The 234,125-nt window shown below is 49.4% G+C and overlaps 10 protein-coding genes, 1 long non-coding RNA gene and 1 other non-coding gene across 33 annotated transcripts; 7 read left to right on the plus strand and 5 right to left on the minus strand.

Annotated features, from left to right (window-relative positions):
* The first annotated feature begins 7,940 nt into the window (after positions 1 to 7,940).
* Positions 7,941 to 102,937, plus strand: DNAH2 (dynein axonemal heavy chain 2). The gene is given in 86 exon segments (XM_059907447.1): positions 7,941 to 8,097; positions 13,020 to 13,081; positions 16,485 to 16,655; positions 24,591 to 24,819; positions 25,367 to 25,477; positions 25,647 to 25,885; positions 26,852 to 27,043; positions 28,795 to 29,000; positions 29,439 to 29,568; positions 29,834 to 30,016; positions 30,523 to 30,737; positions 41,301 to 41,447; positions 42,250 to 42,406; positions 42,657 to 42,896; positions 43,191 to 43,379; positions 43,576 to 43,723; positions 44,204 to 44,396; positions 45,757 to 45,957; positions 46,053 to 46,209; positions 46,575 to 46,749; positions 47,158 to 47,321; positions 48,973 to 49,134; positions 49,234 to 49,337; positions 50,360 to 50,516; positions 50,668 to 50,750; positions 50,841 to 51,021; positions 51,406 to 51,544; positions 54,208 to 54,425; positions 54,641 to 54,742; positions 55,073 to 55,198; positions 55,723 to 55,833; positions 56,143 to 56,331; positions 56,777 to 56,880; positions 56,981 to 57,170; positions 57,707 to 57,887; positions 58,624 to 58,751; positions 59,081 to 59,233; positions 59,517 to 59,642; positions 66,920 to 67,138; positions 67,382 to 67,499; positions 67,712 to 67,848; positions 68,366 to 68,503; positions 68,593 to 68,751; positions 70,215 to 70,367; positions 70,546 to 70,637; positions 70,966 to 71,164; positions 71,317 to 71,541; positions 72,499 to 72,603; positions 73,347 to 73,535; positions 73,737 to 73,822; positions 73,951 to 74,081; positions 74,239 to 74,388; positions 74,735 to 74,902; positions 75,149 to 75,309; positions 75,588 to 75,727; positions 77,140 to 77,272; positions 77,384 to 77,523; positions 78,823 to 79,033; positions 79,255 to 79,371; positions 79,542 to 79,683; positions 80,372 to 80,541; positions 80,678 to 80,794; positions 88,438 to 88,602; positions 89,298 to 89,423; positions 89,562 to 89,710; positions 89,784 to 89,850; positions 89,984 to 90,134; positions 90,387 to 90,535; positions 90,722 to 90,855; positions 91,008 to 91,152; positions 91,234 to 91,433; positions 92,900 to 93,026; positions 94,525 to 94,711; positions 94,921 to 95,069; positions 95,196 to 95,379; positions 95,615 to 95,805; positions 99,814 to 100,005; positions 100,176 to 100,360; positions 100,558 to 100,786; positions 100,871 to 100,954; positions 100,956 to 101,023; positions 101,146 to 101,260; positions 101,752 to 101,928; positions 102,026 to 102,100; positions 102,274 to 102,424; positions 102,570 to 102,937. Coding segments are annotated over 86 exon segments (13,275 nt in total). The 3' UTR covers positions 102,725 to 102,937.
* A 5,362-nt stretch (positions 102,938 to 108,299) lies between these two features.
* KDM6B (lysine demethylase 6B) lies at positions 108,300 to 125,513 on the plus strand. Of its 2 annotated transcripts, none has more exons than XM_059908776.1 (24): positions 108,300 to 109,461; positions 110,493 to 110,610; positions 115,480 to 115,599; positions 115,891 to 116,033; positions 116,126 to 116,267; positions 116,472 to 116,570; positions 116,670 to 116,889; positions 116,998 to 117,090; positions 117,175 to 117,336; positions 117,419 to 117,592; positions 117,683 to 118,021; positions 118,127 to 120,285; positions 120,392 to 120,518; positions 120,646 to 120,751; positions 121,621 to 121,826; positions 121,946 to 122,013; positions 122,096 to 122,167; positions 122,266 to 122,414; positions 122,589 to 122,703; positions 122,803 to 122,990; positions 123,179 to 123,320; positions 123,624 to 123,750; positions 123,879 to 124,049; positions 124,148 to 125,513. In XM_059908776.1, exons 5-24 carry the CDS (start codon positions 116,131 to 116,133, stop codon positions 124,169 to 124,171), a joined length of 4,878 nt encoding a protein of 1,625 aa, XP_059764759.1. In that variant the 5' UTR covers positions 108,300 to 109,461; positions 110,493 to 110,610; positions 115,480 to 115,599; positions 115,891 to 116,033; positions 116,126 to 116,130; the 3' UTR covers positions 124,172 to 125,513. The 2 variants fall into 2 exon arrangements, with proteins under 2 accessions (XP_059764759.1, XP_059764760.1); XM_059908777.1 differs by having other exon boundaries at positions 108,302 to 109,461; positions 121,949 to 122,013.
* On the minus strand, positions 121,077 to 123,537 carry LOC132356059 (uncharacterized). Its single transcript, XR_009499742.1, has 3 exons — positions 122,785 to 123,537; positions 122,075 to 122,582; positions 121,077 to 121,525 (listed from the first exon to the last, which is right to left on the minus strand). It is a non-coding gene; the product is annotated as an uncharacterized LOC132356059 (long non-coding RNA).
* A 194-nt stretch (positions 125,514 to 125,707) lies between the features above and the next one.
* On the plus strand, positions 125,708 to 126,717 carry TMEM88 (transmembrane protein 88). Its single transcript, XM_059908785.1, has 2 exons — positions 125,708 to 125,973; positions 126,098 to 126,717. The coding sequence occupies exons 1-2, from the start codon at positions 125,764 to 125,766 to the stop codon at positions 126,365 to 126,367; spliced, it is 480 nt and encodes a 159-aa protein (XP_059764768.1). The 5' UTR covers positions 125,708 to 125,763; the 3' UTR covers positions 126,368 to 126,717.
* A 694-nt stretch (positions 126,718 to 127,411) lies between these two features.
* Positions 127,412 to 152,232, minus strand: NAA38 (N-alpha-acetyltransferase 38, NatC auxiliary subunit). Of its 6 annotated transcripts, XM_059908784.1 has the most exons (6): positions 152,142 to 152,161; positions 149,927 to 150,024; positions 128,973 to 129,226; positions 128,111 to 128,456; positions 127,743 to 127,926; positions 127,412 to 127,570 (listed from the first exon to the last, which is right to left on the minus strand). In XM_059908784.1, exons 4-6 carry the CDS (start codon positions 128,189 to 128,191, stop codon positions 127,458 to 127,460), a joined length of 378 nt encoding a protein of 125 aa, XP_059764767.1. In that variant the 5' UTR covers positions 128,192 to 128,456; positions 128,973 to 129,226; positions 149,927 to 150,024; positions 152,142 to 152,161; the 3' UTR covers positions 127,412 to 127,457. The 6 variants fall into 6 exon arrangements, with proteins under 6 accessions (XP_059764767.1, XP_059764765.1, XP_059764762.1 ...); XM_059908782.1 differs by having other exon boundaries at positions 127,743 to 128,383; positions 152,142 to 152,232; XM_059908779.1 differs by having other exon boundaries at positions 127,743 to 128,456; positions 152,142 to 152,232.
* Positions 128,730 to 130,405, plus strand: LOC132356055 (cytochrome b5 domain-containing protein 1). Its single transcript, XM_059908778.1, has 3 exons — positions 128,730 to 129,188; positions 129,319 to 129,537; positions 130,119 to 130,405. Exons 1-3 carry the CDS (start codon positions 128,859 to 128,861, stop codon positions 130,347 to 130,349), a joined length of 780 nt encoding a protein of 259 aa, XP_059764761.1. The 5' UTR covers positions 128,730 to 128,858; the 3' UTR covers positions 130,350 to 130,405.
* On the plus strand, positions 151,493 to 176,188 carry CHD3 (chromodomain helicase DNA binding protein 3). 12 transcript variants are annotated; one of them, XM_059908764.1, is made up of 40 exons: positions 151,494 to 151,779; positions 156,340 to 156,452; positions 156,942 to 157,112; positions 157,356 to 157,480; positions 158,752 to 159,035; positions 159,259 to 159,389; positions 159,550 to 159,700; positions 159,878 to 160,071; positions 160,390 to 160,623; positions 160,822 to 161,025; positions 161,560 to 161,771; positions 162,526 to 162,657; positions 163,049 to 163,148; positions 163,562 to 163,753; positions 163,927 to 164,127; positions 164,505 to 164,642; positions 164,923 to 165,044; positions 165,197 to 165,370; positions 165,504 to 165,645; positions 165,871 to 166,002; positions 166,641 to 166,758; positions 166,971 to 167,095; positions 167,274 to 167,505; positions 167,809 to 167,975; positions 168,449 to 168,626; positions 169,072 to 169,137; positions 169,607 to 169,692; positions 169,821 to 169,954; positions 170,513 to 170,657; positions 170,830 to 170,992; positions 171,107 to 171,228; positions 171,332 to 171,467; positions 171,581 to 171,679; positions 171,867 to 171,998; positions 172,387 to 172,495; positions 172,692 to 172,824; positions 173,117 to 173,358; positions 174,420 to 174,583; positions 174,827 to 174,953; positions 175,448 to 176,188. In XM_059908764.1, the coding sequence occupies exons 1-40, from the start codon at positions 151,509 to 151,511 to the stop codon at positions 175,686 to 175,688; spliced, it is 6,342 nt and encodes a 2,113-aa protein (XP_059764747.1). In that variant the 5' UTR covers positions 151,494 to 151,508; the 3' UTR covers positions 175,689 to 176,188. The 12 variants fall into 12 exon arrangements, with proteins under 12 accessions (XP_059764755.1, XP_059764747.1, XP_059764748.1 ...); XM_059908765.1 differs by having other exon boundaries at positions 171,870 to 171,998; XM_059908768.1 differs by having other exon boundaries at positions 159,896 to 160,071.
* LOC132356275 (small Cajal body-specific RNA 21) lies at positions 170,087 to 170,226 on the plus strand. The gene has a single exon (XR_009499799.1). It is a non-coding gene; the product is annotated as a small Cajal body-specific RNA 21 (non-coding RNA).
* Positions 176,189 to 177,316: 1,128 nt separating the features above from the next.
* On the minus strand, positions 177,317 to 179,398 carry RNF227 (ring finger protein 227). The gene is given in 3 exon segments (XM_059907197.1): positions 177,317 to 178,785; positions 178,883 to 178,999; positions 179,002 to 179,398. Coding segments are annotated over 3 exon segments (570 nt in total). The 3' UTR covers positions 177,317 to 178,729.
* Positions 179,399 to 184,183: 4,785 nt separating this feature from the next.
* KCNAB3 (potassium voltage-gated channel subfamily A regulatory beta subunit 3) lies at positions 184,184 to 191,273 on the minus strand. Its single transcript, XM_059907786.1, has 14 exons — positions 190,634 to 191,273; positions 189,240 to 189,283; positions 189,113 to 189,150; positions 188,794 to 188,873; positions 187,459 to 187,503; positions 187,313 to 187,357; positions 187,055 to 187,098; positions 186,772 to 186,858; positions 186,412 to 186,497; positions 186,146 to 186,266; positions 185,967 to 186,061; positions 185,769 to 185,889; positions 185,528 to 185,616; positions 184,184 to 185,218 (listed from the first exon to the last, which is right to left on the minus strand). The coding sequence occupies exons 1-14, from the start codon at positions 190,873 to 190,875 to the stop codon at positions 185,141 to 185,143; spliced, it is 1,215 nt and encodes a 404-aa protein (XP_059763769.1). The 5' UTR covers positions 190,876 to 191,273; the 3' UTR covers positions 184,184 to 185,140.
* A 554-nt stretch (positions 191,274 to 191,827) lies between these two features.
* Positions 191,828 to 193,510, minus strand: TRAPPC1 (trafficking protein particle complex subunit 1). The gene is made up of 5 exons (XM_059907409.1): positions 193,458 to 193,510; positions 193,249 to 193,347; positions 193,026 to 193,096; positions 192,542 to 192,680; positions 191,828 to 192,245 (listed from the first exon to the last, which is right to left on the minus strand). Exons 2-5 carry the CDS (start codon positions 193,345 to 193,347, stop codon positions 192,117 to 192,119), a joined length of 438 nt encoding a protein of 145 aa, XP_059763392.1. The 5' UTR covers positions 193,458 to 193,510; the 3' UTR covers positions 191,828 to 192,116.
* A 99-nt stretch (positions 193,511 to 193,609) lies between these two features.
* CNTROB (centrobin, centriole duplication and spindle assembly protein) lies at positions 193,610 to 216,135 on the plus strand. 5 transcript variants are annotated; one of them, XM_059907462.1, is made up of 20 exons: positions 193,610 to 193,682; positions 194,344 to 194,845; positions 195,632 to 195,716; positions 195,967 to 196,048; positions 196,534 to 196,690; positions 197,583 to 197,699; positions 197,913 to 198,029; positions 198,365 to 198,463; positions 199,603 to 199,839; positions 200,183 to 200,317; positions 210,699 to 210,832; positions 211,357 to 211,482; positions 211,684 to 211,846; positions 212,470 to 212,731; positions 213,654 to 213,808; positions 214,071 to 214,134; positions 214,309 to 214,479; positions 214,630 to 214,762; positions 215,250 to 215,322; positions 215,574 to 216,135. In XM_059907462.1, the coding sequence occupies exons 2-20, from the start codon at positions 194,573 to 194,575 to the stop codon at positions 215,697 to 215,699; spliced, it is 2,709 nt and encodes a 902-aa protein (XP_059763445.1). In that variant the 5' UTR covers positions 193,610 to 193,682; positions 194,344 to 194,572; the 3' UTR covers positions 215,700 to 216,135. The 5 variants fall into 5 exon arrangements, with proteins under 5 accessions (XP_059763445.1, XP_059763446.1, XP_059763447.1 ...); XM_059907463.1 differs by having other exon boundaries at positions 193,613 to 193,682; positions 194,188 to 194,845; XM_059907464.1 differs by lacking the exon at positions 193,610 to 193,682 and having other exon boundaries at positions 194,073 to 194,845; positions 196,567 to 196,690.
* Positions 216,136 to 234,125: the final 17,990 nt, after the last annotated feature.

The raw sequence follows: 234,125 nt of genomic DNA on the forward strand, positions 1-234,125 counted from the left end.
GACATGAATTGGGGCAGAGAACTGGTGATTAGAGCGGCTTTCCAGCTGAGGGTTGAATTGCATGAAACCAAGGGGTAGGGAGGGGGTTGGGTTGGACGGGTGAGGTGGACAGTGCATGGCTGGCGGAGGGGGGTGTGGTCATGGGCTGGGTGAGGAGGCTGAGGAAGGCAGCCACTGCCAGGGGAGGGAGAGAGGAACCCAGGTGGGAGTGGGTTGCCAATACATCCAAATGGGTCTGTCTGTGAATATACGTTCACACACGGGGGAAAGCCCAAGTGTCTATTGCTAAACCAAGTACCAGATTCAAGGCAAGTCTCAGTCGGAAACAAAGTGGAAAAAACATGCTCACGTGTTTAATCTATTCCCTCCCACCCCTGCCCAAGGCACTCCTGTGCCCAGAAGACTCAGGGACCCAGGCATCAAGCTGCCTATCCCCTGGCTCCCTGTGTACCCATAACCCAGGCTCTTCTCCCCCCAAAACCCAGATGCCCAGTCCCCTAGACTCAGCCCCATTCTCCAACCACAAAAGCAGCCGTGAGGAGCATCGCTGGAGCCAGTCGGTGGGGGTCACAACCTCTGACCTGGCCGCCCCTCCCCTGACTTTAGGTCCCCTCCCGCTGTCTCCCATCTGCCTGGAGGTCGAGGGGTCCTCCTGCCCCTCCTCTGTCCAGTGGGACCCCTGCCCCTCCCCCTGTCTGAGCAAGATGCCTGGGTCCTGAGAGGTGCAGGCACTGTAGGAGGGGAGTTGAAAACTGGGAGGCCAGGTGCTGGGCTGTCTGGAATTTACTCCTGCCTTCTAAGCCCACACTGGAGCTGCCCGAGGTGGGGAGGCTGGAGGGGGTGTGGAAGGGCTGGTTCCTGCCCCTTAGTGGGGGTTGGTTGTCATGGCAACATCCCCTTCTTCACACAATAGGAAGCCCCCCTCAGCCTCCCGCGTGGATGGAGCCGACAGCCCCATCGCTGGCTATCAGCCTCAGGGACTTGGCAACCGTCACTATGGCAACCCAGAGCCCAGCAACAGGGCCCAGTGAGAGAGGGAGGGGTCCACAACTGGGGCAGGGCTGTGTGTGCGAGGGGGCAAGGGAGCCAAGGAAGACTCCCCTACACGTATATCCAGAGGCACAGGTGGAGAGAAGAGAGGGAAGAGAAGTGGGGATAAATAGTCTCCATGACAGACAAACATCTCACCAAAGCAACTGAGACATCATAACATGCTGAGAGACAGGAAGACACCTGGGGACAGATGCACAGCTGGGGAGAGGAACAGCACATTCTGCACATTACCCTGGGACACACCCCTTCAGAGAACTGGTATCTATAGACTCTCCTCCCCCCAGACATTAACAACGCAAGACCTAGAGCCTTCCACATGTGTAGTGATCTTTTGAGCTATTTGAAAGCTCAGGTGACTTCCATACAGAAAAACACATGCCATCCTATTCGCTTCCTAGGTACAAACACACAAACACTCCTAGGGTAACAAGTACAACAAAGCAAGAAGAGGTGCAGGAAGACATTCATTTATTCATTCATTCATTCATTCATTCACTCATTCACTCAGCATCATATTAAATGTCTACTTTGTTCCAGGTACTATTTCAGGCACTGGTAGTGTGAGGTGAATAAGGCAAAGCACCTGCTTTCATGAAGTCCACATTTTGGTGGGGAACAACATAATAATATTTCTGGTAGTGATAAGTGATATAAAAAAACAGAGTGAAGGGGTGAATAGGATGGAGAGTATCAGGAAGATGCTTTAAGTTAGGAGGTCAGGAGGGTCCCTCTGAAGAGGTGACATTTGTTCAGGACCTTGAATAATGAGGAGTATGGAAGGCAGGCACTATGGGGAAGGGCATAGCAGAAAGAGGGAACAGGGCTTCCCTGGCGGTGCAGTGGTTGAGAATCTACTTGCCAATGCAGGGGACGCGGGTTCGAGCCCTGGTCTGGGAAGATCCCACGTGCCGCGGAGCAACTGGGCCCAGTGAGCCACAACTACTGAACCTGCGCGTCTGGAGCCTGTGCTCCGCAACAAGAGAGGCCGCAACAAGAGAGGCCGCGACAGTGAGAGGCCCGCGCACCGCGATGAAGAGTGGCCCCCGCTCGCCGCAACTAGAGAAAGCCCTCGCACAGAAACGAAGATCCAACACACCCAAAAATAAATAAATAAATAAATAAATTTATTTAAAAAAAAAGAAAGAGGGAACAGCAAGTGCAAAGCATAGAGGTGAAATCTCGACAGGCTTGGGAACAGTGAGAAAGACATCACAACCACACACATGTTCTAGCTGTGTCCTGTCTTTCCCCAGCCTCAGCGTGTAGGGTAGCAAGTGACCAAGGAAGAATCCACATTTAGGAAGTTGATCTAACTCCGTCTTCCATTTTTTCCCCTTTGTTTCTTTTTTTTTTTTTTTGACCTAAAAACATGCTTTTTTACTTCATTATAATCAATACAAAGAAATCAGCACACAAAATACATTTTCAGACAAACAAACACAACAGTTTTGTAGAAAAAGATATAAACATTTACTTTAAGGTCTGGGGCGGGAGGGGGGTCCCCTTTGTTTCTTGTGTGGATGTGAGCTGTTTCTTGTGTGGATGTGAGTTTTCCTCAACTAAATTTTATGCTCTGGGAGGGCAGGGATAATGCTCTGAGATTTGGGGGCTGTGGTACAGCTGCTGGTACAGAATCTAGAGCAGAGTGGGAGTAAAGGATCTGAGAGAGCTGGGGACCACGGAACGTAAAGCCCCCACCAAGCATAGGATGGAGGCTGTCCTGGGGGCTGTGCTGCAGACAGAAGCTCACACTTTTCCATCCTTCCAAACAGAAGCAGGATGTAAATTAGGTTGAGGTATGTATGTTTGTGTCTGTGGTCTATGTTGAGGGTTTTAAGAAAAGGAGAACAGAGCAAAGGGTTGCAGTGGGAATTTCTGATGGGGAATGGTTGACATCACAACTGGAAATGTAGTTAGAATGAAAAACAGAGCTTCCTAAGTGGAATCACAAACATGGGGCATCCCCTTCCCTAGAGAGAGTTTCAAGATCTGTAGGCAGGCTGGGAGAAATGTGGCAGGCTGGTTTAGAGGCAGCAGGCTAGCTGGGATGGGCTCAGAGAGTTGGGTGGGGGTAGGGAAAAGGATACAGAATAAATGGGAGTGAAAACTCAGCACCGGAGAGATGTCTGAAAGGCAGCAGCGAAGGTGGAGTCCTGTAGGGAGTTCTGAGGGGACCAGGTCCTAGGGTCCCCTGATTCCCAGAAGGAATCGAAGCATTCCACGGCCTGGCTCTCCCACTTCCCTCAGTTGCCATCAGAAACTCAGGCATCAGTTCCCTCCAATCCAAGTGGCTAGTGGTGGTGGTGGGGAGATTGAGCAGCCTCGGGGGGCGGCAGCTGGTGAGTGGGGAGGAATCTGTGTGCTCAGCAAACAGCAGCCTCAGTGCCCAGTGGCTGCTTCCTCCCTCATCAATCAGCCCAGCCAAATGTCCTTGCATTCCCACCACCCCAAGGGGACTGGGGCTGGGCCAGGGTCCCCAGGGGAGTGAGATGGGATGGGTGGGGGGAGGGGGGTTGGTGCTTGGCTCCCCATCTCTTGGCTTCTGTTCTCTCCTCTCCTGGAAGCTCTCTGTTCGAGTCATGGAACGGACTCCCTCCTGGTGCTACCATCGTGAGGGCATCAGCTACAAATCACCTGTGGGGGTCTGCTGGTTGGGGGGGGGGGTGCAGGGGGGAAGAGGGGTGAGTCAGGGCTGAAGAGGAATCTACTCTGGTTCTCACAGGACCGGCCCCGGGCACAGTCAGCAGAGAGGCTGCTGGCACAGGGGCTCTGCACCCCCGGCTGGCCTCTCCATCCCTGACGGATGCTCTGGACAGCAGGCTGAGACCTGGACCACAGAAATGTCCTCCCTCTTCTCACCTTTTCCTAGCCCCCAGCCCTAATTCCCCACTTCCCACCACGATCCAGAGGGCCAGCCCCCAGCTCGCCCTAAATCTGCTGCTCCCCCTTGGGGACTGGGGCCTCCAGACCTTAGCCTCTGGCTCACTCTCCCCCCTCCTCAGCCCTTGCTCCCCTCAGGGACCCAGGCGTCCTGCCCACTCCCTTCACCATAACAACCATTCTTTTGGAGTTGCTTAAGACTTTAATATCATTTCATTAAGTCAGCTAGTTCAGAGAAGGTTGGGGGCACAAAGAGACTGGGGTGGGCAAAAAAGGGCCAAGGTAGGGGGGAAGCAAGGGAAGAGCTCCCTCTCTCCGTGGAGATGGCTCTGAGAAATCAAATATTGACAGTGAGAGAACAGAACTTATTAAAGCTGGGACAGGGGTGTGTGTGGGGCGCTGTGGGAATGGCCGGATGCCTGGGTTCTGAGAGTAATGAAGGTCCTGGGAGGAGGGAGTGCCTGAGGCTGGGAGGATGCAGTGAGATGAAGGGTTCTGTCGTACAACTCTTCTGCCCATTTCCTTTGCGAGGTACTGAGTCTTGCTACCCCGGCTGTTTCTCAGCTGTCCCCTAGAGCCGCTGGGGACAAGACCCCCATCACAGCTGTGGTTGCCCCCCCTTTCATCCCTTCTCCCTACCTCCACCTCTGTTGATGAGCTTCAGTGGCGTTTAATCGGATTGAGCAGTAATTAGCAAAGCGAGATGTTTGATTACCTATTTAGCATAATGTAGGGGGCTGGGATCCCTAGGCACAGCCAAGGCCGGCGGGGGGGGGGGGCGGTGGTTCAGAAAAGAAATGGGGTCTACGCAACATTCCTTTCCCTGAGGGAGCCATGAGCCCCGCCTATAAGTCTCCCCATCCTATGCCTCCCCTCAAATCTTCACTCCTCTGGGACTTCTCCCTGGGGGATCTGACCAATCATGTCACCTCTCTGCCACCCACTGCCTAACTGGTTAGAGGATCACCCACTTAGCCCTGCTTGCTGTGCAACTGATTTTGGGGTGTGGCAGGACCCCTCTCTCCTTCAATCCTTGCCCTCAGTAACAGGAATGTGGGCCGGGCAGGAGCCCAGAAACCCCCTTTAAGGATAATGGGGGGGTGCCAAGGGCAGGGGTTGTCAATTCTGGAAATAAAAATGGGGTAGGTAGGATGGTGAGGTCAGAGCTGGGCTCAGGTGTGGATTAATCCACAGGCCCTTCAGGAGTGCCAGGGACTGCCAGTCCTCGCCCTGCCAGACTGGCATAATGAGACCCGTCAGGTGTGAACATCAACCAGGAAAAGGGGGAACTGAGGTGCCCGCTTCTCTCCTCCAGCAAATAAAATGTAATCAATTTAGCTCCTCATGGAAATGTAATCAGTGGGCTCACTGCGGGCTTTGTCTTAATTAGGCACTATTGATGGAAGCAGGGAGGGTGCCTTCCCATCCCCCTGACTCGCTTCCTCCCTGCATCTCCCAGGCCTCCCTAAAGCTTCCACCAGCCCCAGGTACGGCTCAGTCTTCCAGGCGCCTCTTCTGGCACCCCGGCCCGCAGCGCCCCCTAGCACCGGCTGCGGTCTGCCCCTCCTCTCACACCCCTCTCCTGTCACTTCCCCAAGACTCAGTCTTTGTTCTTATGGAGAGCCGAGCCCCTCCCCGGCCCGGTCACCTTCCCCAGAGAGTCCCCGCCTCCTGTCCCCCCCCCAAAACAAGCGACGCTTTCCAAAGCCAATCCTCAGATTCCAAAAATTCCAGTTCCGTTCTTCCCTCCTTCCCCCACCCCGCGCTGCAGGGTGATCCTAGATCCCAGTCCGAATTAAGAAGGGGGAACGAGCGGGAGGGCAGGGGTGCTCCAGCCCCGGTTTTTTCCCCGGACTCAGCTGCAGCCACGGCTGCCTCGAAATCCTGGAGCGCCTTCTAGAGCGCGCGTGAGCCTCGCAGGCGGGACCTCGGGCGCCATCTGCTGGACTCGCCCGGGATGGAGCTCACAGACCCGCGCGCGGGGTCGGGCGCTTGGGTTCCCCCAGCCTTTTCAGTGTCCTGCGGGAGGCCACTCATTGTTTCCAGCCCCAGTCCTTCCCGCCCGTCCTCAGACCAGGCCTCCCGTCCCCCTCCAGCCCCCCTCCAGCCCGCCAGGTTTAGCGGCTTCCCCTTGCCCCTCAGCCCTCTTGCCCCGGGTGCCCGCCGGGGTGACGCGAGCGCAGCCAAGCCGGGAGCGGCTGATCAGGGCGTCTCTGCGTCTGCGCCGAGGACGCTGGCTCGGCGCGCTCGGGTCCCCGCCACTCGCTCGCCCGCCCCCCCACCCCACCCCCGCGCTGCCCGGGGTTGCCAAGGCGACGCGTGCAGGCGCCGGCCCGAGAGGGCTACGCGGGGCAACTTCTCAGCTGGAGTGGCCGGTCGGTCGGCGTCGTGAGGTGTGTGTTGGCGGCGGAGGGCACCAGGGAGCGGGGGAGGAATGCCGGGGAGAGTGGGAAGCTACGGGGAGAAGGGGCAGTGGTGAGGGGTACGAGGGAGAGTTGCGGGGGCGAGGGAAGAAGGGGCCGTTGCGGGGGAGGGCAGAGGAAGGGGCAGCTGAGAGGAAGGAGCGGCGACGGTTGTGACAGTTGTGTGAGGAAGCTCCCGTGAGGGGAAATTTGCCCACTGGAAGCCACTGGTGGTTGGAGGAGAGGGCCGGCCCCCTACGCTATTTCCTGAGAAATAGAATGAGTCCCAGGCTAGTAGAAGCCTCCTCCTGGGGCCTCGGTGTGGGACCATGGGGCGAACCCCATGGGGAGGTGGCTCCCAGCCTTGCCACCGGAATGTTCCTGAGGCTGCAGCCGGAGGCAGGGAAGCACAGCCTGACGCTTCTCTGGAGACCGATGGCAGACGCCGCGCTGTGGTACCTGGCTTTATTGATGTGTTGGCCTAATAGAACGGTGTTCCTTGGAGCAAAGTACAAATCCTTCAAGTGTGAAACTCATAGCGTATGATCAATGCCTGTGGCAGCCTGTGGGGATGAGGAAGAAAAGCCACAGGTGGTTGTCAGGCTAGAGCTGAGTGAAGAGGGACTGCCCAGCGAATCAGACATTGCCCCGGGCGCCCGCCAGAGATGCCCCGCTTCCCGCCCTCCTGCTTTTCTGAGAGAGACACTACTGGGCCTTCCTCATCGCCCCATTTCTCCCTCCCCCAGACACAATTCCAAGTTCATTGTTGGATGACTTTTGTCCTTCCTCTTCCAGTCTGTTCTCAGGACATCTGGAATCGAATGCTCTAGGTCTTCATTAATCGGTTAGCACAGACTCACTCAGCCAACTGTGCGAAGACACCTTTTCAGTACACGCAGAACAGGGCTTCTGCCCCTCAGGAGTGAAAAGCTGAAGAGGCAGGTTGCAAATACTGTTTCTTCCTTGTTTAAGGAGGTCACAGATTTTAGTGTGGGTGGGAGGGGCATTTTTCTTTCTCCCCCGCTTCCAGGGGGTGACTTGGGAGAAAAGGAGGTACATAGGAAAATCATCTTGGTTGCTCAGTGACTTGACACAGTGACAGAGAGTGTGGAACCTGGGGACAGTCTTCCCTTCCCTGGGCCCTTCTCACTCACCCATGGCCCTGAGAGCTAGAGTGCTTGAGGGTGTGTGCAGCCACACCTCAGCGTGGTAGATCTTTCCCTGATCATCTTATGTTCTCATCCCTCTGGGCAGAGATAGGGGTTCCTAAATCCTCATTAGTGGGTGTCTGCTGTGCCCTCATCTTTTTTTTTTTTCCCCCCCGGCCGCGCCTTGGGGCTTGTGGGATCTTAGTTCCCCAACCAGGAATGGAACTCATATGCCCCCTGCTGTGGAAGCGCGGAGTCCTAACCACTGGGCTGCCAGCAAATGCCCTGTGCCCTCATGTTTAGCTTCCATTTATTCCTAATGCCTTGAGGGACTGATTTTGATTTTTAACCCAGTGCCCTGAAGAAAGTGGGATAACCCAGGGAAAGGACTGAGGGTTGGGGGTGGATCTGGTGGTGGACCCCCAGCTTCCGTGTGTCTGCAGGTTTTGCCAACACAATGTCCAGCAAAGCTGACAAGAAGCAGAAAGTGAGTAGCCGGGGAAGCGCCCGCTGGCGAGCCGCTCAGTCTGCTCTGGCCGCACAGGCTGCGGAGGCCACCCTGCCGGCCAGCAGTGAGTCCCAGGCAGAGCCCGAATCTCTCAAGGAGGAGCCTGGTGGGTACCTGCTGGGGAGAGGCTTGGAGGCAGAATGTTTGTATTGAAGGAGGGTCTTAGGGCCGGGGAGCAGGTTCTGTTGCTTCTGGGTAAGAAGCAAGGGGTTCAGTGGAATCTCAGGCCTGCTGCTAGGTCCCTTGTTTCGTGTTTTCCTCCTGGCCAGCCTTATACTTGTTCTTTCTGTCTTAAAATTTCCCCCCAGTGCACCAAGAGCTCACCAGCCAATCCTCTATGCTAGCCTCTTCTTCCTTATTTCAAGTGTTCCTGGTTGCTCCTACCCCAGTGAAGAGGGTTTGATCTCTTCCTTTTTCCCATTTTCACCCTGGGTGGCAAAACAAATAATGTTTTCCTCCCATTAAGCCCATCACCATGGAGACTCAGCCTGCTTTGCCATCCTTTGAATCCTAAGCCTGACTGAATCTTTCTCCCATCTGTTTAAGGCTCTTGTATCGCCGCCCTCATTTCATCAGGGCCTTGGTAGACTAAGGAGGTTCAGGTTCAGGGCCACAGGAAAAGAAGCCTGATGTCTAGATTGAGGAAGAAAAGAGTTTAAAGAGGCTGCCTCTTGTGGCTTTGATCTGAGGGATTCCTTCCTGTTGGGTGAGCTGGGGCCAATAGGGTTGGAAGGTTTTTGGTCGCTGTTGCTGTCACTAGGCTGTCCCTTAGAGCACTGGCCAGTGTAGCTATGACTGTGAGCTAAGGATAGGCCTCCCCTTTTACCTGGGGCTTCTTTACACTGCTAGCAGCCTGTCAAGATGGAGAGAAATAGAATCCCCTTTTAATATTAAAAGTTGAGAGATTAAGCGTGGGCATGGGAGAAAGGGCCAGGGTACACAGGGCCTTGCCCTGGGATCTAGACATTGGAACCATGCAAATTTTTTCTTCTGAGTTCTCTTAAGAGCAGTTTAAAGTGGGACTGGCTCCTAGAACCTGGGTACCAGGAGCAGGGGGAGGGAGGAGGGAAGGCAGTGAAGTTCAACTTGGAGACTCCTCCGGGGTGGGAAGGGAATGTCAGGGTGTCATGTGATGTTGCTTATATGTGGAATCTAAAAAAAGGGTACAGATGAACTCATCTGCAGAGCAGAAATAGAGTTACAGACGTAGAGGGCAGACTTGTGGTTGCCAGGGGGTAAGCGGGGGAGGGATAAATTGGAAGATTGTGATTGACATATGCACACTACTATATGTAAAGTGGATAAGTAATAAGGACCTATTGTACAGCACAGGGAACTCTATTCAATACTCTGTGGTGGCCTATATGGGAAAAGAATCGAGAAAAGAGTGGATGTGTATATATATATGGGTGATTCACTTTGCTGTGCACCTGAAGCTGACACAACATTGTGAATCAACTATACTCCAATAAAAATTATTAAAAAACGTAACTTCTAAATGAAAGCACTGACCCCCAAACACCAAGGATCTCTGAGTCCTTTTAACTCTGAGCCTTTTTATTGTTTGATGTGGAGCTTTCTAGCTGACACTTGATAGAGGTTCAGAGAAGACTTGGGCCTCCAAGGCAGCCCTGAAATGAGCCTTAATCCCTGTACTCAGGACTTCCCTGGCGGTCCAGCGGCTAAGACTCCGTGCTCCTAATGCAGGGAGCCTGGGTTCCATCCCTGGTCAGGGAACTAGATCCCACATGCATGCCGCAACTAAGAGTTCGCGTGCTGCAACTAAAGATCCCGTGTGCCGCAACGAAAGATCCTGCACAGCCAAATAAATAAGTAAATATTAAAAAAAAAAAAAAATCCCTGTACTCTTTGGAGTTGGGGAGGGATTGAGGCCTGTCCCACAGGAGACAGAGGGGGCCTACTATGGTCTGAATGTTTGTGTCCCCCCCAAATTCATATGTTGAAATTCTCATGCCCGATATGATGGTGTTAGTAGGAGGGGCCTTTGGGAGGTTGCTTAAATCATGAGGGTGGAACTGTCATGAGTGGGATTAGTGCCTTATAAGAAGCAACTCCAGAGAGATTCCTTGCCCCCTTCCGCCGGACATAAAGAGAGGTCTGCACTCCAGAAGAGGGCCCTCACCCAACCCTGCTGGCACCCTGATCTAGGACTTCCAGCCGCCAGAACTGCGAAGAATAAATGTGTGTGTTTAGAAGCCACCCAGTCGATGGTGTTGTGTTAGAGTAGTCCAAATGGGCTAAGACCAGGCCTAAAACACTTCTTGGTGAAGGATGGTGGGTTAAAGGGCAAACACCCTTTTGAGGTCTTTATTGATATCCTTTGCTTCCTTAAGTGCTCCTCCGTTCCCACTAAGAAAAGAAGTACAGGTTCATAATCCCATATCTGTAACTTTAAAAAGCCCTAAGAACTGAAAGTTTTTTTCCCCCAAAATTTGGCATCCAAACTTATTTGGTGGTGAGACATAACCTAAACTGACATGAAGGTATTTATAGTCTATTTAAACCACTTAGTATAAATTTTCATATGTTTTACTGCAGAAATACTGACACTAAAAGTTTGTGGAGTGCTGTTCTAGAGGCCCCAAGATGTGGTGGGGGGGGTCTCATATACCATACGGTATTACAAGTCTACATTCTGAGATATACTTGATCCCAGGGGTTTTGGATAAGGGATTGTAGACCTATATTTCAGGCAAATCAGAAAAAATACAGAGAATGAGATAATGAACACCCATGTCCCCGTCACCCAATGTGAGAATAAATCATGATGGCAACAAGTGAATCCCTTTGTCCCCCTGCTACCCACCCCCCCACAAGCCCTTCTCTCCTTCTCCAGAGGTCACCGCTATTCTGAGTTGGTGTTTGTCATTCTCAAGCCTGTTTCCTAAACTTTTACTGCGTGTATCCATGACCATCACATACTAGTATCGTATTGCATGGTTTAGACTTTATATAAATTGTATTACAATAGAGGACAAAACCAGTTTACTCTTGAGATTGTCTCAGTCTCAGACTATTTCAAGTCTCCGCCTTGTTCCTGTCTGAAACCTTGGATGCCCTTGGCTTTCTCGAAGGGCGTTGGGTTTCTTGGTTACCCATCCCACTCACCACTGAGCTCCTAGAATCAGCTGTTCCATCTTTCTCATGATTTCCTTCCTCGGCCTGTGTGCCTCACTCCCCTCTTAGGTTTTCTTTCTGGAAGTTGGAGTGTCCTGTTCCCCAAGGTCTTTTGGTTGCATCTCATTTGTTCCTTCTTCCTTTCAGCCCACGGGAGATGGGAGGCCCACCAGTTTTACCCCAGTCTCCTGTGTGCGCAACAGATCAGGAAGGAGAGGGACACCCCCCTGGGTTTTATGGAGTCCAGAGTGGGGATGGTGGTTTGCTTGGAGAGGGGCTGATTTCTGTGGGCCCCAACTTCTCCATGTGGGAAGAGGATGGGGGAAGAATGGCAGGCCAGAATCTGAATGCCTAGAATGACCTTAATACTGACTGCCTTCATTCCCCTGCCTCCTTCTGTGCCCCCTCCAGCCCCAATCAGCTTTTTAAAAGAAAATTTAAAAAATATATATATATTTATTTATATTTGGCTGCACTGGGTCTTAGTTGTGGCATGTGGGATCTTCACTGTGGCAGATTTAGTTGCAGAGAACTGGAGACAGGGACTCGAACAGACATTTGTATGCCCATGTTCACAGCAGTGCTATTCACAACAGCCAAAAGGCGGAAACAACCAAGCGTCCATCAACGATGAATGGATAAACAAATTGCAGTGGAATATTATGCAGCCATAAAAAAGAATGAAGGTCTGCTACGATGCAACAACGTGGATGAATCTTGAAAACATGCCAAGTGAAGGAAGCCAGTCACAAAAGACCGCATATTGTATGATTCCACTAATATAAAATGTCCAGAATAGGCAAATTCATAGACTCAGAAAGTAGATTAGTGGTTACCAGGATCTGGGAGGAAAGGGGAATAGGGAGTGCCTGCTAAGAGGCCAGGCTCTGGTGCAACTTAGAAGTAAAGATATAGGGGCCATGGGGTGCCAATTTCTCAAGGTACTTCAAGTACCTTGAAGTGGAATTGCTCGGTCATATGGTGACTCCGTGTTTAACTTCTTTTTTTTTTTTTAATTTATTTATTTAATTTATTTATTTTTGGCTGCATTGGGTCTTCGTTGCTGCTCACGGGCTTTCTCTAACTGTGGTGAGCGGGGGCTACTCTTCGTTGCGGTGCGCGGGCTTCTCACTTTGGTGGCTTCTCTTGTTGCGGAGCGCAGGCTCCAGGCACACGGGCCTCAGTAGGTGCGGCACGCGGGCTCAGTAGCTGTGGCTCGCGGGCTCTAGAGCGCAGGCTCAGTAGTTGTGGCGCACGGGCTTAGTTGCTCCGCGGCATGGGGGATCTTCCCGGACCAGGGCTCGAACCCGTGTGCCCTGCATTGGCAGGTGGCTTCTTAACCACTGCGCCACCAGGGAAGTCCTAACTTCTTTTATTTGTTGTTGTTTTTTGGCTGTGCTGGCCGGCATGTGGGATCTTAGTTCCCCATCCAGGGATCGAACCCGTGCACCCTGCAGTGGAAGCTCAGAGACTTAACCACTGGACCACCAGGGAAGTCTCTGTGTTTAACTTTTTTTTTTTTTTAAAGAACATTTTTTTTTATTATTAATTTATTAATTTATTAATTTATTTTTGGCTGTGTTGGGTCTTCGTTTCTGTGCGAGGGCTTTCTCTAGTTGGCGGTGAGCGGAGGCCACTCTTCATCGCGGTGCGCGGGCCTCTCACTGTCATGGCCTCTCTTGTTGCGGAGCACAGGCTCCAGACGCGCAGGCTCAGTAGTTGTAGCTCACGGGCCTAGTTGCTCCGCGGCATGTGGGATCTTCCCAGACCAGGGCTCGAACCCGTGTCCCTTGCATTGGCAAGCAGATTCTCAACCACTGCGCCACCAGGGAAGCCCTGTGTTTAACTTTTAATGGAATGCCTTCATTTTTGAATTTTCATTCTTCCCAGAGCCAATATTGGAGGAACCTGAAATACAGAAAGAAGAATTACAGGAGCGTGAGGTAGACGTGGTAAGTCTGGCTTTTCTCTGAGACAAATATTCCTCCCCAACAACTGGTGAATCAAAGGATCAGTTGCAGAATGGTGTACGAGGAATTCTCTTCAATCTCTCACTACCTTCTCTTTACTTTCTACTGGTAGCCTGCTCACTGCAAATCCAGTACACCGAGTAAAGGACAAAGTTATCCGTGTCCCCTACCCCTCCCAAAGAAGAGGGCTTTCAGTGAGGAAGAGGGCTCTTAGGCCCTTCCTCATCTCTCCACCTTGGGTCAGATTGCAATAAGCTATATCCGTTGAATGGGTGAACATCTGAACAAGGTGAACAAGCTGGGCAGACACTGTCCTAATTGGATACTAATTTCTAAGACATCCTCTTTCTTCCTGTCCTTCAGTTCCCTCCTTTGGCTGAAGAGTTTACAGAAACCACTTGAAATACTTTCAGAATTTGACACTCAGTAACCTCTATACCTTTATTTCCAAGCTGCATCAGAGCCTAGGCACACCCTCAGTTACCTGGGTTAGAAGAATAGAGTGGTGACCTTGAACTTTTTTAAAAAGGGAGAGAAAAGTGACAACTACTCATTAAAGAAAAATATTGGAAGGGACAGAAAAGTAAAACAAAGAAAGGGAAAATAAAAGTCATAGTATTACTGCCTGAACACATCCAACGTTACTAATTTGGTATATGTTCTTTCTTTCTGTGTAGATTTGCAAGTTTTTTTGTTTTTTAGCAATCCTAACTGTACCACACATTATAATTTTTTATTAGGCTTTCTCACAAAACATTTTTTTATTCTTCATGTTATTATATACTTAAAAAAATACATCAGGCTGCCTTTATTTTTTTAATCACAAATATGTAAATCACAAGATACCTCTTTTTTTTTAGTATGTAGTATTTTCATTACTGTTATTACATACTCTTTGTAAGCATCTTTTTTTTTTTTTTTTGGTTGCGCAGCTTATGGGATCTTAGTTCCTGACCAGGGATTGAACCTGGGCCCCGGCAGTGAAAAGCACCAAATCCTAACCACTGGACTGCCAGGGAATTCTCTGTAAGCGCCTTTTTTTTTTTTTTTTTGGCCGCCGTGCAGCATGCGGGATCTTAGTTCCCTGACCAGGGATTGAATCCGTGCCCCCTGCAATGGAAGCGTGGAGTGTTAACCACTGGACCACCAGGGAGGTCCCTGTAAGCACCATTTTTAATGTTCATATGGTGCTCCATGAGATATATGTATCACAGTTAAATCTTTACTCTTGGACATTTGCCATTTATGATTTTTTTGCTCTCATAATAATACAGTGATGAATATTATAAATAAAACGAACACATTTTGAAATACTTAATATTTCCTTAAGTTAGATTCCTGATTATGGAATTCCTGAATCGAAGAGTAAAGAACATTTCTAACACCTCTAATACATAACGCCAAATTGTTTTTCAAACAAATTGCATTTTTTTGCCCTCGCACTAGCAACAAACCCTTTCCAGGCCTGGGTGTTAGCAGTTTAGCAAAGTTTTTTTTTTTTTTTTTTTTTCTGGCGGCATCCCGCGGCTTGTGGGATCTTAGTTCCCTGAGCAGGGGTTGAACCTGCGCCCTCGGCAGTGAAAACGTGGAGTCCTAACCACTGGACCACCAGGGAATTCCCTAGCAAGGATTTTAAAAAAAATGATAGGCAATAAATGATATACCTTTGCTATGTTTATTTGTATTTCTTTGATTTCAAATGAAATTGAACATTTATTTCACATTTTCATTTTCTCTTTTTTTTATGACATGATACGTTTGTTCATATCCTTTCGTCCATTTATTTATCTGGGTCTTAGTGTTTTTCTCGTTGGATCTTCATGTATGTATTTATATACAGAAGATTTTAGATTACTAGCTAAATTTTCTTGACCTGGAAACTTTAAGTAAAAGGGATTCCTTCTCATCTTCCAGAAGTACTGGGAGAAGGACGGGGTGACTTCTCAAGTTCACCGAGCTAGATTTTTATATCCTTTAGTTTTCTTTTTTTTTTTTTTTTAAATCTGTGTGTATTTTTTTTTTAATTAATTTATTTATTTTTGGCTGTGTTGGGTCTTCGTTTCTGTGCGAGGGCTTTCTCTAGTTGCGGCAAGCGGGGGCCACTCTTCATCGCGGTGCGCGGGCCTCTCACTATCGCGGCCTCTCTTGTTGCGGAGCACAGGCTCCAGACGCGCAGGCTCAGTAGTAGTTGTGGCTCACAGGCCTAGTTGCTCCGCAGCATGTGGGATCTTCCCAGACCAGGGCTCGAACCCGTGTCCCCTGCATTGGCAGGCAGATTCTCAGCCACTGCGCCACCAGGGAAGCCCCCTAGTTTTCTTAATTTATTTAGTAGTGTTCAAAATAATGCTGTCTTTTTTCTAGCCACCAGTTATGATTTATTTTCCATCCAATTGATTTGTTCTTCGGTGTTTTCCAGTCTTGTCTTTTCCCCTCCCTTTTTCTTTTTTCCTCACTGATATGCCAGTTGACTTTTGTCCAGTATCACATACTTATTCCAGTATCCTGTGGAGGCCACATCATGGAGAAATTGCTCTTTTACCCTATCCTTTCTTCAGCTTGTCATCCCCTTGCTCCTAATTGTTTTCTTTGTTTGTTTGTTTTTTGTTTTTAACATCTTTATTGGAGTATAATTGCTTTACAATGGCGTGTTAGTTTCTGCTTTATAACAAAGTGAATCAGCTATACATATACGTATATCCCCATATCTCTTCCCTCTTGCATCTCCCTCCCTCCCACCCTCCCTATCCCACCCCCCTAGGTGGTCACAAAGCACCGAGCTGATCTCCCTGTGCTATGCCGCTGCTTCCCACTAGCTATCGGTTTTACATTTGGTAGTGTATATATGTCCATGCCACTCTCTCACTTTGTCCCAGCTTTAATGGAATATTACTCAGCCATAAAAAGAAATGAAATTGAGTTATTTGTAGTGAGGTGGATGGACCTAGAGTCTGTCTTTACAGAGTGAAGTAAGTCAGAAAGAGAAAAACAAATACCGTATGCTAACACATACATATAGAATCCTAACTGTTTGACTCAGGCTAATATCCTACATGTTCCCTTGATTTAGTTTTACTGTGAGGTTGAGGGTTGCTTGATAAGACATTTTTACAAACACAGGCATAAATGAAATATCTTGGGAAGATAATATCCCTCAGTCTTCCACCATGATCCATTCTGTTTTTACTGGTAGAGGGAAGAGAATCTTATTGTCTTGTTTCTTCGAAGGCTTGAAACCTGTCTTTCAGTCCGTTCTCAGCTTTCCCTTCCCCGTTCTGAAGCTGTCTGACTTCTCTCATCCCCCACGTCCTCATACGTGACAGTGGATGGGAGAAGTGACCCATCCTAACAGCTGTCCCTGCTCTGGCCCTCTGCTCTCCTTCTGCAGAAGCCCCTTTTCCTGTCCCGAGCTGTGCTGACAGGACTGGCAGCTGCCACTTGGACAGAAGAGCACAATACCATTCTGGAACACTTTGCCCAGGACCCTTCGGAGCCCATCCTCACCATCTTCATCGACCCCTGTTTGGGGCTGAAGCTAGGTCTGGGGATGCCTGTGCAGGTACGTACTCCGCCGTCCAGACCTCAGGGTGTTCTCCCAGGGGGCTGAGGGTTCTGAGGATCTCTGTCGTCTGTGAGTCTTATCTCCTGTGTACAAGGTCTGTTGAGCCTCACAGTGTGTCAGACACCCTGCTTGGCAGCAGGATACAGAGAGGAATGAAGCAAGGTTTTGCTTTCGATGATCTCATGGTCTAGTGGGGAAGACAGACATATAAAAAATATTTACAGTATATTATGATGCCTGGGCAAAGCTTTATAAGAGCTTTTTTGGAAGCAACTAATGTAGCCAGTGGAATGCTGGCAGGGCTTGGTGATGGAGGTGATATTTGAGTTGGGGATGAAGGGTAAGTAGGATTTCACTGAGGCTGAGTATGCTCATCCAGGTAAAGAACACTTTATGTGCAAAGAAAGAGGAGTTGTGGGAAATGATACTGGAAAGGTGGGTTGGGGTCAGCTTGTGATGGGCCTTGTATGTTATGCTAAAGAATTTGGCTTTATCCCAGAGGGAACCACTGAAGGCTTTCATGGGTTAGATAACTATTCCAACAATGGGGAGGATACATTAGTGAAAGGTAAACCATGGGTAGGGAAACAGTTAAAAGACAGAAGTATAGTAAAATGGTGGTAGAATATGGGTGGTGGGTGTACAGGTCATTATTGTAAAATTCTTTTAGTGTTTCTGTATGTTGGAAATTTTTAGAAATAAAATTTTGGAAAAGAAAAAGGCTATTGCTTTGCTTTTATTGGCAGCGCATATGCAAAAATTGAAATGATAATGAAGATTAGCATGGCCCTGCTCAGCAACATAATTTGTGAAGCTTCCACATTAAACAAAGCCCAAAACAGGCCATGGCTTTTTCCTGTGTACTGGCAATAATCGGCTATAAAGCATCATGAAAAAAATATTTCATTCACAAAAGTAACAAAAATTTGCAAAAAAAAATGCAGGATTTATACAAAAGAAAACAACTTTGTTGCAGGCCAAGAAAGAAGATTTAAATAAATGATGAGCCCTATCCTGTTTCTGAGTGGGAATCTTGATATTATAAAGATCATTCCATCCAAAAAAGTATTGTTTTAATGCAACTCCAATCAAAGTGCCCCAGACCCTAGATCCCTAGTGTAAAGGATTATTTAAAGTATATCTAGAAAAATGAAATGAAAATAGCAAAAAAAAAAAAAAAGATGAAGAAGAAAAGTAATGTAGGAGACCTGTGAATATGAAAATCTTTTATTAAATTACAGTAATTAAAATAGTTAGATTGGGGCACGAATATGTATTATATAATCAACAGTAAAGAAACAGAGAGAGTCCAGAAACATATATGTAAGCATTTTCTACAAAAATTGCATTTAAAATCTGTGGGGAAAGATGGATTATTCAATGAATAGAATTGGGAAATGTGGAAAACAAAGGTTTTCTATTAAAAAAATCTAGTGGGGCAAGGGGGAAATAGGGAAATGTTGGTCAAAGGGTACAAATTTTCTGTCACTACAACAAAGGCAATAAAAGCAAAAATAAACAAGTGGGACTACATCTAACTAAAAAGCTTCTGCACAGCAAAGGAAATCATCGACAAAATGAAGAGTCAACCTATGAATGGGAGGAAATATTTGCAAATCATATACCTGATAAGAGATGAATACATATCTAAAATATATATAAAGAACTCATACAATTTAATAGCAAGAAAAAACAATGTGATTAAAAACTGTGCAGAAGAATCGAAAGGACATTTTTCCAACGAAGACATACAAATGGCCAGCAGGTATGTGAAAAGGTGCTCAATATCACTAATCAGAGAAATGCAAATCAAAACCACAGTGAGGTATCACCTCATACCTGTTAGAATGGCCATCATCAGAAAGACAAGAGATAACAAATATTGATGAGGATGTGGAGAAAAGGGAACCCTTGTGCACTGGGAATGTAAATTGGTGCAGTCACTATGGAAAACAGTATGGAGGTTCCTCAAAAAAATAAAAATAGAACTACCATATGATCTAGCAATTCCACTTCTGGGTGTATATCCAAAGGAAATGAAATCACGATCTCGAAGAAATATCCACACCCCCACATTCCTTATAGTTTATTTATAATAGCCAAGGTATGGAAACAGCCTAAGTGTCCATCATTGATGAGTGGATAAAGAAAATGTGGAATACACACACACACACACACACACACAGAGGAATATTATTCAGCAATGAGAGAGAAAAAAAACTTGCCATTTGCAAAAACATGGGTGGCCTTGTAGGGTATTATGCTAAGTGAAATAAGTCAGAGGGAGAAAAACAATTACTGTATGATCTCACTTACATGTGGAATCTAGAAAAAAAAAAAAACTAATAGAAACAGAGAACAGGACAGATTGAGAAACAGAGATTCAGATGGAGGGAAACAGAGGACAGATTGGTGGCTGCCAGAGTTGGGGATGGGGGAGTAGGGAAAATGGATGAAGTTGGTCAGAAGGTACAAAATTCCAATTATTAGATAAATAAGTTCTGGGGATGTAATGTACATACAGCATGGTGACTCTAGTTAACAAAACTGTATTGTATATTTGAAAGTTGCTAAGGGAACAGATCTTAAAAGTTCTGACAAGAAAAAAAAATTGTAATTATGTAAGGTGATAGGTGTTAACTTATTGTAATCATTTTGCAATAAATATACATATCAAATCATTACGCTGTATACCTTAAACCAATACAATGTTATAGGTCAAATATATCTCAATAAAACTGGGGAAAAATTGTACAAAGTTTCAGTTATGCAAGATTAATGAGCTCTGGAGATCTAATATACAGCATGGTAACTATGGTTAATAATACTATAATGTATAATTTGCTAAAGGGTAGTTCTTAAGTGTTCTCACTACAAAAAAGAGAAAGAGAAAGAAAATGGTAACCATATGGGATAATGGATATGTTAATTAGCTTGATTGCAATGATCATTTCACAGTGTATATGTATGTCAAAACAGCAAGGTGTACACCTTAAATATATACAATGTTTATTTGTCAATTATGCCTCGACAAAGCTGAAAAAAATCTATTTAGCATGCCAAAAAATATTCTAAATAGATCACGGATTTAATTGTATTCTCCTGGGGCAAGATGGACAATTGAAAAACTCCCTTAAGAAATTATTACTCTTGAATACTTGATAAATAGTAAAAAGTAAAACGAGAAAACAACAACAAACACCCAAGAGTAAACAAACAAGGAAAGAAGCAAAATCTAATCTAATAAACTTTAAAAGTGGGGACCAATGAAAGGTCTATGTACTGACTTATGGAAACCGTCCTCCCTGCGGGAATGGTGGACACCCCCTAGTGAGATGGAGTGAACCTCGGTTTTTTACAAAATCTGAAAAGAAAGAGCCCATGTATTTTAACAAAGATTTTACACTGTTTTAAATTAGCCTTAACCATCTGCCCATCCCCTCATGCAGTTATCTTAGGCTAGAGAAAAGTGAATGAAACATAAAATACCCAACCCTTTCACTTTAACTTCGAGGGGGAAATGAAACTGGGCTCTCACAGTGGGACATCAGGAAGTCACCCACAGTACTTTAAAGCAAAAAGAATGAATTCAGAGAGCTGCGCAAGCATGAGGCAAGTGAAAAGAAATTGCATGGCAACTGCAAGCATACTACATCAAGGGAGAAAAAGAACAGAACAAAACATGCAAAAGAGGAAAACATAACTGAACAGAAGGCAATTCCTCACAACAGCATCATGTTACAGTGTGACTTAATAAGAACACGAGTTTAATTTTTTAATAAGCTGAGAGACGAAATGATAAAACGTGAGAATGAAATAAAAGGGAGACTGCAGATTTTTGAAATAAAGAAAGCAGCATGTTTACATGTTAAAATTAGTAGGTTAGAAACAGCAAGGAACTGAATAGCTACCACTGAAAATTGGAACAGATGTAGAAGAGAGGCTTGAGATAATTACAGTGTATGCAGAAGAAAAAACCAATGACAATACAATTGGAGAGAAGTTAATAGATGTGAAAGACAGACACAGGTGATCTAACATAGGGTACCAACTAATGAAACAGAATATAAATTTAAAGATAAAATACAGAGGGACTTCCCTGGTGATGCAGTGGATAAGACTGAGCTCCCATTGCAGGGGGCCCAGGTTCAATCCCTCCCTGGTCAGGGAACTAGATCCCACATGCATGCTGCAACTAAGAGTTCACATGCCATATCTAAGGAGCCCGCCTGCCACAACTAAGACCCAGTGCAACCAAAAAAAAAAAAAAAAAAAAAATACAGAGAATTTCCCTGAACTGCAGAAGGAACAGAATGTGGGAATTGAAAGGACATACTTTATTCCACAAAAATTTGTTACACAGTGTTTAATGTCAATACACGTCTTAGTTAGGTTACTTAAATTCGGGGAAATTAATTCTTTGGGAACATCACCTATGTGGTATTCCTGCCAAGAATATTTAACCTGCATCTAATAATGAGGAAACAATCCAATAAATCAAAATTAAGGGACATTTTGGAAAACAACTGGCCTGGACTATTAGAAATATCACTGTCATGGTAGAAAGAAAAAGACTGGGAAACTATGTGGAATTAAAGGGGACACAACCATGTGTGATCTGTATTGGATCCTGGATGGGAAGAAACCAGCTGTAAATGACATTATTTGGACCACTGTGGAAAATTGAATATAAACTGTGTATTATATAAAGTATTAAATGAAGTTAAATTTTCTGAGTGTGATAATTATAGTATTGAGAATGTTGGAGAATATCCTCCCTTTTAGGAGCCATATGCTGAAGTATGTAAGGGTGTAGTTTTATAACGTCTGCTGCTAACTCTGAAATGGCTCAGCAGAGAGAGAGGGAGAGAAAATGAGAGAGAGTGCAATCATGCACAAGTACAGCAAAATGTTAACAATTAGTGGATCTAGATGATGATCATGTTATTGTTCATTGTGCCTTTCTTGCAACTTTTCTATGGGTTGGAATTTTTTTCAAAATAAAAATTTGGGAAAAAATTATTTAGGCCTCTAGTCAAAAACCCAAATTATCTACCAAGAGGAACCATTAGGCTGATCTCAGACTTCTCTGAACACCCAGAAGTTATACCTACGAGTTCTCCAGGAACCATAGTGTAACCCAAGGGTATAATTCCCAGCCTAGATGGTCAAGTATAGAGGCAACAAATAGGCAGTCATTTTCATTTTATTTTATTTTTTATAAATTTATTTATTTATTTTTGGCTGTGTTGGGTCTTCGTTGCTGTGCACAAGCTTTCTTTAGTTGTGGTAAGTGGGGGCTACTCTTCGTTGCGGTGCGCGGGCTTCTCATTGTCGTGGCTTCTCGTTGTGGAGCACGGGCTCTAGGCACGCAGGCTTCAGTAGTTGTGGCACGTGGGCTCAGTAGTTGTGGCTTGTGGGCTGTAGAGCTCAGGCTCAGTAGTTGTAGCGCACGGGCTTAGTTGCTCCACGGCACGTGGGATCTTCCCAGGCCAGGGCTCGAACCCATGTCCCTTGCATTGGCAGGCAGATTCTTAACCACTGCACCACCAGGGAAGCCCAGGCAGTCATTTTTAGTCTTGAAAGAACCCTACTTTGAAAAGCAAAAATGACATCATCAATGGAAATCCAGTTCATTAAAGAATGAACCAAAAAAAAAAAAAAGGAATGAACCAAATAGAAAACTCAGGAATAGAGACTCTGTGAATATTCAATTCATTTAAATAAAGAACTAATACTAAATAACCATGGTAATTATGGTTATGTTATAGAATGTGAATGTTATCAACCTGGACAATGTAAAAATAATAGTATAACAAAAATTGGGAAGTGGTGAGAAATGCAAGAGAGTAAGAGGATGCCAATGTTCTTGTCGTTCAAAGCAGCGAGTCAACTGAACTTAAAATTGGAAGGTAGTGAGAAAACTAACCTCTTTTTATTCATTTATTTATTTATTTTTTGGCTGCATTGGGTCTTCGTTGCTGTGCGTGGGCTTTCTCTAGTTGCGGCGAGCGGGGGCTACTCTTTGTTGCGGTGCATGGGCTTCTCATCACGGTGGCTTCTCTTGTTGTGGAGCACGGGCTGTAGGCACGTGGGCTTCAGTAGTTGTGGCACATGGGTTCAGTAGTTGTGGCTCCCGGGCTGTAGGGCGCAGGCTCAGTAGTTGTGGTGCACGGGCTTAGTTGCTCCGCGGCATGTGGGATATTCACGGACCAGGGCTCGAACCCGTGTCCCCTGCATTGACAGGTGGATTCTTAACCACTGCACCACCAGGGGAGTCCTGACCTCTTAATATTTTTCATAAGCTTTCTTATAACCTTAGAAAGGGGTCTTTTAGGAAGAAATCTCTCTTAGAGATAAAGAAACATTTATTTGAAGCTCAACCATTTACTATAGTCACATCAATGTGTTTTTATTCTATTAAACCCAAGTAAAATTAAATTTAATACTTTTAATTACAAATAACATGATCCTGGGGCTTCCCTGGTGGTGCAGTGGTTAAGAATCCGCCTGCCAATTCAGGGGACACGTGTTCGAGCCCTGGTCCAGGAAGGTCCCACATGCCACGGAGCAACTAAGCCCGTGCTCACAACTACTGAGCCTGCGCTCTAGGGCCTGCAAGCTACAACTACTGAGCCTGTGTGCTACAACTACTGAAGCCTGCGTGCCTAGAGCCTGTGCCCTGAAACAAGAGAAGCCCCCGCTCACCGCAACTAGAGAAAGCCCGTGCTCAGCAACAAAGATCCAACGTAGCCAAAAATAAATAAATAAATAAATAATATTAAAAAAAAAAATAGCATGATCCTATTTTGAAATAACTATTTTAATTTATTTTTCTGTATCTATATATCTATATCTATATCTATATATATCTATATATCTATAGAGAGATATCTGGAATAGTATTTTCTCTCATGATCATAATTAATGTCTGGGTGGTGGAATTTTAGATGACATTTAAACTTTTATCTTTGTACTTTTCTGCATTGTTTCAGTTATTTATAATTAACATATCATTTTAACAAAAATAATAATTGTTAAGCTTTTTTAAAAAAAAAGAAATACAAGGACTTCCCTGGCAGTCCAGTGGTTAAGACTCCGTGCGTCCAATGCAGGGGGCGCAGGTTCAATCCCTGATCAGGGAACTAAGATCCTACATGCCGCATGGCATGGCCAAAAAAAACCAAAAACAAAAAAAATGCCAAAATTTAATTCTGGGTAGTGGGAAGATGAATGATTATGAATTTCTTCTTTGCATTTTATTTTCAGTTTTTAAAGTTAAATCAAGTATAAAGAGTAGCTACAAAAGTACTAAAGAAAAAAAGACAGGTGAATCTGATCTTAGAGTGGAAATGACTTTTCTAAGCATGTAGAAGTCAGAAACTTTAAGAAGTTTTAACAACAGGAGAGTTATACATTTCTGAATGTAAACAACAACAAAAACTCAGCATAAACAAAACTGAAGTATAAGTGAAAAATTGGGGGAAAAGTATATGCAAGTGAAACGGAAAACCCTAGACAGTTGTCTCTTACTTTTGGTCCTTCTCCTTTCTGGTTTTCCTATATCCTTTTCTTTCCATTTATCCATCCATCCATCCATCCATCCATCCATCCATCCATCCATCATTTATGGAGCATCTAATATGTCCCCGTCACTGTGCTAGGTCTGGAGCCAAGTTGGACAAAATACACAGTCCCTACCCTCAAGGCATGCTCTCTGCATGTCCTCCCCACATCTCTGTATACGGACTCTGTTATGTCCCTGACAAGAACAGGAAGCACCTCATGTTGCTTTTATTTGGAGAAGGATTGGATACGCTAAGGGAATGCGATGAAGAACTCAGCCAGGCTTTCATGATTGGAGCCTCAGGTTCCCTTGGGTATCATGGCTGGGCCTGGACCCTGAACTCTGATCTACTGTCTTTCATGCAGACCCAGAATCAGATTGTCTACTTCATTCGCCAAGCGCCAGTTCCCATCACTCCAGAGAACTTTGAGGCGACTGTGCATTTTGGGACAGTGCGGGGTTCCTACATCCCAGCCCTGCTTCGGCTGCTCAACGGCGTCTTTGCCCCTCAGATCTTTAGAAACACAACCTGGCCCGAGAGCATTCGAAATCATTTTGCTTCTCACCTGCACAGGTTCTTGGCCTGCCTGACAGGTGAGTGGAAAGACTGGAATGCCTGCTTTCTCCCCAGTCCCCACCAACAGTAGAGAGAGTGAGGCAGGGGGGAGATTGATCCTGAGTACCCGCGTTGCTTGGCACAGAGTAGGTGCTTGGAATGTGTTTGTTGAATGAGTTGAACAGGGTACAGAGTTTGCCTTCTAATCCAGGTAGAGTTTCCTGCTGTAGAACAGTTGGCCAGACCTGCTCAGAGTTGGAAATTTCCAAGAGTACATGTAGGGTAAGGGGAGATGGGGGGGGGGGGCAGTAGGGGGAGTACATGTGTCATAGAAGAGAGTGTTGAGGGCATGGTGTAGATCTTTGACCGTATTTTGTGACAATCTCTTATTATATCTCAGTGAGGTATCTCTGCCTTCTGCCATTTTCCCGCTTGATATCAAAAAAGCATGAGTCATAGTTTCTCCTGCCTGCTCTCCTGAAATGCGTAGACTTCCTGGGCCCCAGATCATCAACCACGGTTGGAACTGGGGTGGCATACACCCATCGCCCTCTGTGAACTCTCATGGTCCTTTCCTTTCCTTAGATACTCGGTACAAACTGGAGGGGCACACTGTTCTCTACATCCCTGCAGAGGCCATGAACATGAAGCCTGAGGTGGTGGTTAAAGACAAAGAGCTGGTACAGCGACTAGAGAGTGAGTGGCTGGCACTTCCCATGTGTCGGGGCTCCTAGGGGAGAGGTGGGGGGCAGCCCAGAGGCTGGGACAAGAGTTGGGTTAGGAGGGCTCTGTAGGGGGAACAGGGAAGGACACAACTGGGGAGTACTGCAAAGAAATGCAGGAGGTTTTGTCCTCTCCCCGGCAGCCTCCATGATCCACTGGACACGGCAGATAAAGGAAGTGCTCAGTGCCCAGGAGACCGTGGAGACAGGAGAAAATTTAGGTCCTTTGGAGGAGATTGAGTTCTGGCGCAACCGATGCATGGACCTGTCTGGCATCAGCAAACAGCTGGTGAAGCCGGGAGTGAAACACATCGAGTCCATCCTGCGTCTTGCCAAGTCATCCTACCTGGCACCCTTTATGAAGCTGGCCCAGCAGATCCAGGTTTGTGAGTGGATCGAAGGATGGAGGCTTGCCAGAAAGTGTACAGCGGTTGGGACACTTGAAGGTGCCAAGAAGAGAGAGTCAACATAGTCATCAAAGGCAAAGATAGATGCACCCAGTGCTTGGACTTGGACTTGTGGGAGAGTATAAAAGTGGTAGAACACAAGGTCCCAAGGAGCTTATAGTTTAGTTAGGGAGACTTCTGGTTACTCAACAAATGTACTACATTGAGTGCCCTCTCTGAGCCCAACCCATACAATCCAGCTGAGAAATAAGACTTACACAAAAGAGACGACTAGATGGCCTGGGGTCAAAGACAAACCCACGCGGTTCAGCCGGGAGAGCTGCAAGAGAAACACTTTAAAAAAATTAAATTTGGTGTAATATGACAAGCTGATTATCTTAGTGTTGGGACGCACAGAGATCAGAGTGGTCTGTAGAATACAGAGAGAGAAGCCCTGTCTTCCTAGGTGGAATCTGAAGCTGGTATTGAGGGAACTGAGCCACCGTTAGGTGGAGAAGTCTAAAACCCTCGTTGAGAACAGGGCAGTGAAGGGCCTGGGTGACAACCACTGGGCTGAATGAGAGTGATATCCAGCCAGTTGATCAACAGCTATTGAGTGTCTCCTTTGTGCAGAGTTAGAGTTCAAGGGGAAAAACTAGAGAAATAGACGCAAAACCTGAGCTTGGGGAATTCCCAGTCTAGTGGGAGAGACGGGACTCACACATGAGAAAAGACATAAAAATATTTTTGTAGAAACTAGTAAGTGAATAAAAGCAGGTATGTACAAGCTCTGGTCCTGAAGGGTGGCAGAGACCTGAGGTGATTGGCACCAGGTAGGGTTAATTGGGAATGCTTCCCGGGAGAGGCAAGTCGGGATGGGGTTTGAGGAGGATCCAAAGCTCTCGCTTTGAACCGGTTCTTTCCGGGGGGTAAGTCTTCTCCTGGTTTCTCTTTACCGCCAGGATGGATCTCGTCAAGCACAGTCAAACCTGACTTTTTTGTCGATCCTGAAGGAACCCTACCAGGAGCTGGCTTTCATGAGGCCTAAGGACATCTCTAGTAAACTCCCAAGGCTGATCAGTCTCATCCGCATCATCTGGGTCAACTCTCCCCACTACAACACTCGGGAGAGACTGACTTCCCTCTTCCGGAAGGTGTGTGTCTGCAGAGGGTGGGCCAGAGGGTTATAAGGGGGTGGCCGTATTAATAGGACGCAGATTTCTGGAGAAGGCGGAATTCACCGGCAGACATCTGCGGTGAAAAGGTAGTGAGGAATGCCCTTCAGGTTGGACGGAGACCACAGGCTTTTGCCTGCATCATCAACTTTAGTGATGCTCGGAGTTGGGGCCTGGACTGGACATTTTGCTTCCAGATGGACGTAGCCCAGGCGGGAAGAGGGGCTTTGCAAAGAGGCGTAGATGGAGTGCAGGGAGGGAGGGGGGCACGAAGGACAGACTCCCAGGCTGAGTTGTACTGGAGGGGAAGACCCACTCTTTCTCGTTTCCAAAGATGGAACTCGCAGTGGGCGAGAGGCAGACTTAGGAAGGAACACCGACTTTTGAGGAGCAGGAGCCGGCACATTTCCTGGAGGGCAGTGGAGCCAAAGAGTGGGGGAAGGGCGCTGAGCCGATCGCTGGCTAGAAATGCAGCTGCAGAGCTGGGCTGAGGCAGGCAGTGGAGGTGGAACCCAGAGGTGCTGCCACGCCAACAGTGGAGGGCCAGGGGCGAGAGGGGTATCGGGAGCCAAATCCAGAAGTAGGAGGCTGAGACCTGAGGCGTGGTCTTGGGGACTCCGAGAGAGGGTGGGGTGCAACTAAGGCTGTGAACTGAGGCTGTTGGGACCCCATCTGCAGATGAGCAATGAGATCATCCGCCTGTGCTGCCATGCCATCTCCCTGGACCGGATCTTTGAGGGATACGTCATTTCTAGCAAGGAGGACCTACAAGGCTGCATCTCCTGTTGTCACGCCTGGAGAGACCACTACCTACAGGCTGTGCAGATGCATACCCAGTACGACGGGCCTCCCCTAATATCCTGTGTGTTACCCACCTGTCGTTCCTATAGCGGGTAGATTCTGAGTCCTTTTGCTTGCACTTTAAGCCTATGGATTATATTTTTCTAGAGTTTTTACATGGGTCCGAGTTTTCTCTGTGGATGCGGATATTCTAGTTCCCAGCCGTAGGTCCTCCTAACTCTAATAACCTTCTCCCTGATCCCAGGAATCCCTCCTGGTCTTTTCCTCCTTTCTTGGCCCTGAAGTCTAAAATTCCATTGTGTGTAAACCTTCTCTTAGAACTGAGATGTTTTGTTTCCTCTCTGGCTCTCCTCACCTTGAGTTTCTTCTCTTGGGGTTCAGGAAAACTGTTTCTTGGGGTCTCATTTTCTAAGGCTCCCCCTGAACTAAGACTCATGTTTCTAGCCTGGCCTGGGCAGGTTGGTTAATGCCTCGTGTTCCCGCTTCTGACTGGTCAGTCTTTCTTCCGACAGGTTCTCCCACTGGGGCTGGGTCCTAGACCAGACCAGCATATTTGCCCAGGTCGATGCCTTTGTGCAACGCTGCAAGGACCTTATCGAGGTGGGAAGACTGTCAGGGAAGGAGACTCAAAGCCAACAGCAGATGCTCCAGGAGCTGGGGGAGCTGGGGCTGAGGCTACACATAGAACTTGCTGCTTTGGTTCTTTTCACATGACTGTGTGCCTGACCACCATGCCGTGCTTTGAGACTTTTGCCTGTTACCACTGCCTTAGTATCTCATATTTCATTCTGCAACTAAAATTCACCCCGGTAGCCCCTTGCATCTGGTTGGTGCTCCTTAGTTTTTAGCCATTTAAAGCTAAACCAAAGAGCTCAGGACAGAGAGGTTCAGAAAGGAGGGCAGGAAGCCTCACGCTGACTCCTCTGCAGGTATGTGACTGTCAGTTCCATTTCGCCCGCTGGGAAGATGGCAAGCAAGGTCCCCTCCCCTGCTTCTCTGGCGCCCAGGGGCCCCAGATAACACGGAACTTGCTGGAGATTGAGGACATCTTCCACAAAAACCTGCACGTGCTGCGAGCTGTTCGCGGGGGCATCCTGGACGTCAAGAACACCTCTTGGCACGAAGACTACAATAGGTGAGAGCATCACAGGCAGGCCTCTGGGGTCGAGCAGGGAAGGGAGGTCAGGGAGGTGAGAGCAGAGTGTGCTGGGGAAGCGTGGAGGCCACAGGTCGGGGATGGGGAGGGCAGGGGAAGTGCAAGGAAGGAGGTGGCCGCTCAGACTCAGGGTTCCAGAGTCAGCCTTTCTGGGCTTGGATCCCGGTTCTGCCACAAACTAGTTACGTACGTTGTTCTCCCACCTGGGGCCTCTGTTTCCTCACCTATAAAATACAGTTAGTGATAAAGCCTACCTCATTGCACTGTTTTGAGCGATAAATGGATTAATGCGTGTAAAGCACTCAGTGCCTGGCACCTAGGAAGCCCTCAGTACGTAACGCATAGAAGTCTTACTCAGGGGATGTCCTTGGGGGCAGGCGAGGGCACCCACCCTTCAGCATGCCTCTAACGGTGCAGGTTCCGGGCTGGAGTCAAGGACCTGGAGGTGATGACTCAGAACTTGATCACCTCCGCCTTCGAGTTAGTCCGCGACGTGGAGCACGGGGTGCTACTGCTGGACACCTTCCACAGGCTTGCAGCCCGAGAGGTGCGGCTGCCCGCCTGCTTCCTCCACCCCCGGTTCTCTTATGCCTTCCTTCAGTTCCTCCTGTTCCTTCCAGACACCATCCAACCTCCGTTCATGCTCTCTCCCATGTCCTAAATGGCCAGTGCCTCTTTTCTTCCGCTGTCCCCCCAGTGTCCGGATGCCTTGGGAGCGGGACTCCCGCGGCAGGGGTGTAGCTTTCCTCCAGGGTGGAGCTGCAGGGAACCCGCATCCCTGGGTGTGTTGTCAACTTCCTCTTCTTCATCAGACCGTCAAGAGAACATATGACAAGAAGGCGGTGGATCTCTACATGCTGTTCAATAGCGAACTGGCCCTCGTGAACCGTGAGCTGAGCAAGAAGTGGCCGTACCTGGAGCCCTACATGGCCCAGCATTCGGGGCAGGCGCACTGGGTGCGGATCCTACGCCGTCGCATCGACAGGGTCATGAACGTAAGCCTGGCCTTTTCCAGAACTTGTTCTCAGTGCGGCAATGGTAGAGTTTGCAGCCTGAGCCCGGTGCGGGGGCGGGAGTGGGGTGGCGGGGGGGGAGGCTGGGGGTTGCCTCCAGAGAGTGTCCCTGGAGAGGTTTCCTGACCGAGACTGGGTCTGTCCAGGGGGTGGCAGACGTAGTGATCTGTCCTGAGGAAGGGCTCATGCTACTTTTCGACCTTGTGCCTCTTAAATCCCTCACCTCCTGTGATGGACTTTCTTTTCCCAACTTTTTTCCTCGAGCTGAATCTCTGTGCTTCTCTTTCTTCATTTGGACTCCCTCTCTCGTTGTGCCATGGCCTCTTCCTCTCACCTTTCCTTCTGGCTCCACCTTCCCTCCGAGTCTTCCACATATTGTCGGAGTGTCTGTGTGTGTGTCGGGGGGGCGGGGATGGGGGTCTCAGGGAGATGGTGACACGGAGGAATGTGGCAGGTGAATCCAGCCATCCCTGGTTCTTCCCCTGCAGTGTCTTTCCAATGCTCATTTCCTGCCCCACATCGGGACGGGAGAGGAGAGCGTACACACCTATCAGCAGATGGTTCAGGCCATTGACGAACTGGTTCGAAAAACCTTCCAAGACTGGACATCAACGCTGGACCAGGACTGCATTCGGCGGCTGGAAACGCCGTTGCTACGAATCAGCCCGGAGAAGGCGGGCATGCTGGACGTGAACTTTGACAAGTACGACACCCTCCATGGCTCCTTCCCACTCTGCTTGTCCTGTCTTTAGCACCCTTCCCTTCCCCAGCCCTCCCCAGAGTTTAACTCCTATCTCTTGGTTTCTCTCTCCATTCTTCTAAATCTCTCTTATCCCGTAATATGTTTACTACCACTTCTTAATTTTAATTTCACATTTTATCTTCAAAAAAACTGATTAAAAACAGAAAAAACCCCAGTAACCTACTCAGCCAGTGATGTAGGTGCTCTGCCACTAGGTGGCCGCAATGGCTCAGCGAAACCTTCCAGACTGTGAGCCACCAAGGGGCCTTTCCTGAGAACTGAGGGGCTGTCAGATCATGTCCTCTCCTACAGCTTTAGAATCATGACATTTTCATATCACCACTGTTTTAAATTTGATTAATCCATTTATTAATTATTCAAAAATATATAGTGAGTGCCTTCCACATGCTAAGAGCCGAGATGGGCACAGGGCATGTGTCGAGTGGCGAAGTCCCTGCCCTCTGTGGCTCTGTAAGTGAACAGTTCTACCCTGGAGCCATGTCTCCTTCCCATATAAGATGCAGAAGCGAGAAATAAAGAAGGAGCTATGTAAGGCAGCTGACTACAGAGATGACAAACTTTCTTTTTATTTATTTATTTAATTTATTTTTGGCTGCATCGGGTCTTAGTTGCGGCACGCGGGATCTTCGTTGAGGCATGCAGGATCTTTTGTTGCGGTGCGTGGGCTTCTCTCTAGTTGTGGTGTGTGGGTTTTTCTCTTCTCTAGTTGTGGCATGCAGGCTCCAGAGTGCGTGGGCTCTGTGGTTTGCAGCACGCAGGCTCTCTAGTTGAGGCGCGTGAGCTCAGTAGTTGTGGTGCATGGGCTTATTTGCCCTGCGACATGTGGGATCTTAGTTCCCTGACCAGGGATCGAATCCACGTCCCCTGCACTATAAGGCAGATTCTTTACCACTAGACCACCAGGGAAGTCCCGAGATGACAAACCTTCTGATGACAGCATTTTCCTAATCGGAAGGAAATAACTTTCTCCTTGATTGGTTTGGGCTCCCTCTGGTCATCAGCGAGGCCCTATAGAAAGGTTACTTCCCGCACTTCTAGGCTGTTGCTACTAGATTTGGCTTTAACTCATGGAATGTCCTTATCTGTTGGGGCAAATGTATATAGAAGGGGCTTTGCCAGAGAGGGCCTGCGTGGAGATGGAGTCTGGGACAGAGACCCTGAGTGTGTCGTCCTGGGAGCCAAAGGCAGAGCAACCATGGGAGAGATGACACATGATGTCTGAGGAAGGAATCAAAAGAACTGAGACGGAGAGACAGTGCTGAGTGTCAGGTCGGAGAGATGAGGGTAAGGCAGGAGTGAGAAGCCACACGGATCAGGAAACAGGTGACAAGCAGAGTGTGAAGATGAGGGTAAGAGGTTTAAGATAAGCCTTTGACCAGGGAGGGGTGTCGAGATCTGCTTTGATAGGGTTCATGGTTTTTTGAGGTATGGCCAAGCAGGATCCCGAAAAAATGGCCTCATGAATCAACAATAAGATTTTGAAGAGATGGGAGACTAGGCAGGGTTACCCCGGCTGTGACATTTGCAACCACATAATGAGGTTGAATCTGCAAGACACATTGTCCCATCAAGCTGGGTACCCCCAAAGGCACTGAGTTTGGAGAGGCACCCAGACATGCTTGGAGTCACATGAATATGAGCACACACAGCCCACCAGTTGCCCTTTTCCCATGAATTAAACGATTGTATTCAAATAACAGAATTTTATTAAACATCAATGATCGCTATTTACATTTTAAGTATGAGAGAAAACAAGAGTTGAGAGAGAGGTAAAGAGGGGCCATAGGTCAGCACTGGTTGGTGGCTACTTCTTTCTAATCCTCAGGGCCAGCCTGTGAGAGTGAATAAAGCATAAGCGTCAGTGCCAGGCAGACTAGAGTTCGAAGCCTGGAGCAGGTCTGTTTTGCTGTGTGACCTCAGGCAAGCACTGCATTCCTCTGAGCCTGAGTTTCCTTATCTACTTAAAAAACCCTTTTCTGATATGGTCATGAGGCGAGATGACATGTAAAAGTCCTTGCAAAAAATAAACAATCAAGAAACATTGTTTTCCCTTCAAAAAAATGGCCTCATAAAACTTGGTGTGAACACAGTATTTTCAAAACAAATTTTGCAAGGTGATATAATAGTTTTAATTTTTAAAACATTTTCACCTTTTAGAAGGGGTAATAAATGCACGTTGTAAAATTCAAAAGTCAGGGCTGAGAATGAAAAATCTCCCTCCACTGCTGTTCCCCAGTGACTCTGTTTCTCTCTAAAGAAAGAGTCAGGGGCTTCCCTGGTGGCGCAGCGGTTAAGAATCCACCTGCCAATGCAGGGGACACGGGTTCGAGCCCTGGTCCAGGAAGATCACACATGCCGCGGAGCAACTAAGCCTGTGAGCCACAACTACTGAGCCTGTGCTCTAGAGCCCGCGAGCCACAACTACTGAGCCCGTGCGCCACAACTACTGAAGCCCACACACCTAGAGCCCGTGCTCTGCAACAAGAGAAGCCACTGCAATGAGAAGCCCGTGCACCACAACGAAGAGTAACCCCTGCTCGCCGCAGCTAGAGAAAAGCCCGCGGGCGGCAACGAATACCCAAGGCAGCCAAAAATTTTTTTAAAAATGAAATAAATTTTAAAAAATATATTAAAAAAAAAAGAAAGAGTCAAGGTTACCAGTTTCTTGTGTAACATCCCAGGGATAAGAGTGTATGTCTATCTAAGTGTACTTTTTAACATGAATAGTAGCATACTGTCCTCACTGTTCTATACTTTCAAAGTGTTCTCAAAATGATTTATTTAATTTTTCCATTATAAAATTCTTCATCCTTTTAGAAGATTTGCAGAATGCAGAAAAGTAGAAGGAAGAAAAAAATTCCCCCAAAGATAACCACTGTTAAAGATTTGGTATATTTTTTATCACTCCACCCCGCCCATTTCATATGGTTGCTTTTTTTTAATTTTTAAAATCTTTTTTAATTTTTAAATTAAAAATTTTAAACTACAAAAGTAGTGCATGCTCACTGTGAAAGAAAAAAAAAAGAGATTGATGTAGAAGTATATAAAGGAAAAACTGAAAATCCAGCACACAGCCCCACTCCGTAGAAGTAACCATGATTACCATGTAATCAAAAATACACGCTGCACACATAAAACAGGATCCCATTATAAACAGTATTTTTGCAACTTGCTTTTTTTTTTTTAAGGTTAACAATATGTGTGGGAGATTTTCCATTCTGTATGTACAGAACTACATAATTATTTTCCATGGCTTATAGCATCCCATGATTTTGCTGTACTGTAATTTAATCCATCAGCCCACTACTGATGGACTTACAAGTTGTACTGTTTCCATAATGTTCTTGAATATTCTGTGCTGGGGGCTTTCAGCTAGGCTTCCTGCATCTTGTTCCCTTCCCCCCACAGTGGTGTGTCCACCTGATGTTTGAGCTTTGTGCCCACGTAGCAAGGATAAACTTAGGAGACAACTTTTCTGTCTGCCGTGATCATCTCTTGTCGAGGAACACATTGTATATTTATCTCAAACACCATTTGCATAATCTTTACAGTAGAGCTTAACAAGACAACTTTGGGCCAAATATTTATGGCCTGGGTTTAGCCAAAACCCAAATAATGGCTAAAACACTTCTTCCAGAGAGAAGAGTTACCCCCATCCTTTGGCAGTTGTTGTCTAGAGAGATCTGTTTTAAGCTGCTTTACATTTTTGTGGCTTTATGATAAAACTACCTCAATCCAGTAAATAATGTATGGGGGGAAAAAAAAGCCATGATCACGGGGAAGGATTTTGAAAACTTTGGGCTCATTAAACCAGTAAAGGCATCCAAGATAGTTTCAGCTTTTCCAAAACGTATGAAGACTCCAAGGAGGGGCAGATAACTTTATCAGGTTTACTTTTTTGTGTTCATGGTCTAGATAAGATCTTGAAATAAGCATGCTCTTCAAATGTCCTGATTGTCCTCAGAATTACCTGACTCTCCCTTAATTCTGGGAGGCTTCCAGTCCCTAATAGCACCTATTTTATCTCACAAGGGGTTTTGTTATCCCACCTTATATCCCAAACATTTGAACTCTGAAGTCCAAATTGGCTTTTACCACGTTTTACAGCCAGACCAGCCTTACAGAGAGTACTTAACACAAACATATTCCAGATGTCGTCTGTACCCTGGCTGAAAAGAGCTGTTATTGCTGTGTATGTAGCAGACTCCTCTGTGTAGTGGGACTTCTTTTTTTTTTTTTATTTTTTTTTTATTTTTGGCTGCATTGGGTTTTCGTTGCTGCACGCAAGCTTTCTCTAGTTGTGGTGAGCGGGGGCTACTCTTCGTTGTGGTGAGCGGACTTCTCATTGCGGTGGCTTCTCTTGTTGCAGAGCACGGGCTCTAGGCGCACGGGCTTCAGTAGTTGTGGCATGCAGGCTCAGTAGTTGTGGCTCGTGGGCTCTAGAACGCAGGCTCAGTAGTTGTGGCGCACGGGCTTAGTTGCTCCGCGGCATGTGACATCTTCCCGGACCAGGGCTCGAACCCGTGTCCCCTGCACTGGCAGGCGGATTCTTAACCACTGTGCCACCAGGGAAGTCCTGTAGTGGGACTTCTCCAGAGCAGGACAGGGGACATTGGCGTCTGTCCATGTTTTGCGTATGGGACTTCCTCTTCCTCCTTTTCTCCTGCTCTGACAGCACTTTTCCCATCCTGTCAGTTCATTCTGGGCTGTCAGCACCAAACCCAGCCAGCTTCCCTGTCCTGCCTCTACTGCCTGACCACTTGTCTGAGGACAAATCAGAAAATATTTTACAAAAATTATTCCCCAGGCTGATTTTTTTATAAGAAATTTTATTTATCAAGAAAATAAATTTGCATTCCAGAAACTTATTGATAAATTTCTGGCTAAGCCTTAACATCACTGTGAAAAAAGATCCTCACACGGTTTTCAGCTCAACATCAGGAAGGTATTTTCCAAATTCATCGTGTTGACTGACAAATTAAAATTTGGTAATTTGCCTCAAAGTTATTTTGAAAAATCTTGTCAAGTTGAGAAGATGAAGAAACATTTTTGTGCACTGTGGGATAGTATACATACCCAAGTGGGCTTGCCAAGATGTTGACAGAGTCAGATTCAAGGTCTTCAGCTTGAAGAATGTACGAGAATATGTTTATGCTACTAGAAATGTTCCCATACATATTTATACCCCTCCATCCTCCCAGTATAGCTATGACACAATTTTTGGTTAAATTGATATTCAGTGTTTTTCTTAATATGACTCTGTTAGTATTGTCTACTGCTGAGCCAAGTAATTTTCTGTTGTTCTGGTTCTTTCCTTGCTTGTGTGATGTTTGCTCTTTTTGCAATTAACAATTACCTCACTATTTTTGTAAGTACACTCTTCACTGTCATTAATTCTTCCAGACCAACCAATAAAACCCCTTTGAATAATATTTTCCCTCACTATCTGACTTGTCAAGCATGTTATTGGTTTCATGTTTTTCTTAGCACTATCCCTCCTGGAACTCCCTGTCCTCTTGCTTCAGTCCGACTGGTTGGTTTCGAGGCCTGCTACCCAGGTGTCACCCTGGGACTTCTGTGAGCCTCTTTTCTTGTTTGATTGCCTATTTCCTTTGTCTTCCTGTTTCTTGGTTTATGTCCTCGTTTTGGTGGAGTGCATTCTTTAGTAGCTTTCCTAGAAACGGTGCGTGGGAGGTAACGGTTTTGAGTTCCTGCATGATTGACAACAGCTGTTTTACACCAGTTGGTCATTTGGCTGGATTTGGAATTCTAGGTTGAAAGTAATTTCCCTTTGTTTTGGCTGCTCTCTTTTGTGTTGGAGGCTTTCCTTAAATGTCCGATAATCCACTGTTCATTCGTATTTGGGAGAGCCTTATTCACTTTGAAGAATTTTGACAGTTTCAAAAATAACACGTACTTTAGTGGAGATCTTCAAGGTTTGAAAAAACAGCATTTCTTCATCCACAATCTCTTAAAGCATGTATCACAAATGAGCACTTGATAATAATTTCCTTCATTGGGAGATTCCTCTCCAATAGAGGTGGAAAACTTGAAATGTGATATTATTTCCTATATTGTTAATTTAGTGCTTGCCTGGTAGAACAGACACAAAATATTCTGGAATTTTCACCTTAATATTCTTTTAAAGTAACATCTCAGTAATATTCAGGATGTAAAGTTTCATCAGAGTATCGTCAGGTTATGGGGCCTTTTATCCTCTGTGATTAAAAAGTGCAATTTCATTTTTTTTAAAAAAAGAAGAAACCACATAGATTTACAAAATCAAATGACTTTTATTCAAGATTTAAAAATTTTTAAGTATTATGTATTTTCTTCTGGTATTTTGTGATTTTAGTCTTTACATTTGGTTCTTGGATCCATTCGCAGTTTATTTTGATTTAGGGAGAGAAGTGCCGATGCAACTTGAGTTGTTTTTTTTTTTTTAATCTATCCCCAGATGGCTAGTCAGTTGACCCAATCTCATTTATTGAACTGCTATCTTTATAATATAACAAATTCCCAAGTATGTCTGTGTCTATTTTGGGATTCACTATTCTGTTCAGGTAGGTCTATTTATTCATGTGCAGGGACCAAATTGTTTTTATTATTGTCCTCATTACTCTCCTTTTCAGAGTTTTCCTGGATATTTTAAATATCTATTTCTCATAAGAACGTTAGAATCTCTTTGTTTAGTTCCAAAAATAGTACTGTTCCTATTTTTTTGGGAACAAGGATTGGGTTAAATGTATAGGTTAACTTAAGAAGAATGAACATCTTTAAGATTGAGTCTTTCTATTCAAGAATAACATTTTTTTCTTTCAATTTATTTAAATTTTGTTCTTTCGTTCATAAGACATTTTTTCCATACATATTAACCAATTAATAAGAAACGTTATAATATATAGTAATATCTTTTGATAATCTGTTAATTTGGGGTATTTTATTTTTATTGTTTAAATTATCATGGGTCTCTTTTTCTCCATGATATTGTTGAACTGGTTATAGTTTTTATATTGGAAAAATTTGATTTTAATAAGTTAATTTTGTACCCAGTCCCTTTTACAATTAATCTCTTTGTTTAAAATAGTTTTTTCCTTTTAAAAACATTTTTTTCAAATTATGAAACGTATCATACACACAGAGAATTATTTAAAACTTACATGTTCAAGTTAACAACTAGGTATAAAATAAACACCCTTGCCACTATCACCCAGGTCAAGGAAAGAACATGGCCAGTAGTCCAGAAGCAACCCCACTTATAATTATTTTTCAGTTGAATTAGTTGTCAACACTTCAAATTCAGGAGATTTTATATAAAAACCCACTTTCTGGCCTCTCTTGAAAAATCAGACAATGCAGTCGCACTGGGCCCACATCCCATTTGGCAGCACACGCCTGGAACCCTGGAGCAGTGGCTCTTTTAGATAGACCACTTGCTCTTTTGCTCAACTTTAGGCCGAAACTCAGTTGCCATTTACCATTGCACTTGAGCTACACTTGCCTTGGAGAGATTGGAATTCCCGAACTTTGTCTTTTGATGATAAAAACCAAAGGAGCTGGTAGTTGGTTGGATGTTGGAAAGTCAGGGTGAGGGAGGACACGCCGTTCTGGTTCAGGCAGTGGGATGGTGCCGTTTCCATGTAGATCTGGGAGTCCTAAGCTTAGAGAAGCAGCTGAAGCCACGCAGTGGATGAGATCACCCAGGGCCAGCGTGTTGGATGTGCAGAACCTTGAGGAGCCCGCATGTGAGGGAGCTGCAGGGGAAGCAGATGCTTTGCTGAGTCTGCAGAGCCAGCTGAACGCGGTTTCCAAGGGACCCAGGAAAGAAAAGCCTGCTTCTACTGAAGGGCAGAGCTGACAAGAGGAGGACGGCGGTTCAGAAGCCAGGGAGGGAGGGTGTCTGAGGAAGGTGGAGAGGAGTCCACGGGATGTGGAGATCTACAGAGGGGTCAGGGAGGGGTAAGGCTGAGGAGGGCCTCAGGGTTTAGCTACAGGAAGTCCCACGAGGAGTCCTGGGCGAACTTGATGAAAGCAGATTTAGAGGGGAAGGTGGGAGACAGCTCTCAGGGGACTGAGGAATGGGAAGAAAGGAAAGGAAGGGGAGAATGGTCCTTTACAGAAGGCAGGCTGTGAAGGGGGCACAGAGTGTTCTTTACAGAGGGCAGGCCTGTAGGAGGATATGGGGTCGAGGGGAGGCTGGGGTTTGTTTTTGTTTTAAGATTTTAGAAACCTGGCTTATTTAAATGTTGATGGGAAGGAACAAGTAGGTTGAGGGTGTAGGAGAGCTGGAGAAGATGGCATCTGAGAACGCAGGGGGAAACCGGATCAGAACATAGAGCCCAGGAAGAGGGCTTGGCCTTGGGTGGGAGGAGAGCCTCTTCTGCTATATATGGGAGAAATCATAGGTGTGGAGTCAGGTACGTTTTTAAGTTTTATAGCAGGGAGCGCACAGAGTTCTCAACTGGTGGCTTTTGTATTTCTTTGATGGAGGAGGTGGGGCTTTCTGCAGAGAGGCAAGGGGCAGACCAGGTTTGAGAAAGCAGAGGATTCGCAAACGGTCACTGTGAGAACAAGAGGGACAGCAGATTGGGGAAACCCCAGGGATGCAGCCCGGAGAGGCCAGCTGGGACCGGAGACCTTGAACGTGCAGCGTGCTAATCTGTGTGGTCATGTGATCTTCTCCAGCCTTGCTTGGCCACCTTCACCTGGGCCTGGCGGGGAGGACAGTGGATTGAGCCAGGGTTGGCGTTTGGCCAGGTGGCTTAGACTAAGGAATGAGGCAAAAGAGTGAGAATTGGCAAGAGAGCAGTGGGAGTGGGCGGGGTCCGCGGAGGAGGAGGTGGAGGTGGAAGGGGACAAATAGGCAGCAAGAAAGGCCAGGGGTCAGCGGCCTGAACGTCCCCATGGGCTCAGACAACAGGAACTTGGGAGGACTTGAGTGCACGTGCTGGAAGCAGGGCAGAGGCTGTCTGCTTGGTTACATCAGAGGTGGCGGAACACCAGTTCCGGGGTGTGGCCACTGAGTGGGGAGGAGGGGGAGGTCACTTGGTGTCAGGTGGCAAAGGACACTTAGGACGAGGGCCACAAACGCAGTTTAAAAATTTCTGGTGTTGCATTTAATAAAGGAAAAAGAAACAAGTGAAATTAATTTTAATATTCAACCCACTATTTCCCAGATATTATCATGCCAGCATATAATCAATATAAAGAATTATTCACAGGGAGTTTTCTATTCTCTTTTTCATGCAAAGTCCTCTCTGCCTTCCATCTTTGTGTCTCTTTCTCTACTTTCTGAGGGATTTCTGTCAAATTTATATCTCTCTTTTGATTTAAGAATTTTCTGCTCTCATTTTTAACTTCCAAGAGCTCTCTTGGTGTCCCTTTTCTAGCATCTTGTTTCTGTTTCACGGATGCTCTTTTGTCTCTTATCTCTCTCTGAGGATGTTCGAGGTGGTTTTGTTTTTCTTTTGGGGGTGGGCCGTCTTCTTTCTGCACGACCTCTGTCCCCTCTCCTTCCCTTCTGGTTGCTTTTTTCTGTTTGTTTTGACTCCCACCTTTTGTGGTAGGAAAGACAGAGACCAGTGTTCTGTAACCCTTGGTTGTCTGTCCATATTTAAGGGACAGGGGCTGGAAAGCTGACCGGCAGCTCTGCTGAGCAGGAAGGGGGGCTTCTCAACTGGGAGCCTCACTGCAGGCTTGTCCGGGTGCGCTGTTTCCCGGCGACTCCAGAGGTCATCATCCGTGGGACTTTTCTATTTAGGCTGGTCCGAGGTCACAGAGAACCATCTTTCAGACTTTGCTCCGGAGGGTGTAGGTCCAGCTGCCAGAGTGCCGGTTTCTGGGCAGGAAAGGGAGGCGGGGATCTTAACATTCAGTGTGTTCACGGTGACTCACCACCCCTGCTCCCAGTGTATTACTCTCTCCTTCAACGGGGCCTGGGGTTCCCCAGTCCAAAGACCCTCTGTTTGTCTCTACACTCCCTCCTGAGACAAGAAGCCTTCAGTCTTAGGCTGGGGTCAGGGAGGGCAACTTGCTTAACTACGTAGAGTAGGAGAGGGGACATGGGTAGAGCCGCTTCCTAAACCTTCAACTGCTCTTCCTGTTATAATCCCACCTTCACCCCTTTCCTGAGATACTTGGAGCCACCCGTCCCCAGGCCTCTAGAGAGGCTTCCTAGCTGTCTCCAGCGCCAGCTGAGGACTCCTCTTCTCCTCCTTATCCATCTGCTTTTCCACTTTCAGATGTTTTCGGTTGTTGTCTTCTTGTATTTGTGGGCTTATGCCTTAGACAAGCGAAAGCCCCGTTTACTGTTATTTTGGTTATTTGGGGAGGGGAGCAAAAGTTAACGTGTCCAGTCCGCCTTCTTTACTCGGAGGTTCTGCTTCATTGCTTACCTTTAAGGGTCTCCATGCGCCCCAGCCCCGTGCCTCTTGGTCGGGTGCTGGTTCCGGTTTACGCCCTTGGGCGGCCCCCGCAGCTGCTCTGCCTCGCTTCCTCCCCAAGGTCCCTGTTGATCCTCTTTGTGGAGATCGACTACTGGGAGCGGCTGCTGTTCGAGACGCCCCACTACGTGGTGAACGTGGCTGAACGCGCCGAGGACCTGCGCATTCTTCGAGAAAACCTGCTGCTCGTCGCTCGGGACTACAACAGGTGGGGCCCGCGCTGCCGCCCTCCTGAATGCCACTTCATGCTCCCCCTTTGTCTTATCCGCCCCACGATGTTGTCCATTTCCTACAGTGTGCGTCCTTCACATTTTGTCCATCTCAAAAAAAAAAAAAAGGTTCTCGTGCTCTCTCGTACGGCCCTACGATTATTCCTGTCCCTTTCAGTGTTGTCTTCTGGCTTTAGAGTAGAGAGCAAAAACACCACGTCCCCTCCCACCCCACTGGGCACCTGGACCGTATATACTGTCGGCCTGGGTGACTTCTCTAGGAAGGAAGTTGATGGCGTTAGGTTTATGGGCCCAGAACAACATAAGATTCGTTGAACCAAGCAAGGCCATGCTGGCACTCCTCTTAACACCCTTTGTACTCATCTCTGGAGTGAGGCTTAGCTCGGGGTTGGGTACCTTTCTCAGCCCAGTTCAAGTCCGAGGGGATGGGACCGGCAGTCTTGTTTGGGTGTCTAGAACTGCACGGTCCAATATGGCAGCCACTAGGTGCATGTGGCTATTTCTATTCAAGTTAATTAATCGAGATTAAATAAAATTTAAAATTCAGTTACTCATTTGCACAGGCCACATTTCAAGGGCCCCACAGCCACGCGTGGCTTGTGGCTACCGTACCAGGCAGCACGAACGGTAGACCATTTCTGTCATCGCAGAAAGTTTTATTGGAAAGCTCTAGCCTAGAGTCATGAACTTCTAGAGTTCTCCACCAAGTGTCCTGGTGTGGAGGAGAGGTCGTCAGAGCTGATAGCTCCCTACCAGCTACCGGTCTCCTCTTATGCGCAGGATTATTGCCATGCTGTCCCCAGATGAGCAGGCCCTGTTCAAAGAACGTATCCGGTTCCTGGATAAGAAGATCCACCCTGGGCTCAAGAAACTGCACTGGGCCTTGAAGGGGGCCAGTGCCATCTTCATCACAGAGTGCCGCGTACACGCCAGCAAGGTGGGCCGTGGTCATTAGACCCTAAAGGTCTGCAAGGCAGACTGAAAGGCTGGCATGTGGGTAATTAATACCTGAGTCATGGGTAGTGGTGGAGAGACCATGGAGTCGTGTGAAAGAAATGAAGTGTGCTTAGGGAAGTTTTTTTTCTTAATGTCAGCAACTCTAGCCAGAGGACAGTGGGAGGATAGAATTAGGCCCAGAGGGTCTATTCCCAAGCTGAAACTCCCCCGTGGCTGGGGTCTGACTCCAGGTGCAGACGATTGTGAATGAGTTCAAGGCGTCCACTCTGACCATTGGCTGGCGAGCCCAAGTGATGTCAGAGACACTGCTGGTACGCATTAGTGGCAAACGGGTGTACAGGGACCTGGAATTTGAGGAGGACCAAAGAGAGCATCGGGCAGCGGTGCAGCAGAAATTGATGACCCTGCACCGCGACGTGGTGGCCATCATGACCAACTCCTATGAAGTCTTCAAGAACGATGGCCCCGAGGTAGGGGGTCCTGTGGCCAGGGCTTCGTGGGTGGGCAGGTCCTCAGCTCCCCCAGTCCCATCAGACACTTCTCTTGGTCTTTCTCCTCCCCCCAACCCCCACGTGCTCCTCAAACATCCTGCTCTAGTCTTGGATTCACCCAACCTTCGGCCTTTCAAACCTCCTTCCTTCAGGACTCAGCGTCCCGTCTTTCTATTGAACCAGCTCGTTCCCCTCCCTGTTGGCTGGTTCTCATTTCCCAGGACCTGCCTTGTCTTCCCTGAGAGGTTCTCTTCCCCCTGCTCTTCCCACCAGATTCAGCAGCAGTGGCTGCTGTACACGATTCGGCTGGACCGCATGATGGAGGATGCCCTGCGCCTGAATGTCAAGTGGTCGCTGTCGGAACTGTCCAAGGCCATCAATGGGGATGGAAAGACCACCCCCAACCCACTCTTCCAAGTCCTTGTCATTTTGAAGAATGACATGCAGGGAGGTGTGGCACAGGTGGGAACCACTTTGCTCCCAACACCCCGAAACCATCACACTTTATTTGCCAGTTTCCGTCGATCCTTAAACTTGGCTCTAGGCCCTGACTTTCTCCTACAGCCTCCAGGCCTGGTTCTGCGGTGTCCAGCCTTCCCAGTCCTGAGGTTGTGTCCTCCCGGGCCTGTGCTAAGCCCTCTCCACCGTGCTCCCACAGGTGGAGTTCTCACCCACTCTGCAGACCTTGGCAAGTGTGGTCAATGACATTGGCAACCAGCTCTTCTCCACCATCTCTGTCTTCTGCCACCTCCCTGAAATTCTCATCAAGTGCAAGTTTCTTCGTGAGCCTATCTACACAATCGTGGGTGAGTGGGCAGTGGGAGGGCAGGGGCAGGGGTAGCAAAAGCTTAGGACCTGGCAGAGCGAGGAGGAGAGACCAGGGCTGTTTCCAGACATACTGGGCCAGTCATCTCCATGACTGGTGGAAAACCCTGGTCAAAGGGCTGGATTGGGGAAGGGAGAAGGGCCACAGAGGGGGGTCAAAACTGGGTGACTGATGCTCAAGGGGTTTGGGGTTTGGGGTTGGGAGACCAGGAAGGACTTGTTTGGGACTGGGGCTGGGCTATAAGAGCCCTAGACACCAACAGGTGAGACATCTGAATCCTACAGAGTAGAGTCATTCTTTTACTTTCGGCCTCCTCCTTCATTTTCTAATGCTCGTGTTTGAGCTGTATTTCTTTGGGAAGGGGCTGTTGGAGGGAGGGTTCTAGGGCAGTGGCCAGGGGCTGGGCTGCAGCTTGGGTTGGGGTGGAAGTTAGTGAGAAGCATTTTGCTGGGTCTTGAAGAGCGGGATGAGGACATCAAGAAGATCCAGGCCCAGATCAGCAGCGGCATGACCAGCAACGCAGCCCTGCTGCAGAACTACCTCAAGACCTGGGACACGTACCGCGAGATCTGGGAGATCAACAAGGACTCTTTCATTCGTCGATACCAGCGCCTCAACCCGCCGGTCTCTTCTTTTGACGCCGACATTGCTCGGTAAGGAGCAGAGGTGGCTGTGAGGGTCTGTCTGGAAGAGGCGGAGCACTGCAGGGGGAGGTCTGACCTGCAGACTGGGGGAGGGGCAGAAAACTAGAGGACAAGCACCGGACCTAGGGCGCTGGGCCTTTGTTTCTCAAGGGGATAGCGATCCGATAAGAGCCGGGCAAGATTTAGGGAAAAAGCTGCTTTGGTGCGGAGTACCACAGGGTCCTGCTGGGAAGGGAGAGATGCTAGGGATCTGAAAGGTGAGAGACGTGAACACTTTCATTTTAAGAACGCAGATGGGAGTTAAATGGAAGAAGATTCTTAAATTCTGATATGAACTCCCATCTCTTTGTCCTCTAGTCATTCATTCATTCATTTGTTCAAAAAACACCATTGTTATGATGGGTTGTGAGGAATTAAAAGAAAAGAAATGAACAAGTTTTTTCCTCCCAAGGGCTCTAGTGCAGTAGGGAAGATAAGAATATTGCTGAAAGAGCAGTGGCCGTGGCATCTTGAGGACAGTTGAAATTCCAGCTCCACCACTTACTAGTCGTGTCATCTTAGGTCGGTTATTCACATTCTCTGGGCCTCAGTTCCCTGTGAAATAGGTGTTATACTACCGACCTCATAAGGTTGTGAGACTGTTAAGTATATGTGGAAGCTCTGTGTGAACTCTGAAGCACTAATGTGCTGATGTGCTCAGTGTTCTTATACAAGCTTCCATGCAATCAGCGCCGTGAGTCAGGTATGCAAGATGCGGGGCAGTTCGATGAAAGGAGAGAGAATTTTCAGCCGGGGGCGTCAGGGGAAGGAGGACGTGGATGAAGGGAGTGACTCTGGGGCAGGGCTTTTCAGGATGGGTAGGACATCAGCAGGCAGAGATGGGCAGTGGGAGGGCATTCCAGGCAGAGACAACAGCACGAAGATGGGACCACGTGAGCATGTTCACCAAATAGTGAGTATCCAGAAAGGAAGTCAGCAGAGGGATAGATGTACAGCAGCCAACTTAATCCTCTCAGCAGCCTCGCAGGGTGGGTTCTGTTACCGTCACCAGGTTGCAGATGAGAAGACTGAGGTTCAGAGTCGTTAAATAACCTGCCTGGCGGCACAGAGCTAGTGAGCAGCACAGTGTGAACCCAGCCCGGATCGCTGAGCCTCTAAAGCCTTGAATGCAAACCGCAGAGTCTGAAAGCAGCGGTTGGGAAAATGCCATGATCACAGCCACCTGCTGGGGGACGGGTTGAAGTGGGAGACACCCGGGGGCAGAAGAATGCTTTAGCGCTGCTGGCTGGGAGGAAAATATCACCCAGGCAGGGCATCCGGCACGTCTGCAAAGAAAAAGACGTCCTAGCGGGGATGTGGGCCTTTTCAGCTACACGGAGGTGGCTAATAACGTGCAGAAGGAGGAGACGGTCCTCAACATCCAGTTTGTGTTGCTGGACTGCTCGCACCTCAAGTTCTCGCTGGTGCAGCACTGCAATGAGTGGCAGAACAAGTTCACGACCCTGCTCAAGGAGATGGCGGCCAGGCGCCTCCTGGAGCTGCACACCTACCTGCAGGAGAACGCGGAGAAGTACGGCTGGTGGATGTGGGCTCAGGCTGCGCAGGGGGGAGGGTAGGCCCGGCCTTCCCACCCGCCCGCCCACACTCTCTTCGCCCACGCTGCAGAATCAGCCACCCTCCCCAGACGCTGGAGGAACTGGGGGTCAGTTTGCAACTCATGGAGACCCTGCAGCACGATATGCCCAACTTGGAGACCCAGATCCCTCCTATACACGAGCAATTCACCATCCTCGAGAAGTACGAGGTGCCAGTTCAGGACAGCGTGAGTTCCTAAGATGCGCGGCCCACCCACCCGAGCCCGGCCCACTCCAGCCCCAGGTTGCGGGGGACACTGACGCCCCATGTCGGAGACCCTCGGCTGTCAGGAGGGAGAGCAGAGAAGTGAGCGGGGGAGAAGGCACAAGGCCCCAAAGCCTCTGAGAGCCAAAGCTAACTTGAATGATCTTTCGGGTCACCCTGAGGATCTCTTTCAGGCCCAGCAACTGCTTGATTTCTTTGGGCCTCATTGCATGTGGAACTTGGACACAGATGCTGGTCCAGAGGATCGGAAAAGAGTTCTTCGAAGTGTTGGTGGGACGGGCAGAGCTCCTGCTCGTGGGTCACCTCCACTCTGTGTGATGTCCCCAGGTGCTGGAGATGCTGGACAGTCTCAGCGGGCAGTGGGTCGCCTTCCAGCAGGCTGTGCTGGACGGTGAACAAATGCTGAAGAGGCACAAGGAGAAGTTCAAGACAGGCCTCATTCACTCAGCTGACGATTTCAAGAAGAAAGCACACAATCTTCTGGAAGAATTTGAATTCAAAGGTACCCGTCTCGCAACCTCTTCCCTGACTTTCCCTTTGTCTTGACCCAGCCTTTCAAAGCCTAGGTCCCGTCCCGGGAAGGGTGCAGACAAGGCTGAGCAGGGGAAAGAGCCTGGCACGTCTGTCGGTGACACTCCTGTTGTCGCTGAGTCTTGGCTGGAAGGCAGCAGCCCAGCTCATAGCCTCTCCAGTTTTCTTACACTGACTTTTCATGTCCTACCCTTTTCTGACTCTCGAGCCACAGGTAGTAGTTTCAATGCATTCTTTCAATGCGTTCCCTCTTGTTTTCCTTCCCTTGTGGGAGGAGAGAAGTGAGATTTACCCACAAAGAGGAAGGCAAGCCACAGTGGCCTTTCAGGGGACCTTGGCCTTGAGTGGGAATCTGAACTTCACCTTGGACTCCCCACAGGCCCCTTCACCAGCAACGTGGGGCACCAGGCGGCCCTGGAGCAGATAGCCCACGTACGGGCCATGCTGAACACCATGCGGGAGGAAGAAAACAATCTCCGTGCCAACCTGGGCATCTTCAAAATCGAGCAGCCAGCCTCCAAGGACCTGCAGAACCTGGAGAAGGTGGTGTGCTGAGCAAGGCCCTCGTGGTGACCAAGGGTAGGGGGCAGGAGGCAGGAGAGTGGGTCCCAACCTGCCTGGGAAAACAACCGGGGCCAGGAAGATGGGTACACGAGGAGCTTTTTTTAAAAATGGGGGAAAAACTCAGGTAACAAAAGAACCATTTTAAAGTGAACGGTTCAGTGGCATTTAGTACATTCACAATGTTGTGTAACCATCACCTCTAATTCTAAAACATTTTCATTACCCCCAAGAGAAACCCTATACCCATTAGCAGTAACCCCCCATTCCCTCTCCTCCCAGCCTCTGTCGACCACTAATCTATTTTCTACTTACAACTGACCCTTGAACAACAATGGATTTGAATTGAGCAGGTCTGCTTATACACGGATGTTTTTCAATAGTAAATACTACAATACTACACAATCTGTGGTTGAATCCACAGATGGGGAACCATGGATATGGATGAACTGCGGATGTGGAGGGCAGACTATAAGTTATACACAGATTCTCTTGACTGCATAGAGGGTTGGTGTCCCTAACTCCTGTGGTTTTTAATGATCAACTGAACATGGGTTTTGCCTATTCTGGACATTCTGTGTAAAGGAAAGCATGCAATATGTGACTTTTTGTGTCTGGCTTCTTTCATTTAGTGTAGTATTTTCAAGGATCATCCATGTTGTAGCATGTGTCAGTATCTCATTTCTTTCTATGGGTGAATAATATTCCATTGTATGGATTTTGTTTATCCATTAACCTGTCAATAGACATTTGGGTTGTTTCCACTTTTTAGCTACTGTAAGTGGTGCTGCTGTGACTATGCGTGTACTTGTACTTGTCTGAGTTCCCGATCCCAATTCTTGTGGGTATGTACGTAGGAGTGGAGTTGCTGGATCATATGGTAACTCTATGTTTAACGTTTTGAGGAACCTCCAAGCTGTTTTCCACAGCAGCTGCAGCATTTTACTCTCCCACTAGCAGCGTACGAGGGTCCCTACTTCTCCACATCCTTGCCGGCATGCCCCCCCTTTACTTTTGGTTCTAGCCATCCTAGTGGGTGTGAAGTATCTCACTGTGGTTTTGATTTGCATGTCTCTACTGACTAATGATGTTGAGGATCTTTTTCTTTTTTTTTTTTATATTATTTATTTACTTATTTATTTTGGCCGCATTGGGTCTTCATTGCTGCACGCAGGCTTTCTCTAGTTGCGGCGGGTGGGGGCTACTCTTCGTTGCGGTGCGCGGGCTTCTCATTGCGGTGGCTTCTCTTGTTGTGGAGCACAGGCTCTAGGTGCGCGGGCTTCAGTAGTTGCAGCACGTGGGCTCAGTAGTTGCGGTGCACGGGCTTAGTTGCTCCCCGGCTTGTGGAATCTTCCTGGACCAGGGCTCGAACCCGTGTCCCCTGCATTGGCAGGTGGATTCCTAACCACTGTGCCACCAGGGAAGTCTGAGGATCTTTTCATGTGCTTGTTCCCTGAGGCGCTCTTAAGGCAAGAGAGTGGAGGAAAAAAATGTGAACTGAGGAGGCAGCTGTATGTTGCCAGGAGGGAAGAGCTTCTCAGAATGAGAGGAGGAGAGGCCCTGCGTGTTTGCCGGGGAGGAGGAGGGCGAGAGTCACATCACTCAATGCACCTGTCTGCTCTTGGCCACGAAGGAGCTGGACGCGCTGCAGCAAGTCTGGGAGATCACCCGAGACTGGGAGGAAAACTGGAACCAGTGGAAGACCGGCCGGTTCCTGACCCTGCAGACGGAGGCCATGGAGACCATGGCGCACGGGCTGTTTCGCCACCTCACCAGACTGGCCAAAGAGTACAAGGTGTGTGGGGAGAGGGTGGGGGGCCGCAGGCAGGCCGACTGAGGAAGGGGCCATGTGGGAAAGATGGTCAGGTCTTCGACGCCTCTCGCTTTTACTCAGGACCGAAACTGGGAGATTATTGAAACCACTCGCTCAAAAATAGAGCAGTTCAAGAGGACCATGCCTCTCATCTCGGACCTGCGAAACCCCGCCCTTCGAGAGCGGTGAGGCTGCCCCTCGGCTCCTGGGGGTCGCCCCCTGGCCTGGCCGTCACCTGCTTCTCCCAGTTGTCCCCTCCATGGCGTTCCTAGCTCTCTTTGCCCCTCTGTTCACCAACACACGCCTTGAAGAAGGCTTCCCAAGAGCCCACCGCCGTCCTCTGTCTGTCACATTGTCCTGGGTTCTCCGGCCTTCTTGGCTCTTTCCCTTCCGTCTCCCTTCAATTTATGTTGTCTGTCAGAGCTAAGCTTTACGTCTTCTGTCCTACAGACGCTTGCATGTTGTAGCCCAAAGCCTAACTTTTGTCCTTTAGGGGTTTTGCTTTTGTGCCTTGTTTAAGAGGACCCCATCTACCCCAGAGCTGTAGACACACTCTCTCCATACTTTCTTCTCATACTTTATAATTTTGCTTTTCAAGTTTACCTCTTTTAGTGCATCTGGACTTTATCACATGATAGAAGAGGGCTTTGAAACCATTGAGGCTAGAATAAACTATTTTATAAATGGTGTTTTAATAATTATCTATCTATTCATTTAGGAGTAAGTAATTTTACTTCTTTGGTATTGCCTCCAGCATAATGTTTTTGGCGATGCTTCACTAATAAGTATTATGCAATTAAGTATCACCTAACTGCTTTATTTGCTTAAGTTATTTACCCTCTCTAAACCTCAGTTTCTGCATGTGTAAATGGAATAACATGTATAGAATGGTCCTCATTTATAGAGTGGCTTTAAAATGAAATGGTACATGTAAAGCAGTTGGCCCAGTGCATCATCTGTAGTGAACCTGCAATCATCCGTCCTAACTCCCTCTCCAGAGAGTCAGCACCTCAATCTCTGTATTCCCCACAGTGCCTAAGATTGTATTTTAGAGGCTATTTAGTAAATATCTGTTGAATCGTGAATTAATAAATACACAGAATCATAATATCCCAGTGGGAGAAAGCCATTGGGGAGCGATGCTGACACTTTCCAGTAGGCTCTCGTGCTCCAGCGTCCTGATCTGACCTTTTGCCCCTGGCTGCAGGCACTGGGATCAGGTCAGGGACGAGGTCCAACGGGAGTTTGATCAGGAATCTGAACGCTTCACCTTGGAGCAGATCGTGGAGCTTGGGATGGATCAGCACGTGGAGAAAATTGGGGAGATCTCTGCCTCAGCAACCAGAGAGCTGGCTATAGAGTTGGTATGACAGAGTCCTTTCCCATGGCCCCTCATTTCCTAAGCTTCCTGGAACAAAGGCTTCCAGCTTTTCATCATCTGATGGCCCCTCCCAGCTCCTATTACCCTTGGGGGCTAAATACCTGATTGATCTGTTCCTCAATTTCTTTCCGCAGGCATTACAAAACATTGCCAAGACCTGGGATGTGATTCAGCTAGACATAGTCCCCTACAAGGATAAGGGCCATCACCGACTCAGGTAGACAGGGCTGTGTGACCTGGGCTGCAGAGTGGGGACCGAGGCTTGGCAGATGGGGCTAGACTATGATTTTGATACCTTCCACCGCAGAGGCACGGAAGAAGCGTTTCAGGTGCTGGAAGATAACCAGGTGTCTCTGTCTACCATGAAGGCATCTCGTTTCATCAAGGCCTTTGCGAAGGATGTAGACCACTGGGAACGCTGCCTCTCCCTCATTTTGGAAGTTATTGAGGTGGTGCTCACAGTGCAGCGTCAGTGGATGTACCTAGAGGTCAGGATTCTCTGCCTGAGCTCTCCCTACCTGCTGTTTTGACTCCTTTATTTGTATAGGGCCTAGATAGTTGCTCTGTTATCGGCCCCGTTTTCCCACCTCTAAAGCCATTCTTCATCTGGGACCTAGGCATCTGACTCTTGGTTATTACCTCTCATCTTCAGCCTCCTCCTTGCAAAGCCTTTGTTCTTTTTCCATTTTTCTTCTCGGACCCACAAACCTGGCCTCCCAATCCCAAGTTTCCTTCTAGAACTTGAGCATCTTGCCCTTTGGTTCTGATGCTCTTTATCTTCTCCTCAACTGTCAGTCCTGGTCTGAGAGCAGGGAGCAGAGTGTGGAGAGTGTGTGAGAAACAGCCTCTCACGCCAGTTGTTGGCCCTTCAGAATATCTTCCTAGGAGAGGACATCCGCAAGCAGCTGCCCAATGAATCAGGCTTATTTGACCAAGTCAATGGCAACTGGAAAGACATCATGGACCGGATGAACAAGGATCCCAATGCTCTCCGGAGCACCCACTATCCAGGTCTGATCCCTGACGTAACCTCAGCTGGTGCTATATGTATGTGAAGTCATGGCCACATTCTTTTTTTTTTTTTAATTTTATTTATTTATTTTTGGCTGTGTTGGGTCTTCGTTTCTGTGCGAGGGCTTTCTCTAGTTGCAGCAAGTGGGGGCCACTCTTCATCGCGGTGTGCGGGCCTCTCACTATCGCAGCCTCTCTTGTTGCGGGGCACAGGCTCCAGACGCGCAGGCTCAGTAATTGTGGCTCACGGGCCTAGTCGCTCTGTAGCATGTGGGATCTTCCCAGACCAGGGCTCGAACCCATGTCCCCTGCATTGGCAGGCAGACTCTCAACCACTGCGCCACTAGGGAAGCCCCACATTCTTCATTTACTGAAAGATTGACCATTGCACCTGGCTGTCCTACCATCACCACCACCTCTTCTAAGCATTAAATAGTAGTTCCGTAAATTAAACTCCACACATATTTGAGCAGAGTACAATATAATGGTTAAGAGGATGGGCTATGGAATCAGACAGACTTGAGTTCAAAATCTGACTCATACCTTACCGATTATGTGCTCTCGGGCAGCTTGCTTCCTCCGTACTGCAGTTTCCTCACCTGTAGTGTGTGTGGGGTTAATGATAGCTATTTCTCAGGGTCTTTGTAAGGATAATAGAGGAGTATGTAGCACTCAGTACAGTGTCTGGCATAAAGTTAGTGCTCAATTATTAGTACTGTGCCTCAAGAAACACTGATCGAGGAATCACTCTTCTTCTCTAGCTGGTTCATTCGATGAGATGATGCAGGTAAATGAGATAATGCAAGTAAAGCCCTTGTCACATTAAATGGCACAGAGAAAATCTTTGGTTACTATGAGCTATTGTTATTACCTTGACTTTAATTGGTTTATCAGATTAGCTAGTCTTTAATGTAGACATTTTGGTAGGCATGGGGATTGGGTAAGGGGATGGGGGAGAGATGTACACATAGTGAGGTCTGGTTGATTATGCTCGATTGGGGTAAAGAATCAGGGAGTCATGTTTGGCGATGGGTACCTACAGTACCCATCGTGTCCTGAGAAGAGTTTTGGCATGGGGTACGGAGGACCTCTTTGTTTTGCCAAGGGCCAATCTAACAATTCTTCATTTTCCCAAGAACCTTAAGTATACACATCAAAAAATATTATTATTCAATTACTCTGGTAAAATATAAGTATTAGGATGTGCAAAATTGAGTGACAATATGAATTTTTTAGAAATAATATTTGAGATAATTGACATAATTACATTTTAGAACAATTTATAAGCAGAGTCATCTCTTCGTTGAACACACAGAACAAAGCTGTGTTGTCCACTGCTACCGGGTCTCCCTGTGGTCTCCAGGGGCCACTCAGGTGGTCGCTCAAAGGTTCTAACAGCCTGTAGGCTTTGTACTTGAGGGTCTGAGGGTCACCTCAGAGTTCAGACTCCATGACATCCATGCTTTCTTCAGAAAGCTAGAAACTTGGAAGACCAGGAGATAAGCTAATCAAAATCTAATGCTGGGAGGAAACTAACATTATCAAGAACCTACAAATATGAACACATTTTATTTTATATCTCGAGTTTTTCTTTGAGGTGGATCTTATTACCATTTTACAAAGAGGTAAAAGCTCCCTGAGGTTAACTGACGTGCTAATTAAGTGAAAGAGCCGCAGTTTGGATGGCCATCGGCTGCCTCCCAATCTAGTGCTCTTTTTGTTTGTTTGTTTGGCCACGCCGCACAACTTGTGGGATCTTAGTTCCCCAACCAGGGATCGGAACCACGCCCCCTGCAGTGGGAGCTCATAGTTCCAACCACTGGACCGCCAGGGAATTCCCTCTAGTGCTCTTCTTGCTCTGTCACGAGGGACACTGGCAACCCCAGTGACTGCAGACCCCTTTCATTGTGTGCGTGTGATATGCATTTAAATCTAATGTTTTTTTTTCCATTTATTTATTTTTGGCTGCATTGGGTCTTCGTTGCTGCAAACAAGCTTTCTCTAGTTGCGGTGAACGGGGGCTACTCTTTGTTGCAGTGTGTGGGCTTCTCATTACGGTGGCTTCTCTTGTTGTGGAGCACCGGCTCTAGGGGGCGCGGGCTTCAGTAGCTGTGGCACATGGGCTCAGTAGTTGTGGCTCACGGGCTCTAGAGCGCAGGCTCAGTAGTTGTGGCGCACGGGCTTAGCTGCTCCACGGCATGTGGGATCTTCCCGGACCAGGGCTCAAACCCATGTGCCCTGCATTGGCAGGCGGATTCCTAACCACTGCACCACCAGGGAAGTCCCAAATCTAATGTTTTAACTTGTTGAACTGTTTATGTGCAGAACAAGCTCTAATTTTCAGAAGTTCTTGGGATGATCGGCAGAGCCCCACTTCTTTGGTGGGAAAAGACTGATGGGAGATGTAGTTATATTAATGGAATTGTATAATTAATACATAATGTATAATGCGTACAATAGTGTATAATGAATACTTAATAATGAATTAATGAAGAGGATGGGAAAAGAGTGATTGGGGACACTGCATCTGCTTCCAAAAACCATATGGCAGTCTGTGCCCCAATACTCAAGAGCTGGCAAAGTGGATATAGTTGGAGGCTCGAGATCTACTCAGGGCAATGGTAAAAGGGCCACCAAATATCATTCACTGTTCTCCTCTCCAGGCCTCCTGGACACATTGATAGAAATGAACACTATCCTGGAAGACATCCAGAAGTCTCTGGATATTTATTTAGAGACCAAGCGCCATATTTTCCCCCGCTTCTACTTCTTGTCCAATGATGACCTCCTGGAGATTCTGGGCCAGTCCCGCAACCCAGAGGCTGTGCAGCCACACCTCAAAAAATGCTTTGACAACATCAAATTGCTGAGAATGCAGAAGGTCAGTAGAGGTGGGCATGATGCGAAGGAGGGCAGGGGAGGGATGGCGACATCAAGGTGTTCAAGGCCTCGGAGGGGACTGTGCCCTCCCAGCAGGAGGGGGATATAATGATTCTGGGTATCTGGGACAGAACTTTCTAGAATTGGTAATATAGAGGGGAGGGGGGAGGAGCAGAAATTACCCTACAAGGGCTCAAGAGCTTCCTGTTTCTGCAGGTTGGGGGACCCAGCAGCAAATGGGAAGCGGTGGGAATGTTCTCGGGCGACGGCGAGTATGTCGATTTCCTCCACTCGGTACTTCTAGAAGGGCCTGTGGAGGTGAGCTGCGACGAGGGCCTAAGAAGCAAGCTGACTCTTCTAAGTTTGCTTGGCTCTGTGAGGAGAGGGCATCTCTGTGAAGGGATATTAGTCACTTTTTGCCCTCCCGCCTGCCATTCCTAAAACTCTTAACCTCTACCCTGCACCCGAAAGTCGGACAGTCTGCCCCCTAGTCTCCATTTCCCTCCGGGACGCAGGCCGGCCGCTGCCCAGCTCCTGCTCTTCTCTTGGGCCCCAAAGCCCCGGAGTCCTGTTTCCCAAGCACCTTCACTCTGGGGGCTCCTGACTCTGGCCCTGAGGGCAAGCCATCCTGTTCTCACCTCCCCCCAGTCCTGGCTTGGCGATGTGGAGCGGACCATGAGGGTGACCCTCCGGGACCTTCTTCGGAACTGCCGCCTGGCCCTCAAGAAGTTTCTTAACAAGAGGGACAAGTGGGTGAAGGAGTGGGCTGGCCAGGTGAGCTGGGGTCAGTGGAAATGAGGCAACAAGGAGGGCCGAGCCGAAAGGAAGCAGCCAGTGTAAAGACAGGATCTTCTTCTTCTTTTTTCCTTTTAAATATTTATTTATTTATTTATTTGGCTGCATCGGCTCTTAGTTGCAGCATGCGGGATCTTTAGTTGCAGCATGTGGGATCTTTAGTTGCAGCATGTGAGATCTAGTTCCCTGACCAGGAATGGAACCCAGGCCTCCTGCATTGGGAGCGCGGAATCTTAGCCACTGGACCACCAGGGAAGTCCCTAAGGACAGAATCTTGAGTCGCACAAAAGGCAGGTTTCCTGCCCCCTGTTCTGGGCTGTGGCCCCGGAAGCCTGCACCGCGGACCCTTAGCTCCTGACTTGGGTACGTGCCCATCCTTCAGAGCAGTTTAGGCATAGTGAGAGGAGTAGCACCTGGTCCCAGAAGAAGCTGGGTTTTGGGAGCCGGGCTGTGTGTGTGGCCAGGGACAGGGCTTTGGAATAGAGCCTCTACACGTGCCCCAGGTGGTGATCACTGCCAGTCAGATCCAGTGGACAGCTGATGTCACCAAGTGCCTGCTGACAGCTAAGGAGCGGGGAGACAAGAAAATTCTCAAGGTCATGAAGAAGAAGCAGGTGGGGAGCCCTGCCAGGATAGGAGAGGCCTGGAGTTAGAGCTGGAGGGACAGGGCAATACATTGGGTCAGAATTAGCGATGAGCTGGTGGGAAAGGGTCCGAACGAGGGTGCGTTATGGGAGGTGTCCAGCAAGAAGAGGTTGGGTGGGTCAGAAGTACGTCTCCCTGTGCTGATGTTGGGGGCCAGGAGCTGCAGTGGGGGTGGGGTCAGCATTGTGGTTGGATGCGGAATGATGCTGGGACGAGGCGTGATTAGGGTTTGGTGGCATTGCTCGGGTCACCTTCTTCTCTGGCACCTCGTTCCACAGGTGTCAATACTGAATAAGTACTCGGAAGCCATCAGGGGGAACCTGACCAAGATCATGCGCCTTAAAATTGTGGCTCTGGTGACGATAGAAGTCCATGCCCGGGACGTGTTGGAGAAGCTTTATAAGAGTGGCCTCATGGATGTCAGCTCCTTCGACTGGCTCAGCCAACTGCGCTTCTACTGGGAGAAGGTGCCGAAGGGCCATCTTCCCACTCCCATACCCTAAACCCGATCCTAATGCTTTAACTAAATTCATGTTCTCTAAATACAATAATATCCCAACCCAACCCTTAGTCCTATCACAGCACCCTAATCCAGCTCGTAACTCTCTCTCGAATCTGCCAAGTAAGGAGTGGCAAGTGGCACTTTTCCAGGGAGTGCCCACTCTAGGTGTCACTTGATCAGGACTCAGAAAGACTCCAAGCAGCTGCTGCAATAGTTTGGGCTGGACACGTGCAGCGTGACCCCCAGTTCCCGTCTTTGTCGTAAGCCCGTCCCTCCTTCTAACTCTAAAAGGAGCCCCCAGTCTTCCCCCTGCAACTCCCCTGCCGCTTCCAGCCCTCCTCTCAGCCATCGCTGCAGCTCTGTGTCTTCCTCCAAGCCCGCCCCTCTCTTACTCTGCCCTGTTTCCCTAGGATCTCGATGACTGTATGATCCGCCAGACCAACACACAGTTCCAGTATGGTTATGAGTACTTGGGTAACTCTGGCCGGCTTGTCATCACCCCGCTGACAGACAGGTCGGCCATGGGGAGGTGAACAAGGGGCTTTGGGTAGGGGCAGCGAATGCCGAGCCAAGGCTTCCAGGAGTCCGGCTTGAGTCCTGTCCTCCATCCCCAGGTGTTACACGACACTGACCACGGCCCTGCACCTGCATCGAGGTGGATCCCCCAAAGGTCCCGCAGGCACAGGGAAGACCGAGACCGTCAAGGACCTGGGCAAGGCCCTTGGCATCTATGTCATCGTGGTCAACTGCTCTGAGGGCCTGGACTATAAGTCCATGGGCCGGATGTACTCAGGCCTGGCCCAGGTGAGCGTCCTGCCAGCCTGGCCAGGAGGCCCCTTCAGTATCTTTTAGTTCCAGAAAATCGGCCGAAACCCAGATCTGGCTCAGTGCTTCGTAGCTGACGACACTGCATCGCCTCAGTTAGTTCTTACAACTGGGGAAGTCCCTGTGCCTCCCTGAGCTTCACTTTGCTTATTTGCAAAATCACAAGATTATGTAAGGATTCAATAACTCATGCACACGGGAGGCGCTCAACACCCACAAGTTCCCTACCCTGGTCACTTTCCCACCCACACCTCTCAGGCATTCCCCTAGATCCTTCCTGTCTGATGGAAAGTTCTGGCCAGAAACCACAACAGTGCTACGGGGCCCCCTCCACCACACACACACGCACACGCACACGCACACGCACACGCACATGCACACACACACACACATTCATTTTAGAGGCTGCTGCTCCTATCCAAACATTTCAGGGAGAATATGTTAGTCACAATTTTTAGTTTCTCCCAGTCTGGGGGTACTTTTCTTGCTCCCAGCGACTCCCCCCCCACCCACAGATGGGCGCCTGGGGCTGCTTTGATGAGTTTAACCGCATCAACGTGGAAGTGCTATCCGTGGTGGCCCAGCAGATCCTGTCCATCCTCTCAGCCTTGGCTGCCGGCCTCACCCGCTTCTATTTTGAGGGCTTTGAAATAAATCTGGTGTGGTCCTGTGGGATCTTCATCACCATGAACCCTGGTAAGGGCCTGGGAGTGGATGGGGCTCCTGGGGGGAGAACTGAGTGTTCAGGGCAAATAACTGTGCATCCCCCCACCCCTGCCAGTGTTTTTAGCCAAGTGAAATGTGGCTAAAGACCATAAAGTGTGAGAGAAGGATAAGCATACACATTTCTGGGAAAAAGGGTGGCAATCTTACTGTTCTCCCTAAAGGGATTAATAACAGCTTGCGGGCATATATGTAGCCCTAGTCTTTTAAAGTGCTTAGCCATCTTCTTTTGTTGGACTAGCTCCCAGAGTTCTGGTCTGTCTGCCATCCCTTTTGCCGAATGGGAGAATCTCCCCCAAAGTGCAGGGCCTAGGGTCTCTCATTACTGTTGCCTGGGAACAGCTCTGGGGGAAGGAACTAGGAGAAAACAGGAAAGGGTTTCGGTACTGAAAGAATCAGATAAACAGGTGCGATTTCTATTAGCACTAACGTGAGTTATACATGGAACTTGGAGAGATGGGAACTTGACAGCTCTGTGATTTGAGTTTGAACCAGGGCCATGCAGAAGGTTAAGGAAAGGACCAGGGGTAGGAAAGAAGAGCAAAGTGGTGTGGGAAGAGCCAGGGCTGAGATGAGAAAGGAAGAGGTCTCAGAGTTGGAGCTGGGGAGAGAGTTAGGGATGGAGCTGGGGATGGGGAAAATGGGACTGATTGGGAAGTAGGTCTTTGGGAAGCAGTATGGATTCTGAATAAATGGCTCTGTTTTCCAGGCTATGCTGGTCGCACAGAGCTTCCGGATAATCTTAAATCCATGTTCCGTCCAGTTGCCATGGTGGTGCCCGATTCTACCCTCATTGCAGAAATCATTCTCTTTGGGGAAGGATTTGGCAACTGCAAGGTATTCTGATAATCTCTTGTCTCCAATACTTTATTTCCCTTCCGTGATTATTCTCTGGACCGAAGAGCCCCCTGGAGGCCTCATAATCAGTTTATCCTACAAGGAACTTACATGGCTGTCAGTAGGATATGGAGGGAGGTCTCCCCTCTACGGTGTCACTAGTCCTTGATGGCACGATTCACAGGATATTCTCATTAGGATTGTCCGTAGAGCACTTCCCAGCTGCTCCAAGTCCCGGGACCTAGCTTCTTGGATCTGTAACTGTCCCTAGATGAAGCAGAGGGATTGGTGGGGAGATGGATTGTTTCCTCCTCTATTTTGTTCTCCAGATTCTGGCCAAGAAGGTGTACACACTTTACTCGCTAGCCGTGCAGCAGCTCTCCAGACAGGACCATTATGACTTTGGCCTACGTGCCCTCACCTCCCTCCTGCACTGCGCTGGCAAGAAGCGCCGCCTGCAGCCGGATCTGTCTGATGAAGAGGTAGATTGAGGACACAACCGTTGGACCTTAACCTCCATTGTCACTGGTCCTATGCGCCTTCACTGAAGTTTTTGAGATTCTTACTTTTCGCTAGATTAGGTTTCCCACCCTCCTGCCCCTCCCCTCAGGTGTTGCCTGAATTCCACCTGTCCTATCGCTAAAGACTAGCTCAGATGTATCCATTGTTCTTAGCTCCTGCCTCTCACCCAGTTGGAGACGAAGGGCCTAATGAGTACCTCGGCCCTGGCTCCGCGAGCCTGAGTCTCTGTCTTTTCCCATTCAGGTTCTGCTGCTCTCGATGAGAGACATGAACATCGCCAAGCTAACTTCAGTGGACGTGCCACTCTTCAATGCCATCGTGCAAGATCTATTCCCCAGCATCGAGCTGCCGGTCATTGACTACGGCAAGGTATTTGTTCCTCAAGACTCTCCCTGACCTCACGTGTGAATGTGGGTCTGGAAACAGGACACCTGGCCTCCAGGCCTTGTTCTGCCCTTCACTAGCTGTCCATTTACTGGCTGTGACTTTGAGCAACACAGTTGGCCTCTCTTTGGGCTTCCTTATCTATAAAACCATACAGGCCTATTCAAACATTCTACTTTCTCACCTCAACTCCCTACTTCCTGACTCACCAGCTCAAGTACTTCTACTCATCAGTTCCTTGACTTCACTGAGACCGCTGATCCCCTGGCCTTTCTACTTTCTACCTGGTAGCCCTCTCCTGTCTCTACTTCTCTCCTCATTCAGGGAGTTTTGAGGAGAGACTGCTAGGAGCTCTTTGGTATATGAGAGGAGTGGGATAGAAGAGGCCAGGGAAGGAGAATTTTAGAAAGTGTAGGAATTTTCTTCTCTGGCAGTATGGTAGTTTAGATACCCTGAATGATTCTTTCAGTTGAAACCACTAAAATGCTGGATAAAAATATAAAAATACATCTTTTAAAATGTATTGCTAAACTGGCAAGAAAGAAAGAATTCTGGGATGAGGAGGGGGAGTAAAAGCAGGGAGGCAAGTGAATGAGAAAGCTGGCTCTCTCCCCGAAAGTTTTTTGTTGAACTTAAGGCACTGGGGGTAGGAGATAAAGCAGCCCACATTTTGAGGTATAACAGAAAACCCAGTCATGCATAAACTTCCGTCCACAAAGGAAAACACCTTCAGTAAGTGGGAAAATGAGAAACCCACCACTGAGGAGGGTCCATGCAGTAAAGGAACATGCTTGTCGTGACCTTTGATGATGAGAGGAAGGGGCAAAATCTCCTTTGAGATTTCCTAACCACAAGTCAGCCCTCACATGGTTTCTGGTCATAATTAATTTTACTGTGTAATGCCCCACATCTCAAATTTAGAACTTAATTTTAAGTATTTCCAGGTTGTTAGTGTCTCCCCCAAGTGACTGGCAGAAGCAAATGCAAATTATTTCTAGAATAATGAAGCTTCCACTTAAGCCTCAAAGAATTCTCATAAAAGTCCAAGAAAATGAGCAGCTTCTGGTCAAAAATCACAAAACACACAAGGAAACAAGACACTGTGAATGGGATGCCAAAGGACAACAGAACAGCAGAATCAGATCCACAAAGACTTCAAACATGGAAAATAATCAGCACAGAATTCTAGAAATAACTAAATTTAATATGTTTAAAGAAATAAGAGAGGGGAATTCCCTGGTGGTCCAATGGTTAGGACTCTGCTGTTTCACTGCCAAGGGCGAGGGTTTGATCCCTGGTCGGGGAACTAAGATCCCGCAAGCACAAGCCACACACAGCACAGCAAAATAAATAAATAAATAAATAAAAATAAAGAAACAAGAGAGAAGCTTGAAACTGTGATCCAGGAACAAGAGACTTCTAAACAAAGTAGGATTGAAAAGAACCAACAGCATTCCTACAAATGAAAAAATATTATAATTGAAATTTTAAAAATCCAGCAACTCACAGAGAGGACTTCCAGGTAAAAAGGTGGATTAAAAACAATTTTGTTTCCTTTTGAAAACCCGCTACAACTACTCGAAAGAGATTTTTACAAATAAATAAGGCATCTATACCTGAAAGGATGGGGAGAATGGGAGAGGCAATGACAGCAAAATTGTGACATGGGAAATAAATGAATCAAGCTGTGACTTACTCAGCAAACCTAAGAGGCTGGAAGTGGGGAGAATTGTGAGTTGGGAGTAGGTGGAGGGAGTGAGTAAAGGAGGTGTATCTGAAATGAGAAGGATTGGAGGCAAACAGTCTTGGGAGCAGGTCTCCCCTTCTCTGCGACCCTGGTTGGCCGTGCCTCTCTCACTTTGGTGGAAGACTAGAGGGTAACAATAGTAGGTCTCTGGTCTGGGGGACACATGGTATAGTTGAGGGTGGGAGAAAACTCTATTAAAAATGGGGATTAAATGAATGTTTACACATTGAATGCTGAGACCCTTAGCCTTCTCTGAAGCCCCCAGAATGCCGGCAGCCAGACAGGAAATTGGAAGAGTTCTCTCTGGGGAATCTCTCTGTCCCAAGAAGAATGAACAAGACATCGACAATGGAAATTTCCCAACGAAAGTCCCAGATAAATCATCTACAGTGACACTCACAGTCTACAGGCCCCACTCACACACTCAGAGCTTCCATTCATCTCTTTAGTCCTCCACCCTTATATATGAGCCGAAAACCAAGGCTCACCACACATCTGAGGAAGACCTCTAACATAAAAGCAGCCAAAACAAATAGGAAAAAGCAAATTGGAGAAAATAGATAATGCCGAGAGAAGAAAAGTTTTTTTAAAAAATCTATCATTAGTATACTCAGAGAGAAGATTAAGGTATTGTATCCATGAAATACTGATGAAATGCTATTGGAAAAGGAATATTCCGGAGAATAGAGCAGAGCAGACAAAGCGGGAAAGAGATTAAGATTCACGTGCCAGTCTAGGAAAGACAACACTGAAATACCAGCAGTTCCAAAAAGTAGGAACAGAGAAAATGGAGGAGGCCAGGATCAGTAATGAAACAATTCACGAAGAATCCCCAGAACTGTAGCATCTAAGTTTCCATAATTAAAGGATCTATAAATGCATGACATAATAGATAAAACAAATCCTTACCAAGGCCCAGCATTGTGAAATTTTAAAACACTAGGAAAAGGAGAAGATTTAACGAGCTTCCAAAAAGGGAGAAAAAAAAGAGATGACATGCAAAAGATCAAGAATTAGAATGTTGGACTTCTCAATAGCAATATTGGCTCTTTAAACAATGAAGCAGCCTTCAACATTCTGAAGGAAAATTATTTCCAACCTCAAATGCTATACCCAGACAACCTGTCACGTAGGAAGCTAGATCAGAGATGTTTCAGACAAGCAGACTCTCAAAAAAAAAAAAAAAAAATTTACCTCCACTGCATTCTTTCCTCAGAAAGCTACCAGAGGATGTGCTCTACCACAATGCAGGAGCAGTCCAAGAAAGAGGAAGATAGAGGACAAGGGATGACAGTTGTGCACCAGACAAAGAGAGAAGCCAATCCAAACTGAAGCAAATCTGAAGGTTCAGGCAGACTTCTTTTTTTTTTTTTTAAGATTTTTAAAAAATTATTATTTATTTAATTTATTTTTGGCTGCATTGGGTCTTAGCTGCAGCACGTGGGATCTTTGTTGAGGCGTGCGGGATCTTTCATTGTGGCGCACGGGTCTTTCTCTTTTCTAGCTGTGGCGCGTGGGCTCCAGGGCTCCAGAGCGCGTGGGCTCTGTAGTTTGCGGCACGCAGGCTCTCTAGTTGAGGCACGCGAGCTCAGTAGTTCTGGCGTGTGGGCTTAGTTGCCCCGTGGCATGTGGGATCTTAGTTCCCTGACCAGGGATCAAACCCACGTCCCCTGCATTGTAAGGTGGACTCGGCACCACTGGACCACCAGGGAAGTCCCTAGACTTCTTTAAGAAGAGGAAATCGATACCTGATGAGAATAAAAGTTTTGAGAGATTTAGTCAACTGGCAGAGTTTGGAGTTGAGTTAAAGATCAGTATATTAAAAACTAAGCAAACAAAAAACCAGAGCAACTATTAGCCCCTAGGGAAAACCAAAAAGTTGTGCAGGAAAGGAAAAATAATCATGTATTGAGTAGTATACATTGTTATACTAATATTTAATACTGTTTACAAGAGACACACGTAAAACGTAAAGACAAAGGGTGGAGAGTCAAAGACTAGAAAAATACATCAGGTAGACACTAATCAAAAGGAAGCTGGGGTAGCAATATCAGACAACATAGATCTTAAGGCAAAATGAATTACCAGAAATGGAGTCGCTTCATAATAATAAAAAGTTCAATTCACCAGGAAGATACAACAATTCTAAATTTGCATGCATCTAATAATATGGCCTCAAAATAAATAGAACAAAATTTTTCAGAATTTCAAAGAGAAATAGACAAATCTACAGTCGTAGTGGCGCTCTTCACATCTCTCAGTAACTGATAGGCCAAGCAGACTAAAAATCAGTTTTGTTAAAGAAGATTTGAACAACACAATCAATCTTGAGTTAATCAAGACATCGACAGCAATTGCACTCAATAACTGAAGAATAACCATTTTTTTCAAGCATACATAGAATATTTAGGTTACTTGACCATGTAAAGGTCATAAATCTGCCTCAAAAATTTCAAAGGAATTTATTCAGAACACATTTTCTTTTTTTTTTTAATTTTATTTATTTATTTATGGCTGTGTTGGGTCTTCGTTTCTGTGTGAGGGCTCTCTCTAGTTGTGGCAAGTGGGGGCCACTCTTCATTGCGGTGCGCGGGCCTCTCACTGTCGCGGCCTCTCTTGTTGGGGAGCACAGGCTCCAGACGCGCAGGCTCAGCAATTGTGGCTCACGGGCCTAGTTGCTCCGCGGCATGTGGGATCCTCCCAGACCAGGGCTCGAACCCATGTCCCCCGCACTGGCAGGCAGACCCTCAACCACTGCGCCACCAGGGAAGCCCAGAACACATTTTCTGATCACAATGTTAACTCTACTGATATCAGGCAAAGTAGACTTTATGGCAAGAAGAATATTAAAGATAAAGGGGGACATTTCATAATGATAAAAGGGCCAATGCCCAGAAAGATATGGCTTTCTAAATTTGTATGCACTTAATAATAGAGCTAGAAAACGCATAAAACAAAATCGACAGAACTAAAAGTAGAAACAGATTAATCCACAACCCTAGGGGGAAATCTTGACATACTTCTCTCAGAAATTGACAAAATAAGTGGATAAAAAAATCCATAAAGGGAGTTCCCTGGCAGTCCAGTGGTTAGGACTCAGCGCTTTCACTGCCGTGGCCCAGGTTCAATCCTGGTCTAATCCTGGAACTAAGATCCCACAAGTTGTGCGGTGTGGCCAAAAAAAAGAAAAAAAAAATCCATAAACATACGGATTTGAGGGACTTCCCTGGTGGTCCAGTGGTTAAGAATCTGCCTTCCAATGCAGGGGACATGGGTTTGATCCCTGGTCAGGGAACTAAGATCCCACATGCCACGGGGCAACTAAGCCCGTGAGCCACAGCTACTGAGCCCGCGCGCCACAACTAGAGAGAAGCCCGAGCCCTGCAACAAAGAGCCTGTGCCCCGCAGGGAAAGTTCCCGCATGCCACAACTAAGACCCGACACGGCCAAAAATAAAATGAATAAGTAAATAAATATTTTTTTTAAAGATACGGATTTGAATGCTTTTAACAGATTTGACCTGACACACGTAGAACATTATATGCATATAATTGCAGATACATATTCTTCTCAAGTATGCATGGAGCGTTTACCAAAATTGACTGTGTGCTGGATTATTAAGTAGCGGTCTCATAAACTTCAAATGATTGAAAATTATACAGAGGATGATCTCTGACCACAATAGAATTAAACTAGAAATTGGTAACAAAATATGATTATTCCAAATGTTTGGAAATTAGGCAATACAATTCTAAATAACTCATGGGTCAAAGAAGAAATTACAGGATATTTTAAACTGAGTAAATAGAAAATGTGACATTTTAAACTTTTGGCATGATGCTAAACACGCACATACACACAAATACACCCAAACATGCTAATACAACTAATTCTCAGACAGTGGAGGGAAGTAGTAGGGGTGAGGCCTCTTAGTGGTGTTTGAGAGATACAAGTAAAATCTTGCATGTGTTTGAACTTATTTGGTTGCATTGGCTGTGTATTTAAAAATGTCACACTCTTCTGGGACCCACATGGGTCATGGTTCTATAAGCATTTCTTTATTTTTCATTTTTATTTAAAAAATTTTTAATGGAGTATAGTTGATTTACAATGTTGTGTTAGTTTCAGGTGTACAGCAAAGTGACTTAGTTTTATATATATATATATTTTTTCACATTCTTTTCCATTATAGGTTATTATAAGATATTGTATGTAGTTCCCTGTGCTATATAGTAGGTCCTTGTTTATTTTATATATAGTAGTTTGTATCTGTTAATCTCAAACTCCTAATTTATCCACACCTTTCCCCCTTTGGTAACCATGAGTTTGTTTTCAATGTCTATGAGTCTAGTTCTGTTTTGTAAATTAGTTCATTTGTATCATTTTTTTTAGATTCCCCATGTAAGTAATATCATGTGATATTTGTCTTTCTCTGTCTGACTTACTTAAGATGATAATCTCTAGATTCATCCATGTTGCTGCAAATGGCATTATTTCATTCTTTTTTATGGCTGAGTAATATTTCATTGTATAAATATACCACATCTTCTTTATCCATTCATCTGTTGATGAGCATTTAGGTTGCTTCCATGTCTTGGCTATTGTAAATAGTGCTGCTATGAACATTGGGATGCATGTATCTTTTTGAATTTGAGTTTTCGTCTTTTTAACTTAGGTGATGATTTGTTTAATGTCGGGCTCCCCCACCAGACTGTGGGCTCTGCGATAGGATGAACACTAATTTGTTCTCAGCACCCAGCACACTGCTTGGCACATACTTTAGAGGCTGAATAAATATTTGTTGAATGATATTAGAAAAGACGTGCAGGGCTTCCCTGGTGGCGCAGTGGTTGAGAATCTGCCTGCTAATGCAGGGGACACGAGTTCGAGCCCTGGTCTGGGAAGATCCCACATGCCGCGGAGCAGCTGGGCCCGTGAGCCACAATTACTGAGCCTGCGTGTCTGGAGCCTGTGCTCCGCAACAAGAGAGGCCGCGATAGTGAGAGGCCCACGCACAGCGATGAAGAGTGGCTCCCACTTGCCACAACTAGAGAAAGCCCTCGCACAGAAACGAAGACCCAACATAGCCATAAATTAAAAATAAATAAATAAATAAAAATTTAAAAAAAAAAAAAAAAAAAAGAAAAGACGTGCAGAGCTGCGTGTCAGACATTGTGTTTTACATTGACTATCTTATCTAATACAACAGCCCTACGTGGGAAGTACCATCATTACTCCCATTTAACAGATTAGGAAACTGAGGCTCAAAGAAGTTAACTTGCTCAGGTTCACATAGCTGAAAGCTGGGGACCCAGGCTGGCTGACTCCAGAGCCCAATCTCTTAACTCTGCACTTGGCCAGCCTCCCAAGGAACAAACAACTGCCAGGGTGCAAAGGGCCCTGGTGCGATTTTTAATGGTTTGCACATTATCCTTCTGGGTATCGGGGAGCTTTTGAAAGTCCTTTACAAGCAGCACCCTTTTTCTTCTGCTTCCTGTATTTTCCCTTCTCTCAGCTGCGGGAGACCATTGAGCAGGAGATTCGGGATATGGGCCTGCAGACCACCCCGTTCACCCTCACCAAGGTTATCCAGCTGTATGAAACCAAGAACTCCCGCCACTCCACCATGATCGTGGGCTGCACAGGCAGCGGCAAGACTGCCTCGTGGAGAATTCTTCAGTCCTCCTTGTCCTCCCTGTGCCGCGCCGGAGAGCCCAACTTCAACATTGTCAGAGTACGGACCTGGGACAGTGGGGCCACTGGAGGAGACTTGAGTAGCAGGAAGACAGTGAGGCTGGGGGCAGGGATGCGTAGGTGTCTGGGAGGGCGGTGCAGACCAGGAGGGCGGCCTGGGAGGGATGAGAGAGACAGGGGCCAAATACAAATACCTGGAAATAAAGCGAGGCTGGAAATAAAGGGACATCTTGGGATTTGTGTCAGCCGGCAGCTCAAAGCCCCCTTCCTGTGTCATTTTTAGGAGTTCCCTTTGAACCCTAAGGCACTGTCCCTAGGGGAGCTGTATGGGGAATATGACCTCAGCACTAATGAATGGACAGACGGCGTCCTGTCCAGTGTCATGCGGACGGCTTGTGCAGGTACCCAAAGGATCTTGGGGCAGGGAGAGCAGATGCCTAAATCTCCTGCGGGGGTGGGCAGTCTGGGGATAGAAAGCTCATTTTGGGGGAAAAAGTGCTTGGGGAATGCGGAGATCACCAGGAAGCAACTGCTTGCGTCTCCAGGGAGATGAGTGTGGAGGGAGGGCTGGGTAACGAAGCTCTGGTTTCCTTATCATCCACCTCCGACCAAGACGAGAAGCCGGATGAGAAGTGGATCCTTTTCGATGGCCCTGTGGACACACTGTGGATTGAGAGCATGAACTCTGTCATGGACGATAACAAAGTGCTGACCCTTATCAACGGAGAGCGCATCGCGATGCCTGAGCAGGTTCGGGAGTGGAAACTGGAGGGCCCGGGGCAGGGCTGAGGGGAAGAGCGGGGGCGTCCAACAAGAAGAGGAGGTTCTATAGGAACGCCCAGGAGGAGGATGCCTGGATTCAGGGCAACCTGTGACTGAAGAGGAAATGCCTGTCTTACCACAGACGCTGAGGACAGCTGTATAGAAAAAACTGTGTACTAGGGCGCACCGTGTGGACTGAGGCAGCCTCATTGCCACCGACATATGAGGGATGACCTTCCGTTGTGCACCCAGAGTTACAATTCGTGGGCTTTTGTAAAGCCCACCCTTTCCCACCCGCTCAAACAATGTGAGCGAGGGAGTGATTTTTCATAAGGATGACCTTGAATAAACCCTGATTTCTTTTAATGAACAAATCATTTGTAAAGCTTAGGTCTTTATTCATCCTGCCACACATGGTACTCAGTAGAGACACCTTGGGGCATCAGAATTCTGGGTGTTTTTATTACTGAGGGAAAGACAAGGTTCTGACCAAGTATATCCATAGGTGTCTCTCCTGTTCGAAGTGGAAAACTTGGCAGTGGCCTCCCCAGCCACCGTGTCTCGCTGCGGGATGGTGTACACTGACTACGCTGACCTGGGCTGGAAGCCCTATGTTCAGTCATGGCTGGAGAAGAGGCCAAAGGTATGAAGGGAATGGAGGAGAGGAGAGGAACCGGTGGGGCCTGGGGGGGACACAAGAATAATTCAGAGCCCCTGCTTATTCAACTCCAGGTAGAGGCAGAGCCTCTTCAGCGCATGTTCGAAAAGTTCATCAACAAGATGCTGACCTTTAAGAAGAACAACTGCAACGAGCTGGTGCCCCTCCCGGAATACAGCGGCATCATCTCCCTCTGCAAGCTGTACTCAGCCCTGGCCACACCGGAGAACGGGGTGAGGGGGGACCAGGGCAGGAAGGGCTCTCGACCTCCCGGGACAACTTCAGGGAAACGGTGTGTCTGAGACACAATTGGAACATGAGGCTTGAGTGGAGCGGAGACTCCAAGGGAAGGCCTCACCAACCGTGGAGGCAGCGAGCGGTGTGTGTGTGCGTGTGTGTGCACATGCGCATGTGTGCATGTGTGCATGCGTGTGCTCGCACGTGTGTGGGTGTGCATGTGTGTGTGTGTGCGCACGCGCACGCATGTGCATGCACACTGGGAGGCCAAACTAAGGACTCTAAATCAGATATAGTACACAATGGGTCTCACTGTAATTTCCTGCCCATATGTGGGAGCTGAGGATAGTTCATTTGGTTCCTCATTTCTCCATCCTTTCAAAAATTAAATATTAAGTCTTAGAATCTGTGAGGCCTTGGGATACTGTTTCTTTTTTGTTTGTTTTTAAGATTTTTTTTTTTTTTTGGATATGGACCATTTTTAGAGTCTTTACTGAATTTGTTACAATATTGCTTCTGTTTTATGTTTTGTTTTTTTGGCTGCAAGGCATGTGGGATCTTAGCTCCCCGACCAGGTATCGAACCCGCACCCCCTGCATTGTAAGGTGAAGTCTTAACCACTGGACCGCCAGGGAAGACCCTGGGATACTGTTTCTGCTGGGAGGAGCTCCCCACCTAACCTGATGAGGGGTTTTAGAAATTTTCAGATTAACTGATATTTAAGAAAATTTTTGTTTGGTTTAGAATTATGGAGTAAGGACCAAAATTGGGTATTTTTCTGTTGAGATTAAATCACTGCCTAGAAATGGTTCATATTGTTTCTAAGGACATTGCCAGATCACTCAACTATTAATATAAAGTTATATAACAATTAAGATCTATAACAGTATGTGTCATTCCTGGTACAGTTAATATAAATTAAAACTATGTAGGTGAAGTTGCAAAATGACATAGGGGAAAAGGCCAGTAATATAGTGTCAGTGGCACCCAGCTGCTGAGGAGGCCTGGGTAGGGGGAAGAACACTGATGAACAAAACAAAGAGAGGAGGGCAGTCTAGGTAAAGGGAACGGCTTTTGCAAAAACACAGAGACACAAGAGTCAGTCCCCGCTGGGCAGGGTGGGTGATGGGTGGATGGTGTTGGCGGTGTCACAACCCCTCTTCGCTGCAGCAGAGACCCCGAGAAGAGGATGGTGAGATGTGTGTGTGCTGGAAGGACAGACTAAGAACTCTGAATTCAATATGGTAGACAGTGGAGCCTCAACACAATTTCCCACCGTGTCTCTGTAACTTAGTAGGTTTATTTAAATGTTTTGATTTTGGTTTATCTACAGCCATATGGTTTTCCAAACAGAACCAGGAAGGGAGGGAAACTCTAAGCCTTTGTGATGAGCTGCCACAATTAGACGCCTCCACCTCTTATAGATTTACGGTATTTCCGCTTCTCCTTTTCCACCCAGGTGAACCCAGCTGATGGTGAGAACTTTGTCTCCATGGTAGAGCTGACATTTGTGTTCAGCATGATCTGGTCTGTGTGTGCCTCCGTGGATGAGGAGGGCCGCAAGAAGATTGACAGTTACCTCCGAGAGATTGAGGGCACTTTCCCCAACAAGGTCAGGGCCCTCAAACCCAGCTGCCCTACTTTTCTGCATCCCTGATCCTTAGACTCTTCTTGAGCCTCAGCCTGCCACCCGGCTCTCTTTCTTCTGCCCAGTGGTCTGTGAGCGCTTTTTCTGGGCAGGGAAAAGCTAAAGGAAGGCTTTGGTAACCCGCCACACGTTCCCTCCTCAGGACACAGTGTATGAGTATTTTGTGGACCCCAAGATGCGGAGTTGGACATCATTTGAGGAGAAGCTCCCTAAGAGTTGGCGCTACCCTCCAAAGTGAGAGCCGGGCCTGGGGGGTGGGTCAGGCTTGGGGCTGTGGTGGGTGGGAGATGTGGTGAGAGAGCAAAAGAGGGGTGCAAAAGTGAGCTGTAGGAAGAGAGGGTGGATCCCAAGGCAGAGGTGACTTTCCAGTGCAGGAAGCGGGATCTAGAGGAAATGGGACAGGGTCCTTCAGGAGAATGCCTGCTCCCCAGGCCCCGCAGGAGGCAGGCTTGGTGATTCGAGAGTGGTGATGCCGGAGGAAGATAAACACTGGGGGGCAGAAGGAAGCGGGAGTTAGAAAGGAGTGGGCTACGATCTTGAGACACAGTCCCTTTCCCCCCAGCTTCCCCTTCTACAAGATCATGGTGCCCACCGTTGACACTGTCCGCTACAACTACCTGGTGAGCACCTTGGTGGCCAACCAGAACCCCGTCCTGCTGGTGGGTCCCGTGGGGACTGGAAAGACATCCATCGCTCAGAGTGTCCTGCAGTCCTTGCCCTCCAGCCAGTGGTCAGTGCTCACTGTCAACATGTCTGCGCAGGTGTGTGGCAGGACCCAGGGCCAGGCCGCCAGCTCCCTGCTCTTTCCCTGCCTCTGCTCCCCCTTGGGATCCAAGTGCCTGGTCGACGCTCCTCTCTAACCCCGTATTTCTCCTGGGGGACCCAAGCATTCATTCTGTGCCTTTTTCACCAGACCACATCCAATAACGTGCAGAGCATCATTGAGAGCAGGGTGGAGAAGCGAACCAAGGGTGTCTATGTGCCATTTGGAGGCAAAAGCATGATCACCTTCATGGATGACCTAAATATGCCAGCCAAGGACACGTTTGGGTCCCAGCCCCCCCTGGAGCTGATTCGCCTCTGGATTGACTATGGCTTCTGGTATGATCGAACGAAGCAGACCATCAAGTACATTCGAGTAAGCATCCCGAGAATTTGTCCTTCAGGCCTCCGTTCCCGCCCATGATGCGTTCAGTCTCTGCTCCTCTGGGACCCCAGGATAGAATCCTGTAAGCCTATGTTCCTCCCCACACAGGAGCGTCCTGCCTTTCTCAGGGCCCAGACATCTGGCTCCTAGGTTATCAATTCCTGTTAGTGACTCTCCTCACTGACTGTCCTGTGCTTCGTGACCAAGGGAGCCTGTCCTCCAACTTCCACTCCTTTCCCAGGCCTCTTACACCTCGCTCCCATGGCAACGCTGATGCCAACCAGAGCTGCCCATAACCCCCTCTCCAGGCCTCTCCACCTCCCACTGTTTCAGTAACCACCTCCACTCCCCACCCAGAGTCCAGGCGTCTCCCTTCAGTCCTGACTTTTCTCCCGTGGGATTCTGAGCGTCTTGTTTCTTTTTCCTGAATCAATAGGCAGCCATTCCAGCCTGATACCTGGGGCACTCATCTATCTGGCCCTCGGGGTCCAAAACTCACCTAATAATATATTCATATGTTTCTGAGAAAAAACACGCACATACATACACAGATACGTGTGTGTGTATATATATATATATATTTAAAATAGAAAAGAAGAGAAAGTCTAGAAGACGTAATCAAATGTTGTTTTTTTAACTTACCTCTATTTTCCAGTTTGGGAACATGGATTATAATGATGAAATAAGAACAAATACATTACTTTAGTAATTCTGTAAAAATGTCCCAAATCCCTTCCTTCCCCTCACCTTTCCCTGCCCCTACTGCTCCGTGTTTCTTCCTGCTCTTTCTCTCCCTGTCTTCCCTCTTCCCGTTTGTCCCTCCATCTCCTCTCTTCCTCCTGGCTCCTCTCACATCCTCCCTATTTCCATGCTCCTTCTCTTCCTGTCCTCTCACCTGTCTCCACCACCACCACCCCCCACCTGCCCCATCTGGTCTTTGCTCTCTAGGACATGTTCTTGATGGCTGCCATGGGCCCTCCCGGGGGTGGACGGACCGTCATCTCCCCAAGGCTGCAGAGTCGCTTCAACATCATCAACATGACCTTCCCTACGGTGAGGGCATCCTGAGGGCTGGGGGAGGGGACTGTAGAAGGCAAAGCCATCTGTGGCTCAGAGAGCGACGGGGCAGATCACAGAGGGGCCCAAGGACCCCCAGGGCTGAGTTGCATTCAGGGAGCTATGATACACGGAGGGGAGACTGCTGTCCGCAGGAGCCTTGCTTCTGCTGAGCTAGGAGGGCTGCAGGGTGACAGTGCAGCCTGGCTCTGGCATGTGAAGCCTCAGAGTCCCAGTGGGCAGAGAGTGGGGGCCAAACAGACCAGGAAGGTAGAGCCTCAAAGCAGAGAGCTGGGAGCGGCCCAGGGCTAGGATGAGGCGAGGGAGCCACTCAGGGGCACCCAAAACCCTCGGAAATCAAGATAAATAATATTTTCATGCAACGTTAAAAAAAGTTAATGCCAAAAATTTACGATGAACAAGACACCAAAATTTTAAATAAGTACAAGATCAGTATAGTACCGTGCTGAGCCGCATGAGAGCCTGAGACAAAAGGAAAAACCAGCAATACGGATCCCGTCTTTATTTAAAATGTTCGTATTTCTTCATCGTGGACAGTTTGCATTAATCTTGATTTTTAAATATTACACTAAAGCATTATCCTCTTGATTTCTGAGGGTTTTTTGTGCCCCCCTTAAATTCTGCCCCCAAGACAAGTGCTTTTCTCCCCTGACCCTAGTCCCCCACCTTGGCTGAAAGGTCATGAGCCTGCAACGTTGAGTCTGAGAGCCTGTTTCTAGGAGTCCCAGATCATCCGGATATTCGGCACCATGATCAATCAGAAGCTCCAGGACTTTGAGGAAGAGGTGAAGCCCATTGGGAATGTGGTGACCAAGGCCACCTTGGATGTGTACAACACCGTGGTACAGCGCTTCCTGCCCACACCTGCCAAGATCCACTACCTCTTCAACCTTCGAGACATCTCCAAGGTGAAACTCTGTCTGACCTTTTGCCCCTTTGGCCCAGCACAGCCTCCTTGGAGGCATTCTCCTCTCCTCCAAGTAAGCCTTGGAGCTCAGCAGCATCCCACACACCCCAAACCAGCCCCATCCGGGAATGCTGCCTTCTCTAAAACTTCTGGAGGGACTCTCTTCCCTCCCTCCATCCCACTAGCCACGCCCCTTCCCTAGGTGTTCCAGGGCATGCTGAGAGCCAGCAGGGACTTCCACGATACCAAGTCCAGCATCACACGACTCTGGATCCATGAATGTTTCAGGTGAGGTAGCTGTGCCTGCCAGATCCAGGCCTTCCCAAGCCCAAGCCCCCACCCCCCACCCGCCTGTCGCTTCCCCAAGACCACGCTCCTCTTCATTCCCAGACCTCACCCCAGCTCCCTCCCAACAGAGTCTTCTCTGACCGACTAGTTGACACGGCAGACATGGAAGCCTTCGTGGGCATCATAAGTGACAAACTCGGCTCCTTCTTTGACCTCACATTTCATAACCTTTGTCCCAACAAACGTTCTCCCATCTTTGGTGAGCTGGGAGCTGTGGCCCCTCTAGGCTGGAGACTCTTAGGAGATGGGTTAGAAGGGGAGGCGGGGCACCAAGTCCCATGGATGCGTAGGGCCCTTTGGGGAAGCCTGGGGAGGACCAGGCATTTGAGATCTGCCCCCCTCTTCCCATGACCCAGGGGACTTCCTGCGGGAGCCCAAGGTGTATGAAGACCTGACGGATCTGACGGTCCTGAGGACAGCCATGGAGACGGCACTAAATGAGTACAACCTGTCACCCGCCGTCGTGCCAATGCGGCTGGTGCTCTTCCGAGAGGCCATTGAGCACGGTGAGCACCTCCTGCTCCCGTCCCTTCTCCAGCGTCCTGGTTATGGGATATTCCAAGGAAATGGGAATCTCTTCCCAGGTTGCTCCCAAATCAAGTCTCAGAAGTTGCCTTCCTCCCTAACCCCAGATGTGCTTGTGGCCATGGGTGGGGTTTTCCTTGATGATGGTGTTTAACAGAGGCGGTGGAGGTTGAGAGTTGAATTGCTACCAGTGCTTCAGGCACCAACCTCTTCCCACGCTGCCTGGTTCCTCTGCTGCAGTTTTAGTCGTCCCAGTCCCCAGCCTAGGGCCTGGAGGTCCCCTGAGGTTGTTCAACCAACTCATTACCCTCACCCCCTACCCTCCAGTCACACGGATTGTGCGGGTCATTGGACAGCCTCGGGGCAACATGCTCTTGGTGGGCATTGGGGGCAGCGGACGCCAGAGTCTGGCCCGCTTGGCCTCATCCATCTGCGAGTACATCACCTTCCAGATTGAGGTCACCAAACATTATCGAAAGCAGGAATTCCGAGACGGTAACGCTGGGTTTCTGAGGTGGAAGAGGGTTTGGGGCTGGGAGTGAAAGATCAGATGCCTGAACTTCCTGTGATGACAAGTGAGAGGAGGGATGGAAGCCGGGTAGGGAGCCGCGCCAGGCCCGGGTGGGGTACAGGACGGTGTCCTGTATGTGTTGCCAGCTGGGGGAGGGCTCCTGAATCTCAGAAGGGGACGGAGGGACAGGATGGTGAATCTGAAGAGTCGTTCCGTCTCCTCTGGCCCAGATATCAAGCGTCTGTATCGCCAGGCTGGGGTAGAGCTCAAGGCCACGTCCTTCCTTTTTGTGGACACCCAGGTTGCTGACGAATCATTCCTAGAGGACATTAACAACATCCTCAGCTCAGGCGAGGTCCCCAATCTCTATAAGGTGGATGAGTTTGAAGAGGTGCGATCCTTCCACACCCACTACCAGTTGGTTCTTTGGCCTTCCTAACTAAGCCCTTCTCACCTAATCCCAGAGGATGCTGCTGTGGCACCCCCTCCCCCCAGCCCCCCGTTAGGTGGTGCTTCCTCTTCTGCCATCTTCCCTCGCGGGACGCTAGTGGGCCGAGCTGCTTTAAAACCCACACCCTGTCAGCCCAGCCCCACCTGCTGCTCCCTCCTCCCTCCCGCCCTGGGTTCTGCCCTTGAAACCTCAGCCCTCTGACTGGGGCCTCCGCGCAGATCCAGACGCTCATCATAGAGCAGGCCCGCGCGGAGCAGGTGCCCGAGTCCTCGGACAGCCTCTTCACCTACCTCACCGAGCGCGTGCGGAACAACCTGCACATCGTCCTCTGCCTCAGCCCCGTGGGCGACCCCTTCAGGTGACTCTTGTTACAGCCTTCTTCTCCCTCGAGGCCCCCACTCGTCGCGGGGTCCTCCTCCCCGGCTCTGGCCTCTGTGCCTTCTGCCAGCGAGACTCAGGAATAGCGCTGGCCTCTCCAGCCCTGTACACCCCGTCTCCTGGCCGTAGCCTGTGTTTCTTTCAGCAAGTTCCTGCTGCTTACATGGGAGCCTTTTGGTGTATCAGATTTCTTTATTTTTCCGGAAGATGGAGGTGGTTTTTTTGTTTTGTTTTTAAATTTTTAATTGTGGTTAAAAACACATAAAATTTAATCATTTTAGCCATTTTTTTTTCAGGTTTGTAGCTTGTCTCTTCACTTTCTTTAAGTGTTTTGTTGTTGTTTTTTTACTAAAGAGAAGTTCTTAAATTAAAAAAGAATGTTTATTTATTTATCTTGGCTGCCAGGTCTTAGTTGTGGCACACGGGATCTTTAGTTGCGGCATGCAGCCTTCTTAGTTGCGGCATGCATGCAGGATCTAGTTCCCTGACCAGGGATTGAACCTGGGCCCCCTGCATTGGGAGCACAGCGTCTTAACCACTGCACCACCAGGGAAGTCTCTAACCATTTTTAAGTATACAGCTCAGCAGTGTTAAGTATATTCACACTGTTGTGCAACAGATTTCTGGAACATTCTCATTGTGCAAAACTGTAACTCTATACCCACTGGACAACTGCCCATTTCCCCCACCACCCCCAGGCCCTGGCAGCCACCCTTCTACTTTCTGTTTCTGTGAGTGACCACTCTAGATACCACGTAGAGGTGGAATCATACAGTATTTGTCTTTTTGTGACTGGCTTATCTCACTTAGCATAATGTCCTCAAGGTTCATCCATGTTGTAGCAGGTGCCAGAATCTCCTTCCTCTTTAAGGCTGAATAATATTCCATCGTGTGTATACACCACATTTGATCCATTCTTGGTATGACTAGATTTTCAAGGGCATCGGAAAATAGGAGGACAGAGAACTTGTGCAGAGAGGCAGTTTGGGTTACCATTTTGTTTATCTTTTAATATTTTTGGTTTATGGCGTATGTACCAGGCTCTGTGCTAAGCATTTTACATGTGTCACCCCATTGAATCCCCTAACAGCTCTAGTTAGTATGTTTTGTTATTCCCATTTTAGAGCTAAGGAAAATGACGTTCAAAAGATTACATCACTTGCCCCAAGATCCACACCTAGTTGGTGTGGAATCGGGTCTTTCTGACCGCAGAACCTGTTTCTAAATTCTGCACTGAATCAGCTCTGAGGGGAGCAAAACCTGGACAAGGAGATACAGGGGCACGAGGGTGGGGCTTTTAGGTTCCTGGGGAGCGGGTGGAGCTGTGACGAAGCCCGTCGCTGGAGGCTGAGTCTGCGATTGGGCTTAACTGCCTCTCGAAACCCGCGCCAGGAACTGGATCCGCCAGTACCCAGCCTTGGTGAACTGCACAACCATCAACTGGTTCTCAGAGTGGCCCCGCGAGGCCCTGCTGGAGGTGGCTGAGAAGTATCTGGTGGGAGCAGACCTGGGGACCCAGGAGAACGTGAGGCCCTCCTCCCCACCTTTCCTCACCCCCCTGCACCTCCCGCCCATTTCTGTTCTCTGTCTGCCTTTACTCTTGCTCTGTCTCACATCCTCTACGAATTGGCCTCAGATCCACAGGAAGGTGGCCCAGATCTTCGTCACCATGCACTGGTCAGTGGCTCAGTATTCCCAGAAGATGCTGCTGGAACTTCGAAGACACAACTACGTCACACCCACCAACTACCTGGAACTTGTATCTGGATATAAAAAGTATGATGAAGACTAGGGGGCACAGAGGGCCAGGGAGTTTGGTGTCTTTCGAGGGTGCTTGGTGAAATGAAGTCATGGAAAATATCCAGGAGCTGGCCAAGGGGACCCGCTCGAGAACTGGGATGTTGATGTGGAAGGGCAGAGATGCCAGAGACCTTGATTCTGTCCAGGAAGTTAAACAGAGAGATGGGGTTTCCAGGGGACGTGGCCACCTCAGGGGCCCTCTGGCTGTGACCACTTTATACACCTCTCTGTCCTTATCTTCTAGAATGATGTCTCTCTTCCCAAGCACAATACAACTGTGACATTATATTTTGGGTATATATGACAATGTAGGTCCTCTTCTGTCTGCCTTTAACATCTTCTAGACTTTCCACCATTCCCAAGAATTGTATATTCATTCATTAAGTTGTACTGACTGAGTTTTTATGTGCACAACACAATAATTTGCTTTGAAGGATATAAGAGTAAGGTAAAAAAAAAACCTCACTTATTGGATTTAGTACTTCAAAGGTGAAGAAAAAGCCATTTGTAATAATAATGATAGCCAACATTAATTCATTCATTTAAAATATATTTTTGAGCACCTACTCTGTGCCAGGCACTATTTTAGATGCTTGTAATATATATGCCAGTTAACAAAATGAAGTCCTTGCCTTCCCTGGGTACATAGGCTAACATCCTGTTTAGGATTTCCCAGTCACTGCGTTAAGTTCTTTACATGCATATTATTACTTAATCCAGAAAACAATCTTGCATAGACATTTTTCTTTGGCTGTACAATGTTAAAACTCATTTTTGAACGAGTTGCCAACATTTAAAACTTGGGGAGCCTTAGAAAACTCCAGATTTCCAGTCTGTCTTGAAGCATCAGAAATTGTGGCGATACTGAGCCCATATTCATTCTCAAATGGAAAAAAACAGGTTGGAGCCCAGGGATGGCCACCCCCTGGAGAGAAGTTTGTGTTTTCTGGTTCACTGCAGCCCCCCTGTCTGCTGCACAGCGGGGAAGAGTCTCAAGTAGGGAAGTGGTGTGATGAAAACAGTAGCAAGCAAGCTGATTCTGACAGCGGTGTGTAGAGTAAATCAGAGGCACGAGAGTCTGGAAGCAGAAAGACCAGTTGGGAGGCTGTTGGCAATGATCCAGGCAGGAAATGATAAAAATCTGACTAGGATGGTGTCGGTGGCAACGGGCAGGAAGACAGGGACCAGAGCCGCTCTGGGAAGGAAGAGACTAAACGAACCTCTCCTTTCTGGGCGCCCCGGCTCCTGAGGCCCCGATCCTACTCTGTCCCCTAGCTTGCTGGCAGAGAAGCGGCAGGAGCTGCTGGACCAAGCCAATAAGCTGCGGACGGGGTTGTTTAAGATCGATGAAACTAGGGAAAAGGTGGAAGTGATGTCTTTGGAGCTGGAGGATGCCAAGAAAAAGGTGGCTGAGTTCCAGAAGCAGTGCGAGGAGTACCTGGTCATCATCGTGCAGCAGAAGCGGGAAGCGGATGAGCAGCAGAAGGTGGCCCCGCCCCCTTCCCCTGCACTGCTCCCGCCCCGCGTGCCCCCTGCTCCCCGCGCCCGCCGGGCAGGGGCTCCCCAGTCTCCACCGGTTACAGGGCAGGGAATGGGAGTTCCACTCCTCATGTTTTCTTTAGCTTTCTCTTTCTCTTACCACCAACACCGTCACCGCCACTTTTGCTCAAGGTGAAGTCAAAACCCTCGTTTTCTTTTCATCCGTAGGCTGTCACAGCCAATAGTGAGAAGATTGCGATTGAGGAAGTCAAGTGCCAGGCCCTAGCTGACAATGCCCAGAAGGATCTAGAAGAGGCATTGCCAGCCCTGGAAGAGGCCATGCGGGTATCGGGGCGGGAGGGCTCAGGAAGGGGGTGGGGCCGGCCGCCTTTGTTCTCAAAGTCCCTGGGGAAGTAGGGAAGAAGAGGGGAACTTCAGCTGGGTCCTATCTCCATAAAGGAACCTGTCTTGCCACCTGAGTCGACTCTTGTCCCCAAGTTAATCCCTTTTCCCAGGCTCTGGAGTCTCTGAACAAGAAGGATATAGGAGAGATCAAGTCTTATGGACGGCCCCCTGCCCAAGTAGAGATGGTGTTGCAGGCAGTCATGATTCTCCGAGGCAGCGAGCCCACCTGGGCAGAGGCCAAGAGGCAGCTAGGTAAGCCAGGGATCCGGAAGGTAATTAACGTGAGTCCACCCAGCGTTCCCTAATCATCAGCTGGGTGTCAGGCACTCGGAGAGACAGAGATGAAGGATGCATTGTACCAACCCTCAAAGCACAGAGCCTAGTAAGGAAGAGAAGGCATAAATGTCAGTCAAGTTTCTTTGGTTGTAAGTAACAGAAAACGACTCATCTTAATTTAAGCAAAAAAAAAAAATTTTTCATAAAGCTATAGGAATTATAGGAATATATCACAGAATCCAAGGACAGGAATGTCTTCGCTCGCCCATCCTCCAAAAACACAAGAATCAGAAAAGGGAAAACAAGAGTCTTTCTGTTTTATTCTTGTGATAGTTTTCCTGCTCTGAGTTCTGGTGGTAGAATGTAGCCTGTAAGCTGTGGTTTGGTGGCCCCTGCCCTAGAAGAAGGTGCAGAGTATATAGAAAGAGTGGTGTGTGGGGCAGTCGGGCTGAGAATGTTGAAGGTAAGTGATGGGAGATGAGGCTGCGGAGGCCTTGGAGGCCCTGGGAGCTTCGAGGGTCTAGAGAAGGGAGTAAGGTCAGCGGAAGGAGCTCGGGATGAGGGCAGATATGCTGGCCTTGGGAACTGAGCCCAGGAAGCATGTGGCCTGGATGAGGAGGGGGGTTGGGCCCTCTGACTGAGGCCCCCTACCTTCATCCCACAGGGGAACAGAACTTCATCAAGTCACTGATCCACTTTGATAAGGACAATATCTCAGATAAGGTCCTGAAGAAGATCGGAGCCTACTGCGCCCAGCCGGACTTCCAGCCTGACATCATCGGCCGCGTGTCGCTGGCTGCCAAGTCCCTCTGCATGTGGGTTCGCGCCATGGAGGTAAGCGGTGGCCAGTGCGGTGGGGAGCAGTGAGGCCAGCCCAGGAGGAGGAGGGATGGAAGACCCAAGTGGGAAGGAAGGATCACGGGCAGGTGAGTGGGTGGCGGGTAAGAGGGTGCCTGCTGTCTCCCCGCAGCTGTACGGGCGGCTGTACCGGGTGGTGGAGCCCAAGCGGATCCGCATGAACACTGCGTTGGCCCAGCTTCAGGAGAAGCAAGCGGCCCTGGCCGAGGCCCAGGAGAAGCTGCGTGAGGTGAGCCTCACACCCGCGTTTTCCGTTTTCCGAGGTGGTCCCTCTCCCAGATTTCCGAAGGATGCTTCCTGACTGTTTATTTTTCCCTGTCAAATTCTACTCCCCTCTCCCTTACAGTCCTGTCTGCCTCCCCGTCTGTGCCTTGTTTAGACAGGCTGCCTCTGGCTCAGAAAGCTAAGCTGACTGAGAGGGTTACAAAGGCACAGGGGCACTGTCCCCAAGGAGCCCTTCCCAAGGCTGACCGGGGAGTCGGCAATGTCTGCTATCCTTCGTTGGGGGCCCTTTGGAGAGGGACCCTGAGACAGTAGCCGATGAAATCTGTGTGGCAAACGTGTCTTTGCCAGGGGGATGGGACAAAGGTATCACACTGCTGCTTGGACCTGGAGGAATGTGAGGGCTTTGGAGCCTGGGGAGGGGACGGGGTCGTCTGGAGGTAGAGAGGGGTATTTCCTGTGAGCGGGCTAGACAATCCAGAAGGTGATTTCCTACAAGATATATGCACAAGTAACTCCCTAACCAGGCAGCATATAAGTTATTATCAAGAGTTCAAAATTCTTCCAGTCTATCATTTAATTTTCTATCATTGATTTGATAGGTAATATAAATACATCCGCATGGTTTGAAATTTAAAAAGTACAAAAGCATATCCAGTAAGAATTCTCTCTCCCACCTTCTACTCTCTAGCCACCAGCTCTGCTCCCTTGAAAGCAACCCATATTACAAATTATTGTTTCTCCATCCAGGGATGTTCTGTGCTTGTATCGGCAAAATTTCTTTTCTTTTTTTTTTTTATATTACTTACACACACTGTTCTGCACCTTCCTATATTACTGACTTATATATCGAAGATTGTTCTATATCAGTGTAAAAAGAGTTTCTGCTTTCTTTTTACCGCTGCATGTCATGCCAGTAGATAGCTAGACCATCATTTTTCTTTTTTTAAATAGCCGTGCCACGCAGCTTGCAGGATCTTAGTTCCCTGACCTGGGTTTGAACCTGTGCCCCCTGCAGTGGAAGTGAGGAGTCTTAACCACTGGACCACCAAGGAAGTCTTTGTGTGTGTGTGTGTGTGTGTGTGTGTGTAGACCATCATTTATTTAACCATTTCCCTTTTGGAAAGACAGATTCATTGCTTCCAAGTTTTTCATCTTCACTTGCCCTCTAACTTGGTTGATGCTATCTTTTTTTTTTTTTTTAATAAATTTATTTATTTATTTTTGGTTGCATTGGGTCTTCGTTGCTGTGCATGGGCTTTCTCTAGTTGCGGACAGCGGGGGCTGCTCTTCACTGTGGTGCGCGGGCTTCTCACTGCGGTGGCTTCTCTTGTTGTGGAGCACAGGCTCTAGGCGCACGGGCTTCAGTAGTTGTGGCTCGTGGGCTCTAGAGCGCAGGCGCAGTAGTTGTGGCACATGGGCTTAGTTGCTCCACGGCACGTGGGATCTTCCCGGACCAGGGCTCGAACCCGTGTCCCCTGCATTGGCAGGCAGATTCTTAACCACTGTGCCACCAGGGAAGCCCACTGCAATACTCTTAATTAAGGCCACCCTTGCAGACTACATCTTTCCTCTGCCCAAGTCCAGTTTCCTAGAAGTTGCCCTCCTTCAAACATCCTGCTTCTATAGAAATAGCCACTCACCCATGGATAAAGCTGCAGCCACCTGCCCAGGTCAGAATATCACAGGGTTGGCTTAAAGACTTCCACTCAGAGGCTTCCCTGGTGGCGCAGTGGTTAAGAATCCGCCTGCCAATGCAGGGGACATGGGTTTCGAGCCCTGGTCCGGGAAGATCCCACGTGCCGCGGAGCAACTAAGCCCGTGTGCCACAACTACTGAGCCTGTGCTCTACAGCCCATGCACCACAACTACTGAGCCTGTGCTCTACAGCCCGTGAGCCACAACTGCTGAGCCCACATGCCGCAACTACTGAAGCCCGCATGCCCTAGAGCCCGTGCTCCGCAGCAAGAGAAGCCACCGCAATGAGAAGCCCACGCACCACAACAAAGAGTAGCCCCGCTCGCCGCAACTAGAGAAAGCCCGTGTGCAGCAATGAAGACCCAACGCAGCCAAAAATAATAAATAAATAAAAATAAATTTAAAAAAAAAAGACCTTCACTCAGGCCATAGAGGTTAAAAGCCAACCACACAAGTGTAGAAACCCACTGGGCTTAATACCAGCCTCTGCAGGTCACCTAGGTTGAAACACCTGTCCACACCCTACTGTCTGCGCAGGAAACCCCCAGCCCCGCCAAAAACTTTGTGGTGTGTTTTCTGGTCTGCAAATACGTATACTCTTGAACGGATCTGAGAACTAGCAGCCTTCTTCTATACCCAAGTTCTAAGCAAATTGAGAAATAATACAAAAGGCATTTGGCCAAAATATCACCTTTAAAGGCTAAGTTGGAGGATGTGGCTGACGTCTGTGAACAAGCGGCCCCCCTAGTAGGGACCCCATCTTCAGACAGAGTTACCTGGTCTTGGGCATTTCTGGGGGGCCAGAGTGGGACTTGTGCTCACCCCTAAAAGGAAAGGGCCTGAGCTCAGTCGAGCAGTCCCAGTTTATTCTTCCCAATTTTACCAGTCAGATCAGTCACCACCTCCCCTGGAGAAGGGGTGAGAAAAAGTCCTGGAGGAGGTCTTCCAACGCACAAGGGAATGACTAAAACAAAAAACCGTAATAAGACACGATCCCAGAGGAAAAAATAAACCCAGAGAAAATTCAGGTTACAGAGAAAACTTGGAAAAGCAGACCTAGTCTAATTGGTATCATCAGACAGAGTGATTAAGGAAGAAATGACATCCACAGAGCAAAAATAGGATGATGAAAGTCCAAACAGAGAAAAAGAAAGAATTCTGGGAAATTTTTAAATGATCAAAGTATGACATTGGGTGGAAGGGTAGGAGGACAACGTCATGGACTATAATATAAAACCCCAAACCAGAAACAGACAACGTGAGAGAGAGATAAGAGACACGATCCAACCCATAAGAATTTCTGAAAGAGAACACACATAATCAGGGATAATACAAGAAGTATTTAACAACCAGCTCGGCACACAGTGACCTGTCAGAATGTGTCTCAGCCGCGAGCTCACAGCCAGCCACCTGGTTCACACTGGGCACCAACCCGGGTCACAATGACATCGACACTGTTTACTGGCATTTGACCTTTATAATCAATCTAGAGACAGAGCACAGAAGACCGAGAGTGGCCTCTGAATGGGAATGTTGTCAACCTCGACGATATAAAAATAGGACATACAGCCTAAAAAGTTGGGAAGTGGACACAGGTCCACTGGGGGCTGAGGGAAAGACAGGGCAATGCTTTTGCAGTAGATAAAATAGAACTCAGTTTTAACATGTTTGGACTTCCCTGGAGGTCCAGTGGTTAGGACCCTGCGCTTCCACTGCAGGGGGCACAGGTTAGATCCCTGGTCGGGGAATTAAGAGTCCACATGCTTGGAGGAGCTGTAGAAAACAAAGAAACAAAAACCGTGTTATTTAACATTATAAAGGTAGCCAGTAGGAGAGAGAAAACTATTAGGAGTAGAGAGAAAGGGTTGGTGGTATGGAGGTATAAGGGAATCAGATCTTCATCTATCACAGCATAGAGTCCATAGAAATAGTCTAACGTTGATAAACCAGGAAACAGCTGTATAGAATATACTTGTAGTATCCGTAGAGGATGCACTGGAAGAATATTCAAGAAACAGGTCACATTGGCTACCTCGAGAAGGAAGCTGGGTAGATAGAGAACAGGGCTGGGAGGAAGATTTTTCATGCTCTTATTTATGCCTCTTGAATTTTTAAGTTACTTATTCACAAAGTAAACAATTAAAATAGAAAAGAAATAGCAGCGTCAAGATGTGCTTATGCAAGTACACGGAGGAGATTCATTACAGCATCATTATAATAGAAAATGTTGGGAAGACGCAAACGTCCATCAGCAGGAGACTTGTTCTATAAATTATGGTTCCACCATACACAAAATTATTTGCAGCTGTTAAAAAGGATGAGGCAGCTTGACAAGAACTGATTTGGAGACAAGTAAAAAATAGTAAAGTACAGGGACTTCCCTGGTGGCACAGTGGTTAAGTATCTGCCTGCCAATGCAGGAAACATGGGTTTGAGCCCTGGTCTGGGAAGACCCCCCATGCCGCGGAGCAACTAGGCCCACGAGCCATAACTACTGAGCCCGCGAGCCACAACTACCAAAGCCCGCGCGCCTAGAGCCTGTGCTCCACAATAAGAGAAGCCACCTCAATGAGAAGCCCGCACACCGCAACGAAGACCCAACGCAGCCAAAAATAAACAAATAAATTTATATAGAAAAAATAGTAAAGTACAGAACAGTGCTATTGAATGTTATCGTTTATCTTTTTGAAAAAAAATCATCCATTCAAGAAATATTTATTGAGTGCTGGGCACTACCCTAGGTCTAAGGAGTCAGTGGTGAACATGCTGCTGCCCTCACGGTGCTTACATTTTCTTTACTGTTGATGGACTCTGTCTGGAAGCCTACGCTAGAAACTGGTGATAGGGCTTCCCTGGTGGCGCAGTGGTTAAGAATCCGCCTGCCAACGCAGGGGACACAGGTTCGATCCCTGGTCCGGGAATATCCCACATGCCGCGTGCTAAACCCGCACGCCTAGAGCCCATGCTCTGCAACAAGAGAAGCCACTGCAATGAGAAGCCCACGCACCGCAAAGAAGAGTAGCCCCCACTCGCCGCAACTAGAGAAAGCTCCCGTGCAGCAACGAAGACCCAGAGCAGCCAAAAATAAATTTAAAAAAAAAAGAAAAGAAAAGAAACTGGCGATAGTGGTTCTCTCTCAGGCTGGGGCTGGGGGCTGGGGGCTGGGGGCTGGGGTCAGGAGTAGGAGGAAGATGGACCCTTCACTGTATACGTTTTCGTTGCTTCAGAATGTTGATTCATGTGAAACATATTCACTATTCAAAATTATACCTCAATAAAGATGTTTAAAAAAAAGAAGAAAACATCATACAATATAAAAACTGTATTACACAGCAAAAGAAATTGTTATAAAATCCTGTTTCTTGAAAATAAATAAATAAAATTTCAATAGTATAAAAAAAAAGACATAAATGGGAAAAGTTATTTTCAAAAAAGATAAAGATGATGTTAGGTGTGATAATGATGTTATGATTATGTCCTTTTTTAAAAAAGAGATGCCTTATGAGGTATTTAAGGTTGAAATGTCATGAGTTTGCAATTTACTTTAAGATACTTTGGCAAAAAACAAGTTGATGGAATAAATATAGCAAAATGTTAACAACTGTTAAATCTAGGTGATGGGTATATAGGTATTGCTTATATTAGTCTTTTTTCTAGGTTTGAAATGTTTCATAATAATTTTTAATTAAAAAAAAGATTAAAACTGCAAAAATTTAAAAACTGTGTGTATGTATATATATGTGTATAGTAGCGGCATAAGCGTAATAGTCAGAGATATGGAAGTAATTACCAGAAGAAATAAAAAGAGGAATGGTTAAAAAATAATTTGCTACTGAAGGATGGGACTGGGTAGGAAAAGTGGGCTAGAGGACTGTTGCTTTTCATTATAACCCCTTTTATTATATTATTTAGGTTTTTAACCTTGTGCATGTATTTCTTGCATGAAAAATAAAAACAGTGAAGACAACACCACACACAAAATAAATAATGAAATATAGATCCGTCATGTGGGCCGGCTGCCCCCCCAGAGACCAGTCTCCATGGGAAGCCGAATTATAATCAGAGTGTTGCTGATGAGCATGGCCTCAGCGCATGGAGGGGGTCGCGTGAACCTGATGACAGGGGTCACGCGGTAGAGCCTGCCAGATAACCCAACACGCGTGTGCAAGGGGACCTACATTTCCCTGTAGGTCCCCAGCCTCCAAGTGGCCCAGCTGATCACTGAGTGACACCTTCTTTCTTTAGATGCTAATGCCTTCCAACAGATTCCTACCAAGACTTGACCTATAAGCCGTCCTGTCACTCAAGGGTGACATTTTGAATCTCCACTTTGCCTTAAAAAATATTCCTTGGAGAGCTACCTTTCCCATTCCCAAGTTCTCGGAGGTCCACCTCAATAGCTGAGCCCAGGTCCTGCCTGCTTACTACACAGTAGGCGTTGTGCTACAACCCACGTTTATCCTTACAGCCATCACTCAGTAAAGTGGGGCAAGGATCTGAGCACTCTTTGCACTGCTGCAGACTGCCTCTCCCAGTGGGGATGCAGCAGGAAAGAGAACTAATGTTTATCGTGTGCACACTGTGTGGCAGGCACTTGGTGTAAGGCCAGCTCCCCGTTCCTCTTCATGAAGAGAACAGGTGACACGGTGTGTTCACAGACACAATTACTGTTCGCCAGTCAGGCACACATACCGGGTCCTGGAAAAGACTCAGTTCTTTTTTTTTCCCTTTCAGTTTTATTGAGATATAATTGACAGACAGCACTGTATAAGTTTAAGGTGTACAGCACATTGATTTAACTTACATACATCATGAAATGATGATCACAATAAGTTTAGTGAACATCTGTCATTTCATAGAGAGACAAAAGAAAAGAAAAAGAAGAAAAACTTTTTCCTTGTGATGAGAACTCAGGATTTGCTCTCTTAACAACTTTCATATACAACATACAGTAGTGTAATTATATTAATCATGTTCATTAAATCCCTAATACTTATTTAGTTTATAACGGGAAGTGTGTACCTTTTGACTGCCTTCATCCGATTCCCCTCCCCCACCCCCTATCTTTGCCTTTGGTAATCACAAATCTGATTTCTTTTTTATAAGTTTGTTTGTTTGAAGTATAATTGACCTACAACACTATGTTAGTTGCAGGTGCACAGCATGGTGATTCGATATTTCTAAACATTACAAAACAATCACCACACAGTCAGTTCTTGACTTCAGATTTGAGTGATAACGAGTTCCCTGGCAGTCCAGTGGTTAGGACTCTGTGTTTTCACTGCCGAGGGCACGGGTTCAATCCCTGGTCCGGGAACTAAGATACCACAAGCTGCACGGCACGGCCAAGAAGAAAAAAAAATGATTTGAGTGGTATATTCCAACCTCCAATGAGTCGAGGTGAGGGAGGCTTCTCCAAGAGGTAAGGCTCTTCCCAGGTCCCATCTTCGGTGGGACCTCGGACCTGGGCCTTTTTCCTGAATGGACTCCCTCTTCCTCCCTCCAGCAGCTCCTGGCTTCATTCTAACTCCTTCTTCCTCTCTCAAGGTCTCACCTTAGGTGTGGCCTCTGGCACGGAGTGGCGGTTATTTCTGTGCTATCTGGTCCTCTCTTGCCAACACATCCTGTGTGCTTTATCACTATGCTACGAGAGGTCTGTCTCCTACTCAGCCTTGAGTCCGTTACCAAGTAGTTTCCAGGCTCAAGGAAAGGGTGGTGGAGGGATGGGAAAGAAAACGCAACTTATCACAAATATTTGATCTTGTTTTTCTCCTCACAACAACCCTGTAGGGCAGGTGTTGATTGTTCTTATTTTGCACGTGAGGAAACAGGCTCAAAGAGATCATTTTCCCCGAGGTTCATTTTCCCACAACCCGGCAGACTGGTGATCTGAAGCCAGAAAAATCTGGCCTCAAGCCCCGTGTTTGATCCCTGTACTCTGATCCCTCCCAGGTGGCTGAGAAACTGGAGATGCTGAAGAAACAGTACGATGAGAAGCTGGCACAGAAGGAGGAGCTTCGCAAGAAGTCCGAGGAGATGGAGGTGAAGCTGGAACGAGCCGGGATGCTGGTGTCTGGGTTGGCTGGCGAGAAGGCCCGATGGGAGGAGACGGTGAAGGTGAGATCATTGCACCACCTGGCTGTCCTTCTTCCCTGCCCACCAGTGCCAAGAGCTCCCGTCCCGTTTAGGTTGAGGGACAGGCGGGGGGAATGGGGATACTTGGGTGTAGGGACATCCAAGAATGGGGCATGGGAGTTCTTCCCCTCCACCTCCTCACATTTGGTGAGAATAGTAGAAGCAGAGACTTTTTGTACCATGGGGGATCTGCTTCTGGGTTTAGGTAGGGCTAGAAAGCACACACGAGGACCCTTGACATAGCCCACTGGCCTGATTGAAGCCGACCTGGGGCATGTCGTCTCTACCCTCGGTGAGCTCCTGGCTTCACAAGAGGGTTAGGCCTTATCATAAGAAATAAACATTGCTGTTAAAGATGGGGAACTCAAGGGAGTTCCCTGGTGGCCTAGTGGTTAGGATTCGGCACTATCACTGCCATGGCCCGGCTTCGATCCCTGGTTGGGGAACTGAGATTCCTGTAAGCCGCACGGCATGGCCCAAATATGAAGAAAAGGGAAAAAAGGACGGGGAACTCAAAAGTTGTGAGAGTAGGTTAGAGTTCTCAGCGTGCAAGGTCTAGGAGAGGCAAAGACTCTCTCTGATCTGGATAGTGTCCAGAGGAGAGTGCCTTCACAGCAGTCCAGGTATCTCCAGGCTGGGGGCCCAGGCAGCCTTACACCTCCCCTGCTGTCCTCCAGGGCCTGGAGGGGGATCTGGGCTACCTGGTGGGAGACTGTCTCCTGGCAGCTGCCTTCCTGTCCTACATGGGACCCTTCCTGACCAACTACCGGGATGAGATCGTCAACCAAATCTGGATCAGGAAGGTGAGGCAGGGCTTAGGCGTGACGAGTGAGCTCATGGGCTCTGAGATTGTGGCCTTTGGGAGTAACAGAGATGTCGGGAAGGGGCAGGGGTGCTGGGCTCAGATCTCCAGGCTGAAGCTTGGGGCTCTTCTCACCCAGATCTCGGAGCTGCAAGTTCCTTGCTCACCCCACTTCACCTTTGATAAATTCCTGTCCAATCCTACCAAAGTTCGGGACTGGAACATCCAAGGGTTGCCCTCGGATGCCTTCTCCACTGAGAATGGCATCATCGTCACTCGTGGCAACAGGTAAGGATGCTGCTGGGAGCACGAGGCCGAGTAAGGGCAGAGCCTGTCTTCTGACTCACGCTTCCTCCTTCAGGTGGGCACTGATGATTGATCCTCAGGCCCAGGCCCTGAAATGGATCAAGAACATGGAAGGAAGTCAGGTATAAGGCTGGGGGACTGACTTGTCCCCTTAGATTCTCTTCCCAAGCCTAACTCTTCCTGAGGTCCTTCCCTTAGGCCATTACCCCCCTTGTATCCTGCAGCATTTCTTGCGTCTTTTCCCTTGCTCTCTAGGGCCTACAGATCATCGATCTGCAGATGAGCGATTACCTTCGAGTCCTAGAAAAGGCCATCCAGTTTGGACACCCAGTACTGCTCCAGAACGTGCAGGAGTATCTGGACCCCACACTCAACCCTGTGCTCAACAAATCTGTAGCTCGAACTGGTGAGGGCCCAGGCTTATTGTGGGATTGGGCTGGAGGACAAATCCTAGAGCCCAGCCAAGTCAGACACAGGGGGAGAAAGGGCTGGGTCTTTGGCTCTGTCCTCTACTTACCTGTCCTTGTATTCAGACAGCCCTGGGCTGGGGCCATTAGGGCAGGCTGAGTCACTGCTACTGGATTCCAGTTGGGGAACAATGGGTCAGCCCACACCTGGTCACGTGGGGTCCTTGCCTTTGACCCTCCTGCGGGTGCAGGTGGTCAGCTGCTGATGCGCATCGGCGATAAGGAGGTGGAATACAATACCAGTTTCCGATTCTACATCACCACCAAGCTCTCCAACCCCCACTACAGCCCAGAGACCTCAGCCAAGACCACCATTGTCAACTTTGCTGTCAAAGAACAGGTGGGTGGGAGCTGATGCCTAGACTGAACTAGGGTGCACCCGGAAGGGCTGTAGAGTCCGGCAGGACTGAGAAAAGGCTAAGATTGTGTCGGGCAGCTGCAGATGCGGGGCTTGAGAGGGGTAAAGGGATGAAACGGGTAAAGGTCACCGCAGTGGGATTCTCACCACGAGTCCTGGCGATCCCAGGGCCTGGAGGCCCAACTGCTGGGCATCGTGGTCCGGAAGGAGCGGCCGGAGCTGGAGGAGCAGAAGGACTCGCTGGTCATCAATATCGCCGCTGGCAAGAGGAAGCTCAAGGAGCTGGAGGACGAGATCCTTCGGTGAGACCTTGCCTCCCCCGACCCCCGGCCCGCCGGTCTCGCAGGCCTGACTACAGCCCCGGGGGGCTGATGGGGGGGCCTCCCCACCCCCCCCACCCCAGCCCAGTACCCCTAAAGCCTCTCCATCCACGTGCCTCTTGGCTTCCCTCCAGGCTGCTGAACGAGGCCACAGGCTCCCTGCTAGACGACGTGCAGCTGGTGAACACCCTGCAGACCTCCAAGATAACCGCCACGGAGGTGACAGAGCAGCTGGAGACCAGCGAAACCACGGAGATCAACATCGACCTGGCCCGAGAGGTGAGCCCCTGCGCCCTCCGGCCCGGCCCCCTCCTTGCCCGAGCCCCGGCCCCTCCGGCCCTGACTCCGCCCCCTCCGCAGGCTTACCGCCCGTGCGCCCAGCGGGCCTCGGTGCTGTTCTTCGTGCTCAACGACATGGGCCGCATCGACCCCATGTACCAGTTCTCGCTGGACGCCTACATCAGCCTCTTTATCCTCAGCATCGACAAGAGCCATCGCAGCAACAAGCTGGAGGACCGCATCGACTACCTGAACGAGTACCACACCTACGCCGTCTACAGGTCTGCGCGCCTCCCCGCGCGCCGCGCGAGCTCGGCGGGAGGCCCGGTGGCTCTCCGCCGACCCCTCTTGCTACTTGTGCCTTCGTGCTGCCCCATGCCACCGCTCCTGTCCCCCTGCTCCTCTCTCCATACACTTGCCCTGGGTGGCGTCCACGGTCGGGGTCTAACCATCATCCACGGGCTGACTAGTCCCTGTTTCAGTGTATCTTCTCTTCAGGTCTCCCTTGAGCATTAGCCTTGTGTGTAGGACCGTCTCCTATACCAGCACTTCTCAAACGGTTCACGTGCCCACGACGCACTGGGAATCGTGTTAGAATGCAGACTCAGATTCAGTAGGTCTGGGCTGGGGCCTGGGAGCCTGCATCTCTAACAAGCGCCAGGTGAAGCTGCTGCCCTTGGTCTGTGGCTCGCACTTCGAGTAGCGAGGTTCCTGACCCCTCTGCCTGGACGTCCCACAGACCCTTCAAGTTCAGCTTGTTTCACATCAAACTCGTTATCTTCCCTCTTTCTTCGGGGCCACACCCCTGAGTGGCACCAACACCCACCTCCCAGGCACCCAAGCCAGAAGCCAGGAGGTGTTCCTGACTCTTCGCTGTCCCTCACCCCTCAGATCCGTCACCAGGTTTTGCTCATGATTCTTTCTGCAAACTGTTCCCCCACCCCACCCGGGTCTCCCCAGTGCCATGACTGCACTTCAGTGGAGGCCGCCGTGATCTTTCTGAATTCCCCAACGGACTCCCAACAGGTCCTTCTGCCTCCGAGTCTGTCCCTCTCTAATCTGTCCTCCTGCAGGCGCCAGCGTGAGCCTTTCAAACACAGAAATCTGGCCATGCCACTCCCGGCTTACACTCTTTGGTGGTTGTTTCGTGTCCAGTGGCCACAAAGTCCTCCGTGCCTTGGCCACCACCTGCCTCCCAGCCTCACCTTTCCCCTCCTTACGCTGGATGCCTGAGCACCGCTGACCCCCCTGCACGCCATGGTTTTCCCGCCCCCACTGCCTGCTTTGCTTGTGCTCTGAGCTCTCCCTGGCGTCCTCCCCTCTCCGCTCTGCCGCATCACTCGGTAACTCGGCTATACCTCCGGCAGCTCTGCTCCAGGCAGGGCGGGGGCTGCCACCCTTGTATAGGACTCATCACGTCCTATGGTAGCCGATGGCCTCTCGCCTGTCCTCCCCACTCTACCTGACTTCCTCCAGCACAAAGACTGCGCTTGTTCATCTTTGTGTCTTCAGGACCTGGCAGAGTACCTGGCACGTAGCAGGGGTCCAGTCGTTGTTGAGGAAACTCTGGGGAAACCACGTCCTCTCTCTAGTGCCCCGAATGCTTGGCTGTTTACAGGAGGTTTGGATTCGAAGCTGAGTAAGACCCTCCTTCTGTGTAGGGCTCTGTGATGGTCTGCTCTTCTCTCAGGAGGCATTCATGCTGAGTACCCTGCCTCCCGCACCCCCATCCCCTGTCCCCTCCCAGGTACACCTGCCGCACCCTTTTCGAGCGCCACAAGCTGCTGTTCAGCTTTCAGATGTGTGCCAAGATCCTGGAGACTTCCGGCAAACTCAACATGGATGAATACAACTTCTTTCTGCGCGGGGGCGTGGTGAGTGGAGCAGAGGGCACATCGGAGGGTGGGGCGGACGAGGCTGGGGATGGACTCCAGACCCAGAGGGTAAGGCCCGAGGCTCCAGCGAGTGCGCGTGCGCGGAGGAACGCTGGCAGGAGCAGGCGCCTGACAAACTCCTGGGGGGGCCGCGGGGGGTGACTTGCCTTGTGCCTCCTTGCCCGAGTTACAGGCGGGGCTTTGGGCCCCTTACCTGCGACCAGCTGATTGGTATGAGCTGGCCACTCTTTCACTGCTTCTCAGGCCACTCCTTCCCCAGCCTAATTTCGTGGCCACCATTACACTTTCTCCCTTGTAAACAGCCTCAGCCCCTTTGCACACCACCCCCCCCCCTCACCCCCGGCACGGTGTGGCATTTGCTCGCTGAAGCTACCGCTCTGGTAAGATCCAGCTCTCCTTCCCCTCTGTCCCAGTGTGGCCCATGCAGCTGAGCTTGGCTGGAGAAAAACATGCCCACACCAACTGGACTCACTTTAAATCCATGACTGTACACCTCAGGTGGGCCCTTAAAGCTGCCAACCATACCACGGTTCCCTGATCCGTCAGCACACCCTCCTTGGACAACAGTTTCGTTCCTTTTGCCACCTTCACTTCACCTCTCATCTGGATTTTAGCAAGAGCCTCTGCCATCCCTAGTCTCTCAACACAGCGACCAGAGAGATTCTTTGAAAATGGATGCCCCATCACTGATGTCATCCCCCGCTGCCCAGCTCCACACTCCGTCCACTCCAGCTGCACGGGCCTCCTCCCGTCGCAGACATATCCCACCCCAGGGCCTTTGCACTGGCTGTCCCTTCTGCCAGAAAATTGTTCCCCCTCCCCTCCTTCAAGTCTTGATTTAAATCTCACCTCACTGAGATTTCCTTGACTCTCTTATTTAGTATTTCAGACTACCCCCAGCACTTCCAATCTGCCTTATCCTCCTCAACCTATTCTCTTTTTCCGTGGCACTGCCACCTTTATCGTACTAGATAATTTACTTGTTATGTTTTTGGTTCAGTATCCGCTGTCTCATGTTGGAAAATAATCTCCTCAAGCACAGAGGTGTCTGTCTGTTTTGTTCAGTGGTGTGTCCCAGGTGCTTAAAACACATAGTTGGTGAACAACAAATATTTGTTAAAAAGGGTAAATGAGTGAGTGAACAGTTAGTTTGTGCTTCTGTGAAGGGTGAGGCTGCAATTGAAATCATTCGGGTAGGAGGCATTATTGCCAGGCAACCACCAGAGGGCGCCCTCTTCCTAACTTCGGACTGTGCCATCTCCGCACAGCGTCTCAAGAGACCTAGCCCCCCCACCGCCCCCGCCACCCCACTTATTTCCCCAATAAAGGTGAATTCCGATTCACCTCAGATTCCTGTATTTATTCATTTTGTTTCATGAAATACTCATCATGGCTTTTCCACCTTGAAAAGAGAGATAATTCTTCTTTTGGGGTGTTCCTGGTCAATCGTTTTCTCCTCGCCACCCTCCCCCCCCAGGTCCTGGATCGCGAGGGCCAAATGGATAACCCCTGTACCAGCTGGCTCGCAGACGCCTACTGGGATAACATCACAGAGTTGGACAAACTGACCAACTTCCACGGGCTCATGAACTCCTTTGAACAGTATCCTCGTGACTGGCACCTGTGGTACACCAATGCCACCCCGGAGAAGGCTATGTTGCCAGGTGCCTGGGCGCCAGGCCTCCCTCTCCTGCCTCTCTCCCGCCCTCGTTCAGCCGCGTGCCCGCTCTTCCCTCTCTGATTCCTCCCCTCTCTCTCCCAAGTTCCCTCAGCGCACCTGCCTCCTGACCCAGCGTTCCTGCAGGTGCCCCTTTGTTTACATCCCCTGCTCTTCCCGACTCACTCTCCCTGCGATTACTCACCTCACCCCCAGGTGAGTGGGAGAACGCCTGCAATGAAATGCAGCGGATGCTGATCGTTCGCTCCCTGCGCCAGGACCGCGTGGCGTTCTGCGTAACCTCCTTCATCGTCTCCAACCTTGGCTCCCGCTTCATTGAGCCGCCTGTGCTAAACATGAAGTTGGTCAGTGGCTTGGTTTCCTCCCCGCCTCCCTCTCCCTGTCCCAGTCGGCCGCCCGCATTTCCTCAGTCTCTGTCCCACTGCCTCACCCGGCCTTCTGCCTGAGCCCACGCCCTGTGCTGCCGGCAGGTGATGGAAGACTCAGCCCCGCGGACCCCACTCATATTTATCCTGTCCCCCGGCGTGGACCCCACCAGTGCCCTGCTCCAGCTGGCAGAGCACACAGGCATGGCCCAGCGCTTCCATGCCCTGTCTCTGGGCCAGGGCCAGGCCCCCATCGCGGCTCGGCTTCTCCGAGAGGGTGTGGTTCAGGGTCAGTGTCCGCCCTGTTCTTCTGCCCCCATCTGTGTCCCTGGCCCGACTGCCCACCACCTGCCACCTCCTTCGCCCTGCTGTAACTGCAGCTCCCACTTCTCCAGAAGGCCCCAGGGTGGCACCTGAGCATTTGGACCCCATCTCTCCCAACCACCACACACACTCAGGTGGAAAGTGGGGGGACAGGTGGGGCATAGGGAATGGTTGCCACCACATCCAGCATCTCCTTGCAGGACATTGGGTGTTTCTGGCCAACTGCCACCTGTCGCTGTCATGGATGCCTCACCTGGACAAACTGGTGGAACAGCTGCAGGTGGAGGATCCCCACCCTTCCTTCCGCCTCTGGCTCAGCTCCAGCCCCCACCCAGACTTCCCTATCTCGATCTTGCAGGCCAGCATCAAGATGACCACAGAGCCGCCAAAGGTATGGGCAACTGACAGCCAGCAGCGACCGTGCCATCTGGCCTACCTTTCCTCTTCCAGGCCTCAGAGAGAGGGTTTAACCTTAACAACAACACGGCTTTTTTTGATTCTACTGTCCTCTAAAAAATTCCACCTCCTTTCTCTCTTCTGTGCGCCAAACTCTTAGAACATAATAGTAATAGCTAACATCTCTTGAGTGTTATTATATGCCAGGCATTGTTCTAAATGCTTTACATTTATTAATCCATTTAACACACACACACACCTATCAGGTAAGTACTATCACCCCCATTTTACAGGTAGGAAAAGGAGGCAAAGAAAGTGTGTATAACTAGCGCTTGGACCCTTCAGACCCTTCCTCCTCCCGACATTTCCTTACATTCTTTCCCAGATGTCACTTCCCGGCCTTTCTCCTTCCTACCCTCCAACTCTATTGAAAATTTTATCTCCAATATTACAAGGTCACCGTTGAATGCAATCAGTGAATTGCAGATTTAAAATCTGATGATGTTGCTGCATCCTACCCACTTACCTCCTACTTAAATCTATTTTAGTAGCTTTTCATTGCTTTTAATCAAGATCAAAACCCTAGTCACATGGCCTGTGTGCCCCAGCGGGCGCCTCCCCAGCTTTGTCGGTCACCGCTCTCCCCTTCACTTTCTTTGCTCTACCTACACCGTTGATTTTTAAATTGCTTTATTGTTCTTCCTTGATAGACCCTGTATTCTCCTGCTTGGGGCTTTTGCATGTGCTGCCCTCCCTCCCTGCTTTCCTCCCCGTCCCCTCCTTTGCCCCTTCAGGTCTCAGCCCCACCAGCACTGTCTCAGAAAGACTCTGACCTCCATGTCTAGGTAACACTCCTAAAACCTTCACCACTCCCTCTGGTCTTCCTGCTGTGGGGAATTTTACACGTATTAGTGTGATTCTGGTTGATGCCTGACTTCTTCTCTAGACTGTAAGCTCCAAGAAGAGGGCAGAGGCCATGTCTTTTTTCTCCCCTCACCGTTTTGCTCATCCTATGACTAACACAGGGACGCGCATGTAGTAGGCGCTCAATAAATGAGGACCGTTTGAATGCACAGGTGTGTGGATGTCTTTCATCATTAAATCTTTTTTGACCACCTGGAGGCAGCTGGCACAGTTGACTGTCCCTCTCCCTGGTTTCCCTGACACACACTTCTGGTCCCCCCCTCTGTTTCTTGCCACATTATTTATTACTTCTGTGTTTCTTTCTCCTCCTGTCCTTTCCTCATTCTACATTTCCTCCTTTCACAAGTTGATGGAGAAATTGTCCTCTTCCTGATTTCAACCCCAATCCCCATCTCTGGCTCCAGTATCAAACTCAGTGCCGGGTCTGAATTCCATCTGGTTACGAAGCATTTCTTTTTGGCACACCAGCACCATAAATCCCACGCTCTCAAAACAAGTCATCCTCCGCGTAGATTACCTCCTCATCCCATTTTTGTTAATGGTGCCACTAATTTTTAAAAATATATGTTTAAAGTTGATTTTTATTTATATTCTTTTCTGCCAACAAAAGCATTCTGTACCCCCATTTAAAAATGTCAAAACAGTCCAGAAATGTGTTGCCAAAGAAACAGAATTTTTTTTTTTTAGTTCATTTTTTAAGAGCCTTTCTTATTGCCTTCTAAGAGAGGTGTGTGCCTTGGTAGCCCGTGGGCCCTCTGTTGGCTGAGCCCCACCCTCTGTGATGGGTAGAGATGTGTTGGCCCTGAGGTAGGTGCTGTTTAGGTCGGCATGATAAGCAGTGAGCGTGGAGGCAATGATGAATTGGAGCAAAACCCAGGAGGAGAGAGGAATCAGAGAGGATGGCTCTGCCGTGGTTGGGTCACCAGAGGAGAGGGCCCTGTTCTAGCTCAGCCCAGGAGAGCCTCCTGTGAAATGCTGCTTGCTGGTGACGCAGAACCTTCCTGCGACCCACCAAACCTTCAGAGAAAGTAGGACGTTCAGGGTATAGTTGGTGCAACCAGATTTCTTTTGGAAGCTGACAAAGAGGCCAATATTTTTAAAATATTTTATTTGGAAATAATTTTAAACTTACAGAAAAGTTGTAAGAATAATAGTACAAAGAACCCTCACATGTATGTTACCCAAATTCATCTGTTGTTAACATTTTGTCCCACTTGCCTTACCGTTTGATCTCTGTCTGGTTTTCTCTCTCTTCTCACTCACACTTCTTCTGAAACATTTGAGAGCGCATTGCATGTATCCTGGCCCTTTACTGCTACATACTTCAGTGTATTTCAGTGTAAAGGGCTCAGTCCTAAGAATAAGAATGTTTTCTTATATAATTGCAAGCACAGTTGCCAACTTCAATAAATTGATACACTCTTTTAATCTAAATGTATTATATACTCCAATTTTGTTAAATGTCCCAATCATGTCATATATATACAGATGGGTTTCTGGGTCCTTTATTCAGTTCACTGGTCAACTTGTTTATCCTGGGGTCAATGTACACTGTCTTAATTACTATATAGCCCTATAATAATTCTTGATAGCTGGGAAGGCAAGTCCCCTCACCAATGTCCTTCTCCAGGCTATTCCTGACCTTTTATTCTCCAACATAAATTTTGGAACTAGCTTGTCAGGTTTTCACCAGAAAAATTCTATTGATCAATTTGGGGGAAATCATCGTCTTTAGGATATTGAGCCTCCCAATCCATGAGTATAGTAGGTCTCTCCATTTATTCTTTTTTTTTTTTTTTTTTTTTTTTTGGCTGTGTCGGGTCTTTGTTGCTGCGCACGGGCTTTCTCTAGTTGCGGCGAGCGGGGGCTACTCTTCCTTGTGGTGCGCGGGCTTCTCACTGCAGTGGCTTCTCTTGTTGTGGAGCACAGGCTCTACGCGCACGGGCTTCAGCAGTTGCAGCACGCGGGCTTCAGTAGTTGTGGCGCGCTGGCTTAGTTGCTCCGCAGCATGTGGGATCTTCCCGGACCGGGGACTGAACCTGTGTCCCCTGCGTTGGCAGGCGGATTCTAAACCACTGCGCCACCAGGGAAGTCCCTGTTCTTTATTTCAATAAAGTTTTGTAAGTTTCTCTATAAAGATGTGTAAAGGGAATTCCCCGGTGGTCCAGCGGTTAGGACTCGGTGGTTTCACGGTATTTTACATAATTTGATGATGTTATAAATGGTATTTTTAAAAATTATATTTTCTTTTTGTTATTGGTCTATCCAATGTTCTTACTTCTGTTTTCTCCCTGCTCCATTCTGTCCATCGTATACGAGTCTTCTTAAAATACTCTTTCAACGTATCACTGTCCTACTTAAGACAGAAATGGCTCCAGGATACCTGGTGAATCAGGTCCAAACGGCTCCAACTGCCCTTCTTATTGCACTCCATCTGCTCATGGCCATTCTTTCCCCACCTGAGCACTTGCACTTGATTTCAGTTAGACTTCTCTTCTCACTTTATCTCCCCTTTGTGCCTTTATTTCTTCAATTCTTCCCATCTCTGGGAAACTAAGCCCCTCCTCTCAGCCTCGTCGCATCCTTCCCATTTGTAAGACTTAGGCCAAATCCCAACCTGTTCATGAAGCCGGATAAATCCAATCACATAGAACATTCCTCCTTGATGAGACACTATCTATTGACCCTTTGCCCATAGTTGTGTACATTTTTCTTCATCAGTAGTGCACGTTTATGTTTCTGTGCATATTTTCTGGCACTCCCAAATTGAGTCGGCCTACCCACCATTGAGAACATCGTGGTTGAGGGGATCAAAAGGCGGGGGGGGGGGTGCGGAGACAAGAAGACAGGGCTGCCACTAGCCCATCCAGTGTCCGTGTGTGAATCAGGGAAAGGCACGCAGCCCCGTGAATGAGCGCACACCCTGGCATGCAGCTCAAGGGCTGGATTTCAGCCTCCACTCATCCCTTCAGCCAGTGCCCTTGTGCAATGGGCAACCTCCACAACTGTACACGACGGTGCTAGTGGCAGGGCCAAGCAAGATGCATGTCATCCCACCTCTGTACTTCATTGTCCCCAGGGCCTAAAGGCCAACATGACCCGTCTTTACCAACTGATGACAGAACCACAGTTTTCCCGCTGCTCCAAACCCTCCAAGTATAAGAAGCTGCTGTTTGCACTGTGCTTCTTCCACTCTGTGTTACTTGAACGCAGAAAGTTCCTGCAGCTCGGCTGGAACATCATCTGTGGCTTCAATGACTCCGACTTTGAGGTTTGTGCTAACCAGGGTCCCTCATCCCAGCCCTGTCTCCTTACACTTCCTGCCCCATGGCTGTCCTGCAGGAATAGCCACTGACAGGAAGCCTGTGTTAAAGCGACCCTGGAAGGGTTCCTGCCATAACTGTGCGTGGGGCTGGGGGCTCGGGCTGGGACCGCACACAGGTGTCAGAGAACTTGCTGAGCCTCTACCTGGACGAGTATGAGGAGACGCCCTGGGATGCGCTCAAGTACCTCATCGCTGGTGTCAACTATGGCGGACACGTCACGGATGACTGGGACCGGCGCTTGCTCACCACCTACATCAACGACTACTTCTGTGAGCAGGCTCTATCCACCCCCTCCTACAGGTGAGGGGGGCGCTGAATGGGCTGGGGGCAGGGGAAGTGCGTGAGGAGAGAATGTGAGATTGGGAGAAGGCAGGCTTTGTGGGACTGTGGGGCGGGGGGTGGAGCAAGAGCCAGGAGTTGGAGGAATGGGGTCTTGGCCTGGCATGGGAGCCCCAGAGTCCCCACGACACAGGGATAATTATGCGGTGGCTCCCCAGGTTGTCAGTATTGGAGACCTATTTCATCCCCAAGGATGGGAGCCTGGCCTCATACAAGGAGTACATTAGCATGTTGCCCAGCATGGACCCCCCCGAGACCTTTGGCCAGCACCCTAATGCAGATGCGGCCTCCCAGATCACTGAGGCACGAGCTCTCTTTGAGACTCTGCTTTCCCTGCAACCCCAGATTACACCCACCAGGGCCGGAGACCAGAGCCGGGAAGAGAAGGTAAGGACAGACAGACACCTGGGGGAGGGAAAGCAATGAGGAAGAGGGGTCTGCACTCAGAGCTCAGAGCTCCTGCCTCGGCAGGTCCTTGAGTTGGCTGCTGATGTGAAACAGAAGATCCCTGAAATGATCGACTATGAAGGGACCCGAAAACTGCTGGCTATGGACCCCCTCCCCACTCAATGTGGTGCTTCTTCAGGAGATTCAGAGATACAACAAGCTTATGGAGACCATCCTGTAAGATGGAGGGCTGTTCTGTGGAACGTGGTGAGGGAGCACGAGGAAAGGCCTTCACTCCCTGCCTGTGATGGCTCTCCCAGGCCCATCCCATCCCTAACCCTCCACCTTACCCTGTTCAGGTTCTCACTGACAGACCTAGAAAAAGGCATCCAGGGCCTCATCGTCATGTCTACAAGCCTGGAAGAGATTTTCAATTGCATCTTTGATGCCCATGTCCCTCCGCTCTGGGGAAAGGCAAGATTACATTACTGTTGATCCTAATCCAACAATGAACTCTCCTTTCACCCCTGGGCCGGTGACCTCCTGGTTTTAAGGAAGCATATAGCAAAAAGCAGTGAGCCTGGGCTTTGGGGCCAGACAAGTTCAAGGTGGAAATCTGACTCTGCCCTTTACTGACTGACTTTGAAAAGTTATTTAGTTAGAAGCTTACTCAGGGTAAGTTCCTAGCCTCTCCAAGGATGTTTCAAGGATTCCCAGTACTGTGCACAATGCTAGAAGGTGCTTCATTAATGGTAACTGGTTAATATTACTGGTGCTATTGTTAATAGTTGTCATTTTATGCTTCTTTCCTGGGAGTTGGCTTTTGGAGAGCTGTGCCGAACTATGATTGGGGAACAGGGGCTGACAGCATATATTCTTCTTATAGCTGCTCCAAGTGTTGAAACAAGGATTTGAATGCATGAATAAGTGAATGAATAAACACACACTGCCTTCTCCTCCTCCAGGCATATCCCTCACAAAAGCCATTGGCTTCATGGACCCGGGACTTGGCCATGCGGGTGGAACAGTTTGAGCTGTGGGCCAGCCGCACACGGCCTCCTGTGATCTTCTGGCTGTCTGGCTTCACCTTTCCCACTGGCTTCCTCACTGCTGTCCTTCAGTCTTCAGCTCGCCAAAACAATGTGAGCAATGTGGAAAGTGTGATGGGGACGGTTGCTGAGGATATGTATCTGCTCTCCTCTTTGGGGGTCCTCCCTTATTCTCACCTTCAATCCCCAGATTTCAGTGGACAGCCTCTCTTGGGAGTTTATTGTTTCCACTGTGGACGACAGCAACCTAGTGTATCCACCCAAGGTGGGAGCCAGATGTGCTCGGGGTTCCGAGCAGAGGGGGTTCTGGTGGAGGAGGAGGGTGCTGGGAGCAAAGGTGGGAAACAATTGGTTGAGAGGGGAGGAGAGGTGGCAGGACAGGGGTGCTGGCAACTGAGGGTCTAGATTTCCCCCCAACCTGCCCCCATGTCTCCCCAGGATGGTGTCTGGGTTCGGGGCCTATACCTGGAGGGTGCTGGCTGGGACCGGAAGAACTCCTGCTTGGTGGAGGCAGAGCCCATGCAGCTTGTCTGCCTCATGCCCACCATCCACTTCCGGCCTACAGAGAGCCGCAAGAAGAGTGCCAAGGGTGGGACAGTTCCCTCAAGCTTGCCTGCTCCATCCCTAGTTTGGATCCTAACCCAGTCTCTGCTCCACCCCTCCCCCACACTTGCTCCTGCCCTGCTCTGCCAGAGGCTTCAGGGTCTGACTCTTTCTCCTCTCCTTCCCCGAAGGCATGTACTCCTGTCCCTGCTATTACTATCCCAACCGGGCAGGCAGCTCAGACCGCGCATCCTTTGTCATTGGCATCGACCTCCGCTCTGGGACCATGACATCTGATCATTGGATCAAGAGGGGCACTGCTCTACTCATGAGCCTGGATAACTGAGAGGACCTCCCCTTCTTCACCGCTTGAGGGAGGGTCGAGGACTCTAAAAGCCAAGGCTGATAATGCACCTCGGACAGACGCTGGACCTCACTCTGGCCTTGACCTTGGTTGAATTTGTCGTCTGAGGGGGCCCTGGTAGTACCCGGTTGTGCTAGCCATAAAGGTGGGAGAATTGTATTGGAGCTCAGTGCATTAAAACACCCACAACCACAAGCCTTAAGTCTCTCAATGGGATGCTGGGGGTTTGGGGAAGGAGGAAGCCCAGGCCTTACGGAGGATGAGAGCTCCTATGAGTAGCTACTGGACCGGGAAAGGAGCAAGGGAAGTGGGAGGTCTTGAGAGGGAGGGGAGGCGTGGCCTTGAACGAATGGGCAGGGCCGTGGGGCCTAAAGAAGATGTGGCTAAATCTCTGGGCAGGACTTGAGCGAGTGGGGCGGGGCTTACTTTGGAAGGGCGCGTGATCCAAACGGAATAGGGGTTTGTCAGGCAGGGATCTGTGCTGGACCCCCGTACCTTGCACCCTGAACCCTGTACCCCGCATTCGGCATCCTATTCGGCACCTGTGCTGAGGCGAGCGGGACCGGCAGAAAGCGGGGCGGAGCCTGAGAGAGGGACTTAGGCGCGGGGAGGGGCGGGACCATGAGAAGGGGGCGGGGCTGGGGCGCGGAGGGTAGGGGGGCGGTGTTTGTGTTGGAAAATCCAACTGCGCCACGGGGCGGAGCGGCCCCCCCAGCCCCGGCCTGGGAGAGGGGGGGGCCGCTCGACCCCCTGGGTGACCTTGGGGAACCTGAACACCTGGGACACCCCAGAACCAGGTAACGGGGAGCCGCGAAGGCGTCTGGAAAGGGAAACCATCTCCGCGCAGTGGGGCGGGACTGCTGAGTCGCAAGAAGGGTAGAGCTGGGGATGGACGTTCGGGTCTCTGGAAAGGAAGGCACTGGGAAGAAGACTGGGCGTAGGCATCTGGGTCCCCTAGAAAAGAGCAGGGCGGGGGTGAGGGAAGAGCTGGGCGGCAGATGTCCTGGGTTCCGGATGTCGACAGGGGCCCGAAAGGACTGACTCCCTGTTCCTCTTGGGCTGGGATTCCCCTTCCCGACCCTAGGGCGGGGGCGGGGCGCGGCGGTCCCTAACTGAAGGGCAGGACCAAAGATCAGGGTTTGCAGTTAGGTCAGTGCGATGGCCTCTTGAGGGCGGGTGTAGTCAGGGATGTGTCTCAGGTCCCGGGCCGCGCCAAGTCTCCCTCTGGTTCTTCCCACGGGTGAGGTATGTAGCCTCAGCTCTGACCCTCACACTGGGAGCCCCGACAGCTTCCCAGCGGCAGCCTTCGCCCCCATCCCGTCCACCGCACGTCACCTCCCTGCACTCGGCCTCACCCCGATAGTCTCCTCATCCCCGGTCCTGCCCCCACTCTGACACCTCCCGTTCCTAGCTTCTCGCCCTTCTCGGGCCCTTCTCCGCTGAACCTTCGCGACGTAGCCGCGAGATGGCGAGAGCGAGACGCACAGCGCGACTCAGGGGCTTGGGGTGGGGGATGTGGCCGTGAAAGCAGCCGAAGCCCCCCGCCCCGGCCAGAGGGAAAGGTGGGCTGAGGTGCTTGTTTGACTTCCTGTCATCTCGGTCCCCCTCACAGGAAATTGTGGTCGGGAGGGCAAAGGGCATGGGCGGGGGAGGGGGTAGGGACTCCGCCTCCCGGAGCTGGGGTAAATAGTGGGGAGGGGGCACGCGGGCAGGTTGCTAAGCAACGCAGATTCGCTTCCTGTCTGCCGTGGCTTGTGGCTGATTTAGGATGGGAGTTGGCAGAGTGGGGGGCTGGGAGACTGCGGCGAAGGTCGAGGGCAGGTCGCCTGGTTCTCGAGACAGGGAGATCCCTAGGAGGAAGCAGGGGAGCAGCGAGCGAGCTGCGCTGCCACAGAAACGGACTCGGCGTTGGTCCGGAGGGAGGCGGGACCCAGGCGCGGCGCTGAGCTCAGCTCTCCTTCCCTCCCGGGGGTTGCTTGCCCTGTTGCCAGAGTAACTGGAGAGCTAGACTCAGGAGCCGGATTCCCTAACTCTCGCGTCCGCCCAATCCGCTCCAGCGGCTGCCTCTGACATCAGGGCCTTGGCAGCCAATGTGGAGGAGGCATCGTAGAGCGACAGGAAGAGGGAAAGGGGAGGGGAAGAGGTGGAGGCTGGGAGGGGGTAGCTGCCCGGGACCCGCACGTGCACTCCCACACGCTCGCGCCCACTCCCCCTCCCCGCGCCGCAAGAGCCCGAGTAACCCCCCGCCCCCCGCGCCTGCGCGGCGAGTCAGCGCTCGCCGCTTCCCCCAGTTACCCCCATCTAGAGACTCTGTTCGCAAACTAGTACCGGGCTGCACTCACTCCTCAGCCCCGGGGGGACCCAGACGTCTGGGTCCGCTAGCCTTTCTCTGGGTCTCAAGCCGTTACTGCCCAGCCTGGCGTGGGAGGAGCCAGCTACCTGTTCCCCACCAACGCCCAGCTGGCGCCCCACTCTCCCAGGTGGGCTGGGCGGAGCTGTGGTTTCCGGCCCCGTATGCTCCGCCGCTGCCTTCCCGGGCTCTGGCTAAGGTTGCCTCTCCAAGACGAACGGAACGGGTATCAGCACCCCTTCCCGAGGCTTCACTCGCTCGGGCTCAGCTGCTCTTGGTGGCTGGGGAGGGCGCTGCAGGGAAGCCCCGGACGGGCCAGGTGACTCTTCCCGGACCATCACAACCCGTCTTCGCGTGAATTCCTCCCCTTTGATGTGCACCAAAATCTTTCTCATCCCTAACGTTTCTTCCCCCCTCGCCCTGGTGCTCTTTGCACCTCCCTCGGCTCCTTTCGGGCTGCCTATCCCGGTCTTCACTCGTCCTTCTCGGCTTCTCCCAGTTATATAACTCTTCCTCTTGCCGTGTCCTGATTTCAACTCCACAGACTCCGCCCTGGAACAGCGCGGGGAGGGGCAGGAGAGTTGGGACCCAGACAGATTCCGGCTGGCGGCCGGCTGGGGCACGGGGGATCCCGCTGATGGGAGACGGAGCCCCGCGGGACCTGGTGCCCCCGCCCCCCCACCTCCCGCCCCCCACCCGAGATCTCGCCCAGGAGAGAGAAGGCACAGTATCTCTGAGAGGCGTGTCGGGACTCCGTCAGAAATGTGGGTTGGGAGGTCAGGGCTGGAGGCGGAGAGGAGGAGCCGAGAGGCTCGAGTTCATGGGATTGGAGCCGCGTTGGGGGCAGAAGATAAGGGCGGGACGCCTGGGTTCCTTCCTTCCTCTCCTTTTTGGGTTCCCAGAATTCCTAAGGCTATTTCCCAGGAAGCTTAGCCTGAGGCTCCTCTCCGCCCCTCGGGGTCAAAGGTCTGTGTTAAAGGTGGCCTGGGATGATGTCACCAGTGCACGTGCCCTTTCCATTCCGGCCCCCTCCCCCCACCACACCCCCCCGCCCCGAGTCCAGTTACAACCCCGTGCCATCTTTTTTCCCTCTCCCTTCCCTTGGCCTTAGCGTCCTGCAGGTGGGAAACCCTGGCCTGGAGTCTTGTGAGGGGGAGGGGCACGGGCGTGGTGTGGTGGACTTTGCCCCTTTGCTGGGCGAAGCGAAGCCTGGGTCACTTTTCCCTAGACTGGCACGGAAGAGCTTTTCCTGCAAGCCCCCCGTCCCTCCTGGAAAGAGTCTCCCAGCAGTCTTTTTACTTTCCCACCTGCTGCATTGCCAAGTGTCTCATTGCCCCCGCCCCCGCCCCCGTATTGAGTTGAAGTGGGTGTGGTTGCCGGATAGCTACCTCCCAGGAGAAGAGCTGTGTGGTATACTGCTGGATACCAGCTCAGCCCTGACCTTAATCAATGGCACCCTACCCCCAGCCCCAACAGTGAGGAAAAGTGTCAAGAAACTGTGTTAGACTGAAAAGTCAGGGCCTTTATTCTGTGTAGGTGGGTGGATCTCTGTCTCTTGAAGGAAGGGGACTCAGTTGATAGCTATGGCTGCCCTTCTCTATTAAGTCCTGGGGTTGGTTATGGTATTGGAAAAAATTGGTTTCTCTTTTTATGTACCTTAGGGCTTGGGCTGTCAGATCAGACCTAGATTCCATTCCCAGCTCTGCCACTTAGTGGCTGTAGAGACTTGGAAAGGTCACAACCTCCCCGTGCCTCATATTCTTAATCTGGAAAATTGAAATATTAATACCTACCTTCTAGGCAGTTGATAGGGAAAAAAATGAGATAATTTATACAAAGCACTTAGCACAGTGCCTGGCACAGAATGAACACTGAATGAACGCTTGTTATGAAATGCTTATTATTGTTAAATGCTGTTATTATTTTTATTATTATGGTTGGTAGGCCTGCTTCAAACTGGCCAAGACCTTAGGAGTTCTCCAGGGAGGAGTGGAGAGTTTGTGCTAATTTGGTAGGTCTGGGGGGTGGGGTGGGGGGGCTAGGGATTAGCTTCCACTGCATTGTGCACTTTATTTGATGAGGGCTTTAGTCAGATTTGTATTGCTTTCTTTGCGATTATTTTTTCCCCCTTCTTGCAGAAGAAACAGCTAAGACTATTCCTCTGGCTGTGAAAATAAAATAATTGTATTGTGGTTCTTGATTTTTGAGCAAGACCCCAGTCCCCTCCCATGCTCTTTGGAGCCTTTCAGTTTTACAGAGGGACTCCACAGTTTCCTTTGCGGGGACAGGGCTGGCTGAGGGGTGTGTAAAAGGTTCGGGTGGGTGGGTAGAGAGACTAGTGCTGGGGGCTGGGGGGGGCGGGTAGTTAAAGGAAGAGACCGGAAGGGAGGAGGAGGGAGCCTGCTGGTGGGGAGGGAGAGAGGGGAGGAGGAGGTGGAGGAGGAGGAGGAGGAGGAGGAGGAGGAGGAGGAGGAGGAGGAGGGAGGGAGGGGGTTGGGGAGAGCCTGCTACAGTTCTTTGTTTGACTCCGGGACTCAGGGACGGGGAGGAGGAGGGAGGGAGGCAGAGGCTGCAAGCGCCGGGGCAGGCCCAGGAGGCAGAGGAGGGACCGTCTCCCCCGCCCCCCCCCAGCCCCCACTCCCCCCCCCCCGCTGCTCCCCCCCCCTCCCTACCCGGACTCCGGGGGCACCGCCGGGGGACAGACACCCAGCAGGTAACCCCGGCCTGGCTCGCCCTCCCCTCTCGGGTTTTCCTCCACACCCTCCCAGATGACCCCTTTCCCCGGTTCCGTCTCCCCGTTTCCCCCGGCCTTGCCTCTTCGCCCCCTGCCCTCCTTGTTCCATCTCCCCACTTGGGCTAGTCGCCCGCTGGCCGCGCCGCTGTCTCGTGCAGCCCAACTCCCTTCCCCTCGACCGACAGCCTGTGCGCCCCAGGTCTGCCCGCGGCACCTTTCGGGGCTCTGTCTCGCTGCTTCTCCAGGCTTTGCTTTCCTTCCGACCTGTCCCCTGGGGCTCTGAGGAAGGAGGGAGTCCCTGTCCTTTTCTCGTTTCCCCAGTTCCCCGCCCCCCAACTCTGGCCCCTTTCTCCTTCTAGCAGTCTCTAGGGGTGGGGAGAGAACCGGAATTTGGGGGGCCCTCTGGAGGGGCAAGGGGCTATGTGTCGCGGGCGAAAGGGTCTGTGAGTGTGTTTGGGGTGGGGGCGGGGACGGTTAGAGACCCGGCTGCCTCTCTGTTGTCCCTTTAAATGGCCCTCACATTTCTGGGGACTCGTGGGGGGGAGGTGGCAAGCCTCTGCCTGGGGGGCAGGGCCCTCTGTTCGTCCACACAATCTGGGGTGGTAATGATTTAAAGGGACAGCCTCGGTGTGGCCGCTGCCACCCTGCGCCAGCGGGAGGGGGGAGCCGGCAGGCCTTGTCTGGGGAGGCTTGGCTGGCGAGCAGGGCATTTGAGGCTGAATCTGTTTCGGGGCCTGCCAGGTCTGGGACAGTGCTGCGGATGGGACCTGCACGGAGGGGTGACAGCTTGCCTGGGGGGCACTCAACCTGGGCCTTCTCCGGGGCCCCACCTTTGGGTTCATGGACTCCTTGGCCAAGAATCCTTGAGTCTAAACTACGGAGTCTGTCGGCCATCAGGTGGGGGCCACCGGCAGGTCTGCAGGTCAGCAGCCTGTCCTGGGCACACTGGAGCTGGCCCTTCAGCTTCCCCTTTTGTTGTTTGGCTCTGTGCACAAGAAAGCCCCAGCCCCTCCCCCAGCTCCCCCTTCCCGTCCACATGCCCCCCCCACCACACACACCCACCCCAGCTGTTGGACAGATGAATTACAGCCTCCGGCTTGGGGCCAGGGCTGGTGAGGGATTAAAGCTCTGGGGCTGGCCCTTTAAATGGCTGTTGGCCCCTCCCCCACTCTGGTGTCCAGACACCCCATACGCACCCCGCTGACCCCCTTGGCTGACCCCCTTGGCTGCCCCTCACTCCTCCTCTTGGTCTGTCCTAAGGCCCCTCCCCAGCATCCCCTTCTTCCCCAACACAACCACAAATACAAATGCTACAGACTAACACACACACACACACACACACACACACACACACACTCACACACTCACACACACTCTCTCTCTCTTTCTCCCCCTCTCTCTCTCTCTCTCTCTCTTTCTCCCCCCCTCTCTCTTTCTCTCTCTCTCTCTCTCTCTCTTTCTCCCCCCCTCTCTCTTTCTCTCTCTCTCTCTCTCTCTCTCTTACTCACTCACTCTCTGGTCTCACATTCTGAGTGTCCCTGTCCTGGAGGGTTCCAGCCTCAAGCTCCCTTCTCCAGCAGAAGGACCTTGCCTGCCTGGCCTCCCTAGCCTGCAGCTGACCACTACCCTGGCCAGGTGAGGGGCCTTGCATGGGTCAGAAATAGCACCTCCCCTGGGGGCAGTGTCATCAGCAGCTGAGGCAGCTTGCAGCACATTGCATCATGGATGCTGGGGGCTGGAGGCCTGAGCCTCTGGGGCAGGGGGAAGGATGGGGGCTGGAAGGACAGGGAATGGAGAGGCTAGACTGGGAGCCCAAGTGTCTGGGTGCTTAAGGGCAGAGAACTATGGCTAAGAGGGCAGAAAACATAGGTCCCTGAGGAGTGAGTTTGAGGTGAGGCAGACTTAGGTCTGACGCCTGGATGGACACCAGATTCTTGGCCCTGGACCTAGACATGTAACTTCTTGTCTCTGAAAGTTAGGAGGGGAGGGAGTGGGCCTCTATCACCTAATTGGGCCACATAGAGGAAGGAGGTGATGGGGAAACAGGATATGGCCTTGATGGGTAGATGGAAGGGAGGCTTGCAGCAGAGGCCACTTCCAGACCCAGGCCCAGAGTCACAGTCCTTGCTGAGGAGGAAGGCTCCTCCCTGCTGGGCCCGTTCATCTAGTCTGGCCACCTGTGCTGCTCACCAAGACCTGCCTGCACCAGCCTGGGGGAAGGAGAGGGGGCAGAGTCCAGAAGGTGGGGTTGTCTGGTGTCTTGATAAGGTTAGGGAGGAGGCAGAACTGAAGGAAGAGTTTCTGTGAGCCTGAGGCCAGGACTGAAGCTGACCTGGGTGCAGATGTCAGAGGCAGTTAGGGCTACTCTGGGGCCAAGGACTCTCAGCAGGAGGGTCCAGTCAGAAGAGGGATCATGGGTTGGGTGTCCCCTGTGGACTTAACGCAGATGCTGTAGCATGCTCCCCTCACTCCCTGGTCCAGGCTGCTTCCTAAAGGGGAAGGCTGGAGGACCAATCTTGGGTTGGCTTTTTCTGGTTGCCATGGAAACAGATTCTCTCATCCCATCTGACCACCAGAGCCAGGTTTCTCCTCAATAAGGGGACAGGGGGCATAGGAAAATTCTCCAGCTTGGGAGATCCCACCTCTAACTGGCTTTTTTCTTTTAGGTTCCCCCAGGCACCATGCCAGCCCCGTAGTACCACCCACCCCACCCACTGTGGTCTGCTGCACCCTACTGCTGGGGCACTGGTTCCAATGAGACAGGGCACACCAAACTCCCATCTGGTAAGTCCTGCCCCTGAGCAATGCAGCGCCTCCCCGCAACAGTCCAGCTCTGCACCATATGCAAGAAGGATTGATATGATCTAGATCATGCCCACTCCTCAGAATGGTCCAGTCCAACTCTTGAGCATCCCCCCCACCATGAGGTGATTGAGTGGTTCAGTCTTCCTCATTTATGGAGCTCCCCTCTGTTGCCTATGAATGGTTCATCCCTGTACTTCACCAGCCTCTCAACTACCACCAAAAAATCACCCCCCCTTCCCCCTCCCCCCCAGTGCTACAACTCAGTTACTTACTGAATTGAATTAACCTGGGGTTTGCAGGCCAGAAAGTAGAGATAAGATACCTGGAGGGATTTTTTTTTTTTTGGAATGAGGAGGGCTTTGCCCCTATAATAGTTGAACAGCCTGGCTTATGGAGGGTGATTGGGAACTGATTTGGAGAGATACTGGAGGCCATTGTCACAAAAACCTGCCGTTGCCATGGCAGTCTTGGCATTCCCACCCTTCCTTCCAGATCCCTTCGGTTCCTTTCTCTCCCTACTGCACCACAGCATTTGCCCCATACATCCTAAATCTTACTCCTCTTGTGCTTTCCTCTCTCCTTCTGCCACTTCTCTGCCTAAGGCCCTGCTCCATCCCATCCCCCATTCTTCTGTAGGAGAAAAGATGGTACCTAAGCCAGAGACTTAAGTTCTCTGAGTGTGTGTTGCTCTTCTCCACTTCTAAGTTTTGAGTGGGACTGTTTTCTTCTGTGTATCTCTATTTGGCGAGAAGGTTTGCACGTTGGGGTGCCTCAGTGGAATTGCGTTGAATGAATGTGTTAACTGAATGAGCTTCATGGCCAAGAAACCAATGGCTTCTGAGAAATGCTGCACAGCCTCCTACCTACACCTTCTCTAAAGACATGAGACATTTGGGATGGTACCGTGGGGTAGAGCTGAGGGGCAGGCTGACCTAGGAAATGTCCTGTGAGGATAAAACCAACAGAAAATAGTACAGAGGCATTGTAGAAGAGTGGTAAGAATAAGGCTCTGGAAAGAAGCCTAGCTCTTACTCTCTCTTGTGGAATGACCTTGACAGAGTTATATAACCTCTCTGAGCCTCAATTTCCTCATCTGTAAAATGGGGTAGTACTACGTCAGGTTCTGGAGAGGAGTTTTTTTAAATGTATATAAAGTGCTTAACACAGTACCTGGCATGTAATAAGTATTCACTAAATGCTAGCAATTACCATCACAATGGGAGCCACAGGGAGCTGTGAGGATAAGTGAGGATGTTGAGGACTAGGACAGAACTTAAATGAAGGCACCCAGACCTCCAAATGCTTGAATCAAACAGAAGGATCACTGATCCAGCAAGACGTCAGGATTCAGGGGAGTGGGGCGAGGAGTCTGCCGGGTCAGCCTGCTGCAGTGTTTCCCTGACTCTGTTCAGGAACATGAAGGCAAACACAGAAGGGCAGGTACAGAGAGACACACGTGATCACGGCAAGTGATGCAGAGGCAGTCCCAGACAAAAGACCGAGACAGGAGCCAGGCAGACACACAGACAGAGACAGTCCCTCGGAGTCGTGTAGACAGGCATAATGGCAGGAACGCGTCAGACACAGGCACTGAAGGAGACAAGATGAGCAGATATGCAGGTGCACACGGAGACAGACACCGGGACTCACACACAGCCGACCTTGTCAGACAGACTGGTGAACACAGCGGTCCAGTCAGAGGCAGACACAAGGCTCGCAGTGACACATAGCGGGCCAGGGCCGGCACTGTCACTTCTCGGTGGGGGGCGGGGAGGGGCCAGCAGCGGGGGAAGGCTGGGGAAGGGAATCCCGAGCGGGCGGCCTGCCCGGGGTGGCTGAGTCAGAGCGGAGCCCCAGCCGGCGGCCCTCCCCTACGCCTCCCCCTCCCCCAGGTAAGAAGCGAGCTGTAACCCCTCGCTTCCACCAGGCAGAACAGGGCCTGACAGGGAGCGGGACGCGGCGGGGTTCCCGGGCCGGCCCCACCTCCTCGCGCGTGCCGCGTGCCTGCTAACTCCCTGCTCGGTAATACCCTAACTGCGGGGTCTTGTCTTTGCCCGGCACGTGAATCTGCGTGCTCACGTCTGGACCCTCATCCCGCGCGGCGGGAGCGGTGTGCGGAGGGGCTCCTCCGGCCTGGAGCCCGGAGAGAGTTAAGTGGGTGTGTTTGATAGAGTGGGTCCCTCTCGGAGCGCTAGGGGGAGGGGGCCGGTTAAAGTCCCCGAGTCCAGAGCCCGGATGGAGGGGGCGGAGCTGGGCTTTAGCCGGGAGTGCCCGGATGGAGAGGGCGTGGCCTCGGCAGGAGAAGAATTAACCCTTTCTGAGCGGCTGACTCCCAGGACTGTGGGTCCGACTGGAGAGGCTGGAATGCCTGCCCCAGAAGTATACCGTCCTCTTTGGCCGTGTGCGTCTACCTCTCATCTGTCTTTGAGGAGTCTCTGGGTGTCTGTCTTTGTGCCTGCCGGTGATTGTCCCCTCCCCTGGGTTAGTACGGACGCCGGGAGTCGGGGAGGGCTATTCCTGCCCCAAAGCGAGAGTGGAGGTGAGAGTGGACCGCGAGCCGGCTGCTGGCGCCTGGGGAACAGGTGTGACCGCGGCGTCGGGGCTGCCCGGCGCGGGGAGGGGCCGTCGTGGGGGAAGACGAGAGGGGAAATTCCGCGGGACCGGTGGGGAGCGGTGTGTGGGCTGAGTTGTGTCTGCCTCTGACTGTGTGTGTCTGTGTGTGTTCAGGGAGGCGGGGGCTGAGTCAGTGGGAATAGGGAAAGGTTTTCTGGGTGACTCACGCTCCCCCACCCCAAGCCTGAATCAGACCCCGAGGGAGGGCTTTGTACAGGAGGCGGATGGGAAGTCAGGCGCCTGGGTTCCTGGTGGGGACAAGGATCCGAGGTGGTTGGCGAGAGTGAGTGTGTGTTTAGTGTACAGGAAGTTTTTGTTCTCAAGTGAGGGCTGCTGTATTCCGAGTACCGGCGTAGGGGTTTGTGGATAGAGGTGGAAAGGGGTTGGAGGACGGGACTCGCTGTTTTAGGGAAAGCTGAGTCAGTTCCCCGTGGGAAAGGGGAAGTGGTAGAGGGGAAGTGTCATCATCGCAGAAGGGGAAGCTGCATTTCCTGGTAACTGGCAGCGCCCTCGGCACCACTTCCCAATCGGGGATCTGTTCCTCTGATGTCTGGACCCCGGGTTCCCCGTTTTCCCATGTCTGGTCCATGGGTCCCGGGACTTAGGTGGGGGCAGCTGGCCAGGGCTATGCTTGACCGCAGTTAAGCGCTGTACTTGGCCCAGGGCTTGGTAACTGACATAAAGGCTGTATGGGGAGAAGAGAGTTCTGACCGAAACTCCGCGTGAACCGCGGAGAGGGTCCGCAGAGCCCAAGCGCCTACCAGGGCTCGCCGGGGAGTGGCACGCCGGGACCTGTAGGGTCCAAGCGCTTGCGTGCAAACAGACGACCTTGCCCTGCAGATCGAGGACTGTTTTCACCAGAAACCCGACTGCCCTTGTGGGCTGGGTGGAAATTTCCCCACAGCTCAGACTTCTCTCGGCGAAGGCGAACTTTCCAGCCGCCCCCAGCCCCTCGTCGCGCGTTCTCCCCCGGCTTCCTGCCCGGCGCTAGCTCCAGCTGGAGCGCTGGCCCCGCCCCCGCCGCTTTGTACTCTACACTCGCCTCTCGCAGCTCTTTGTACTCTAGACTCTCAATGGACCGATCCCGGGAGCGGAGCCGGCTTCCTACCTGCGGGGACGCGGGGTAGGCGAGCAGGAGGCGCGGGGACCGAGATCCTGGGCTCAGAGAGGCGAGAAGGAAGAACTGGGGCTAAAGGGAAGGTGCCCAGGAAGGGGAGCGCTGCTCCCGTCGTGGGTCGAGCCAGCACCGACGGGAAGGGGTCGGGGGTGGGGGGGGTGAAGGAGGAAGTGAAACGGGTTCTGGGTTCTTTAAGGGAGTGGGCGGTGAGAGTGGGACAAGGGTGATGTCACCGCCGGGCGGGCTCCGCCCTCCTCCTTCCTCCCTCCTCCTTCCTCCCTCCCGAAGGACCCCCCCCCCCCGTACTCTTACACACGCCGCTTCCGCTGCGCAAGTAGCCACGTCACGGGCAACCCCCGAAATCCCCCCTCCCTTGGGGGGCGGGGGCCACGTGGGCCGTGGGGAACCGCGTGGCCCCGGCGGGGAAGGGCATAGAGGATACGGGAGCCACGCGAGAGGGGCCACTCGGGACCGCTGTGCGCGACTTCTCAGAAGTTGGGGGATTAGAGGACGGTTTTGGTTTTGGGGGTCGGTTGGTATTGAAGACCTACAGAGCCAGGGGAAGTGGAGGAGCTGAAGGAACTGGGTATGAAGCTGGGGGCTTGACCATGGTTTGGGATGGGGGTCAGGCGTGGGGAGTGGAGCGCTCAGATCGCGGCGCGGGCAGGTTTGGGTGCCGTAGAAGTCACCGTGAGTGGCCAGCCCTAAACAGTTCCTAGGGGGTGGGGAGGTCAGGCACTGGGCGAGGTGAAGTGAGGAGGGGGAGCGCCGCCTGTGTCGGCGTTGTGCATCCGTCTGCTGTCCGTCGGTGTTAGGCGGCGGGGCAGGGGGCGTTTCGGGCTGTCTAGCGCGGACCACCGGCGGCTCTGTGGGCGCGTGGGACTTGCGGGTAGCTCCATGCCCCAGGCCTGCCCGAGCGTGCGACCCGCCTTCACCCGCACGGGTCTCAGGCTCCGCTTGCCTCGACCGGCCTAGTGTCAGCTTGGAGATGGAGACCCTAGGTGGGAGCCGCGGGGTCACGTCGGGGTCACCCCGGGCAGAGCCTGTCTGACCGGCTCCGCCGCCCCTCCTCCCCCGGCAGCGGCCGGGCTAACCTCACTCCTATTGGTCCCGGCCAGGCTGTTACTGAGGCGGAGACACGGGTGATGATTGGCTTTCTGGGGAGAGAGGAAGTCCTGTGATTGGTCAGGTCTCCGGAGCTCGCCGACGCCGGGAGAGAAAGCTCCCACGGAGGCCGGGTAAGCGGCCGCAGTGCTGCACCTCGGCCCCGCGGGGCTCCCGGCTGGAAGCCTGGCAGCGCAGCCACCCCATCGCACCGACTGGCCCTCCCGCTCCCCCCACTCCCCTGCGGCTCCTTAGGCCGGGTGGGCCGCTCCTCAGGGATAGCCAGCCCTGCGCAGATCACAGACCTGTGGGCGCCACAGCCAGGCCAGCCCAGCCCAGCCCAGCCCAGCCTAGCCTAGCCTAGCCTGCGGCCCCGACTGTGTGCTGGCCCGCTCACCTCACTCCTTTCCCCCTCCTCTCCGTAGAATTGGCTGTGAAAGGCCCTGGGCGACCATCTGGGGGCAGTGGGCACTCCTGTCAGAGCGGCTGGAGCCGGACCATCGCCCCAAGGAGCTGGGGCAGGGGGCCGTGCCCGATCTCCAGGGCTCCTGGGGCCACTGCTGACCTGGTAAGGGAAGACTGGGGCCGGGTCGGCTGTGTGTACTCTGACAGCTCAGTCTTTGTCCCCAGTAGGATCATAATCTCTTTTCCTTGACTCAGGCTGGATGCATCGGGCAGTGGACCCTGCAGGGGCCCGCGCTGCACGGGAAGCCTTTGCCCTTGGGGGCTTGAGCTGTGCTGGGGCCTGGAGCTCCTGCCCGCCCCATCCCCCTCCTCGGAGCGCATGGCTGCCTGGAGGCAGGTGAGAACTTGGTCTGTCTCTCTGCCTCCAGGCACTCCTCTTCCCATCTCTGCTCCTCAGTCTCTGTGTCACTCTCATTTCTGCCATCCCGTGGGCCTCAGTGCAGTCCTCAGCTGCTTTCTCTTGTTTCCTCAGTCCCCTCCTTCCTAGGTAGGGACAAGACTTCCATCTTGCTGTACATTAACAGAGCCCTTCTCTCTCCAGGTGCTCTGCCAGCATCGGGCAGCCCCCACTCCCTGCTCCCCTACCTCCTTCACATGGCAGTAGCTCTGGCCACCCCAACAAACCGTATTATGCTCTAGGGTGAGTGAGCATTGAAAGGTGCTGGGGATGGGAGGTAAGGCTGGGGCCTTGAAAGAGTTCGCCAAGCCTTGCCACCTCCCCACCCCTTCTGCTCTGTAGGACACCCACCCCAAGACCCCTCCATGGGAAGCTGGAATCCCTGCATGGCTGTGTGCAGGCATTGCTCCGGGAGCCTGCCCAGCCAGGGCTGTGGGAGCAGCTTGGGCAGCTGTACGAGTCAGAGCACGACAGTGAGGAGGCTATACGCTGCTACCACAGCGCCCTTCGATACGGAGGAAGCTTGGCTGAGCTGGGGCCCCGCGTCGGCCGACTACAGCAGGTGGGATGAGGCAGGACACGGGGGGCTAGGATTGTGCGTTCTGACTCAGTGCCCTCATCTTACGTCTGCCTCTGCCCTGTGCTCTGCACTCTTCCCCCACCTCCTCAGGCCCAGCTCTGGAACTTTCATGCCGGCTCCTGCCAGCACCGACCCAAGGTCCTGCCTCCCCTGGAGCAAGTGTGGAACTTGTTGCACCTTGAGGTGAGGCTGGTACTGGGTGGGCTAGGGAGGAGGGCCGGGCCAGGTCTGCACCGGTGCCATTCTCTCTCTTCTTTCCGTCCTCAGCACAAACGGAACTATGGGGCCAAGCGGGGGGGTCCCCCGGTGAAGCGAGCTGCCGAACCCCCGGTGGTGCAGCCTATGCCTCCTGCAGCACTCTCAGGCTCCTCGGGGGAGGAGGGCCTCAGCCCTGGAGGCAAACGCAGGAGAGGCTGCAACTCTGAGCAGGTATGATTGTATGTGGGCGGGCCAGCAGTGGGTGGGCAGGCTGGGGCGTGGAGTGGGACTCTCACACTCTGTTTTCTTCCAGACTGGCCTTCCCCCAGGGCTGCCGCTGCCTCCGCCACCATTGCCCCCAGCCCCACCCCCGCCTGGCCTAGCCACCAGCCCTCCATTCCAGCTGACCAAGCCAGGGCTGTGGAGTACCCCACATGGAGATGCGTGGGGCCCCGAGCGCAAGGGTTCAGCAGCCCCAGAGCGCCAGGTGAGCACCTCTCTGTGGCCCCCTCACCTCTTACCTCCAAGTCCCTGTGTCCTCCGTTCGTCACGCAGTGTCCTCATTTCTCGCCCACAGGAGCAGCGGCACTCGCTGCCTCACCCATATCCATACCCAGCTCCGGCCTACCCTGTGCACCCCCCCGGCCACCGGCTGGTCCCGGCTGCACCCCCAGGCCCCCGCCCCCCAGGAGCAGAGAGCCATGGCTGCCCGCCTGCCACCCGTCCCCCCGGAAGTGACCTTAGAGAGAGCAGAGTTCAGAGGTCGCGGATGGACTCCAGCGTTTCACCAGCAGCAACCACCGCCTGCGTGCCTTACGCCCCTTCCCGGCCCCCCGGCCTCCCCAGCACCACCACCAGCAGCAGTAGCAGCAGCAGCAACCCTGGTCTCCGGGGCATGGAGCCGAGCCCAGGCCTTGTGAGTGACAACTGCAGGTGGCGGGCGGAGCGGCGAGGGGGATGAGTGGAGCTGGTCTGGGGTGGCTGGAGCAGCCTTCTGACCACTGCCGTCCTACACTTGCAGCCCGGCGCTGACCATTACCAAACTCCCGCGCTGGAGGTCTCTCACCAAGGCCGCCTTGGGCCCTCGGCACACAGTAGTCGGAAACCTTTCCTGGCGGCTCCCGCTGCCACTCCCCACCTGTCCCTGCCACCCGGTCCCTCCTCACCTCCTCCCCCGCCTTGTCCCCGCCTCTTACGCCCCCCACCCCCCCCTGCCTGGCTGAAGGGCCCAGCCTGCCGAGCAGCCCGTGAGGATGGAGAGATCTTAGACGAGCTCTTCTTCGGGGCTGAGGGACGCCCCCGCCCTCCCCCGCCACCCCTCCCCCACCGCGAGGGCTTCTTGGGGCCTCCAGCCCCCCGCTTTTCTGTGGGCACTCAGGATTCGCACACCCCTCCCGCTCCCCCAACCACCAGCAGCAGCAACAGTGGCAGCCACAGCAGCAGCCCTACTGGGCCTGTGTCCTTCCCCACACCCTCCTATCTGGCCAGAAGTATGGACCCCCTTCCCCGGCCCCCCAGCCCAACACTGAGCCCCCAAGACCCACCTCTTGCACCCCTGACTCTTGCCCTGCCTCCAGCCCCTCCCTCCTCTTGCCACCAAAATACCTCAGGAAGCTTCAGGCGCCCGGAGAGCCCTCGGCCCAGGGTCTCCTTCCCAAAGACCCCCGAGGGGGGGCCGGGGCCATCCCCAGGCCCCCTGAATAAAGCCCCCCAGCCTGTACCGCCCAGGGTTGGGGAGCTGCCTGCCCGAGGCCCTCGACTCTTTGATTTCCCCCCTACCCCACTGGAGGACCAGTTTGAGGAGCCAGCTGAATTCAAGATCCTCCCTGATGGGCTGGCCAACATCATGAAGATGCTGGATGAATCCATTCGCAAGGAGGAGGAGCAGCAACAACAGGAGGCAGGCGTGGCCCCCCCGCCTCCTCTGAAGGAGCCCTTTACATCTCTGCAGCCTCCATTCCCCACTGACACAGCCCCCGCCACCACTGCTGCCACCGCTGCCGCCGCCACCACCCCGGCCACCCAGGAAGAGGAGAAGAAGCCACCGCCAGCCCTGCCACCACCGCCGCCTCTAGCCAAGTTCCCGCCACCACCCCAGCCGCCGCCAACCGCGCGAGCCCCACCAGCCAGCCCGGCCAACCTGCTCAAGTCCTTGGCCTCCGTGCTGGAAGGACAAAAGTACTGTTACCGGGGGACTGGAGCAGCTGTTCCCACCCGGCCTGGGCCCTTGCCCACCACTCAGTATTCCCCCGGTTCCTCTTCAGGTGCTACCGCCCCACCGCCCACCTCCGCGGCCCCGAGCGCCCAGGGCTCCCCGCAGCCCTCCGCTTCCTCGTCATCTCAGTTCTCTACCTCAGGCGGGCCCTGGGCCCGGGAGCGCAGGGCGGGCGAAGAGCCAGCCCCGGGCCCCATGACCCCCGCCCCCCCGCCCCCCCACCTGCCGCTGCCCCCTGCTCGCTCTGAGTCTGAGGTGCTAGAAGAGATAAGTCGGGCCTGTGAGACCCTTGTGGAGCGGGTGGGCCGGAGCACCGCAGACCCGGCCGACCCAGTGGATACGGCAGATCCAGCGGACAGCGGGACTGAACGACTGCAGCCCCCAGCTCAGGCCAAGGAGGAGAGCGGTGGGGTGGCGGCCGCAGCACGACCAGGGAGCAGCAAGCGGCGGCAGAAGGAGCACCAGAAGGAGCACCGGCGGCACAGGCGGGCCTGTAAGGACAGTGTGGGTCGGCGGCCCCGGGAGGGCAGGGCCAAGGCCAAGGCCAAGGCCCCCAAAGAAAAGAGCCGCCGAGTGCTGGGGAACCTGGACCTGCAGAGCGAGGAGATCCAAGGTCGTGAGAAGGCCCGGCTGGATCTGGGCGGGGCCTCCAAGGCCAAGCCGCCCGTAGCTCCGGGCCCTCCACCAGCTCCTGCACCCTCTGTCCAGCCCACACCCCCGGCAGCCCCTGTCCCTGGGAAGAAGGCTCGGGAGGAAGCTCCGGGGCCACCTGGTGTCAGCCGGGCTGACATGCTGAAGCTGCGCTCACTTAGTGAAGGGCCCCCCAAGGAGCTTAAGATCCGGCTCATCAAAGTAGAAAGTGGTGACAAGGAGACCTTCATCGCCTCGGAGGTAGAAGAGCGGAGGCTGCGGATGGCAGACCTCACCATCAGCCACTGCGCTGCCGACGTCGTGCGGGCCAGCAAGTGAGTTGAGGGCTGTCACCGCTGAGGCTGCTGGCCTGGCCCAGCGGGAAGCTCCCTTCCCCCGGCACTCTGATATTCCTGCTCTCATCTCACTGTCCTTCTACAGGAATGCCAAGGTGAAAGGGAAGTTTCGAGAGTCCTACCTTTCCCCTGCCCAGTCTGTGAAACCGAAGATCAACTCGGAGGAGAAGCTGCCCCGGGAAAAACTGAACCCGCCCACACCCAGCATCTATGTACGAGTGCCCTGCGTGCTCAGAACCGCCCCTGCCTGAGGGTTCTAGGACAGTGTTGGGACTGTTGGGGGGCCCTGAGCCTGGGACGGGGCTCTGACCTCAGCCCTGTCTCCTGGTTGTCCCGCAGCTGGAGAGTAAACGTGATGCCTTCTCGCCGGTGCTGCTGCAGTTCTGTACAGACCCTCGAAATCCCATCACCGTGATCCGGGGCCTGGCAGGCTCCCTGCGGCTCAGTGAGTGTGGAGGCGGAAAGGCGTGGGGAGGGCTGTGAGGACCTGGGGCTTTGGGGCCCTCGGAGAGCCCCCGCTCTGGAAGACCCAGGGCCACAGCTGTAGTGAGCTCTCCTCAGTCACGTGTAAGCCATATTTGAAGACTGCTCTGAGTGATGGGTCAGCTGACCTCAGGCTTTCCTCCCCCATCTGTCTGTCCCCAGCAGTAGGCAGGTGGGAAGGGGATGTATCTCGGGATCTGGTTAGAGTCACTTCTGGTTTTCTTGGTGATTAAGGATGAGAAGAATACAGGTTGTGTAAAATCCAAGGAGACTCATGGTTTGGGGCTTTCTCTTTTTCAACCTTTTATTGTGCACAATTTCAAACACCTTCCAAAGTAAAAGGAAACCATACTGAGTTATAAAAATTAATCTTGTTTCCTCTGTACTTGTAGCCTTCTCTTACCCACATATCCTCCCCTTCCTCCAATGTTACTGAAGCACGGTCTAGGCTTTTACTTGATGAAATCTTTCATTGGATCCAATGATAACTTAAACTGTTATTCATTGAGCACCTACTGTGTGCCAGATGCTTTGCACATGTGGCCTCATGGACACCTGAGGACTCTGGGGGAGGGACTGGGACTCAGAGCAGCAGTGGGAGAAAGGGCGTTGGTTGTAATCCAGGTAAAGGCCAGGCCCTGGGAGGGCCAACCCTCCCAGCTTCATGAGGGGCTGGGGTTCTCGCCTGTTCTTCCTGGGCTGAACTCTGAGAAGCCTGTGTCCACTGCGTCAGAGTCTTGGGGAGCAAGAAGGGAGAGGGTGAGTTGGGGCCTCGCTCCCCGCCCTCTGCCCCTGCCCCAACCCAACACTCTGCTCGGCCCTCCCTTGCAGACTTGGGCCTCTTCTCCACCAAGACGCTGGTGGAGGCAAGTGGTGAGCACACGGTGGAGGTGCGCACCCAGGTGCAGCAGCCCTCAGATGAGAACTGGGACCTGACAGGCACGCGACAGATCTGGCCCTGCGAGAGCTCCCGTTCCCACACCACCATTGCCAAGTACGCGCAGTACCAGGCCTCATCCTTCCAAGAGTCCCTGCAGGTGAGAGGCGCGCACGGGCAGAGGCAGGGGGTGCGGAATCAGGGGACTTGGGGCCCTGGCTGCGGTGGGAGGGCTCCTGGAAGGCCGCTGACCCAGGCCTGCCTACCCCTGTGACCAAGCAGGAGGAGAAGGAGAGCGAGGACGAGGAGTCCGAGGAGCCGGACAGCACCACGGGAACCCCTCCTAGGTAGGGACGCTTTGCCTCTGCCCTTCATGACTCCTTCCTTTCCCTGTGCTTCCCCACCAACCTGTGCTCTTTGCCCCCGCAGCAGCGCACCGGATCCGAAGAACCATCACATCATCAAGTTCGGCACCAACATCGACCTGTCCGATGCCAAGCGGTCAGTAGGGCTGAGGCCAGCAAGCTGGGGCGGAAGTGCTGATGGGTCAGCAGAGTCGGGGTAGCTGCTCACTTCTGTTGCCCCCCTCGCCACGGCAGGTGGAAGCCCCAGCTGCAAGAGCTGCTGAAGCTGCCCGCCTTCATGCGGGTAACCTCCACGGGCAACATGCTGAGCCACGTGGGACACACCATCCTGGGCATGAACACAGTGCAGCTGTACATGAAGGTCCCAGGCAGCCGAACGCCAGGTGCGCTCTTCACGGGGCTGCGGAGTGCGGGGCTGCGGGGCGCGTGCGAGGAGCGCAGGGGGCGGGGCTGCCGCCAGCGCTCCTCCGTCAGCCAATGAGCGCCCAAGGGCGGGCTTGTCGCGCAGCGCAGGCCCGGCTCCGACCAACTGTGCAGTTCTCTGTTGCCCCCTGCAGGCCATCAAGAGAACAACAACTTCTGCTCAGTCAACATCAACATTGGCCCAGGAGACTGCGAGTGGTTCGCGGTGCACGAGCATTACTGGGAGACCATCAGCGCTTTCTGCGACCGGTGCGCGCCGCCCTCCGCCCACCTCCTCGGGTAGATAGACCCCCCACGCCCCGTCCCTGGATTCCCAGATTTCCTTCTGACCTTGTGGCTACTCTCCAGGCATGGCGTGGACTACCTGACGGGTTCCTGGTGGCCAATCCTGGATGACCTCTATGCTTCCAACATCCCTGTGTACCGCTTCGTGCAGCGCCCCGGAGACCTTGTGTGGATTAATGCGGGGACCGTGCACTGGGTGCAGGCCACCGGCTGGTGCAACAACATCGCCTGGAACGTGGGGCCCCTCACCGGTGAGGGGGCGGGGCCAGGTGGTGGGGTGAGCCACTCAGCGGTGAGGGGCTGGGGCCCCTGGGGAGTGAGCCCCGTCGGGGGGGGGGGGCGGGTTTGGAGGGCGCCAGGCCAGCTGTGAGGGAAGGGGCGGGGGCCCAAGTGTCTCGGGCTGTTGGGGAATCCTGCCATGACCCTCTCTGGCCCGCAGCCTATCAGTACCAGCTGGCCCTGGAACGATACGAGTGGAACGAGGTGAAGAACGTCAAATCCATCGTGCCCATGATTCACGTGTCCTGGAACGTGGCTCGCACGGTCAAAATCAGCGACCCCGACTTGTTCAAGATGATCAAGTGAGGGAGGGCCCTGTTTGGGAAGGAGCCCATCTCCATCCGACCTGGCCCACCTTATTCTTCCTGGTTCCAATCCCTCCTCCCCCACCTCTCCACCTTTTACCGCGTGCCCTGCAGGGCTGCTGTGCTGGGCGGCTGACTAGGCCCCTGCCCTGAGGAGCTTTGTTTTCCAGTGGTCCAAGTAGACAAAAACCACATGAAACCTCCACTGTGACGGGGATGTGTCGGGGGCTGTGACCCTTGCCCGAAGCGGGGAGGCCCCGCCCCTCCTCACCACCTCGCCCCGCCCCGCCCCGCCCGCAGGTTCTGCCTCCTGCAGTCCATGAAGCACTGCCAGGTGCAGCGGGAGAGCCTGGTGCGGGCCGGGAAGAAAATCGCCTACCAGGGCCGGGTCAAGGACGAGCCCGCCTACTACTGCAACGAGTGCGACGTGAGTGCGCTCTCTCTCCCTCTCGCGCTTCCTCGGAGGGAGGCGCTCGCCTCCGGCCCCCCTCTCTTCCCCCTCCTCCCCTCTCTCCCCCCTCCCGCCCCTTGACCGCCGCCTCCTCCCCGCCGCAGGTGGAGGTATTCAACATCCTGTTCGTGACGAGTGAGAACGGCAGCCGCAACACGTACCTGGTGCACTGCGAGGCCTGTGCGCGGCGCCGCAGCGCAGGCCTGCAGGGCGTGGTGGTGCTGGAGCAGTACCGCACCGAGGAGCTGGCGCAGGCCTACGACGCCTTCACGCTGGTGAGGGCCCGGCGGGGCGGGGACCCGGGGGGGGGGCGCCGGGGCGGGCCGGGGGTGGGCGACCGCGCATCCTGAGCCCCGCCCGCTCTCTCCCGCAGGCCCCGGCCAGCACGTCGCGATGAGGCCGGACGCCCCGCCCGCCTGCCCGCCCGCAGGACGCCGCGGGGCCACCAGCACACGCCTGGGCTGGACCTAGGTCCCGCCTCTGGCCGGGAAGGGGGTCGGGCCCAGCCCTTCCACCCCATTGGCAGCTCCCCTCACCTAATTTATTAAGAAAAAGAATTTTTTAAAAAACATATGAGGAAAAAAGGAAAAAAAATGGGAGACGGGGGAGGGGGCTGGTAGCCCCTCGCCCACCAGCGCCTCCCCTCACCGACTTTGGCCTTTCTAGCAACAGACACAAGGACCAGGCTCCGGCGGCGGCGGGGGTCACATACGGGTTCCCTCACGCCTGCCAGCCGCCCGCCCGGCGCAGATGCACGCGGCTCGTGTATGTACATAAACGTTACGGCAGCCGAGGTTTTTAATGAGATTCTTTGTATGGGCTTTACCCCTCCCCCAGAACCTCCTTTTTTACTTCCAGTGCTAGCTGTGACCCCTGTACATGTCTCTTGTTTATTCACTTGGTTATGATTTGTATTTTCTGGTTTTTTTGTTTGTTTTTGTTTTTTGGTTTTTAATTTATAACAGTCCCACTCACCTCTATTTATTCATTTTTGGGAAAACCCGACCTCCCGCACCCCCAAGCCATCCCGCCCGCCCCTCCAGGGACCGCCCGCCGCCGGGCTCTCCCTGCGCCCCAGTGTGTGTCCGGGCCCGGCCCGTCCGTCTCCGCCCGTCCGCCCGCCCGCCCGCCCGCGGCTCCAGCCGGGTTCTCATGGTGCTCAAAACCGCTCCCCTCCCCTACGTCCTGCACTTTCTCGGACCAGTCCCCCACTCCCGACCCGACCCGACCCGACCCCAACCCCGCCTGAGGGTGAGCGACTCCTGTACTGTAGGGGAAGAAGTGGGAACTGAAATGGTATTTTGTAAAAAAAAAAAAATAATAATAATAATAAATAAATAAATAAAATAAATTTTTAAAGTTTTAAAGAAAGAACTATGAGGAAAAGGAGCCCCGTCCTTCCCAGCCCCGGCCAATTTTAAAAACACGGACCTTCCCCTTACAACCCACCCCCCTTTTCTTTTTAAGCGTGAAACAGCCCAGGGCCAGGGCCTCACTGGGGCAGGGACACCCCGGGATGAGTTTCTCTGGGGCTTTATTTTCGTTTTGTCGTTTGTTTTTTTTCTCCTCCACGCTGGGGCTGCGGAGGGGTGGGGGGTTTACAGTCCTGCCCCCTCGCACTGCACTGTCTTTCTGCCCCAGGGGCAGAGGGGTCTTCCCAACCCTACCCTTATTTTCGGTGATTTTTGTGTGAGAATATTAATATTAAAAATAAAATCAGAAAAAAAAAATCTCTTTTCGATAAGTGCTGGTGATAACAGGGAGAACACTGGGAAGGGGGCGGCGAGACCGTGATTGGTGGGGAGGGGAGCCCCTCCCCGGAGGCGCCTGTGGAATGTCCAGAGCTCGGTTGCTCCTCGTTATGGGGGGTGCCTAATCCTGGAGCCGCATTCCAGGATAAGGGGGGGGGGGGAGAGGCTGGGCCGGGGGGAGGGGCAGGAAAGAGGGCTATAAGGGCCGTGGCCCAGGCGGGAGGGAGCCAGGCGGGCCATGGCGGATGTCCCCGGGGCGCAGCGACCGGTTCCCGGCGGCGGCCCAGAGCCCCGGGACCCCCTGGACTGCTGGGCCTGCGCTGTGCTGGTCACCGCCCAGAATCTGCTGGTGGCTGCCTTCAATATTCTCCTGCTGGCGCTGGTGCTGGGGACCATCCTGCTGCCCGCTGTCACCATGCTAGGCTTTGGCTTCCTCTGCCACTCTCAGGTGAGCGTGCGCCCCGCGGTGGGCGTGTGGGTGTCTGGTGACGGTGGCGGTGGGGTCTGTGGGCCACAACCTCTCCCGGCCTGGGCTGTTTGGCTTGGGCCTCATGCCTCTTCTCCTCCCACAGTTCTTGCGCTCCCAGGCACCCCCTTGCACCGCGCACCTGCGGGACCCGGGCTTCACAGCCTTGCTGGTCACCGGATTCCTGCTCCTCGTGCCGCTGCTCGTGCTTGCCCTGGCCAGCTACCGCCGCCTCTGCCTGCGCCTCCGCCTGGCCGATTGCCTCGTGCCTTACAGCCGAGCCCTCTATCGGCGCCGGCGCACCCCGCAGCCGCGGCAAACCCGGTCCTCGCCAGGGCCCCAGGCCGTTCCAACATCAGGAAAGGTCTGGGTCTGAGGACCCTCGAGTCAAGAACAACCCCGAGGAGTGCCCTCTCTCCCGGTCGGCCCAAGGACTTGAAGCCCGGGGGTCTCCCGACCTACCCTGTCCCCGATCCTAAGCCGGGTCCCAGCATCCTCTTGAGGAACAGAACGGCAGCATCTGTGGACCCAATTCTGGTGAAAATTCGCCACACCCCGGAAAACCCACTTTCCCCTCTCTACCCATATCTGAATCCTGAACATCTGGGCTGGACCCTGCATCCCCCACCCTCCTGTGAATAGGACAACTGAACCTCGGTGGTGCGCTGGTGCCCTCCTTTTCCGGTGCTGCTCCTAGTATTTACGGGCTGTGGGGTGGGGTGGGGTGGGGTGGGTGAGGTTGGAGGGGAAGGAGTCATCACACATCAATAAAGAATTAATGAACCGAACGCGATCCTGGGATCCTGTGAACAGAAGGGCGGCACAAATACTATCAATCACTCCTGCAACGTGCCCAGGAGCAGGAAACAACATGCGGGTGGGGGGGGTGGGGGGGTGGGGCGTGGCTCTACTGCGCAGACCGGAGCATCCTTCAGCCTCCTGGGAAGGAGGCCTTCCTTCCCTTATCGCATTAGGCCGTTCTTCCTGGCCAGACCCCAGAGCTCTGTCCCTGTCACCTCCTCATCAATAGAGTGGAGGGAGCCCAGCCTCTGTAGCCTGCCCTGCTCCCCTTGGGGACCTGAGCCTGTTCTCTGACCCCAGCTTAGAGGAACTCGGTGTTTCCAGGCCGGAGAGAGAAACAATGGGCCTTCCGGAGCAGGATGACACCCCCTCCCGCCACAATTCTGGAGCAGCTGCGTGGGAGGGAAGATGGAGGGGCCCAACCTGGGGCCTGTGGATCCGAAGCTCAGCCTGTCCCCCATCCCCACCCCGAACCTGAGGGAACCTTTGGCAGTCCTGGACGTCCAGGTTGTGGAAGGAGGGTTGAGAGTGCTCCCGACCTCAGAGAAACCTATTCCTCTAGGGATGAGGTGTGCAATTCCTGTCCCAGGAACCCAGCTACATACAAGACACAAGCCACGTCGGTTACAGATTTAATGAAGTCTGAAAGGCATGCGCGATCGTGTTCAGAGATAGGGAGGCCCCGCCAGGCTCTCTCTCTGCACCTCAATAGAAACGATGTGGTGTCCAGGTACCATGGCCAGGCCCAGCACACGGGGTTCCCCGGCAGAGAAGGAATCTGGAAAGAAGAGTCAGAGCATCAGAAAGGCAGGCCAGCGTCGGCCCCGCCCCTTCTGAGCCACGACTTCTAGTCCCAGAAAATAAGGGGTGCAGCCAGGCACTTAAGGGGAAATGCTTTGCGTGAGGCTCCACCGCATTCCCAAGCGGGTGTGCATGCCCCGGGCACTGACCCGACGGCTTGAGGAACTCCTGCGCCGAGCCCAGGATAACATTGCAGTCGCGGTCGGTGCAGAGAAAGCAACCGACCAGTGTCCGTCCATCTGTCATGCGAATGCGCATAGTCTTGTTGAGCAGCGCCTCCAGCTGCTGCCTAGCGCGCGTAGCCGGTGAGTCCTCGCGCTCCCCATCTGAGTCCTGCGCGGGGCGGGACAGGCGCTCAGACCGCGCCGCCCCGGCTGCTGCCCGCCCGCGGAACCACAGCTCCCGACAGCCCGCGGGGCGCTCACACGAAGCCCAGAGGCTGCCGGGAGCTGCAGTTCCCCCTCCGTCCCCCCATCTTGCTCCCCGACGGCCCCTCAATCCCAGAACCCGAGCTAACCCCTGCGCTGGAGCTGCTTTGACGCCGGCTGCAACAGCCATTCTCCTCTCGTAGCAGCATGGTCGGTCCAGCTGCGGCCATTTGTTCCCGGGCCTCCTCCAGGCCCTTCAACTTCCTAAGAACCTTTCGGGTCCGGTGGTCTGAGATCTCGCGAGCGCTCCCGACCTGCTTTCTTTCGCGAGATCACCTCTCCTCCTCCTCCTCCTCGTCTTCGTCTCCGGCAACTGCAGAAGTCTCGCGAGCTTCTATTTCGGCGCTGCGGCTCACTGAGGCCTATTTCGCGGGATGTACCAAGATATCGCGAGAAATTTTCAACTCTAGTGTCTTACACATCCTTTAAGGAACCCTGGAATTTAGCGAGAATACCTTTTTTCATAATCACACTCCTCCCCTCCCTTGTTTTTCTGCCTCGCGAGATAGTATGTCCTAAATACTCCCTGTAGCCTAGGCCACTGTGAGTGAAAACGGAGTGTGTTCTCTTTCCCGCGGAACTCCTGAGGACACAACTCCAATTACTTGAATGCCTGAATCGGACTACGTTTCCCGTGAGCACGCGCAGCCCACGCTCCTCCTCGCCCATACAGCGTTTGATCTCAGTGGACGGTGGCCGGAAAAGGACAATGGTTTCCATGTCAACGGATAAACGCGCTCGCCTTAGCTCCCGAACCAGAGGGAGGATGCAGCAGAGAGTGCGTGCTGAAAAGCGAGGAAGCAACTAAAGGAGTCGGTGACCGATAGAGCAAGAGCCATGCCACGCCGGGGCCTAGTGGCCGGGCCAGACTTTGAGTATTTTCAGCGCCGCTATTTCACGCCGGCCGAGGTGGCCCAACATAACCAGCCGGAAGACCTCTGGGTGTCTTACCTGGGAAACGTGTACGACCTAACGCCGTTGGCACAGGAGTACAAGGGTAAGGGCCACACTTTGGGCCAGCGTCGAGGGTGTGTTTGGGGGGTGCTTGGTTCTTGGATGGCTAGCATTGACGGCAGCTGCTCCTTCCCAGGAGACCTGCTGCTGAAACCCATCGTGGAAGTTGCGGGCCAGGACATCAGTCACTGGTTTGATCCAGACACCAGAGATGTGAGTTCTGCTGGAACCTGGGGTTGGGGGGAGGGGCACTGGAGAGCGGGATGAAGAGGAAAAGCAGAGGCTAAACAGAGCCCGAGATAGTGACTACTCCGACCCTCCTCCCCCAAACCCTGCTTAAAAGATCCGCAAGCACGTAGATCCGCTGACCGGTTCCCTGAGATACCGCACCCCGTGGGGCCGCTTTCTGCACGTGCCGCCTCAGCTGCCCCGTTCGGACTGGGCCAATGATTTCGGGAAGCCTTGGTGGCAGGGGTCGCGTTACGAGGTGGGGCGGCTGTCCGCCAAGACCCGGAATATCCGCATCATTAACACGCTCACGTCGCAAGAGCACACTCTGGAGGTGAGAACTGGTGCCTGGGGGCAGGTTAGAGGGAACCGAGAATCCCAGCAAATCTCCAAGCAGATCTGCAGGCCAGCAGCTCTCCACAACCGGTGGGAGCTGTATTTTCTTTCCTTTTAGGGGTAACCGAGGAAAGAAGACCACCTACGTCCCCAGGGTTGGGAATTAAAGGTGTGGCTGGGCCACAGGGTACAAGAGACTTTTTCTTAAGCCCAGGGTGACAGTTTGTGCACCTTAGTGATGGTTGTCCTCGGAAGCTCTTACATGCTGTGTTTTTGTACAGCAATTGCAACTCGTCTCTCTTATTAGTCTACTCTATTGTGGGGATGAGGTGAGGGGGCCGTGACTTTAGGGCTATTTGTTTATTACAAGTGGCTGCCATAAAGGCAGGTAGGATTTGGGGGCCATTCGTTGCATGCTGGAGCTCCAACTTTATTTCTGGGACTGTGGAGTGCCTTAAGCTGCTCTCTGCCAAGGGAGGCACTCTGATCCCAGCTTTGGGCTCCTGGCCTTTGCTTGGGTGTGTGTGTGTTTGCTCGTTCAACCCACAATTCTGGGTGGGGTGCTTTCGTGTTCTCCAGGTGGGGGCCCTGGAATCAATGTGGGAAATCCTACACCGCTATCTCCTCTATAATGCACATGCTGCCAGCTACACATGGAAATATGAAGGGAAGAATCTGAACATGGATTATACCCTGGAAGAGAATGGTATCCGGGATCAGGAGGAAGAATTTGATTATCTCAATATGGACAGTACACTCTACACACCTGCAGTACTGCTGTACTTCAGTGATGACCTCACAGAGCTATAGAAAGGGAGATGTATGCTCATGTAGGCTCAAGACATATTTTGAGTTTAGCTGTTTCTGTGACCTGTAGGAAAAGAGGTGGGGATGGGGCGGGGAGGGCGGTACCTGGACCTAGACCTCCATTCTACTCTGGGAGCTGGCCTGAGGTTCCCATGCCCTACTGAAGTGTAAAGGTCCTATTCCTCGGGTTAGTTACAATTTACTCTGAGAAAGTTAGGAAGAATGCTAGAAGTGAATTAATTTTTAGGAATGATACAAGAAAATAAAGTATCTTAGATCATGGAGATGTAGAAGAGGATAGTCAGATAGAGCTCAGGCAGAACTTTTCGATAGTAAGAGAAAGAGAAGTCCTACACAGGGATGAGGGATGGAAGAACTTTTCTGGCAATGATGGAAATGGGATGGCTGCAGGAAGATGGGATTTACAAAGACAGGAATAGGAAATGTCTATCACTGGCCATATAAAACTGGCTAATCTCTCTTCTGAATAGTATTTGGCAGCTGAAACCCAAGAGGAACAAAGGAAGTGAATGGTCACCAGGTAATTCAGGCTAGATATTATGCTATGTGCTTTATACACCTCATTTAATACAACTATCCATAAGATACCATTACCACTACTTACAGATAAATCTTCTGAAGCTTAGTAAGATTTAATAGCACAAAAGGCACACTACTTAGTAACCAGATTGCAAACCCAGGTCTCCCCAATTCCAAAGTCTAGGTTCTTCTCAATGTCCAGGCTCACTGCACAAGGGGAACCTATAGGCCTATTGTGTAGTCAGCCGTGGTGTTGTGCTTTTTGGTTTTGTTTTTTTAGTTATTGTCTTTGGAAGGCACTTAGCAGAGTTCTACAGTGGTAGAGAGGACACAGGGAAGGCCAAGTGTCAGCTGAGTAATAGCTATTGAGGCTACTTCATGGTTAATCCCGTAGCAAAACTTTCCTCTGACTTTTCTGAGGCAAAGAGGTGGGTATATACTGATTCCAGGAAAATTAGAGTGGGAAAGGGCTCTTGGAGTGGGACACTTTAGAAGGGGGAGAAAAAAGGAGGCAACAGCATGTATATTCATGATGGGCCTGTGCCTCTGAGGGGAAGATGAGGAAGACAGGGTCGACTTTGCCAGATGGTGACTCTACAAGAAGGGGCTTGACAGAGGTGATGTAAAGAGAGGAGCTAATTAAGTCAGAAAACTCCTGGTGTTCAAAAGAGAACAACCATGGAGGGCAGTGGCCAGATTTGGTCCCCTATGACCTAAGGAGGGAAGGGGAATGAGAATCACAGGTGAATTTCTTGACAGTAGCAGGCAAAAAAGAAGCAGGGAGATGTTAGTGCATCTTCGTGGAAGGTGGCCCCCTATGAGACACTGGGTAGGCTGCAGAGGAGTGTGCTGAGGGGCTGACTATGAACGGCATGGACAGAGGTGGAGACATCTGTATCCACCTGCAGTTGTTTCATGTGTATCTTGTTTGCTCAATTAAACCCTAAACTATTTGAGAACCAAAGCTATGCTCTTGCTGTAACCCCAGCCTCAGGGCCTGTGCCTGTGGGATCTGCCCAAACTCGTCCCTCTTCCAGGGTTTCCTACTTTAGTACCTCTCGCCAGAAACACATCCCTTTCCTCACACACCCAGTCACTCTCCAAGTAGATTCTATCTCCTAAACATCTCTGGAATCCATCTTCTTTTCTCGAAGCTGTTATCATCCCCTCTGGTCTGGACTGCTGCGATAACTTCCTAACCAGTCCTCCCATTTCCTCTTCTGTCCTCCACACACAGCAGACTGAGCTCTGAAAAACAAACCTAAACATCTAACTTTCCTCCTTCAGATTCCTCAGTGGATTCCAGCTGCTTTTGGAATCAAGTGCTAAATCCAAAGACCTTGCATATATCAGCCTCTACCTTGCATCACCCCTCTTTGTTCACTGGCTTTCTGTTCACTAAAGGTTTTCTTGCCTCAGAGCCAGCACACAGGCTGTTCTCTCTGCTTACAACACTCTTCCATTTCCCACCTTGCTAATCCTACGTGTTTCTTCCTCACAGAAACTTTTCTGATTTCTCGATGCAGGTCAGGACTTTGTTAAATTTCAGAGCACTTATTACAATAGTAATGTTAAAATTATGGATGTAATTGGCTGGCTGGCTGGCTGCTAGATTGTAAGCTCATTGAGGGCAGAGATTGTGTCCATCTTGTTCACTGCTGTATTCCCAGTGTTGGACACACAGTTGCTGCTCAATAAATTCTGACTGAATGAACTCAAATGTTAAGTGAATTCCTCTGCCTCTAGTAACTAGTGGATGGGATGTTGTGTCCTGGGGGAGCAAGGTGGGACCAAGAAATAGGATGTCTGGATCCTATGCTGTCATCTCTATCCACGGGTTTCTCTTTCCTTGTTCGCCATAGATCCAAGACCAAAAATTACTCCATAGAGGTTCTTCCTCTCACCAGATTTTTGGGGCAATCGACCTGTCTTTTCTCTATATGGCCACCAGGTGGCTGTAGTCTCCTACAGAGTGAAGGGAAAAGGGGCCCGGATGAGGGAAAACACGTCCAAGTTCTAAACAGGTTAGGATTAAAGGTAGCCTGTGGAAACGTACAGGTGAGAGGGAAGGATCAGAAAAAAAGGGAAAACAACACGGGCACTATTCTATTAGCATTAGGTTTATTCCTATTTTTAATTTTTTCCATAAGCACATGCCAGGAAAGGAGTGTAGTTTGAGAAATAAAACTCACGGGATAGGACAAGGGGTCTGATTACAGGTGTGGGTATGTACAGGGTGAGGCACAGAACTATGGAAGGAATAAAGATCACAAAATTTTAAGATAATAGAGTATGTTCATTTATTCTTAGAGGGTTTTGTTTTGTTTTGTTTGTATAAAGCTTTCTACTAGGCACTACCTTGGTTCTCTAAATATCCAAGACTGGATATTTGCATGAGTATGTAAATAATGCCTCGTCCTAAAACCTAGGAAGTAAATAGAACATGACTGTAGGCCCTTTGGTAATGATCTCTTCCATTTTGTAGGGAGGTCGGGTGGTGGGTGGTATATTGAAAGGAACGTTGCCTGCCCTCAGTAAATCATAGCAGCTTCAAAGAACTCAATTTGCAAATATTTCCCACAAGGCTCAGTCACTATATGCACGTATAATTGGGGGTCATAAAAAGGTGTTATGTTCTTTGCAGGAAGCTTGCTCACTCAATGGGCTAAAACATACACACATGAAAAGGTAAATGAAAATAGTACATGGTAAAGGACCAAATTATGGTACAGAAAAAGTTTCCACCTTCATGGCAAATCACAACTGGGTTCTTAACCTGGGCCTCCAGAAATGACTTCTAAATACTGTGTGTGTGTGTGTGTGTGTGTGTGTGTGTGTGTGTGCGCGTGCAGATGTGTATTATCTTGGAGAAGGGTGCTGTAATTTCCATCAGTCTCAAAATGGCCCAAACCCCTGCCCCTGAAATAGTACACACACAAGCACAATAGTAAAGACCCTCAAAAGTAAAATATCAAAGGTGACAATACGATGTGGTTCCTGGATTCCTGGCACCTGCCTCAATGGTCTACTTCAACCTGATACACCTGTGTTCCCATGGCAGCAATTCCTAAAACTTTAAGCCTTGGGGCTAAGTTTATAACTAGTCTGAAACATTTTACTGCCTCAAATTCTGATCTGGACATACCTTGGAGCTGAGTGAGGGGATCTATCATTTGGACTTGGGACCATAACACCAAGTCATGACATCAAGATAAGGTTAATGTACCCAGTCCCCACAGCTGAGTTTAGATAAACCACATAGATGTGTTGATAATGGGAGAACAGCCACTTTATGATGGAGCAGCAAGAGTGCATGGAGGCTTAGCTGTAGAGAAAGCAGACAATCTGAAACCTGAATGATCTTGGAAGTCAAAGATTAAGCATTCAAAATACAAATAGATATGCAGTCCAAGTACTGGGAAACACTCACACACACAAAAGCTGGTGGATGAATAAGTGAACTGAGGCCATTAAAATGGGATCAGGGGTCAAGAAGGTTGAGACGAGGAACAATATGGATGAGACACTGCTAGAATTAAGTCCCTTTCTTACTGGGAGCAGCCCAGCTCCCGCCCTTTGGGAGCTTAATGTTTAGTGGGAACTTGGGCATCCAGTTTCAATCATCTGACTTAATCATCTCTGTATCCCCAACAGCCATATAATGTCTGGCATAGAGTGGCAATAAATACATGGTTGTTTCAGGAATGAATGGTAAATGTAACCCCCACTACTTGAAATACGTGAACTCAGGAGTCAAATATATTCAGATACTGTGGTGTCCCTTGCTACTTGCCCACTCTCACTATTTGAAGAGAGCAGAAGAGATCTGGATAGTGAGTGACATTTGTGCTGATAAATTCTTCCAGTCCTCCTAGAGAACAGTAAGGAGGAAATATTTCCTTGCCCTTAATGAACAGCCTATAGGAGTAGATATTACTCTACCACAGTGTATCAGGTGAGAATGTATTTGGCTGCAAGTAACAGAAGGCTGAGCTGGGGCTTAACTATAAAGGGTTAAATTTTCTCACATAATGAGAGAGTTTGTGGTGTAGTGACTCCACTAGATAGACAGTTCATCAACATCACAGGTTGCTCCTGTTTTTGTCTTATGATTATCTCCTTTTTGGTTGCTCTACTTCCTGTCTGTATTGTGGGCAGGAAGGAGGAAGAGGGGAAGGATGAAAGGGCAGTGCCTAAATCAAAGCAAAAAATTTTCCCAGACATCCTTAGCAGAACTTTGACTACGTCTCATTGATAGGACATGTGTTACACAATGACCCTTAGCTGCAAGGGAGTCTGGGACAGTATTTTGTATTGACATCCACAACAAAAGCAGGGACCACTACTGTGGAATGAGAAGGGATACTGGATAGGAACTAGTGATGTCTTCCACAAGAAGTGTGAAAGTGCTATTCATCCATTCATTAACAAAAAAAGTTATTAATAAGCACTTTGTGCCAGGTACTGTTCCAGGTACTGGGGATACAGCAGTGAATGAGACAGGCAAGGTTCCTGCATTACTGGGACTTATACTCTGGTGGGATAAAAAAACATGTAGACAAGATCATTTCAGATAGTGCTAAAAGCTCTATATTATGTATGTGTATATACACATATACATATATGAATACATATACATATATATATACACACACACACACAAATACCAAAAGTACTATAAAGACAAAGAAACAGAATTACAAGAGACAGTGATGGTTGAATGATCAGAGACTTGCCTGAGATAATCACAAAGACTGATCTGTATCACCTGTAGATCTGCATTTACCTGCATTAATCACTTAATCATCATAACAAACTTAAAATACTGTTTTTACTTACACTGAAGAAAGAAGGAGACTGAAGCACAGAGAGGTTAAGTAACTTGCCAAAGGTCATACTAAGCAGCAAAGGTGGGCTTTGAAACAAGACAGTCATAGGCCACCCACTTAACCACTGAGTGGCATCACCTCCCTGCATGACAAACATAGGCTGCTGTTCTAGTCACCTACTGCTGCTTAACAAAACCATCCCAAGACTTAAGTGCCTTCAAACAACCACCATCATTTATTTTGCTAATGAGTCTGTAATTTGGGCAGGGTTCAGTGGGGACAGCTCATTTCCATTCCAAAAGGCATCAACTGGGTGGGTTACTAGAAGCTGGAGAATTCACTTTCAAAATGGTTCACTCAATGGCTGGCAAGTTGATGCTGTCTACGGATTCTTCTCCGTGAAGACCCCATTCTCAGGGCAGCTTGGGCTTCCTCATAGCATGGTAGCTGGGTTCCAAGAGCAAGTGTCCCAAGAGAACCAGGAGGAGCCTCAAGCACCTTTTTTTTTTTAGACTTAGTCACCTTGCTTTTTTTTTTTAAACATCTTTATTGGAGTATAATTGCTTTACAATGGTGTGTTAGTTTCTGCTTTATAACAAAGTGAATCAGTTATACATATACATATGTTCCCATATCTCTTCCCTCTTGCATCTCCCTCCCTCCCACCCTCAAGCACCTTTTATAACCTCACCTCAAATCCAAGGGGAAGGAACTAGACCTCACTTTTCAGTGGGAAGAGTGTCAAAGTCACACTGTAATAAGAGCATGCTGGATGTGAGTTGTTATTGTGGCCATTTCTGGAAAATACAATTGACCACAGATGCACTGGAGGCAAAAGGAGGAATATCCAATCAGTCTCGGGTAGGAGGGGACTGCTGAGTCTTTCTTGAAAACCAAAGTTGGAATCCTGGCCCCACCATCCATTTATTCAATTCATTAACCTAATACTGAGCATCTGCTATGTATCAGGAACAATTCTGGACTCTGTGAATACACTAAATAAGAAGACATAATTTCTGCCCTCAAGGAGCTTACAGGTTAGTGGGAGATTCAGAGAAGTTTGTGAGCCTCTTTTCACCTTGCTTCTACTTATATAAAGCAGCCAAGGGAAGTTTTGTTTGCTTTTTTGTTTTTTGCTTTTAATTGGAGTATAGTTGATTTACAATGTTGTGTTAGTTTCAGGTGTACAGCAAAGTGGATCAGTTATACATAGACATATATCCACTCTTTTTTAGATTCTTTTCCCATATAGGTCATTACAGAGTACTGAGTAGAGCTCCCTGTGCTCTACAGTAGGTCCTTAAGGGGAAGCTTTTAAAGTTCCCCTGTTTAAAGTCTTCAAAGGCTTCCAACTCCTCTTAAGAGGACATAGGACACCCTTACTGTTGTCCACAAGGTCCTGCATGATTTGCCTCTTCCAGGCTCTTTTTTTTATTTTTAATTTATTTTATTGAAGTATAGTTGATTGACAATGTTATGTTAATTTCTACTATACAGTAAGTGATTCAGTTATATATGTGTGTGCGTGTATATATATATATACGCGCACACACATACATACACATATACACACACATTCTTTTTCATCTTCTTTTCCATTATCATTTATTACAGGATATTGAATATAGTTCCCTGTGCTATACAGTAGGACCTTGTCTTTTGTCCATTCCATTTATAATAATTTGCATCTGCTAATCCAAAACACCCAATCCATCCTTTCCCCCCTGCCCAAGCCCCTTCTTTATCTCCCTGTTGGCCTTTCAGTTTCTGACACTCCCCCAAGCTCCTTTCTGCCAGGGCCTTCTCACATGCTGTTTCTCTGCATGGGACACTCCACCCTCCACTCATCACCTGGCCAACTCCTGCCCCTTAAAGGCTTTGCTTAAATGATGTTTGTTTATTTATTTATTTATTTATTTATTTATTTATTTATTTATTTATTGATGGCTGTGTTGGGTCTTCGTTTCTGTGCGAGGGCTTTCTCTAGTTGTGGCAAGCGGGGGGCCACTCTTCATCGCGGTGCGCAGGCCTCTCACTGTCGCGGCCTCTCTTGTTGCGGAGCACAGGCTCCAGACGCGCAGGCTCAGTAGTTGTGGCTCACGGGCCCAGTTGCTCCGCAGCATGTGGGATCTTCCCGGACCAGGGCTCGAACCCGTGTCCCCTGCATTGGCAGGCAGATTCTCAACCACTGTGCCACCAGGGAAGCCCAAGGCTTTGCTTAAATGTCACTTTCTCAGAGAAATGCCTTGGGAATATCTAAACCCAGTCTGGGGAGATCAGGGAAGGCTTTCTGGAGAACATCATCTCAAGCTGAGACTGGCAGGACAAGGAGGAGGTAGCCAAGTGAAGAAGTGAGAGAGGGTAAGGAGGAAGAGTAAACAGCATGAGGAGCGCATAGTTTGGCAGTGAGAGTGTGTGGAGAGCTCAGACGCAGAAGCAAGTGCAGAACGGTAAAGCCAAGAGGAGATGGGAGGCCTGAAGAGGGTGGGCAGTGAGAGACATTGAGGCCAGACCAGGTCCTGCGAGACTTTGTAAATCAGGTTAAGCTTTTTTTTTTAATTGAGATATAGTTCACATACTGTAAAATTCACCCTTTTAAAGTGTACAATTCAAGGTTAAGGGTTTTATAAGGAGAATGTCACGATCAGAATTGCATTTTTGAAAGGTGACTTGACTACAATGTCAAGAGAGAATGGATCGGAGGGGACAAAAAGAGAGGAGAGAGTGGAGACAGGGAGACTGATGCTATTGCAGCAGTCCAGGAAAGAGATGAAGGTGGCCGGAATGAGGTTAGTTAGTGGCAGTGGAGATCAGAGAAGATAAACTGAAGTTAAGAGAGAATTACACAACTCAATAATTTATCGGGAGGGGGTCTGAGGCAGAGGGAGGAGTCAAGGATGACACCCAAGTTTCTGGCCTGGGTGGAGGAGGATGAGTCCACTGACAGAGGAGGGAAACGCTTGGAAGAAGAGTTTCATGGGGAAGGAAGATGATGTGTTTTTAGTTAGCTATCTGAAGTAACTCCAGGACATGGAAATACAGATGTCCAGATCTTACCAGATATGTGGTACGAGATCCTAAATAGAGCTCTCAGCTAGAGTTAAAGGTTTGGGAATTACCCTCAGTGAGTAACTGTCAACCAAAGTCAAGGATGAGATCACCTCAAGAATAAAGTGTGATCTACATGCAAGGCCTGGGAGGAACAATACCTAAGGGAGGGGAGGAGATGGAGACTCAGAAGTACGAGCCAAAGTGGTGAGAGAGACCCTGGAAAACGGTGCCAGGGAAGCCAAAGAGAGAGTATTTGAGAGGAGGGAATGGTAAACAGTGTGAAATGTCACATAGTCAAGTAAGGTGAGGACTTGAGCATCCACAGATTTAGTGAACAGCACAACAGTGGTGTGTTAGAGAAGTCAGACAGTAGATGGATGAGGTATGAATGAGGTCTTCACAGAAGAAATCCAGCTGCAGAGGGAGGAGTTTTCTGGCTTTGTAACTATGCACAGAATACTTTTCTTCTTTTAGATTCCATTTCTTCAATCACAAAATATGAACAATAGAAGTAAGGATTCACTGAGGACAACAGGCATAAGCCAGGACATGGTCACTTAAAAAGAAGCTACCTTACATTGTTGTTGAGAAGATTAAATATAAGGTACGGGGAAATGCCCAGCAGTACAAAAGGTCCTTGGGACAGGCACTCGAAATGTTTAGTTTTCTTTCCTTTCCTTGTGCTAGCCATTCTTTATTTAGTAATGAATGCTTCCCTTGGGATTTCCTGAGATTCCACACTATTCAGCATCCAGGGAACATCTGTCATGATTAGGAAATTAGTAGACCGTATCTGTGACTAACATTTGGTTTCTAACCTAACAACAGTGTTTGTGCCTCTATTGGGAGAAGTGAGTATAGTAAAATGTGGTTTGTTTCATATCATACCAGAGTTGAGCTTATTTAAATAAAGCAGGGGAAAGCAAGGAAATGGGGCAACTATTGGGAACAAGAATAACTAAAGTCAGCCCTTTGCTCCTTCAGCTTAAGGTGTTATTCATAACCCAGGTTGTCAATCCTCTCACCTTACAAGCATCTTAAGTGAATCTCTCTGAAGTGAGAAATGGCTAATAGTAAATGTGACTGTTTAGAACACTAGCTACCAACTATCAAGCGCCTTATAGCCAGTGCTTTATGTAAGTTAGCTCAAAATCTTCACTACAGCCATGTGAGGTAGGCATTAATATCCCTGTTTGACAGATAAGGGAGCTGAGACTTGAGGGATAAGTTGCTTGCCCAGGGTTACTGTTAGTAAGTGGCAGAACTTGGATTTCAGGTGCTACCTGAATCCAGAGCTCAAACTCTTCCTCTGATGGAGGCAGTGAATAACTTCATTACTTGGCTCTGGAATACATTTTAGGAGTTATATAGTTTGGGAATATAGCACCTTTTTAAAAAAATCAGTCAATTTTAATTTACTAATCATATCCAATTTAGTCTGAAATTAACTCTCCCAATCCAGAGAGCTAGGTGGGGAAAAGGCCCACGAGCAAGCAAAGGGGCAGGAGGATGACAGCTTGGGGTTCGCCAGGAAAGGTGTCAAGGCAGTTCTGCTGAAATAACCAGGGCTTAACAGTAGGTGGAAAGCAAGGTATTCTGGCTGGCCAGTCAGTGAAAACCTATTAAGAAATTGTTAAAAGGCAATGTCAAAGGGGAAAAAAAATGTTTGGTTTTTGCCATTTTGTATAGGACTGTTATATTGTTTCCATCATAGTGGTCAATCAAAGCAGGTCTAAAAGAAACTGGGAGGGAATTCCCTGGCGGTCCAGTGGTTGGGACTCTGCTTTCACTGCCGAGGGCGCAGGTTCGATCCCTGGTTGAGGAACTAAGATCCTGCATGCGTCGCAGCCTGGCCCAAAACTGGAAAAAGACAAAGATAACAATTTGGGGCCAAATCTTCCTTTTCTTCTTCTTTTTTTTTTTGGTCACACTGACCAGACCCTAACCCCTGCATCGGGAGCGCAGAGTCTTAACCACTGGACCGCCAGGGAAATCCCTTCCTTTTCTTCTTAAGGTATCCCCTTTACTCAATGAATAGCAAAGGAAAGGATTTAGCTAAAAGGCAGCAACAGAAGTAAATATGAGCAGATGTGAGATCATAGACTCACACAGATCACAAAGACTATTTCAAGAAGGGGGTGTTCAAGTTAAGAACTCAGAAATTTCCTCTTAATTCAGTAACCAGGTTGTTGGTCATCTTGTGAAAGCAGTTTCTGCAGAGAGGTTGGGCAGAGGGTTGGAAAATGAGTAGGCAAGTAAAGCAGACTGAGTGTAAACAATTCTTTCAAGAAGCGTGGCTGTGAGTGGGCACAGCGAGGTAGGGTGGCAGCTTACGGGTCCAGAGTGTCTCTTTTAAAGTTGGGAGATTTGAGTACATTTAAATGTGGTTGTGAAGCAGCAAGTAGGATGGGAGATAAAGGAGAGTTAGGGGATCACTGTTAACCATTACACCCTAAGAAGGTGGCAAGGCTGGGAGCCAGAGCCCAAGTGTAGGTATTAGCTTCGGACAGGATAGAAGGGAGGAAAGGACAAATATGAATACCGTTAAATATGTAGTCTTAGTGTCAGTATTTCAAGGGAGTTCTCATCTGATGATCTGTCTCCTAGAGGGAGACGATAAGATGTTCTACTGAAGCATAAGGCGGAGGAGGTTTGAGGAATTTGAGGAAGGTTTGAAAAAGTCACCATGGAGAACTGAAAGGAAGCTGACTAGGAAAAAGGATTTCTGAGCAGGGACACTAATCTGGAGTGGTCATGGTGTTCCTGACACCATGTGGTCATGCAAAGTGCTCCTGAGTGTAAACAGACAGCCGAAGTGATCCAAGGTTGGGGGTTTGCAAGAGGTAAATAAAGAGGGTGCTGAGACGCAGGCAGCAGAGTGGCTGAAATGACAGACCATGGAATCTAAGTTGGACAGGGAAGGAGGGGAGAACATGGTAGAGCTGATTAGGAGAAAATGGAAGAATTAAGGGATTACAGGGTCTCATGGGTCCAAGAATAGTGAATAAATGAGAGAGCTGGAAGGATAGAAAGCTGTAGCCAAAGTAGGAGGCTTGAATTTAATATTTCAGAAGAGGTAAGAATTTACTATTTCCTAGAGGTGGGAGAGAGAAGTGGAATGGTGAGAAAGGTCTCTGGTTACAGCATCGAGGGCAGGACTGAGCCAAGCGGCAGTCTTCAACGAATGAGGGGAATGATCGGGAGGAAAGCAGATGACAGCCAAGGAGAGAAGTGGAGGGGTAAACAGCCGGACTGCTGGAGCCTTAAAGAAATAGGGGCTTTTCACACAAGATGAGAAACAACCTTGCAGAAAAAGAATTAGATTCCTTCAGATATGAGGTCTGTACCTATGTTTATTTTCCATATTACTGTGTTTTAAACTTTTTGGGACTACCAAACTTGATGAACAAATGTTAGATACTATCTCCTGTTCTCTCTCTCTCCATATATTTTTAAGATTATTTTTTTAAACTTGAAAAGATTTTTAAATTTTCATTATAGAATATGTGTTACTTACAGAAAGTTCCAGGTAGAGAAGCATAAAGATGCAAAACAAAAATCACTCTTATTCCTATCACTCAGCAGAAACCAGTATTAACATTCTAACCACTTCCTTCTAGTATTTTCCTACATGGTTGTGATTATACTACACATATGGCTTTATATTGTTTTATGCAATTAACATTAGATCATAAGAATTTGCTCATGTCATTCTGTCAGTGTGGCAAAAGGTCAACAATCCGTAAATCCAGGTGAAGAGTATATGGGTATTCACTGTACTTCTTCAACTTTTCTGTAGGCTTGAAGTTTTTCAAAATTAAGAAGTTACAGGTGGGGGGGAGGGATAAATTAGGAGTTTGGGATTAACAGATACACACTACTATATATAAAATAGATAAACAACAAGGACCTACTGTATAACACAGGGAACTATATTCAGTATCTTGTAATAACCTATAACGGAAAAGAATCTGAAAAAGAATATATATATAAGTATATAACTGAATCACTTTGCTGTACACCTGAAACATTGTAAATCAACTGTACTTAAATTAAAAAGAAAAAAAAGTTACAGGTGGGAAGGGAACTAATCACAAAGAAAAAACAAGTGAATGATAACACAAGATTCAGGATACTGGTAGGGCAGGGGGCAGGAGAGGAATGTGAAATATGGAAGACCATTACGAGGCTTCAAAGATGTTACTAATGTTATATTTATTAAACTGATACTGAATACATGTGTTCATTTTAATATTCTTTGTGGTTGATGTATGTTATACATACTTTTTTGGACCTGTGAAATAGTTCTCAACAATAGATATAATTTTTTAAATTAAAAACCTCCTTTCTGGGCTTCCCTGGTGGCGCAGGGGTTCAGAATCTGCTTGCCAATGCAGGGTACACGGGTTCGAGCCCTGGTCCAGGAAGATTCCACGTGCCGTGGAGCAACTAAGCCCGTGTGCCACAACTACTGAGCCTGCGTGCCCTAGAGCCCACGAGCCACAACTACTGAGCCCGTGCGCCTAGAGCCCATGCTCTGCAACAAGAGAAGCCACTGCAATGAGAAGCCCGCGCACTGCAACAAAGAGTACCCCTGCTCGCTGCAACTAGCCTGTGCGCAGTAACGAAGACCCAACGCAGCCAAATATAAAATAAATTTATAAAAACAAACAAAACAAAACAAAAAAACCTCCTTTCTGTCATGAACTTACCACTCCAGCTGTATGAGGTCCACATACTACTTGCTGAATAGTTTCTTACTCAACCTAAACTGCCCTTCTTCCTCCTCTCTGCTATATAGGTCTTAGTTATGTTTTGGGGCCTACTTCAAGTACAACTACATATGAAAGTCCTTCAGTCCCCCTCCCCTCCCCTCCCTAAGAGCTCTCTTCTCTGAACTCTCAGATTTTTACAGCCCAAAGCAATCATCACTACCACATATCCTTAATTAACTTTTTTGTGTGTTTATTTCTGATCTCAAATGTCTCTCCTCCCTCCACCTAACTAATCCCTTGGTCACTAAAAAATTTTCAAGTTGCTTTAAAAGATGCACAATGAAAAACAATGAAAAAATATGTTTCCCTTCCCAGTGGTAATGACTACAGTTTCTTGTGTATTCTTCCAGGAATATTCTATGGAAATTCACATTTTTTTTCCCTTTCATCAATGGTACCATATTATACATGCTCTTCTACAACTTTCCTTTCTTCCCTTCATATTTTAATTAGTTTTTAAACCAGAACCTCACTAATGTCCTCTAAAGTCTAACTACATTACACACATTGATTATACTTTGCTTCCATACTTTTCTCCTCAAAGAACGAGAAATTAGTGAGGCATGATTTCTTTAGAGAAATCACACTACTTTTTGTCCCATTTGGCTTCATTTGTTAATGTAATCATGAGGCTACATAAATTTGTTTACACAAGTAAATACTGTAAAAATTCAAAATTATCAATAAAGCTAAATATCCCCCTTGACTATTATTTCCCAAAAGTAACCACTGTGACCAATTTGGTATGTATATGTCCAGAATTTTTAAAAGAAATTTACATACATATAAATGTATCTGTAGAAACATAGTATTGTTTTTAGTTTCTCTGAACATAAATGATATCATAATGTATATACTGTTTTGCAGCATGCCTTTTTCCATTCAACAATATAGTAAAGAATCTTACTATGTAGATGTAACTCATTTTTCTTGACTGATGTATAGTTTATTTAGTTATTCATTACTGTTGGAAATTTAGAGTGTTTCCAATTTTTTGCTATTACAAACAACGTTGTAATGAACATCTTTGTATGTGTCACCTCATGCACGAGTGTGATGACTATTTCTCTAGGGTAGATGATAAGAGGTGGAACTCTGTATCAGAAAACATGTAAGTTTAACAATGTACTAGATAAATTAAGTTGACCATTGCCAGTTCTGTAGTATAGCTGTTATAAATAAGTTATACATGTGACCATCAATTTTACGTATTAGTTCCTTTAAAACCCTAGGACATCCATTGACTTATAAGTCATTTAGTATATAGAACAAAGAACAGCAGACTAGAAATTGGAAGATACAGGTTCAAATTCTGGTTCTGTCCCTAACAACAAACTTGATCTTAGGCAATCCTTTCAACATCTGGGCCCCAGTTTCTGTACCTACAAAATTAGATGAAAGTGATGTTTCCTAAAATATGGTACCTATACCACTGGTAGCATGCAAGATGCTTTTATTTTTATTGACTTTTAATAATTATTTGTATTTTAAAATAAATCAGGAAAATTATAATTACCTTATCAAATCAAGGATTTATGGATATTATTTCTTAGTTATATAAAATTTGCTTTTTAAAGGACATTTGTTTAAGTTAAAGTGAATTGAAAAAGGAAAATAGTATGCATATAATAGTATAGGTGGCATGTAAATATGGCAAGTCATGACTATGATACATGAAGGACTGAGGTTTCTTACTTCATGAAATCTAGAAGAGGTTAGATTAAAGCAGTAGATCCCAGACTTTTAGATTACAGTGACCAGTAAAACATTAAAAAAAAAAAAGTTAGTGATCAACATGGAGTTCCTGACTTTTTATTGCGCTAATTAATGACATTAAGAACAAAACCAAACCTATATACCCATCACCATTACTTAACAGAAAGATATTAAAAATATTATTTTGTAACTATAAAACAAGTACCTGTATGTTGAAAAATTTTCAAGTTGTACAGAAGTATAAAAACTCATTTTCTTTCTCCTTCTCTCTCCCTATAAAATCTATCATGGACATCCTTCTAACACAGATCTACCTCATTTTTAGAACATTTTAAATAAACATAATATACTGCTAAATACATTAGCATATATATACATATATATTACATATTTGTTTCATATAAATATAGCATATTACACATTTTATATAAAAATATATGAGAAATATATAATCTCAGAACAAAGGACAGAGCTCCCCAGGAAAGGACAGGTGGCAACCTTACTTAGCCATCTAAACACTGGTTTAGATGACCTTCTGTCTCTAAAATTCCATGATTAAGCCTCGAAAATCCTCAGCATTTACATGCTTTTCATTATTACCACTAACTTCTGTATTTCAAAAGATAACTAGGAATCTCTTTAACATCTCCTTCGGTAGAAAATCACAGACTGCAAAGTGCTTTTTCAGTCCTTTGATCTTGTTGCATGAGTTCATGCCTGTGCTCTATCAGTCATTCTCACTGGTTCCCTACATCAGGGTTTTAACCTGGGCTCCATAGGTTTCAGGATAACATATGTGGTATTTTGTGTAGATACTGTTTTTCTGGAGGAAGGGGTTTATAACTTTCTATGATCCAAAAAAAAGGTTAGAAACTATAGCTTTGGATGTTTCTAGCTTTTTTTTAAATAAATAATCTTATTATTGGCTTGGGAGTCCCTTACAATTTTTTTCTTGTTCTTTTTTTTTTGCAGCAGCAGCAGGGGTTGGCATCTAATTTCTGGTTTGCATTTGACAGCTGTATTCCTGAGTTCCTGTTCTCACTTTCTTAATGGTCTTCTCATTAAAAACAAAAAAATTCTCTCCTACCAAATAGTTATACGGTATTTTAATTTTTTATTTTATTTTTATTTTTTGAAGTACAGAAAGATAGAAAAAAGCAGAGTGGTGCCCACTTTGGAACTGACAGGCAGGGACACAGGCAGCTAGAGAGAGCAAGACACACAGGCACATATAAAAGGCCTCAGGACAGACAGAATAGACAGCTAAAAGAAACAGAGAGGAACCTGGAAACACAGAAGGAGAGACACAAGAACTGAGCACACAGAGAAGAAGCAAGGCAAAAAAACCCAGACAAGCTGGCAAGGAGAGAAAGGAGAATTAATGACAGAGAGACAGAGAGGCAGGCAAGATCACCAAGAGGGACGCAGACAGACAAACAGAAAGGGGGAGAGAGAGAGAAGAAAAGCAGACAGAGAAAGAAAACAATAAACAAAGAAAGAAGACAAAGTGATAATAGCGTTTTATACTACACAGTGCATTATAATTTATAAAGTGCTATCACATACATTATTGCAGGCAGACAGGGAGAATCCAGCAGACAGATGGGGTGATGGAGGGATACAGGCCAATCAGACAGAAGAGAGGGAAGGTGGCCAATCAGAAAGAGAGGCTAGAATGGAGCCCAACACAGACAGTTAAGAGGAAAGACAGAACCAAGAAAAGAGAAGTGAGAGAGGAAGAGAGGGAAAAAGAGGAGAGAGACAGAGATAGAGGCTGAAACAGTTAAATTCAGGAATACAGGCAGTGAAAAAGCAAAAATGAAAGAACAGTGCATTGTGTGTAGAAGTTTTATCATCATCTTTCTGAAGACACCTGGATAGAGGGTGTTGTCTGTGCTTCCCCCAAGGAGTTATAACATCTCTAAGGTGGCATGTGATAGGAGCCAGAAGGAAGGATGAAAAAGGGAGAAAGTTTTAGTAAGAAGCAGAGTTTTTTAGACTAGGAGGAAGACAAACTTCTTGGACAGGCCTAGGTCAACAGCCTAAGAGTACTGCTGAACCTAAAAGGATCTAGATTCATATTCCTTTAAAGAATTCATATAAACTGGGAAAAGCAGAGTGGGCCCCTATCTACTCCATGGGCATGTAAGCTCAGCTTACAAACCATCTGTACTTATTAATTGTTCCTATATTTACAAGGTATTTTTCAGTACTACCAGTGCTTTCATGGTTTTTCTCAATTAATACATAGTTCAGTGATGAAGAGACCAGCAATGGCGTGTGGCCATCAGGACAACTCCAGACGCAGAGCAGAACAGGATATTAGGAGAGAGCACGCCCTTCCTAAGCACACCTCAGGTCCTGGTAGTAAAAGCGTGTAACTAGCAAGCAGTCAATCAAAAAGACAAGTACCATAAAACAGAATCAAAAAAACAAGAAGCAAGAAATGGCAAGCCCAGTGAAATAGGAAGGAGGACTGACAGACTGACAGAGGAAGAAGCATCCAGCAAAACTGGGAGAGAATTTGGAAGGAGTGCAGCAAAAAGCAATCAGACATATATGTGTAGACTCTTCTCTCGAACAAGATCCAAGAAATGTGTAGTGACTACCTCAGAGGAGAGGAAGTGGGGGGTAGGAGGGAGGCTTGCTCTCATACAGGATACTTTTAGTACTTTAAAAATTTTGTACCATGTGTATGCACTATCTATGTAAAAGCTGATAGAAAAAGGAGGAGAAAAAAAGCAAGCAGAGATGTGGACAGCAAGAGCCAGCCAGGCAGACAGATAGCAAAAAAGCAGAAAGACAAGGAGAGACTGGGAAAATGGCAAAAAGATTGAGGCAGGCAGACTGTGTGAGGGGCCATAAAGATAAAAAGAAAAAGAAAGAACTGAAACAGAGGCAAGCAGTGAGAGAAGGCAGGGTAGGGGATATGGCAAGAAGGCAGGTAAGACTTTGGGGCAAGGGGGTCACTGGCAGGTCTGTGGTAGCGAGACTATCAGCATTGATGGGATGCTGGAATAGGGGAAGCCAAGGGAGAAAATGCTGATAAGCAGACACACTAAAAAGATACAAGCTTTAAACAGTGGGACAGCAGCAAGCAAGTAGAGTAGACAGGCAAGAAGACACACATAAAGGGAGGCCAGGAAAAAGCATGAACTAAATAGACACAAAGAAGAGAAGGAACAAGTAGAAGGCAAGATAAGAGGCAAACCGAGACAGGGAACCATGGTAGGGACTGGAAGGTAGACAAACCAAGAGACGGAGACTAAAAAAGTGATAAGAGTCAGGCAGGCGGGGAGACAGATGGCTAGAGAGAGAGTGGTGGGCAAACAGCCAGAGAAGCAGACAGACAACCAGAGAGAGAAAGAGGCTGCCAGCCAGTCAGGGAGGAGCAGACAGGCAGGCAGGCAGGCAGGCAGACACCATAATAGGAGCAAGCAGGTAGAGAGGCAGGCGGAAACAAGGATAGAAGAAGAAAAATCAAGAGATCCGTAGGGAGAGAAAAGAGAACAGGTGATGCAGGCAGGCAGAGGGGGAGATGGACAAGAGGGAGGATCAGGCAAACTAACAGATCCATATGCAAAGCGCACTCGAGAGAATGATGAATGTTTGTACAGGGATGCACACAGCCACCTTTCGCCCCCCACACCTGCAGCTCATGGCACACGTGGCAGGCAGGCAGGCAGAGGCGCTCAGCACAGAGGGAGAGGGCGCAGCATGCATGATGCGCAGGGCTGCCCACATGCACGTGGGGACACTCTTCCCAGACACACACAGAGAGGCCAGAAAGAGGGGGAGTCAGGCACACATGAGGAAGAGGCACACGCAGTCAGAGCCTGGAAGACAGAAGTAAACAGAAAGAAGACAGAGACGGAAAGTCACTTAGAGGTGACAGAGCCTGAGAGTCAAGGGATGAGAAAGGACAGTCTCGGTAAAAAACAAAGACACACGTACACAGAAGCCCATGTACAGAAAGAGTGGGATACCCAGATGAACTAGTACACAGGGACCGAGAAAGAGGACGTAACAAAATCAAATGGAAGAGGAATAAGAGTTACACTCAGTACCGGAATGATATGGGAGCAGAAACAAGAGAACTCCAAAGTCCAGGTTAAGAAAAAGATGGAAATCAATGTTCAATAAAGAGCATTAGCTGGGATTGGGAGGTGGCACATCAATAAAGAATACTTAAACCTTGTAAGCAAAAATATGCCCTGTCACTATCTATTACTTTCTGGTTGCTGCCTACCTACCCCTCCTTCTTAAGGTACTCCCAAACCCTGCAGGGGCTGCTGGGTGGCTGGCAGCTATACTCAAGAGACAGAGAAATAACCCAGGAGAGAAATGATTCCACAGGCATGGGATGGGAAGCAAGGAAAAGGTCAAAGTGAGATCAAAAGAATGGGAGGAAACTGTAGTAAGAAAAGGGTGACAAGAACGAAATAGGGTTGAACTGAGCTATTTGCCCTTCTTCCTTTGCTAGCATTGCTGAACTGGCAAGTTTTATTTTATGACTTCTCTGACCAAATCTCTGGATGAGAAAGCTACTTGTGGACTCCTTTTCAACCTTCCATCTGATTCCTGATACCACTTTAAAGATAAACATTGGGGTACAGTGGGAAACCATGGGTCAGAAAGTCAGATGAAAATGTGAGTGTTAACCCCCTACCTCTTTCTTTTTCTCAGTCCCAGTTACTTCTCTTTTTCATGGTACCTCAGTTTCTTCCACTCTATCAGTGTTGGAGATCATGGAGGAGGGGAAATATACTGAAACAGGAGAAAAGAGAAAATAATTTCACAATCTTCAGACTTAAAAGAGAAAATAATTTCACAATCTTCAGACTTAACTCTTTCCCCTTTATTCTAAAAATCTGTTCTATTTACCCCCTAATTTAATTTCCCACATCAGATGAATTTTATATTCAAGTAATTGGGGGAGGGGAAGGCGAGGTAAAGGAGAAAAGAGTGAGGATAAAATTTACAATTATAAATCACTGAAAAGGCTGGGCAAAGGGGAGAATCAAACATGGACTCCTTTGAAAAAAACTCAATCATCGTATCTATTCATATCTCTCCCCCAAAAGTCACTAGGATTTCTATCACTTCTTTAAAGAAAGAAAAAAAAATTCCAGTACCCCTTCTCACTTAAAACATACACAATTAAATGCGTTTTGACTTCAATGAGGTATGTAGAAAGAGAGTTACATATAAACATATATTTCATCTTTTTCCTTTTCAATGCCTGAAGGGGAAAAAAAAAACCTTCACATCAAACCACTCCCTTCTGAAGTATTCAGAAAAAAAAAAAAAAAGCTTTTCTTTAAGAGAAGGGAGGTGGGGAGGAAGAGACTAGTAAAGAAAAAAAAAATTTAAATCTAGTTGGACTAGTATCTAACTAGTTAACCTTTAACAATTTATGCTGATGTCAGACTGAGCATGAGTACTGATTAATGCCCCCCCTCAAATATTTTTTTATAAGGGGGGAGTTAGTCACAGCAGCCATTTTTGTTTTATGCAGAAATCCTTCATGCCCCCCCCAACGCGCACACACACTCACTCACACACACACACTCAGTACACAAGGAAAATATCTCTATTAATCTGTGCACTAATCAGTTATAAAAAAGGGAGAAATTTGTGGGTTTCTGGGTAGAGGCTATGAGATGGGGGTATAACAGGGAGGAGAATGGGGGGGGTGAAAAATGAAATATTAAGCCAGCCATTTTGTTTTAAAAGGGGATTTTTTTCCCCCTCTCCCTTTCTTCACGGAGGGGGTGGCGGTGCTGCAGGGGGGGTTGTTTTAAAAATAATTTCCAGGCGGCCATCTTAGTGCCTCAGCTCTGAGAAATATTTCTGAGCGCCCCCCTCAGAATTTAAATATATTTAAAGCAACGGAGAGGGGGGTAGAGAGAAGTCGAAAACTTTTATATATATATATATTTTTTTAATCCCCTTCTCTTGTTCTCTCGGGAGGAAGGAGAGAAGAAAAAAAAAGTCCTCAATTCTCCCCAAGAAAATTTTTGGGGGTGGTTTGGCCCCCCTCGTCAGACGGCGGCCCCGAGGGGGGGGTTTCGGAGGGGGGTGGCCCGGGGGTTTTGGGGGCTGGGGGAGGCGGTGAGGAGGAGGAGGACGCCGCCGCCGAGGAGGAGGAGGAGGAGGAGGAGGAGGAGGAGGAGGAGGTGGTGGTGGTAGCGGTGGGGGAGGCGGGCGGGCGGTGGGTGGGGGGGTGGTGGGGGGGCCAGAGCCACAGGATGGCTTCCCCTCTGAGGGACGAGGAGGAGGAGGAGGAGGAGATGGTGGTGTCGGAGGAGGAAGAAGAGGAGGAAGAAGAGGGCGACGAGGAGGAGGAGGAGGTGGAGGCGGCCGACGAGGACTACGAGGAGGACGACGACGAGGGAGTACTCGGGCGCGGGCCGGGCCACGACCGGGGCCGCGACCGCCACAGCCCCCCCGGCTGCCACCTCTTCCCGCCGCCGCCGCCGCCGCTGCCCCCACCGCCGCCGCCGCCGCCCCCGCCGCCAGGTAAGCGGCCGCTGACTCCCCCCTCCGCCCCCCCCCGCCCCAGACCGAGCCGGAGCCGCGGGCGCGCGAGGCCCGGGCGGGGGCGAGGCACCCACCGCGCGGCCGAGCCGAGGCGAATCCGGGGCGCGGGGCGCCGTCTCGGGCCCGTCGCCCCGCGGCGGTCCGGGCGGTCCGGGCGGGCGGCGGCGGCGGCCGCCGGGCCAGGCCTCCTCCCCTCCCCCGCCGCACCCCTCCCCCGCCGCCGCCGCCGCCGCCGCCGCCGCCGCCCGGGTTGGAGAGCGCTGGGCGCGAGCTGCATGCGCGGACCGGGCCACTCGGTCGCGGCTTTCGGGGGAGGAGGAGGAGGAGAGTTTTTTTTTTACCCTCGGCGGGGAGGGGGTAGGCAGGAAACGGCCGAGGCGAAGCCAGGGCCCCCTCCCTGGCCGCGCGAGGGACCGCGGAGACCCTGGCGGCCGGACGGCGGCGTGGGGGAGGGGCGCGTGGGGGAGGGGCGGCCGAGCGGGCGCCCCTGGGGCTTCGGCCCCGGTGGGGTTGGACCGAGGCGAAGTGGGGTTTGCCTGCGAGGAGCGGACCGCGGCCCTCACCCCCTCGTCAGGAGTTGGGAAGACCGGGGGGGGGGGGCGGGTGGCCATCGGACCCCCCCCCCCACCTGCGGGGACTTCGGTGCCCGCCAACTCTGGAGCGTGCGGTGGCACGTGGGGGAGGGGTCGGGTGAATGTTTGCGGGCGGCTGACGACTAGGGGCAGGTGGTGGCCACACTCCACGCGGACCACTTCCTGGAATGAGACTGGCTCCTGCCCCCTCTCTCCGGCTCGTACTACGGAGAGCAGTCATTGAAAATTGGGGACAGGGAGGAGAGAGGAGAGTGTCTGGAAAACCAGATGCCCCCAATCCCACCCCCTTTATCTCTCCTCTGCTCTGGGCTCTTTTGTGTCAAGTGCGCCCCCACCCCATGACCCCGTCAGTCTGGGGTGGCCGAGCTGCCCAGCTGTGACTCTCACGTGGCTGCCATTCACTGTCACTCACTCTCCCGCTGAAACCACCCACACCCTGACCACGTTGGGGGGCGTGAACTGCCCACCCAGCTGTTCTGCAGCTTGACCGTCACTCAGCACCCCTCCCCGGGGATGACAAGTCACCCGCACTGTCTGGGCAGTTCCGTCCGCGGTGGAGGGGCCTGACCACTGCCTCGCGTGGGGGGCCCAGCAGTGGTCCCACTCCGGCCACCCTCCAGAGTGTTCAGATAGTGTTTTTCAGAATAGACTCTAAGTGAGCATCTTTCGGGTGTTCACACCCCCAGGCCTCTTGGTGCGGTGCAGCACAAATGCACCAAACTTCAAAACGTCTAACATCATACTCTTTGTAAAACTGTCATATTGATCTGTGTGGCTTCAGTGGCAAATGTTCCTGTCTAGTTGAGACAGCCTTTGAGGAACTGTGGGGTGCTTTCTTGGGCCGGGGGAGGAGGGCTATGTGTATCTAATGGAAACAGGATAAAGTCCACCTCCCCTCCCACCAGGCTGGTCCGAAAATCGGAAAAGTTTTTTAAAAGTTATCCCAGAGAGCCCACTGATTTTGCAGAAGGGAGAAGGAATAAAGAATTGTGGGTAGGGGATTGCCTGGAAGACAGCAGAGGTGCTAAAAAGAGAGGAAGAAAGGATGTCAGGTTAAGTTAGAGCATTAGCAGCTCTCGCTTATGTGTATTCCGAACTTGGAATGTGGTATTTGGGGGTTTTTGATCCCGGATTTGGGTCTGTGAAGGGGAGGGCATGAAAGAATCTGAGGTCGAGATGGGTCTTTGTGTCAATACTCCCTCCCCTTTTCCCTTTGCTTTCTAAGCATCGTGAAATGTTTTTAAAATTGTGTATTTGAAATGAAAACCCACCTACTCTCTCTCCCTGGGCAATTTTATCTCCCTTTCAGCCCTCTAAGTCAAACGAGTGACCCAGATACACCCTCTCAGATGACTTTTTGAGGTAAAACTTTAGGAAAATATTTTTAGTCTGCCCATTATTTCTGTCTACCTAAGTGTGGGCAAAATAACCCTCCTCTGAGGCAATATGTTCAGGCTGCCCTCTCTCGTCCTCCTCTAGAGGATGAATTTATACGTGTTAGAGGTTTCTATTGTTTTTCATTCTGACGGCTTTGATTCTCACCATTTTGTTTTACATTCTTACCCAAGACCAATTTTATCCCTTCCCCCCTCTTCAGTCTCCGTACATTGTTAAACGTTTAAAATAATAGCACTCGTGCTGATGGGGGAAGGGAGCAGGAAGCCAAAAACTCATTTCTTCTCCCTCCCCCTTCTGGCAAGTCTAGAGAAATAATATAACATAATATATAGATGTGATTCCTTGGGGGTGGGGGTGGGGAATGGTTGTGGGTGGTGCGGAAAATTCTGGTAGTTTCTTTGCAAAAGGTCTGAAAATACAAACCCACCCCCTGCATGCAATACGCATGTGCAGCAGACCTATTATGGTGGTTCGTTGTGGGGGAGGGAGGGGAATTTGAGAAAAAATAAATATATGTGTGAGAGATTGATGGTGAGATTAGAAGAAGAGAGGGGCGGGCGGGAGGCGAGGCTCGCTGCGAGGCTCCTCCTGCGTCCTCTGGCTCGCCAGGCTCCGCCCACCCTCCTCGCCGCCCTCCTCCCTCGCCGTCTTCCCGAGATCTGAGCCGGGATGTGGGAGAGTCTGGGCTCCAGGCCAACATTGAGTGGCTGGTGAGACAGAGGTTGGGACTTAGATTTGCTTTCTTGCCCTCCCTTCCCTTTTCTCGCCGTCTCCTTTGCCTCTCCGCACCACCGCCGTCTTCCCAAGTTCGGGAACCTCCCGCTGGGGTGGGGAGTGGAGTTAACTGGCTGCGAGGTCCCAGGGCTTGTGTCCCACCCCCCAGCTGGTGGAGACCGAGGCCATTTCCCTGATCCTTAGCCAGTTGGCCTGCCCTTGCCTCTGCCCCGGCGGCCTCCGTTTCCATGTTCATAATAGCCGCGGTCCCTGGGGTGAGGGAGCGCGGGCTGCTGGGGCATGGCGTCTTACTGACTTCCTATCAGGGTCCCCACTCTGTTTCCACACCTGGGGCTGCCTACAGGCACCTTCCCCGCTCCCACAATCCCCCAGGCCTAGAGTGTCTTCCTGCACAAGAGGGCACAGGATGCTGGAGCTGTGAGAAGTAGCAATGAAGGAAGGAGGTGCCTAGATTCTGAGGCAGTGGAAACCAAGGCCTCCGGTGTTAATTGTGGCTAATTTTCCTTTGGCTGTTGTGGGAAGAAGGATTGTGTGTCCTAGAGCAAAGGGCTGGGCCAGGCCCAGACTTTCCCCTCCTGCACAGCTGCCTCTGCCTGAGCAAGACAGGTCTGGCGGGTTAATCTAGTGCTTGCTTGGGGAGGGAGGCCAAACAGGGCCTCATGTCTGTGTGGCATTGGTGTCTTCCTCGTCGCGGAGTTACTCTCTGTCCCCTGAGCCTCCACAGTCCGACAGGGGTCATGGAGAATGGGGAGAGGGGACATCTGGGAAGAACCAGCCCCGTTCTCTCTGACAGAGACATCTGGAGAGAAAGCCAGGGACCTAGCCCTGCTGAAAGCAGGTACAGGCTGTCCTCTGGGTTTGTGCTCATGAGTATGTGATGCTTGTGCATTTGAGAATGCATATGCGGGGTGTGTCTGTGCCCGTGTCTTTGTGTGGGTCTCCCATACTGCTTATATATGAATGGGTTAGGATGTCTGGGACTAAATTTGGAGACAAAGGGTGAGACCAGGGGACAAAAGGCAGGGTCCCTGAGTTCTCAAAGGGAACAGGGAGGAGTATATAGATTTGGAGGCACATTCCAGTCTCCTTGGGAGGAGGAGGAATGTTTAGGTAATTGTGGAGACCTTCTTCGATGGGGTTAGGGTGTGACAAAGGAGCTAGACACTATGATCCTGTGGGCAAGAAGTAAACATGCCTGACTGAGGATTTCTTTTCCTCCAGGGCTGTGCTGGGGTGACAGGAGGCTTGGTGATTATCTGAGGAAATATAAATAGAGGCCTCCCTCCTCACAGAAAGGATGTCAGGGCCCCAGGGTGTTAGTGTGAGAACCCAGGTGTCCACCTTTGGCTCTGCCTTCTCAGCATCTGGCTTAGGGAGCTGCCAGCTTGTGTCTCCCCACTCCAAGAGCTGGGGTCAGGCCAGGCCAGCAGCTGGGCATGGCTTCCCCAGTTCCTGGGCAGGATGCCAGCTGGCTAAGTGAGGGGGAAGGCAGGAGGAGCCCTGGCGGCGACTAAAAGGACCTGCCACAGTCAGAGCCCATGGCCTAGAGCCTGGTCCCTTGTTAGTAGGAGGGGAGAGACGGGAGTGGTTTGGCTGCTCTTCCCTTCTGACCCCTGACCTCCCATTCAGAACCCGAGCATCCCAGAGTACTCGAAACACTCTCTGTTTGCATCCAGCGGAGGGAGGCAAGGTTTGGAAGAGTTAATGCCGGAGTTCCTAGAGAGCAGCGGGAACTGAGGAGGTGAGGAAGGGAAGGGGCTGCAGAGACTGGGAACCTAGAGGCTTAGGTTTTCTGGTGCTCTCTGCTCCAAAGATAAGGATGACATTCGGCTGCTGCCTTCAGCACTGGGTGTGAAGAAGAGAAAAAGAGGACCCAAGAAGCAGAAGGAGAACAAGCCAGGAAAACCCCGAAAACGCAAGAAGCTTGTAAGTGTTCAGGACTCCTATCTCTACAGCTAGGCTCGGAGACCCATCCCTAGAGACCTACGTTTTCTCTGGTCTTGATTACTGTGGGGATCCTGAAGTCAGGGAGGCCTGATCCCCTCTACCTGCCCCCATCCCCGCTTGCTGGCCTGTATCTCCCAGGTCTGGGACCCTAACCTCACTCACCACAGCCTAGTGAAGAGCCCAGTTGTCGACTTGACTTGCCCTGCAGCACAGAGAAGCAGTTGAAAGCACAGGCTCTGGAGGTAGACTGCATGAATTTAGAGCCTAGCAGTCTTCTGTCTTCTTGGACAATTTATTTCGGTCTTTGTGCCTCAGTTTCCTCATCTACAAAAAAGTGGATAAAGATAGATTAGTTACTATCATAGGATTGTTGTGAAGATCAAAAGAGACGATAAATGTTATGTGCTAAGAACAGTTCCTGGCACAAGGAAGGGCTGAAGAAATAGTGTTTTTATTTCTTTCCCTTAGGACAGCGAGGAGGAATTTGGCTCTGAGCGAGATGAGTACCGGGAGAAGTCAGAGAGTGGAGGCAGTGAATATGGAACTGGACCAGGTCGGAAACGGAGACGGAAGCACAGAGAAAAAAAGGAGAAGAAGACGAAGCGGCGGAAAAAAGGGGAGGGAGATGGGGGCCAAAAGGTGAGTAGAATTAGGGAGTGAGGGGAGAAATCAGTATTAATGACAGGCATGAGGAGTGGGGGAGGGAGAGCCCTGGGCGAGCAGGGTGCTAAGTGGAGAGAGAGGCTGTGGTTTGTGAGGAGTGGGATTGGGCTGGGAATGGAGCAGGAAGCAGAAAGCCCAGGGAACCTGGTGGGTGGGTAGAGAGGCATGTGGGGGGCCCCGGGCTGGGCACCTGCGTCCCTGAAGCCTGGTCTCTGCCAGCAGGTGGAACAGAAGTCGTCGGCAACTCTGCTTCTGACCTGGGGCCTGGAGGACGTGGAGCATGTGTTCTCTGAGGAGGATTACCACACGCTCACCAACTACAAAGCCTTCAGCCAGTTCATGAGGTGCAGTAGGGACGGGGAGCCCTCTCGAGCAGACACTTTTAATTTGGGGGAGGCCCTGGACCCTTCTGGAATCTGATGAAAGCTAAGAAACTGCTCTCCAGAGAAGTTCACAGCACATACACATAAAATTCCACATGTCATCTTAGGGAATTCCTGGACTCATAGAATCCAAGGACTCCAGTCAGGAACCCTTCACTGGGGGGTCACAGTACCACTGCGAGGTTAGAAAACGCTGTGGTGACAGACTCTCAGGAGGACTGATGGCCCTCCTTGGTCTAACAGTTCCAGTTTCCCCTGCCTGACTTCTCTCTAGACTGGAGCGGGGAGGTGGTATCCGTGTTCCCCAGTTTCCTTTGCTCAGTTATCAAGTCCTCTGTCCCTTCCTTAGACACCAGTATATAACGGAGGATGCATTGCTGACAGTGGGACCTGAGCTTCAGTGGCTCCCGCAGTAGCGTACAGAACAGCAGAGATGCCTTTTGGGGAGCAGGCACTTTAGCAGAGCCGTTCAACGCTCTGGAGGCAGTCTGCTGAGGTTCAGGTCCCAGTGTCATGTTGGGCAGCTCACTAGTTTGATCTTCAGTTTCTGCATCTGTAAAATAGGCACATAGTATGCACCTCATGGGGTCTTGTGGGGATTTGATGGAGTGATGGATTGAAAGCTCAGCACACTCAGTGCCTGGCGCCTAGTGGTGTTCAGTCCCTGGGAGCGGTCCTTAGTCCCATCGTCTCACTGCTTTGCTACTGAAGACAGTGCTTCTGTCAGCACCGGGGTCACCCACGTCCTCACAAGAGCTTAACACCCCACCGCAGAGCAGAACCAGTGTGGCCCATCAGACTCCACCTGATGGGACCCTTCATCAGGGCCCGTGGAACTCTTTAGAAAAACACAGAGATTCATAGCAACTCCTAGTAGTATTGTGAGGACGAAATAAGATATTATGTGTGTGGAGGTGTTTTACGAACTGTAAAGTAGTTGTCCAAAGTAGAGCTTTTTTATTAATCTCATATTTTTTTTAATCCTTTTTAATCTGCATTTAAATTTTATTTTGCCTTTTTTTTCTTCTTCATACTTTTTTCTTGTTTTATTAACTTTTTTTTCCTTCTTAAACTTTTTATTTCTTTGTTTCAAAATTGATGTTATTCTTCATAGGACGTATTTTCACCACCTAGGAATCCTAGCTGGTACATAGACTTAACTGGTGAGGGGAAATGACAGTATTCCCAAACCATCTGTGAAGGGTCCGAGTGTCTTGCTTCTATATTTTCAGGCCCCTGATCGCTAAGAAGAATCCTAAGATCCCAATGTCTAAGATGATGACCATCCTTGGGGCCAAGTGGAGAGAGTTCAGCGCCAACAACCCCTTCAAGGGGTCGGCAGCTGCTGTGGCGGCAGCGGCGGCAGCAGCGGCCGCAGCTGTAGCTGAGCAGGTGTCAGCTGCTGTCTCATCGGCCACCCCCATAGCACCTTCCGGACCCCCCGCCCTTCCACCACCCCCTGCTGCTGATATCCAGCCCCCACCCATCCGAAGAGCCAAAACCAAAGAGGGCAAAGGTAAGAAACCCTCTGGTTGGAACAACTGTCACCCCACCCTCTAAACCGCATGTTCTCAAATTATAGTCCAGAACTCAGCCCTGATTGTTGTAGAAGAAATGCTGTCCAGGAAGGGGTCTCAGTGAAACCATAGCCCACAGAGAGGTCCAGAAACCCTATGGCCTCCATTGTTCCTGGATGTCATGACCTCGGCTTTTTCTCTGTCACCCCACTCCTCACTCAGGTCCAGGCCACAAGAGGCGGAGTAAGAGTCCCCGAGTGCCTGATGGACGCAAGAAGCTTCGGGGAAAGAAGATGGCACCACTCAAGATCAAACTAGGGCTGCTGGGTGGCAAGAGGAAGAAGGGAGGCTCGGTGAGTGGCCCCTCCCTGTCCATTATACTTCTGGGGTGTGGTCAGGGGCTGGGGGTCCAGACACAAGGGTCCATGAGGGCAGCTGGAGCGGGAGCCCAAGGCCTGGGGAGGGGAGTGGAATCCATTTGGCCTCTCTGACAGCCACGGGGGCTATGGGCAGTATGTTTTCCAGAGTGACGAGGGCCCTGAACCAGAGGCTGAGGAGTCAGACCTGGACAGTGGCAGTGTCCACAGTGCCTCAGGCCGCCCTGATGGCCCTGTCCGCACCAAGAAACTAAAGAGAGGCCGGCCAGGAAGGAAGAAGAAGAAGGGTAAGCGGTGTCAGCTGTGTGCAGTCCTGTCACTCAGCCTTCCTTTCATTCCTTCGTTGTCTTTCTTATTTGTAGTTTTGACTTCTTTATTGAACCCTTTTCTCTTTCTCTCCCCTCCCGCATTCCGCTCTCCTTCTCTCTCTCTGTTCCCTTTGCCTCCACTGGGGTATATGACAGTCCTGGGCTGTCCTGCAGTGGCCGGGGAGGAGGAGGTTGATGGCTACGAGACGGATCACCAGGATTACTGTGAGGTGTGCCAGCAGGGTGGGGAAATTATTCTGTGTGACACCTGCCCTCGTGCCTACCACCTCGTCTGCCTTGATCCTGAGCTTGACCGGGCTCCTGAGGGCAAATGGAGCTGCCCCCACTGTGTGAGTACTGGTGCCACCTCTTACGGCCCTCAGGGACCCACCCATCTCTTTCCTCCTTGCTTTCTCTTGTCCTCTCCCTAGCCCCAGATGCCTAGGCTTCTCAGTAGCAGATGTTTAAGTGTCCAAGATCCTAGTTTGTTCCTCTCCCCCATCCCTTTGCCCCGAAAATTAGCATTTTTGGGAACTGAGGTGTCCTGTTCCTTTGTTCCCACCAGTCTTCTCTGCACTTCTAGGATCTAGCTGTCCTGGTTTGGCTCTGTCTTCCAGCCTCACTCCTTATCCTCTTTCTCGTGTCTGTGTCTGTCCTTGGCCTCCCAGGAGAAGGAGGGGGTACAGTGGGAGGCCAAGGAGGAGGAGGAAGACTATGAAGAGGAGGGGGAAGAGGAGGGGGAGAAGGAGGAAGAGGACGACCACATGGAGTACTGCCGTGTGTGCAAGGATGGCGGGGAGCTCCTGTGCTGCGACGCCTGCATCTCCTCCTACCACATTCACTGTCTGAACCCCCCGCTGCCTGACATCCCCAACGGCGAGTGGCTGTGTCCCCGATGCACAGTGAGTGTGCCCATCTCTCAGGGTTTGTTGTCAGCCCCGACTCCTTCTCCATCTCCGGGGCCCAAAGGTCCGGCTCTTTCTTTCTCTACTCTCCCCCACACCTAGCCTTTGATTCCCTTGTGGGACCCCCATCCTCCTACTCTAATGATGGGCTCTTTCTGCCTCTTTCTTTCCTCTTTGTGTGCGTCCATCCTGAAGTGTCCCGTGCTGAAAGGCCGTGTGCAGAAGATCCTGCACTGGCGGTGGGGGGAGCCCCCCGTGGCAGTGCCAGCCCCCCAACAGGCAGACGGGAATCCAGATGCCCCACCCACACGTCCTCTTCAAGGCAGATCGGAGAGAGAGTTCTTTGTCAAGTGGGTAGGACTGTCCTACTGGCACTGCTCCTGGGCCAAGGAGCTTCAGGTACAAGGGCCTCTCCTTCCCCGTCTCCTGGGACCCCATTCACTGCCATTCTCTCTCTTGGCCCGCTGTTCTCTTGTCTTCCGTCCCCTCTGCTTTCCCTCACATTAGGGCTCTGGCCACCCACACCCTACCAACTCCCTTAGTTTCCACACTTGGTTCTCTTGGACTCCAGTTCTCTTTCCCTCAGTCTCCATTAGATTCCTTCCCTTAGGTATAACGTAGGCTTTCCTTAGTCGGCCTTAACTCCATCTCTTTCCTTATCTGTCTTAACCATGTTTTACTGATAGCCCCAGTCTTAATAACCCTATTCCCTTCCTCCTTTTGCTTATTAGCTCCCCACCCAGGTCCTGTCTCTGACTCTCTTCTCTGGCATGTTCTTCGTTCTCCTGCTTTGGCTTTAATTCACTATGTCCCTCATCCCACCTCTTTCATTGCTTGCTTTCCCATGCCATTCCCCCTGCCGGCCTCTGCTCTGTCTCCTTTTGTCCTCTCCGGATGTTGGGACTATCTGTTCCCTCCTCTGTGCCCCATCAGCTGGAAATTTTCCACTTGGTAATGTACCGAAACTACCAACGGAAGAATGACATGGACGAGCCCCCACCCCTGGACTACGGCTCTGGTGAGGATGATGGGAAGAGTGACAAACGCAAGGTGAAGGACCCGCACTATGCCGAGATGGAGGAGAAGTACTACCGTTTTGGCATCAAGCCAGAGTGGATGACCGTCCACCGGATCATCAACCACAGGTGAGTCCTTGGTCCTTGGTCCATGCGAAGGCCTACCTGGGTTTTGCCACTATTCTTGTTGCGCTGTGGCTCCATGTTAGTATTTGTTGATTAACCAGATAATTGATCTAACTGGATAGTTCCCACTGCAGCCCCAGCCCTTCTGGCTTTGTTGCCTCTATGGAGATGGGAGGAACCAGGAGGAAAGTCCAGCCCAGCACTGACTGCTTTGTCCTTGCTTCCTCTAATCTCTAACAGCTTAAGAAGTGACACATGAGTCTGGGGATCTGGGTGTGAAAAAAGCAAAACATGAAACACATGGTTCATACAGACCAGTGTTTCTAGTACTTCTTTCTTCCCAGTACTTATTACTGACTAATGTTACATTGTCTTTTTATTTTTCTATTTCATCACTGCCTCCCCCAATAGAATGTGAGCTCCATGGGAATAGGTCATTTGTCTGCTTAGTTCTGCTCAATCACCCATGCCTGGAACAGTGCCTGGCACGTAGTGGATTCTTAGTAAATACTGATTGGATGAACAAACGATGTTGAAGCCAGGGATGTTTTGTGATCGTTGATTTTTCGGAAGCCATCCTGAAAAGGTTAGGGTAGTACATCAGCCATTCCAAACTGCCTTTCAGAGGCCCACCATTGAGGATTAGGTGACAAATTCTGCATGTTTGCTGATAATTGTGTTTATTATGACTTTTTTCTACTTGAGACACATATCATCTTTCTCCTCCTGCTCCTTCTCTTGGCTTCCCTCCCCACAGTGTGGATAAGAAGGGAAATTACCACTATCTAGTGAAATGGAGGGACTTGCCATATGACCAGTCCACGTGGGAGGAAGATGAAATGAACATCCCTGAATATGAAGACCATAAACAAAGCTACTGGAGACACCGGTGAGGGAGCTAGGTCATGGGTTAGAGGGAGTCTGAGGGCAGAGGCATGAAAGCTAAACCTCCAGCATTAAATGAGATGCAGTAGGGACAGACCCAGTCTAGAATTTAGGGCAGTGGGAGCCTGGGCTGGGTTGTTTGCGGTGGGGTCGGGAAGGAGGCAGTGTGAGCAACAGAAAGAAGATCCAGCCTGAGTGATGGGGATGAGGATGCTGAGGCGTGGGGAGGGTTGGCTTCAGAGCTGAAATCCAAGGGGTGAGGGTAAGGAACCTGGGAGAAAGGAAATGTGAGAAAATCTCGCTTATGGAAAGTGGGAGCTAGGTCTGGAGTGGGTTCAGAAGGACAGGGGGCGGGTCCAAGGACCAGGTCTCACTCAGACCCACTGTTTTCCCAGAGAACTAATTATGGGGGAGGACCCCGCCCAGCCCCGCAAGTATAAGAAGAAGAAGAAGGAGCTGCAGGGTGATGGGCCTCCCAGCTCTCCTACTAATGATGTAAGTCTTCTCGCTTGGCCTGTCTCCCATTTCTGGAGCCATGGTGATTGCAGATTTCCTGGGGGCTTCTGACAGAACTTCCCAGAGTTTCAACAACTTCTTTGAACAGTAGCTCTTCCTTCAGTGTTCAGCTTTGCCCCAAGAGTGCTAGGAATTTTGGCACAGGAGTGAGAGCTGCTAGAGACAGCAGCACACAGGGCTCTTCTACCAGTTTCCTTCCCCACAGTGCTTCTGGGTATTGTTTTAAGGAATGAGGGGGAGGCACTGCAGACTCGAACTTTCATAAGCTCAGGCCACAGGAGAGGGACTTGTAATCCCATTTGATATCAGTGCCGGGGAGAGGGGAGGAGGAGGCCAAGACCGGAGGAGCAGCTGATGGTTCCCCTGAGCTTTCTGACTTCTTGATTCTACAGCCTACAGTGAAATACGAGACTCAGCCACGGTTCATCACAGCCACTGGAGGAACACTGCACATGTATCAGCTGGAGGGGTTGAACTGGCTACGCTTCTCGTGGGCCCAGGGCACTGACACCATTCTGGCTGATGAGATGGGACTGGGCAAGACCATACAAACCATCGTCTTCCTCTACTCACTGTATAAGGAGGTGCTAGACTCTCGGGCCCTGAGGGGGACAGCCGTGCTGAGGCCTAGCCTGGACTGGGGAAGGTGGGAGTGGAGGGTGAGGGCAGAGAACGGGGGAGAGGGGTGCGGCAGGCAGTGGACTGGGTTGTATAACCGTGAGCCTAGACTAATGGTCCCCCCACCCTCGACTCCCAGGGCCACACAAAGGGTCCCTTCCTGGTGAGCGCCCCGCTCTCCACCATCATTAACTGGGAGCGGGAGTTCCAGATGTGGGCACCCAAGTTCTATGTGGTGACATACACGGGTGACAAGGACAGCCGAGCCATCATTCGTGAGAATGAGTTTTCCTTTGAAGACAATGCCATCAAAGGTGGCAAGAAAGCTTTTAAGATGAAGGTAAGCCCCTCTATCTCATGTCCTCCAAAGTCCTCAGATCTGTCGTTTCGTTGCCCCAACCAGGACTTCAGTTCCTTTATTCCCCATTCAGCTTTCTCCTTCCTTTCCTCCACCTTCCCTCACGCCTCTGCACTCCAGTCCTGGAGATGTAGTGGGTACTCCCAGGGGTGTGCATGGATCTGTTCATCCTGGACAGGTGGTGGAAGTTTGGGGGCCACATTCAGAAGTCCCTGCATGGAGTCAAAGTTGGAGGACAGGACAACGGGCTCCCTTTGGGAGTCTCAGTTAGGACTGGGTGTCTGCGTGGAGAATGGGGGTGGAGGCCTAGATGCTTGGGTGCGGGGTGGCAGCTAAATGGACAATGGTTGTGTTGGCAGAGGGAGGCGCAGGTGAAGTTCCATGTTCTCCTGACATCATATGAGCTGATCACCATTGATCAGGCAGCTCTTGGCTCCATCCGCTGGGCCTGTCTCGTGGTGGATGAGGCCCATCGGCTCAAGAACAACCAGTCCAAGGTGAGTGAGATACCCAGGCCTCAGAAACTTGAGGCTGTGGACTCCTACTTGCCCTAGTCCTAAAAAATAAAGTTTCAGGGACTTTCTGCAATCAGGGAGGCAGGAAGCCTGGGAATAAGTCTGGGGAGAAGTCCACGTTGGAAGAGGGAGAGGACTAGGGATGTGAGGGCCTCTGATCCTGAAGGAAATAGGAGCTAGAGGCAGGGAAAGGTGATACTGTGGGCCAGCCACTTGCCACTGATGGGCCCTTCCCTCTGCCTTTCCTTGCCCCATTTTCTAGTTTTTCAGGGTCCTCAATGGCTACAAGATAGATCATAAGTTGCTGCTGACAGGGACTCCATTGCAGAATAATCTGGAGGAGCTCTTCCATCTGCTGAACTTCCTCACCCCAGAGAGGTTTAAGTAAGTGGCTCAGTAGGGTGGTCTGCAGAGAGGAGAGGTGGAGGGACTGAGAAGATGAGTGGGAGGAGGATTCATCTGAAGTGAAGAATAGAGCCTGAGGTCAGGGGCAAAGAACCTGACGCCTGTTCATTTCCTTTTCTCCTGGCTACTAGCAATCTGGAAGGCTTCCTGGAGGAGTTTGCCGACATATCCAAAGAAGACCAGATTAAGAAACTTCATGACTTGCTGGGGCCACATATGCTGAGGAGGCTCAAGGCTGATGTCTTTAAGAATATGCCGGCCAAGACAGAGCTCATCGTCCGCGTGGAGCTGAGCCCCATGCAGAAGTGAGATGCAAGGCGGGTTACCTGGACAAGGGTTGAGGATTTGGTGGCAGCTTTCCAAGAGTTGGTGACCAAATGCAACATCATAATTGCTTCCTTTATTGTGTCTCTTCTATGCCCCTGCCCTGGGCTTTAGGAAATACTACAAGTATATCCTGACCCGAAATTTTGAGGCCTTGAATTCACGAGGAGGTGGGAACCAAGTGTCATTGCTTAACATCATGATGGACCTTAAGAAGTGCTGCAACCATCCTTACCTCTTTCCCGTGGCTGCTATGGTAGATACGGGAGCTGGGGGCTGTGAAACGCCTGGCCCTGTGGAAACGTGGGCGGTTGAGCACAGGGCTGGAGTTGGGCTGGGAGGCCAGGGACTGGATTTCTGAGAAGAGTAGGAATTATAAAGGTGTGGAGCCTGGATTTGGGCCTCCAGCTTTCTAGGCATAGTCAGAATACGGGGGCGTGCTCACTGACCCTCTCCTCCTTTTTTCCTGCCTTCTTTTCAGGAGTCCCCCAAACTTCCCAGTGGGGCATATGAGGGTGGGGCACTTATTAAGGCGTCTGGGAAGCTTATGCTGCTGCAGAAGATGCTGCGGAAGCTGAAGGAGCAAGGACACAGAGTGCTCATCTTCTCGCAGGTGACCCATCCCTGTAGGTCTTTCTCACCATCAGATAATCGCTTACCTCGTTCCTGTGGTTGCCACGGGATGCGAGGTTAGGCAATCACACCCCTAAGATTTGCTGGCGTAGCTAAGTTCATCTTGGTCTCTGATCCCTGTTCTTAATTAAGGCTGTTGGAAGTTGTAGACCAGTTTCTGTATGCCAAAAGGGGAGAAGGGGAAGGGTGAGCCGTCTGCCTCCTAAAGGTCGTCTCTGGGACTGGTACTGTTTCTTAACCTTATTGGGGAAGGGAGGAGAGCACAGACCTTTTGGAAATCTGATGAAAGCTGTGGGTCTGTTTTCCAGAAAACTGCACACACAACTAGACAATTTCGTACAGATTTTCAGGGGATTCATAGATTTCCCTGAAACCTTGTCATGCGTGTCAGAGGAGAACCTCTGCCTTAGGAGAAATGGTCTTAAATCAAGAGAGAGAGAATGACAAGAATGTCCCAGGAGGAGCTGGGGGTGGAGGAAGCAGCTCCGGCGGGTATATGACAGGGCAAGGTACGAGTGTAAGGACTGGGGTTGAGAGAGAATAAAGAGGTAGTCAGAACAGACAGGGCGCATCCCACTGCCTCGTCGTTCTAGACTCCTGCCTTTTCTCTTGCTCTAGATGACCAAAATGTTAGACTTGCTAGAGGACTTCTTAGACTACGAAGGCTACAAGTATGAGCGCATTGACGGCGGCATCACTGGTGCCCTGAGGCAGGAGGCCATCGATCGCTTCAATGGTGAGGGGTGCCTTGGTCCCTGCTGGGTGTGGGAGGCCCAAGAAACCTGTGCCTAGGTCCCTGGGATGGCAGGGTGCTGGCCTGGGAGGATATTAGCCACCTGGGCTTTTGAGTTGAGGGCATTGTTGTTCGCAGTCAGGGAACATCTAGGAGCAGGTGGACAGACCTGCTGGGTACAAGAAAGGCCTGATTTCCTAATTCTTGCCTCCTAGCTCCAGGGGCCCAACAATTCTGCTTCCTCCTGTCCACCCGGGCTGGAGGCCTGGGCATCAATCTGGCCACTGCCGACACTGTCATCATCTTTGATTCAGACTGGAACCCCCATAATGATATCCAGGTGAGAACACGCCTCCTGGAGCCCCTTTGAGCAAGGAGACGTGTCTGTCTGTTCTGGGGTCAGAAATAAACCTCTTGGTGGGTAGAAGACCCTTCCTTGTCAGCCTCTTTTCCAGAGCATGTAGGGGGTGTCTCCCCTGCCACTCCCCTGGCCCACCCCCACTTTCCGGCCCCTGCAGGCCTTCAGCCGTGCTCATCGGATCGGCCAGGCCAACAAAGTGATGATTTACCGGTTTGTGACTCGCGCATCAGTGGAAGAGCGAATCACGCAGGTGGCCAAGAGAAAGATGATGCTGACACATCTGGTGGTGCGGCCTGGGCTGGGCTCCAAGGCGGGCTCCATGTCCAAGCAGGAGCTGGACGACATCCTCAAGTTCGGCACCGAGGAGCTGTTTAAGGATGAAAATGAGGGTGAGAGCCTTTTCTGCAGCTCCCTGTAAGCAGGTCTTTGCTGTCTATGAGCACTTCTCTTCTGAAACCCCCTGAAGAAAATCTCTTCTCGGCATCCTTGGAGGAAGGTTGGCTTCTTTCCTTACCTGTAAGGTTGAAAACAACAACAAATCTCTGTGTAGACGTCCAGGGAAAAGGGCCTTCTCCTCCAGAGCTCCCGTGAAAAGGAAGCGGAGGGGAAGGCTTTCCTCTGATGTCTCTCAAAGTTCTGCCCGAGGTTCTGGTTAGAGCTCAGAGTCCCCTCTCGTTCCCCAACTCCACCAGGGGAGAACAAGGAGGAGGACAGCAGTGTGATTCACTATGACAACGAGGCCATCGCTCGGCTCTTGGACCGGAACCAGGATGCAACTGAGGACACTGATGTGCAGAACATGAACGAGTATCTCAGCTCCTTCAAGGTGGCCCAGTACGTGGTGAGGGAAGAAGACAAGGTGAGAGGCTTGGGGCCAGACACTGTCCATCCCGGGCCATCTCTGAAGGGTGGTGTCCGACGTCCTTGACCGGACCTTGAAGTTGGAGGATCCCCCTTCGCTCTTGTTTTTTATCTGATCTCTTACCCCAGTGCCCATCAAAGAGCGGTAGTGGACCTCAAACAACTTCTTGGTCTAAAGGGTGAGACTGGACTTTGGAGAAAACGTAGGCAGAGAAGGCGGTGATAAACTCGGGAGGGAACCTTCTGAGTCAGAGTGGGAGGGACACAGAGGGCACTAGAGGAGAGGTTTGGAAAAGAGGGAAATAACGAGGAGGAGAAGCATATTGCAGGTAAGAGGTACGGAAAACTTACACAGAGGACTTACACACAGTGCCGAGGTCTAGGGCTGGGCGGAGACAGGCGAGTAGGGACTTTGTCATGGTGGCAGGACTGGCAGGGGAGGCCTTCAGCGCTCGTCCTGCTGCCCTTCAGATTGAGGAAATCGAACGAGAGATCATCAAGCAGGAGGAGAACGTGGACCCTGACTACTGGGAGAAGCTGCTGAGACACCACTACGAGCAGCAGCAGGAGGACCTGGCCCGAAACCTCGGCAAAGGCAAGAGGGTCCGCAAGCAGGTTAACTACAACGATGCCGCTCAGGAGGACCAAGGTGAGGACCGCCCCTGACGGAGGAACCGAGAAGGGGCGGGTGCTGAGAAGGAGCTTGGAGCCGGGGGCGTTTAGAGGAAAAGAGAGGCTTAGAAGTCAGGGCCTTCCCTGCGAAGTGGAAGGAGATTAGGAAGGGACGCTGGGAGCTACCCGGAGGCCAGGTGGATTTGCAGGTGATCTCAGCTATCTAGCAGTTGCAGAGGGCTCAGATGGACACCCAGGGGTCCCTGTTTAGAGTGGGTTATGCAGGAGTCAGGAGGTAGGTGGGTGAGTGGACATGGTGTGTGGTCCTGAGTCAGACCGCAGGCAGTCATCCGGCATCCCTAGGAGGGCCGAGGCCAGAGTGAAGGTGCAGAAGTCTCCGAGGGGAGGCGTCCAGACAGAAGGGCCCCAGCCTGGGCTTATCCAGGGAGCCATCACTGACCACTGAGCCCTTCCCCTCGCAGATAACCAGTCAGAATACTCAGTGGGATCAGAGGAGGAGGATGAAGACTTTGATGAGCGTCCTGAAGGTGGCATCTGTTTTCCTGTCTTTCTACCACACCTCTTCCCATTTCACTTCCCATTGTCTATTAAGCCCACTATTTTTATACAAAATGCTCATTTGTAGAAAAAGTAAAGATTGCAGGTAAGCAAAAAGGAAGAAATATCTATAATCTCTCCACTGTTAAAATTGGGAGTACATAACCATGCAGGCTTAGATACCTAGATGAAAGATCAAGAAAGGTTACATCATTTTACATTCCCACCAGTAATCTTGCTTGCATCATATAGGTGCTACTGATTTTTTAGTATGACTCGATTCTTTTGGACCTATTGGGTTAGCAGTTCTGAATGCACCGGGAGGAAAATTAGAAGCGCCTCAGAGCTGACACAGGCCTTTCCTGTGTTCTGTATCTTGTGAGAATGGAGGGCTAGGAGAGAGTGAGGGGTGGAGGAGGTGGCAGCTCTACTAACCGGGGTCACCATCTCCCCACCCAGGGCGTCGACAGTCCAAGAGGCAGCTCCGGAACGAAAAGGATAAGCCACTGCCTCCACTGCTGGCTCGAGTTGGGGGCAACATTGAGGTGAGAGCTGGCCTAGGCCCCTGAGGAGAGAATGAAGGAAATTGAAGCTGAGTCAATGAGGGTAGAATAGACCAAGAAGTGAGATCCTGGACATTCACTGCCCACTCCCTCCTTGCCCCCATCGTCAGGTGTTGGGATTCAACACCCGTCAGCGGAAGGCCTTCCTCAATGCTGTGATGCGCTGGGGCATGCCACCACAGGACGCCTTCACCACCCAGTGGCTGGTGCGGGACCTCAGGGGCAAGACAGAAAAAGAGTTCAAGTGAGTGGGGGTGATACAGGGCTGAGTTGGATGGAAGGGTAAAAATTTGGGGTGTTACTGCCTTCCTCTTGGCCACCATATGATGTGACCTTACTCAACTGATCACCGTACTCCCTGCCAGACAGTGTTTCCTGGCTCAGTTTCCTGGGGGGTGGGCTCAGCCTGCCCCACCTCCCCTCAGATGAGCCTAGAGCAGGGAGGCCAGGCTTCCTCCCCAATGGGAGAGGCCGTTGAGACAGGAGCCTCGCCTGGGCTGTCCTTGCCTCACATTTATTTGACCACGATAACCTGGCAGGGGGAGCTGGTGGGAAGGATGAAGCGCTGACTGATGGGGCCTAGGAATGAAGTAACCAAGGCCAAGGGAACTGTGGAAATGCAAGGGGAGGGGCAGATGGGGGAGTTAGGATTTGGAGGACAGGTGATGGTGAGATTGAGAGGCCCAGGGGAGGACCCCTGGAGGCACCCGGGAGTTTCAGGTTCAGTAATCCCTGTGCCCCCTTTACTGCCCTGTCCCCGCTAAGGCTCTCCTAACCCACCTCCCACCCCCGTGCTCCTTAGGGCCTATGTGTCTTTGTTCATGCGCCATCTCTGTGAGCCCGGGGCAGACGGCTCTGAAACCTTTGCTGACGGGGTCCCTCGGGAGGGACTGAGTCGCCAGCAAGTGTTGACCCGCATTGGAGTCATGTCTCTCGTCAAGAAGAAGGTATCCGTCTTCCCCTCACCCAAGGAGGCTGGCCGCCTAGACCCTGTGCTCCTCTGCCTCTCGTCCCTGAGTCCCGGACTCACACTGGTGCGAGACAGGGAGAAGCGCTGGAGCCTATGTGTCCAGGCGCTGGAGCTGATCCCTGTCTCTACGACTCCCCCGCGCCCTTCAGGTTCAGGAGTTTGAGCACATCAATGGGCGCTGGTCTATGCCGGAGCTGATGCCCGACCCCAGTGCTGACTCCAAGCGCTCCTCCAGAGCCTCCTCTCCTACCAAAACGTCTCCCACCACTCCTGAGGCTTCTGCTGCAAACAGTCCTTGCACCTCAAAACCTGGTAATCGGCTCAGGATGGCGGGAGAGACAGATGGGGCCAGCGTCCGTTAGAAGCCGAGGGACTGGAGTTGGGGTGGCGAGTTTCCGCCTGCCTCACTCCGCCTTATCCCTGCAGCTACTCCAGCTCCCAGTGAGAAAGGAGATGGCATAAGGACACCTCTGGAGAAGGATGAAGCAGAAAACCAGGAGGAGAAGCCAGAGAAGAATAGCAGAATTGGGGAGAAGATGGAAACAGAGGTGTGTGGCTACCTGGCTTCCTTTGAGGGGAGGGAGTGGCAGAGTCGTGGAGGCAGGTGTCTAGAAGCCTCCACTTCATCCTGACTCCGTTGTCCTCTTTTAGGCTGATACCCCCAGCCCAGCCCCATCACTTGGGGAACGGCTGGAGCCAAGGAAGATTCCTCTAGAGGATGAGGTGCCAGGGGTACCTGGAGAGATGGAGCCTGAACCTGGGTACCGTGGGGACAGAGAGAAGTCAGGTGGGTGCATGGCCTTAGTGGTGATGGGGGGCTTAGAATTTGGGGGTTCCCTCTTCTGGGGTCAGGGGATGAGGGTGACATCCTCCCTTCCTGTCCCCTACCCCCTCCCACAGCCACAGAGTCGACGCCAGGAGAGAGGGGGGAGGAGAAGCCGATGGATGGACAGGAACACAGGGAGAGGCCGGAGGGGGAGACGGATTTGGGCAAGAGAGGTAATGGGTGGAAGGACCGGACACCTGGGTCCCTGAGGGAATCAGGGGAGGGGAGGTGGAGTCTTGGGAACCAAATGCCTGGGTCCTGGGTGGGTAGCTGTTCCAGGGGCCAGTACACTACAGAGAGTAGTCTTGGGACCTGGGAGGAGACTCTCCTGAGGTGTGAGCTCTGCCCCGTCTGCCGTAGCAGAAGATGTAAAAGGGGACCGGGAGCTTCGACCTGGGCCTCCTCGAGACGAGCCGCGGTCCAACGGGCGACGTGAGGAGAAGGCAGAGAAGCCGCGGTTCATGTTCAATATTGCAGATGGTGGCTTCACAGGTGGGGGGGGTTCTCACTGCCCTCTGCTCCTCACTGGGGTTAGCTCATCCTCATGGGGTTTCTCTTTGGGCCTGAGGCCTCCTTCCGCCTTTAATTCCAAGTCACTGCCAATGAAATGGTGCATGCTGTCTCTGATCCTTGCCCTTGGTCCTCCTTAAGTGTACTCCTAACTCCAAAACTGCCTTAATCTCACCTGTACTCTTAATCCTAACTTGAACCTTGTTTGTAACTAGTTTTGTTCCTAACCCCTCACCTAACCTTGTCCTGTTCCTCCTAAAAAGCCCTTAGTCCTGCCCCACTGTTCAGTTCGCTCCTCTATACCAGTCTGTTGGGCTGGATGTGCTTCACAAACTCCTAATGCCTCATCTATCTTCTGTCCTCTTTTCAGAGCTCCACACGCTGTGGCAGAATGAGGAACGGGCAGCTATTTCCTCGGGGAAACTCAATGAGATCTGGCACCGAAGACATGACTATTGGCTTCTGGCTGGGATTGTCCTGTATCCTTGGATACAAATGCAAGAAAAAAAATGTTCTTTCAACCTGGAGAGAGGGGAACTACAGAGAAGATGAGTCCACACGTAGGGAAGGGGGCCTAGTGCCACACTTTGGGGCGACCAGGCCAAAAGGAAGGCGTGTTCACAGCCCAGCCTAGCCCTGTTAAATTCCTTGATGGTCCACTTCCTTCATTGGCAGCCATGGCTATGCACGGTGGCAGGACATCCAGAATGATGCTCAGTTTGCCATCATCAACGAGCCATTTAAAACTGAAGCCAATAAGGGGAACTTTCTGGAGATGAAAAATAAGTTCCTGGCCCGGAGATTCAAGGTGAGGATGAGGGAGGAAAGGAACAGCGTTGAAGAGGGGCTTGGGTCAGAAGCGGGACCAGATCTGGTTGGAATGTAGGCAAGGTTAACACCTTGAGGGTTGAGGCGATGCTTGAGGCAAAGACCAGAGGGTCACCTTGTGTTTGGCACTGTGGTCTGGATCGGGGTCGCAGTCAGTATCGGTGTGGAGCTGGGGGTCTGGGCCGGTGGTGAGGGCATGGTGGGTCTCCAGCCCCGAGCTGCGCGCTTGCTGCTGGCAGCTCCCTGCACTCACCCCCTCCGCACGCCCTTAGCTCCTGGAGCAGGCGCTGGTGATTGAGGAGCAGCTGCGGCGGGCGGCCTACCTGAACCTATCACAGGAGCCGGCGCACCCCGCCATGGCCCTCCACGCCCGCTTCGCCGAGGCCGAGTGCCTGGCCGAGAGCCACCAGCACCTCTCCAAGGAGTCGTTGGCGGGGAACAAGCCGGCCAACGCCGTGCTGCACAAGGGTAAGGGCCGCGGCGGCCCCGCGCGGGGGAGGGCCCACAACGCTGCGTAAGTCTTCACCCCGCACCCCTCAAAATCTTCCCACCCCTCTGACCCCTTTACCCTCTGAACCACCCCCCTCTGACCTCTAACCCCACCCCGACCCACCTGGTACCCCCTTGGTTTTTAGCTTCTAGGATTCGTGCAGCCACCCCTCATCCATGCCCAAGAGCATTCACATCAGTGCCTAAGGGAGGGACCTTCCCCCCCACCCCCCAATCTCCGTGAGACTGTGCCACGTCCCCTCCACAGGGCGGAACTTCTTCGCTGACCCACACACCTGCCATATTGCTAATAGCACCCTCTCTGGGGCCCTGGCCTGTGTATGGTCCGCAAAAGTCCTTACCCCCGGTCCCACAAATCACGTTCCTCACATCTCATTCACCCCATGAAGCAGAAACCACCACCGTCCCACCCTCTGACCCTACCCCATGAAACTTCCCTTTGACCTTCAACCCTTCCTCCCAAACCCTCTTACCTTGATAATAATAGATTAAGTTCTAAAGCCCTCTAACCATCTAATCCTGTCTGATGTAGTGACTGATTCCTGGCCCCTTTGACTCCTGTTCTAATTCCTTGAATCTGTAATGCTGACCCTCTAACCTCCCTCCCCCCTTACATATTAAAACTTTGATTCCTTAAGTCTTTGACACCACTTACCACCTCCCACGCCTCCTGACTATTTCCTCCCCATCATCCCCAACCCCAAAACCTCACTCTTTCAGTATGGGATGTTCTGACAACTCCCCGCCCCCATGTCTTCCGATGTCCTCCCTCCCCTATCTACCTTTTCTCCATATTCCCTTTTCCTTTCTTCTTTCTCTCCATCTGTCCTCTGTGGTGATCTGGTCTCTCTGCCTCTTTACCTGACACTTTTTCTTTGTCCCCGAGTTGCTCTTTTTTTCTACTTCTGTCATTTCCTTGGTCTCTGATTCTTCGACATCTGTGCCCTCCTCTCTCTCTTTCTCTGACTGTATCTGTCCATCTGATTCCTCATCTCTTTTCCTGGCTCCATCTCTCCCTTTCCCTGTCTTTCTCTTGCCCTTCTTTCTCCGTGGCCCGGGCCCCAGTTCTGAACCAGCTGGAGGAGTTGCTGAGCGACATGAAGGCGGACGTGACCCGCCTGCCAGCCACGCTGTCCCGAATACCCCCCATCGCAGCCCGCCTTCAGATGTCCGAGCGCAGCATCCTCAGCCGGCTGGCCAGCAAGGGCACGGAGCCTCACCCCACACCGGTAACCCTCTTTCCCCTGACTCCAGTTTTCCCTGTTGGTACTCCTCCTGCACGCACACATACGAACACCTCCTTCAGAACCCCGTGCAGTGTGGAACAACGACCTGCTCCAGCATCAGCCTTGAGTCTCCCTGCCTGTATGATACCCCTCAGTAGTTCTGGAGTTTGGCCCATGATGTCTCCCCGACAGCTTCTTTCCTCTCGGACTATGGACCCTCTAATGTGGGCTCGCTCTCTCTTCCAGGCCTTCCCCCCGGGTCCGTACGCTACACCTCCGGGGTACGGGGCGGCCTTCAGCGCCGCACCCGTAGGGGCCCTGGCCGCCGCAGGCGCCAATTACAGCCAGATGCCTGCAGGGTCCTTCATCACAGGTCAGCTGGTGACTTCCTGCCTCCTGCTTCTTGCATTCTTCCTTTTCCAAGCTTCATCCCTGCTCAGCTACCCTTTTACTTGTCCAGCCCATCTCATTTCCTTGGAAGTATCCAGTGTTTTATGGAATGGAGTGGCTCTGGACTTTGTTTTTCCCACCCCTTTCTTAACTTCTCTTCCATTCCCATCATCAGAAACCTCATCTAGGGTTTTAGTGGTTCTGTGGCTTGGTACCTCCTACCTGAGCCTCCTCCAGCTGTTTACTTCAGAGAAAGAGAATACGAAATTGGAAGGGGGTTCCGGTGAAAGTTGGAACACGTGTTCCATCATGCGTACAGTGGGGAATCTCAGAGAGAGAGATTTTTTCCCATCCCTACCTTAGAAAATTGGATGTGGCATGAGGTGACCTAGAAGTAAGAACATACTGTCGTCAGGAAGCAGTCGACAATGGGAAGTGAAGGAGGGATTGACCCTTCCTTACCCCCTTCCCAAACAGCCGCCACCAACGGCCCTCCAGTGCTGGTGAAGAAGGAGAAGGAAATGGTGGGGGCATTGGTGTCAGACGGGCTGGATCGGAAGGAGCCCCGAGCCGGGGAGGTGATCTGTATAGACGACTGACCGGATCCCAGGCCTGCCCTTCACCCAGGCCCCGTCCCCGAGGCCGACCCCCAGCTCAGGCTCTGGGGCCTGCTGCCAGTCCTCCGCCTTCCCCACCCCTCGGGCCCCCACTGGGCTAGGAGCCCCTTTGCCCCTCTCTACAGCTCTCTTCAGGAAGGGCCCTTTGTCCTTCTCCACCCCGTGCACCTTTCCCACCGTGCTTTGAAGACTGTGCTGGTGAGAAGAGGTCTGGGTGGGAGGTGGTTAGCAGGGTCTTCCAAGTACCTGTATCCCCCACTGCCCAACACACACAGCTTCCCAGTAAGCGGCTGTGGGGAGGAAAGAGGTGGAGCCTCCCCAGTTCTTATTCCTGCAGCATAAGCTCCATCTCTTGCAGAAGTGGGGGGGTTAGCCTTGCCCGGCCTTTAGGGACTTTGGTGGGGAAAAGAGCTTTCAAGAGAGGAGGGTGACTTTAGAGAGGGGTGACAGTGAGCCCTGGGAGGGTGGAAGGGAAGAGGAGGGGGCGGCTGCATGTTTCCTTCCCCTACCTCCCCCCAAAGGGAGGGCGGAGCAGTTAACAAGGGAGGGAGTCCATTGCTGTTCAGCCTCAGAATAAAGGCGCCGTTCACTGGCTCAGTTACCTCCTGCGTACCGGCATCTTGTGTTGGGAATCTTCCCCCCTCCCTAGGGACCAAGGACCACCCCCTACAAAGAGTAATATTTGGGTGATACTCCCTTAAGCCAAAGAGGAGCTCCCCAATCTGTCCTAGGGACCCAGGTAACCTAGAAAGGGTGGCGGAGAACACAATGGGCCAGATGTGGGGGGAGCCCCCAGTTTTGGGGCTCAGGTTCTTGGAGGACTTCTCCCCTCCCTCCTGAAGACCTGGATATGGACTAAACTTGAGTGGGTCAGGCAGGGGGCCTAGTCAGGGGACCACCTTGCCTTTGGGACCAGAGCAAAATAGTGGAGGGCAGGCTGGGGAGACATGGGCACATCCTCCTCCCCAGGAGGGGCTGGGGAGAGTGGCAGTTTGCATGGCGAACCCCCCACTTGCTCTTCGCTCCCCTTCACTTTCTTGCTGCTCCTTTCCCGGTCTCTTCACACCCACTCCTGGTCTGTCCCAGTCCCCTCTTCTGTATCAGGTTTATTGGTTGTACATATAAATTATACTTTCCTTTCTGTGTGCTCTGTTATTTTTGAGTGGGGGAGTTCTTTGGTTTCGGGGAGGGATGAGGAAAGAAAGGGTGTTGCTTCCTGCCATTTCCTGTTACCCATTTCTCTCTTTTTTTAAATCTTGTGACTTTTCCTTTTTCTCGTTTTTATTTGTTGGATCATCAGCTACAACTCCAAGGCTCTTTTTCCAACCCTCACCCCAGTGTGATGAGCTCAGCGGAGATGGAGGGTGACAGCAGGACACCTCCACAGGCCTCAGGTTGAGATCAGAGAGATAGCAGGACTTATTGGACAGAAGTTTAGTGGGAGGGGTGCCTGATAAGTTTCAGAACTGCCTTCCATTCATCCTTTTGATCATCCTTTCCACCTTCAGCTTGTTTAGTTCTGCCAAGAGTCAGTAGAGGTCACTACAGCTTCATAGGTTCAGTTCCCAGTTGCAGAAGCACACTTTTTTATTTTAAAGGAGTTGGGGGGGGGGGGGTGGTCAGACCTGCATAGCTTGCCAAAGATTTGAACTGCTAGACACTACAGCTTGACACGTATTCACTACCAGAGCTTCTCAGAGGCTGAGAGACCAGACAATTTTTGAGGCTATTATATTAAAAAATGTAATTCCAACAAGCATTTATTGAGTACATGTTAAAAACACTGCTGTTGCCCTTGCAGATACAACAGTCACAAGTTAGTCACTGCTGTCATGGAGCTTACACTGTAGTGCAGGACACCAACAAAACACATATCAGAAAATAAAAGTAGTGAAAAAATAAAACAAGGCATTGTATTACAGAGGGCGAGGGAGGGGGGCTACACCAGATTGAAAGCTGAGAAAGACCTCCCTAAAGAGGGAATATTTAAGCTGAGACTTCAGACTTAAGGAAAGGAAAAAGGTAAAAACATAGTTAGAAAAATTGAGGTTTATTCTTAATAAGTTCCCCTTTTTAACTAAGGGGAAAATGCAACATAGTCTAGGACCTGGACCAGTGCTGCTTAAATTTTTATTTAAATGGATCACCTGGGATTCTTGTTAAAATGCAGAGTCTAATTCTGTAAGTCAGAAGTGGAATCCTGAGATTTTGCGCTTCCAACAGGCTCCCAGTCATGCTGATGCTGCTGGTCCTTGACTGTAACTCTACGATCACGAGATAACGAACAGGACTTTTAAATTGAACCCCTGCCCTGAAATAGGTGATGTCTAAATATGGGACACAAGTTTAAAATTGTATGATGAGCATCTTTTTTCAGTAGTGACAGTGTTTCCTTGTGGCTGTAAAAATAATATCAAAAGTTTACAATTCACTGCCGTTGCCAAATGGCTCTCCCTCCTATCCTTGATAGGCCCTAATGAGGTGACTCGGATAAATGCCCTTTGGACGTTGTCATACCTGCCCTAACAGGTTGAAGGGAGATTCTGAAATGAAGCGAGGCTCCTAACTTCATAGGTGGGGATGCGTCTTGACAATTTTAGGAACACAGTACTGGGAATGGGGAAACTAGTAGGCATACCAGCGGAGGGAGTAGGGTGGGTATGGTTTATTTTTCTCAGTTCTCTTAGGTGCTAGAGAAGTGAGATTAATATGACATGGAAATCAGCCTCTTCTCTCCTGTTCCATCTTTTTTAAACTTTCAAATCATTGACACAGAATTGCTAAAATGGGACCTGTTGCTCCCACACACCAGAGCTGCCCTGGACAAAAGCCAAAGTCACAGCTAGGGAAATAGTCTGTCTTCTTCCCACGGGAACGTAGACTTTGTTTCTATCCTCCCTGGGCCATTCCATCCTGAATATGCAAGGCTGGCAGAGTCAGTAGATGGGGGCGATTCGTCTAGGAGCCTACCCAGCGCAGCATCACCTCCCAGGGCGTTCCCTCCTGCCCTTGGCTCACCTCCCTCATTCGTGGCAATCCGGGATATGACAGGGGGTGGGCTTGGTACCAGTTCCTTGTAGTACAGCGCGCCCCGAGAATGCAGCTCCCACCTTTCTTCTTCCGTGGCTTCAGGGTTCCGCGGTTACAGCGTGCAGCGGGTCATGTGGGCCGAGTCCTTGATCTCCGGACAGTACAGCACTGGGGGAAAGAAGGACGGTTAGCGGCAGCGGAAGGGCGCAGCCGAACCGGCGTTCCGGGGCGCTCTCCCTCCACTGCCTACCCGGCGGCCCCTCACCGTTGCTAGGCAGCGGGCGCCGCCACCTGCGCGCGGGTGCCAGCCCCCGGGCCCAGGGCCGCAGGAGCTCACGCCATCCCGCGCTCCTAGGCCCCGCCCCCTTCTCTCCTTTTCCTCGTCATCGGCCTCTCGGTCCACATCGCCGCTTTCCCGAACCGGACCACCCGCTCCACTAGATTCGTGCGCGGCCCGCGCTGTTGCCTCCAAGCGCGACCACAAGCCCGGGTCGACAGCGACTTCAGTGACCCTGCCGCGCGGGAGCGGGGTGGGCGCGCGACAGAAGGGGCACATGACGACGTGGCGCAGACGCACTGCGCGCGCGGCCGCCCCGCCGCCGTCGCCACGCGCCGCCGACTCGCGCAGACAGGCGGTGCAGAGCGTGTGGCCGCGGCGGGCGCGCACCGTCCCGGGGAGGCGGCGGGGCTCGCGGTCCCCGAGGTTGAAGGGCCGGTAGCAGATGTTGCAGTCCAGCTCGCCCCGCTCCGGAAGAGACGGCACCCTCACCAGGAGCTGCATCGTGCCCGCCGCGGACTCGAGGGCGTCGCTAACGCGGCCGGCTCCGTAGACAGAAGGAGCAGGCCTGTTCTGGGGCCCGCGCCGAGGCCTGTTGCCCCTTTTAATAGTGAGACCCCTGCTCCTCTTGAGGCGTCACGCGGCGGTCAGGCCGCTCCCCGCGGCAGCACGCCTGTGGGCGGTGGAGGTGCGAGACCCCGAATGCCAGCCATGGCGAAGTGGGGGAAAAGGGCCAGGCGGTGCGAGGTCTGGGGAGGGGAAGTCGCGGCACGCCCCCCCCACCCCCCCTCCCTCCATGCCTTCCTTTATCCCCCACGCAGAGCCAGCGTTCCTTAATTCTACTGTGTGCAAATCCCCAGTTCCCTCCCTGGGCCCGGGCCCTCAGCCACTGGCACAGGGTTTCTCACACTCTTTCACAACCCACCCGAACGTACTTCGTAAGCCAGTGACACCGCCCATTCTGCCCAATCTTTAGTGGGCTCCTGGGCGTTTGAGCAGATGCTGCCCTCAGTTTTTCTTGTTATATACGACCTCCCTGTGTTCTTGTAAGGCTGGCTTCCCAAATATTATTCTCAAACTGCTCAACTCCCAGCTGACATCTCAGCCTAAGGAGGGCCCTAGATTCCAGGACCATGGCCTTAGGAATGCTGGGAATCCTATCCTTCCTGAGTAGCCAGGCCTGGCCACCCATACACCACGATGGCTGCAGCAAAGCAGCCCAGCCTGAGCTCTGACTCAGGGGTGTGACTTCTGCCACAGGTAAACAGGACATAGTACTCACAGCCCACATTCCCTCATGGTGCCACACCCACCCCTCAGCTGCCGCCTCACCCTCCTCTCCTGGACCTGCGGTCCAGATTCTGTTGTGGAGGTTCATAGCACGGACTCTAGAGCCCGCTTACCAGTTGTGACACTTTGAGCAAGTTACTTAACTTCTCTGGGACTCGGTTTCCTCATCTATAACATGTGGATGATAATAGGATTGAATCAGCTTAAATACTGATTCCAAGGTGCTTAGAATGATACTTGGCACACAGTAAACACCCAACGTTTTCAACACCCATTTCTTTTTTTTTTTTAAAGCTCCATTTTTATTATCAATGCTTTATTTTTTTTTAATTTATTAAATTTTTTGGCTGCATTGGGTCTTCATTGTAGTGCGTGGGCTTCTCATTGTGGTGTCTCCTCTTTGTTGTGGAGCATGGGCTCTAGGCACACGGGCTTCAGTAGTTGTGGCACGTGGGCTCAGTAGTTGTGGCTCGCAGGCTCAGCAGTTGTGGTACGAGGGCTTAGTTGCTCCACGGCATGTGGGATCTTCCCGGACCAGGGCCCGAACCCGTGTCCCCTGCATTGGCAGGCGGATTCTTAACCACTGAGCCACCAGGGAAGTCCTTCAACACCCATTTCTTTTGGTCAACATAAGATGGGCTTCTCCACACCCATGGCATTCACTAGCTGTAACAGGCAGTGTAAAGCTGGTTTTTAAAACCAGATTCTTTAAACCCTAGCGAGTAATCTTTTGTGAGGAGGTATATCATTATTTTTAATTATTTTATATCTTTTCAGAACTTCTAAGTTTTATTGTCTTTATGGTCACTTGGGGGAGGCTATCTACTTATACCAATGATGCTGTCATAATTCAGATTTTTTTTGGAACTTCTCTTTGTAATGGTGCTTAGAGATGTCCTCACATCTTTTAATATCTTCAGTTGGTGATTAAATCTTAATCTTCTAAGGTAGATTTGATTGTATAAATGCTCCCAAAGTATTTGACAGCCAAAGCCCTTCTAGCTCCAGACCTGGATATCCAGTTGCCTGCTCAGCTTCCTTTCTTGTTTATCAAGAACCGAAACTGATGGTCTCCCTGTCCAAAGCAGCATCTCTTCCAATGTTTCCTACCTCTTCCTTTACTCAACTCCAGAAACCTAGGTGTCATCCTTGATCCCGCTCTCGCTTTCACCTTCCTTTACCAGCTTATCGCTAAACCTGGTACATTTTGCCTCCTAAATATCTCTCTAATTCGTCTATTTTTCTCTCCCTCCAGTATACCACCCTAGTTCAGGCTGCCACCATCTCCTCTGTAAACAGGAGCCTCTTAACCAGTCTCCACAGTCATTCTGGCCTTCTGCAGGCCTGTCTCTACACTGCTTACGGTGATCTTTCCGAAGCTCAAGCCCAATTATGTCCTGCCACACACCACTTCCATTCCTGTTAAAAACCTTTTAATGCAGCAGTAGTTTAATAGCCCCAAATTCCCATGATACGTGACTTTGTTGCTTCTCCCATCAAGAATTGGGGTCTTTCTCTATGCCTTAAATCTGGGCTCACCTTGTGACTTTCTTTGACTAATAAAATGTGGCAGGAGTGATGTTGTGTGAGTTCTGGAGTCTCATTCCTTCAGAGGCCTTGCAGAGTCTGCCTTTGTCCCTTTGGAACCCTGCCCTGAGACCACCATGTAAGAAAGTTTGCTGGTGGATGAGGCCACTTGGAGAAGGGAGGAGCCCCAGCCAATAGCCAGCACTAACAGCCAGGTGTACCAGGGCGGCCACTGGATTTTCCTGCTCAGCTGCCCTGCCAGCTGAATGCAGCCACATGAATGAGCCCAGGTGAAAACCACAGAGGAAGCCCCCGGCCAGCCCACAGAATCATGGAGAAGAAATAAAAGTTTTAAAAAGTTGTTTTAAGCCATGAAATTTGGGGGGTTGATCTGTCATGTATCAATAGATAACTGATTTAGAGGGTTTCCTACTGTCCTTAGGATAAAGATAATATTCTGAAGTGCCCTCTAAGGCCCAGTATGTTCTGAAGCCACCCATGTCTCACATTCTGGTTCTGTTCCCTCTTTAGACATTCTGGCTTTGGAGACCTTTGGCTAGTTTGTTCCTTTCTGCCACAGGCTTTCTTGTACGCTGTTCCCCTAACCCTCTTGCTTTCACCTTAGTAACACCCACTCGTCCTTCAGCTGTCCATGCAGCCTCACTGTGTGAAATACCCACTGTAGACTCTGGTAACACCACATGCTTTCCTCTGGACTTCGGACAACCGAAGTTTGTGTGTGTTTGGGGGTTACTTGTTACTTCTTTGCCTCTCCCATCTGTAAACTTCGCAAAGGTTGTTCTGAGTCTGGTTTTGTTCACCACTGTGTCCCTGTGCTGTATGTACCATAGTAGGACTCAATAGATAAATACTTGTTAAATTAATGAACGAGGTGAGTGATAAATATGGTAAACGAGGGAATTCCCTGGCTGTCCAGTGGTTAGGACTCTTTCCCTGCCAGGGGCGACCCCTGGTCGGGGAACTAAAATCCTGCAAGCCACGCAGCACGGCCAATAATAATAATAATAATAAATTATATATATAAATATATATATATAAACATATATATGTATATATCATAAACGAGGTGTGACAATAAAGGAACATTCCTTACAAGGGGTTTCTAACTGCCTCTGAAGGTAATTCTAAGAGGACTTTTTTTTTTTTTTTTTTTTTTTTTTTTATTTATTTATGGCTTTGTTAGATCTTCGTTTCTGTGCGAGGGCTTTCTCTAGTTGTGGCAAGCGGGGGCCACTCTTCATCGCGGTGCGCGGGCCTCTCACTATCGCGGCCTCTCTTGTTGCGGAGCACACGCTCCAGACGCGCAGGCTCAGTAATTGTGGCTCACGGGCCTAGTTGCTCCGCGGCATGTGGGATCTTCCCAGACCAGGGCTCGAACCCGTGTCCCCTGCATTAGCAGGCAGATTCTCAACCACTGCGCCACCAGGGAAGCCCCTAAGAGGACTTTTTAAAATGTTTTGAGCAATGGGGTAGGCATCAATAAAATAAGTGCACAACCCTCCAAGGTAACTGTTTAAGGAGAGTACTATTTTGAATTTATAAATTCTTGTATGTTTGTTACAGAATAACTAACAATAGTTTAGTCACACATTTTTACCTCTTTGTTTCCTCCACAGTCTTCCAAAATGAGTGGGAGATGATAGGAGTGGATGTAAGTATTCATTAGTTGACGCGGTTGGTTGCTAATCCAGTGAATGGCATGCTGCTGACTTCTCTTGAAAATTGGTTTTATTCTGCTCTCCCAGCTTTGGGATCAAGGAAGGGTGAGGATGGGAAGAAGGGAGATGGTGAGGTTATATTTTAAGGGAGGCAGAGCTCATCCTGCCCTGCCTTGTGATCTTTAAAGGTTATAACTTTCCACCCACTTTGTGTCCCTTGGGGAAGAATAAGGGTAAGGATCTGACAGAATCCCATTTGCTTCTGCTTTTCCACCACTCTCACACCTGATCTTTGACTTGTTTTCTTTTTTTTCTTTATAATATTTCTTTTCCCTGTCTCTGTATCATTTCAACCATAGACCGGTTTTCATTTTACCTCTCCTTCCCCAAATCCCAAAGCCTCAACCTCAGAACAGCCCCTCCCCCTCAGCCACAGGAAAACCACCTAGATAGCTCATTGGCATATGTGTGGGTATCAGGCAAGAGGGAAACAAGACGAATGGCTAATATAACTTTCAAAACAAAACAAGGATAAGAGTGAGTATCAGAGGGAGGAGCACCAAAGCGATGAAGCCAGGCCTCTGGGTTCTAAGGAAGAAAACTGTGGCCTGGAGGATCAGGTGTGTGGGTCCTTGATGAGAGCAGTGACTAGGAGCACGATGCCTGGGTCACTAAGGTAAAGGAGCAGTGGAAAGGTAGTACTGGACCTTTCTAATGGCAGGGTGCTAGAGCCCCAGATATGTGAGACTGAGATCCTAACCTCTCAGCCCCCAGCAATTTCAGACGCGGTAAGTGATGATCAAGCCGAGATTTTATTTACAGTTCCCTGGGAAGTCTTACACAAGAGGGGCCATCATTATTGCTTTAAGATTATTGCCAGGAGGAAGACTACAGTCCTCCACTGCCAGGTAGGGAGTCCTGCTCAAGGCTCAAAAGTTTATCTCCAGACCTTTTTATGTCAGCCCCGTTTCTCTGCCGTGACCTAAAGGCTGTCACCTTTTCCTGCGAAGTGCGGCCCAACCGTACTTTCCAAGGGTTTCCCTGGCCACTTGTGCCACGACAAGCTATACACCGGCCATCAATTTTCCCTCATCAGTGCTTTGTCACTGCACTCCCCACCCTACCCCTCTCGGCAAGAACAAAGTATCAACACTCTGTGGTTTTAAGCCCTCCTTTACCTCCTGGCTGAGGCGGGGTCCTAGTTTCCCAAAGATTATCATTTACTTCCTGCCAGGACCAGCCTGGCCTCCTTTGTAACGAATGTAAGAGCCCCATCTCCTTTGTCCCAGATGACATCAAAACTCACTTCATATTAGGTTGTTACCCCTTGATGACATTTCAAGGGCCACTTTTGAGGTACTCTGCGTGGGTCTTGTATCTGCCTTTTTTTTCCCCCTGGGCCTCGGCGATTAGGGGAAGAGAGAAGGGAGCGAGTCCAAGTGGCAGAGAGGGGACGGCCCAGTAGCTCATGCCCAGGATTAGCAGGGAGGCCTAGGAGAACGCAATAGGGGGCGGCGGACTACTTTCCCTCTCAAGCCCCACTGCGGGAGGATATGGCTTTGTTCATGCTTTCGCTGCTGTAGCCGGAACTCGTTAGTGGGCGGGGCTTCCCTGGCTCCGGCCGCTGCGTGGAGGGATCCGGAGCGGGAGGGAGGCGGAGGCGGAGGCGGGGGCGGGGGCGGGGGCGGGGGCGGGGGTTGGGGTTGGGGGGGGAAGCGGCTCCGGTTTGGGTCCCTGCGCCCCCGACGGACTATTTCTTGAGATGCGGTTTGTTGCCCAGGAGCCCTTCTATCTCCATCACCGTCTGCGGGGTCAGCTGACTCAGCACCTGGAATTGAATGGGGTGGTGGAGAGGGCAGTGCATTCAGGGTTGCTGAACAAGGGCATGCGTTTCGAAAAGCCGGGGAGCCGCACAGCGAAGTCAAGTGGCAGGGAAAGAGTCGCAGCTGTGCCCCTGCCTCACCGTCTCGCCCTGGGACCTCTCATTTGCCAAGCGAGGACACTGTAGTGGGTGACCTCACAGGCCCATTCTGGCCTGGACAGCAAGGCGTTGCTTGACTGTGGGGGCAGGGGACAGAGATGGGCTCCGGCTCTGACACCCCCCCACACACTGCCCCCCACACCCCTCCCCCCTCACCTGCAGGGCGCCCAGGTGTTCAATCAGCTGCTCTGCACTGGACACCCCCAGCAAGACCGAGCTGACACCCTCACTGCGGAGACACCACGCTGGGCCAGAGAAGGAAAAAAAAAACAGCACACAGACTTCAGAGGTGTCTCCGAGGAAGAGGGTCCTCCCCAGAGACAAACCAGTCTGCGGTTTGGTAGCGTCTCAGGAGGAGACAAGGCCTCTGCAGGGTCCAGGGCTGGTGGCGTCTCACCAATAGCAAGCTGCGCCACGGTGCAGCCCAGCTGGTGAGCGATGGGGAGAAGGTCCATGACTTTGGCTTGTTGCTTCTTGCCATCCTCACTCTGCACTTTGTCTTTGTGCCACTGGTAGCCCTGGAGGCCAAGGAGAATCAGCAAAAGACCACTCCTCAGATAGTCCACTCCTGCCGTCCTGAGCCCCCAGATCTCACCTTGATGTTGACCCTGCAGGTATCTGGGACTCGCCCATCATACTTGCTAGTGATGAGGCCACAGGCCAGAGGGGACCAGGTGACTGAGCCAACACCTAAGAGGAAGAGAATTGGATGTGGGAAAGGGATCTAGGTGATGGTGAGGCCGAGGGAAAGGTAGGGATGAGGGGACTTCGAACCAATCTTGTGGTAGAGCTCTGGCAGCTGCATCTCCACCTTCTCCCTCTGAAACAGATGGTGCTCAGCTTGTTCACACACTGGAGGAATCAGGTTGAACTGTCTGGCCATGGAGTAGGCCTCCTGGGTTGGGGTGGGGAAAAAATGGGGGTCAGAGCACTCCTTCCATTTTCTTCCACTCCCCCCTCCTCCAGTAGAGTGGGGTTTGGAGTGGCCATGTGAAAAGTGGGAACAAGTTGTAGGACGGCGAGGTGGGTGGCACACTCACCATGATTTCTGCAGCCCCCCATCGGGATGTCCCCCAGTATAGGGCCAGGCCCTGGTTGATGACATAGGTCATGGCTCGCACAATCTCTAGGCACATAGGAGAGGGAGAGCCTCACTGTCAGACCCCTGGCATCCTGGGTTCCAGATTTGCAGACCTCTGCCTGCCCCACCAAGGCCCCACTCATCCCTGTGGAGTCAGAGAGGTTGGTATCTGCTCTTCACCTCCCTCCCTGTCCAAGTCCTGGGGTCTGAGCCTCCACTGTGGAGCTTGGGAGGCCTCCTGAGCAGGGGCTGGCTTCTGCTGAGGGTTTGAGAAGTGCTCAATTTTGAAGGGCTGTCAGGGTTGGGGTGCTGCTTTTACCCTCCATGGGACTGTTGGGGTCTGAGCGATTGGCGAAGATGATATCCACATATCCCAGCTGGAGGCGTTCCAGGGATCCTCGCAAGCCTGGGGTAAGCATGGGGCGAGGAAGGTAAGCTCTGGAGCTTCAGTTTCCTAAGAATTCAAACCTTATCCCTTTGCCATGGCCACCTAAATCCCAGCTTCCCTATTCAAAGCCTCAGACTCAGAGCTTCAGAGAATGTTCCCAACTCCTCTGGCTTCCATACCCAGCCACCTCCGGTTCCCAGCCCCTAACTCTTACCCTCAATGATGTGTTTGCGGCTCAAGCCTCGCTCAGTTTCTGCCCTGTAGGAAAAGGTAAGTCAAAGATGAGGTGTGTCAAAGATAAGGGACCAGGGCTGGCCTGGAATCTTGAGGAACTGGGATTTCAGGGGTCCTCACAGGCAGGATGCAGACCTGGGGTAGCAGGTGCAGGGACTGCTGTCCCCACCCCCATCCCATGCACCTTCACACAGTCTCTGCAGATCTTCTCCCCAATTATAGTGAGGCAGCCACTTACTGTCCTCCCCAAAAAATCTTGGTGGTGATGACATAGCTTGATCTCCTGGAAAAAAGAGAAATGGTAGAACCAGCAAGAAAAGGATTTTTGGATGATCATGTCCCCAGCAACCTCCTGGCCCTCCCCACCCACCCAACATGTCTTACCTCCAACCTTTGCTCTTGAGGATGTTGCCTAGGGTTCTTTCAGCCCTGGAAGGAAGACAGTGCAGAAGCACTGACCCCTCCAAAGTGGATCAGTTTCTTTCCCTCCTCCCCACCTTTCCCTTCAACTAATTTCCTCTCCTGTAAAATGGAGCATAAATGAGGAGCCCATTGGGCTGTCAGCCCCATCCTAGACTAAGTAAGAGGGGCTCCCAATCTAGGGTTATAGTTGTATCATTTTCATTCATTCATTCAACAAATGTCAGTTGTGCATCACTGTGTACCAAGCTCTGTTCTGGGTGCTGAAGGGATAGAATAGGATGAGAGAAGAGGGACCAACTATAGTGGAGCCAGGGAGGACACTGCCTCATCTGGTTCCAACCATTTGTATTGCCCTCCCCCTTCTTTTAGTCTCTGCAAAGTTCCACCCATCCTCCAAAATTTAGCTTGGATTCTGCCTCATTTTATGGAAAATGTTCTCTGATTGCTGTAGTCTATGGTCAGTCCTTGTCAGCTTCCATAGCTCTTATTGGCTACACAATTTTTTGACACTTAATCATGAGTTAATGTGTGACAAGTCTTAAGTTATGGTGGGCTCTTACTGAAGTGCTACTGTTATTTAATCTTTCGTATCTCCTTGTCTTTTGGTTTGTTTGTTTAACCACTTAGACTGTGAGCTTTTTGAGGGCATATTGATGTCATCCTTCAATCAGATACCTGCTCTGTGACAGGTTTTGCATAGGTACTTAGGTGACGTGGGAAAGAGCAAGACAAGTTCTGTGGAGGAAGGAGCCTCCCAGTTGAGCAGTGAATATGGCCTTGTAAACGAGTAATTGATGAACTGTGTATCAGAGGGTAGTGTAAAGTGCTTTGGGAGCTGAGGGGGATAGTGACCAACTTTGCGGAGTTGGGCAAAGGCTTCTTGGAGGAGCTGACATCTGGGACAAGTCTTAAAGATAAGCAGAAGAGTTTGCCAGAAGAAGAGGCAGGAGTAGTCATCCTAGGTTTTTACTATTTCCAGCGTGAAGCCGTGTGTGCTGTGGTGTAGTATGTTTGAAATTTAGCTTTGTCATCCTCACATAGTTGCACATAAATGATGTCCAGGAAATATTTGTTGGTTTTATTTTATTTTGACTGCACAGTATGCCCCATTGCCCTCAAAGCTGGAGAGAGACAGATGTTGGGACTACAGTTCCCATAATGCTTCGGGCCCCCACTGGCTGAAAGGTTGGAACTTAGTGATGCAGAATTCCCAGGGTTCTTTAGGGGGAAAACCAAAAAGCCCTGATATTCTCTCAACCTTCCAAGTGTAACTTAGTTTTTCACCCCAGTCCTTACTTTCCCGCTGCATACACTTCGGTGGTGTCAAACAGGTTTACGCCATGCTCATAGGCTACTGTCAGCACATCCTCTGCTGTCTAGGATGGTGAGAGAAAAAGTTGAAGATCAACAACCAGCCTCTCAGTTACCTTCCTTACGGCATTCTAGCCCATCAGACCTCAACCTTGGTTTCCACATTCACTCCGCTTTCCCCATCCTCCAACCTCAGGTCCACCGTTCTCCATGTTTGTTGTCCAAACCCCTATGCAAGTCCATTTCCCCCCTTTTTGGTTCCCTCATACCCCCTCACCCTGCTTCTAGGCCCCATCACTTATACCTCATCTGAGATCTGAGAACCAAATGTGACCCAGGTACCTGCAAGAGAGAAGCCAGGCAAGTGAGACCTGTGGGGGCAAGCCATGAAAGAACGCCCCTTCCCTTAATTCCTCTTCTTTCTAACTCACCTAGGCCAAGGCAGGATACCCGAAGACCAGACTTTCCTAGGTTCCTGCAGGACACAGAGGCAGAAGGAAGGGGTAGAGCCTCCATTAGCGACATAGATTATCAGCCTCCAGCTCCTCTCCTTCCAGACTGAGATGCCCTCAGGATGTCTCAGTCCAAAGAAACTAGACTCAGTGAGCCCACTGAATTGGGCAGTGCTATGGCCATAGCATAAGTGAACAAATAATGACTGTTCCTCTGGAGCCACTGTCCAATGCCTCTGTTCCCTCCTATCACACTGAAGATGCGCTGCCTTAGCGTTTCTGCTGGTGGGTCTTGTGTTTATTTGAGTCATCTCTGGGATGTGTAGAGTCAGGGGTGGGGGTTGGCTGGGAGGAATGCGACTGGCTAATTGTGTTGAGTTTGTGAAAACAGATCATCAGAGAGTGCTGTGCTAAAGGGCAGACACTGGGGTGGAAGGGGTAAACCAAGTTAAGTTCAGGCACTCAGGCAGGCAAGGATCCTTGGATAAGATAGGCAGGTGGGCCTCCAACAAAGGCAGGTAGGACACCTGGGTGGAGAGTATGAGAGGAAAGACCAGTTCTCCCTCTTCCCCTCTCTACTCCCTCTGCTCCTGTTGGCTTGTGAAGTCTGTCTTCAAACGAGAGAGCCCCCTCCTCCCAAGGACCCCCCACCCAGGCAGTCCGCTCAGCTTCCCAATCAGAGCCACCACATGGAGGGGATCAAATTCCTCAAGTGACAAAGCCAGGTCAGATCAGTGACCTCTGCTCACTCTCAAGCAGGAGCCCCTCCCCTCCCCCCTACTGGTAGTCCTGAGAGCCCAGTGGTTCTCTGAGATAAAGTCGGTTACATTTCAGTCCATCTTTCCCACATGGCCCCTGTCCCTCAGCAGGGGGTTGAGAGATGTGGTCCATCCTTCCAAGGACCCCACTTCCCTCCCCACCAAGAAGGGTTGCAGGAGACCTTGGGGCATGTGGGGACAGTATCTGGGTCAGGCACACTGAGCAGGCCAGAGTGAGAAGCCGTTTCCTTCCCCCATCTTCCCAGGACACGACCCAAGGACACTTCATCCAGGGGTGTGTGTGTGTGTGTGTGTGCAGCCTGGAGATCCGTGCATCCCTCGCCTTCCTGAGGGTAAGGAGGGAAGCTTAGGAGCATCCCCTGGGTCTGACAGGCCTGGTCAACCTTGGTAAACTTGATTTTCTACTAGTCGGGGGTATGGACTGGACGGAGAGCAAGAGAGGGCCCATGTAAGGGAGTGTCAGTGATGGGAAGAGGAGATGGAGTGAGCCGGGACCTTCTTAGCGAAGTTTGGGGGGTCCTGGAAGCATCCCAGGAAGCCTCAGGGGTCAGGAAAGGGGAGCAGATGTGGCGGGCTGCCCGGCCACCCCCATACCTGTATTTCATGCCAGTGCCTCGGCCGGTGCTCTCTCGGAGGACCCCAGCGGGCGCTGGGGGTCGGGGGACCACTGCGGCCCGGGCCTTGGGGCCCGACCCTCCTCCCCCCGGAGGATTCCCATGCCCCCCGCCGACCGGCCCGCCATTACCGCCCCCGGGGCCCGGCCGGGGTCCACACAGACGGTCCTCACTGCTCCGGCTGCGAAGGTTCTGCTCGGTACATGCGATAGACACCTGCATGCCGGCTGGCCAAGGCGGGGGAGGGGCTCCGAGGGGGCGGGAGGAGGAGGGAACCGGGAAGCCCGAGGGGAGACACCCGGGGGTGTAGTGGCGCGAGCCCTAGAAGAGCGGGAAGGCTGAGGAGGTTGCGGCCGGAGCAGCCAGGCAGGATCCGGCTCGCGGGGGCGGGCTGCTGGAGGTCGCGGGGTTTGCGGCGGAGAGGAGAAACGCGGGGGGCGCCACGAGTGGAGCGATTAGGATTCGGGGGTACTGGCGCAGGGAGGAAAGGGGGAAATGGACGAGGGTAAAGGTCGAGGGCGATCCTCGGAGGGTAGGAACTTAGGGACGAGGGGGGGCGGAAGAGAGATGCCACCTCAGTCCGAACCGCAGCGGGACCCGATAGACTCCTAGCCGCGTCGGCTGCGGGCCCAGCTAATCAACATGCAGTCACCGCCCCCTCATCTGCATAAAGCCGCCCGCCTCCCAGCCAAAACCTGCCGCTCATCTGCATAAGCCCCACCTTCCGGAGCTCCAGCGTGTTCTGTGGGCTCACAGGAACCAGAGAGCAGAACCGGGAAGGTGGTTCTACTCTCTGCACCCCGAGGCCAGTCGGCCTTCCCCCAACCCAGTGGTTTTCAATCGGGGAGCTATTTTCTCCCCTAGGGGACATTTGGCAAGATCTGGAGACATTGTTGACTGTCACGATCTGGGTGCGCGCGCGCGCATGTGAGAGAAGAGGGAGAAAGAGAAAGACATGGAGATGTGCTACCAGCATCTAGTGAGTGGCGGCCAGAACAAAGTACACGGCAGCACCACCACCCCCCCCCCACACACACACCAAGATATTATCCAGCCCCAAACGTCAACAGTGCCGCTGTTGAGAAACCCGTGGACGAAGCCTCTTTGCTGGCTCAGGGGAAACCTTCATGAGAGGGGCAGGCCCCAATCGACCACTGAAACTAACACGCTCAGGTCGCAGAGGGTGATAAAAAGTTTATTCTGTACTTCTCCCAGAGTCAGGTAGGGGATAAAACTGGAGAGAGGGCCTGGTTTGGAGGTGTAGAGACTCCAGTAGGCTTCCTTCCTGTGATGGGAAGGGCACCATGGAGGGCTTTTTAGGCTGTTCCCCTGGGAGGGCTGCCGAGGGGCTTGACGGGGATGGAGGAGCTGGGGCCGTGGGGCTTCCAGTAGGGGCCCTCAGGTGAAACAAAGGGCCCCAGACAGACAGGGATTCTTCTGAGGGGTGAGGTAGAGTGCTTCCTTCAGCCAGCCCGGGCGGAGAAGAAGGGCAGAGAGCGGACGTAGGAGTCCAGTCGGGAGCGGAAGAGCTCACTTTGCACAGTTTGGCCCAGCGGGCACAGGGGATTCTTCACCACCAGCTCCACGTACAGCTGTGGAGGGGGAGGGTGTTAGAGCCAGGCTTTGAACACTTCTTGTTTTCAACCCCAAACCTACTATAACCTCAGGGGTGTGTGAATGCACAGAGATCAAGGGCTGGAAGGCAAACCCTCCTTGGGGAGAAACTGGTGGTGGGAGTGTATAAGGACCTAAAGGGTCCCAAGAAGTCTGACTTCAATAGAGATACAATACAGTAGGATTAGGGCAGGGAAGCTGAAGGAGTCTTGGGGCTCTAAGTGGCCATGGCTGTTGAAGCTTTGGCGGAAGGGTCCGAGGGGCTGGCACTGACCGCACTGTAGATGTGGTGCAGCACATCTCGGATGGGTCCCACGCCCAAGTCAGTGTTCATGACAACCTTGATCCCAGTGGGCGTCTCGTAGTAATGGAGTTTGTAACGGCTAGTTTGGAAGGCCAGGAAGCCGTCCTTCCTGCAGAGATGAGGAGGATGTTAAGGAATAGAAGCGAAATCTTTCCCAAAGAGATTCTTCTGATCTCCTCTAGATTGACTCCCTCTTCTCTAAACATGTCGTTTGTAGGAGGCTGGTTGACTAAAGACACCTCCCATCTTCACCCCTCAATTTAGCCCCGTTGCCCAACCTCTCTACCTTCAGATCTTCCCCACCGCCGCTCCTGCCAGCTCCTGCACTCTTGCCCCGGACTCAGCCTCTCTGTCTCCTTACCCTCTCTGGGGGCCAAAGCCCCTTCCACTCCAGAAAGTTTCCCCCACCCCCAAATTCCCGCCCTCCCTCAACAACCCCTCTGACTACGCGTACATGTCTAGCGGGGACATCTTGCTGACAAACGAGCGGATAGAGAAGAGCATCCCGTACATCAGCTTGTACTCCTGGAGGGAGAGGGGCAGAGTTAGCTCTCGGTTTTTAAAGGAGCCGGGGTTGGGGTGGGAAGGAACCAGGGTTTGGAGAGAAGAAGCTGGACTGGGACAATGTGCATTTGGAGATATGAGGTCACCCGGGTTGTGCGGGGCCCTCTCGTCACCTCCTCCTTGGGGATCCCCGCTTGCTTCTTGCGGTGCCACTCGCTGTAATGCAGACACACTCCATTCCGGTCAAACAGGTACAGGTTGTGGACAGTCATCTGCAGGGCAGAGAATGTGAGCCTCGCTCCGGGACCGCCCACACCCTGTAGGCTCCAGTTCTCAGCCCGGGATCCCTCCAACCAGACGTGGACCCCTCCCCCGAACTCACCGGAACTTCTCCGAGTGCCCGTCACTCGATACTTCCGGTTTCCGCGGAGCCCCGCCCCACGGGGTCTACGCGCTCTAGCGGCGGAGCAATAACCCCGCCCCTATACCTCTCTCAGCCAATCCGTGGCCGTCGGATACGCGCATGCGCGTCCAGGCTCTCCGGCTCCAGAAGCTGTGAGAGCGGCTGAAAACAAGGTGTCCTGAGGTGGTGACGTCATCGAGACGAGTGAGGCGGGGCTGCGGGCGGTGGGCGGGAGGCTGCCAACGGTTTTGATTGTGGGGTAGGGTGCGGGAAGGGGGGTGTCTTGGTGTTGCCGAACTGGGGCTTAGGGGAGGGGGGCAGTCCCTTGTCCCCACCTTGGCCGACTGCGTGGCCGAGGACTGGAGGTGCGGAGAGTAGTTGGAACGGGGTGGTCGGGGTAGGGGATCTCAGGCTAGGCTTGAGCGCGGCGTACTTTTTACGGACGTCTGAGGGCGTGACTGAGTGTTCACCAAGTTTCTTTGGGGATAGTAGGGAGGGAGGGATTCTAGGGACCTTGCTATGGCTTTCTTGACAGGAGGGATGGGAGGGGATATACTAGAGAGTTGACCCTGGGTAGAACGGGTGCAGTGGGAGGAGAGGGGAGGTGGGGAGCATGAGGTTCCTGCCCCTCTGAGACCACAGCCAGTTGAGGGGCAAATAAGGCAGCTGGACGGAAATTAGGCCTCTATTGGATTTGGGTCCGTTTCAGTTTGCACGTTCTGGGTGTGAAAACTTAAGAGCTCAGTTGACCAGTGATAGCCTGTGCCAGAAGTTGATCTGCAGCTTTCAGCGCTCCAGAGGAACTGCAACAGGTCTTCTGTCCCCACTCTCTCCTTGCTGCACCCTCCTTTTCCACTGTTACCAGGAGCTGTGGAAAGAAATCCTTTTGCCCTCTCCCATGGCCTCTGGAACCGTTGGAAACCTCTCCTCTAACCAGAAAGGCTCCATACCCTCATTCAACAAGAATCCTTCACTTGGAGTCTTCCTCCTTTCTCCGAAATCTTCCTTCTCGGGGGACTTTCCCCCTGGGCTCTCCTAAAGCAGAACCAGGAGTTCCCAGCTCTGCTGTCTCCAGTTGTCTCTTCCCTGTACTCATGGCAACATCAGCTACCAGCCCCAGTTCGCCTCTCCGGGCCAAGGATCTCTTGAGTGATTCATCAGAAGCCCCTGGGCTGAACCAAGCATCCTCTGAGGTGACCTCCCAGCTGTATACTTCTTTGCACCTCAGTCGTCAGGCAGAGAGCACAGCCCGAGCCCAGCTGTTTTTGCCCACCACCTTCCCACCTCCTCATGAGGTGTTAGATGGCTTAGCCCAAGAGCTGAGTCACAGCTTGTCGGTTGGATTGGAGAACAACTTGAAGAAAAAGGTGAGGGAGGTGTGTCTTGGAAACCTCTAGGGTCTTGGGATTGGGGGTGGTAAAAAAAAAATAGCTTTACTGAGACTTGAACTCCTATTGTTGGATTCCAAATTCCTTTTAACTACACAGTCAGTCATGCTTGTTCCTGGGAACAAATGTTTATGAGAGAGAGAGTGGCCTGGGCCACCATAATTTGGAAAGTTGTGAAACTACTAGCTCTTTTTTTTTTTTTTCCTTCAGAGACACCTGTGGGATAGGTTGCTGTGCTTTAACTGGGATGTGGGTGCTGGGAGTGAGGATAAGGTTTCTTCATCCTAAGAGGGAACTAGGGACTTAAGGAAAATATGCTGAGATCCTTCCAGCTCAAAACTATTTTGATCATATGGTTCAAAATTTGGCATGTAAATCATTAAAACATAGTTTAATCAATTATACATGTTATAGATAGATAGGGTCAGATAGAGCAGGTATCATAACCAATCTGCAGACTGGTTAGGCCGCCTAGAGTTTGAAAAACTGATAGCCATGGACTACAGAGTCTTTAGACAGGATATTTGCTCTCTAGTTGGCAAGAATCCTCACCACTCTTGTCTTAAGGTGCCCAGTTAATTCATTTACATTACCTGTCTGGCTTCTGTAGACATTTGAGTTTCTTACTAGGTCAGTTCTATTTTTCTTGTTTTCCCAGGTGTGAGAGTAAAAATTCTTGGGCCTTAGGGGCTACTGGATGCCATCTACTCTGGCGGTAGGTAGATTATGGATTATTGCATCTGATTTCCATGTTGCTTTTTCTAGGATGGTTCCAAGCATATCTTTGAGATGGAAAATGTTCGGGGTCAACTCCAGAGCATGCTCCAAACCTCACGAGATTCGGCCTATCGTGAGTGAACCCCTTCCCTATAAAGGAGAACCTAGATTTAAGGGGTGGGAAAAAGTGGAGAAAGGAAGCAGGGTGTGTGGGGGGTGGCGACCTAGACCTCGGAGATAAGAGATTTCTGGAGGAAAGGTTCCCGTTCTTTGGGAGAGGGCAGGAGGAGTGGGTGAAGTCGAAAGGAAGGACCTCTTCTTCAAGTGGTCCCTGTTCCTCTCCTTACCTGACCCTGGCTGTGGGCCTCTCTGGCTGCCCACAGGGGATCCCGCTACTCCAGGTGCCGGCTCAGAGAGACGGGAAGAGGACTCCTTTGACAGTGACAGCACGGCCACCTTACTTAAGTGAGTTTTCCTTGGGGTTCTCCTAGCTGACTTCCTTTCTTTCTTGGCGAGCCAAATGTTCTAGTGCTTAGCTCTCCCTTTACTGCTTTTGTATCTCTTAAGGACCTAAGATGCTTGTCACTTAGCTTTCAGTTTTCATCCTTTCTCTCCTTTCTTCTATCCCCTTTCCTCCTTTGGGAACATGGGCATCTGCTGCTTAGTACCTGGCTCTCTCCCAACTTCTAGTCCTTCTTCCTCCAGAAGAGCTAGTTTGTTTCTGCTGAGACTTGTACTGCAGGGAGTGTGGAATAAAGGAAGGAGCACTATAGAGTGAATCACAGAACCTGCGTGCTATCTATGGCTCTATCACTTATCTACCTAGCTTTGTAACTTTGGGCAAGTCTCCTGCCCTGAGTTTCAGTTTCCTCTTTTGTAAAATGTCACAGTTGGGCTAGTGGATCTCAAAAGCTTTCCCAACCCTAATATTCTCTACCTGATTTGCTCAGCACCCGGCCCCTGCACGACTTATCTCCATCTAGCTCAGCCCAAGCCCTGGAAGAGTTGTTTCCCCGCTACACCAGCCTTCGGTCAGGGCCCCCACTCAATCCCCCGGATTTTCAGGGGCTGAGAGATGCACTGGATTCAGAGCATACCCGTCGCAAGGTGAGATATAAAGGCTTCCTTTTGACAGCAGCAAAGATTAGAAAAGGGGCTGAAGGTTAAGGGCCTGCAGGCTGGAACTTTGCTCAAATGGCTCTGCTGGAAGGCAGGCCTTCTTTGACCATCCTAGCTATAATGGCACACCTCCCCTCCAGGTATTATTCCCTCAGATCATTCTGTTATTTCCTTCATGTGGTTTATCAAAGTCTGATATATCTTGTTTGTTTTCCCCCTCTAAAACCTAAGCTCCATGCAGGTCACACCTTATCTTGTTCAGCACTTTCTGCCTAAAGTCTAGAATATACCGAACACATAGAAATACTCTGTGCATGTTTGGTGAATGAACAACAAACTTTGTTGGCTTGTGCAAAGCTACCAGTGATATAATGAGCTTTGTTTCTGTGAGCCTCAGCCTATCTGAAGGGGGCAGAGAGAGGGACAAGGCAGAGGAAGAGTCAGAATTATTGGTTGTGTTGTCATTTTTGGAACCTTCTCTTCCTCCATTTTAAACTGCCTGGCCATGAATGAAAGGCTTTCCCCTTTATCCTTGCCATGTTGAATCGTTGTGTCCAATATGCTTCTTAGGGCAGGAGTAACTTCTCACTCTTTGCAGCATGGGCTGCTGCACCCCTGCCAAAAGGTTCATGGAAATTTTTCCCAGGAGATCTGGAAAAGGGAAGAGGCTGGAAACTAAGCCCCTGCTTCCTGAGGTGGAGAGGAAGGTGTTGGAGGTCTTAGGCTCCAGAATTCCTGATTCTCCTTCCCCAAACCTGTTCTGTTCCTGGGACCCAGGCTCCCTGTCTCCAGCCCATTTCCCCTGTAGAGGAGCTGGAAAGTTTGGAGCTTTGGTCAAACTAAGGATGGCAACACCCAGACTCCTCATCCTTCTTCCCAGCATTGTGAGCGCCATATTCAGAGCCTGCAGACCCGCGTGCTAGAGCTTCAGCAACAGTTAGCTGTGGCCGTGACTGCCGACCGCAAGAAGGATATCATGATTGAACAACTGGACAAGGTGCCAGGGTAGCAGAATGCGGGTGGGTCTCTCCATGGGGGACACCAAGGAATAGTGAATAGGGGGAGGCCAACCAACATTTCTTTGTTCATGTTGGGAGCTGGGGTAAGTGGTGGGTTAACTGACCACTGGGAGAAAGTGGCTGTTGACCCTGCCCCTGTGGGCAGAAAGAGGGCAAAAAAATTATTTGAAATTCTATCTGACTTTCCTGAGACCCTGGCGCGCGTGGTGGAGGGCTGGAACCGGCATGAAGCTGAGCGGACAGAGGTGCTTCGGGGACTCCAGGAGGAGCGCCAGGCAGCTGAACTCACTAGAAGCAAGCAGCAGGAGGTGTGCAGCCTGGGTCACGGGGCTTTAGAACCTGGGTCACCGACGGCTGGATGGGAGAGGGTAGAAACAGCTCTGGAATCAGGGCTTCTGACACATTGACCTCAGTCTTGCCATAGCTGGCCTGACAGTTCTCCTCGCTTCCTCTCCCTTCAGTGTTTCTGCTGTCAGACTTGCATGGTTGATGCCTTCTCAGCTTTCCTCACGCCATGTGGTCTTCTCTCTGGCCCCCAAGTCATTTAGTTCACTCTTGCTTTTAGAGTTTACGTTGTTAATGATTTTCGAAGTGCCGGGATTCCCCTCAGTTCCTCTGTCCTGTGTTCCTCTCTCCTTGAAAGACAGTAACCCGCCTGGAACAAAGCCTTTCTGAGGCCATGGAGGCCCTGAATCGTGAGCAAGAAGGTGCCAGACTGCAGCAACGGGAAAGAGAGACACTGGTGAGAATGCTTCCTGGGTTAATTCCAGTAGAGGCTGTTAATTACTTCTAGAGGGATACGGGCTTTTGATGGATTGTGGGAGTTCATAATTTGGGTTGCACCAGGGCAAAGTGTGTTCTTTAAAACACAAGTTCTGGGGGCTTCCCTGGAGGTCTAATGGTTGAGACTCTGTGCTTCCACTGCAGGGGGCACGGGTTCAATCCCTCGTCAGGGAACTAAGATCCCGCATGCCTCGGTGGCATGGTCACATAAATAAATAAATAAATACATAAAAGAAGATTTAAAAGAAAAACAAAAACACTAGTTCTGCTAGATACTCTACAGAAAGTAAGCTCTGCCACCGAGTAAGTTTGAGACACTCAGCAGATTGTATCCTCATTAAAATCATTTGGATAATTATTTTTAAATACAGATTTCTGACCCTTTCCCAGAGTTTTTGATATATGGGGGGTTGGGGAGCCTAAATATTTTCAGAAATTTCCTAGGTGATTTCGTTCAGCCAGGTTTGAGAACCCTGGTCTATGGCAGACCAGAAAAGGTATGGGATGAGACTTAACTCAAGTTTCTAATTGCTGAAATGATAAGATGATTACCCATATGAATTAGTAGCCAGGTTTAGAATTTCTTGCATGCATGACACATGCTTGCTACATGCATGCTGGTACTTATATTCCTAACAGGCTACATCCAAGAGCGCTGATGGAGGCTGCTGGTTGGCTAGTACACGATTGCAGGCTGGATTTTCTAGTCTTTGTGGAATTTCTTTTGATGACGATGGTGATAGCTATTGTATATTGAGTACTTACTACGTGCCAGAGACACTGTGCTAAATTATTTACATACGCTTTTAACTTTAATCCTCACAAGGTAGACTGTAATATGCCCACTTTACAGATAAGGATGTGTGCCTCAGAACACAAAGTAAATGCAGAGCTGGGATTCAAACTGAGATTTGAACCCAAATCTACCTAACTCTGGAACAGAAGCTCTTATTTACCATATTATAATCTTGTGGGCTTGTTAACTATTGTATTTTAACGGATGTAATTCTCAGCGGGCACACTGTATGGGGGTAAGGGGGCAGATTGCTGGTCTCTTGAGGGCATGCTAGGGATCTTGGTTTTCTCCTGGGGCTATAGGAAGAGGAAAGGCAAGCTCTGACCCTGAGCTTGGAGCTGGAACAGCAGCGGTGCCGGGCCCTGCAGGAAGAACGGGATGAGGCTCGGGCTGGGCAACTCAGTGAGCATCAACAGTTGGAGGCACTTCAGGTGGCCCTAGAAGAAGAACGGCAGACCTGGGCCCAGCAGGAGCACCAGCTTAAGGAATGCTACCAGGCGCTGCAGGAGGAGAGCCAGGCTCAGCTGGAAAGGGAGAAGGTAAAAGCGGCACTTGGGGAATAGGGGAACAGATGAAGGACAAAATAATTGAATGAGACGGATGTCAGAAAACGCGATGTAGTGGACTGGGATGGAGAGTGAAGAACTATATGTGGGAGAGAAGACTGAGAGCGTAGGGCCTGCAGGAAGGGCTGGGGGCATCAAATACATGGAGGGCCGAAGAGTGAGATTCAACAGAGATGAGGAAATAGGTCACATGTGAGGAGAGAGGAAGCTTGGTTTTTAGGGTACGGGAGGATGAATCGGGGAATAGAGGTAACCGGGAGACAGGCAATGAGGTACAAACTTAAGTTTGATTTCTCTTTCTTACGGGAACACCCAGAGGGAGGCCCAGGCAGCCCGGGAGGCCCAGCAGCAGCTGGCATTGGTGCAGGCCGAGGTGCGGCGGCTGGAAGGAGAGCTGGACACAGCTCGGAGAGAGAGAGACGCCTTGCAGCTGGAGATGAGCCTGGTGCAGGTCAGGAGGCAGAGGTTCTTGAGGAGAGTTCCTGGTGAGAAGACGTAGGTCTGAGGCAGAGTGACTTTCAGGAGTCAGTGCAAACACTCCTATTTCTTTTTTTTTTTTTTTTTTTTAAATAAATTTATTTATTTATTTATTTATTTATGGCTGTGTTGGGTCTTCGTTTCTGTGCGAGGGCTTTCTCCAGTTGCGGCGAGCGGGGGCCACTCTTCATCGCAGTGCGTGGGCCTCTCATTATCGCGGCCTCTCTTGCTGCAGAGCACAGGCTCCAGACGCGCAGGCTCAGTAGTTGTGGCCCACGGGCCTAGTTGCTCCGCGGCATGTGGGATCTTCCCAGACCAGGGCTCGAACCCGTGTCCCCTGCATTGGCAGGCAGACTCTCAACCACTGCGCCACCAGGGAAGCCCAAACACTCCTATTTCTAACTAGAATTTTGACCTTTATGGGCCTCTGTTTTTATGCATAAAATGTGTGGTAAGGGCACATTAATGAGTTTCTGAGAGACTTTTCCTTATTATAATGGTTGACTTAAGGAGACACCCAGTTTCTGGGTTAGTGAGGCCAGTGTTTGAGAGAACACGCTTTTACTTTTCACCTGGCCCATTGAGTTGGAGGGCTGACCACATGGAAACTAATTTATCACGGAGGGCCAAGGGTGAAGACGTTAGTAAAAAATTCGGTAGCAATTTATACGCTGCTGTACCCCCTGAACTGATGCTAGCTGTGCGTGTCTCTGTGGGCATTCAGTAAACCTATCGAATGGTCCTTCTATGTAAGCTCTGTGCTGGGATAGTCCTAACACAATAGCCCCGGCCAACAAGGAGCTCACCAGATAGATGGGGAGTTTGTCTAGCACACACATTTTTGAAGGAGTATGATAAATAAGAATTTAGAGTAAGGAGAGCTACTCCTTACTCAGACGTCATCTTCCTAGTGAGTTCTTGCCCAACCACACTGAGTAAAATCTGCAACCTCTGACAATCCCTGTTCCCTTTCCTGTTTAATTTTTCTCCTACTATACTACATAATATACCTTTTTATTTATTTTACTTAGTATTTAATTTTTTAAAATTGAAATATAATTGACTTACAATATTATATTAGTTTCAGGTGTACAACACAGTGATTTGATATTTTTATATATGTTACAAAGTGATTGCCATGATAAGTCTAGTTACCATTTATCACCATTCAAAGTTATTACAGTATCATTGAATATTCCCTATGCTGTGCATTATATCCCTGTGACTTATTTATTTTATAGCTGGAGGTTTGTACCTCTCGATCCCCTTCACCTATTTCACCCATTTCCCCACTCCACCTCCCCCATAGTGTATCTTGTTTATTTTCTGTAAGTTGCATGAGGGCAATGATTTTTGTCTATTTACTGTTAAATCCCAGAGTAGCGCCTGGCTTTAGTGTTGTTCATGTCCTCCATTTCGTTATTGTTCCATCGATTATTGAAAGTGGGGTATTGAAGTCTCCAACTGTGGTTGTAGAACTGTCTGTTTTCTCCCTTCAATTCTGTCATTTTTTTTCTTCATAAATTTTGGGGCTCTATTAGGTACACATATATTTATAACTGCTGTATCTTCTTAATATAACCTTTTTGCTTAAAATCTATTTTGTCCGATATTAATATAGCCCCCACCCTGTCTTTTGTTTACTATTTGCATGGACTATCTTTTTTCATCCTTTTACTTTCAACCTTTTTGTGTCTTTGTAAAGTGAGTCTCTTGCGGACAATGTATAGGTGCATCATGTTTTTTTCTTTTAATCCATTATGTCAATTCCTGCCCATTAATTGGAACATTTAATCCGTTTACATTTAAAGTAATTACTGTTAAGGAAGGACTTCTGCCATTTAGCTGTTTGTATTTTGTATGTCTTGAATGTTTTTGTTCCTCAGTTCCTCCATTACTGCCTTTTTTTTTTTTTTGATAGTTTGTTGATATTTTTGTAGTATACTGTTATCTTTTCCTCTTTCCTTTTCTGTATATTTTTAAAGTTAGTTTCTGAATGGTTACCTTGGGATTACAATTAACATCTTAAAGTAATAATAACCTAGTTTGGATAATACCTACTTTAGTTTCAGTAGCGTATACTCTGTTCCTATATGTCTCTGTCCCTCCCCCTTCATATTGTTATTGTTACAGATTTGTAACTATTGTTTTATGCCTTTGCCTTTTAAATCATATTGGAAAAAAGGAGTTACAAACCAAAAGTACAGTAATATAGGTTTATATTTGCCTGTGTAGCAACCTTTATCAGTTGCTTCATATGGCTTCAAGTTACTGTCTTAATTTCATTTCATTTCAGCCTGAAGGACTCCCTTTAGAATTTCTTGTAGGGCAGGTCCACTAGTAATGGTCACCCTTAGCTTTATCCATCAGGGAATGTTTTAATTTCTTCTTCATTGTTGAAGAATTTTCCTCACATTCCCCCCGCCCTCCCCATATAGAATTCTTAGTTGACAGTCGTTTTTCTTTAAAACATGTTGGGACTTCCCTGGTGGCTCAGTGGTTAAGAATCCGCCCGCCGATGCAGAGGACACGGGTTTGAGCCCTGGTTCGGGAAGATCCCACATGCTGCAGAGCAACTAAGCCCGTGCACCACAACTACTGAGCCTGTGCTCTAGAGCCTGTGAGCCACAACTACTGAGCCCGCATGCCACAACTACTGAAGCCCATGCATCTAGAGCCCATGCTCCACAGCAAGAGAAGCCACTGCAATGAGAAGCCCGCGCACAGCAACGAAGAGTAACCCCCACTTGCCGCAACTAGAGAAAGCCCGTGCGCAGCAACGAAGACGCAACACAGCCAAAAATAAATAAAATAAATAAATTATAAAAAACAAAAAAACATGTCATTCCACTACTTTCTGGCCTCCATGATTTCTTAGGAGAAATCAGCTATTAATCTTATTGAGGCTCCCTGGTAAGTGACAAATTGCTTCTCTCTTGTTGCTTTCAAGATTCCCTCTTTGTGTTTGGCTTTTGATAGTGTGACAATAATGTGTCAGTGTGGATCTCTTTGAGTTTATCCTGCTTAGAGATTGTTGAGTTTCTGGGATGTGTAGATTTATGAATTTTATCAAATTTGGGAAGTTTTTGGCCATTATTTCTTCAGATATTTTTCTCTGTTTCTCTTGACTTCCCTAATGCATATGTTGGTATGTTTGATGATGTCCCAGAGGTCCCCCAGGTTTTATTCATTTTTTCTTCATTCTTTTTTCTTTCTGCTCATCTGATGGGATAATTTCAGTTGCTTATCTTCAAGTTCATTGATCCTTTCTTCTGCCTGCTCACATCTGCCACTGAGCCCCTGTAGTGATTTTTTTTTAAATAGATTTTATTTTTTAGAGCAGTTTCAGGTTCACAGCAAAATTGAGTGGAAGGTACAGAGATTTCCCATATGCTTCCTAACTGCAGCCCCCCACAGCTTCCCCTATTAGCAGCATCTCCCACCAGAGTAGTACGTTTGTTACAGCTGACACATCATTATCACCTAGAGTCCATAGTTAACATTAAGGTTCACTCTTGCTGTTGTACGTTATATGAGTTTGGACAAATTTATAATGACATGTATCCACCTTTATAGTGTCATACTTAGTTTCACTGTTCATCGCTTCCTCCCTTTAATCTCTGGCAACCACTGATCTTTTTACTTTCTCCATAGTTTTGCCTTTTCCAGAATGTCATATAGTTGGAATCATATAGTATGTAGCCTTTTCAGATTGGCTTCTTTCACTTAGTGATACGATTTTTTTCCATGTCTTTTCATGGCTTGATAGCTCACTTCTTTTTAGTGGTAAATAATATTCCATTGTCAGTTTATCTTTTCACCTACACATCTTTGTTGCTTGTAAGTGTTGGCAGTTTTGTTGGTTTTTAAAAAAATATTTATTTATTTATTTATTTATTTATTTATTTATTTGGCTGTGCCAGGTTTTAGTTGCGGCATGTGGGATCTTCATTGCCATCTGCGGGATCTTTAGTTGCAGCATGTGGGATCTTTTAGTTGCGGCATGCAAACTCTGAGTTGCAACACGTGGGATCTAGTTCCCTGCAGGGATCGAACCAGGGCCCCCTGCATTGGGAGTGCAGAGTCTTAGCCACTGGACCACCAGGGAAGTCCCAGTGTTGGCAGTTATGAGTAAAACTTCTGTAAACATTCATGTGCAGGTTTTTTGTGTGGACTCCTTTGGGTAAATACCAAGGAGTGTGGTTGCTGGGTCATACGGTAAGGGCGCGTTTAGTTTTGTAAGAAACCACTATAGTGTCTTCCAAAGTGAGTGTACCATTTTGCATTCCCATCAGCAATGAATGAGCGTTTCTGTTGTTCCACATCCTCACCAACGTTTGGCATGTCAGTGTTCTGGATTTTGGCCATTCTAGTAAGTGTATAGTGGTATCTAGTGAATTTTTCATATCATCAGTTGTACTTTTTCAGCTCCAGAATTTCTATTTGGTTCCTGTTTATAATTTCAATCTCTTTAAATCTCTTTATTGACACCCCCTATTTGTTCATACTTTGTTCTGATTTCCTTTAGTTTATTGTCTAAATAGCTCATTGAGCATATTTAAGACTGTTGATTTTATGTCTTTGACTAGTAATCCCAATGTCTGGGCTTCCACAGGAAGAGTTCCTGTTATATTCTCTTTTTCCTTTGAATGAGTCATATTTTCATGTTTTTTTTTTGGTATGTTTTGTAATTTTTTGTTGAGAGCTGTATATTTTGAGTATTATAATGTAGTAACTCTGGAAATAATATTTTCTCCCTCCTCAGGGATTTCTTTTGACAGCTGCAGCCGTCTGTTTGTATAGTGACTTTTCCAAATGGTTTTTGCAAATGGTATTTCTTGTGTGTGTTAATTGACATTTCTGTTCCATTATCTCTGTGATTAACCTGTGATCTAACAGATTTTCTTAAATGTCTGGACTCCCTCCTGCCAAAAAAAGTGTACATGTCTCTTTATTTATTTGTTTGTTTGTTTATTTATTTATTTTTAAGATTTCTTTTTTTTTTTAATCTACCGTGCTTGCTAGCCTGGCTAGGCTCCCATTTTTCCTTTACTTTGACCTAGTAATTCCGTACTGTTTCATTACCTCTTTGATACTTTTTAGGAAGAGATATACATGTATATACATATATTTAAAAAATATCTTATTCAACTTGTTTGTTTTTGTTCAGCACAACAGTTACTCTGAATAACAATCTGCCAGTACTAGAAACATGATCTACTCCTTCTCTTCTTATACTTTGAAATAGTTTGTAAGGTTGGATTTAATATGTATTTCTTGAATACTTGGTATTTGACTTGATTTTGCTTCTTGAATGTTTCTAGAAATATTTAGGGGGACTTCCCTGGCGGTCCAGTGGTTAAGACTTCGCCTTCCGATGCAGGGGGTGCGAGTTCAATCCCTGGTCAGGGAACTAAGATCCCACATGCCTCATGGCCCAAAACATAAAACAGAAGCAACATTGTAACAAATTCAATAAAGACTTTAAGAATGGTACACATTAAAAAAGAAAAGAAAAGCAATCCTTTAAAAAAAAAAAAGAAAGAAATATTTAGGCTTTATATTTCTTCTTGAATTATTTTTGGTGTTCTCTTATATATATCTATTCAGTCTAAATTTTCTAATCTATTGACTTAAAGTTGTTCATAATTTTATCTTAATGTCCCTGGCATCTTTTCTACTTTTTCATTCCAGATATTGTTCATTTGTGTCATTTCTCTCATCTCTTTTTTTTTTTTTTTTAAATTAATTAATTTATTTATTTTTGGCTGTGTTGGGTCTTCGTTTGTGTGCAAGGGCTTTCTCTATTTGCGGCAAGCGGGGGCCACTCTTCATCGTGGTGCGCAGGCCTCTCACTATCGCAGCCTCTCTTGTTGCGGAGCACAGGCTCCAGACGCGCAGGCTCAGTAGTTGTGGCTCACGGGCTTAGTTGCTCCACGGCATGTGGGATCTTCCCAGACCAGGGCTCGAACCCGTGTCACCTGCATTAGCAGGCAGATTCTCAACCACTGCGCCATCAGGGAAGCCCTCAGCATCTCTTTTTAAAACCATCTAACTCATGATTTAATTAAATATATTTTCAGAAAATTAACTTTTGGCTTTGTTGATCTTTTTTTTTCTGTTTTATTAATGTCTGTACTTTATTTCATTTCTTATATTTTCTTTGATTTTATTCTGTTGTTCTTTTTAAAATCTTCTTAAGATGAATGCTTGCTTCTTCTAAGTTCCTCCATAAGTACTAACTTAAGTGCATCCTACAACTTGTCTCATGTGATATTTGCCTTATTGTTTGGTTCTGAATAATATTCATTTAAAAAAAATATTTATTTATTTGGTTGTGCCAGGTCTTAGTTGTGGCAGGCGGACTCCTTAGTTGTGGCGTGCATGTGGAATCTAGTTCCCTGAGCAGGGATCCAACCCAGGCCCCCTGCACTGGGAGCGAGGAGTCTTAACCACTGCACCACCAGGGAAGTCCCCTGAATAATATTATTTTTTTATATGATTACTTTTTGATCTCCTGGGTTATTTCCAAACGTATAGGGTTTTCTAATTATATATTTATTATTGATTTATAGCTTAAATATTTGTGATTAGAGAGCATGGTCTTTTAAAAAATTACTTATTTATGTACGTTCCACCCAACTTTTTGTGTTGAAATATTTCTATCTTAAATGTTGCTTGAATAGTAAGTATAATGAGTACACTTAGATTCATCAATTGACATTTTGCTACATTTGTCTGTTGTGTGTCTGCACCTCTTTCTCTCTCTGCCCCTTCCCACCCCCCTTCCTCTCTTTTCTTGTCCCCACCCCCATCATTGGAGAGTTTCTTGTGGATATCATGAGAGAATATACTATTTTTATTATTTAAATTCTTTGAAACTTGTTGAGACTTATCCCTTAATATATGGTCAAGTTTTCTAAATATTTCATGTGTGCTTAAAAACATGTATTTCATAGTTGTTTGGTGAAGTTTTATATGTCTATTTGTATATTTGTCTAGTTTGTTAACTATGCTGTTTAAGTCATTATATCCTTTTTTATTTTTTTTCTATTAAAAATCTCACTGAGTGTGGATTTGTCTATTTCTCCTGTAGTCTGTCAATTTTTGCTTTATACATTTTGAGGCTCTCTTATGATTAGATACATATAATTTTTTAAATTGCTATATCTTTCCTGGTAAATTGAGTGTTTTATCCTTATGAGATGACTCTATCTCTTACAAGGCTTTTTGCCTTAGAGTCTAATCTTGCCTAATATTAATAGATCTATATTGATCTTTAAAAAAAATAAATAAAAGTTTCCCTGAGAAATATTTTTCTAACCTTTTTACTTTCAACCTTTATATATTTGCCTTTTGGCTGGAGCATTAAATTCATTTAATTTAATTAGCTTATTCATAGCTGAATCCATGTCTTAACTTTATATCTTATTTTGTCTTGCTTATTCAATGTTTATTTTCCTCTCCTTTCTTGTCATCTTTTAGATTCATTATTTTTTCCGCATTTCATGTTTGTTTGTTTTTTTGTCAGCTAGTTTTAAAGTCAAACTCAGTTTCTGTTTAAATTCTCAAAGTTAACTTATCAGAGGTAAATATCAAAGACAGAGAAAGGAGCCGTCAATTCTACACGGATGGGTCAAGGTAGTCTCCCCAGAGAACTCTAAAAAATATTTTTAAGATGTAAAAGTTATCTGTAATACAAGTTCAAATATTACAGAAGGAAACGGTTGCCTTCCCTTCCCACATCACTTTGTGTCCTTTTAGAACCTTTTCATATGGGTTTCTGGGCTGGTGCTTTAAAAAAATGTATATGCATTCGCTGCAGCTTGTTATTTTTACCTCATAATATATCTTAGACATCTTTCCATGTCAATACATATAGATGTATGTTATTTTTAAGAATTAAGATGTATAGATGTTATTTTTAAGAATTATATAATATTGCTGTAAATGGATGAATCATAGTTTATTTAAGCATTTTCCTTTTGATGAGAAATTTACACTGATGTCAGTTTTTTCCACTATTAAAAATAGTGCTACAGGGAATTCCCTGGTGGTCCAGTGGTTAGGACTCCGTGTTTCCACTGCATGGGACATGGGTTCGATCCCTGGTTGGGTAACTAAGATCCCGCAAGCCACACGTTGTGGCCAAAAAAAAAAAAGAAAAGAAAATAGTGCTGCAGTGAACATCATTGTACATAAATTTTTGGCACCGCTTCTGTAGGATAGATTCTTTAAAGTGGAATTGCTGGCTCAGATGGAGTATATATTAAGTTTTTTCATTAAAAAAATTTAGGGTAGTGATTATTTTATAATGTATAAAAATATTCAATCACTATGTTGTATACATGAAACTAAAAAAAAGAGAATTTAGGTAACAAGGCATCTAGAGTAGTCAAAATCATGGAAACAGAAACAGTGGTGATGTTAGGGGCTGGGGAAGGAGAAATGGGGAGTTGTTGTTCAGTGAGTATAGAGTTTCAGGTTGTTTTTTTTTTTGTTTTTGTTTATTTTTTGGCTGTGTTAGGTCTTCACTGCTACACGCAGGCTTTCTCTAGCAGGTCCTACTCTTTGTTGCAGTGCGCGGGCTTCTCATTGCGGTAGCTTCTCTTGTTGCGGAGCATGGACTCTAGGCGTGTGGGCTTCAGTAGTTGTGTCTCGCAGGCTCTAGAGCACAGGCTCAGTAGTTGCGGTGCACAGGCTTAGTTGCTCCGCGGCATGTGGGATCTTCCCAGACCAGGGCTCAAACTCATGTCCCCTGCATTGGCAGGTGGATTCTTAACCACTGCGCCACCAGGGAAGCCCTAGAGTTTCAGTTTTACAAGATGAAAAATTTCTACAGGTCTGTACAACAACATGAATATAGTTAATACTACCTAACTGTACACTTAAAAATGGTTAAGCAGGTAAGTTTGTATTATGAGTTTCTTACCACAATTTTTTAAAATTAAAAAAAAGAATTTAGGTAACTGTAAGGAGTTTGGTTTGATTGGAACCTATTTGGGAGAGATGAGATAGATGAGTGGGAGATCATAAAGGGCCTTATAAGCCAGTTTAAGCAGCCAGAACTTTATTCCTTAGACAGTAGGGACATTTGAAGGATTTCAAACAAGGAAATAAATTGAGCATCTTTGTGCTTTAGAATATTCACTCAGGCACAAAGTAGAGCATCCACTAGGGCCGGAATGAGAGAGGGTGGAGGGTAGAATAGAGTCAGGGAGATCAGTTAGACTTGAAGTAATATTGAATTAATGTAGTAGTGAGCAGAAGGGTAAATTAGAGAGCTGTTAGTATTGAATAGAATGAAATGACCAGTGGGAGGGGCAAAGATGTGGGAGGAGTCAAGAATAACTCCGGGTTTCAAATAGGTTGGGTGTTTCAGTGGAGAGTGGTGCCATTAACTAAGGCAAGAAATATAATAGGAAAAGGTTTGAGGGTAGAAAAACAAATGAGCTCAATTTTGGATGTGTTCTATTTGAGGCATATACAGTAGGTTTCTGGGTATATGGGCTTAAAGCTTAGAAGAAAGGTCCAGGCTAAAGAGAGAGATATAGAAAGTGTTTTAAGGTATAAACGGTAGCAAAAAACATGGCCTAAATGCTAGACATTTGCTCTACACAGGTAAAAGCATCAGTGACCCAGAATGGTAGCATGTGGTCAAAAAGAAAACTGAAGACAGAACTCAAGGAAGCATTCTGCCTTGATGGGCAGTTGGAGGAGGAGCAGTCAGCTGAGACTGAAGAACAATCGGATAGAATGAGATTGTGTGGCTGGTGGTATCACAGGAGTGAAGGGGAAAATGGTTTTAGAAGGAAAAGCTGATGTAGGTGGCAGGTGTTGCAGTGAGATCACATAAGATAAAGACTGAGAAATAACCACTGCGGGATTCAGAAATTAAGTTCTTTGCCATGCAGGACTCTGAGTGGAAGTCAGATTTCAGTGAGTTGACAAGGATTATGAGGTGAGAAAATAGACAATGATTCTGCTTTAGGAGGAGGGAACACGGACATTTTTTGAATGCTCCCCGGGTTTCAGGTGGTACCCCAGGAATATTGCATGTGTTACCTCAGACACGTGTAACACATGATTGTTCTACCTAACTTTTCTTTTGTCTAAAAAAAAGATATTTCTATTGTCCAAAGTCATTTTTACTTTTGTGTACACGTAAGGTGTGCGCACCTCATGGTTTAATAAGGAAAGGAAACCTCTTTCACTCCTTGTGGCAAAATTCTTGTTTCTTTATCTCTTAGGCATACGAGGTAGCGTTGGTACGTGGATTTTTTTGTCTTCCTTATATCCTCCATCCTCTTCTAAGCCCAGACAGAACCGAGCTGACAATGACCCTGCCTTCCCAGGCCCGGTGTGAAAGCCAGCGGATCCAGATGGAGTCGGAGCTGGCCGTGCAGCTGGAGCAACGGGTGACAGAGCGGCTGGCGCAGGCTCAGGAGAGCAGCCTGCGTCAAGCAGCCTGCCTGAGGGAGCATCACAGGTACGTGGGGCTCACTAGCTGCTGTCTTCCAACGCACTGGCTGCTGTCAGTCTCTCGGTGGGAGAGCTGCCTTCAGGTTCACAGGGAGAACCAGATGTGCTTGGGGGTTTTCCATTTTCACCCCATAGGAAGCAGCACTTAACCAATGAGTGATGGCCACAGGAATATACATTTCCAGCTCCCTTGCCCCCGGTGGGTACAGTGGTGAGCTTCGACCTGCAGCGTTTCCGGAGCCGCCCTGGGGGGTTGAGCCTCCTCCCCCCTTCACCCCTAGTCCCCTGCCAGTTCTTTTCTAGAAATGCTTCTTAAATGAACCACTTTCCCATAAATCCTCATCTCCGTCTCTGCTTCTGGGGAACCCACCCTAAGATACCAGCTGTCCTCTTTGCTGAACGCCCCTGTGCCGCGGCTGGGCTGGCTGGCTGGCTGGCTCACTCTCACGTGCACGCGTTCTGGCTGTTTCTTACTTGATTAGTTCTTCTGTCTCAAGATTCGGTCCTCTTTTCTCGCCTGTGTCCTCTCAGGAAGCAGCTGCAGGAGCTACACGGACAGCACCAGCAGGAGCTGTCCGCTCAGTTGGCTCAGTTCAAGGTGGAGATGGCAGAACGGGAGGAGAGGCAGCAGCAGGTGGCTCAGGACCATGAGCTCAGGTGCCGCCCCGGGTCTCCCCGTGAGGCCGCAGTCCCGAGGGAGTGGCCAAGGGCCCCTTCCTCCGTAGCCCTGGCCCCTCCCGCCCTGGCCCCAGCGCCTTCCACAGTTTCACGTGTTCCGTATTCCCCTCTGGTTCTTCCTCTTCTCCGAGTCCCTGCTTTTTTAAAAGCCCGACATCGCCTCTCGCGTCTTGCCCTCAGGCTGGCCCGGGAGCAGGCGCGAGTGCGGGAGCTGCAGGCTGGGAGCCAGCGGCTGGAGGAGCAGCGGGGGGAGCTGGTGGGGCGGCTGCAGGCCCTGCTGCAGGCGCACTGGGAGGAGGCCAGCCGCCTGCTCAGCACCGCCGCCCTGCCGCCCAGCCCCCCGGTACGCTGCTCAGGATTGCGTTTAGACCCCTTCTCTGGAAATCTAGCTCCCCCTCAAGGGCGGTCCATAGTTCACCCCTATGTTGGCATCTCCTGCTTCCTTCTTTTAATTATTAAATGTTTGTTATTAGCTAAAATCTTTTTTGGAATAGATGATGACATGCACATGGTAAAAAAGAAAAAAAATCCAAACTGTTCAAAAAGGTATACGGTGAAAAGTAATCTCCATCCCATCCCTGCACCTCGGTCTCCCGGTTCCTCCCCCCAGAAGCAGCGGCTGTTACTGGTGTCTCGAGTGCCGCCCCCGAACAGTAGCCTTCTGTACACAGTTTTGTGACTTTCTACTTAACCAAGTGCTTATTGGTGGACATTAATGTTGTTTCCTGTATTTTGCTTCTACAAACAGTACTGCAAAAAATATCATTAATATATGTCTTTGTGCAAGTATATCTATAAAATTTCTAGAAATGGAATTGTAAGTTCAAAAATAAGCATTTTAAAATTTGATAGAAGTTTGATAAATGTTCCCAAACCTCCTTTTAAGGACGTTCTACTAATTTGTAATCTTATTGAAGTGTCTGTGCCATGTCTCGTCTCTTCAAGTGCACCCTCTCTTGTGCCCAGGTTCCTCCTGCCGGCCCCTCCAGCCCTGGGCCCCAGGAGCCGGAGAAGGGGGAGAGGAGCATCTGGACTGTGCCCCCCGTGGCCGTGGCCCTGAAGCCCGTCTTGCAGCAGAGCCGGGAAGCGCAGGAAGAGCCGCCCAGGGTGCTGCCACCTGTTCTCCGCAGCCCCTCCCCAGATCTTAGCCTCCTGCTGGGCCCCACTTTCCAGAGCCAGCACTCCTTCCAGCCCCTGGAGCCAAAGCCGGATCTCACCTCATCCTCAGGTGACTGGGGACAGAAGTCACTGGGGTTCTCCTTACCCACGCGGATTCGCTCCCTCTTAACCTAGCTTCCTTTCTGTCCGGGACTTGAGCATTTCGTTTCCCACATCACTTAGTGACCATAAATTGCAAGGAGCAGGAATCCACTCGTTTGTTCAAATAAAGGGAGTGATGCTTATGGAAATGTGATGTATCTGTGCTTAATGAGAACTGGGGTTGGTTCAGGGGCGCTGCCAGGAACTGGGCAGCTGTTCCTCGTCTACTGGGGCCTGCGTGGGCTCCGGACTCTGCCTCCCCGGCATCTGCTCCTTCCTCTTGGTCGACCAGCCCTCTCTCTCCCTCAGGTTCTTGCTCTCACAAGTTTGGTTTGCACGTGAGTTTGAGCAGCCATGACACTGACTCCAGAAAGACTCTAGACAACCTTACAGAGACATTGGTGCCTCTGTTTCTTAGGTCCAGTTTAAAGAGAGGCGATCTGTTGGGTTGGTAACCATCCCTTGGATCGGCTGACCTTGAGTGGTGGCCACGCGTGGTTTAGTCAGCTGTGAGTTGTGGGGAAGACGGTGCTCTGTGTGGTGTAAACATGACAACCCAGGTAGCATTAAGAAAGAGGGCACGTTCTGGTGAAGGAGCCGGAACGTGTCTATCGATCTTAAACCATTCTGTGCTGCGGTGGTATTTATTTATTCAGCAGCCAAGTACCATAGCCTTCCCCTTCTGTCTACACTTCTGTCGTAGAACTCAGCTGTGCCAGCTCTCAGTTGCCTTCAGTTCATCCCTCTCCAGCTGTTTTCCACTGTGACCAGCTTCTCCTGGCTGTGCTGCCCCTGTTATATTTAATAGGCCCCTTCCTTCCAGGCCTTTGGTGAGCTGATTTGCGGAGAACCCCCTCCCCTACAGCACACGCCCCTGTTTCACTTTACAGCTGAGGCCTTCTCTGCAGCTGGGAGCTTCCATCCCGATCACAGGGCAGAGCGGCCATTCCCTGAGGAAGATCCTGGGTCTGACGGGGATGGCTTCCTGAAGCAAGGGCTGCCGCCCCCTTCCCAGCTGCAGGGCCTCAAGCATTTTTTGCACCAGGTAAGAGGGCCCACCCGTCCCACCTTGTTTTCTCCTCTCCTTCCTCAGTTTCTCTTTCTACTCTGGGAGACTAGGATTCTGACTTCATCCGCCTTTTAGGACTAAGACTTCGTCCCAGCTTCTGTCTCTTCCAGTTGGAGTAGTTCCTTCTGGAACTTAGGTGACCAGCCCCAGCTCTTACTTCCCCAGTTGCCGCTTCCCTCAGACACTGAGGTCTCTTTCTTCAGCGGTGTCAGGGAACCTTACTGTCTTGTCCCCCCAGCTGCTGGAGACAGCGCCCCAGAGCAACGAGAACCCCTCCAACGACCTGCTGCCCCCTAAGTCTGGTGAGCACCACCTCTGGAGAAGATTGGGGCCAGGCCTGGAAGGGGTGGGAGATCCGGTTACCAGGGACGGGTCTTTAGGAGCTGGCAAAAGTGACGAAGCCCCACGAAGGCTAAGGTGGCAGGATTCCTTGGATTTTGCCCCATTTCCTGATTTGAATCTCTTTCCTTTGCTAGGTCCTCTGACTGCCCCATCTTGGGAGGAAGCCCCTCAGGCGCCACGCCTCCCACCCCCGGTCCATAAAACTAAAGTGCCCTTAGCCATGGCGTCCAGCCTTTTCCGGGTCCATGAGCTTCCCTCAGCCCATTCGCAGAGCAGCGGTCCCAGCGTTGGCTCCCCAGAGAGAGGTAAGCAGGTCATGGTTTACCGGCAGATAAAAAGGGTAGGTCTCGGGTGTGGAGCTGGTACCTGGAACTGAAGGCCCGTCTGGACTCCGAGAGCTGGGATAGGGTTGGGGGAGGGCCTAGGATGACGACCATTACTGATGTGTCTCTCAGGTGGAGATGGGCTCGCACCCTCGAGGCAGCTGATGGAGGTGTCTCAGCTGTTACGACTGTACCAAGCTCGGGGCTGGGGGGCACTGCCTGCTGAGGATCTGCTGCTTTACCTGAAGAGGCTGGAACACAGCGGGTACCAGCCTGGGAGGGAGGGGAGGAGGGCCTAGGTGGATGGGACCTGGATTGTGGGCAGGAGGAGTGGAGGGCGCGCGTTGTCCTGTGAGTAGCAGCTTCCGTCCTTCTCTGGGGAAGAAGTGAGGGTGGGATGTAGATCGGAGTCTCCTCCAGCTCTCACTCCTCCCCACCCGTCTTTTGTCTCTACTTTTCTGTTTGTCTGGTTGTTTTTTTTTCACTTCTTAAAAAAAAAAATCTCTTCTCCATGTTTTTCTACCTTAGTTTTTTCCTCTTTACCCTGCAGCTCAGAACTGAGAGTCCTAGGATTGTGACAATCTAGTATAACTCAGTATTTGATTCCACTAATGTTTCCTCCTGTTTGATCCCCGGGTCTGTCTTGTTTGTTCTTATTCTTAAGAGACAGAACTGGGGAGTAGTTCGTGCACCCCGTGTGGGGAGAGTGCGGGGAACAGCTGCCCATCCTCATCCCTTGATTTGTGTGGCAGGACTGACAGCCGAGGGGATAATGCCCCCAGAAGGAACACAGACTCCCGCTTGGGTGACATGCCCCGGAAAGAGGTGAGGGAAAGTAGGGCGGGGACGAGGGGCTGCGGGCTCTCACATGCCTCACCCTCTGCACACCCGCCAGCTGGCTCTGTCCTCTGTCGCCCGACCCCTCCGATCCCGGGTCCCATTTTCTGTAGCATGGCCCTTCCCCTTTGCTGACTGACTCTGGCCCTCCCCACGCACGATGCCTTTCCTCAGTGGCAGGGGGGCGGTTGAGAGGACGCGACACTGACTTTTTTTTCCTCTTTTCCCTCAACTCTCAGATTCCCTCCCAGGCTCTCCCTCGCCGCCTCGCTACAGCCCCTAAGACTGAAAGACCTCCAGCTCGGAAGAAGAGTGGGCACCCTGCCCCTGGTAGCGTGAGGAGCCGGGGGGGGATCTGGAGATAAGCCCCTGGCCTTTCTCTTCTTTGGTCTCTTATTTTTATTATTATTATTTTAATAAATCTCAGTAGTCTGTATTAGAGTCTCTGACTCATAGAAATTTGGAAATGGAGGATTTACAGGAAACCACTTTGTGAAGAAACCTCATTGTTCTATTTGAGTATGTTTTTTATATGTTTCTATTTTATATTCTGTGGAAAAAGACACGAGTGCTTTGAAAGAAAACAGTCTGTGGCTAGGTTTCAGAAGCATTAGAGAGCTAAAGCTCGGTGTTTCAAGAGTAAAACCCACAGAGTGATTAGTTCTGGTCGGTAGTGGAATTATGGATGATTCTTATTTTCTTCTTTATACATTTCTGTATTTTCCAGCTGTTCTAAAACAAGTATGTATTACTTAATAATCAGAAAAACACTTTCAATAAAAGAGTAAGTTATTGTATAAAGAGTTTCAGTAAAAATTTGATTGTTGGGGAGACAGTTTTGTGTTTAAGGAGCAGATAATTCTTTCAGATGGCGCTAGTAGGATTCTGATGGACAGATTCTGCTCCAGTCAGGCCACATGTTATGGCTGTAATCGTCACTCTTATGGCTTTGAAACGTGCATAAAAGACTAGAGGGCTGGCAAGGAAAAAAAGCCATGATTGTGAAAACTTTCATCCTAATACTCACCAAAATGAACAAAGAGAAACAATATTAGAGAAGAAAATGACATTAGTGTGAAAGTGTGAAAGACCCCAACTTCGTAGGACAAACGCTGAAAAACCCGTAGTACAGTTTAGATTTTTTTTTTTTTAACATCTTTATTGAAGTATAATTGCTTTACAATGGTGTGTTAGTTTCTGCTTTATAACAAAGTGAATCAGTTATACATATACATATGTTCCCATATCTCTTCCCTCTTGCATCTCCCTCCCTCCCACCCTCCCTATCCCACCCCTCTAGGTGGTCACAAAGCACCAAGCTGATCTCCGTGCTATGCGGCTGCTTCCCACTAGCTATCTATTTTACATTTGGTAGTGTATATATGTCCATGACACTCTCTCACCCTGTCACATCTCACTCCTCCCCCTCCCCATATCCTCAAGTCCATTCTTTAGTAGGTCTGTGTCTTTATTCCCATCTTGCCACTAGGTTCTTCATGACCTTTTTTTTTTTTTTTTTTTTTCCTTAGATTCCATATATATGTGTTAGCATACTGTATTTGTTTAGATTAAACTGAAGGATGGTACCTTGGGACCCACACACAGCTTTCCAGCTCTGGAGCCCAGTGTGGGGCGGGGCTGATGGTAGATACGATTCTTAGGGCCTGGTCCTAGGTGGGTGTTTGAAGGACAGTTTACTAGATTCTGTGAGGAGGGTGGGGTCCTTCTATGTGCCCCTGAATTATTTGGTTAGCTCGAGAACAGACTTGACAGGATATGGATTCACACGGTATTTCATATTAAGAAATGTTTCGATCTTATAGTCAGCCCCCATACCCACGGGTTCTGCATCTGTGGACTCAATCACCTGTGGATCAAAAATATTCGAGAAAAAAAAATTCCAGACAGTTTCAAAAAGCAAAACTTGAATTTACTGCACACCAGCAACTAATATTTACATAGCATTTACATTGTTTTTATTACTAAATACATAGTATTTACATTGTATGAGGTATTATAAGTAATCTAGAGATGATTTAAAGTGTACGGGAGGATGAGGACTTCCCTTGGTGGTCCAGTGGCTAAAACTCCGCGCTCCAATGCAGGGGGCCCGGGTTTGATCCCTGGTCGGGGAACTAGACCCCACATGCCGCAAGAGTTCACAAGCTGCAACTAAAGATCCTGCATGCCGCAACTAAGACCCAGCACAGCCAAGTAAATAAATAAATAATAAATATTTTAAAAATAAAGTGTACGGAAGGATATGCATAGATTATATGCAAACACTTAGTTGTTTTTTATATAGGACTTGAGCATCGGTGGATGTTGATATCTGCAGGGGTCCTGGAACCAACCTCCTACCCCGGATATCAAGGGAGCACTGTATTTCCTTCCACCTAAAAGTCACTTTCCAGCTCCTGTGGGAGGGAAAAGGAGGAGAAGATTAAAAACAAACCATGAGCAGCAGGTGTGCAGGCTCTCCTGTCTGGCTCTGGGGACAGCTTGTCATCAGTCCTGCACAGGACTCCTGGCAAAGAAACAGGAGTTGCACCAGCTCAGGGGACGTTTCAAGGCCAATCTCTTTACCCACCTATGGAAATGTTTGCTTTTCTATTTTTCATCTCAAGTGCCTAGAATTATTTGACCAAACTCTGTGATTGATGGCATACTACCGTCTTTGGGAGGAAACGGTTTTATACAATTTTTAAAAACTGGTAAAATGAACACCCAGTCTTACCTCATTATCTTTTGGATTCCAACCTGCCACCCTCAGTCAATATGCCCTACGTTTTTCTTGACATGAAGGACGGTGTGGAGAATATTTCCCAGCTCTCCAGAACAAAATCAGAAAAGGGCACAGTTGCTGACTTTTAACTATTTCGTGAGCTAGTTACAGTAAGACAACTTTGATTTTTTAAAAAAGGTACCCACATTAAAGTCTGTTTCTTCACCGAAAATCAGCAAGGAGGCTGGGGAGCAGGAGAAAACCCAGTCAAGCAGCCCCCACTTTCTTCCTCCATAATCATCTTGGGAATGTTCTGAGAGGGGAAGAAACAAAAGTGAGAGATTTGGGGAGCTCCATAAAAGCCCACATGCAGAGAAGGTGGGTACAGCCTTAAGCCCCGGCCTCACTTGGTGCAGACAGGGTGTGCTGTGGAATTTTGTCTCCTGAGAACTCCTGCAGCTGCTGCGGGTGGGGCTGGGGGTGGTTCTAGTGGTGGAATATGTGAGGGTGAAGGCTAAGCTGCTGTAACAAAGAAACCCAGTGGCTTCTGTACAAGATTTACTTCCCTGGTAGTGGTCCGGAGCCATGGGCTGGTCCTGCTCCACATGGCCACCTAGGTCTCAGGTGCCTTCCATCTTGCTCTGCTGTCCCTACCTAGATCACTGTCGTTATGCGTGCAGTTGAAGCAAGATCATTGCCATGTAGGACCCTCAGCTGACAAGAAGGGGAAAGAAAGAGCCAAGTGCAATGTCTTAAGACCCATGCTTGGAAATGCCACACATCATTTTTGCTCATATATCGTTGGTAAGACCTTGGTCACATGGCCACATCTGACTGCAAGAAAGACTTGGAAAGGTAGCCTAGCTGGCTGCCATGTATATATGGATTACTCCGTTACTGCGTAAGGACTAAGGAAGAAGGAGAGAATGGGTTTTGGTGGACAACTTGCAGTCTGCTCTACAGAGACTGGGACCTCATTTAGAGAAACTGAAAAGTAATTGCTGGGACAACCCAGGGTCATCAGTATTGACTGTGCAGATAATGAAAAAAACACACTGGACATATGTAAAGTAGTTCAAGCTGCACAACTGGTCTAAATAGCCCCTACAAAACAGAATCAATGAAGGAAAAAGGAGAGAACTTAAATTCTAACCATTATTCTTTTTGAGAAAAAAAATATACTATGGAAAAAAAGTCAGAGAACAAGAGATTTGGGTTAAGAAAAAAAAACACGAATAAGCAGAAGAGAATCTACTGGGATTCTGTGGTGCAGGATTAGAGTTGAATGCATCAGTGTAGATTTGTAGCCTTCAATATATATAGATAGAGAAATACATACATTTGTACATTGGTGTGTGTATGTACATTCACATAATCCCCCAAAACACCCATACATTAGAGTCCTAGAACTGCTCTAACAAATTACCACAAGCTGGGTGGCTTAAAATGACAGAAATTTATTCTCTCACGTTCTGGAGGCTAATCAGCAGGGCCATGCCTGCCGAAGGCTCTAGGGAGGATCCTTCCTTGCCTCTTCCTAGATTCCACCTGTGGTCGGCAGCCATCCTTGACATTCCTTGGCTGTAGAGTTATCACTCCAATCTCTGCTTCCGTTGTCACATGGTGTTCTCTTTGTGTGTCTGTCCCCCTGTGTCTTCGCATGGCCTCCTTATAAGGGTGCCAATCGTTAGATTTACCATACCTTAATCCAGCATGATTCACTTTGACTTGATTACATCTGCAAAGACTCTATTTCCCAATAAGGTGACATTCAGAGGTAACCAGGGGTTAGGACTTTAACACATCTTTTGTTGGGGGAGACACAGTTCAACCCATAACAACCTCATTAACCACGACCACACCTGGCATCCGGCTCTTGCCTTCTAAATACCATTTTCTACTAAAAAGGAACCAGGGCTCCTTGGAGAAATGGCTGATTCCAGGTCTTGATCAGGGAAAGTGCAAGGTAAGCCTGGAAAATCTTGTGAGAAAAAGTAAGTCTGTGCCCTAAGAATTATGGGGACATGGCAACAGAACACAGAAGCTGGCCTGAGGGTCTCACCTGGCTCTAGAGTTTGAGCATCAAGATAAATAATGATAGTAAAGGATTATAATCCATTGAATAAAATAAGAAATCATGGGTCCACACAGATATAAGTAAACTAATAAACTAAAAGTTTGATGAGGTACAGGATATTTACACAGTTTCAAAGTACATCCCCAAAATACTTAATAATTACAATGGGGAAAAGGGTAAATTTACAGTGGAGACCTCTGGCTGAACCACCTTCATCAAGTGATTAAAGTGAACATCACCAGTAATGGGTCAAATCTAAATCTTGTGCAGCCTGAGAGGATGCCAGGAGAATACAGCATTTGTGAGATTCCTGCTGAAGATCACAGCCTGAATTTAACCACAAAGAAATGTCAGACAAACCCAAACCGAGGGACACCCTTCAAAAATCATCGACCTGTAATTTTCAAAATCATCAAGGTAATGAAAATCAAGAAAAGACAGAGGAAACATTCCAGACCAAAGCAGCTGCCACAGACGTGCCCAAACGCTGCATGTGATTCTGAACTAGACCATTTCATCATCGAGAACTTCTTTAGGACAACTGGTGAAACTTGAAAAAAAATCTGAGGATTAGATGGCAGTGACGGATCAATGTTAGCTTCCTGATTTTGATGTTTGTTTTGTGGTTATGTAGGAGAATCTCCTCGTGTGCACGAAACAAGACTCCAGAGCATTTGGAGGTGATGAGGCTTCCTGTTGGCAACTTGCTCTCACATGATTTGGGGGAAAGAAAGTTATTTGTACAGTACTTGAAACTTTTCTGTAAAGGTTGAAAGTTTTTTAAAAAAACCAACAAATTTTAAAAATACCATTTATATAGCATCATATACTTAGGGAGAAATCTAACAAAAGATATTCAAAACTTCTATAAAGGGAAAACTAACAGAGGCAAAAATAAACCTTACACTATTTAAGAATACTTATATCATAAGGTAAGGCTAAAAAAAAAAAAAAATCAAAGAACAATGTACACCAGATTCAGGATAGTGGTAACCCCTGGGGTTGGGGAGAAGGTGATGTCACAGAGAGGACACACAGGGGCTTCAGGGGGTAAGTGACATTCCATTTTTTTTCAGACAAAGGTGTTATTATGCTTTATAATTCATACACACATAGTACATATATTTTTCTTGTATATAAAATATTTCATAGTAAGGAAGAAAATACATGATGTTATTGCATTTATAATAGAAAAATAAACTGTGTATGTATATATAACCATATATGTAAAACTATGTGTGTGCATCCACGTTTATAAAGTGTATACAAAAAGGACTAGAAAGACCCACTAACAAAAACAAAATGCCTTACAAATTTATGTTGAGCACATGTCAAATTTTATTTTTATTTATTTTTAAATTATTGTTCATACTTGTGGAGGTCTATTTCTTTTTTTTTTCTTAAATAATTAATGTATTTATTTTTGGCTGTGTTGGGTCTTCGTTGCTGTGTGTGGACTTTCTCTAGTTGTGGCGAGCGGGGGCTACTCTTTGTTGTGGCGTGTGGGCTTCTCATTGCCCTGGCTTCTCTTGTTGCAGAGCATGCGCTCTAGGCGCGGGGGCTTCAGTAGTTGTGGCATGTGGGCTCAGTAGTTGTGGCTAAGTTGTGGATCCTTAACCACTGTGCCACCAGGGAAGTCCTACATGTCAAATTTTATTAAGTTGCTGACAAGAGAAAACAGGAAGGAAAAAAGTATGCCAGCTCGGTGGAAAGTTGCCGCTGTGGGATGATAGGAAATACGCCAATGGCTGGGGCTGGGGACCTTTTGCCATTCAAGTAAGAGAGGGCAGGCTTTGGAATGAAGAAAGATTAAGACAGTTGAAAAGCACCTGTAATGCTCTGTAATTCCTGTTCTCTATAAATCTTCAAATGATCTCACTAGTAGCATCTTAATGTGTATGGTTCTTTTTATTTTGATACAAAGAAAACATTACATTTAAAATGTAAGTGTTTGGGGGCTTCCCTGGTGGTCCAGCAGTTAAGATTCCGCGCTCCCAATGCAGGGGGCCCGGGTTTGATCCCTGGTCAGGGAACTAGATCCCACATGCTGCAACTAAAAGATCCTGCAATTAAGACCGGGCGCAGCCAAATAAATAAATAAATAAAAATAATAAAAAAATAAAATGTAAATGTTTGAAATATACCACAATTTTTGTAATTCTTTTTGGCATTTCTTTTTTTGCTATATCAGGAGCCTCGAGAAAAAAAAAAAAAAAAAAAGGAATTGGCCTGGGCCTCCCTTGTCTTCCAAGCAGCTCTCACTGGATCTTGGTACCACTTCTTACTGTTTGAAAATTATTTTTTAGCATATACATGGATTTTTCTTTTAAAATTCTAATGTAACAATCATATCTAACTGTCAAGGGTTGGTGAACAAAACGTCTCACTGTATCTGTGCTGAGATGATTTAGGGCTGGCTCTGGGCTCTAAAGTCAGGATTTTGAACCACATGGTTTGGCTTCAGCGCTGGTGGTTGTAGTTGTGCCGCATCAGAGCAGGAAGTGGTGCTGCTGATGTTGATAATCATTCATCACCCCTGCCTTTTCGGTTGACTGAGGAAGAACGACCACGACCATGAATTGAATGTGGGCAGCATGATATTAAGGCATCTTTTGCACTGGGGGGGCTTTGGTGAGGGTAAGTATGGGACATGAATATTTATTAGAGTTCTCCAGAGAGAAAGGACAGAGTGTGTGTGTGTGTGGTGAGATTGAGAGAGAAAGAGGCTTATTTTGAGGAATTGGCTCACGTGATTGCAGAGGCTTGGCTAGTCCAAAGTCTGCAGGGTAGGACCGCAGGCTGGAGACTCAGGGCAAAGCAGATGCTGGCAGAATTCCTTCTTGCTTGGAGAGATCAGCCTTTCTGTTCAGGCCTTGAGCTGATTGGATGAGCCCACCCACATTATAGAGAGCAATCTGCTTTACTCAGAGTGTGCCGAGTTAAATGTTAATTTCATCTTAAAAACACCTTCACAGTGACATCTAGAATAATGTTTGACCAAATAGCTGGGTTCCATGGCCATAAAATTAACCATCACATAGATTCTGGACCAAAAGATGCTTTTCATTCTTGATCAGCTGATCATAGAAAATCTCCCATAAGCCATATCGGGTGGCACAGCGGGTGTCAGCATGACAGATTCAGGTTCAGTCCTAGTTATAAGTCATCCTAGACTTTTTAATGTGTATCTTTTATATAGATTATTTATAATTTATACACTGATACCCCAAAACTGCCTTATTAGCCTGGATTTGGCTTTTGTGCATCAACAAATGGGCCAACATATCAAGGTGTCTCATGGTGGTCATATAGTGGTGTTAATTTGTTTTTTTCTTGTCTTTTTTTTTTTGCCCGAGCCTCACAGCTTTTGGGATCTTAGTTCCCCGACCAGGGATTGAACCCCGGTCCTCGGCAGTGAAAGTGCAGAGTCCTAACCACTGGACCGCCAGGGAATTCCCTGGTGGTGTTAAGTTGTATATAGGTACATTTGAATAATGTATCCAATTCTTAAATTTATTTTTTTAAAGAGTAGAAAACAGAAAAGCCCACCTGCCATTTTCATCAGGAAAACAATCGAGACAAATATGGAAAATATTATGTGGGTCCAAAGGAGCAAACCTTTAGCTGTAATGGGCTTCCATTGGGCTGAAGCTTAAGACTGTGTGTTTATCACTTATTCTCAGGATTCAGCTGCTTGTTTTTATGTCTCTGGCTCCCACTAGATCCTAATCAGCTTGAGAACAGGGCATGTGTTGCTTAGCTTTATGGTCCAGGATTTAAGCACACGACCTGGCAAAGAATATTTGCTCAACTGATGTTTGTTGGCTGGAGTTTTTAAAACTTGATTTTCTCTTCTAAAGCTTCCTCATGGTAGCAGGTTTAGAAAACAAACACAATTATAAATAAGAAAATAGAAATCACCTGAAATTCTATCACCCAGCGAATCACATTTTCATCCACTTTTCAAAGCACGTCCCAGAGGCCTCTTTGGAACTTCTGGTTCTTTATGGAAACTCCGTGTCCTCTGGGGTCCGGGAATCCAGTCAGCTGCTCCTGTGTCCCCCAGAGCTGGGCACCCCACCCCACCATTTCTGCTCTGGGGTCTTCCTCCACCTTGGGGTCCACCCCAAGCACCCCAGCTTATCCGGGATTTCTGATTCTGTCCCTCAACCTCATGGTTCAGCCTCGGGTCGGGGGGAAGGGGGGGAGTGCATTCAGCATGCACTCACCCCCTCCATTTCTCCCCTCAGTCTTTTCCTGTCTCAGGAATGAAGAGTCCAGCTCCATCCCATTTACCACCATCCTTCTCATTCCCCGCAGGGCCTACCTAAACTTTGGAAGTTTAAAAGCCAGCAAAATACTTTCTTTTTCTTGTGTTCAAGTAGTGCCACCCTTTTGCTGAGGCAGTGAAAGCAGAACACTTGGAAGAGTAAATGAGAAAAGGTTTAATACGAAAAATGGGGAAAAGGAGGATCGTATTTCAAATTATTATTATTTCTATGCAATTATTTTATACGTTTTTATTTAATTATTATCTAAATTATTTCTATGCAAGTGAAGGGATCCAAATTATACCACAGTGGCATAAAAATGATTTTGAGCTGAAGACATTTGAGAATCAACAGATGCAGAAAGAGGCTTTGTCTGAACCCTCCCTTATCTGACTAAAGCAGAAACTTCTGGGATTGAAACTACCATATATCCCCTCTCCAGGCAGTTTCATGGCCTTGAAGAAAACCCACTTCACTTACGTAAACAAACATTATCACAAACAATCTTATCTCCCATAAAAGCCCATTTGTCTTTCCTAAAGAAACCCTTTTGTTCTTCCCATAGAAACTTTTCTCACCACTTCCTCTCCCCTCTTAGGTTAGGTATATAAACTCCTATCTTTATTTACCGAGCTAAGTTACTTTCTTTGTGAGCTCCTGCCTGCATATGTGAATAAACTTCATCTTTTCTATTCCATCTTTCCTTAGTTTAATTTGCAAGCTGCCATCATAAAACTTAAGAGGGTGGAGGAAAAGTTTTTTCTCCCCTACACAAGCAATAATTTTAGCATCTTCTTAAAGTTTTAGGTAGAACTTAGGGACTCCAGCTCCTACAGAGGAGTTGTAGTCTTAGCCAACCTACTGCAGTAGAGCAGTTTCTATCAAACCTCCCAATGATTTTCACAGCGTAACCTGTTTGCTTGAAGCCGAGGAACAAGTCGCAAAGGAGGCCTGAGGTTTCTGGGAGTGCTGAGGTCAGCTCACCCCAGGTCTCAATTCTAACTCTAGAAAAAGAGAACACTAGTGAGAAACATTTGCACACATACTCTGTATTTCTAGGGCCAATGCCAATGCCATATTTTGTCTGCTTTTCCTGTTTTTTCCTTTGCTTATTCACTTTTGTTTTCTACATAGTTGGACTCACACTTGTGCAAACTTTTGCATCTTCCTAACATATTATTTATTAGTTAAATATTAGTTTATATTGTGAATATGAACATTTTTAAGGCCATAAGCATTCTCAAACATCTTAAAATCTGATGGCTACAGAAGATTACATCACACGGATGTGATAATTGATACCATAATTATCTGTAATCAATCCCCTAGGTTTGGACGGTAAGGTTTTCTCTAAAGGTTCTGATATATTATTGTTGTATTGAACATCTCCGTACAGAAATCTTTGTGCTAGGATCCCAGATTATTTCTTTAGGGTGATTTCCTAGAAGTAGAATTAAAGTAGGCTAAAGATCATGCACGGTTTTTACTTTTCTTTTCATTGAGGTGTAACTTACATAAAGTGCATACATCACAAGCTTGATGGAATCATACATATGTGAACACCCAAGTAGCCTCTGTGCAGACCACAACAGAACATTTCCATTTCCCTCACCCAGAAAGCCCCCTTGGGCCCCCTCCCAATCAATGCTCACCTGCTCCCCAGCGATAGCCACTATTACCGTCACCAATGAGTATTTTTGCCTGTTCTTGGACTTCATATGAGCAGAATCATCAATACATACTCTCTGTGTCTGACTTCTTTGTCTCAACATCATGTCTATGAGATTCAACCATATTGTTGTACATATCAGTAATTATTTATTTTTTTATTTTTTGCAGGATAGTATTTTGTTGTTTGAATATACCAAATTTATCTGTTCTCCTTTAGTAGACATTTAGGTTGTTTCCAGTTTGGGGATATTATAAATAAAGCTGTGGTGAACATTCTGGTACTTTTTTGGTGGACAAGTACACTTATTTCTGTTGGGTACGTAACTAGGAATGGAACTGCTGGTGCATCTGTTTAGTAGACAATTGTCAAATGGTTTTCCAAAGTGGTTGAACCACTTTATACACCTACTAGTCATGTATGAGAGGCCCAGTTACTCTCTATCCTTACCAACATTTGATATTGTCAATCTTTTTCATTTTAGCCATTCTGGTGGATGTGTACTGCTGTCTCACTATGGTTTTAATTTGAAAATGCACATTTTCATTATTAAAGTAATACATTTGTATATATAGAAATTTTCAAAAGTACAAGACAGAAATAACTAAAAATCATTTCTATCTTACCATCCTCTTCTCCCCCCACACCCTGCCCCCGACAACTGTATTGGATTTGGGGTGTGTACATGCAATTTTAAGGTTGTACTGATTTACATACCCATCAGCAATGCATGAAAATTACCCCCTTTTTTTCTGAACTGGGATTATTTTTAAATTGTCAACTTGTTATTTTGGTGTCTCATTGTGGGTTTTTTTTTTTTTTTTTATTTGACAAATGTGTCTATTTATTTTCATTTCTTTTTTTTTTTCTTTTTTTTTTTTCACACACACACACACACACTGTATTTTATTTTTACAAGAGATAAATAGACTGACACCAAGCATTGTACATGGATGACCACAACAAAAGCAACAATGATTGCAATTACCAAACATGAAACACACTCATACTATGTCATAATATTGACATTCAGTCCAGTAATCCTCCACTGTAACAGCTCCTTTACTTTGCCGTGAAAATTGATTTGTATATTCTTTGCCTCTGAGTCCTTGTGGGATTTTTTTTTTTTTTAATTCAGACAGAAAGTCACAAAAATTATACTCATCCTCATCAGTTCACTCAGTCCCATGTAAATAATTTTTTTTTTCATCTTGATTTTTGTTAGCACTTTTATGAGTTCATCAGTTTTTCATTAGAGTTCTGAAAATGCTTATTCATTCAGTTCAGGAGTACAGTCAGTTACCAGAAACCTGTACTTGTCAGAGTCTTTTCCATGAATTTCTTGAAGATGAAACCCTGTTATAGGAACATATTTGCAAAATCATCAGAGTACACCCAGAACTGTCTGTAAATGACAAAAGACTTAAAAATGACCACGGTTAAAGATTTGATGAAAGTTCATAATAATGCAGTTGACAAGAAAATTAGTTATTTCTGAGATATACATTTTAAAGTAATAACTAGGATTATTACTTATAACATTATACCAGAACATATAAGATTTTTAGAAATTTCATGTAATGTCTGAAACATTTATATTAACATATTTCCATACATATTTCCATACAAATACAAATATAAGATTTTTAGAAATTTCATGTAATGTCTGAAACATTTATATTAACATATTTCCATACATATTTCCATACAAATACAAATATAAGATTTTTAGAAATTTAGAAATTTTAAGGTTGTACTGATTTACATACCCATCAGCAATGCATGAAAATTACCCCCTTTTTTTCTGAACTGGGGTTATTTTTAAATTGTCAACTTGTTATTTTGGTGTCTCATTGTGGTTTTATTTAGCATTTTTTTCCTAGTGAGGTTGGAGTTTAAAAAAATTATTGCTATTAATTTTATCTTTTATGTAAATTGTTTCATTTCCTTTGATGAAACAGATTTTCGATCATCACATCTAACAAGAATAACATCAAAAAAGAAGCTGATACGGTAATCTCATGAATTAACAGATATGCAAAAATTCTAGATAAAATTTTAGCAATCAGAATATAATATAACTTAAAAGGAACATATACTTTAACCATTTCTGGTTTTTTTCCCACTAAAGCTCAAGTCAGCATAACCAATAATATTATTGGAAAAATTGTAAAAATTCATATAATTATTTCCATAAATGTCAAAAGGGAATTCTTTATTGGAACTCTTCCTAAAAGCAATAAAGGGTTGCCTCTTTAACATGACAAAAAGGCTCTGTTGAAAACCAAAAATCAAAATTACACTTAATGGAGAAACATGAATTATTCCTCTTTGAAACAGGAACACGACAAGGATACATTATCAGCACTATTTAACTTAGCTCTAAAAATTCTGACAAAGCTATTTGAGAAGAGAAAGAAAGATATACATAAGGAAAGGGAAGAAAATAAAACTATCATGTTTCATAAATGAGATGAAAATCTCAAAATCTCTAGTAATCTCAAAATTACTAGAGATAGCAAATGAAAGCATCAAAAAAAACAAGATATAACACAAGTTAATTTAGGAGAATTTTCATCTTTACAACAGTACATGTCTCACATTTGTCACTGCTTTCCATTTATCCATCTCTTTGTTTATTATTTAGTAAAACTTTATAATTTTATTCCTATAGGTCCAGCATATTTCTTACTAAAATTTTCACAGACATTTAAAAGTTTTTATTGCTATTTTGAATGGAATCTTTTTTTGTCATTGCTTTTACTTTCTTATTCTTAAATATTTTAAATAAGGTATTTATCATATGTGCTGATGACAACATTTGAACTTATTTGGAATTGTCTTTCACTTCTACTTTTCTATCACTTACAAGCATCAGTTATTCCCAATCACCAATGATACAGGTGTGTCACATGAATCTAGTGATAATGTCTCATTTAAGAAGGTATAAAAGGGACTTCCCTGTGGTCCCATGGCTAAGACTCTGTGCTCCCAATGCAGGGGCCCCAGGTTTGATCCCTGGTCAGGGAACTAAATCCCGCATGCTGTAACTAAGACCCAGTGCAGCAAAAAAAAAAAAAAAAAAACAGGTGTAGAAGTTTATTTTCCTGGCTTTCATGTTAAGCTGCTCCCATTTTTCTACTGTTCTTTTTCTCTCCTCATTTTCTTCTGTGATATCTTGAACGAGGTAAATGCCTGGGAGGCATATTAAGGAATTTAAAATTATGATTAGGTTACAGAATTTTTACTCACTATGACCTCCGATTTCAGGCAGTTGACAGGCAACTAATCTAAGGGTAGCACATTGTTCTGGTCATATATTGTTGTATCATAAACCATCCCGAAACTTAGTGGCTTAAGCAAAAATGTACTACTGTTGTTCATCGTGCTGTGAGTTGACCAACTTACCTGAGCGGTTCTTGCCTGGGATTTGCAGTCAAGTGGTGGCAAAACTAGAGCCTCAACTAGACTGGACCCCCAAGATGGAGCACTTACATGGTTGCCAATTGATGATGCTGGCTGTTGGCCGGGAGCTCGGCAGGACTTGGACTTCTCCTGGTGGCTGGGACCTGAGAGAGAGCATGCCAAGAGTGAGCGGGTCCAAGAGGCCTATACAGAGGCCGCAAGGTGTCTTATGACCTGGTCTTAGAAGTCCCAGGGCATCGCTTCTGCCACACTGAATTGGTCAAGCAAGTTGGAAAGGCCAGCCCTGATTAGAGGGGAAGAGAGCTGGCTCCACCCCTTGGAGTAAAGTGCAGCTTGCAGGTGTAGGAGGGGAACGAACTGAGGGTTCCCCTATTCTGAGGTTATCTACTGCACTGGTACACATTGTGAAAACATTGGAGACAGACTAGGCTGGTGAGGAGTAGATATTTATTTCCACTTTAGAGTGTTGTCTAGTTCAGTGCTTCTCAAACTTCAGTGTGAATGCAGACTGTCCATGGATCTTGTTCAAACGCGGATTCTGATTCAGAGGGTCCACGAGGGGCCTGAGATTCTGCATTTCTAACATGTGCCCAGGTGGTGCCCTCTCTGCTGGTCTGCAGACCACACGTTGAGTAAAGAGTGTCTACTTGAGCAGCAGCAAGACCATTTACAGCGGACAGTTATGTGTGATTCCGTGTAGTCTAGGGAGCTTTTAGTCCCTGATAGATTGGTGCCCGGCAGAGCCCATTTTCAAATCGGTTCCTCCAAGTTCCCAGAAAAACAATTGATTTGTGTGTATTTATCTTTTTTTTTTTTTTTAATTTTTTTTAATTTATTTAATTTATTTATTTATTTATTTATTTATGGCTGTGTTGGGTCTTCGTTTCCGTCCGAGGGCTTTCTCCAGTTGCGGCAAGTCGGGGCCACTCTTCATCGCGGTGCGCGGGCCTCTCACTATCGCGGCCTCTCCCGTTGCGGAGCACAGGCTCCAGACGCGCAGGCTCAGTAATCGTGGCTCACGGGCCTAGCCGCTCCGCGGCATGTGGGATCTTCCCAGACCAGGGCCCGAACCCGTGTCCCCTGCATTGGCAGGCGGATTCTCAACCACTGCGCCACCAGGGAAGCCCCTGTGTGTATTTATCTTGGTTCTGACCTCCTTTTTAATATTTTCTTGTACCCAACCAGCTTTTCAATTGATTCTCTTGGATTTTCTAGGTAGGAAGTTTTATCATTGCTTCTTGCATTCAGTATTATAACTTTTATCTACTTTTCTGGTCATTTTTTTAAAAAAATATTTATTTATTTATTTGGCTGCCCAGGGTCTTCATTGCGGATGTGGAACCAGCAGGTACGGAGGACCAACTTTACCACGTTTTGTTTATCTACTCATCAGCAATGGGCACTTGGGTTGTTTCCACTTTTTGGCTATTATGAATACTACTGCTATGAATATTCGTGTATAAGTTTTTGTGTGGACATATGTTTTCATTTCTCTTGGGTATATACCTAGGATCGAAATTGCTGGGTCATACAGTAACTCTGTGTTTAACCTTTTGAGGAATTGTCAGACTGTCCCCAAAGCAGCTGCACCGTTTAACATTCCCACCAGTAGTACATGAGAGTTCCAATTTCTAAACAGCCATCCCAACATTTGTTATTTCCCTTTTTGGCTATAGCCATTCTAGTGGGTGTAAAGCGATATCTCACTGTGCTATTTTGTGGGGAGGGTGCAGCGCGGCTTGTGGGACCTTAGTTCCCTGACCAGGGATCCAACCTGGGCCCTCGGCAGTCCTAACCATTGGACCGCCAGGGAATTCCCCTCATTGTGATTTTTTTTTTTTTTTTGACTTTCATCTCCCTGATGGCCAATAATGTTGAACATCTTTTCATGTACTTATTGGCCTTTTGTATATCTTCTTTAGAGAAATATCTACTCAGATCCTTTACCTATTTAAAAAAAATTTTTTTTTGGTTGTTCTGGGTCTTAGTTGTGGCATGTGAACTCTTAGTTGTGGCATGCGTGTGGGCTCTAGTTCCCTGACTAGGGATCGAACCCCGGCCCCCTGCATTGGGAGTGAGGAGTCTTAACCACTGTGCCACCAGGGAAGTCCCGGGTTATTTGTCTTTGTATTATTGAGTCATATCACGAAAATTTAAAAAAAGAGCAAATTGCTAATTTCCGGAACCACCTAGAAGCTGACTTCTTACTCATTTCCAAACCTGCATTTGAACCAGACTTTCTTCCTCAGAATTGCATTTTAGCATTCATGTGAAGAGAACGCAAGCAAGTTTAAAAACAGAAGTTTCCTCTGCTCTCAGCTGGCGAAGACGGGGGACGGCAAAGACAGGCAACGTTCCACAGGATCATTTGAAGAAATGGTACTTAAAAGGTGTCAGTTGGTTCTTGACTTTTAAAACAAAAACTGTGGAAGTCTTATAGCCTCAGCTCAGAGAGCCCCAGGCAGAGACAGGAACTAGATGAATGGCAGGGAGAGTTGATCTTTGACTCAATTAGGCTGAATCAATCTTGTCGTTGAGTTCCCAGGGAAATTCAATTACAGGTCAAGTGTAGGAAGCCCAGTAATTGTGGCTTAAGCAGCAGAAATGACAGGTGATCAATAGCAGCCTGGGGATGAGTTTGACTTCAAAGCCCCTGAATCTCTAGTGGGAAGAAAAGGCAGGAGAGTTGGAGAGAGGAAGAGGTTTCCGGAGATGAAGAACCAACCACTGAGAAGTTTGCCCCGAGACACAGGACGGTGCACTGCCACTCATGCCTGCCCACCCAGGTACTGACCTGACTGCGGAGACTCTCCAGGCAGAGGGGCTCATGGGTGGGACCATCAGGCCAGGTTAGGAGCCTTCAGCACCAGTGTCTGCAGCTGAGTGCAGCTGCATGTGGCCAGAAACTGTCCTCCCCGGGGTCGACATTAGAGGCTGGGGCCTGCAAGAAGTGGGCTCTTTGGGGAGAGCAAAAGTCAGGATGTGGGGCAAGCAACAACTCCCAGGGAAAAGAGCATGTCTCTAGAAATCCCCTTTCCCTGCTAAGAGAAGTATAAAAGATTCATAGAAGCAACTGCTCTCTCTAGTGGTGACACAGATATTGCAAGAGGGGCTTTGTGACTGAGTCAAAATCCAGAAGCTATAAATATTGATAAATTCCACCACCTTACACACACACACGCACACACACACGCACACTTTGTGTGGCAAAAAAAAAAAATCAGAAATATACTGCACTATAGTTTTGCAAGATATTACCATTAGGGGAAGCTTAGTAAAGGGTACCCAAGATGGCTCTGTATTATTTTTTTACTACTGCATGTGAATCTATACTTACCTCAAAATAAAAAGTGTAATTAAAAAATTACAGGGACTTCCCTGGTGGTCCAGTGGGTAAGGCTCTGCGGTCCCAATGCAGGGGGCCTGGGTCTGATCCCTGGTTGGGGAACTAGATCCCGCATGCATGCTGCAACCAAGAGTCTGCATGCCGCAACCAAGACCCGGTGCAGCCTAAATAAATAAATAATTTTTTAAAGAAATTACAAATAAAGTCAAAAGATATACAACAAGCTGGGGTAAACAGTTGCAACTCATATTACGGACCAAAGGCTAACTCTGATATACAAAGAGCTTCTAGAAATTGAGAAGAAAAAAACCACCAATCCAATAGAAAAAATGAAAACCAACCAGCCAACCAAAAAAAAACGAGCAAGGACATTAAGAGATAGTTCACAAAAAAGAGATATACTAAGTCTTCAAATACATGAAAAGAAGCTCCAACTTCCTCAGAAGAGAAATTCAAACGAAAACTATAAGGAGACACCATTTTTTTCTACCTAACAGATTGGCAAAAATCCCCATATCCAAAAGGTGGGCAACACAGGCTGTTGGTAAAGCTTTAGGGAAACAGTACTCTTTGTATTTGCTCTTTGACCAGCAATGCCATGTCTGGGATACATATATAAGGTGTGTGCATTAGATACAGATCCATGCACAGAAATGAAATGATACTAGCACAGGATACTCATTGAGATGCTCTCATAGCAAAAGACTGGAAGCAATCAAAATGCCCCATAATGGGCGACTGGTTGAATAAATTATAGTCCAGCTACCTGATAGACTACATATAATATAAACCGTAAGAGAGAAGGAGGAAGATCTCTCTGTACTTATACAGACAATTCCTGGTTTATTGCTAAGTGGAGAAAGAAATGTTCAGTCTAAAGTGTTATGCTGCCTCTTAGGGAAGGAGGTGGAATCAGAAAACATATCTGTAAAAATGGTGTCTCTAGGGGATGGAGGGAGGGGAAAGATGAAGGAGACGGATGGAAGCGAGGCTTCTCGGTGATGCCTTTTTGTATAGTTGTGGCTTTTAATTCTGTAAATATGTTACCCATTAACAACAACAACAACAACAAAATTCCCAAGACTTAGAGATGTTCAGCAGAGCAGGGTGGAATGGAACTCGTCATCCATTCCTTGGAATGACAGATGTGCGCAGGAGCTCAGGGATCCGTGGTTGGATGTTAGGGAAGGACACAACCTTAAAAATCATCTAGTTCTGTATTTTAATTTTTTTACACAAATGAGGGAGACTGAGCCCCAGAGTGGAGAATTCACTTG

This window comes from Balaenoptera ricei, chromosome 20, assembly GCF_028023285.1.
Source record: "Balaenoptera ricei isolate mBalRic1 chromosome 20, mBalRic1.hap2, whole genome shotgun sequence".
Taxonomy (NCBI): Eukaryota; Metazoa; Chordata; class Mammalia; order Artiodactyla; family Balaenopteridae; genus Balaenoptera; species Balaenoptera ricei.

What these genes read in the sequence shown, in the direction of transcription:
- NAA38 (XM_059908783.1), bottom strand. Translation starts at nt 128,151, where the DNA reads ATGGCTGTTGCAGCCGGCGTCAAAGCAGCTCCAGCGCAGGGGTTAGCT. An exon ending in GGAGTTCCTCAAGCCGTCGG is followed by an intron (nt 127,571 to 127,742) that starts GTCAGTGCCCGG and finishes TCTTCTTTCCAG; the next exon opens with ATTCCTTCTCTGCCGGGGAA.
- CNTROB (XM_059907462.1), top strand. Translation starts at nt 194,573, where the DNA reads ATGGCAACATCAGCTACCAGCCCCAGTTCGCCTCTCCGGGCCAAGGAT. An exon ending in CTCACGAGATTCGGCCTATC is followed by an intron (nt 195,717 to 195,966) that starts GTGAGTGAACCC and finishes GGCTGCCCACAG; the next exon opens with GGGATCCCGCTACTCCAGGT. An exon ending in AGCACGGCCACCTTACTTAA is followed by an intron (nt 196,049 to 196,533) that starts GTGAGTTTTCCT and finishes TGATTTGCTCAG; the next exon opens with CACCCGGCCCCTGCACGACT.
- TRAPPC1 (XM_059907409.1), bottom strand. Translation starts at nt 193,347, where the DNA reads ATGACTGTCCACAACCTGTACCTGTTTGACCGGAATGGAGTGTGTCTG. An exon ending in CGGGGATCCCCAAGGAGGAG is followed by an intron (nt 193,097 to 193,248) that starts GTGACGAGAGGG and finishes CTCTCCCTCCAG; the next exon opens with GAGTACAAGCTGATGTACGG. An exon ending in TGCACCACATCTACAGTGCG is followed by an intron (nt 192,246 to 192,541) that starts GTCAGTGCCAGC and finishes CCCCCTCCACAG; the next exon opens with CTGTACGTGGAGCTGGTGGT.
- KDM6B (XM_059908776.1), top strand. Translation starts at nt 116,131, where the DNA reads ATGCATCGGGCAGTGGACCCTGCAGGGGCCCGCGCTGCACGGGAAGCC. An exon ending in GCGTCGGCCGACTACAGCAG is followed by an intron (nt 116,890 to 116,997) that starts GTGGGATGAGGC and finishes CCACCTCCTCAG; the next exon opens with GCCCAGCTCTGGAACTTTCA. An exon ending in GAGGCTGCAACTCTGAGCAG is followed by an intron (nt 117,337 to 117,418) that starts GTATGATTGTAT and finishes GTTTTCTTCCAG; the next exon opens with ACTGGCCTTCCCCCAGGGCT.
- TMEM88 (XM_059908785.1), top strand. Translation starts at nt 125,764, where the DNA reads ATGGCGGATGTCCCCGGGGCGCAGCGACCGGTTCCCGGCGGCGGCCCA. An exon ending in GCTTCCTCTGCCACTCTCAG is followed by an intron (nt 125,974 to 126,097) that starts GTGAGCGTGCGC and finishes CTCCTCCCACAG; the next exon opens with TTCTTGCGCTCCCAGGCACC.
- KCNAB3 (XM_059907786.1), bottom strand. Translation starts at nt 190,875, where the DNA reads ATGCAGGTGTCTATCGCATGTACCGAGCAGAACCTTCGCAGCCGGAGC. An exon ending in GAAGTGTATGCAGCGGGAAA is followed by an intron (nt 187,504 to 188,793) that starts GTAAGGACTGGG and finishes TCTTCCTTCCAG; the next exon opens with GGCTGAAAGAACCCTAGGCA. An exon ending in GGGGGGCTGCAGAAATCATG is followed by an intron (nt 186,267 to 186,411) that starts GTGAGTGTGCCA and finishes ACCCCAACCCAG; the next exon opens with GAGGCCTACTCCATGGCCAG.
- LOC132356055 (XM_059908778.1), top strand. Translation starts at nt 128,859, where the DNA reads ATGCCACGCCGGGGCCTAGTGGCCGGGCCAGACTTTGAGTATTTTCAG. An exon ending in TTGATCCAGACACCAGAGAT is followed by an intron (nt 129,189 to 129,318) that starts GTGAGTTCTGCT and finishes CCTGCTTAAAAG; the next exon opens with ATCCGCAAGCACGTAGATCC. An exon ending in CGCAAGAGCACACTCTGGAG is followed by an intron (nt 129,538 to 130,118) that starts GTGAGAACTGGT and finishes CGTGTTCTCCAG; the next exon opens with GTGGGGGCCCTGGAATCAAT.
- CHD3 (XM_059908764.1), top strand. Translation starts at nt 151,509, where the DNA reads ATGGCTTCCCCTCTGAGGGACGAGGAGGAGGAGGAGGAGGAGATGGTG. An exon ending in CCCGAAAACGCAAGAAGCTT is followed by an intron (nt 156,453 to 156,941) that starts GTAAGTGTTCAG and finishes TCTTTCCCTTAG; the next exon opens with GACAGCGAGGAGGAATTTGG. An exon ending in TGTCTCTCGTCAAGAAGAAG is followed by an intron (nt 170,658 to 170,829) that starts GTATCCGTCTTC and finishes CGCGCCCTTCAG; the next exon opens with GTTCAGGAGTTTGAGCACAT.